The sequence below is a fragment of the Neoarius graeffei genome, chromosome 27 (genome assembly GCF_027579695.1).
Source record: "Neoarius graeffei isolate fNeoGra1 chromosome 27, fNeoGra1.pri, whole genome shotgun sequence".
NCBI lineage: Eukaryota > Metazoa > Chordata > Actinopteri > Siluriformes > Ariidae > Neoarius > Neoarius graeffei.
In genome coordinates, this window is record NC_083595.1 from 47,254,495 (window position 1) to 47,542,852 (window position 288,358).

Consider the following 288,358-nt stretch of genomic DNA (forward strand, 5'->3'; position numbering starts at 1 on the left):
TATTCAGTTCGCCTCTGTGACAGTACTCATCAATGTAGAATCCTTCATCAAAGGTCCCTTTCAAAGACAGTTTCACATAGAACTGCTATAGGAAGCTTCACACCACTGACTGTCCAAAGACCCTTTGGGGAACCATTTTTTTCAAAGTGTAAGTTGTAAGAAAAGTCATGGGATCATAAAGTGCTACAATAGATTGTTTTCCTCTAAGACAAGGTACCAAACAGACCCTGTTTAGGAAGGTAGGAACAATATAACTACCCCACAAAAACTACTGATTAACTCTCAAGAAGCGTTGAAGCTTTTGCTATCAGAAATGACTCCAGAAAGAACCCTTATAGAACGCTAAAACCCATTATCATTCAAATTATCTCATCTCATCTCATTATATCTAGCCGCTTTATCCTTCTACAGGGTCGCAGGCAAGCTGGAGCCTATCCCAGCTGACTACGGGCAAAAGGTGGGGTACACCCTGGACAAGTCGCCAGGTCATCACAGGGCTGACACATAGACACAGACAACCATTCACACTCACATTCACACCTACGGTCAATTTAGAGTCACCAGTTAACCTAACCTGCATGTCTTTGGACTGTGGGGGAAACCGGAGCACCCGGAGGAAACCCACGCGGACACGGGGAGAACATGCAAACTCCACACAGAAAGGCCCTTGCCGGCCCCAGGGCTCGAACCCAGGACCTTCTTGCTGTGAGGCGACAGCGCTAACCACTACACCACCGTGCCACCCCATTCAAATTATTTTTTCCATCATTTTGATTGGCTGAACAAACTGCAAGTAACTGCCTACAAATAACGGTCTGGTCATACGCAGTTTCTCTGCACTTTTATATTTTGAATTCTCTGAGATGTAAATAAAACCGTGATTGCGTCTGATTTCCTTGTTATCGTTTGACTCATCACGTAAACTTTATAATCAGTATTTCAAAAAAAAAATTTGAATGATAAAACAATTATTGAACTCAGTTTTCACAAAATATCACGATTTGTTTGTGTCTTGCAAGCAATTATTTGCCTCACCACAAACAAATCATGATATTTTGTTCAACCTCATCCAATAATTGCTTATTAACTATCCAAAGAACCCTTTTTGGTAAGAGTTTAAAAACAAACAAACAAAAAGTTTCCTATCTCAAAGCTAGTTTTAGGCAAATTATTTTCAAATATTTTTTGCGATATTTCTTGAAATTCTGTTTACATCCTGACGGCAATGAATAAATCAAATGCTCTGACAATAAAAAGAAAAAAATTGCCATCTGTGACAGTTGCAGGGCTGTAAAAATCTGTCCAATCATTTCATTCAGTTTGAATGAAATGAATGGACAGCCTACTTGCCTGTTTATCTACCTGCCTGCACACACTTTGCCCGTACACTCATTGCGTGTGACTGGAGTCTTCCACAAGGATAGGCAGACATTTTGGTAAAGCTAGCGAGCTAATTGCACAAGAATGGCAGAGAAAGGCCAGCTAAAATTTCCAGTTATACCTCCAGCAACTTGCACTGCTAAACAAAGCAAGAAAAGAAAGAATTAATTAGAAAAACTATGACCAAAAAATAGGTTGGGTAAACCATAGCCTAAAGGTTAGAGAAGCAGCTTTGGGACCAAAAGGTTGCCAGTTCAATTCCCTGGACCAGCAGGAATGGCTGAAGTGCCCTTGAGCAAGGCACCAAATCCCCAACTGCTCCCCAGGCTGCCCACTGCTGTGGGTATGTCAGAGTCCTGTTGTACGTCGATCTGGATAAGAGCATCTGCTAAATGCCTGTAATATAATCTAAACCAGGATGAACATCACCATGGCTTTTCAACGATGATGACAACTGAGGGAGTGGAAGGGTCTGAAAAGTGATGCCATGGTTTGGTTGCTGAATTTCTTTTGGACAAGTAATTATCTGGCTTGGTTTTATTTTTATTAGGGGGATTTGTTATATTCCCTGTCCTCCAGCAGTAGTCAGGCAGTGTGCATTCATGTGTTTCAGAGGAATGGCTTTGGAGGGAGGGCTGAAGGGAATGGGTGGGATTTTACAGTTGGATACTTTCAAAATCTAGCTTATTCTTGCTGGTTTCACCAACGTTGCCTACCCTACCTTCAAGAGGGGTTCAAATAAAACTATTTTAGAAACCTAGGGAAGAATCCTTCAGGTCAGAATCCTTATCATCTGAAGAATATCTGAGGGATCCTTTTTTGTACTGTAAGCGTTTGAAAACTTGAAAGTTTCGTGCCAAACCCTACAACAGAGTGTTTCTTTATCAAAGAGAATTCCAAGTAGAATGTTGTAAAGAAATAGGGAACTCTTAAGTATCCAAAGGACCCTTGAAGAACAAGTTTTGCTTAGGATCCTGACCCAGAATTCTGAGTTTCTTTCCATTCTTTATTGCATTGTGTAAAGAATAAACCCCTTGAGGGTGTGCTATTAAAGGAAAATAGTCAACAACAGGGATGTGTGATGTGGCGTAGATGGGAAATGGAGTTCACCCATTGGAGTTGATTATTTTATGAGCTCATCCGGCCAACAGGTGATGAGTTTATCCCATCATGTGTTGTCCATCGTCCATCATCTGTCTGGTGTCATCCACATTTCACAAAAATCACTTCTTCTCTCACAATTCTTCACCGATTTTTATTCTTTTTGGCAGGAAGGTAGGTCTGCCTGAGGTGCATATAGATTCTAACCAAATTTGCATAATTGCAAATAACAATGAAGATATGGAGTAATTAAGCCCTAACAAGCAGTTTCCACACAAATCACTTCTTCTCTCTCAATTCTTCACTGATTTTGATTCTTTCTGGCATGAAGGTAGGGGTACCTAAGGTGCATATAACTTCTACCCAGATTTGCTTAATTACACTTATTAATGAAGTTATGGACCAATTAAGCCTTAATGGGCAGTTCAACAAAAATTGCTTCTTCTCAGTCAATTCTTTGCCATTTTGGATTCTTTCTGGCAAATAGTTTGGTATTCCTAGGGTGTATATCACTTCTATATATAGCTTGTATATACTGTATATACTGTAGCTTACAACATTTATTGCGCAAGGTGGCCCACTTTAAATCGTTCCTTCTGGACTAGATGGGGATGGAGTGAGCTACACCATCATTGACGGTCTTGTTCCTATAACAGTATGTTGTCTGAAGTGTTTTATTCCTATTATACCACAGCAGTTACCAACTAAGCATCCTTCTTAGCTCTTTATAGTTACATTTAATGTTGTGGAAAGTCTATGAGGAAAGTTAGCTTACGTTATCCCAAAGTATGTGGTATAACATAACAATTCCAGTTTGAAGATCCAAGGTCCATTTTTTTGAGCTCGTAGCTTGTTATATGTCTCTGAGGACTACTGTTGGCTTGCTAACTTTAGGACTGCAGTTGTCATGAACAGTTTTGCACTCAAGTTTCCATCCATGAAGAGTTTATAACATCAACAAAACAGACTTCATGTTAAAACTGTTAAAAATGTTATAATCATGTTGTCTGTTGGGGCGGCATGGTGGTGTAGTGGTTAGTGCTGTCGCCTCACAGCAAGAAGGTCTGGGTTCGAGCCCCGTGGCCGGTGAGGGCCTTTCTGTGTGGAGTTTGCATGTTCTCCCCGTGTTCGTATGGGTTTCCTCTGGGTGCTCCGGTTTCCCCCACAGTCCAAAGACATGCAGGTTAGGTTAACTGGTGACTCTAAATTGACCGTAGGTGTGAATGTGAGTGTGAATGGTTGTCTGTGTCTATGTGTCAGCCCTGTGATGACCTGGCGACTTGTCCAGGGTGTACCCCACCTTTCGCCCGTAGTCAGCTGGGATAGGCTCCAGCTTGCCTGCGACCCTGTAGAACAGGATAAAGCGGCTAGAGATAATGAGATGAGATGTTGTCTGTTATCACCCAAATGAGGATGGGTTCCCTTTTGAGTCTGGTTCCTCTCGAAGTTTCTTCTTCATGGTATCTGAGGGAGTTTTTCCTCGCCACCGTCGCCACAGTCTTGTTCACTGGGGATAGATTAAGGATAAAATTAGCTCATGTTTTAAGCCTTTAAAATTCTGTAAAGTTGCTTTGCGACAATGTCTATTGTTAAAAATGCTATAAAAATAAACTTGACTTGACTTGACCATGTCTCTGTAATAATAGCTAAGATCTTTGTCCTCCATTTTGTCTCATAGATCTTTGTCCTCCATATAAACCAGTGTTAGACACATCAACAGACTCATTTTAGCTTGGGATTCATTTGGTGTCTCCAATACCAAATACATCACACCTTCAATCTTATATCTTTCCCTTTCTGTGTCAGAAGATGTAAAATGGTAGCATGTCAGATCAGGGTATGAAATGAACAAACTATGCAGAACAAATCAGAAACAAATAAACACCATGTCACTCACCCAAGTGCTTGCTCATTTAGAAGAACTTTTCTCCTTTTCCAGTTATTCATTCTCTCTTGGCATTTTATAGTGAAGACGATGGGTCAAGGCAGCAGCCTTATTCTGCATAATGAAGTCGAACATCACAGCATGCTGTTCTGCAACTGCAGGATTTAATAACTGATAAGACGCTAACAAGTGGCTTTTCAAAGTGCCTGTGTTTTTATTATTTTATTAACCACACAGTTGGTTCATGGATGGAAGAAAATGGTAAATTGTGCAAATGCTCCTCACATATTTACTCAGTTTCAGAGTAGGATAAAGTAAATACGCAGCCATTTTGGAGAATTTACAACATGTTCCTGATTTCCTTCTCTTTGTCCTTTACTCTCGCAGATCTTTGTGTACAGTGTTCATACGCAGTTTACCATGTTATCTGATGAGATTTCGGTAACTTGGATGGGCAAAAGGATTATAAAACACACACACACACACACACACACACACACACACCAGAATCAGATAAGCATGTTTAGTTCAATGCACACACACACACACGCACACATTTTCCCTTTATAGGCTACACAGCAAGAGACAAGGTTTCAAATTTGTCCACAAAAATTAGTCATGAAAATAATATAGAATTAAACAAATACTTCAGTGCCTTTTAATATAATCTCTATGCACTGGATCTGTACCATATTTAACAATTATTCACCAATAGCCCAGGAGTAATAGGGTTATACTCCGAACAAATTAGTAACAAGCTGAAAATTTCAGAATATGTTCAGAATACCTTTAGGAATAACATACTAAAAGTCCCCGGAAATTCCCCTTGTGCTTTCTGAGAAATTCAAGATGGCGTCCAAAATGGCCGCCAAATGGAGATCTGCCCATATCTCAGGCCCAAAACAAAATATTAATGCAATTAAAAGGTCAGAATATGTGTTTTGTAGGGTAGGAGAGTAAATTCCAATGTGTGTATTAATTACATTGTGTATTAACATTATGTAATAACAATGTACACATTATTATAACAGTATATTTGTGTATAGTGTGGATCCATTGGTTACTCGTTCACTCCGTATCATCCTATTCTGTTCACAAAACAACAAACACAATTACTAGGGGTTGGAGCACTTATTTTCATTAATATATTAATTAAAGTAAATTGGTGGTGTAAAATGAAAAATGGCATGTTAAAAGGTCATGCTGAGTTCAGTCATTTTTAAAAGGTCATGCTGAGTTTAGTCATTTTTTGTCCGAACACACTGGCATTGCTAGTAGTAAAGACTGGCGCTAGAAACTCAAAGATAAATTTTTTTCCACCCTTAAACAAGCTTGAATAAATTCCCTACTTCACTGATGGTACAACAAATCAAATCAAATCAAGTTTATTTGTACAGCGCTTTTAACAATAAACATTGTCGCAAAGCAGCTTTACAGAATTTGAACGACTTAAAACATGAGCTAATTTTATCCCTAATCTATCCCCAATGAGCACGCCTGTGGCGACGGTGGCAAGGAAAAACTCCCTCAGACGACATGAGGAAGAAACCTCGAGAGGAACCAGACTCAAAAGGGAACCCATCCTCATTTGGGCAACAACAGACAGCCTGACTATAATATTAACAGTTTTAACAGGTATAACCCTCAACTGTCCTCATGGGGCCGTCCTTCACAGGAGTGGGGCGATAAAACTCCGACCAGACACAGGGCACCAGGATGGATCAAGCAGGTCCGAGGGGCAGAAGAGGCCAGCATCTCAATCCCAGGATCAACATGTAACTCAGAGGGACAGATGGGTGGGGGGGGGGGAGAGAGAAAGAAAACACGTTGTTAGGTATGCCCTAAAAATGACAAGTATTAAATCTGTGTGGTAGGCTCGCAGAGACGAGAGTCTTTACATCAGGCATAACACACAATGGCATGTTAATATGGTAAAAAATATATCATGACCTGCTCTGGCTGGATGCTTGATTGGGTGATGGGAGCACACTCCTCAGCAATGATGAGATGCAGATGGGACCCTTAGGGCTGGCCAAGACAATTCAGTTACATTTCACTGGGTCTGGGACATGCGACAGAATGTCTGACGGCCGATTCCCTGCAGACTACGATAGCCAGTCGAGGTCCCCACCGTCTCCACCAAAAGATTTCCTGTTGACTCCATGTAACTCAGAGGGACAGATTTGGGGTGGGGGGGAGAGAAAGAAAACACAGGTGGTTAGGTATGCCCAATGTCACCTGAATAAGTAGGAACAGTATACATATTGCACCGAGTACAAGCAGGGACTCCGGCAACTAACTATGACAGCATAACTAAAAGGAGAGAGCCAGAAGGTAACACAGGCATGAGGGAGCCCCGGGACATAAAGCAGCCAGCCACTACACCGTCAACAAACTCGAGTGAGCAAGCGAGTGGGGACTGACAGCATCCATACATCCCAGTTTACCAAAACACTCTATGTCTGAGGACCCTCCAGATCTACTCCTTTACCTCATAAACACCATTAACAAAAGGCTTGACTAAACAGATATGTTTTCAGCCTAGACTTAAATGCTGAGACTGTGTCTGATTCCCGAACATTACTTGGAAGGCTGTTCCATAACTGTGGGGCTTTGTAAGAAAAGGCTCTGCCTCCTGATGTAGCCTTCACTATACGAGGTACCAGCAGATAGCCTGCACCTTTTGATCTAAGTAGGCGTGGCGGGTCATAGAGGAGCAGAAGTTCACTCAGGTACTGTGGTGCGAGACCATTCAGTGCTTTAAAGGTCAATAGTAGTATTTTATAATCAATACGAAATTTGATTGGGAGCCAATGCAGTGTGGATAAGACAGGCGTGATGTGGTCATATTTTCTAGTTCTAGTAAGGACTCTTGCTGCGGCATTTTGAACTAACTGGAGCTTGTTTATGCACTTATTGGAACATCCAGACAGTAAGGCATTACAATAATCCAACCTGGAGGTAACGAAAGCATGGACTAGTTTTTCTGCATCATGCAATGACATTAAATTTCTTATCTTTGCAATATTTCTGAGATGAAAGAAAGCTATCCGGGTGATGTTATCAATGTGAGTTTCGAATGAAAGACTGGGGTCAATAATCACTCCGAGGTCTTTTACTGCTGCACGTGAAGAAACAGAAAGGCCATCCAGAGTTACTGTGTAATCAGAAAACTTACTTCTAGCTGTATGTGGTCCTAGCACAAGTACTTCAGTCTTGTCAGAGTTAAGCAGAAGGAAATTTATAAGCATCCAGTGTCTAATGTCCTTAACACATTCCTCAATTTTATTAAGCTGGTGTCTCTCATCAGGTTTTGCAGAGACATACAACTGTGTGTCATCAGCATAACAGTGGAAACTAATACAATGTTTACGAATAATATCGCCCAGAGGTAACATATATAGAGAAAAAAGCAGTGGACCCAAGACAGAACCTTGTGGAACACCAAATTTTACCTCGGTACGTCTAGAAATATCACCATTTATATCATCATACTGATAACGATCAGTTAGATAAGACCTGAGCCAGGAGAGGGCCATTCCCTTAACTCCCACAACATTTTCTAGTCTATCCAGAAGAATGGAATGATCAATGGTATCAAATGCTGCACTAAGGTCAAGCAACACAAGTAGCGAGACACAGCCCTGATCAGACGCCAACAGTAGGTCGTTTACTACTTTAACCAGTGCTGTCTCTGTGCTATGATGAGGTCTAAATCCTGACTGATACATTTCATGGATGTTATTCCTATGTAAATATGAGCATAACTGCTGTGCCACAGCTTTTTCAAGGATCTTGGAGATAAAGGGGTGGTTTGATATTAGCCGATAATTGGACAGCTGACAGGGATCAAGGTCAGGTTTTTTAATCAGGGGTTTGATAACTGCTAGCTTAAAGGATTTGGGTACATAGCCAATCATAAGAGAAGAATTTATTATTTTTAGAAGCGGTTCAATTACTCCAGGCATTATCTGTTTGAATAGATGTGTCGGTAAGGGATCTAGTACACAAGTTGAGGCTTTTGATGTAGAGATTAATGAAAGTAATTCAGTTTCTTTTAGGGGAGTAAAACATTCTAACTGATGATCTGATACAGTTATATATTTAACTACAAGGTCACTTTCATTGTCTAACCTTAAATTAGTAGTTTGAATTTTTTGTCGGATATTCTCAATTTTGTCATAAAAAAAATTCATGAAGTCGTTGCTACTACATACTGCAGGTGTGCATGTGTTGATAGTGGACTTATTCCTGGTTAATTTTGCTACAGTATTAAATAGGAATCTAGGATTGTTTTTGTTATCTTCTATTAGGGAGGAGAAATATGTTGATCTCGCAGCACTAAGAGCTTTTCTATACTTCAGGAAGCTCTCCTTCCAAGCTAATTTGAACAACACCAATTTTGTTTGACGCCATTTACGTTCCAATTTTCGAGTGGTCTGTTTTAATGTGCGAGTGTCATCATTATACCAGGGTGCTAATTTTTTGTCTCTGACCATTTTCCTTTTTAGAGGAGCTACATTATCTAAAGTATGGCGGAATGTTGACTCTAAGCATTCAGTTGCCTGATCAAGTTCTGCAGGGGCTGACAGTGACCCAATCAAAGTTGACAGCTCTGGGAGATCATTTATAAAGCTCTGTGCAGTAGTTGACGTGAAAGTACGTTTAATACAGTAGCGTGGTGAGGTGCATATATTATTACTCAGACATATTTTGAATGAGATGAGACAATGATCTGAGATAACTTCAGACTGTGGAAGTATGACTATATTGGTCCAAGCATTACAACTGAGGCACTGAGAAGTGTTTAAGTCTACTCATTGTTTATAAGCAAGAGCTTTTATTGAGGCAGACCTTTTTGTCATGAAAGTCGCCGGAATGTTGAAGAAGTGTACTGAAACAGCTTGCCATTGTAGTTTTAGAAGATAGAGTTCTCAAATTTAATTTCCGTTTAATATTTTATCAAAGCTTAAAGATGCACTAAATATTAAGGAAATTGATGTCTAATTTTTGTCTTACATTATGTTCATGTATGTAGGTAGCCTACTAAGCTAATCTGTCAATCATGTCAACCATCAAATTCCATGTAATTTCCACATTAATGACCTTGTAATCTTGGTTAATTTTAATTTTAACAGTGTGACAATGGTGAATTTGCATTGCTTGTATGAGAGAACATATAATTTAACATTTTAATTGCATTTATATTATGTTTTATCCCTGAGATATTGAAAAATCTCCAATCGGTGGCCATTTTGGACGCCATCTTGAATTTCTCAGAGAGCACAAGGTGGATTCCCGGGGACTTTTAGTATGTTATTCCTAAGGGTATTCTGAACATATTCTGAAAAATTCAGCTTGTTACTAATTTGTTCCGGGTTGGACTCAATTTTGAGCTAATGCTCTTGGGCTACAAATGTGAAGTGAATATTGGTGAATAATAAGCGAGCTGAAGTCGAGGTTATTATTCACCGATATTCACTGAGCCTGAGGCGGATAATTGTTTTAGTATAAATACACAGGTGATTATTTTTTAAAAAATGTTAAAAAATTATATGAAAAATCATTCATTTGAATCTTCAAATGTAATTAATGCATGGTACAGACTTGTCACTTATCTACTCCGAGTCACATAAAATACTTTGTTTTGAAATTGATAAAATAAATCACAACTCCATCTTACCTTTGAATAGTTTTAAACCAAACTTTGTGGCATCTTTAGTGCTTTTACAAACAGAATTTTCTTTCATCATTTGTAATTCTTCTTCACTTAGGGTGACAAAGCGATTGGCCACCATTTTGTTGAGTCGCTCGAGGTGTTTATCGAGAAATAGTCTGAATTTCTTGACCAATCAGTGCATGATTTTCTATAATCACCTACGTACTTATTACTAAATATGGTTACTAGGACTATAATTTTGGCACATTTCCTTGTAATGAAGATTCTTATTTAAGGAATACAACAGTTTGGGGTAGGCATGCTGTTACAGGAAAATAATCAGCGCAGTAACTCAGTTTCAATCCCCTGTTTTAGTCCCCCTCTACTACAGGAATTTATCAGCAATTAAAACTTTTTACTTATTGAAGAACATATTGTACATATTTACACTAATTTATATTTTCTGGAACATTCATGAAACTAATTAGTTCCTGTTATCATGTATGTCACACCCACTCAGGGGCGCCGCCAGAAATTTTGGGCCCCATGAAAGATTAGAATTTCGGGCCCCCCAACTTTGCCCACCCTCATCACAATTGCACTATTGTCATTATTTGACTTTTGATAGCCCATGGACCTTGAGTTTGTGACTTCGTTATTACATTTTATGTATTAACCTACCAGGGACTAGATGAAAACTGGTCAGTGACTAATTCTAAAACTTAAATCTAATTTAAAATTTAAAAACTTCAATCCTAAAGCATTTATGGGTTGTATTGCTGCTTACCTCCTTCTCCAAAGGGGGGTTCAGTGGTTTGGTAGGGCGGAGGTCCCCCTGAGGCTGAATCTGTGCATATTTAGGGCACCCCATTAGTTATGAAACTGGTTATTAGCACTAGTTATTAGCACCAGCATAACGTAATATTTCATCTTGTTTATCACACAAGTCAGTTCAGTTATTAAAATGGAAAAAAATGTCACTGTACAAACTGTAAAAGTGTTCTCTTGATAGGCTAATCCAACCACGTTCATACTGTTCATTTACCATTCGCTAATATTTTGAACACGCATGTGAGCGATAGCTACCTTTCTTTGGGAAAAACTGAGTGACCAGTTGCCTGCCTCTCCGGTCCCTCTCAGCTTTCAGCTGCCTTTCTTTACGTTTTTGACAGCCACTCTTCATATTTAGCGATCATAGACTGTACGCACTCCACTACTGGCTGGCTGCTGCACCGCGACACAGCAGCAAGTAGCGTTGCACTGATCAGCACACAGATTTAACGCATCGCGCTTCTACCAGAACTGGACCGTACCATTTTGCAAAAGGGGGAGGGTCAAATGACAATATGTTGAAGAACTCAAGAAATAGACAACCTTGTTCAATTAGCTCATTTTACCAGATGGAATATTGCATTGTTGTTATTTCAAAAGTCTTATTAAAGGGCCCCATGGCAGTGCTGGGCCCCTAGAATTGTTCTAACCTTTCCCCCCCTGGCGGCGCCCATGCACCCACTATAAACAGTTGGCCCCTCACCAGCTTCTCTCTCTCTCTCTCTCTCTCTCTCTCTCTCTCTCTCCTCTTTCATGAAGTTAATAAGACAAAAAAAATGCAGCTTGCTACAACGAAAGCATCCCATTTCCATCCTGGCAGAAAACTGTAATGTTACAGCTTTACTGCTGACTGTTACCAAGTTCTGACACTGGAGACTCCTTCCATAAATGTTAAATAGACTTTTCATCTACTATAGAAACGATAACGTTTTTCTAAATCTTCACTTAAATTTTGATAAAATATGCACGATAATAATCTATTAAAATGCAACCCAGAACTTGGGTTAAAATACATATTCATAGTTCAAAGAAATGTCAATACATTGTACAATAAGGAAATAAATTAAATTAAAAAATTATTTAATTTATTTCCGGCACGGTGGTGTAGTGGTTGGCACTGTCACCTCACAGCAAGAAGGTTCTGGGTTCAAGCCCAGCAGCCAACAGGGGCCTTTCTGTGTGGAGTTTGTATGGTCTCCCTGTGTCAGCGTGGGTTTCCTCTAGGTGCTCTGGTTTCCCCTACAGTTCAAAGACATGCAGTTAGGTTAACATGGGGTGGCCTTGGGCTGAAGTGCCCTTGAGCAAGGTACCTAACCCCTAACTGCTCCCCGGGCACTGTAGTATGGCTGCCCACTGCTCTGGGTGTGTGTGTGTGTGTGTGTGTGTGTGTGTGTGTGTGTGTGTGTGTGTGTTCACTGCTTCAGATGGGTTAAATGAAAAGGATGAATAATCTGTGCTTGAGTGTGCATGTGATAAATAAAGGTTTCTCCTTCTTCTTCTTCTTCTTCTTCTTCTTCTAAATAAATAAATAAATAAATAAATAAATAACACAATATCATATACTGTATGTATAACAAGCCAAATGCCAGAACTGTGATCAATAACCTACTCTCTATTTTGTTTTTAAACAATCTACCATCTGCAAGCATTATGTATATGTAAATTTCATCATGGGCTCATTTGCATATGCAAACACTGGTGGAACAGGTTCTATACGGAGAAATGTTCAGTCGATGATTTTATCATGAACCAGGTGTTTTCCACACTATTCACTGCAATACATATCCAACAGATAGCAAACAAGAGTAGCAAAGGGTTTTTTTAAGGGGGGGGGGTATAATATTTGTAATACTCCATGAATTATTGCTGTACACGGAACTTGAGATATCATAAGCAAAAAAAAAAAGAAAAGAAGATTCAGTTAGATGCAAAAGATTACACATCCCGAGGACAAAATGAGGATGAGGAAAAGAGAAATGCAACTTATAGCAATAAGATGTTTAATATTAGGTTTAAAAGATGCCCCTTCATTATCAGAATGAGTAAAATGTTCGGAGAGAATATGAAAAAAAAAAACCAATCATCTCAAATTCTTGTGTTTATCTCATAAAATGGAAATTCTTCAATCACGTGTATTTTCAGTACTTCTACTACTATTACTAATATTTATTTATTTATACTGCACAAATTCAACTGTACAGTTTTCAAAAGCAACTAACAATTAAAACAACTTACTAAATAGAGCTAATGATAATGTCTCATCTCATCTCATTATCTCTAGCCGCTTTATCCTGTTCTACAGGGTCGCAGGCAAGCTGGAGCCTATCCCAGCTGACTACAGGCAAAAGGTGGGGTACACCCTGGACAAGTCGCCAGGTCATCACAGGGCTGACACATAGACACAGACAACCATTCACACTCACATCTACAGTCAATTTAGAGTCACCAGTTAACCTAACCTGCATGTCTTTGGACTGTGGGGGAAACCGGAGCACCCGGAGGAAACCCACGCGGACACGGGGAGAACATGCAAACTCCGCACAGAAAGGCCCTCGCCGACCACGGGGCTCGAACCTGGACCTTCTTGCTGTGAGGTGACAGCGCTAACCACTACACCACCGTGCCGCCCCATTATACATAACTGTTAATATCAAAATAAAAATTGAAAAAAAATATTTAGAAAAATTAGTTCATTCATCCAAAAGCCTGCTGGAAGAGGACTGTTTTGAGCTCATTCATAAAAACATTAAAATCAGTGGTGCATCTGAGGTCGTATGGCAAAGAGTTCCATAGTTTTGGTGCAGCAGCCATAAAGGCAGGGTTCTAATGTTCTTGTTGGATTGTTGGATCTAAGACAGGAATATCAGGTGAAAATTCATATTCAATCCAAATTGCTTGACACTGCTGTCACTGAATTCAGAATAGAATGCTGAACAACATCCTTTTAACAGAGTTAAAATATGTTAATCCATTCTTTAGATATTACAAATCAAAGATTGAAAAAATGGCTTAATTTTTTAGAAAACTGCCATAATATTCTGTATGAGGATCACATGGTCCAAAATGGGCCTCATTAACCAATGAGATCAAATGTTTTTCTGAATAACTTTTCTATTTTTCAAGATATTTACATGAAAATTGGCAGCACATTGATGCTTATATACTTAATACAAAGTTTGAAAAATTAGTGAAAAACAAATTATGCAAATTAGCACATAATTAGTTTTAATTATGCTAATTAGGTCAAAGTGTTAAATCAGTAAACTCAATAAAAAAGTAATAAAAGATTATTTATATTACCCTTTTTGTGCTCTGTAGGGCTTTGCATTTCTCCAAAGTCAGGCCTACTAGTGTTTTTATGAAAGAATATAAATGATTATTTCGATTAATATTTGCAGCTTTCAAGGCGAACCTCAAAAAAAATGTCTGATCCACATCCAATAAACAACTCCAATTAACTGAATTGAAATTGATACTCGCGTTTCTGACTTCTGTTTTTTTAAAATATCATTCCAATCACTAAGATCTCAATATTTTTCATCAAAACAACTCCAGTTAAAATAGTTATTTATTTACATTAATTGGTTTGATTTGAAAACAAAATAAGTAGGTAAAGCTATGAAAACTCACTTCAAAGTCTCCTGTGAAGCAAAACATCAAAACTAGCAAATGGAAAATTTAGCTGAATCTTTCATCAGAAACGGTGAGAGCGAGAGAACATCCCTATACAAGTTATCTGATTGATATCGACAAGTAATCCAGACAGAAACTGATCAGAAGACAGAGAGAGAGAGAGAGAGAGAGAGAGAGAGAGAGAGACTGGCCACTTTCCCGTGACTTAAAAGAAAAGCACCAGCAGTTTCCCAACATCCCGCAAGCAAAGTTTTTACTTTGTTGTACCGACTTCAATCTGCTGTTACTCCTAAAATACTGAACAGATCTTAACGAGATACATTTCTTTGTAAAGCAGAGATTATAAGCTTTTTAATAATAGTTTTCATGATAGAAAATATTCAAGAGTTAAGCAATGGCAGATTTGGAAACGTTGATGAGCGTCTGTATGCACAATTTTCACAGCACGGCCAGCGAGCATCTGATATGCTTGCTATAAGCTGAGCTAGACTTGAAAGTTAGCAAACTAGAAATATACTCTGGGGCCATATTATGAATGCACTTAAAAGTGATTATAATAATCTTAAAATCTATCCTAAACTTAACTGGAAGCCAATGCAAATCATAAAGAAGTTGTGTTATATGGCAAAACCAGGGTGCATGGTATAAAACCCTAGCAGCTGCATTTTGCATGCATTGTAGCTTTGCTATCAAGTTACTCGGTAGTCCATAGAAGAGTCCATTACCATAGGCCAGTCTGCTGGTGACAAAAACATGTACCATCCATCCATCCATTATCTGTAACCACTTATCCTGTGTAGGGTCGCGGGCAAGCTGGAGCCTATCCCAGCTGACTATGGGTGAGAGGCGGGGTACACCCTGGACAAGTCGCCAAATCGTCACAGTGCTAACACATACAGACAAACAACCATTCACACTCACATTCACACCTACGGTCAATTTAGAGCCACCAATTAGCCTAACCTGCATGTCTTTGGACTGTGGTGTAAACTGGAGCACCCAGAGGAAACTCACGCAGACACAGGGAGAACATACAAACTCCACACAGAAAGGCCTCCGTCGGCCACTGGGCTCGAACCCAGAACCTTCTTGCTGTGAGGTGACAGTGCTAACCACTACACCACCATGCCACCAAGCGTGTACCAGTCTTTCCATAAATTCTCCACTGAGGTGTTTCCTGATCCTTGTGATGTTATGCTGATGGTAAAATGCACTTTTGCGGGTTTTAGTGACGTATGTGCTGAGACTGAAAATACTGTCAAACCAGACTCCCAGGTTCCTGACAGGATCACGAGTGGGCTGGATCTCAAAGTCTTATATTGTATTTGTATTTTTGCGTTTTCTTCTAAGTGAATTGGTTATAACATGTCTTCTTGTCATCACCCTTTTAACAATGTTGAATAGACTGGGTTAGGAAATTGGAGTAGACTAATATATCATCAATGTGTCACATGTTGTCTGAGAAGATTGTAAATGAATACCCAGAACACAGAGGGGCGGGGTGTTGACCAATCCATACAACATTACCAGATATTCACAGTGACAAGAGGCTGGACTGAAGGCTGGTTTCTATTCATCCCCCTTTCTAAGCACTTCAGAAATCGAGCTTGGTTAAGACGGTGGATGTTTTGAGCTCTTCCAGTATCTATAGCTTTATCTATATTGATAGTTTGTGCATTTCTGTAATTTGGTTCAAGCCATTGTAATCTATGAATGGATGCTGATCCCATCCTCTCTTCTGCATGAAGAAGAACCTTCCAGACATGAAAAAGGGAGAGGGTTTAATGTAGTCTTGCTGCAAAACCTCAGAGACGTATTCTTCCATGGTTTTGTGTTGTGTAGAAGATATCAGCGTGATCAGAGTGGTAGGGGCATCTGAGAGTAGATCAATGGTGTGATCAAAGGGTCTATATCTATGGTCTGGATTTATGAAATACATCCTTGAACTCAGATTTCTTGTTTGGTAGTGGTCAGATTTTCCTTTTTTCTACCTATAAATCATGGGGGAGGGTGTGTGTGTGTGGGGGGGTGCAAACTATTGCATAGCACAGAATGCCTTTTCATTTACATTCATGTCATTGGATATGACATTTATATGCAGTTTGTATGAACTTATATGAAAATTGGCTGGTGGCTTAAGGATTAATGATGCAGAATTTACAATTTCATTTGTGAAAAAAATGAAATTAAAAAAAAATCAGGTCATCCTTGTTCAAATTCCTGCAGATTTTTTTTTCCCACATGACCAGGTTGGTCGTTCTTTTTTCATCGAAAATCAACGAAGTGTTGGTTTGTGGATGATTTGAAGCTAATGATGTCCATGTGGACTAAAAAGGAAAGAAGCAAATAGTAAAGTCAAAAGGGAAAAAAAGGAAAATAAGCCAAAAGAAAGAAAAAAATGACAGAGGTGGATATGCAATCATGAAATATAACATTACATTCAGAATAAGGAACACACTGAGCCATATAATGTAATTACTTACCACGTTTCACAGGATGTCAATCACGGTGATATCTCTGCATCAGTTAATGGGATACTGAAATGTCCTCTTCAGCTTGGAGGCAACGAAGGCACTCGCTAATTAGTATGAATGAGGAGCATTAAAATGACTAATGCTGTGGAAGACATGTTTTAATTGAGAATAATATAATGTAGTAGTGCACAAATTCATCAAAGCGGCACACTAATTATTCCGCAGACTGATGCTGCCTTTGAGTGCCGTTGCAGAGCTGCTCATATATGTGTGTTTGTTCCTGGTTGAAGCTCGCTAATTACTAATCAGCCAAACAAGGCATGTGCTTTGTGTATATATATATATAGACACGAGTATTTTACTGGGAAATACACCACTCATATTTTTTATACGAGCTCCATCCGGGACATGGAGAACAAAAACCATGACATAAATCTCTATATGTCAGTCATGAGGAAATCATGTTTGATATGTTTTGACAAATTTGGGGACTTTTTGTTTGTGAATGTGTCGCTATAATAAAAAGAAAATCACACGTTGACTTGAAGATATGAAGGTTATCTTCTCATGTTGAAAAACTCACATTTTTCATACGAAATACATCACGGATCTGAGTGACATATTTAAATAATATTGGCTGGCTTTTTTTCATGGTATATCAGATATATTCCATTCAGCTAGCATGATACTGAATGAGTCGAGTCGAAGACGAATAGCTGAATGGAATATATCTGATAGAACACGAAAAAAAGCCAGCCAATATTATTATTATTATTATTACTATTATAATACGTTCCTTTCAGGTGTTCAACACATCTTTCTCTTTCAAAATTCTCTCAGAATCAACTGTATTTAACAAAGCAAACTGGTGGCAATGTTCGTTTACAAATTGTCACAGTCACTCGCTAGCGCAGAAGTTTTATGTCTCTGATGTGTAACATAATGTTGTCTTGACAACCATCCATGCAATATCGTAAACCATATTCAACGCTCATTCTCCATTTCATAGAGTGACATAATGGATGTAGGATAAGCGATACGCTAACAATATTGCATGCTATCAAACCAAATGAATGAAACCCGCTAGAAGGGAATAGAACACATTTTTATTCCATCGAAAAAATGTCCTGTATGTATTATATTTTCCGATATTTTGCTCTGATGATGTCACTCCCAGTGTTTTCCTGCTGATTAGACGTGCATTGTCAAAATGGCGAACTGCTTCAAAATTGAAATTATTTTGATTAACTTGCATTTTTGTTTTGTGGATGTGTCCATATAATATAAAGAACATTACACGGTGCCATGAAGATACGACGTTTATCTTTTCATGTTGAAAATACATTCATCACTTGAAGATAAACTACGAAGATAAACCATGTAATATCCTCTCTCTCTCTCTCTGTGTATATATATATATATATATATATATATATATATATATATATATATATATATAATATATATTAGTGCTGTCAAGCGATTAAAATATTTAATCGCGATTAATGTCGCGACTGTCATAGTTAACTCGCGATTAATCGCAATTTAATTGCACATTTTTGTCACATGAAAAACCATGTAATTCTCTTATCAGCATAAAAAAGTGAATGGGCTTGCTCACCGTTCGAACTACGGGGGTACTCGGGGGATCCGAGATCCCCTGAAACAGACATGAGATCCCTTGAAAACATGATTTGGGAAATGTTGGGAGGTCTCTAAAATATTGGCAAAATGATGTTTATTGACACAGCAATCGTGTGTAACGGGAAGCATTTGCATATCCGAAGTGAGCGCGCGATCGGAGATCTGCGCTCTGAGACAAGCGCAAGCACCCCCCCAACGGAAAAAAAAGGGACCCCCCGAAAATATCGGCATAGTTCGAACACTGGTTGTACCAATGTTTGTTTTTTTTTATTGCAGAGCATAACACGTCTTGTCACAGCCACTGCAAAGTGGGGCTGGAGCCGCCGATGGGAAAACGATCGGAGCACCGTGGCTCTTCGGGGGAGGGAAGAGGACTCTGGCTGTGCGGGGCGTGGCATCATGTCACAGAGCGTTAATCTCGCGATAAAAAAATTATCACCGTTAAAATTGAGTCAAGTTAACGCGTTAATAACGCGACATTTTTGACAGCACTAATATATATATATATATATATATATATATATATATATATATATATATATATATATATATATATACACAAAAAAAAAACTACTATGCTAGTGTGTTTTCTGCAAACCCCTGGTACAAATATGAATGTTCAATATCTGTCTACCCCCAGCCCCCCCTCCACCAGCACCACCACCAAAAAAAAAAAAAAAAAAAGCAATGAATAATTTATCACCTTTGCTCTGAATAAATATGAGGTGCATTCAGAGAGTAGTGTCGAGTTTTAATGCAATGCTGTTATATGATTCAGCAATGTAACCTTAAGAGCTGGGAGAGAGATGGGAGTGCACACAGAGGTTTAATCTTTATTCTTTAACATCATTACTGAATGGCATCATAAAGACAATGGCTCCCGAGACTGCAACATAAAATGCAAAGCTGGTGAATTTTCCCTGCAGTACTTTTTTCTTTCATTTTTTTTTAAAATTCAGAGCAGAGAGACAGAGAAAATGACACACTTCCTGGCTGTAATGGTTCGATTCTACAGAAACATCATTATTTGCTGAAAAAATAGTTCCATGGAACAGAGTAAATTTACCCTCGTTTGATTGGATGAGTCCTGTCTTGCCTTTTCCTCATTGCTCATTTGGTCACATATACAACCTTTCAGACGTGTAAACACTGAACTACCAGGCACTATCTTTCTCGGAGTCAGAGTCAATAATCATGTCAGCTCTCACAAAATGAAAGGTTTACTCCACATCATTTGAGAGCCGGTCATCGTTCTATCATATTTCAAGGAATCTGCAAGGAATAAAACACTAAAAGATGAGCTTTTCTTGGAAAATAATCAATGACAGCACGGTGTGATGCGACCTGATGTCAAGCGGAGTTATTGTTACCTCCCCAAACAAAGTTGATTATTTTCCTATAATGATATGTATTATTCCTGTTATACCACAATGATATGACAAGACAAACAATTCTATTTATTAATAGTTACATTTAATGTTATGAGATGTTCTTTCATTCATCTTTAGTAAGCACTTGATCCTGGTTAGAACTACAGTCGATCTGGAGCTTATCCCAGAAACGCTGGACGCGATGCAGGATGGTCCATCACAACCTTCATCCAAATAATATGACTTGTTATAAATTAGAAACAGTGAGAGCACTTGTCTTGGATTGTCAGGTAAGTTTGATCAAGACAGCTAGATGCTTCTAGTATACCTTCCCAAAATAACACTAAAACTCCATTTTAATTCTTTTTGGGAGTGTGTTTTTTATATTATTGGAAGCAGGGATGGATTAATGTGGTGTATACGCTGGGGTCAGACAATGAAACATTCAAAACATTCATGTTTTCCTGATTTTCATCACAAAATACAAGAATTTAATCTTTTAAATATTAGAACTAGCCTCGGTGTAGCCAATACATCTGAAGTCAACCTGGGGTGTGGTGGTCGAGGGTGGAAAAGGGGTGGTTTGGGGTGTTTTTCTGAAATCTAGTATTATTTTTTTTATACAGTTGTTCGTGTCACGGTCAAATTGGAAACTTGGTGCTGTATTTACTTTTGAAATGGACAAAAGGACACTGATGCTTGGCCATGTATAACCTATTTGTAGCAGAGTGATCCTACTATCATATGGATTTGGGTTGATATCAGTGTTGTAGTTGAGTCACTAAACCTCGAGTCCAAGTCCAGTCTTGAGTCCCCAGTAGTCAAGTCCAAGTCATTAAAGAAAATTTCGAGTCGAGTGTGAGTCGAGTCCACTATCAAGCCAAGGCGAGTCCAAGAACAAGACTCCAACCACACCATTTGACGGTGGCTGTTGCTGCCTTTATGTGAAAGCGTCTCTGCTACTGTGTCGGACTAACATTGCTGCTCGACTGCCCCATTTTAGGTGGGGTTTACATTAGACCGTATCAGCGGATCTTCAGATTAACGTTTTTAAAACGATTAGTGTGCACACAGCAACGCCAATACACGATTCGCCTGCACATAGCAACGCCAATACACGGATACGCTCGGCTCCGCAGGCATCCTGCGCTCCAAATCACTCCGCCCTGAACAGCGAGTGCCCTCTGGAGGGTGCGCACTCCGGCCCTGCGCAGCTCACAGAGCGCACGAGTATAGCGCATGAGCAGTGATTTGGGACTGAGCCGCTGTGTGTGTGATCTCAGTGCATGTCAGGCATGCGCGTCACTTACCACTTGCAAGTGGAAGGATGGCAAGCCTAAAGACAATCATAACTACACAATGGGCAGTATTTGCATCAGTATTTGCAGTATTTTCATACTTTTATACTCTTTAATGAAAGGTGATACAAGGCGGAAGTCCGCGCCGTTTTTCAGCAGTCGCGTCACATGACCAACGCCAGCGAATCAGGAAGGTGGATGTCACAGTGACGTTGTCCAATGACGACGCCAGCTAGAGCTCAGCACAGCGTATCCGCGTATTCTCAATGTTTACACAGCACCGGATCAGACACGATCTGGATTGAATACGTGGACGCTGGCGGATTCCCGTTTCCCGGCGTTTCCAGGCGGTTTAATGTAAACAGACAGTGCATCCGCGAAGAAAATGAGACAGATACGGTCTAATGTAAACTTGGCCTTAGTTAACAGGCTACAGATAAAAAGCTTGTTCATCACTCAGCAAGCCCCGCCCACTATCACCAGGGCAAATAACATGAGAGAGGGTTAACACTAGCTAGTTCATCGCTCAGCAAGTAAGCCCCGCCCACTATCAACAGAGCAATGAACATAGCGTGTCCCTTCCTTCTCTGGGTGCAGTCTTACCAAATGACGATTGAAGTTCGAGGTTGTCCCCGTCTTCTCCTCGATAGTTCTTCTACATATGGAACACATAGCAGTGCATTTTTTCCCCTGCACGAGAAGTCTGTACTGTATAAGCAAAGCAGACAATCCTAGGGGCGTTCTTTCTAGGCATTTTAGCACCATTAATGTTAGTTTGTTCCTGAACATGACGTATGAACAGGTGAATGTGCATTCTCTTCCACGAAATTAGTATAAAAATTAATGTAGATATAAATATAAATATCTTATGCCAAATTATTATGGCATGTTACAAAAAATAAAGAAAAAAAATCTGAGTCCTCGTCTCCAATTTACGAGTCCGAATGCAGTTAATGCACAAGTCCGAGTCCAAGTCATCAGCACTCAAGTCCAAGTCAAGTCACAAGTCCTTAAAATTAGGGCACGAGTCAGACTCCAAAAAATCTCCAATAGGCCAACTCAGTAGATGGACTGGCGATGCTAAAATTTACCCTAGGTGTGAATAAGTGTGTGAATTTGTGTGCACAGTACAGGATGCACTCCCATATGACAGGGTGTGTTCCTGGGATAAGCTCTGGATCCATCACATTCCTGGCCAGGATAAACCAGAATACTGAAGACGGATAATGAAGGAATGACTGACTGAATGAATAATAGATACCCGATTATGTCATAGCCTCCTTAAAGCCATTGCTGGCTCTGCTTATTGTCTGTTTCACATTTGGTAAAAATCACATTCTGACTAAATGAATGTCAGTGATGATAGTTGGTTCATTATTATTATTATTATTATTATTATTATTATCACATTTTTTCCCATGCTGTTTAATTTTTTTGCACATTTGATTATAAATAGCCTACGACAAAGATTCCTGATTATTGGACAGACTATTAGTGTCATACTTGATAGTTTCTCATTATAAACAAGGCCAAGAAATGAAATTTTAGCCGTTCAACCTCGAGTTAAACTCATCCCCAATTTGTGTTTCGAATTACAAAGATCTTTTTCAACCGACGTGGTTTGTGCATCGGCAGCTGCGCTGTCTAATTTCCCGCCACGATGGAGAGATCACGTAATACAAGGGGTGCATAAATAAAGATTATTAGGTTAATAAATTATTTTGCATTTATTATTCTTTTATTCCTCCTCATAATTACTGTGGGCTGCTATAATTGAATCTGAACTCGTGCCAGCGGATGATAATTTGTTTTCAGGTTACCAAATGGTGACAATGCGGCCCGGCAGAGAGGAAATGACACATTGTGTGTGCGCGGCATAATTCATTCCTGCTCCAACACTGACACCAAACCCTCGGAGAGGAAATTAATTCAGTGCCCCCCTCCCTCTGCTTCCCCACCACCACCACCACCCCATCCTCGCTGTGCAGCCAAACAACATTACATACGGAAATAAATAACAACAGTGAATCAAAGGTGCTAATTCGTGTTGCAGCAACTGGGTATTCATAACCAAACATCTCCAATACAGTAACACCATATGGCTTATTTAGAGCGAGAGAATAATTTATTTATGTGACTGTGTGTATGTGTGTGTGTAAGAGAGTACAGTGTATTATTGTATACAGTGCACACGGCAAGGTGTATTGCTTCACACAGCTACACGTTTTGACAAGAAGATAAGAACTACAATTACTTTTATGGCTCTACGGTGTCATACACAGAGATAGTGTTGAAGTGAAACATGAATTATCACATATTTCACAGCATGCCTTCTTCTTTATGGTAGGAATTCATTTCAGGCCCAGTCCTACAATACTGATAACTATAACTATAATGATAACTATAAATAAATCAGTCCCCTGCAGTTTATGTGGTTGGTGCTCACACCAGACCGATAACAATCCCTATATCCCAGGCCTGGATTTATCCGTATCACTGAGATTGCTTCTGGAGACATTTTTCCAGGCCTGGACCTGAAACATCTGACCAATCAGGTAGTTGTTTACATGTGACGTTGTCTGAGCACGTGCTATTTGTCTGAGCCTGGGCATCTTTGTACATCCTTGTTGCATCATGAAGTCACGGAATACGGATTCACGTGAAAAAAATAATAATACAAAGTAAAGATCTTTTATTCACGGATATGTGATTTTCCATGAAATATCAATAAACATGTAAATGCAGGTAAGATATTTCAATTATGAGCTACAGCAGTCCAAACATTTAATCGTTTTCGACTTCTTAATTTTTTATCCATGATGCATCATCCGTATGAAATCCGTAACCAATCTGTAATATACTGAAACGTCCATGACCGATCCACAAATTATTAGCATTCATGATGCATCCATATTAAATCCATAACCACGTCATATTTTGTCTCATTCTCATCTCATTATCTCTAGCCGCTTTATCCTTCTACAGGGTCGCAGGCAAGCTGGAGCCTATCCCAGCTGACTACAGGCGAAAGGCGGGGTACACCCTGGACAAGTCGCCAGGTCATCACAGGGCTGACACATAGACACAGACAACCATTCACACTCACATTCACACCTACGGTCAATTTAGAGTCACCAGTTAACCTAACCTGCATGTCTTTGGACTGTGGGGGAAACCGGAGCACCCGGAGGAAACCCACGCGGACACGGGGAGAACATGCAAACTCTACACAGAAAGGCCCTCGCCGGCCACGGGGCTCGAACCCGGACCTTCTTGCTGTGAGGCGACAGCGCTAACCACTACACCACCGTGCCGCCGTCATATTTTGTATCCTTTTTTATTATATTTCTGTAGTCTGTGACCTATCTATATTATATCAACCACTGGAGTGTGTACATGGGTTGTTTTGAAGCCCAAGCTGTACAGTATGACCCGGAATAATGTGCTACTACTTGGAAAAAACTTCCCTGACTATTCCTAAGTTGCATGCATTTATTTCCTTGAGTGTCAGGGCCGAGTGATATTATAGTCAGGATTATAGTTGTGGTGTTTCTGCTCCAGATTGGAACTAAATTCAGCCAAAGGGATAATTATAGTTGTAGTTATTGGTATAGTTATAGTTACCGGTGTTGTGGGACCAGGCCCTTAACCCATAGAGCTTTCATATTTTCAGTTCTAGAGAAATATCGAGTACTGCTAATAATCTGCTCATGCAATTCATATAACATATATATAATGCATAACCTGTAGGCTCCCCTACTGCTGCCTCTTTGAACCGTCTTGATTCCTGCCAATTAAGAACCAGAAATCGGGATTTTTTTATGCCTATAAGTACAAAGCCTACATCCGGAATATATGAGGATGAAATTGGTACCACTACAAATCACATAGATGTAATATGGAATGTCGAGCCCAAAGGGGAGGATATATCCTCTGGTTATTAGAACGCTATTAAGGATTTGCTCTCATTTGTGAGATTGAATATGATCCTGCAATATTTAATTAAACCTTGGCAGTCGTACTGGCTGCACAAAAATCCTGGACTAAATCATTCACTCACTCTTGAATTTGGATGAAGTGAGAGAGAAAACAGGACCAAGCCAGGGGTATCGAACCAAACGAGTCTGTATTATATTAGTGTCATGAGACATCTGAGCCGCTTATCCAGCTAGCACTTTTCAGTTAACAGAACATTTTTCTTCTTTTTTTGGGAATATGGTTCAAAGAACGTTTACTCTTCTGTGAGTGTGGATTTTTATTTATTTCTTTACTGGAAATGTTTCTACATTTCTACAGTTGCTGCAACAGTGCTTCAATAATGCTTGAACTGTACTAGGAATATCTAATCATCATCTTTAGTAATCTCTTTATCCTGGTCAGGTATGCAGTGAATCTGGAGCCTGTTCTGGGAATACACCTTGGATGGGATGCCAGTGCGCACACACATTCACCCACGCATTCATACACATCTGTCACGAAGCCAAACTTAGAAAATCAGTTAATGAAATGCATTACGTCCTTCCTGTGCCAGCACCTGGAATTCCCAGGCAGTCTCCCATCCAAGTACTAACCAGGCCCTTAAGGCACATCGGGCAGCGCCAATCTCCATTTCTGTATTGGGCATACCTGACAACCTGTCCCCCCGTCTGTCTCTCTCTGTCAAGTTACAGTACATGCCGATCCTGAGACACCAGTGGTACTGACCTCTTCTGCTCCTCTGACCTGCCTGATCCATCCTGATGCCCTACTTCTGGCTGGAGTCTCATCACATCACTCCTGTAGAGGACGGCCCCATATGGACAGTCGAAAGTCGTACTTGAAAGATGGCTCTGGACACTTACAGTAATACATTTATGGCTGAGGACTACCATTGTTATAAACAGTTTTGCACTCAAGTTTCCATCAATGAACAGTTTATAACTTCAACAAAACAGACTTCATGTTAAAATTATAATGATTTTCCTGGTTACACAGTTATACTTTCTGATTATATAGTACACAGTTACAGAAGCAAATTATTTTATACTCATCCGTCCATCCGTCTGTTATCTGTAACCGCTTATCCTGTGCAGGGTCTCGGGCAAGCTGGAGCCTATCCCAGCTGATTATGGGCGAGAGACAGGGTACACCTGGGACAAGTCACCAGATCATTACAGCGCTGACACATAGAGACAAACAACCATTCACATTCACACCTACGGTCAATTTAGAGTCACCAGTTAACCTAACCTGCATGTCTTTGGACTGTGGGGGAAACAGGAGCACCCGGAGGAAACCCACGTAGACACAGGGAGAACATGCAAACTCCACACAGAAAGGCCCCCGTCAGCGACTGGGCTCAAACCCAGAACCTTCTTGCTGTGAAGCGACAGTGCGAACCACTACACCATCATGCCGTGCCATTTTATATAATCATGCTATCTGTTATTACCCAGATGAGGATGGGTTCCCTTTTGAGTCTGGTTCCTCTCAAGGTTTCTTCCTCATGTCATCTGAGGGAGATTTTCCTTGCCATTATCGTCACAGGCTTGCTCATGAGGGATAAAATTAGCTCATGTTTAAAGCATTTAATTTTCTGTAAAGCTGCTTTGCGACAATGTCTGTTGTCAAAAGTGCTATCCAAGAAACTTGACTTGACTAGCCCTTAGCCTCTCACCTATTACATAGCTAGGGGTACAGTGGGGGGCTTGTCATCTGATAACCGCAAGAGTTTGACTTCCTACTCACATCTGTATTGCGGCATGTTTCGCCACATGGCTGTAGGTACCATTTTTCCTGCTGGTCTTTGGTATGACCCAACCACAAGTAGATCTCATGATCTCCTGGTTGAGAGGTGGACACATGAACCACTAGGCCAATTCGTGGTGAATAAAATGCACTACAGGCAATCATACCGTTTTGATTTACAAGGGAACTTTTACAAGACGATACAAAAGAGCTTTATGTTTCACAGAGTTGCATTTGTACATTATGCAAGGAATTAAACACTCAGGGATGTGTTGTTCGAGAAAAATAATCAATGGTGGAGTGGTGTGATGCATCCCGGGTTACCGGTGCTACTCTGAAATTGAATATTTTCCATTAACATCACATCTTGAAGTGGGTTATTTATCTTATACCACAACAAAATGTCAACAATTTTTTTTATTTAATTAAAAAAAAAAAGCAAAAAAAAAACCCAAAACTTTCTGACGGTGGAGTGACTGGCCACTTTATGTCTCAGGGTGCCCTCGTGTCTGTGTTACCTTCTGGTTCTCCGTTTTGGTTATGCTGTCTTAGTCGGTTTTGCCGGAGTCCCTGCTTGCCCTCAGTGCACAATGTACCCTGTTCTTAACCATTAGGTGACAACTGACATACCTAACAACCTGTTTTCTCTCTCTCTCTGTCAAGTTACATGTCACTCCTGAAACACCAGTGATGCTGGCCTCTCCTGCTTCCTGGACCAGCCTGATCCATCCTCATGCCATACTTCTGGCTGAACTTCTCATCACTTCGCTCCTGTGGAGGATGGTCCTATATGGACAATCTAAAAATACACTTAGAAGATGGTGCTGGACACTTACAGTTCTGCTACGGTGCCTTAGGACTACAATCACCATGGTAACTTTTGGACTGCAGTTGTCATGAACAGTCTTGCACTCAATTTCCATCAATGAACTTCAACAAAATAGACTTCATGCTAAAACTTGAATTTCCTGGTTACACAATTGCACGTTTTGACCATAGCCTATAGGACACACTTATAGCTGCAAATTATTTATAATCGCACTATCTGTTATCACCCAGATGAGGATGGGTTCCCTTTTGAGTCTGGTTCCTCTCAAGGTTTCTTCCTCATGTGGTCTCAGGGAGTTTTTCCTTCCCACCGTCACCTCAAGCTTAATCATTTGGTATAAATAAAATAATTAGAGATAAATTTAGTAGTTCATATGTTAAAAATCTTTATTTTTCTGTAAAGCTGCTTTGCAACAATGTCTATTGTTAAAAGTGCTATACAAATAAACTGACTTGACGCAATTTGACGTTTATCTGTTTATAGTTAGATTTTATGTTGTAGAACATCCACAAAACAAGTTGGTTCATGTTCTCACTTCGATTATAACAGTTAAACAGTCTTAAACTCTCTTTTTTCTCTCTCTTGAAGCTGATAAGAAGTAAAAACACAGTTTGTCACGTAACTGAGAAAAAAGACTTTACCACCCTCAAAAACTTTACCTCAAAGTGCTGACACTGGCAGGCTTGTAGTACCCGAGTCCAGGACTCAGACTCAAGTCTGACTCGTGCTCTAATTTTACGGACTCATGACTTGACTTGGACTTGAGCACTGATTACTCAGGCTTGGACTCGGACTCGTGCATTAACTGCATTCGGATTCGTATATTGGAGACGAGGACTCGGATTTTTTCTTTATTTTTTGTAACATGCCATAATAACTTGGCATAAGATATTTATACCTACATTCATTTTTATACTAATTTCGTGCAAGAGAATGTACACTCACCTGTTCGTACATCATGTTCAGGAACAAACGAATGTTAATGGCGCTAAAATGCCTGGAGAGACGCCCCTAGGATTGTCTGCTTTGCTTATACAGACTTCTCATGCAGTGGGAAAAAATGCACTGTGATGTGTTCCATATGTAGACGAACTATCAAGGAGACGACGGGGACAACCTCGAACTTCAACCATCGTTTGATAAGACTCCACCCAGAGAAGGAAGTGACACGCTATGTTCACTGCTCTGTTGATAGTGGGTGGGGCTTACTTGCTGAGCGATGAACTAGCTTGTGTTAACCTTCTTTCATGTTATTTGCCCTGTTGATAGTGGGCGGGGCTTGCTGAGCGACGAACAAGCGTTTTATCTGTAGCCTGTTAACTAAAATGGGGCAGTCGAGCAGTAGCGTTAGTCCGACACAGTAGCAGAGACGCTTTCACATAAAGGCAGCAACAGCCACCGTCAAATGGTGCGGATGGAGTCTTGTTCTCGGACTCGACTCGGATTAATAGTGGACTTGAAAGTTTCTTTAATGACTTGGACTTGATTCAGACTTGAACACTGGGGACTTGAGACTGGACTTGGACTCGAGGTTTAGTGACTCGACTACAGCACTGGAAGTAATAGAAGTCTTCTTTCATAAAGGTCATATCAAAAACTTTACCAAAGCAAGGGTTATACATTATTAGTTGTTAAATTACAATAGAGGGCGGCACGGTGGTGTAGTGGTTAGCGCTGTCACCTCACAGCAAGAAGGTCCTGGGTTCGAGCCCCGGGGCCGGCGAGGGCCTTTCTGTGCGGAGTTTGCATGTTCTCCCCGTGTCCGCGTGGGTTTCCTCCGGGTGCTCCGGTTTCCCCCACAGTCCAAAGACATGCAGGTTAGGTTAACTGGTGACTCTAAATTGACCGTAGGTGTGAATGTGAGTGTGAATGGTTGTCTGTGTCTATGTGTCAGCCCTGTGATGACCTGGCGACTTGTCCAGGGTGTACCCCGCCTTTCGCCCGTAGTCAGCTGGGATAGGCTCCAGCTTGCCTGCGACCCTGTAGAAGGATAAAGTGGCTAGAGATAATGAGATGAGATGAGATGAAATTACAATAGAATTCATCAATGTGAATCTTGATGATAAGTTAAAAACTATATGTTAATATGAGCAACATTAGCAATGTGCAAAACATGTAAAACCTGGTATTCAGAAAACCTTAATGTTTGTCGGTAAAATGCGACAATCTGCATGCTGTATTTCTACACTTCCTGGTTGTCTTTTTCATATTGGATAAAAGTTGTAAAGATACCCTGTATTGCTGTGATTTGCAGCTGCATTAAGAACATTAACGTTCTGACGAATCAGGGTTACTGTAAGCATTCACCATCGCTGCAGTATAAATGTTAATGAATCACTTCATATATCAGTCAAAAATGAATCAGAGTTTGCATTATTCCTGCTTACACTAAAAATGATCCAGGTTTCACAGTTGGAAACAGGCAGCGTGAGTTATAGGTGTCCGTTGGCTTTCTTCAAACATACAGTAATCCTTTCCAGATGTCATGACTCATCAGTGCTTTACTGTTGTAACGTCTGAGTTTCAGTCCCCTATCACAGAGTCCTGCAGATTTGCATACAGGCTTTAGAACAACTGGGAGTCTCATTGTAAATATTATATTTGCAGCACAGTTTGAGTTGTGAATTGGCAGAGGAGATGTGAATTGATTTCTTTGGCTAGTAAACAGTTCAAGCAAATATGTTCTTCAAGAACAGTACACACTCATCCCACAGCGTCTGATGTCTCATTTAATTTCATCAAGCATTTCTCAATGTCTTGCTTTTGGCATGTTAAACATTTACCGTACTTTAAAACAAATACTCATAATACAAGTTTCTATGTGGGTTTCCTCCGGGTGCTCCGGTTTCCCCCACAGTCCAAAGACATGCAGGTTAGGTTAACTGGTGACACTAATGCTGTGTTCACACTTATACCGGTACGATAGTGGTATAACTGTATCGATACAAAGTATACCGGTACAGTTTAGTGCATCTGTCCACACTAGCGAGAAATGTTTGCGGTTTTCTTTCACGGTAGTTGAAATGCGCGTGCACGAAATGTTTCCGTGGTTACCGAGTAACTTCCTTCCGAGAATATATGGCATCCGTTATTTCGAGATCTCGAGAAAACAAAACAATTATTCCGTGATCTCGAGAAAACAAAACAATTATTTCATGATCTCAGCTGGATCACTGTATCTCCGTCGGTAGAGACGAAGCCGGGCCAGTCTTCTGCGGAGGTGCCGCGGACTAATTTTGAAATTATCTCTTATTAAAAGACTTAATGCAATCTCTCCCTGTGTCAACCCCTGATCAAAATATTGCCTTATTAGGTGATCGATTATTCCAGACATTCTAATGACCAAAGTTGCGTCTATACAGAATGAGAAATAGCCCCAAAGTCAGCATATCACAAGTCTCTTGGCGCACCTGAATGAACCATTTCTCAGCTGTTTACTCATCTCATCTCATTATCTCTAGCCACTTTATCCTTCTACAGGGTCACAGGCAAGCTGGAGCCTATCCCAGTTGACTACGGGCGAAAGGCGGGGTACACCCTGGACAAGTCGCCAGGTCATCACAGGGCTGACACATAGACACAGACAACCATTCACACTCACATTCACACCTACGGTCAATTTAGAGTCACCAGTTAACCTAACCTGCATGTCTTTGGACTGTGGGGGAAACCGGAGCACCCGGAGGAAACCCACGCGGACACGGGGAGAACATGCAAACTCCACACAGAAAGGCCCTCGCCGGCCCCGGGGCTCGAACCCAGGACCTTCTTGCTGTGAGGCGACAGTGCTAACCACTACACCACCGTGCCGCCAGCTGTTTACTCGAGATCATGAAATAACTGTTTTGTTTTCTCGAGATCACGGAATAATTGTTTTGTTTTCTCGAGATCTCGAAATAACGGTTTTGTTTTCTCGAGATCTCGAATTAGTTGTGTTGTTTTCTCGAGATCCTGAATTAATTATGTCGTTATCTCGGGATAACAAGATGAATAAAAAAAAAGGATTATATGAAGGCCCTCTCTCGGCTTCTGTACGGATGAAACAACGTGTGTGTGCTTTTTGTTGTCAGTGTACAGTCTGTATTTCTGGTGGTCGTTTATTCAGTCGAATCGTATAAAATGCGCGAGGCAGTTGAGAAAGAAACAAACGAATCTCCGTTCTTCACTATTTTATTCAGCGAAGACATCGATTGAGGTGTGTGACTTTGCGCATGCGCATTATATTTGTATCGATACAGAACCGCTTCATCTGTCCACACTACAGCGAAGCGCTACAGTACCGATACTGTACCAGTACGAAACCCATACATTTATGGGTTTCGTACCGATACAGTTATACCGCTACAGTACCGGTATAGTTGCTAGTGTGGACAGGTGTTGCGGTACGAAAGTAGTTTCGTATCGGTACAAAATCCCTAGTGTGGACAGGGTATTAATTGACCGTAGGTGTGAATGTGAGTGTGAATGTTTGTCTGTGTCTATGTGTCAGCCCTGTGATGACCTGGCGACTTGTCCAGGGTGTACCCCGCCTTTCGCCCGTAGTCAGCTGGGATAGGCTCCAGCTTGCCTGCGACCCTGTAGAACAGGATAAAGCGGCTAGAGATAATGAGATGAGATGAGACAAGTTTCTATATTATCCTTGAGTGATGCACAATAAATTTAAACTGCTTGTTTAGACACCAAGTATAAAGACAATTATTATAAATGCAAAAGTATTAGCTGATAAATATTAATCTTATTAATAACACAGTGCTGTTGAATTCTTCATTCTGATTGGTCACAAATGTCTATAACAGAAGTAAAAAAAAAAAAAAGTCAAAATCCCTCTCACGCCAGAATCTGGTCTTCCCAGGCAGTCTCCTGCCCCAGCACTAGCCAACTCTTTAAGGCGTATGGGTGCAGCGCTGATGTCTGTTTCGATAGCTCTCAGCCTCTCACCTATTACTGGGTTTCAGTCACGTGACTTTTCTTAGTGGTTTTACCGGAAGTGAAATAGCTGGTGGTCTAAATGGCTGCCGTAGTGCAAAACAACTAGCGATAACTTATCAGAGTACGCTCGTAATCTAGAAGCCACTGCTGGCTTTAGATATATTCAGAAGATTGCTCTGTGCAATGGAATCGACCCCTACAGTCTGGGAAAGAAGGATTTGTTATACGATCTCAAAAACGACCCTTCAGTCGAGTTCCCCGACATCTCGAACTATCTGGTGTTGCAGACGTCCTTCTACACCGCAAAACAGATGAAAGCGTGGAAGAGTATGGAGGCTTACAACTTTTTTGTATGTGGCTGGGTAAAGGACCTCGCTATCAAGTCACTGCCGAATGAATCCTGTATTGTTTTGCCCATCTCAGTGTGTTTTTTTAAAGCTTTTAATTCACGTCTTTACAACGAAGCATTGCAAGTTGAAGTGACAGTTCGCCTGATTCTCACTTGTGTTGGCTCTTATCTCTCAGGTAAACCATTCACAAAGATCATCAGAAACCCCTTTAAAGACCTGGATCTTAGTTAAACAAGACGGAGAAGTGATCACGGCGCATTGTAACCGTACGGCTGGGTAAGAATTTTGTTGCGACCTTCATGCATATAGACTTTGTGAGGAGTAAACAAAGAAACAGCTGGGGACTTCAGCGCTTTGTGGCTTAAAAAAAAGTCCTGTAAAATAACGACACATAGCAAGAAAAGTACTTGGTAAACACTAAGGCCATAGCTGAGAGGGATACAAACCTTTCACCAAGTGATCACTGCAAACTCGAGCATGCTTCAACTCAGCTCCCTTCGAGTTCAGTGAGAGGTTCAAAAGCCACCTTTCTCGACGTCCTTTTGTGAAAGCCTGTGTTTGTTCACCCTTTTTTTATTAGTTCACGGGGAACCCTGAAGAAACTTTTATCAGTTTCACGGTTTGATCGATTCGAACAACCTAAAACATTGCAAGCGTAAGGCATTTTTCATACGAGCAATGCGCCTTCTTCATACAAACGCTTTGTCAACTGAGCTTTGGTAGACCACCAGCTAAAGTTTTGAATAACTAATGAGGCGGATGTGACATCATGTGAAACCCAGCAATACAGCAAGGGTTACAGTGGGGGGCGGGTCCTCTGGTAACCGTGAGAGTTTGACTCCCCACTCGCATCTGTATTGTAGTGTGCATTGCCAGACGGCAGTAGGTACCATTTTTATGATGGTCTTCGGTATGACCCGACCGCAAGTAGAACTCGCGACCTCCCGGTCGAGAGGCGGCCAACTCGCAGTCCTATAACAGAAGCTCGAGCTATAATTCTGGCTTCAAAGTTTATATTTGTATGCTATACCGTATTATGTTACGTAACAAAGAAAAATGTCAAAACACTGATATGGTGAAGTTTTCTGTAAGTTGTTTATTTAACATTCACCGAAGGAATCTACAGTGTCAGTGTTTTCTAACACTTCAAGTTAAAACTGCAGCTGTAGGTTTTCCTCCACGGGAAGACCTTGCAATTTGCCATTTCTCAGTAACACGACAATCTGCTTTTCTTTTGTCTTTTTCACCTCAACAAACAGAAGAAAAGAGACGGGAAAGACTATTTATAGCAGCTATAATGGAAGTGATAACAGGAACTACCTTGTTTCAAGGACAATCCATGATATTACATGTAATTATAAATGAATAAAAAAGTATGAGGTGTATTTCTTCAATAAATAAAAAACAATTAACAAGTGGGAAATTGCTGTGGGTGTGGTTGAAGAGCATCAAGTAAATCACTTTGGGAGGAAATGTCATAGGAAAACAATCAAATTCTACTGTTAGATTTATAGTTATTAGCTCATCCGGCCGACAGGTGATGAGTTTATGCCATCACATGTTGTCCGGCGTCCGTCTGGCGTCGTCCACATTTCACGAAAATCGCTGCTTCTCTCTCAATTCTTCACCAATTTTATTCTTTTTGGCAGGAAGGTAGGTCTGCCTGGGATGCATATAGCTTCTGCCCAAATTTGCATAATTGCAGTTAATAATGAAGATATGGAGTAATTAATCAATCAATCAATCCCTAATGAGCAGTTTCCACACAAATCGCTTCTTCTCCCTCAATTCTTCACTGATTTTGATTCTTTCTGGCATGAAGGTGGGGTACCTAGGGTGCATATAACTTCTACCCAGATTTGCTTAATTACAATTATTAATGAAGTTATGGACTGATTAAGCCTTAATGAGCAATTCAACAAAAATTGCTTCTTCTCGGTCAACTCCTCGCTGTTTTGGATTCTTTCTGGCAAATAGGCCGGTATTCCTAGGGTGGATATTGCTTCTATATATAGCTTGTATATAGTGTATATACGTAGCTTGCAACATTTATTGTGCAAGGTGGCCCACTTTAGATCATTCATTCTGGACTAGACAGGGCCAGAGTGAGCTACGCCGTCATTGATGGTCTTGTTATTTAGTTACTATAAAAAGTCAAAGTCACTCCTGTGCCAGGACCTGGTCTTCCCAGGCAGTCTCCCATCCCAGTACTAACCAGGCCCCTAAGGCACATTGGGTGGCGCTGATCTTTGTTTCTGTAGCCCTCAGCTTTTCGCCTATTACATAGCTAAAGTTACAGTGAGGGGTCAGTCCTCTGGTAACTGCGAGAGTTTGACTCCCTAATCACATCTGTATTGCTGCGTGCCTTGCCAGATGGCAGTAGGTACCATTTTTATGATGGTCTTTGGGATGACCCAACCACGAGTAGAACTTGCAATAGAAAGGCAGACACACTAACCACTAGACCAGCTCGTGGTCAGGTACCATAAACATAATTATCTGATCCATTTAATCAGGTTTCTATTGAAAAAAATCATGCTGATTATGAGCCCTATGATCGATTGGCGACCTGCCCAGGGTATACTCCATCTCTTGCCTGAAGTCCCCTGGGATTGGCTCCAGCTTCCCCGTGATCCTGATGGATAAGATGATGGAAGGATGGATGGATGGATGGATGGATGGATGGATGGATGCTGCCAATGTAATTCTTCCAGGAAGTTGTTCATTTCTTAATCTAAAGCTTAGAAACCTCAAAACAATCCAAATTGACCTGATATTTTTATAAAACCTGCTGTTTACAAGACACTAAGTGTTTTAAATCTGAAACATAGTGTTACTGGTTTGATTGCTAGGCACCAATAACAACATTTGTACAGTTGGATCGTATTCATAAATGTTACAATCATTACACGGTTCATGAAATGTTCTTTTACACTGAAAGGGGGTCTCTAGTTGCAAAAGTGTCAAGAACGTCCTTGTGTAGCAGGTCTGCTAGATTATTTGGATGCTTAAAATGACTGTGACTCGTAGAACTCTATTATAATCTTGTAGAGAAGGTCTACATTAGCCAAGTGAGTTTATGAAATGATAATCACCCCTGTGCAGCTTACATTTCATTTCTCTGCCCCTTGTGGCAACATTAGGGAATGATATCAACCTACTACAACAGAGACAGTGTTTGATTAGCAAGAACTCTCTCTCTCTCTCTCTCTCTCTCTCTCTCTGTATTGTACTGAGTTTATGTAGAATTCATAGCATTCTTTCTCAACATTCCCTGCCCATCCAGCTTGTACTAACATGGCGAGTATGCAAGTATGACAAACTTGCGAGTTGCTAATTAACTATTGTTCACTTGCAGTATAGATGTTTGTTTTAAACGAGTGTGAAATAAGTTATCATCAAGCCTAGAGTATAAGCATTCAGGTAGATATGCTGCATTTACAACAGGGTCTAGACTTCTCTGGAAAGGCAGAAGAGGAAACGGCTGATTCGCATGCAAATAATCCACCTCGGATTTGCGAAGGCAGGTTTATCATTTAAATAGACCATGTCGGTTTAATATAATACAACATCTCATAAACCAAAGTGCAACACTGTACACAGCAGAATCCTTAGGTTTGACTTCACTGTCATCTTACAAGGTTGAATTAAGAGTTGCAGAGTTGAAGTAGCAGCTAATGTGTTAATGGAAGTCCAGGTGGCTATAAATAAACACCACAAGTGGAAATTTAACAGTAAGTATAAATTTAAGGAAATTGTATACTGGGGATTTTTCAGCTGTTGAATTTGCTCCAAGTTTCCTTGTACACCTTCATGTCAACAGCATATGGAGATGAGATGTGATCTGATAATTTGTTGGACAGCAGTTAAATTGTGTCTAATACAAATTTTGATTCAACAATTTAAGTATTTAATGTGATGTATTACCCTGACAGTAGTGGTGTCAACTTAGTGATTTGCCACTAGATTGGGTGACTGGTGGGTTTTCCCCCCTCAAAAATGAGTCTATCAAATCTAGTGACTTTCTGAGTTGATGTTAGTGACTATCTTGGACTTTGTATGGCTCTCCAGCTCACATCACAGCTGCTAGTTATATGAGTTGAGAGAGCAGGTTCACTCGACTCACCACCAGTTTGTAGTGTTTTCCAATTACCAATCACTGATCACCATTGCACCCAATGACCAAGTAATAATCACTAGTGTTTTCAACAACTAATCACTGACCATCATTGTTCCCAGGTACCAATCACTGATCACCATTGTTCACAAGAACCCATCACTGATCACCATTATTCCCAATGACAAATTACTGATCACTACTGTTCCCAATACCCAATTAGTGGTCACCATTGCTCTCAATACCCTAGTACTAATCACCATTGTTCCCAACAACCAATCACTGATCACCATTGTTCACAATTACCAATCACTGATCACCATTATTCCCAATGGCTGATCACTGATCACCATTGTTCCCAATGACCAATTACTGATCACTACTGTTCCCAATACCCAATTAGTGGTCACAATTGTTCTCAATACCCTAGTACTAATCACCATTGTTCCCAACAACCAATCACTGATCACCATTGTTCACAATTACCAATCACTGATCACCATTATTCCCAATGGCTGATCACTGATCACCATTGTTCCCAATGACCAATTACTGATCACTACTTTTTCCCAATACCCAATTAGCGGTCACCATTGTTCGCAATACCCTAGTACTAATCACAATTGTTCCCAACAACTAATCACTGATCACCATTGTTCTCAACACCGAATCACTGATCACCATTGTTCTCAACACAGAATTACTGATCACCTTTGTTCTTAACTACAAATAACTGGAAACCATTACTCCCAGTGACTGATCACTGATCACTATTGTTCCCAATTACCAATTACTGATAACTATTGTTCTCAGTACCCAATTACTGATCACCATTGCCCTCAATACCCTACTACTAATCACCACTGTTTCCAAAAACCAAATCATTGATCACCATTGTTCCCAATGATCAATTACTGATCACCAGTGTTCTCAGTAGCGAATTACTGTTCACCATTGTTCCCAACTACCAATCACTGATCACCATTACATCTTCAGAAGTGCCTTCACAAATTCTTCCTTCTTCAATTTTGATATGCAAATAATTATGACAATTTAACACGTCAGCAAATTAACATATGACATCATCTGGCATCTTCTCGCGACTTTCTGAGCACGCATTAAGTAATTTCCCCGGAAAAGAAAGTTGATTTTCAGACTTTTCTTGCCGCTGCATGTTTCTACTTGCAAATTTTCATCATAAGAGAAGCATGCTTTCAGTCCTCCCTGCTGTTTTACAGCATTTCACCTTGCCACATAACTTAGTGCAGCAAAACGCACGGTACAGTATCGATGCTGAAACATCCACATTAATAAATATATATAAATATTGGCACCCATGAAAACTGCAGTGCTGCATCAACGCCTAATTCCCAGTTTAACCCTTGAATGTAAGGGGCTGGGGAATTATATTAGATTTTCTTGGGTTTAAAGCACAGAAATCATCCGACCTACAGGATTTAAGGTGCCGGCCGGGTTAAAGGAGTTCTATGTTACTACCCAGTAGGCGTGGTTATCAGGGCGCGGGGCGTGGTCGCGGTTGGCCGCACGCTCTTCTTCTTCATTACGCTTAAAAACACACAGCTTGATGTAGGCTGATGTTAACAAGGAGACTATTGGTTATCTCTGATCCCCTGCAACCCGGCGGCATAATTAATCTGTAAACTGCACTTGGGAAGTTTTTTTTTTTCCCTTTCTATGAGACCTGATCATAATAAGGAAGAAAAAAAGACATTGGAGGATCATGGTGACGGAGAGAAGTGTCCTATGGAAAGGGATCATTTTGGTTGTTTGTATGAGATCAGTGTAACTTTGAACTCGGACGAATTAGATGTGAGTGTGATGCTGTGCAAGGACAGGCTGTAAAGGACGCACTGCTTTCACTTTGCCTCCTTTTGTGTCCCGCACTCCTCGGAGCGCGCGCCAGACCCGGACATTTTCCGCACCTCCTTGAGGTGAACCGAATCCCGGGATTACTAAAAAACAAACTTTTTTCCCCCCACTTAAATTGAACCACTCCTTTATTTCTTTATCAGACACTCCACCTTCCCAGCCTTCCTCTTGGATTGTAAATATATATATATAATATATATATATATACATTAAAAAAAGGCAGCGCAAAGACACAAACTGGTCGCAGTGCAGCTGCGCTTTTCCAAAGACAGGAAAAAAAAAAGCATGGATGTACGATTTTATCCGTCCTCAGGGGGGACTGCAATTCCTGGAGATCCACAGAACATGGATTTCTCCCACTGCTCTGGCTACTACAGCTACAACAAGGTGAGATGCTCTTAATTCATCCTTTCTTGCGCGAAGTTGCCTTGGCGCTCTTGCGCACGCACTTCTAACGACTTTGTTTGCTTGTTTGTTTACAAAACCCCATGCGCACTCGCACCATGTCAGACTTTATTCATAAACGCACCTCAGTGATATTTTGCACAGGACCATGTTTTGCAGTAGGTTTGCGCATCATGCACCTTTACAGTTATTAATGCTATAAACATTGTGCGTGGTTTTTTTTTTTTTAACGCAATAAGACGACACAGGTTTCTAGTCTTGCAGTTTACTCTGCTTTGGGCATCTTAAATGAGCATGGAGCAGGTGCGTGCGTGCATGCACGCGTTTAAGAAATAATAATAATAATAATAATAATAATAATAATAATAATAATAATAATAAAAGGACAAATTGTGCAGAAGTTGCATGCACTTTTGACTTTAAGTGTGATATTCTGAGGTGGACAAACACGGGGATGGACAGAGAGAGAAGTTGGAGAGCTGGAAACACATGCAACCTGTAATTAAGAGTGTCACGTTAATGGATTAAGCAGCGCGTTGTTGGAAAAAGCAGTTGTTAGGCGAGCGCTCCAGACAAAAGCCGAGCTCGCGCGCTGCGGGACAATGAATGCACGGATTGTGCGGTGTTTTTTTTTTTTTTCCCGTGCGTCTTTCCCCCCCCTTGCCCCCCCACCCCACCACCTCCTCCTCCTCCTCCTCCTCCTCTCCACAACGCCATGGGCATCATGACACAATGATATGATTGGAATGTTTTCCTTTTGGGCCACTTGTGTGTGATTTGTTGACCTGGGCTCAGGGGTATTGTGTAAATGTTACTATTGGGCCACTAAAGTTTTCACAGCCAGAGCTGAAATTCCCAAAGTGTTGGTCAAATCTTCAGACCTCTTCAAACCTCTTCTCCCCCCACTTCGTTCTAGATACCATCTTGTTGAACAAAGCATGTTTTGTGATGCGATCCAACAGACTATCAGTGTCCAACTTAGTGAAGTCTATCATGCAAAGAAACCTGATCCTTTGCCTTTATTTAAATAACATAATATATATGCATGAGAGTTAGGTCCGGATATACTTCCTCCAAGAGCCATTTGTGGTTACGACAAACAGTTTGAATGCAACTGCTTGTGATAAATAAATCATCCATCAGATCAGTATGTATGCACGCTTCGTAACTGCGTTCATGTGCAGCTCTGACATTGAAGAAGAGCTTTCAAACAGTCCTCATTTCCCCAAAAGTTTATTTTCATAGATAGAAAATCAGAACATGCATCCTTTTCCATCTCAACTTGTCGGAACTTTCTACAGACTCACATTTATCCCTGTTAATGATATTTAGATAATATTAATTAACAACACCAACACCACCGACAACAACATTTTTTTTGGCCGTGATTTCTCAGGACGGTCATGTTTTGTGCCAAATAAGCAAAAAAAAAAAAACTTCCCAAGAGTGTAAAATGTTACATCCTGTAATCAGCAATGGAAGTTTTTATCTGCTCACTTTTGATAGGCAATGAATAAACATGCACATAAACCCATCTGATATGCCATCCTGAAGTGTTTGCTAATAATAGCTGTAATAATTACAGAAGCATTTTATAAGACACCATTATCTGGAAATCCAGTCACTTTAATCTACAACTATATCAGAACCTTAATTAGCCATTGGTTTAATGAAGCTTTAGCTAATGTAGGATGATTGGATTAGGGGAAAAAAAGGACACTGAAAGGGAACTTTCCTAATCTGGGCATCAAAAGTGAAAAGGAAATGTGGTTGTTGTAGTAATTTGGAGGAAATCAGGCTAGCCATCATGGTTTACTAGGAAAAAATAAAACAGGACTCGTTGAGAATTGTTATATTCTTATCAACATTTCAAATCTTAGCCAACATTCATACAGGAAGGAAGAAAAAAAAAACAAGAAACAAAAAAAAGGAAAAGTACCAGTTTTACACTAAAGGTTCTCATTTGTACCTTTTCGTCATTTCACTTAATTCCTTTAGATCTTTCTAAATACAGTATGATATTTACATTTGCATTTCAGTATTTATGGATTTTTACGACAAATGACTCTGAGATACAGCTCTACGGCTACTTTTGCAGTTTGGGTTTGACATTCGGCTGCTGATTGGCCGCTTCTCCGCTCTGTAATGAGTGCGGTTTGGGCCCGAGTGTACCGTTTAGAAGGCTGCACATGTGGTAGCAGTCAAGGCAAATTTACAAGAAAAAAAACCCCGGGCCCACTTCTGAAAGGCTTAAATGAACACATGCCTACATTGTTTCAGAAGATCGCATTGTTGTTGTTGATGTAGTTGTTGTTAGTGGTGGTGGAGGAGGTGGTGATGGTGGAGGAGGTGGTGATGGTGGAGGAGGTGGTGGTGGTGCTTGTTTTTTTTTTTTCTTCTCATCAGTTTGGTGGAGGATTTTGAAGCGGAATTTGCGCTCAGGTCTAAATGTGAGCTGGGGGATGTGACTGAGATGTCAGTACTCTGTTTGATTTTGGTTGGCCTGCATTTTTAAAACAACGTCGGGGGAAAAAAGGGTGAGTCGGAGCTGACACATTGGCCTCGCAGGCATGCGGAGACCATTAGTGGGACTGGTTATGTTTTTGTTGTGGTTTTACAATGATGTCAAGTGCTCACTCCATTAGTGCTCTGTAGATCGAAGTATCTACAGAAAGGTTTGACAGAAGGAACACAAAGATCATTCAGTGGTAGCTCAAGCACCACGTTGAACTCTCTCTCTCTCTCTCTCTCTCTCTCTCTCTCTCACATACACTCACACACTTTCTCTCTAAAGAACTTTACAGTACTTTTGGGACTTTTCCCCCTTTTTAAATCAAATCCAAGCTGATCCCAAGCTGACTGCATGCGTCCTTGTTTTTTTTATTATTATTATTATTTATTTTTTTTTTAATCAAAGTACTTTTTTATTGTCCTAGAGAAAGATCTGGAGCTGTTTAACTGAGATAACAGGAATAACACGAATGCAAATAATGACACAGCATTTCCCTCAATGGAGTTTGGCCACAGTTTGGTGTTTGTCAGCATTTCCAGTCTTCTCTTTCCTTCTCTTGCTCACTCTCACTCTCTGTCTCTTTCTTTGTCCCTCTCTCATTTTCTCTCTCACACATTTCTCCCCCACCTTCGTGTCTGATGAAAAGCTTCATTCAGTTATGCAAGAATGGACGATTCTCTTTGTGCCTCACTCTCGCCATGGCAACCCCACTGGACTTTGTGTCAGGAAGTGTGTGCGCGCGTGTGTGTGGGTTTGTACTAACAGATGGCAAATGTGTACACACACACATGACAAATTGCCTCAGAAACCCAGTGTGGTAGCACTTCTCTATGTTCACCAAACCATATTAAACAAATCATAAATACACCGTAAACAAATGGAGCAGATTGAGTTCAGCCATCCAACTGGGCTTCGGACCATGTTTTTTGTTTTCAGCATTGGATGATGATGATGATGATGATGATGATGATGCAGCTGTAGCTGATTTATTTAGTGCATGAAGATGAAGAAGAGGAGGATTCCTGGAACAAGGGTCCGATTTTGCCGAGAGGTTTTGTGCTCCTGAGCCAAAAACAAAAGAAAAAAAAAGGAAACGAGGTGACAAGCATCAGAGATGGTAAATTACAGAGATGTTTACACCCACTGATCTTCTCTACACGCCCCTAAACGCCCCAACACACACACACACACACACACACACACACACACACACACACACACACACACACACACACACATTGTTACTGCAGCACAAAGGCAAACAAAACACCCATTCAAAAGCCCAAAACACACACACACACACACACACACACACACACACACACACACACACACACACACACACAATTTTCCTGAGGCTACAGAAGCATTCTGTTGTTTTGTACATCAGGCGTGCATGGGTTAAACTCCTCACGATATTGTGTGTGTGTGTGTGTGCGCTGTTAACCTGTATACAGCTGCTGTCATTTCATCATATGCTCTTCCACACTGTTAGCTATTATCACTACTATCTGACTCTGGTTCCTTGATAAGACTTGAATAGCAATTGTTAACTCTAATTCATGTCACTTCGATTAAATTTTAACCTTAAGCACAGAATTAACTTTTACCGAATCATAAAGCTGCGATAAGAAAAATATCAATGACTTTGTTTATTACTTTATGACTTTTTGCCATTCTTGATAAACTAGCTGTATGAAACAATCACATCCTGTTTATGCTGGTTTACTGCTACTGCAGTGTCTACTGCTAAAACTAATAATACAACAAAAAAAACCCAGAAAAAAACTTCTCAAACTATTTTGTATGACAAAATTCAGCTCAAAGCCAACTGTAACAAAAGGAAAAAAAGTCATTTCTTGTTGTTCATAGTGCTGTGCAAAAGTCTTAAGCCCGGTGCAGACGGGCGACTTCTCATCGCAAGCATATTGCAATTTTTGGACGCAAGTTTCCCCTCTCGAGTAGCTGCATGTGCATGTTATCTGCGACCAGTAGGCGATTTGGGGAGGGGGATGCAAGTCACGTGGAAATCACATGACTATTTCGCGGGCTTAGCCTTTGGAGTTGATCGCTTCGTTACTGCAAAGACACGCACACGCGGCGATCTCTCTGCAACAGGTCAGCGACTGGCGATTTTTTTTGTCACAGAATATCAAGCATGTTTGATACCTGCGATCTGTCTCAAGCAACAAAAAAAAATCGCCGTCGCAAATATCCGCACACGAAGCAATTTTTCGCTTGCGTCAAAAAGTTGCACGACCAAGCAACGGAAAATCGCCCGTGTGTGCCGGGCTTTAGGCACATGTGAAGAAATGCTGTTGATGAAAAATGGCTTAAAAATAATGAAATGAAATGTTTCAACATAAAAAAATACTATAAACAGTAATCAGTAAGCTGTAATAAATGAAACAAAGTCAGTATTTGGTGTAAGACGACCATTTACTTAAAAAAAAATAGTAGTCTGCGGTACAGTGAGTGCAGTTTTATGCGGAAATGAGCTGTAGGTTTTACTGAGCATCTTAGGGTAGTATCTCACTGGGCTGCGACAGCTTGCGAACGTCATTCGCGACAGAGTTTCAAAAGTGTCTTGAAACATTCGCAGGGCTTCTCAATTTCCTCGCACGAGTCGCAAAGTGTCGCTCCTTCGTCGCTGAAATTTTGAACATGTTCAAAAAATTTGTGCGACAGAATTTCTCTCAAAATAGCCGCAAATGTGTCGCCGGTGTCGCAAAGCCGTCGAGAACCCTTCTCGAGTCAGTTTCCATGAGGCTTCCTCTACTTCCCTGCCTGCCGAGGGAAAGCTGGGCTGCGACAGCCTGCGACTAGTTGGAGACACAAAATTGCGGTAAAATATGTGAATATCAATTCAGTGTGATTCCAAGTGAAAATTGTCGCTAATTCGCATAGTTTATCGCAATTGTTGTGTCTCCAACTAGTCGCAGACTGTCGTAGCCCAGTGAGATACTGGCTTTACAGAACTAGCGACAGTTCTTCTGGACACTTTGACTGTCACACTCGGTTCTTCATTTATTTTGCACCAAAAAATTTTCAGTAGCCTTCATTATGGTTTCTTTTTTAATCTGAAAAGTGCTCTCTTATGGAATATGCTGCTCAAACTTTTTTTTTCTGTAACATTTAACTTTGTGCTGGAAAATGAGCGAACATTTGGAACTCTAAAATGTTTTTGTACTGACTCGATAATGTAGAAGTCATAAAATAGAAATCTATAACAAAGTTTATATGCAAAAAACAACAAAATTAGGGTGCTGAAGACTTTTGCACTGTACTGTACGTAGAAGATAAAACTATTTGTCCAACATTGTCGCTATAGAAACCTCTCTCACATGCATGCTATTAAACATAAAAAGCATAATACTGCTAGTTTTCCTATTTTCCATTTTATTCTCTGACCTTTGCATCAGCCATCTTATTAAAACAGCAGTTTGAGACACGCAAAAGTGTCACCTAGTGTATAATAGTTGTATTACTCCTCTACCAATAATAATGATATTATTTCAATATACTTTTGACTTTGATTACTGCCACAGATGCAATGGATCTGGCGTATATCTTCTGGTTGCATTTTTCTGGCCCTGAAACTAGCTCCACCCCTAGGTAGAATAGACCTGCTGAGTTTAGTTTCTTTCTTTTCTAAACAAATCGACACTGCATGATTGTGTATTTAAATCCGAGGAATGGGGTTAGAGTCTTTTTAGTGCAACTGAATTGAAGATGGTGTTTTTTATATATATATATATATATATATATATATATATATATATATATATATATATTTATTGAAATTACAGACCGCATCTTTAAAAATGTTAGAATTATTTGTGTGATGGCTTGGCTTGTAGGATGACAGCACGGCATGTTGTAGGATGTCCATTTGTACCGTACAATCAACTGTTTTAAAAGCATTTCTGTCAGTTTTACTTTTGGTTAAAGTGCATTAAAAGTATGGCTTGATTTGGAGAGCAAAAAATAAAGCATATGCTGTATATCTTCAGCTTTAAATATCCAGACACTGTTTTGCATGAACACGCCCAGCTTGCTGTTCTCTTCAGTCTCACTTCATGATTGATGTACTTCGTGATAATCCTGATTTATATCTAAACAAAACGCATTTGGTAAATACAGTGTTTCTGTGATAAACAGTCATAAAAAATGCACTTCTCATTTAAAAACCAACCAAAACAAAACATTTCCATTTGTTATGATGGCTTATCATGTCATATTAGCCAAAAGGCCTTGTGTTTTGTTTTTGCTTTTGTCTGCTCTAAGTTCCTGCACTTCCTTAGCAATAGTGCACCCTGATAACCATTGCCATGCCCACACAAAGTGCACTTCTGTTTGCGGTAAGTGAAAAACGGTCAACGTTGGCAGAAAGATCAAATGCCGAAAGGAAAATAAGCTTGGACATCGGTGATCAGATTTCAAACAGCAGGTTTTGAGATGGAGATTGTGCTCAAGAGGAAACAGATGTGGACGTTTTGTTTTGGGTTTCCTGAAGATGATGTGTGTTTTGCTGGATAAGTGAAACATCCAGACATTATTTTGTATGTGTGTGTGTGGTTTTTTAAAATCATTATTCAGTAACTACAGTGGAACTAATAGGAAAATTAAGCAGTTACAGACAGGCATGTACTGTAGTACCCGAGTCCGACTCATGTCCTAATTTTAAGGACTCGTGACTTGACTTGGACGTGAGCACGATGACTTGGAGTCGGATTCGGATTTTTTCTTTATTTTTAATAACATACCGTAATAATTTGGCATAAGATATTTATATTTATATCGACATTAATTTTTATACTAATTTCGTGAAAGACAATGCACATTCACCTGTTCGTACATCACGTTCAGGAACAAACTAACGTTAATGTTGCTAAAATGTTTTTGAATGTTTTTGAAACCGTGAAATAAATGTTTCTGAAATGCACACAAGTATATTTATTACAATAAAGCACATTAGAGTGTTATGTTTGTGAGATTGTTATGTTTTTTTGACATGGATACTTAACATTAGTGCCACCAGCCTTTTCCTAAATATTCCTGACTAGCGGGTTACCCGGAGTTATAATAATAATAATAATAATAATAATAAGTTAGATTTATATAGCGCCTTTCAAGAAACCCAAGGACGCTTTACAATTATAAACAAAGAAAAAAAAATAACAATAAAATAAATAAATGAATAAATAATAAAAAATAAAAGTAAAAAGTCCATCAAGTAGGGGTCAAGATGTAATTCCAGTGGTGTAGCAGCCACAGTCCCACCAAAAGGCGCATGAAAACGAGTCCCACATCTCCAGCACAGCCGCCGTGACGCCGTCAGCCACATCGCTCGAACACCACGCCATGGATCCACAAAGCGAGCAGAGAAGCTCCGCCACGCAGAGCGCTGGTGTGTCCCAAACCGCCTGCACAGCCGCCGCGACGCCACCGAGCAACATCGCTCGGAATATCACGCCAAGCGTTAAAGCACAGAGCGCTGGACAACCACGATGTAAAATGAGCAACGAGTTCACTGCAGTCCACAGCTGGGAGCACAGGCATCGCCCACGGCGACCCAAGGCCTGGAGGGAACCGACGCCCAAAACTGGGTCCGGAGCTACACCACAACCGGCGGACAAAACACTCAAACAAACATCAAACCACACAAACACACACACAAAAAAAGAAAATTGAAAAAGAAAAGCTCTGGTGAGAAGCGGCAGCCAGAATGCGCACGACGTACTCTCAACCGGAAATAGAAAAAAAAAATTCACCTGTGATGAGGAGTTGCTTGGGTTTTGCAAAATTCTGGGTTGCCCTCAGACTTCCATGTCAAATTTGGTGAAGATCCATCAAGAAATGGTGATGTTAACCCAAGACAAACAAAAATACAAACATCCACCACCCAGGTGCCCACTGGGGACCCCCTGGGGCCCAAATATGGAATTTCTGAGTTCTGTCAAAGTGTGGCCATCTCCTTTACCTACGTGCCAAGTTTAGTGAAGATCTGTCGAGAGTTTGTGTTGATAAATGTAACGTGAAAGGTATTGAGGGAGGGGGTGGGTGGATGTTGTGCCCTCCAGAGACCTCCCTGGGGCCCGTACATGAATTTTGTTTATATCTGCAAAATTCCGGGTCATCCCCGGACCTACTTGCCAAATTTGGTGAAAATCCATCGAGAAATGGTAACGTTAGCTCAAGACAAACAAACAAACTTTGCTGCTTATTATATAAATAGAAGATACTTTTCTTTTTTTTGTGAATTTATTGTAGGCTATGGTATGGGACATATATCTTCACACTACTCAAAGCTATCGGTGTGTTTTTGAGAGTGTGCGTGTGTGACACATTTATGTCGGACTTGACTCGGATCAATAGTGGACTCGACTTGGACTCGACTCAATTTTCTTTAAAAGAGAACTGAAATAATTTTTAAACTTGCTTTATTTCTTAATTAACGTGTTATTCAATTACGTTTTCGGTTTTAGTAACTTTATATCGTGACTCGTATTGGCAACTAACTGCAATTAAATATTATACTTATCGGCTTATTCGGTTTTTAGCCATGTTGAATTTAGTTTGTTTGGTCCACGGCAGGCGTCGCTTATCCGCGCGATCTTCACGAGACTTGTGCGAGACTTAGAAATGTGAAGTGTCAGCCAGGTGTCAGTGCTGCCATTTTGAAAACTGTTTTCCAAACGAAGTATTGCACAAAAACTAGTTTAAATGATGTTTATTGCTTACTTTTTTCAAACTTTCCTGATTGCTATCAAAACAAGCAAAACTTCCGGCTTGATTACATCAGCATTCGAAAGAGGGCGCGCACGTCTTGTGACAACGTTAGCAGATGTCGGTCGCTTTGATTTCCGCTGTACGTTTTACTTCCGTCCTACGATGTCTCGCACAGGTCTCAATGAATCTCGTTTACGGCCATTGCTTTGACATATGGACTGATATGTTGCATAGCATATTTCAAACACTCATAACTTGCTATAGCAGCGACAAAATAGCGATCAAAAATGCATTCCGATATTTAATAAAATGAGATAAATAGAATTTTGCTAATAAAAAAAATTTGCCTTCAGTTCTCCTTTAATGACTTGTTCTTGACTTGGACACTGGGGACTCGAGACTGGACTCGGACTCGAGGTTTAGTGACTCGACTACAACACTGGTTACAAATGTGAGGGACGTACCTCTGGAGGTCTGGAGACGGCGATGGCTCCTGGGAGTTTGACGCATTAAGTATGCTGAAGTTTGGTTATACTTGTAGCACAAGAATTAAAATAAAAGCATGAACTTGTCTTTGGGATCGTAATTGATGGCACTCGCACATGAACTTGATACTGAAACTACACTAACACACTTACACAGAGGAAGTGACCTTCCAATCATATCACATTCTCTTCAGAACGATGAACGGAAATCAAATGAAGTGCGCTCTCTCTCTCTCTCTCTCTCTCTCTCTCTCTCTCTATCGACCCTTGTCCTTGATGAACTTGGGATGTAATGTGATTGTGGTTCCAGGATGAGAGAGTTACACTTGTAGTCATATATCCTATAAATATATCCTATAAATCTCAGATAGCACGATGTATTTTGTGTCTGAAAGATTTTTCTGTCTAATATGTCCTCGATATTTCCAAGGCTACTACGACTGTTAAATATGAAGAATGTGTGGAGTTATTTTGCTGGAAAAAGTAATCAGATGTAAACGCAGAGCTGAGATCATTTTGAGAACCACATCGCCGTAATTAGATTTATAATCAGATCAGCAAACTCATATTATAACCCAAGTTATGCAAGCACAATATTCATATATACCACGATGATTCAGAATTGCTTTCCGTTCTTCATGTTCATATTACGAAAATAATTTTCCTACGTGGACACTTACAACCCTTAGGTTCATTCAACCTACATAAATATTTATAACAGTTTATTTCAAGAAGCATCATAGTCTCTCTCATAATCTACTTGTTTTATAGGACCTACGTACAATAAGCCCTTCATGGCAAATGATGTAAACCTGCAGAAGTGTTTATAAAGGTTGATTTTGGGTGACTTTTTCACCTAACATAGGATGTTTAGTGTCATGTTACAATATTTGACAACAGGTATTAAGACCAGTGTTCATAGAACTACATGTAATCTATATAAGCTCCTTATGACGACGGACATAAACACAGAAAAACATTTATAACTGCTTATAACTGACACATCAGCTGTCATAATGTCTACTTTTGTCAGTTTTGGTAACACTTCAGGTTGGTGTTCATAAGGCTACACAAACCCTACCTAAGCCCTTAATGACAAACAGCAGACCTACACAAGCATTTATAAAGGCTTATTTCAACCAGGATATGTTTGTTAATTTAGATGTGAAGTTCACATAACACAAGGCAATACTTTACCGAAGGGCGGTGTTCATAGAGCTTCATAAAAGCTATATAAGCTCTTCATGCTTGACATACTTACAAAAAAAAAAAAATTATTAATTCAAGAGGCATTTCGGTAACAAAATATACTTTTGTCAATTTTGGTAACACTTAGAGGCAGTGTTTATAAGGCTGCACAAAACCTACATAAGCCCTTTATGGCAATTGACTTAAACCTACACAAGGATTATTGAAAGCTTATTTCACCAAGCATTTTTTTTTTCTAATTCTGGTGTCATGTTTATATAAGACAGGGAGCAGTTCAGTTGAGCTTGATGTCATATTACATAGTTTATCAATACTTTACCTAAGGGTGGTGTTCATAAAGCTTTATAAAACCTATACAAGCTGTTCATGACAACTTGGCAAGCTTACAAATTATTGTTATTTTTTATTAATTCAAGAGGCTTCAGCAGTAATAACATCTACTTTTGTCAATTTTGGTAACACTTAGAGGCAGTGTTTATAAAGCTGCACAAAACCTACATAAGCCCTTTATGGCAATTGACTTAAACCTACACAAGGATTATTGAAAGCTTATTTCACCAAACATTTTTTTTTTCCAATTCTGATGAAATGTTTATATAAGACAGGGAGCAGTTCGGTTTAGCTTGATGTCATTTTACAAAGTTTATCAACTTTACTTAAGGAAAGTGTTCATAGAACTACATAAGCTCTTCATTGCACTTAACATTAAAACAATAAATAAATAAAACCATTTTAGCAACTTCATTCAAAAGGTATGAGCTATAATAAAATCTACTTTTGTCTATATCCATTTTAGTAACCCTCAACTTAGATGCAGTGTTTTTAGGAATACATGACAACTGTTATAAGCTCTTTATAACAACTGACATTAACTTACATTTTATAAAAGCATTTATAAAGGTTTATTTCAGCCAGCAACTTTTATGTTTTGTTGATTTTTCCAACATGTTTATGTCACAAAAGAAGTTAAGCTTGGTGTCACGTTACACTATTCGTCAACACTTTAAGCCTAGGTCACAACCGGACGTACGATTTTTTGGCCATGCGATTTTTGGTGTTTCCCAAATCGCTGCGTTTTATTTGTTCGTGGAGAAAGACGCACGTTGGCCGCAAGTTTGTCTTGCAACCTGAAAAAACGTAAGCGCCTGTAGAGTTTGTTTGACATAACAAAGAACCTCTGCGGCCGGTCTGCAGCCAGTCTACGGCTTGAAAATCAGCACGTCACACGCGCGCCCTCCATGCGTTTCTTGCGTTTTTTGCACGTAGACCGGCCGTAGGAGCACGTACGGCCGGTTGTGACCGAGGCTTTACTTGGGGCTCATAGAGCTACATTAAACCTACATAAACTCTTCATGGAAACTGAAAAACCTACACACACATTTATAGAGGCTTATTTGAACTGGGATCTTATGCCGCTTTTCCACTACAAACGCGGCTGAGTTGGGCTGAGCCGTGCCGTGCTGAGTCGAGCTGAGTGGGGCTGTTGGAGTTGCATTTCGACTACAACCGCGCTGAACCATGCTGGCTGGAAGTGGGTGGACACATTGGGTGGAGTTAGCGAAAGTGGGTGGACGTCACGTGATGTCGTTAAGCAGCGCAAACAGTGACATCAGTGACCTTTTAAGTGGTAGTCTCACGACCTGGATAGTAAACAATAAACATGGAGGACATGGAGTCGTTAGTGTTGCTGGTCTTGGTTCTGTGGCTTGTTGTCACCGACAACGCCAACAGATACTGGCAAGCGCGTATAGATGAGGCGAGGTGCATAAGGCTTCAGAAATTCTCGTAATTCGTAATTATTATTCTTCCGGGTTTACGGTGTTGACAGATCCCAGCGTGCTCGCGGGGCGTGTGGGCATGTGAGGACACTCCTCCTCACCAATCAGTGCACAGGGGAGTGTCTGCTCACGCCCCCAGCCTCACTCGGCTCGGTTTGGCTCGCTTCAGCCCCACTCCAAAACGGTGCGAGTTTTAGGGGCTAAGCAGGGCTGAAGCGAGCTGAGTCGCGCTGTTCTTTGGTAGTCGAAACACGAGCCGTGTCGGGCTGAAGTGAGCTGAAGCGAGCTGAAGTGAGCTGAAAAAGGGTAGTGGAAAAGGGCCATTATTGACCATGTGCATGACAAGTTTAGAAAAGACAGGGAACAAGCCGTTATGTAAAGGCAGTGTTCATAAGGTTACATTAAACCTACATAAACTCTTTATGATGACTGACAAACTTACACAAACATGAAAAGTCGGTTCTTTCCAATGGTTTCAGCTATAGTTACAACTTCTATGCAACATACAGTACATGCACACAAACATACATACATACATACGTTGTACCAATGACCAGTTACATCGCCAAAGCATACAATCACAATCACAATAAAATATTTGACCATTGGAAAATGTTAAGTGATAAGTCCAAGAGAGAGAGAGAGAGAGAGAGAGAGAGAGAGTTGGGGCAGAGCTTAAACCAATCAAAACTCTGTAGATGTAAAAGTGAGAAGTAAAGTATGGACCCATTGTGGGAATAATGAATTCGACACAGAATTGCCTCATTGCTCCTACCTCGTCTACAAGCTACCTATATTCCATCCATGGAACTAATTATCTTTATTGATAGTACTTATGTTAATTTGTACCTGACAGCCACCATTATCCAGATGACTAGCTGTTTTAGTGACTTTACCATCTTTAATTCACTTCCAACTAAAACACTAGCGTATCTTTCCAAACAGGAGCATGATTTCCAATCGTCATGGTCTGCAGCAGGCTTGCAGTACTCGAGTCCAGAACTTATACTCGAGTCTGACTCGTGCTCTAATTTTAAGGACTCATGACTTGACTTGGACTTGAGCACTGATGACTCGGACTCGTGCATTAACTGTATTCGGACTCGTAAATTTGAGACGAGGACTCTGATTTTTTTTTCTTTATTTTTTTGTAACATGCCATAATAATTTGATGTAAGATATTTATATCTGCATAAATTTTTATACTAATTTTGTGCAAGAGAATGCACATTCACCAGTTCATACGTCATGTTCAGGAGCAAACGAACGTTAATGGCGCTAAAATGCCTGGAGAGAAGCCCCTAGGATTGTCCGCTTTGCTTATACAGACTTCTCATACAGTGGGAAAAAATGCACTGTGATGTGTTCCATATGTCGAAGAACTATCGAGGAGACAACGGGGACAAGTTCGAACTTCAATCGTCATTTGCCAAGACTCCACCCAGAGAAGGAAGTGACACACTATGTTCATTGCTCTGTTGATAGCAGGGCTTGCTTGCTGAGCGATGAACTAGCTTGTGTTAACCCTCTCTCATGTTATTTGCCCTGTTGATAATGGGCGGGGCTTGCTGAGCGATGAACAAGGCTTTTTATCCGTAGCTCATTACCTAAAATGGGGTAGTCGAGCAGCAACGTTAGTCCAACACACAGTGCATTTACATGCACATCCAAATCGACCTACTGTCGGTAATCGAGCTAAGGGTCCCAGCAGGGGTGCCAGAGAAATCCAATCCTACATGCACACAAGGAAATCGAGCTATTGTGTGAGGTACATTGTGCACATCGTGTTGGTACACTTCCGGTTGTCATCATGAAGAAGAGCTATTCAAGAGTATAAACAAAGTTATCAGTTCCGTGTTCACAAGAAGAACGACGACGAGGACAGCAACATCGAGAGATGTTGTTCCTCCTGACCTCTTCTGCTGCTCGCTACTACTACTGTTGTCATGCCGACCGAGGCTGTTGTGTTTCCCGCTTGTGGTCTCGTCACTCGTCACTTCCGGAAGGGGCAGTGCTGAAGTAAGTAGCTCGACTACGTAGCTCGATAGGGTTTACATGCACTAAGTAGCTCGGCTACAATCGCATAATCTAGGTCGTGTAGCTCGATTACGAGAAATCCAGTTCCGTTCGATTTCAGCTGAGCTAAGGTGTTTCCATGGCATTTAGAACTTCGATTTCAGTCGAGCTACGGCAGAAATTCGATTTTCTCTATGTGCATGTAAACGCACTGACAGTAGCAGAGACGCTTTCACATAAAAGCAGCAACAGCCACCGTCAAATGGTGCGATTGGAGTCTTGTTCTCGGACTCGACTTGGATCAATAGTGGATTCGGCTCGAGATTTTCTTTAATAACTCGGACTTGAACACTGGGGACTCGAGACTGGACTCGAACTCGAGGTTTAGTGACTCGACTACAACACTGATCTGCAGTAATCACAAGTTGGATAAAATGGAGTCGAGTCTGATCAGGTCCAGTCTTTCTCTGGTCAAGAAACTGCCTGCATCTCAGCTGCTCGATAAAATTCCAGGAGCCAGCTTGCTTATTTTTTCATATCCTGTTAAACTCTACTAATTGTGCACTACTCCAATGGATAACGTGCTAACACTAGGATCAAAAGTACCAATTGATGAGAATGTTAACGTGCGGGTCTCGAGAAGGCGTTTGTAGTTATTAGAGGTCATACGCATAAAATGAAGGACTGAACAAAGAAACCAGAAGCTCTAAATGGTGTTTTAAATATGAAGCAAAACCAGAAAGTGAATCAATAATGCCGTATTGACTCACATCACAGAGCTGAGATCAATCAGCAGACAATACGGACTCCACATGGGATATTCAGATGCACTGAAACATGAAACATGCATAAAATATCAGCACAGAGCTACACGCACATACATACACATACATACACATACAAGCGCTGCTGAGACAGATCCTGATTGTGGATTAAAGCTATTGCCCTTGTAATGTTTGACCTGAGAGAGTTTCAGGACATTGAGGGATGTAATTGAATCTGGAAGAGTGAGGAACATGATATAAAGCCCAATGTGACTCATGTAGCAAAGCCATATTTCAAAAAATTTCCATTGTTTTTTTTTTTTTTTTCCGCTTACTAAATGAACAATGGCCGCAGAGGGAGCAGGTCAGTTGAGCTAAAACATTCGTATCATGTTACACTATTTGCTAACATTACTTTAGGGCTACATTAAACCCATGTCAACTGTTCAAGACCACTGACATAAACCAACATGAACATTTATAAAGGTTTCAATGGGGTTAGAATAGATGGAAGCCAAGTTGAAAGAAAGTCTTCCACAGTATTATCCAGAGTATTGCTTTGGATGTTGGTGTCTGCTACAGTATATAAAGACTTCTTTCAGCAGGTATGAGCTGTGTTCATAGGACTACATACAGTCAAACATACAATAAGGCCTACATCATTGTTTATAAAGGCTTATTTCAACAGCTGTCACAAAGACTACTGTTCTAAGCTTTGGTAATACCATACCAGTGTTCACGGGGCCACATGAAACCTACATAAAGCTTTCAAGACCACTGATGTAAACCAATATGAACATTTATAAAGATTTCAGTGCTGGTCGAACTGATGAAACACAATAGTGCTTTGAATATTTATGTCTGTTTTATAACCAGGTCAACAAGTATGAGCTGAGTCCATAAAGCTACATAGAATCTGTATGAAGTCCTTTATATAAATAAAGGCTTATTTCAACAGCTGATATAAAGACTACTTTTATAAGTTTTGGTAATACCAGTGTTCATAGGGCTACATAAAACATACATAAGCCCTTTATGACAATTGACCTAATTGTACACAAATATCGCCAATGTTTACTTCAAATGACTACAAAGACCATAGTGTTTATGATGCTACATAAGACCCCTATGAGAATTGCTGTAAGGCTACATAAGCATTGATAATGGATTTTTTTTTCAAAGAGGTGTCAATATTACATTACAAGCATTTAGCAGACACTCTTATCCAGAGCGATGTACGACATAACATACCTAGAGCAGTCTGGGGAGCAGTTGGGGGTTAGGTGCCTTGCTCAAGGGCACTTCAGCCCTTCCTACTGGTCCAGGGAATCAAACCAGTGACCTTTTGGTCCCAAAGCCACTTCTCTAACCATTAGTCCATGGCTTCCCCCAACAACTGATCTATGATGCTGTTATGACTTTCTAATTCACTCAGCTCATAAAGTGTCATAACCAACCATCTATCTCACTCAGGTGTTATGTCAACGTGACATTGAAATTGATGACTGACAAACCGATAACTGTAAGGTTGTATAAATTTAAATGTACAGTACTGTTCAATAGTCTTAGGTGCATGTAAAGAAATGCTGTCGACCAAAAATGGCTTCAAAAATAATGAAAGTAAATGTTTCAACATTAAAAAAAGACTATAAGCAGTTAGAAGTAAGCCACATGAAACAAAGTCAGTATATGGTGTAAGACGACCCTTTGCTTTTAAAAAAAAAATAGTAGTCTGAGGTCCAATGAGTGCAATTTTATGCGGAAATGAGCTGTAGGTTTTACTGAGCATCTTATGCCCCTTTTCCACCAAAGCAGTTCCAGGGCTGGTTCGGGGCCAGTGCTTAGTTTGGAACCAGGTTTTCTGTTTCCACTGACAAAGAACTGGCTCTGGGGCCAGAAAAACCGGTTCCAGGCTAGCACCAACTCTCTGCTGGGCCAGAGGAAAGAACCGCTTACGTCAGTGGGGGGGCGGAGTTGTTAAGACCAACAACAATAACAAGACCGCGAAAGATCGCCATTTTTAAGCGACGAGAAGCCACAGCTGTACAAACGCGAAGTCAGCCATTATTATTATTATTGTTGTTGTTGTTGTTGCTGCTGCTTCTTCCGTGTTGTTTTTGCTTCGATATTCGCGCCAAGGTTTATGCAAACGTAGCGACGTAACTGACGTATACAGCGACATAATGACGTATACAACGACGTAACTGACGTATACAGCGACGTAATGGCGTGTCTTCTCTTAGCACTGCGAGCTATGGAAAAGCAAACTGGTTCTCAGCTGGCTCACAAGTTGAACGAGTTGTGAACCAGCACCAGCACTGGCCCCGAACCAGCCCTGGAACTGATTTGGTGGAAAAGGGGTATTACAGAACCAGCCACAGTTCTTCTGGGCACTTTGACTGTCATACTCGCTTCTTCATTTTGCACCAAAACCCAGCAGCCTTCATCATGTTTTCTTTTATAATCTGTAAAGTGCTCTCTTATGGAATATGCTGCTCAGATACAAACTCTTTTTTTTTCCCTTTAATTTTGTGCTGGAAAATGAACGAACGTTTGGACTCTAAAACATTTTCGTACCGACTCGATAATGTAGAAGTCATCAAATAGAAATCTATAACAAAGTTTGTATGGAAAAAAATAGAGTGCTTAAGACTTTTGCACAGTACTGTATGTCACTTGTCATGATCGGCTTATGTAGACGTCATGTCGCACAATGAACACCAGGCTCGAGAAAAGTGTAATCCATTGTTTTATATTTACAGTAGATATCATTAAAGCACTCTGATCCATATTAGGAAAAGGAGAAGAAAGGAACGAGGCAGGATTCGTTAAGCGATGGCGATCAGTGTCACCAAATCGTCCTGTGAGATTTGTCAGGAATGTTTAATTCTCAGAGAAGAGAGACTCAAAGGGAAGAAGCTCACATTGCACCAGTGCAATTTATTCACCAAACCATTTGGCTGAGGTTTTGAATGTCCTTGTTCTTTTGCTTGGGGAAAAAAAAAAAACCTGAATTAGAACCCAACCTATGTCCAAAGTTTTTTTTAATTTTTTTTCTTCCTACCCCCCCCCCCCCCCCACACACACACACACACACACACACACACACACACACCATCCATCTATAAAAAATCTCATTGTTGAAACAAAGGGCTGATCTGGAATGTTGATCTGTCAAGTGATACTCCAGTTGTGACAACAGCCTCTGGTAAAACCAAGTAAGTATTTCCATGTACTTAATTCCAGAAAGTCTGAGGTCTTTCTCACTGCTTGTCTAACACATATTTCAAATAAAAGAGTCTGGGAAACCTTTGCACAGACCGTATTGTGTATCTGATGTGTTTACTCTGTTAAAATTCATTTGAATTACGTTATAATAACAATTGTGTTGGTTTTAAACTTGAAGGTTTACAGTCGCTGCACGCCAGTCGCAACATTCACGAGCTTCTGTAATTCATCAGCTGTAATCAAGAATTTGATATTTTAGGACAGAAAGATGCTGCAATCATGATAATTTTATCCTGAAAGATTTCATGTGTCTGTGTTTTTTTTTTTTCAGTAGTAATTTCTGAGATTATGGGCAGTTCTTCAGCAGAGAGGCCAACATTATGAAATCATTAAGATTGCCTTAACTTGTCAGCTCAGTGATATTGCTAAAGTATGGAATCCAAAGCAAAATGTACTGAAAACCATATGTAAATATCATCACCCCAATTATAGCAGTGTCGCTTCAGAGAAATCTTGGTTTGAATTTTAAGAAATGAAAGTTGTTGTTTTTCTGACGTGATTCTTTGACTTTTCTTTCCTCATAAAAGTTTTTTGTGTTCAGAGTTAAACATAGCTATTATTATTATTATTATTTTTTTTTTTTTAGGGTCAAAAGATACCCTATACAGTGTGGAAATGTTTATTTATCTTGAGTACTGCAGCTAAAAAAGTTACCACGTTTCGCTGTGAATGTAATTCCGTTACTGAAGAACTACCCTTATAATCTGATTAATTTGTATAACCCTTAAGCAATAGAGCAGAAGTAAATAATGCAATGAATGTCTTATAAGAGTATTTTCTGTATTCTTTTGATAATGCATGCAAAATCTTTGTAGAGTTGTTCAATAGAAAGTTTTAAAGCATTAACCCTTTAGGGTTGAGAGCTTTGCCGGTGAAGCTCGGCAGGTTTAGAATGAGTAGGTCATGTATTTAGATAAATATCTTCATGAGTTTTTATCATACAAGCATGATAAACATATTGACAGAAACTTTATAGGTTACACTTTCTTTTGTGCCCACTGTCAGTAATATAATAGTTTTTAAATGACCTAAATTAGATGAAACATAAAAATTGTCACCTTCCTCAGTCACACCGGAGTCGGAGTGCTGAGCTCTCACTTACGCATTCATAAAAGACTATCCACATGGTAACGGCATGATAATCACTTTCACACTTTTGGTTTTGATTGGTTTCTCTCTTGCGGTGGAAATGTCCACCGTAAACAGGATAAAATCTGTCAGCCAAAGTTTAGGCTCCCTGTTTGGAGGTAAAACTTATTGCAAGATGGCATGCGGATTTTACATGCTTCGGATGATTCAGGACAGCGATTCAATTTCAGGACAGCAATTCAATTCATGATTCAGTTAATGATTCAATTCATGATTCAGGACAGCAATTCAATTAATGATTCTGGACAGCGATTCAATTTCAGGACAGCAATTCAATTCATGATTCAGTTAATGATTCAATTAATGATTCAGGACAGCAATTCAATTAATGATTCTGGACAGCGATTCAATTTCAGGACTTCAATTCATGATTCAGGACATCCATTCAATTTCAGGACAGCAATTCAATTTATGAGTCAATTCATAATTCAGGACAGTGATTCAATTTCAGGATAGCGAATCAATTCATAATTCAATTCATGATTCAATTCATGATTCAGGACAGCAATTCAATTTATGATTCAATTCATGATTCGGGACAGCAATTCAATTTATAATTTAATTCATGTTTCAGGACAGCAATTCAATTTCAGGACAGCGATTCAATTTCAGGACAGCAAATTGATTCATAATTCAATTCATGATTCAATTCAATATTCAGGACAGCAGTTCAATTCATGATTCAATTCATGATTCAGGACAGCAATTCAATTCATGATTCAGGACAGTGATTCAATTGCAGGATAGCAAATCAATTCATAATTCAATTCATGATTCAATTCATGATTCAGGACAGCAATTCAATTCATGATTCAGGACAGCAATTCAATTCATGATTCAATTCATGATTCAGGACAGCAATTCAATTCATGATTCAGGACAGCAATTCAATTTATGATTCAATTCATGATTCAGGACAGCAATTCAGTTTCAAGACAGCGATTCAATTCATGATTCAAGTCATGATTCAGGACAGCGATTCAATTTCAGGATAGTGAATCAATTCATGAATCAATTCATGATTCAGGACAGTGAATCAATTCATGATTCAGTTTATGATTCAATTCATGATTCAGGACAGCGACTCAATTCAGTCTTGAGAACTGTGACACTGATGATGAGCGGTGCCTTGTTTTTTTTTTTTTAACATCGACTCGATCCGGCCGAAGATCAACTCGAGTAATTGTAAATATTTCTTATATTTTTTATAAGCAGATTGGTTGATATGTGTGCGCTGTAGTGTGTACACAGGAAAAAATGGCTGCGTAATTTTTCCAGAGTTGAGTATTTTCCTCAAAAATAGTTAATTTTACTCTACTTTGAGTTTAGAGAGTAAAATTTCACATTAGTGCTGTATTAGTGTCATGATTATATAAAAACAAGTTAATCAGAAGCTGTGATTTCTCCCAAAAACCTGTTAGATATTTTTATTGTAGGTTGAAGGAGTGCTCAGTTAATGTCTTGCCTTGTTGTTGTACACCATATAGTTTCATTTCAAAGGCTGTTATGAGACTCCGATCCATGAAAATTTAATGGTTAATTAGGAATGAGCAAAGTAGCAGTAGTAATCTCCATCCGGGCTGGGTTGTTAGTTTAAGTAAATGACTTCTTCCTGTGAGTGTGTAGAAATGAGCTGCAAAAACCTGTCAAAGAAACAAAATGCACAATCAAATTAAACTCTAAATCAGTCTCACGTTTGTGGTTATAATTAAAAAGGATTTCTTATTATTAGGATTTTATTGTGGTGACAACATGTTGCTGAATTATACGATACAAAACAATCTTGCTCTTACCTGCGGAAAAAATATGTATGCGTATTTTAGTCATCTTTTGTTTTGTTCTTTAGTCATTTTTTGACGTGAAAATACATTGAAAAAGTAAAAAAAAAAAAAAAAAAGAATCACACAAACAACTTGCCACTGGTACACTTACATACTGAGGTACAGGGAGTTTGTTATTTGAGAGTGGGGTTAAACAGGGCAGAATAATTTATGAGAAAATGAGGAAGAGGGAAACATGCCAGTGACACAAACAAAGAAGTATGTTTTGTCCTCATAATAGATGTTTTAGGATCAAGGGGGGGGAAAGGGAAAGAGGGGGTATATATTTATATTTAATGAGTTCCACTGTGAGTGAGATTTGATCTGTCTGTTGTCTCTATGCAGTTATGTTGTTTATTCATTAATATTTAACATTACTTGAATTACAAAGTTTCTAAACGTTGTATCGTAAATACTGTACAGTGCAAAATGCTTCTTAGCATACTTGTTTTTTTAAACTTTAATTTTTGGCTGCCGTTGCTGTACATTTCATATAATTGCCAAAAAAAAAAAAAAAGTAATTCAATTTGTAGCTTGGTTTATGCTGAAACAAGAGAAAATTTCAATGTACAGCAAAAGGCAAACATAAATCTAAGCCCTTTAAAGGATTAATGCAGCATTAAAGTAGCACAGCGTAAAGTCTGAAAAAATAAATCGACAATAAAGCTGTCCTTTATTATTTTTTGAACCGTAGCAGGACCAGAATGTTCCATTATTATCATTTTGTTTTCCGCTTAGTCACCTTTTGTCTCCTAATCCATTGTTTATAGCCTCTTAATTCCACCCAGGCATCTGTTTTTCCGTTGTTTTGACATTTGGAAAAGTGGAGAAAAGAAAGAGAAGATGGGAGAGAAGCAAACCTCTGGCCTCATTAATGCAGCGGGAGAATGAGTTGTCTGATAGCGTACGCTAGATGATGAGGTGAAATCATACTGAACTGATTATTCCATTAGTCTTTTGTTTGACTGCTCGTTGCTGTGCTGTGCTGCACCCACAATGCTTTGCGGCTTTTGGTCGCTCGGTGCGGCCCTGACAAAAACAGCAGGTGTTCAAATACGAGCGAGCAAAGAGTTTAGAGAGCGAAAGTAAATAAAAGACTCATTTGAATGTGCAAACAGAGCACACAGAGGGAAGTAACATCTTTTCGTTGTCCCTCGCTGACAAAAGTGAAAAGTGATCGCAGGCTCGAGTGTTGATCCGCTCGAGCTTTCTTTGACGTTCTTTCTCCACAGCCACTCTTCCTTGTTTATCTTTTCTCATCCTGCCATTCTGTGGGATTTTTCCCAACCGAGATGGTGCTCGAACACAGCTGCATGGTATGGAAACCAAATAACCAGCTTTAAAATGTTCATTAGTTAGTGTTCTTCCAACTAAACTCCCCCTCTCCCCCCTTCAAAAAAAAAAAGTCATATACAAACACGAGGTAGCAGGTTAATATCCGAATCGGCTCCAAATACATTTGAATTATCTCCACAAAAAGCTAATACAAATCGGAAAAGCACCATCACCCCTTCTGCAGAGTTTTTAATGACATCCTTTATAGCAGTGCATTAGACTGATAAGAATAAAGAGTCTTTGTTTTCTCCAGGAATGGAATAGGAATGGAATATAATTTATTTTAAATGGTAATTCTTTCACTCTTTCTCGCACTCTCGTCTCATTTTTCACTGGTCAGAATCTTGTCCTTGAAACGATTTGGTTCGTTTCCATGTGTAGATTACAACCCCACATCATCATCATCATCATCATCATCATCTTCATCTTCATCATCACATTCACAGCGCCTGAGTTTAGTGTTTGTCTGTTTTCACATTTTCACATGAGGCATTTTATTCTACAGAAAAATACACTATCTGAAGAGATTTTTGTGCTGCTGTGGAAAAAAAAAAAGGCTCATGCAACACACCCAACTGTAACCATAACACTGTTACCGCTTCTGCGTTCCAACAGTATCGGCGTATAAGCTAGCTTTTCCGTCGTTTTTTTCACCTTTCTCAATATTTATTTAATGTTAAAATATCAAAGATTTGTCATGTTGCAAGTGTTTTTTTTTTTTTTTAATTGGTTCATGATCAAAACCTTGTTTCTATCTTGTCTCTTGAGCTGTGACCTGATTGGTCATCACTTGGTGCCTTCTAAAATCTTAACTTTTTTGAAGTGATGGAAAAAATATCAGTGCTTTTTAAAAACAGCCACATTCCTGCAAACATTTTTTTGTGATTATATATCAAATGTGTGCTACTGGTTGAGGATATAAATTCTCAATGTGAAAGCAGCCTTTAATATAGCCAGAAGTGGCGATGAAGGGCCCGAGCACCTCTGGCATACCAAATCTGTCATGAATTCAAGAAACTGCCTAGGACGAGAACGTCAAAATGTAACACGTATCAAAATGCACAAAACCAAAAATAACTCACTTCCTGTTGAATATGGATAATACAATGTACATTACAATTTTGTTCGTCTTGGGGCACCCCATACACCAACCAAATTTGATACGGATAGGTGAAATTATATACCAGGCAAAAGTCTCAATGACATGTGGGGGCGCTATGGAGTCCCCTGGACACACCCAGGACCAAGCCTGTATCCCTGAGTAGTGGTGGTCAGGACTGATGTGTGTACCAAATTTCATGAGCTTTCGCCCATGGGAATCACCTCAAAAATGGCCAAGTCCTGAAGAAAAAGAATAATAAGTATAACTAGGAAAGCACTCGGTGAGCGCAGACCTCCGCCAAGAATCCTTTAAAAAAAATCCGGGATCCAGAAGGTGATCCGGATCACCGCCAAAATTTAATGGATTGTTACTTGTGCCCAGTCACACCTCTGGAAAAAATTTCAGAGCAATCCGTTCATTACTTTTTCCGTAATGTTGCTAACAGACAAACCAACAAACAAACCAACGCTACCGAAAACATACCTCCTTGGCAGAGGTAATAATAAGAATCCTTAGGAAAACAATAGGGCCTTGCACCTCAGTGCTGCACCCTCTGGTGGACACTGGAGGTGGCGCACCTCCGGTGCTCGGGCCCTAAATAGTGCTGTTTGCTATTCTGGCCTATAATTCTGTTCAGTTTATATCTCCGCTGCCAAACGTCTTGTACATCCCAAATACAACGTGTCACTTTGATGATGTTTTCTGTTACACTTTCAATGCGAGTCTAAACAACACTGTTTGTGTACTCTTACGATCCAAGGATGCTCATTTCCAAAGCCCGCTTGACAGAACTAACACGGGCAATTAATCATTTGACTCTCGAACATGAGATGATAGTGAATCAGACACATGGGCGAAGATAGGGACCTTTCACACACATGTTTGCACCGTCTTCCAGTTCACCAACCATGAAATTGTTTTCATCCCCATCACTGCATGTTTTCAACTGTAATACAAACCTTCGGTTCCTGCAAAGTCGGCAAAGTGCTTATTCCTTTCCCGTCTCTTCTCTTTATTTATAAGGCTAAATGAAGCTTTGAGCTCAGTTGTGCCGTAATACGTTTTGACACATGTTCTCATTTTGATGTTGAATGAAAAAATAAGGAGTGAGTATAAAACCAGAGAATTCGGTGAGTATTAACTCGACTCTAGGGGGAAAAAAATGAGAGAAAGAAAAAAAAATGATTGAAGCAGTGCAAGTCTTTCAGAGGAACATATGGTTCCCCTCAGTGTGGATATTTATTCCATACACGTATTACAAGCAGAGAGTGGCTGCTTTGTAGATGGCTTCCAAAAATTGTACAGTGATTGCTTCATTGCTGATGTGATTTCTATTGGCCTCAGAAGTATCCTTAACAAAAATGCCAGCCTGTTCCTCTGCGCTACAGAGTAAATGAACGTTGCATTTTGGTTCTAATAAAGTTGCATTAGGGAAGCTGAGCAGCTGGTTCCCATCTGGAGCTTATTGGGAAAGTATTGACATGAAGAGCAGGAGTGGAGCAGTAGGCATACATATACAACCCTCCATTAGAAACCCTTCAGATTTAATTTTTCCCCTCAAACTACAAAGATCTGAGGTAACGTACATCAGTCATTCTCATAACTGCATACCTTTGCTATTAGTTTCACTGTAGTTATGAATAATGTCTGTAAAATGAACAACTGAACAATAACAAGTGAGTGTATGGGGTTAAATTAATTAAAATATAGACATAAAAATATTTCAATAGCGTTGACGTGACAGACCAGTTGCTGTAGGAAAGCTTATTGAAATTTGACCAAAAGTAAAGTATAGTTCAACAGAGTCCAAAACTAACATTACTGTTACTAACAGGTTCTGATTTCACACGAGCACATACACTTTTCCCACAAATATTGGAAGCACCCAGTTGTATAAAATGTCTTTGTATGCTATAGGATTACAATTTCCCTTCACTGGAACTCACAAACCCAAACCTCTTCCATCATGACAATGCCCCCGTGCACAAAGCAAGCTCCATGGTTTACTAAGGTTGGATGAGAAGAACTCAAGTGTCCTGCACAGAGCCATGACCTCAACCCCATTGAACACCTTTGAGATGAACTGGAATGCCAACTGCCTCCCAGGCTTCCTGCATACCAGGCATCTTGCTCCAGCCTCTAATGCTCTTGTGGCTGAATGAACACAAATCCCCACAGCGACGCTCCAAAATCTAGTGGAAAGCTTTCCCAGGAGAGCAGAAGCAGCAAAAGTGGGACATCTGGAATGGGATGTTCAACAAGCACATATGGGTGCAATAGTCAGGTGTCCATAAACTTTTGGCCATACACTGTAGTGTTTCTCATATAACAATAAAATGATTACACTATATAAAGGACATTCTGTGTTACTATAAGGAGTGTGTTAGGACAGTCAGAAATAGGGGTAGAGTAGGAGTCCATTTCTGTCCCCCAAGGTACAATCTATGCTAATGTACCCACTAGGGCTCATTATTGGACCTCAAGGTAACTATGTGTACCTTTTTAGGGCCAAATAGGTACATATATGTTCCTAAGCAGTATAGAAAGGATACCAATAAATACCTTAGAAGGTACTGCCCCAGTGACAAGCCATTGTACCCCGAAAGGTACAATAACACACTTTATTTTCTGAAAGCGTACAGTGGAGTGCAAAAGTTGGCACACCCTTACAATAAAGCCATAAAATTGGAAAAAAAACACTGTTTCACAGACACATTTTCATGGAAAATGCTCAAAGAGCGGATATTAAGAAATGACAAGTTATTATTAGGAGAGCGAGTAGTGTATGTTCACATTTATAAAATTAAATGTCTGGCATCATAACAAGTTGACAAAATGGTGCGAGAAGAGGCTGAACAGACATTGAGTAAAACGTACCAATAATTCAGATAGTAGGCTATTGTTTGCTATTTTCCAATACATTATGAAAATAAAACCAGTTTTTGGTGGTGGACCCAAAATTTGGATAGTAGGGAAAAGGATAACCTTGATGGTTTTGGATGGCCTTGAGGCACTAATTTAATAGTTTCCTGTTGAACCAGTTTTTTTTTTTTTTGCTAGTTTTTTTTTCCTTTTCTTCCAAACATTTAAATTTCTCGGTTATTATACGGCACTTTCGGCCCAGAGGAACTTTTTTCATACTTCCTTGAACTGTTGGAGAAAGGTGCCTTTTTTTGTGTGTCTGCACTGCAGGATCTGAGGACGATCATAGATTTTAGAATGCTGTTTTGAGGGACTTTTTAGCTCCTACTGCAGGGTAGGTACTCTTCCAGCATTCTCCCAGGAACCATGAGAGATGTAAGTGTACATTGATTGGTCCAGATGATGGGTCAAACACATGAGCCAATACAGGCTGAATTATGCAGCATCGGCGACCACCAGTTTTAAAAATCCGTGTAAATGTTAGCCAACAGCTCTTAAAGTTAATATCTCATCTCATCTCATTATCTGTAGCCACTTTATCCTGTTCTACAGGGTCGCAAGCAAGATAGAGCCTATCCCAGCTGACTACGGGCGAAAGGCGGGGTACACCCTGGACAAGTCGAACTGTTTGGTCTGAAAGCACCTATACTGGACCTGCTGAAGGTTCCTCAGAGTTGAATACTTTCTCAGTGGATATATTTTGACCAAGGCCCGTATCTGTCAATGATTTCAATGAGCTTATTGTTTAAGTGTCGCTGAAAAAATCAACTTCCTCGTGTTCGTATAGTCCTTTATTCATTTGTTTGTCTTCAGTAAGCACTTTATCCTGGTCAGGGTTGTGGTGGATTGAACTTAAACATGGGGGAGTATTGACCCTGGAAGGGATGCCAGTCCATAGCAGGGAACCTTGCACACACATATTCACACCAATTTAAGGTCACTAATCAATCAATCAACGTGCAGGTTTTTGGACAGGAAAGTCTGGAGGAAACCAGTGGAGAACTTACCATGGAGAAATTCTAAACACATAGTAACGCGAGCTCAGGATTGGACCCTGGAACTGTGAGGCAACTCCACCATGCTGTCTTCAATGTCATATTTATAACCACCTCCACGCCCTCAAAAAAAAAAAAAGAGGACAAATGCATAAAGTCAGCAATCTTACCTGAATAAGCACTATGCAGTTACTTTGAGAAGTTTATGTTACCTTTAAAGATGAAGCTCACTCACTATGACATTTCTTTTGTCCAATGAAGTTTATATTTTATTGCGCTTGGATATACTGGGCTCAAATTGCTTTTTCACAGTAGCAGAGAAATACTATTACAAGGCTCATTGGCAAGGCTATTCACTCTTTGCATGTTTTTGATGAAAATAGTACAGAATGTAGATCGTTGGCTTTTGAAGGCATGTGTTTTTGATGGCGAATGGTGTACTTGTTCCAGATTGATGAAAAGCATCACTAACCTTACTCAACCCTCACGCTCCTCATCCTCCTCACAGTTCTGTTAAATTACTCTGGCAAATTGGACACAAGTATATTTTCTACTGAGACCTAAAAGATAATATCCTTTCTTTCCTTCATTTCCTGGCTCTCTTTTTTATTTTTTGGAAAACAGTAGCATTAAGTGGGTTTTGAATAAAATGTTTCAGGTGAGGGGCGGCACGGTGGTGTAGTGGTTAGCGCTGTCGCCTCACAGCAAGAAGGTCCTGGGTTCGAGCCCCGGGGCCGGCGAGGGCCTTTCTGTGCGGAGTTTGCATGTTCTCCCCGTGTCCGCGTGGGTTTCCTCCGGGTGCTCCGGTTTCCCCCACAGTCCAAAGACATGCAGGTTAGGTTAACTGGTGACTCTAAATTGACCGTAGGTGTGAATGTGAGTGTGAATGGTTGTCTGTGTCTATGTGTCAGCCCTGTGATGACCTGGCGACTTGTCCAGGGTGTACCCCGCCTTTCGCCCGTAGTCAGCTGGGATAGGCTCCAGCTTGCCTGCGACCCTGTAGAAGGATAAAGCGGCTACAGATAATGAGATGAGATGAGTTATCATGAACAAGTTTTCTGAAATCATCAGAAATGGGATTGGAAGATAAATACAATCTGGGAAGATCATTTCAGGATGCTGAGTTAACAAATTATTGCACCAATTCATTTTATGAAGCATATAGAATTAAATACACTACCGTTCAAAAGTTTGGGGTCACTTTGAAATGTCCTTATTTTTGAAAGAAAAGCACTGTTCTTTTCAATGAAGATCACTTTAAACTAATCAGAAATCCACTCTATACATTGCTAATGTGGTAAATGACTATTCTAGCTGCAAATGTCTGGTTTTTGGTGCAATATCTCCATAGGTGTATAGAGGCCCATTTCCAGCAACTCTCACTCCAGTGTTCTAATGGTACAATGTGTTTGCTCATTGCCTCAGAAGGCTAATGGATGATTAGAAAACCCTTGTACAATCATGTTAGCACAGCTGAAAACAGTTGAGCTCTTTAGAGAAGCTATAAAACTGACCTTCCTTTGAGCAGATTGAGTTTCTGGAGCATCACATTTGTGGGGTCGATTAAGGCTACATCCACACGACAACGGCAACGAGATTTTTTTTAAAATATCGCGTCCACATGGGCAACGGATCAGTAAAATATCAGGTTCATATGTCAACGCAACGCTTGCTGAAAACGATGCAATACACATGCCACACCTCTACGTGCGCTGTAAGACGGTCCCATCGGAGACACCAGAACAATAGAAGTAGACCCATGCGCATAACTGCGCATGCGCACAGTGACTATCCTGGTCACTGTCACACGCACACACTTTCTCACTCCCTATCCTATGGATATAGTCCCTTTAAATCACGTGCTCGTTTTTTGAATGGAGACGCGGAAAGAGGAATGAACGGGGGTAGATGGAAGCCGGTACGCCAACATTCTGATATCCTCCAGAATTCTTTAATGGTCCGGAATAAACATCTGAAGAGGTGAGATCACTCATTTTTTTTCCCTATTTTTGCTGGCGGGATTGACTCTGCCCTAAGGGCTATTCTCTCTCTCTCTCTCTCTCTCTCTCTCTCTCACTTTGCACCATTACACAATAAATATTCACAGTGAAAATATTTTGTAAGCGCGTTTCATGAACCAAGTTATAGGATTTGTTGACAACTCGCATCGAGTTCGTTACACTTCTACCCGGCGTGAAGCACATGTGGTTGTGACGTCATCGTAAACAAATCCATTCTACTCATCCAGACGACTTCGCAATGGCTCTGTTGCCAGATTTTTTTCACTCTGGAACCCGTTCTCAAAAGATTTCATTTTGGGGCATCCAAAACGCCGGTGCCGTGTGGACGCCAGGCCGAAACGATAAACAATTTTATCAGATTCACCTGAATCCGTTGCCATGTGGACAGGGCCTAAATGCTCAAAATGGCCAGAAAAATGTCTCGACTATATTTTCTATTCATTTTACAACTTATGGTGGTAAATAAAAGTGTGACTTTTCATGGAAAACACAAAATTGTCTGGGTGACCCCAAACTTTTGAATGGTAGTGTATGATAAATGTACAGTAGATAAATTCATTGTATAAACATGGATAAATATGTTTAATGTGTTGGTACTCGTCACTATAAGTTTATACAGAGATATTTACGTTGTCTGCTCTGTAATTAAAATTTGTTCATCCTATAGTGAATTCCAGTGTATGAATTATGATGGATTTTTATTTATTTTTTCTTTTTTTGAACAGAGGGATCTGACCCACATAATTAAGAATTTAAACCCACTAAAGACTGTAAACGTTTGGTAAAATCACCAAAAAAATTCCCAACTGAATCTGCAAAAGACATAATTGACATCCTGGAGCACTCCTATAATGGGCCATGCCATTTTTGACCACTGATAACTTTCTTCCTGAAAATATCCATTGTGAAAAAAAAACAGAATAAAAAAAAGAAAAAATATATTCTTCATGAAGAGAAAATTGTCAAAAATTCAGTAAATACAACCTTTATATAAAACATCTGACCAAATAATTTATGCTTAGAATGTAAACAAAATGGTAAAATGACAGTAGCAATTTGTGAAAAATGCTATAATAATAATTCTTGAAAAAAAAAACCCCGATACATTCTTACTCTCAAATACTTTCATTCCATATTTTGTTGCTTTTTACCTCGCCCGGGACGGACTCCACCAGGGGGCAAGGTACTGTTTTCAGTGGGGTTTCTTTGTTTGTTTTTTTTTGTTAATGATGTTACGGGAAAACGACTGGACCAATCTTCATGAAACTTTCAGGATAGATGGGCATTGGTCTCAAATAGAACCTCCAACATTTTCGGGGTTATCCGGTCAAGGTCGTCAAAAAGGTCAAAATCGTTTTTTTAGCGATATCTTCCTTCATATTAATTTAGATGTGCTCTGATTGGCTGAGAGCAGTACTGTGTACGAATGAGAATCAGAACCTTGTTTATTGGCCAAGTATGTTCACACACAAGGTCAAAATCAAGGTCAACGTCACCAAAAAGGTCAACATCATTTTTTCGTGATATCTTCCTTCATAGTCATCATAAGTACTACTGGGTGAGGTTTGTTTTGTCTGGCAACACTTGTTTGTATTTTTTTTTTGGGGGGGGGGTTGTTTTCGAGAAGAGTTATTTCATCCTTGGTTGGTTCAGCAACACGCTCCGCCATTTTGTTTTTCTCTACTCACCGTATATGAGCTGATAGCCTAGTAATAGAGCAGGCAATCAAAATAGTAGAGCGCGCAATTGCTCATATCCACTGAATGTGGATAGCGCAATAGCTTTTATTCATAGTTACCCAGTAGACAAGACTACTGCACAACTACTCCTTCCTGGTTGTTTGTGAAAACAAAAGAAGTTTTCATGTAGTATGTAGTTATTCGTTCTGAATCCCTCCACAAAGCTGTCCTATTCCATTCCTGCTAGCACAATACACACAATATATCACTTGCAGTTACACATAGAAAGAAAATAAAGAAGGTCTGCAGATGCAAATAATATTTTTACATGCAAAGTTTTCCAAGGACACCAGAGCACATAGGTGAAATGTTTGCCAGTGACTTCTGTCAAGGGCACAAACATGATATGCTACATGACCTAACAATGGCCAAAAGTTTGTGGACACCTCTCCATCACAGCCATAACATACCCTTGATTTGTTCCACTCTAACCTTGGTAAACCATGTCTTCATGGAGCTCACTTTGTGCACAGGAGCACTCTTATGCGAGAACAGGTTTGGGCTTCTTTGTTCCAGTGAAGGAACTTGTAATTCTACACCATACAAAGGCATTCAACAGTTTGGGGAACAACCATATAGGTTCAGTGTTTGTGAGGGTCAGGTGTCCACATATTTTTGGCCAAGCACACTGGTGCTCATAAATTTATGATTTGTTGACCTCTGGTTTAAATGGAATTGTCTTGGTAGCAATGCCAGAGCTATAACATGCAGCTAGAGTCCCTGTATGATCAACCTTAGATGAGAAGTCTTTGTCTCTTTACAAACGATATATGTAATTACAGTCGTAAATTGATCCTCAGTGTATTAATACAGAGCGTAAAAGAAACTCTGCATGTTCTCTGCTGTGTGTGTGTGTGTGTGTGTGTGTATGTTGATGTATGTATACGGTATATGCCTACACAGTCGACCCACTTGTCCACTTGTCTCGGGGTCACCAGATGCATCTGACCAGCTGTTATGTTGGACACAGTTTTTTAATCCAAAAATGTTCTCAGTTTAACCTAGAACATTGCCTCTTGCTTTCTTGGCTCACGCATGAAATCACTAGAGATTCAAGAGAAAGAAAAAAAAATTGCACAAGCAATCTCGAAGCTCCTAATACACTTGACAGCGCCTTGATTTTGTTTTTGAATTCAGCGCAATAAAATGTGTAATAAACAAGGCTAGTGAAGTTAAAGAAAAGGAAACATTGACTTTTTGACTTCCAATCTTTGTAATTACTCAGCTGATCAGCTGTTTTTCCTCTCTTGCTCTATAAAAAAACCCATCAATTTAAAGGCCCGTTCGTGAGATCTATTCATCAGCATGCTATCAGAAGCTGAAGGCAATTAAGTTGTTATCTGCTTTATCTATGTCCCTTAGCCACTGTAATGGATATGGATGAGATTGACTAGGACAGATTTAGACTGAAGTATGTTTAATAGTGAGAAAGAAATAATAGAGTGATGTGTTTTCTGACGGGTGTACATGGGCTGTGAAAGTAGATTGGAAAAAAATGAAGTGTTTAAAGGAATATATTAACAGTAACATGTTAATACTTGGGCGGCACGGTGGTGTAGTAGTTAGCACTGTCGCCTCACAGCAAGAAGGTCCGGGTTCGAGCCCCATGGCCGGCGAGGGCCTTTCTGTGTGGAGTTTGCATGTTCTCCCCGTGTCCGCGTGGGTTTCCTCTGGGTGCTCCGGTTTCCCCCAAAGACATGCAGGTTAGGTTAACTGGTGACTCTAAATTGACCGTAGGTGTGAATGTGAGTGTGAATGGTTGTCTGTGTCTATGTGTCAGCCCTGTGATGACCTGGCGACTTGTCCACGGTGTATCCCGCCTTTCGCCCGTAGTCAGCTGGGATAGGCTCCAGCTTGCCTGCGACCCTGTAGAACAGGATAAAGCGGCTAGAGATAATGAGATGAGATGAGATGTTAATACTTCTTAAAGCTCAAAGCAAAGGTGGGAAACTATACAGTGTAGCTGACACTTTTAACAGCAGTCAAAATAAATAAAATAAAACTCAATCCCGCAGAAAAGCCAATTCACTAAAGGGCAAAGAAAAAGGGCACTTTTTCTACGCATAAGACCTACTTTTGCCTTGTGCTACGTTTATCTACATGAACTTTGATTTGCGAACTGACAAGTCTCAGTTTTATGAGCCAATAGAAACCGAGTAGGTATGGCTGTGGTATATTTGATTGGAAAAAAAATGAATAAATAAAAGAAAACATGGAGGAGCTTCTGAATCACACCGAACATTTGCCTCGCTGTTCTTAATGTTGGTTCTTCTGTTTCTTCTCTCTGTCTGCAGGAAATTTCTCATTAGTATGTCTCGTTGGCACCTCTGCCAAAAACACTTGAAGTACTTTCAACATAAGCTCTCATAGCGATGGATCATTCTGCTTCTCTCAATTTTGATTTGATCCCAAAGCCAGAACTCTGTGGATCAGTGTATACAATACCTGAGCCAACTTTTATGAAGTTATACAAAAAAAAAAACACCACCAAACTGCAAAACTACCCATATGTTGGTGGTTTTCTGACAAAATTATGTCTGGTGTTCCCATAAGACATGCTTGAGCTACTGTTTAGTTTCAAAAAACAAAATTTAAAATTAAGCAAAAGGTTTTGGATCTACAGGAAGATGGAAAAGTTAAAAGCAGGTCTGTTACTCCAAGACTGCGAGCTGGCCTAGTGGTTAACGTGTCCGCCTCTCGACTGGGAGCTTGTCAGTTCTACTCGTGGTCGGGTCATACAAAGACCATCATAAAAATGGTACCTACTGACATCTGGCGAGGCATGCTGCAATACAGATGCGAGTCAAACTCTCACAGTTACCAGAGGACTAGCCCCCCACTGTAACCCTAGCTATATAATAGGCGAGAGGCCGAGGGCTATGGAAACGGAGATTGGCGCTGCCCAATGCGCCTCAAAAGACTGGTTAGTACTGGGACAGGAGGTTGCCTGGGAAGACCAGGTCCTGGTGCAGGAGGGACTTTGACTGTCACTCCAAGGCAAACATCTGAATATTGGTTGCTTATTTACATCTGCTGGTCAAATGGAAAGGTAAGATTGTTTTTGATAAAGGGAAGTATCTACATTTTTTCATGCAAGTTCCTTTTTACATTAACAATCATAGAAGCCATGTGAAACAATTCATCACTCATAGCAAAAGCACAAGGTGCTGGAAGAAACTTCTGGGCTATGAATGTCAAAGAAGGGAACCAAGCATTGTTTGGTGCCTTGCTATAGAAATTATTGATAATTTACAGGTATATTGTTTATCCATCCATTATCTGTAGCTGCTTATCCTATACAGGGTCGCAGGCAAGCTGGAGCCTATCTCAGCTGACTGTGGGCGAGAGGCGGGGTACACCCTGGACAAGTCGCCAGGTCATCACAGGGCTGACACACAGAGACAAACAACCATTCACACTCACATCTATGGTCAATTTAGAGCCACCAATTAACCTAACCTGCATGTATTTGGGGGAAACCGGAGCACCTGGCGGAAACCCAAGCAGACACTTGGAGAACATGCAAACTCCACACAGAAAGGCCCTCACCAGCCGCTGGACTCGAACCCAGGACTTTCTTGCTGTGAGGCGACAGTGCTAACCACTACACCACTGTGCCACCCAGTATATTGTTTACATTTTTAGAAATTCCAAACAATTGATGCGATTCCCAGTAGTGATACATACAACCCCAATTCCAAAAAAGTTGGGACAAAGTACAAATTGTAAATAAAAACGGAATGCAATAATTTACAAATCTCAAAAACTGATATTGTATTCACAATAGAACATAGACAACATATCAAATGTCAAAAGTGAGACATTTTGAAATTTCATGCCAAATATTGGCTCATTTGAAATTTCATGACAGCAACACATCTCAAAAAAGTTGGGACAGGGGCAATAAGAGGCTGGAAAAGTTAAAGGTACAAAAAAGGAACAGCTGGAGGACCAAATTGCAACTCATTAGGTCAATTGGCAATAGGTCATTAACATGACTGGGTATAAAAAGAGCATCTTGGAGTGGCAGCAGCTCTCAGAAGTAAAGATGGGAAGAGGATCACCAATCCCCCTAATTCTGCGCCGACAAATAGTGGAGCAATATCAGAAAGGAGTTCGACAGTGTAAAATTGCAACGAGTTTGAACATATCATCATCTACAGTGCATAATATCATCAAAAGATTCAGAGAATCTGGAAGAATCTCTGTGCGTAAGGGTCAAGGCCGGAAAACCATACTGGGTGCCCGTGATCTTCGGGCCCTTAGACGGCACTGCATCACATACAGGCATGCTTCTGTATTGGAAATCACAAAATGGGCTCAGGAATATTTCCAGAGAACATTATCTGTGAACACAATTCACCGTGCCATCCGCCGTTGCCAGCTAAAACTCTATAGTTCAAAGAAGAAGCCGTATCTAAACATGATCCAGAAGCGCAGACGTCTTCTCTGGGCCAAGGCTCATTTAAAATGGACTGTGGCAAAGTGGAAAACTGTTCTGTGGTCAGACGAATCAAAATTTGAAGTTCTTTATGGAAATCAGGGACGCCGTGTCATTCGGACTAAAGAGGAGAAGGACGACCCGAGTTGTTATCAGCGCTCAGTTCAGAAGCCTGCATCTCTGATGGTATGGGGTTGCATTAGTGCGTGTGGCATGGGCAGCTTACACATCTGGAAAGACACCATCAATGCTGAAAGGTATATCCAGGTTCTAGAGCAACATATGCTCCCGTCCAGACGACGTCTCTTTCAGGGAAGACCTTGCATTTTCCAACATGACAATGCCAAACCACATACTGCATCAATTACAGCATCACGGCTGCGTAGAAGAAGGGTCCGGGTACTGAACTGGCCAGCCTGCAGTCCAGATCTTTCACCCATAGAAAACATTTGGCGCATCATAAAACGCAAGATACGACAAAAAAGACCTAAGACAGTTGAGCAACTAGAATCCTACATTAGACAAGAATGGGTTAACATTCCTATCCCTAAACTTGAGCAACTTGTCTCCTCAGTCCCCAGACGTTTACAGACTGTTGTAAAGAGAAAAGGGGATGTCTCACAGTGGGAAACATGGCCTTGTCCCAACTTTTTTGAGATGTGTTGTTGTCATGAAATTTAAAATCACCTAATTTTTCTCTTTAAATGATACATTTTCTCAGTTTAAACATTTGATATGTCATCTATGTTCTATTCTGAATAAAATATGGAATTTTGAAACTTCAACATCATTGCATTCCGTTTTTATTTACAATTTGTACTTTGTCCCAACTTTTTTGGAATCGGGGTTGTACATGGAGTGTCATCCTTGTGGGTAGTGATACAATAATGTCAACATCATGACATTATGACATAATTAGCAGGTATCATTGCGGTCCTTGGTTCGATCTTGAGGTTGGATTACTGTCTGTGCAGAGTTCTGCATTTTCTCGGAAATCCCTGTGGGTTTCCTACAGGTTCTCTGGTTTCTTCATGGTGCCCAGTTAGACTGTATTCCTGCCTTGCACCCAGATTTTCTGGGAAGCTTTGGATCCATTGCCACCCTGCCCAGAATAAAGCACTTACTGAAGATATATGGATGAGTGTTGGCCCAGTATGATCAACAGTCAGTAGTAACAGTCCATCTTTATTTGCTGATAGTCTGGCGAAGTGTTTAAATCTGATTAGCAGCTTAAGTGTCTAGTATTAGTATCTAATCTGAGTGATTACATGCAGTCACTGTGTTTAATCACCGGCATTACGGTAAAGAGATCAGTAGTATCTAATCTGAATGATTCTGTAGTGGGACCGAGAGGCAAAACCTAATCTCAGCTGTTCTACAGCGGGCCTGAGTGTGTATGTGCATCTAATGATTGTGAGGCTGAAGGGTTAGCTGACGAGAGCCACGACATTTGGTTGTAATTCACCAGAGCGAGAGCTCGCACTTTAGAGCGATGCCGTTGGACGGCCACGAGGTTGAGAGGTAATTAGAGCTTTGAAAGCCTATCAGTGCTGCGTGATTGCTGGCTTTAAATGGGCGCTATTTGGTATGCTTCAAAAGTTTTCCCCTCCTAGTGAGGGCTCTATAGACGGCAAATTATTTTCATTTTAATTGCTTGTAGGTGGAGACATGAAATAATAGGGCATATTTGTGTTCAATCCACCGCATTTTGTATCACAATGTGGAGGAAAGTGCTGTTAGCAGGAGTTAATTAACAAATACGAGAAATTACTCTATGCACTGGTGGCACGTTCACAACAGGCAAGCCCGCGAGTACTAACAACAAAGTGCTACATAAATCAAAGTGCTTTGCCTTGCCAAAGCAGAACCCTTGGGAGGTACCGTAGTGCTTAATTAGAATCTAGGAGGATCTTGTTTTAAGTGTTGGCTGATCAAGCTCTTGAATAACAATGACGAATTAGGCCCACCAACCGCCAGCTGTGTGTTTTGTAATGTGGAAAAAATTATATCTTATTTCTACACAGTTAATAAAGTTGTATGGGAACGGCGCCATGCTAAAGGCTCTCCTGTTTCGTGTAGATTTGTGGAGGCATATTAAGCTCGGGATTACTGTTACTGGCGGCCGTGCTGCCAAAATTAGTCCAGTGTGTTCATTTCAAAATTACCCAGATGGGGTTACATGGACTATATTGATTTTATGAGGCTATTTATGAAAGCTTTCATTTCACAGTGTAATATATAGAAATGTGTCTACTAGTCTTAATTCATAGATTTAGGGAAATTAGAGTAGCATGGTTTTGGTCACAGTGTATTGCCGGGTTTTAACACAGGCTTAAGAATGGTTTAATGACACACCATCATCCTGGGGGAAAAAAAAAAAAGTATCTGGGTTTTAGATTTGTTCGGCGTTTAAATTTTCCAGTGCAGGATGTATAATTGGCTGATCATTGCCAGTGAAAGTCCATACTCTTTGGAAAAAGGGATTTTCAATGGGTCTTTCAAGAGTTCTTCAGATAGTGAATGGTTCTTATCTTCCGAAAAGGTGGGTACTTGGAACTCTCTATGAAAGGAAATTACTTTGTTGTGGGGTTCTACATAGAACCCTTGTAGAGAGACAACTTAAATAAAAAACCTTGTGGGTTTTGATTTACCCTGAAGACTGTAGAATATTCAGAAATCATATTGATTTGCTCTCCAGATTCTAAAACCTAATTTAAAAAAAAATTCTTCAGTTTGTTGCTCTTGGTCATGGGAAGCCATGGTCTAATGGTTAGAGAAGCAGCTGTGGGACCAAAAGGTTACTGGTTTGATTCCCTGGACCAGCAAGAATGGCTGAAGTGCCCTTGAGCAAGGCACCTAACCTCCAACTGCTCCCCAGGCTGCTCTGGGTATGTGGTACATCGCTCTGGATAAGAGCGTCTGCTAAATGCCTGTAATGTAATGCTTTTAGAGAACCTTTAAAGATTCTATACTGAATGCTATAACAGTGTTTTCTAATCAGAGATTATTGGAGTTGAACCAAAATAACCACTAAGAGGGGAAAACATTCTACACTACCTTTGGGTTTTTCTGGGTTGTCCTTCTGGGAGATATGTTGAACCCTACACCATAGGGTTTCTCTTTTAAAGTGGGTTCCAACTAGAATCCCATCAAGAAGCTAAAACCACTAACCATCCCACAAACGTTTTTCTTTGAGGGCATGAGTTAAACAAGAAACATGTATCTTTCTTCCACCATAGCAAAAACAAAAAGGTTTCATCTTTCTCCTTATATGGGTCCTTGGTTTATCCTTCTAAAGGGTTTCTTTTTCAGAAGGCGACATAGAAAAAAGGGGATCCCTTTCAGAAAAGAAAAGTAGGACCCTGTTTGAAAAGCAAAACCTCATAATCAAAAAGAACTCAGAAAAAAAGTTTCACCAAAAAAGGCTTTATCATGCATCCCAAAAGGTTCATCAGTTTGATGGAAAGTTATGTATAGAAGACTAGAAGAAAGGGTTCCCCTTTCAGAAATGGTTCCAAGTGCAACCTCTGCAGATAATTGCCTCCAAATCATCCAAAGAACCATTGAGGCACCATTTTAAGAAAGAACAGACACTTTCAGAAAAAAAAAATCCATTTCACATTCTGAAGGGTCCTTCGGTTTGTCTTTCTGAGGGAAAGTTCTGTGTAGAAGTTTACAACAAAGTCCTGTCCTTTCAGAAATGTTTGAGTATGAACCCTAAAGATACAGTCGCTAGAGCTCTCCGAACCTTCCAACCACTGAGGAACTTTTATCTTGTACTCTAAAGTTTTTTTCCCCTGAGGGAAAGATGTAGAAGAGGTTTCTCCTGTCAGAAAAGGTCCAAGTACAGTAGAACCCAGGTAGAAAGCTAGAAACACACAAACTATCCAACACCCCCCCCCCCCAAAAAAAACACCTTTCTTTAAAAACTTCAAGAATTAAAAGGTTCTCTCTTGCACTCTAAAGGATTTTTGAGTTTGTTCTTCAGAGGAAAAGTTCTTTCTCTAAAGGGCTTCTCTGTTCAGAATCATTGGTTCTTTGGATGGTTTGGAGGTACCAACTAGACCCTGGGCATTTGAGAAGACTAAACCTTTCAAAGAACCATCAAGGAGCTGTGTTTTCTAACAGTATGTAGAATTTTTGTGGTGGCAGCACATTCTGGACCACTGAATGGAAGGCTGTGAAATGGAATCTTAGTACCACCAAGCTGCTACTGGTCAACTCAGTTTACTGCTCAACTCAATTTTAAGTCGCTTTGGGTAAAAGTGTTCGCCAGTGTTTTAGCATGCAATCATGAAACCATGCTAACAACGGAGGATCACATGATCAAAGCTACAGTGTTGGGAATGACTGACACTTGTGAGAGTTGCGTAGCTTACAGTGGTGCAGATGTGCCACAGACGGGCATATGGACTGCCTGTCTCTCTTGGCACCACAAACAGCCATCTGGCCCTAATTATCCCTTAAACATGCTTTGTTATACATGACAACTCTGATCTGACAGCATCTCCACCAGTGTGTGAAACGCAGTGCCTCTGGCGAGAGAGCGGAATAACAGATTAGAAGGCGTCAGTCACACAAAGTTTGATTTGAATATCACTGGATGAATGTGAGAACAGACTGAAGTAAAGCCTCACTTGATCTTTGGCTCTGCCAATTTTCTGATATTAACCAAGTGTGAGTTTTACGTGAGCTTTTATAAAAGGAATCACGACACCTTTTAAAGGATTCAGAGTCATCGAGAAAGTAAATCCAAAGGCAAATTTCCGGAAGCCCTCTGGATACGCTGAGTCATAAGAAGTGAAATTTATGAATTGGCATTTTGTACAGCGCAGTGGAGTGCAAAAGTTTGCACACCCTTAGGACTAGTAATGACATATCAATTTTTTTCCCCCAATAAAACATTTCACAGTTATTCTACTAAATCGAGTCGTACGTGAGCTGATAGCTGATGAGGTGCGTAGCACCAAGTTGGCTATAAGCCATGTACAACGAGATTGAGTGGAATAACTGTTTTATTCTATCCACATTCACTGGATTTTGAGAAACAGAGCATTTCTATTTATTTATTTATTTATTTGCTTGCAAATTTGATAAATAAAAACTTTGTACAAAACGTCCGACAAAATCATTTCCGCTTCCAATGTAAACAAACCGGCGAAATGACCAGAGCAATTTGTGAAAAATGCAATAATAATAATAATAATTTCTGAAAAATAAAAAAGATACGTTCTTACCAACAAAAATTTGAAGTCCATATTTTGTTGCTTTTTTTTTTTGTATTTTTTTGGGGTTTTCTTCTTCTTTAGGGTTTTGTGGTGGTTGGCAAACCAACTTAAAGGTGCATTACCGCCACTGACTGGGCTGGAGTGTGGAACAGGAGATATTGGGGGGGGGACCCTCCCAAAAACAAAAAACTATATTCTTTTAGCTATTTCTGTTTCTTTTAAAGACTTAATTTTTGAGGTTTTGTTTTCGAGTAGAGTTTTCATTTCATCCTTGGTTGGTTCAGCAACACATGCCGCCATTTTATTTTTCTCTACTCACGGTGTATGAGCTGATATCCTAGTAGTAGAGTAGCCAATCAGAGCACGATTGCTTATATCCAATGAATGTGGATAGAATAACTATAAATATTCATATCAGTCTGCAGTTGACTTTGAGAAAAACTTTGACTCCTTCGTCTGTGTGTGCTGATTTTCCAATGTTTTACTTTTTTTTTGTTACATTGTCGTTTTTCACCTGGACACCATGAGTGATGCAAATGTTTGCACTCAACTGTGCACAGTTCTGCTTTTCAGCAGACAGTGGCACATTTCTTTGCATGTTACCTTGGAAGGTCACTGTGGTCAGAGTGTAGGTGAAGGTTATGTTCATTGTTCAAGGTCAGCGGAAACATTGCTCTCCAGTCTTCAAGTATGATTTTATCTTTTTCATTATCTGTTTCTGTTAAAGTCCTTCCCGTGCCATGTGGCGCATCGAGCAGCGCCGATCTCCGTTTCCGCAGCCCTCGGCCTCTCGCCTATTACATAGCTAGGGTTACAGTGGGAGGCTAGTCCTCTGGTAACCACGAGAGTTTAACTTGCCACTCACATCTGTATTGCAGCGTGCCTTGCCAGATGGTAGTAGGTACCATTTTTTTTATAATGGTCTTTGGTATGACCCGATCTCCCGATCAAGAGGCGGACACGCTACCACTAGGCCACTAGCCGGTATGATTTGTTCATTATCAGCCGTTAATAATAAACTGCGAAAGTTTTATAAGCCAGAACCTGAATTACGAAATGTTAGAAGGATTAAAGTTGAGGATACGGGGTGTTGGTAGCTTTTGTATCCTTCCTTACAGCTTTTTTTGAATAAAATTGAGAATCCAATCACATCTTCATTGTTAGTCTGAATTCATCCGAATGTCTCATGAGATCAGCTTCTCAGAAACACAGCAACTCCGTCAAAGCCCTCCATCAAACCTGATGCCTTTAACCGAAGTGAACAAGGAGATAAAATCTCTCTTACCCCTTTTCCACCAAATCAGTTCCAGGGCTGGTTCGGGGCCAGTGCTTAGTTTGGAACCAGGTTTTCTGTTTCCACTGACAAAGAACTGGCTCTGGGCCAGAAAAACTGGTTCCAGGGTAGCACCAGCTCTTTGCTGGGCTAGAGGAAAGAACTCCTTACGTCAGCAGGGGGGCAGAGTTATTAAGACCAACAACAATAGCAAGACCGCGAGAGGGCGCCATTTTTAAATAAGCGACGAGATATCATGGATGGAGTAAAGTAGCAGTCATCCATTATTGTTGTTGTTGTTGCTGCTTCTTCTTCTTCTTCTCCGTGTTGCTGTTGCTTCGATGTTCGTGCCAAGGTTTATGCAAATGCAGCAACGTAACTGACGTATACAGTGGCGTAATGACATGGCTCCCCTTCGCACCCCGACTATGGAAAAGCAAACTGGTTCTCAGCTGGTTCGCAAGTTGAACGAGTTGTGAACCAGCACCAGCACTGGCCCCGAACCAGCCCTGGAACTGATTTGGTGGAAAAGGGGTATCTGTGTTTGTTCTGGTGATTGAATGGCAGAGAAATATCTCTCCTTTGACCAGCCTGATGGTTTGTCATCCTGCTTTCTTCTGAAGGCCTGCCTTGCTCTTTTATTATCCGTAATTGTCTGAGTGATTTGTTGCAAGGTTGAGGCTTAATGCGGACCCGAGCTCTCTGCACCTACACACCGGAGCGCTGCAGATGTCTTCGTTGTAACAGAGAGCTAGAAAAACAGGTCAAAGGCAACAGACTAATGAAGACAGATGATTGTAGAGATTCATGCTGGTACATGTGTTGGAGATGATGCTCAGCAGTTGGTGTGGTTTCGAGAGTGTCTGTTTATTTTGATGGTGCATACTCGTTTTCCCTTTCGGCTTCGAGGTCAGGACTTAAACACCGTGTAAATCTGAGGTAAACACCTCAGTATAACTTGTAATGTTGGACTACAGAGGAAATCGGTGCCAGTGGATGAACAGTGCCTTAGGAAGCACTGTGTAGTATGTCGTAAAGGCGTACGTAAGTGATATGCTAATGAGATAAAAAAAACAACAACAACAAGAAGTGTAATGTTTTATTTGTTTCTCTATATATTTATAGCGTATCCCCAGATACAGCCACAACCATTCTAAAAAAAAATAGATAAATATTCAAATTAATCATGATTTATTAACAAAATAAACATACTTAAAGAAATACTTTTTATGTAGCTTTCACAAAACTGTGAGTAGAATTGCAGAAAACAACAACTACTTTTATTCATCACACGCTTGTGAAATTCCTCTCTGCATTTAACCCGTCTGAAGCAGTGAACACACACGTGAGCAATGAGCACACACACACATACCCAGAGCAGTGGGCGGCCATGCTAACAGGGCCCGGGTAGCAGTTGGGAGTTAGGTGCCTCGCTCAAGGCCGTCCCATATTAACCTAACCGCATGTCTTTGGACTGTGGGGAAAACCAGAGCACCCGGAGGAAACCCACGCAGACACGGGGAGAACATGCAAACTCCACACAGAAAGGCCCTCGCCGGCCACTGGGCTCGAAACCAGAACCTTCTTGCTGTGAGGCGACCGTGCTAATCACTTACATCACCGTGCTGCCCTAAGGGAACCTGCCAAGCCGTTAAAATGAGCTTATAATGATAATATAAGTATATCAGGCATGCTAACATACATGATTTGGGTGTAGCAGCTATGGATTTGGAACACATTATGGTGCTATGTGTCGATCTGAAAATAATACGTTTTTCAATCAGTTTTTCCCGTGTATTGATCGACTCAACATATTTTCAGTGTTTGGACTGTTTTACTTGTCATTGTTTACACTGATTTGGATAATACCAGGAATTTCCATATCCTTACGTTAGCTGTGCTGTGATTAGCTGAGAGGTGACCTGATCCATGCTCTCGGCCAATCAGTGCTCAGAAATGCGCAGTAGTGATGCGTAGCGGTCTTCCTGGAAGCAAACTGTCTTCATTGGTTGTGTTCCAAAACTGAAATTTTCGTTTTGTCACAAAAATTAGTGTCAGGTGTGAAGCGAAGACAGTCATACAACAGGACGACACTGAAGAAAGTAAAGTCAGCTACGTACAACGAATTATCTGAGTAACTTCAGCATGTTCGGTTTAATTACATGTTGTATGGATGGGCATCTTTCAGTCTGGAATTTATGAAGTTAAGTCCAGTATTAGACTGGTGCACAGTTCAGGAAGTAAATACAGTATTAATTTTGTTGTTATTGAAAGACCTATACATAAATCTTCTGTCTTTTACTCTGGATTTTGTTGTTGGTCATGATGAAACTACTGAAACACTGTATTACAGGACAAGCTCAGTTCTATGAACCCCTTTTATCTGAACATCCTCTTAGTCAGCCAAACTTTTCCCCAGAGAGTTTGGATAATTGAGCTTATACTGTACAATAAACCCATCCATCCATTATCTGTAGCCGTTTATCCTGTGCAGGGTCGCGGACAAGCTGGAGCCTATCCCAGCTGACTATGGGTGAGAGGCGGGGTACACCCTGGACAAGTCGCCAGATCATCGCAGGGCTGACACATAGACACAGACAACCATTCACACTCACATTCACACCTACGCTCAATTTAGAGTCACCAGTTAACCTAACCTGCATGTCTTTGGACTGTCGGGGAAACCGGAGCACCTGGAGGAAACCCACGCGGACACGGGGAGAACATGCAAACTCCGCACAGAAAGGCCTCCGTCAACCACTGGGCTCGAACCCAGAACCTTCTTGCTGTGAGGCGACAGTGCTAACCACTACACCACCTTGCTGCTCACAGTAAACCCTGCATTTATTTTCCTCAAAATGTAGCTCAAAATGGCCTAGATTGCATCTCTGAGCTTCCCTTCTTGAAATTTGGTTTCTGGGAGCTTCGGCGGCCCCTAGACCCCCGGCCTAATAGGACGCCTCACTTCGCTCAGCTTCACCTCACTGCTCTCAGAGGTGCTACTCTTTTTCATTTGTCAATGTTGGCATCTCTGGTATGTTAGAAACAATTACTATTCAAAGATTCGCTGAATCGTGTTGTTTCGATTCACTTCAGAGGCACGTTTTAGGATGATTCGATTAAATACACTATAATATATTGGATTGTATCATTCTTAATGTACAGGGCTTGCTTTTGAATTGAATCTAATCAAAAGCAATAAATCCCGAGTTGTGTCAATTCAATTCAGAAGCAATTCTTGTACAGGAAGAAGGATTCAATTCAATACACCGTCGAGAATTCTGAAACGAATCAAATCAACTCCATTTTGTGATTCGTTCTTCTTCCGTGTACAAAACTGCTTCTGAAATGAATTGAATCAAAACCAATAAATTGTGTCTCGAATCAATTCAGTGTCAGCCCAGAGATTCATAACGGTCCGTTAAATGTAATTTAAGGACGGAACTTGAATAGTGGTGAAAAAGTAGAAAAGAGTAGAAATCAGTCTCATATCGTGATTTGGCTGGATGTTAAAGCCTGGAATGGATCTGATTGACATGAACATTACCAGTGATTGTATATTTAGCTTAATTTTCTCCATCATGGCTCCACCACACAAGAACTTCTGCTTATTGTTTTAATGTCGCCTCTTTAGAAAAATGAGAAAAATGATTTCCACTTAAAAGTGTGTTTTGTTCTTGTAATAACAGCTTTCCGGTTTAAACCAGACTTTTTCAATACCTCCCTGAAGCAAAATCCCTAAAAAAAAACAACGACACAATTCCAGTAATTCTTTCTTCTATCTTTCTTTGCCGTCCTGAGTATGCCTGAGGAATAATTTTACACTGCAACTGAATGAATCCTTAGTGCGCTTTTGTTCCCGAGCTCACTAAAATGTCACCATAATGACGAGAAATGAATGGCAAAGATTAGGTATCATAATTTCACCCCCTCCCCTCCTCTCCCCTGAATGCATGCTACCATAATCTCTCTGTTCTATTTGAAATGGAAAATGTTTAAGATGACAGTTCAGGTATAAATGTAACGGAGGGAAGTAAATGAACATGGTACTCAAAACAGATTACTCTTGTCAGCAAGGAGAAACAAACTGGTGCAAAAAAAAAGTGATGCTGTCAAGCTAGGGCGTTTTTAAAAGAAAAGTGTATTTTCACAGCGAGGATGTCAGTTCAATCTGAATAGGGAGTAATTGATACGTGTTTGATACGTGAGCGCGTTCGAGTTGAATAGCTGCACCTGTCGTTCTGCGTTGAAATCCTTCAAGTTGTTCCTTAACATGAAACTGAAATTTTTAAAGTGGCTTCATGTAACAGGCAATTTTCATTACGTTTCCCAGAAGCAGGAAAAAAAAGTGTATATATACATACAGTAGTGTGCAAAAGTCTTAGGCATGTGTAAAGAAATGCCGGAGACCAAAAATGGCTTCAAAAATAATGAAATGAAATGAAATGAAATGAAATGGTTCAACACTAGAAAAAAATACTAGAAACAGTAATCAGTAAGCCATAATCAACAAAACAAAGTCAGTATTTGGTGTGAGATGACACTTTGCTTTAAAAAAAAAATAGTAGTCTGAGGTCCAATGAGTGCAGTTTTATGCGGAAATGATCTGTAGGTTTTCCTGAGCATCTTACAGAACCAGCCCCGGTTCTTCTGGACACTTTGGCTACGTTCACACTGCAGGCTGAAGTGACTCAAATCCGATCTTTTCGCCCATATGTGACCTGTATCCGATCTTTTATTGACAATATGAACGACACAGATCCGATTTTTTCAAATCCGACCCAGGCCGTTTGGATATGTGGTCCTAATTCCGATTCCTATCCGCTCTTTTCATATGCGACTTCAGTCTGAACCGCCAGGTCGCATTCATCCGACTTGCACGTCATCAACAAGCCACAAACGTCACTATTCTGCGCTGAAGTAGGCGGCGGGTCTCTCAAAAAAAGTTACAACAACATGGCGCATAATCACAGGCGCAGATAGAGGGGGGGACGGGTGGGATTCGTCCCACCCAGATTTAAATTCACTTAGTTCGGTCCCCCCCACTTATAGGGAGGAAAAAACGTCTATGCTGTCTTTCTTTGCATAAGGCAAACCTCACGGAAAAATCAAAAGACTAATTACCATTCGGTTTATTGAGGTGCACGGCAGTGTATACATAGTTGCAACAACTCACATAAAACAAAACAAAGACTGATATTTGGTTGGTTGAGCTGCGCAGACTGCACAGGTTGCGAGCTCGAGCTTGGTTGCTATGGTAACCCACAACAAGTTTGACAGGCATATCGGGGTTGGGGTTGGTTTGCTGGCAGCTTTGTCCCCCCCAGTTTTTTGTCCCCCCCAGTTCAAAAAACGTATCTGCGCCCCTGCGCATGACATCAATGCGAGGGACGCTTCGGGCTGTGAAGGTTCTGAATCTTCTCAATGGAAGGACGCAGAGGTTAGGGAGCTGATTTCCATTTGGGGGGATACAGCTATTCAAGCTAGATTGGATGGGTCATACCGCAACCGGCGGTTTTACTTCCGTAAACACTGGCCATGCTCACTGCGTGTGACGTCGTCGTATCCTGCCATGCGCATGCGGAACACTTTTAGGTCGCTTTTCGTTCATACTGAGGATCACATACAAGTCGCATATATTTGTTAATGTGAACGGCCTCACAAAAAAATCGGATTTCACAAAAAAATCGGAATTGAGCATTAAGCCTTGCAGTGTGAACGTAGCGTTTGACTGTCACACTCGCTTCTTCATTTTGCACCAAAACCCAGCAGCCTTCATTATGTTTTCTTTTTTAATCTGAAAAGTGCTCTCTTATGTATTATTCTATCCACATTCACTGGATATGAGCAATCGTGCGCTCTGATTGGCTACTCTACTACTAGGATATCAGCTCTTATACCATGAGTAGACAAAAACAAAATGGCGGAACGAGTTGCTGAACCAACAGAGGATGAAATAAAAACTCTACTCGAAAAAAGGCCCCCCCCCACAAAAAAAAGAAGCAACAAAATATGGAATAAAATTATTTGATAGTAAGAACGTATCTTTTTTTATTTTTCAAAAAGTATTATCATCGCATTTTTCACAAATTGCAACTGTCGTTTCGCTGGTTTCTAAACGGAAATTATCGGATTTTATCGGATGTTTAGTATGCAGTTTTTATTTATTGAATTTGCAAAATATAAAAATAAAAATTTCTCAAAATCCAGTGAATGTGGATAGAATAAAACAGTTATTCCATTCAATCTTGTCGTACATGGCTTATAGCCAACTCTGTGCTACGCGCCACATCAGCTATCAGCTCATGTACGACTCGATTTCATGGAATAATTGTTAAATATGCTGCTCAGATACAAACATTTGTTTTTCCCCTGTAACATTCCATTTTATGCTGGAAAACGAATGCTTGGAACTATAGAATGTTTTTGTAATGTTGTGACTCGATAATGTAGAAGTCATAACATAGAAATCTATTACAAAGTTTGTCTGAAAAAAAAATAGGGTGCTTAAGACTTTTTCAAAGTACTGCAGATGATTGAAATAGTTCAGATGGTTTGTGTTGTTGGAGGTTTGTCTTGGATCAAAAGGCAAACAAGCACATTCCTATAATTTACGCTAATTAGCTCCAGTCAGACTGGTGATCTCCCTCCGACCTGTTGATCTCTTCATTTTTCGACAAGTTTCTGGCCGTCGTACCATTTTCAGCAGGCTCTCCTGTCAGGATCGCCAACGCTACATGGCCATAAATTGGAATGTGGCACAGGCCTGGGAAGGCAGCCAAGATTTAAATTAGACAATAACCTTTGCCCCCTCCCTCAGCCCCCGTCCCCCTCCCTCTCTTGAGCTTCCTCTGCGCAGCTGTAGGCTGATCCATTTGTTTAATACACTGAAGCCGTGGCAGAATAATGGACTGATATACAATTCAGCTCTTAGCAGTTTGTACTGTGCAGATTTATAGAGACTCGGCACCTGGCTCTGCCCTGTGCCGGCTGTAGGCTTATCGCAAGGGCAGTAAATGAGAACAGCCAGGAACACTGGGATAACGGTCTTATTGTGTTCTGTTTTTAACATGAAAAGGAACAAAAAATGGTTTGGTCAACATGAATAAAAAGTATTTTTGTACCTTTAAATGAGAACACTTTTTCATCATCCCTGTCTGACAATACAGAAGTTTTATATAAAGAGCGATGGAGATATACAGCATCTCACTTGCGTAACAACATAACGTCCTATAAGCTACCCTGTAGCTACTGAAAACTTCTCAGTTTTATGAGTTGTTACAGGAAATAGCTTGCAAATAAACAAATTGAGCTAAAAGTCGGTCTTTATGTCTGTCCTTTATAAAAAAAATTTTTTTAAAAAGCTGCATGTTGAATTTGTTCTTAATGGGACTATTTTTTGTCAAGGAGGCCGCCATAACTCCATCGTGCGTGATGTCATTTTCCGCAAGCACAGCGGAGGTGTACAAGTGCATGCTGTACTAGACTATAGTATAATATTATGGTCTAGCGTGACTTCTCGGTCAATTTGTTTGCATTTCTTCACAAAAATGATGGCAATGCAGGATTAGAAAAGAAATAAAAATAAAGTAGTGGCTAGTTTATTGCCTCATCTCATCTCATTATCTTTAGCCGCTTTATCCTGTCCTACAGGGTCGCAGGCAAGCTGGAGCCTATCCCCGCTGACTACGGGCGAAAGGCGGGGTACACCCTGGACAAGTCGCCAGGTCATCACAGGGCTGACACATAGACAACCATTCACACTCACACCTACGGTCAATTTAGAGTCACCAGTTAACCTAACCTGCATGTCTTTGGACTGTGGGGGAAACCGGAGCACCCGGAGGAAACCCACGCGGACAACATGCAAACTCCGCACAGAAAGGTCCTTGCCGGCCACGGGGCTCGAACCCAGACCTTCTTGCTGTGAGGCAACAGTGCTAACCACTACACCGCTGTGCCACCCTAGTTTATTGCCTGTTTATTTAAAAAATAATAATAATTTATCTCCTTATCTTCCATCCGTTTGACACGTGACACGGTGTGCTGTCGTGTTTTGTGGTGAAACAAAGTCAGAATCGCGTCTGGCTTCATTTGTCGTTTCTGCCTCGTGTCTCGCTTCTTCCCAGTGAGTTTTTCATCCAAGTCCTCCACAAATCCACAATCTTCTGTAAAATACTCGCTGCACAATTTGCGGCTTTTTCCTGGAGTAAAGTTTTCTTGCTTTATTTGATGAAGCCACTCGGACAAACGTCTTGGATCCAGGATGGAATGAAGAAGACGTGCGGAAGCCTACGTCTTCTACGCCACCCTCATTTTCATCTCCTAATACATCCATGTATCTGGCTAATCCAGTACGGCCACGCCCGGGGAAATGGCCCAACGGACTGGCGTTACAACTTTAACATGTTTTTTAAGCTAAAGTACGCTTAATTTTTTTCATCTAGAACATCTTGTATTAATGTATAATGATGAGATTTCACAACCCCGTGATTTCAAAATTTCCTGGTTAATCGCTTTAAATCATAACATTTTAAAGGTTAAAGGTTTTGCCCTATACAACAGCAATTTGTACAAGAATGACAATTTTAATCCAATTATAGCAACATGAAACAAGTCGTCCATGAAACAAAGTTATCTATGTTATAGCAGCTGTAAACAGTTGTACCATCACCAGCGTTTTTTTCTATCTCTTGACTATAAAAGCAAGCCAAGCTATCAAGAAGAGCAAAGGCATTTGTCCTGAATTTATCGACACAATGCTGACACTGGAGACTCCTTCCATAAATAAACAGGTCCTTTGGGAAACTTTGTCATGTCAGCGGCAGTGCGTGTGTTTCATAAATCTTCGTGTTTCGGCTGCTCCTGTTAGGGGTCGCCACAGCGGATCGGTTCCGTATATTTAATTTGGCATAGGTTTTACACTAGATACCCTTCCTGACACAACCCTCCCCAATCTATCTGGGCTTGGGACCGGTGCTAAGTATGCACTGTCTTGTGCAACCCCAGTGGCTGGGTATTTTTACCCAAACTGCATGTCTTTGAACTCTGGGAGGAAACTGGAGCACCTGGAGGAAACCTATGAAGACATGAGCAAAACGTGCAAACTCCACATAGAAAGGCCCCCGTTGGCTGTGAGGTTCGAACCCAGAACCTTCTTGTTATGAGGCAACACCTTTTTTTTAAAGAAAAGTTTATTATTAGCCTTCATGTTAGACTCTATGGAGTGTCCATTATACAAATCCATATGGGTACAACCCTGTTACCAAAAAAGTTGGGACCCTGTGTAAACTGTAAATAAATGTGATGTGATGTGTGAATGCATGCACGTGTGTGTGTGTGTGTGTGTGTGTGTGTGTGTGTGTGTGTGTGTGTGTGTGTGTGTGTGCACCATTATGTGAAGCAGCTCCAGTGGTCCTGTAGGCATGAGCCCCATTGTGGCAGAGGTCCAATAGCTCTAAACTCCTCCAGATCAAAGCTGAGATTCATTGGAGTGTGAGTGCTGTGTTCGAGGAACTACAGGAGAGCCGACCTGTGTGTGTGTGTGTGTGTGTGTGTGCAGTGGGAGATGGAGAGCACAAGGAGCTAATGGGCATTCTCATTAATTCGAGGTGTTTAGACATGACAAAATGGCCTCGCTGCTAGAAACAGGTCTATTACACCAGCGCAACAGATGCTGAGGCAGCGGGTGGGAGCTCATGTCATCATACCCATTTCGGCTTGCCACTTCCACCAGTATCTTCTCTCGCATTGGTTCCATCAGCTGAATTCACTGTAAGAAGTAATGAATTTCCTTCATGGACTACCACCTTGTTGTGGTGGAGGGCCTTGTGTGTCTTGGTGATCCTGGGAGGCATGGTGGTGGGAACTGTTGCTCCTGGTAGGGCCACCCAAGCCATACAGGTCAAAGGGAAGAGGCCAGACTAAGAGTAGTCCAATTTTACCCCAGTTACCCCATAGTCTAGAGAGACCGGGTTGGTGTCCAGCGGGGGATAACCATGTCTCATGGGGAGGAAGGCCTCTTTAGTCCTAATTGACAAGCTTCCTAGAGATGGTGTCTTGAAAAAAAAATACTTTGGTTTCCCCACTGTTTTGGTGGTGTGGCACTGGGAGTGGTTCAACTGCCACCGTGGAGGGGACTCCACAGGGACCACTTAGCCTTATGAAAAGATGAAATGGACACAACCAAGAGCTCTAGGGTTCAGGCCCCTAAAGCCTAGGTCACAACCGGACGTACGATTTTTTGGCCGTGCGATTTTTGGCGGTTTCCAAGTCACTGCGGTTTTTTTGTTCATGGAGAAAGACGCACGTTGGCCGTAAGTTTGTCTTGCAACCTGAAAAAAACGTAAGCGCCCGTAGAGTTTGTTTGGCATGACAAAGAACCTCTGCGGCCGGTCTGCAGCCAGTCTACGGCTCGAAAATCAGCACGTCACACGCGCGCCCTCCATGAGTTTCTTGCGTTTTTTGCACGTAGACCGGCCGTAGGAGCACGTACGGCTGGTTGTGACCGAGGCATTACTTATCCAACTTATCCATATGTGAGGTGCACTGAATCAGGGGTTCACTTCATTCTGCTAGGTCTTTGTGTTTGATGGGATTTTCTGATCAAAAATATTTACCTCATTTCATTGATTTTATTTGACTTTATAGTGGTGCTTGAAAGCTTGTGAACCCTTTAGAATTTTCTATATTTCTGCATAAATATGACCTAAAACATTATCAGATTTTCACACAAGTCCTAAAAGTAGATAAAGAAAACCCAGTTAAACAAATGAGACAAAAAATATTATACTTGGTCATTTATTTATTGAGGAAAATGATCCAATATTACATATCTGTGAGTGGCAAAAGTATGTAAACCTTTGCTTTCAGTATCTGGTGTGATCCCCTCGTGCAGCAATAACTGCAACTAAACGTTTGCGGTAACTGTTGATCAGTCCTGCACACCGGCTTGGAGGAATTTTAGCCCGTTCCTCCGTACAGAACAGCTTCAACTCTGGGATGTTGGTGGGTTTCCTCACATGAACTGCTCGCTTCAGGTCCTTCCACAACATTTCGATTGGATTAAGGTCAGGACTTTGACTTGGCCATTCCAAAACATTAACTTTATCCTTTATTATTTAGAGAATAAAAAGTGAGTGATGGAACGAAAGGTTTGTAGTCGCAGCTATAAGTAGCTCTAAAAAGCAGCAGATTTGATGTTTTTTGAATGGCTTTCATACTGAAAATTTAATATTCTCAGCTTTTTGTGTAGCACTACTGGTTTTGCTGGCAGTTAAGTTGATACTTCTTGGATCACGTATTGTACCCACGCATCCACATGCTGTTTTATGCAGTTATATAATCAGCCGATCCCTTGATGCATAAAATCATGCAGATACACATCAAGAGCTTCAGTTAATGTTCACAATGTCATCAGAATGGGAAAAATTCTGATCTCAAAGTGTGACTTTCTTTCACTGTGGCATGGGTGTTGGTTTGAGCCAGATGGACTGGTTTGAGTATTTCAGAAACTGCTGATCTCCTGGGGTTTTCACACACAACAGTCTCTAGAGTTTACACAGAATGGTGCTGAAAAAAAAACAAACCATTGAGTTCTGTGGGTGGAAACAAACACCTTGTTGATAAGAGAGGTCAGAGGAAAATGGACAAATTGGTTCGAGCGTTTTTGCCAGGGAGGAAATAGCAACTCATATAATCACTCTTTACAACCGTGGTGAGCAGAAAAGCATCTCAGCATGCAACAGGAGAAGAACACATTGGGTTCCACTCCTGCAGCCAAGAACAGGGATCTTAGAATCAAGAACAAGTTCCTATTAAAGTGGCCCGTGAGTGTAAATGTCTCATACAGTATCATGATATGATGTTTTTGTCATAACACCCAACCCTCGATGGAAATAAATACTGCTAATTATAGTGTGATATTGTTATAATCCTGATCTTATTGTCTTTCAAAAACTGACGGTATTAAATCCTCTTTTCTCATTGTTAGTCCTTTTTTCACTATTCCGTACAGCTTAGACTGAGCAACTCAAGCAGTGCATAGGATCGGGGTGATTTTTATCACCCAGAAGTGCTTTATATCACACGCCCATGCCAGGAAAGAGACATAAGACAATCTCTGGTTTCATCCTGCACTCATTTCCAGTTACCTAAACTCACTTAGGCAAATGTTTCGCACCTGATGACTGAATTACTGAACAAAGAGCTTACTATAGCATTTGTTATAATAAGACTTACAGTAGGTCAGGGAGATAACATCATACAAAGTAAACCACTGTGTTGCTGGAGAGTTCAGGTTTGTTTGAGGACACTGCAAAAAAATTATATAAAGTAAATAAAACGCTGAATGAGATTGAATTTGTCATATTTCTCATTAAAAACCAATTATGACTATATCTGCACTGTCAGAAATAGGGGTACTGTAGGACTCCATTTCTGTCCCCCAAGGTACAATCTATACTAATGTACCCCTTAGGGGTCAGTATTGAACCTCAAGGTAACTATGTGTACCTTTTTGGGCCCAAAAAGTACAGATATGTTCCCAATTAGTATATAAAGGGTACGAATAAGTACTTTAGAGGGAACTGTTCCAGTGACACACTGTTGTACCCCTAAAGATACAATAATGTACTTTATTTTCTGAGAGTATACTCAATTCAGGCTTGAACTGATCTTGTTCTAATGGCAAGTGATTATACTTCATTTTTAGAAATAAATGCTTAAAATAAGCAAAAGTCCATAAGTCCATCAAACTGAAATTTCAGCATTGAAAAGAATAAAAATGCTTAGAAATAGGCATATTGATATATTTATTAATTTGATAAAGTCATAGACAATTATTCAAGAAACTTTTACTTGCTAAATGCACGATCGGAAAAGCTTTTTCACACTTTTTAATTTTCTTTATTTCTATAACCTACTTTATTAGGCATGTAACGATTCACCCAATTCACGATACGATTCAATTCAATTCAGTTCAATTCAATTCAATTCACAATACTGAATTCACGATTAAATTTTCCCTTGAAATTTTTGAAAAAAAAGAACAGAATTTTATTAACAAAAAAAAAGCATAATTTATTTTCTATTCTTTATCAACAAATATTTTCCTTAATTTGGAAAAAAAAAACTTGTTTCATTTTCTGAATAAACAACAATAATTGTTTACCCACATTTGTAAAGGTTGGAGTAAAATATATTTAACAGTTATTCCATGAAATCGAGTCGTATATGAGCTGATAGCCAACAAGGCGCGTAGCACCGAGTTGGCTATAATCCATGTGCAATGAGATTGAGAATAACTGTTTTATTCTATCCACATTCACTGGATTTTGAGATAAAGAGCATTTTTATTTTTATCTTTTGCAAATTTGAAAATTAAAAACTTTATATAAAATGTCTAGCAAAATAATTTCCGCTTCAAATGTAAACAAACCGGCGAAATGACAGTAGCAATTTGTGAAAAATGTTATAATAATAATTCTTGAAAAATTTAAAAAGATACGTTCTTACAATCAAATACTTTTATTCCATATTTTGTTGCTTTTTTGTATTTTTGGGGGTTTTGTTTTCGAGTAGAATTTTTATTTCGTCCTCGGCTGGTTCAGCAACACACTCCGCCATTTTGTTTTTGTCTACTCACGGTATATGAGCTGATAGCCTAGTAGTAGAGTAGCCAAACAGAGTGCGTGATTGTTCATATCCAGTGAATGTGGATAGAATAAAATATAATAGCCTGTTTACTAAAATATTCCTTTTATTAAAAATGAGCAAGTTCATAACAAACACTTCTTTCCTTAATAAACATATATGACCATTTGTACTCCCTCCATTTGCTTCTCTTTTCTTTATCTTTCAGCAGTTTGCAAAAACAGAGCTCTGAATTCCTGTTAAATCTGTTTGTACAGTCACATGACAACTCTTTCCCGTTTTAGATCTGGGTTTTTTTTTTGTGTTTTTTGCAGCATTAGAGCTGTGTTACTTTCCTCTACAGTGAAGTCACTTGAATTCTACAGTCCCTCTGCTGTCTAAACAATGCAATTACACCTCAGAAAAACGAAGAGATTATGCAGGCTGATGATAATCGCGATTCGTTTTTTATTTCATCAATTCGAATCATCGTGATTTATCAGTGGACGATATATCGTTACATGCCTATACCCAGTTGTTTATTTTGCATAATCATGTATGCTTTTAGAGCATGACCTTTTATTTTCAATCATCATAAATTAGAATTTTCATACTATTTTCGATTTCAAAGACAAAGTTACATTCAAATCTATATTTTATGTTTTCTAAGATGGGAAACTGTTAAGGACATGCAATTCGAAATGGAAGGAAAGTATGACGTGTTGTTTCTCATTTAGAAAAATTAAAGACAGTAAACTGTTATTGCTAGCTCACTGCTGCGATATACGAATAATAAAACGCTTCTGGGTGTGCTGTGATTGGAAAATAATCAACTTCAGGGTGGAAACAGGAATTTTTCTTTGCGCATCACTACATGGTTGGTTGATTAATTTCTTATACGAGCACATCCTGAAGTGTTTTTTTCTTCTTCTTCTTCTTCTGTATTCACAAGCTTATGTAAAAGTCTGATTATGAGTTCAAGAGAGAATGACTTTACTTTTTTTTGAAGAATGAACTCTTTTTACTGTCAAACTCATAACATTTACTGCAGTACTCTTTAAATCTCTTCAAAGTGCATACAGAATATATTGTGTATAAAGAATCAAAGACATCAGAACTACTTTAACTGGACTGTCAAGGGTTAAAGTGATCTCTGGGAAATTAAAGCAGCTGAGAGAGAGAGAGAGAGAGAGAGAGAGAGAGAGAGAGAGAGAGAGTTGAAATGGCTTTGAATGAAACTGTCAGGTTTATGATAACATCAGCACTTTGCTTTCTGCTTATCACATGTTTTTACTTAGTGTCTCTCTCTTTCCTTTTCTCTCCGCTTCTGTCGCTCTTCAGGCCATTTCCACTGTTTAGTTTTAGTCATGGGTTTGTTTGGTTTGTAAAGAGAAAGAAGGTGACTAAGAGAGAGAGAGAGAGAGAGAGCAGTCTCTTATAAGTAGTCTCTCTCTCGCTGAGTTTAGGGTCAGCATGTAATGATTTGAACTCTAAACTTGAGTTTTAGAGATCGATTCCTCCCGTGGATCAAAACAGCCCAGCTTTCACTCTCCTTCTGAGCTTACAAATGTACCACTGTGATGAGGTGTGTATGTGAGTGTGTGCATATGTGTGTGTTTTCGTGTGTATGTGTGTGTTGCGACTGCTTGTGAATAGCCCCTGTGATCTGTTATGGCCAGCAGCACATGCTCAGGGCTGCATTGGTTTGTAAATGAGAGTACATTTAGTGCAGAAAGAGAGAGCTTCCAAATCAAAGACAACCCCCACCGAGTCTCTCTCTCTCTCTTTTTTTTTTACCCACAATGCCACTGCGCCTACCTCCACCCTGAGCAGGGAGAGGCCTCCAGTTGGCCAGCTGCCAGATGTGAAAAGAAGATAATAAAACAAACGGTTAAGTGAGAGAGTGAGTGTGTGAGAGAGAGAAAGTGAATGATTGAGCGAAGAAGTGAGTTACTGAACGAGTGATTGAGTGAGTGTGTGAAAACCTGACCAAGTGAGGTGTATTAAACAAAGATAATCAACTAAACCAAAACAACGTTAAAGGTGCAGTGTGCGAATTTTAGAACTCTTTCTATACTTCGAACACTTACTTATATTTCAAAGATATCTTAAAGGGGAACTGAAGGCAATTTTTTTTATTATCAAAATTCTATTTATCTCATTTTATTAAATATCGGAACGCATTTTTGAACGCTATTTTGTCGCTGCTATAGCAAGTTATGAGTGTTTGAAATACGCTATGTAATATATCAGTTCATATGTCAAAGCAATGGCCGTAAACGAGATTCGTTGAGACCTGTGCGAGACATCGTAGGACGGAAGTAAAACGTACAGCGGAAATCAAAGTGACCGACATCTGCCAACGTTGTCAAAAGACGCGTGCGCCTTCTTTCGAATGCTGATGTAATCAAGCCGGAAGTTGTGTTTGTTTTGATAGCAATCAGGAAAGTTTGAAAAAAGTAGGCAGTAATCATCATTTAAACTCGTTTTTGTGCAATACTTCGTTTGGAAAACAGTTTTCAAAATGGCGGCACTGACACCTGGCTGACACTTTATTTTTCGAAGTCTTGCACAAGTCTTGTGAAGATCACGTGGATAAGTGACGCCTGCTGTGGACCAAACGAACTAAATTCAACACGGCTAAAAACCTAATAGGCCGATAAGTATAATATTTAATTGCAATTAGTTTCCAATACGGGTCACGATATAAGGTTACTAAAACTGAAAATGTAATTGAATAACACGTTAATTAAGAAATAAAGCAAGTTTAAAAATGATTTGAGTTCTCCTTTAAAAATTGTCATTTGCACAAATCCCATACAGTCATTCTGTTTCATTTCTTCATTTATGGCTTTTTAAATTATTTTCCATTTTTCCGACTTGGAAATGAGCTCCGCCTCCATATGATTCACAGCTTCCCTTATTTCCCCGAAACAGTGACTGGGAATGGGAAAGAGTAAGAAATATACATTTGAACGTTTGAACGACTTTCCAACTTCCAAAAATCAAGAAACAGCAGCTTTAAGCAGACTTTTGAGCTTTAAGATACAACATTTTATCATTTCATAATCATGTTTAAAATAAATATAGCTGGTCATTTTTAAGACAGAACTATTTGAGAGCTGTTTACGAATCATACTGTTCGGTCAGCATCCATTTTTTCCCCATAGTACAGCATTCTAACGTCCCAGTTGTCAGAAATAGCCATCTAGTTATCATATACGATATGCACATTCAGCAGAGGAGCTAGCGGCAGCTGTGTCAAAGATAAAAGATTCATAGTGTTTATATCGCAACTGCAACGGAGGGCTCCTTTAATTTGACCTTTTCAGCTTGCAGTCATGCACAAAATAGACCAGAGACATATTCTACATTTATCTATAAGGACAAGATAACGGGATTGTATAAGAAAATATCAGAAATAGTTATGCTAGATCAAGACATCACAAAAAAAAAAGAAAGTTATTTCCAAGTAAATAAACAGGTGAAAAATATCAAAAACTGTTATCAGATTGTCCAGTTATCATACCCCAAATATTCCGCCCCTTTCACCAGTAGAGTAGGATGCAATATTGTTTGTGCCTGAGGGGTTGCAAATAATTTGACGTGTGATAATAGATGCTAGGCATTTTATTTCCCCATAGACATGCATACACACATAAGAATATTCCAGCATTAAGGTTATGAAATGCTGTTCAGAAAAGGAATAAAGCAGGATATGGAAGTGTTATCAAACCAAAAGTAGGACAATAACAGATTGTATAATGTAATGGCTGTTAATACGGGGTTATTATTGCTTTTTGGGATTGTCACTATGTATTACATTGGATATTATTGTATTATCTGCAGTAATATTAGCAATATGGTTTATTCATTCAGCTGTGTGTGTGTGTGAAATCGTTATATGTGCAATGCTCAGTCCAATGCCTGAAGCAAGCTTATAATATGTTTTCTTTTTGCAGTCTCAAATGTTTTTTTTTTTCAGGCATTTAATGTCTATTCCGTAGCCTGAGCTACACCATGTAGTTATTTCTCAGTCTTTATTCTTCTGTCCATCTCTGAGGACTGATTGGTTCAGCTGTTATTCAGTTTAGGGGCGTGTTTCATTCTTGTCACTGTGCACTAGCGATGTACTCTACATGCCCTCCTTGTTCAATTAATTACAGAGGCCTCATTGTCTCATCTGACCCACTTCCCTCCTTTCTTTTCCATCATTATTTTTCTCTCGTCAGGGCTAATGTGTCTTGGCGTCCATCTTTCTGTCCCCCTGATGGGGACAAGCCAGCCTTTACACACGAAACAAACTCATCCCTTTTTCTTTTTACTTTTATTTTTCCCCTCCCCCATGATTACTTTTTTTTACTCCTGCTTTTTTTTAGTCCATTTTTGTCCGATATAGTATTGACACTGCAATAAATTGCAGCACAGAATGCGATGTTTTGTGATATTGTGGATATTTCAAACCCACATTTTATAACACTAACCAACACTGTTGTTAAATCCTCTTCAAATTTTTCAAAGGTCTTATCTGAAAAATATTCAAATAATATCGAACCTCTCCATAATCAAAAAAGGAAGACATTAAAAGTTGCCTTATGGAGCAAAATGTAGGAAAACATATACTGTTTCAGAAAAAAATTGTGACCCATGACATGGTAACTTACAAAAATTGCACATGATTTAACCCTTTCAGTGCAGATGTCAACAAAAGTTGACTTCTAGGTGTACAGTGGTTCTAGTGAAAGTGATCATCGACAGATATTGCAGATGTAGTAAATGTTGATACCATTCACTAGAGAGCACATGCATTAATGAACTAACCTAGTTTTAGTGCACTGTGTGGCAGGCAGCAGCTGTTGACAGCGTGGGAAATATAAAATATTATTAGCATAGCGTCGTTGAGTAGTAATAGGAAAAAAGGAAAGTATTCCATTGTGGATGTTTTGTGTATTATTGCTGATGTTGAATCTGATCTGTCAGACACTGACTTTGAAATTGATAATGTAACAACTGTTAATAGGTTAATAACACCAACTTACAATTACAGAGTAAAGCACAGTCTCATAGTAAGGTAAATTCTCAGAGTAACTTAGAGTTTCATAGTGACTTACATTCTAACAGTAACTTACAGTCTTGTAGTAACTTACAATAACTTAGAATCTCACAGTAAATTACATTTTAAAAGTAACTTAGTCTCACAGTAACTTACAGTTTCGTGCTAACTTATAGTCTTGTAGTAACTTACAGTCTCACAGTAACTTAGATACATACTAACATAGTCTTGTAGTAACTTAGTTACATACTAACTTATAGTCTTGTAGTAACTTAGTTACATACTAATTTATAGTCTTGTAGCAACTTAGTTACATACTAATTTATAGTCTTTCAGTAACTTAGTTACATACTAATTTATAGTCTTTCAGTAACTTAGTTACATACTAATTTATAGTCTTGTAGTAACTTAGAGTCTCACAGTAACTTAGTTATATACTAATTTAGTCTTGTAGTAACTTACAGTCTTACAGTAACTTAGTTACATACTAATTTATAGTCTTGTAGCAACAGTCTCACAGTAACTTACAGTCCCATAGTAAAGTAACTTAGAATCTCACAGTAAATTACATTTTAAAAGTAACTTAGTCTCACAGTAACTTACAGTTTCGTGCTAACTTATAGTCTTGTAGTAACTTACAGTCTCACAGTAACTTAGATACATACTAACATAGACTTGTAGCAACTTAGTTACATACTAATTTATAGTCTTTTAGTAACAGTTACATACTAATTTATAGTCTTGTAGTAACTTAGAGTCTCACAGTAACTTAGTTATATACTAATTTAGTCTTGGAGTAACTTACAGTCTTACAGTAACTTAGTTACATACTAACTTAGTCTTGTAGTAACTTAGTTACATACTAATTTATAGTCTTGTAGTAACTTAGAGTCTCACAGTAACTTAGTTATATACTAATTTAGTCTTGGAGTAACTTACAGTCTTACAGTAACTTAGTTACATACTAACTTAGTCTTGTAGTAACTTAGTTACATACTAATTTATAGTCTTGTAGTAACTTAGTCTCACAGTAACTTAGTTATATACTAATTTAGTCTTGTAGTAACTTACAGTCTTACAGTAACTTAGTTACATACTAACTTATAGTCTTGTAGTAGCTTAGTTACATACTAATATATAGTCTTGTAGTAACAGTCTCACAGTAACTTACAGTCCCATAGTAACTTACAGTAACTCAGAATCTCACAGTAAATTACATTTTAAAAGTAACTTAGTCTCACAGTAACTTACAGTTTCATACTAACTTATAGTCTTGTAGTAACTTACAGTCTCACAGTAACTTAGATACATACTAACATAGTCTTGTAGTAACTTAGTTACATACTAATTTATAGTCTTGTAGCAACTTAGTTACATACTAATTTATAGTCTTTTAGTAACAGTTACATACTAATTTATAGTCTTGTAGTAACTTAGAGTCTCACAGTAACTTAGTTATATACTAATTTAGTCTTGGAGTAACTTACAGTCTTACAGTAACTTAGTTACATACTAAGTCTTGTAGTAACTTAGTTACATACTAATTTATAGTCTTGTAGTAACTTAGTCTCACAGTAACTTAGTTATATACTAATTTAGTCTTGTAGTAACTTACAGTCTTACAGTAACTTAGTTACATACTAACTTATAGTCTTGTAGTAGCTTAGTTACATACTAATATATAGTCTTGTAGTAACAGTCTCACAGTAACTTACAGTCCCATAGTAACTTACAGTAACTCAGAATCTCACAGTAAATTACATTTTAAAAGTAACTTAGTCTCACAGTAACTTACAGTTTCATACTAACTTATAGTCTTGTAGTAACTTACAGTCTCACAATAACTTAGTTACATACTAACTTATAGTCTTGTAGTAACTTAGTCTCACAGTAACTTACAGTTTCATACTAACTTATAGTCTTGTAGTAGCTTAGTTACATACTAATTTATAGTCTTGTAGTAACTTACAGTCTCACAATAACTTAGTTACATACTAACTTATAGTCTTGTAGTAACTTAGTCTCACAGTAACTTACAGTCTCGTACTAACTTATAGTCTTGTAGTAACTTACAGTCTCAGTCACTTACATTCTCACAGTCACTTGCAGTTTCGTACTAACTTTATAGTCTTGTAATAACTTACATTCTCACAGTAACTTAGTTTCGTACTAACTTATAGTCTTGTAGTAGCTTACAGTCTCACAGTAACTTAATTACATACTTATTTATAGTCTTGTAGTAACTTACAGTCTCACAGTAACTTAATTACATACTAATTTATAGCCTCGTAGTAACTTACAGTCTCACAGTAACTTATATCTTTGTACACTCTAAAAAATGACACCATGTCTGAACTTAAACAATTGAGGTAACAATTTGCATCGGTCTTTTTAAGTATTCCCAACAAAGCAATTATTCAGTTCCGCTGACTCTTTTTTTAAAGTATGCTAAACTTAATTTCAGTTGACTTCTAAAAGCTTAGGTAGGTTGCACGAACTTAATTTTCCAAGTGCCAACTCAATTTGTTAAGTTTTTTTCAAATTTGTTAAGTAATTTAAATAACAGGCTTGCTCATTGGGGATAGATTAGGGATAAAATTAGCTCATGTTTTAAGTTGTTCAAATTCTGTAAAGCTGCTTTGCGACAATGTTTATTGTTAAAAGCGCTATACAAATAAACTTGATTTTGATTTTTTTTAATTTGTTAACAAATTGAGTTGGCACTTGGAAAATTAAGTTCGTGCAACCTACCTAAGCTTTTAGAAGTCAACTGAAATTAAGTTTAGCATACTTTAAAAAAAGAGTCAGCGGAACTGAATAATTGCTTTGTTGGGAATACTTAAAAAGACCGATGCAAATTGTTACCTCAATTGTTTAAGTTCAGACATGGTGTCATTTTTTAGAGTGTAGTAACTTACATTCTCACAGTAACTTAGTTTCATACAAACTTATAGTCTTGTAGTAACTTACAGTCTCAGTCACTTACATTCTCACAGTCACTTGCAGTTTCGTACTAACTTTATAGTCTTGTAATAACTTACATTCTCACAGTAACTTAGTTTCGTACTAACTTATAATCTTGTAGTAGCTTACAGTCTCACAGTAACTTAATTACATACTTATTTATAGCCTCGTAGTAACTTAGTCTCACAGTAACTTAGTTACATACTAATTTATAGTCTTGTAGTAACTTACAGTCTCACAGTAACTTACATCTTTGTAGTAACTTACATTCTCACAGTAACTTAGTTTCGTACTAACTTATAGTCTTGTAGTAATGCATTCTGACAGTAACTTACAGTATTATACTAACTTATAGCCTCACAGTAACTTAGTCTTGTACAAACTTATAGTCTTGTAGTAACTTACAGTCTCACAATAACTTACATTTTTGCAGTAACTTACATTCTTACAGTAGCTTACAGTTACGTACTAATTTACAGTCTCACAGTAACTTGCAGTCTCGTACTAACTTATAGTCTCACACTAATTTACATTCTCACAGTAACTTACTTTCTTGAATAAATTTAAATTTAATTATAGTCCCACAGCAACTTCGAGTATTACAACAATTTATATTCACACAGTAACTTACAGTCTCAAAATAACTTACAGTCTCACAGTATCTTACAGTCACATGATATCTGAGAGTGTCACAGAAACTTACAGTAAGTTACAGTCACACAGTAGCTTATCCTTTAATAAAATTCTGATTTATGCTGGGATGTTCGTCTTTCACAATGGTCACCATGTCAGATTAGGCAATCATGGTGCCATATATTGGTGCTGTGTCTTGGGCAGTATGACCCTCATCAATCATTGTTTACGTCCTTGTGTGTTGTTGGGGAGGAGGGTCAAGAAATGGTCAATCATGGCTACAGAAGGAATATCAAGGAACACATAATAGAAGTTGTCAAACTAGGCCAGAAAATTCTGACAGGCTGGACTTTTTTCTTGTGGGTGTTGTGGGGCATCCCAGACTCCACATCACCGTTCTTCGATTATGCCACACGACAAGGCCCGTCCGTTGTGCCTGATGTTCATAATTGGGCCTGATGCTGAACATTTGTCAGCCACAACAAAATCATGTCAAAATCAGGCTGAGTTTGTGTTGTCGGATCCCAGCATTAGAGTCTTGTTATAATCCGAAAGTGTGCAATGAACAAGTCCTTAAGTACAGCGATTACCTTAATGGTTAAATACCAATATTTAATTCAAATGTCAGTCGTATATCAACTTCAATATTATACTTTACACCAGGAGCTGATTGTGTGACTATATTAAGTGCAGGTTTAAGAAGTGAAATGAAAGTGTTTGTTTCTGCGTTAATATTCATGAGATTTGCGATCTGCATGTGTGAATCTGTGCGTGTGTGTGAGTGTGTGTGTAGCACAATGACAGTTTGCACACGAACACACTTGTACACGTGTGCCTGCATATACAACCGTTTGCATTCACACACACACACACACACACACACACACACACACACACACACACACACACACACTACTTGCTGTGTTAGTGTTGCAGCTGCGCTTTCATTAATGGTGAAATGAACCATGCATTCCCCCCAACCCCCCATCTTCCCACAATGCACTGCAGTCTCTGTCGTTCTCACCCTTTACATTTTCTTCATTATCCCTTTCCATGTGCGAGGAGAAGTTCAGAGCCCGTCTATCAGACAGTGCTCTAGACCTTCAAACACACTTGGATGTACTGACACACACACACACACACACACACACACACACACACACACACACACACACCCCTACAGATTTTAGAGTATTGCAACACTTCACTGATAACACAATCGTGAGAGAGAGAGAGAGAGAGAGAGAGAGAGAGAGAGATGAAATAAGTGATTCAGTGAGAGCCTGATGAAAAGGGTCATTCATTCTCTCTTCTGTTTCGGACAGATGTTGAGCTGATTGTTGAGGTTCTTGTGTGTGTTTTTGTGATCCGGTAACGTGTCAGGTGATCAGCTGAAGCCACCTGCTCTACCAGATGCTCAGAGGAGAGAGAGTGTGTGTGTGTGTGTGTGTGTGTGTGTGTGTGTGTGTGTGTACAGATTGCTGTAGCATTTTTACATTAAAATTTAAGCTCATTCTCTCACACATTTTCTCTCTCTCTCTCTCTCTCTCTCTCTCTCTCTCTCTCTCTCTCTCTCTCTCACACACACACACATTCTCTCTCCAGGGCATAGACTAATTAATGGATACCATTCACAGTTGATTAGCTACAGTTCCTTCGGTAATTACATTCGCATACTAACCACCACTCAGAAGAAAAGAAGCTATAACAAGGTAGCAGGAGGGGAAAAAAAGAACGAAAGCTCTTCTCTTTCGCTTCTGATCTTAATTTTCTTTCTGCTATTGTTTGTCCAGTATAAAAAGATAAGACTGCTGGAGGAGGAGGAGGAGGAGGAGGATTGTGGGAATTGTATCTTGTACTGTGTGTAGATTCTTCTCCCGGAGTATGTGTGTGTTTATAACTGTGTGTTTGCTGTTCAAGCCTCTCCAGCTGCCACCCCATAATTCTTCATGATGCTGTTGCATTGTTCTTACCTGTCAGCGTGACGGCCGCTACACCGAAATAAAAAACGATATCTTAACAAGTGGAGATGAATGTAGGCCATAAATCTAATCTTTTCACAGGAGATTAGCACACCTGGCACATGTAGGCAATTTCTGTATGATTTATCTCCAGTAATTTTATCACGTAATTGCTGCACCCACTGATAATTTTGCATCCAGTGATTTTTATTTATTTCTTAAATGGCTTTTTGAACACTGTGGGTGAAAAGAATGAAGACGTGATCTTAATCAGCGATATTAGGAACACACCAGTGTGATGTTTTTCCTTACTCAGTCATGGATACTTGCTTTTTATTCTATCCACATTCACTAGATATAGGCTACGTTTACATTAGACCGTATCTGTCTCGTTTTCTTCGCGGATGCACTGTCCGTTTACATTAAACCGCCTGGAAACGCCGGGAAACGGGAATCCGCCAGCGTCCACGTATTCAATCCAGATCGTGTCTGGTCCGGTGCTGTGTAAACATTCAGAATACGCGGATACGCTGTGCTGAGCTCTAGCTGGCGTCTCATTGGACAACGTCACTGTGACATCCACCTTCCTGATTCGCTGGCGTTGGTCATGTGACGCGACTGCTGAAAAACGGCGCGGACTTCCGCCTTGTATCACCTTTCATTAAAGAGTATAAAAGTATGAAAATACTGCAAATACTGATGCAAATACTGCCCATTGTGTAGTTATGATTGTCTTTAGGCTTGCCATCCTTCCACTTGCAAGTGGTAAGTGATATGCGCTGGGATCACACACACAGCGGCTCAGTCCCGAATCACAGCTTGTTCACTTCACTCGCGTGCTCTGTGAGCTGCGCAAGGCCGGAGTGCACACCCTCCAGAGGGCACTCGCTGTTCAGGGCGGAGTGATTTGGAGCGCAGGATGCCTGCGGAGCCGAGCGTATCCGTGTATTGGTATTGCTGTGTGCACGCAAATCGTGTATTGGTGTTGCTGTGTGCACACTAATCGTTTTAAAAACGTTAATCTGATGATCCGCTGATACAGTCTAATGTAAACATGGGCTTAAGCAATCGTGCGCACTGATTGGCTACTCTACTACTAGGATATCAGCTCATATACCATTAGTAGAGAAAAATAAAATGGTGGAATGTGTTGCTAAACTAACCGAGGACGAAATAAACACTACACGAAAACAAAACCCCAAAAAATACTTATAATTATGGTATGAAATTATTTGATGGTAAAACCATATCTTTTTTTATTTTTCAAGAATTATAATATTTTTCACAAATTGCTCCTGTCATTTCACCAGTTTGTTTACATTCTAAGCGGAAATTATTCTGTTGGATGTTTTGTATAACATTTTTATTGATCAAATTTGCAAAAAATAAAAATGCTCCGTTTCTCAAAATCCAGTGAATGTGGATAGAATAAAACAGTTATTCCACTCAATCTCGTTGTACATGGTTTATAACCAACTTGGTGCTACGCAACTCGCCGGCTATCAGCTCATGTACGACTCAATTTCGTGGAATAACTGTTAAATATCACGATTTCTATGTTCATAAACACCATGTGCTTTTGTTTTTCTAGTCCTGTCCTGTCTCCGCCTCTGTTCTGTCATTGGTTTTGATATCACACTATCTTCACCTGTTTTTATTTTTTATTTTTATCAGCACTTGTTTATTTTTTATTGCTCTCTTCTCTATTTGGTGTGACGTCTTAAAGTACATTTGTTCTGCTGTAAAGGCAGTCCTTCAGCATTTCTGCATTTGATTATGGATTATCTTTGTTTTGACTTTGGATTAACCTTGTTTTCATTTTGACTCCCAAGATGGACGCTGTTTACGATTTTGCATTTGCCCTAATAAAACACAAGCTGAAAATCCGTACCTGGCATCATGCTTCCCACTTCTGTATGTTACGAAAAGCTACAAGCATTAGCCGACAACAAGCATTAACCCTGCCCCTTTATTTCAAACTTAACTAACTCCTATCTTAACATTTCAAGGCTAAAAAATTTCATGTAATCTCAGGGAACTTTTCATTACCACTGTCACCTTTGGCTTCTTCATTAGGGGTTTAACTCGGGATCCAGATCCCTGTAAAACTGCTTTGTGATAGAGAAACAATCATAATCTGAGTATTTCTTTCATATTGTAAAGTCAAATCAAGTCAAATTTATTTACATAGCACATGAAAATTTTGAAAGTTGAAAACAACTTTTGTTGAAAGTGCTGTACAGAGGTAAAAAAAAAAGTCAAAAGATTAGGCATGTAACGATAATGACGAAAAATTGAATCATGAACCCAATAGCATGAATCGAATTGAATCGTGAATTGGGTGAATAGTTATATGCTGACTAAAGATTACAGACATCTTAAAAGCTAGTAAAATAAATCACATTGAACTACTTCTACTACTACTAATACTACTACTTCTAGTACTTCTAATATGACTACTACTACTACTACTACTCCTACTACTACTTCTAATATTCCTACTACTAGTAGTAGTACTAATACTACTATTACAACTACTACTACTACTAGAACTAATACTAGTACTACTTCTACTACTACTTCTAATATTCCTACTACTACTACTACTAGTAGTAGTAGTAGTAGTAGTAGTAGTACTTCTAATATTCCTACTATTACTACTACTGCTAGAACTAATACTAGTTCTACTTCTAATATTCTTACTACTACTTCTACTACTACTTCTAATATTCCTACTACTACTACTTCTAATATTCCTACTACTACTTCTACTAGAACTACTAGTACTACTTCTAATATTCCCACTACTACTTCTAATATTCCTACTACTACTACTAGAACTAATACTAGTACTACTTTTAATATTCCTACTTCTACTACTACTACTTCTAATATTCCTACTACTACTACTACTACTTCTAATATTCCCACTACTACTTCTAATATTCCTACTACTACTAGAACTAATACTAGTACTACTTTTAATATTCCTACTTCTACTACTTCTAATATTCCTACTACTACTTCTAATATTCCTATTACTACTACTACTAGAACTAATACTAGTACTACTTTTAATATTCCTACTTCTACTACTACTACTCGAACTAATACTAGTACTACTTCTAATATTCCTACTACTACTACTACTACTACTAGAACTAATATTAGTACTACTTCTAATATTCCTACTATTACTACTACTACTACTACTACTACTAGAACTAATACTAGTACTACTTCTACTCCTACTACTTCTACTACTACTCCTACTACTTCTAGTACTACGACTACTAATTCTACTACTACTCTAACTACTACTACTACTTCTACTACTCCTTCTCCTACCACTACTACTGCTAGTACTACCGTACTTCTACTACTACTATTACTACTAATAATAATTGGATAATTGGCTTTCCGAGTGATGTCATTCTGCACTATAGTGATTGAGACCATTCCAGTTGGTGAAAAGTGAACCAAACCCAGAACCTCATGGTTCTGGTTTAAACTGTATGAAGTGGAAGAGCTGTCATGGTGATCGCCGACTGTTTGTGGTTTGATTCAGTGCCTGTGTGTTTCTCTGCTTTGTGATGCAAAACCAAATTGTGCATTTTTGAATACACACCAGTACTGAAGAGTGGATTAAATCAACTCTTCTCTCTTTGTGTTCGAGAGACTGCACATTGTTTTACTGTCAGTAACAGAATTTATAGATTAATTGCTTTTTACGGGTTACTGGAGACATCGATATGGATTTTATGCTAAAACTGTCATTGTCTTGATGTGTAAATAAAGAGTAACATCTCTGTCTACTTTTTGTGTTTCTGTTGCAGTTTGGAAACAATAACTACATGAACATGGCTGATGCAAACGGGTCTCTGCTCGCTGGTGGGGATGTAAGTAACTCCTTACTGCTGCAACAATATCGAACAATGTCGAATACAAGTTAGCGCTGTTAGCTCCAAAAGTCAAAACAATATGATATTTTTTTGGAGCTTGTCTTAACAGCTAAAGCTTATTTTCATTGATCATTGCCATAGCTGCTCACTGCACTCACTGTAACTAGATTTCTTCTGTACTATTCTGGCAGGCCCGATGCTTAAACACTCAAATCCCTGCCGCAGTGTTTCATGCTTGAATATCCAGCATATAAACATAAATGAAGTCATTTCTGTTTTGGACAATAGCTGTCTGATTTTTAAGTCTCTGTAATGACTCTCACGTACTGACATGTCATCACGGCCAGGGGGAGGAGACCTCTCCATCAAAATAACACCTTTGCATATTTATAAATGTGTGGAAGAAGAATTTTCATATGATACGTAGCAGTGACTATTGTCGAGTTGAAGGTGTGAAGAATTAATATTTTCACTTGGGATTTAAAAAAAAAGGAAAGGAGGGAAAGTGAAACCAAATTAAACCCAAATGAGACACACTGTTGCTTTCCATTTTTATACCACAGCGCTGTTAAATTCTCAATTCTGACTGGTTAGAAAGTGCTGATTAATTTTCTCTAAAAGCAGCTCTGACTGTAGTTCCAGCTGCAAAGCAAATTACACTTTTATATTAATGCTCTTGCTCTAATGTATTAAATAACATCGTAACTGGAGGAAGAACAGGAACTAAGTAGTTTCTTGGATGTTGCACAACATTAAATATATAAGAGACATAAAACTTTTCAGGAAGTGCGATGATCAACTTTGGGGTTGTAAAAGTAAACTATGTTATTAGGTTGCATAATTATTTTACTGACTTTGCATCACAGTTTTATGGTCTATAATATTAAACAGAAATCTCACCAAACACTGTTGACCTACAAGATCTATGAACGTAGAGACTCATCTCATCTCATTATCTCTAGCTGCTTTATCCTGTTCTACAGGGTCGCAGGCAAGCTGAAGCCTATCCCAGCTGACTACGGGCGAAAGGCGGGGTACACCCTGGACAAGTCGCCAGGTCATCACAGGGCTGACACATAGACACAGACAACCATTCACACTCACACCTACGGTCAATTTAGGGTCACCAGTTAACCTAACCTGCATGTCTTTGGACTGTGGGGGAAACCGGAGCACCCGGAGGAAACCCACGCGGACACGGGGAGAACGTGCAAACTCCACACAGAAAGGCCCTCGCCGGCCACGGGGCTCGAACCTGGACCTTCTTGCTGTGAGGCGACAGCGCTAACCACTACACCGCCGTGCCGCCCATGTAGAGACTCATAAGCTAAAATAAATTTTTAACTTGAGTATTTATTGTTAAATATTCATTTTTTACATTTCTATTTAGCCACACACAATGTGGCTTGAATTTCAAAAAATACATTCCTATAAACTATATACGCTCATGACATATATATAGTACTGCATATTCCTGAGTACCATGTGAGATTCAGACACATGGAACTTTATGAAATTAACGAGACTGTCAATGACGGTGTAGCTCACTCCAGCCCCGTCTAGTCCAGAAGGAACGATCTAAAGTGGGCCACCTTGTGCGATAAATGTTGCAAGCTATATATAGAAGCGATATCCACCCTAGGAATACTGAACTATTTGCCAGAAAGAATCTAAAATGGCGAGGAATTGACTGAGAAGAAGCGATTTTTGTTGAGCTGCTCATTAAGGCTTAATTAGTCCATAACTTCATCAATAATTGTAATGAAGCAAATCTGGGTAGAAGTTCTATGCACCCTAGGTACCCCTACCTTCATGCCAAAAAGAATCAAAATCGGTGAAGAATTGAAGGAGAAGAAGCGATTTGTATGGAAACTACTCATTAGGGATTGATTAATTACTCCATATCTTCATTATTAATTGCAATTATTCAAATTTGGCTAGAAACTATATGCACCCCAGGCAGACCTAACTTCCTGCCAAAAAGAATAAAAATTGGTGAAGAATTGAGAAAGAAGAAGCGATTTTCGTAAAATGTGGACGATGCCAGATGGAAGATGGACAACACACGATGGCATAAACTCATCACCTGCTGCCCGGATGAGCTAATAACTCCATGCAGCATAATATCAGTTTGAAGATAATTTATATACAGTACTGTGAAAAAGTCTTAGGTGCCCTATTTTTTTTCCATGCAAACTTTGTTATAGATTTCTAGTTTATGACTTCGACATTATCGAGCCAGTACAAAAACATTTTAGAGTCCAAACGTTCGTTTTTTTGCAGCACAAAATAAAATGTTGCAGAAAAGAAAGTTTGTATCTGAGCAGCGTATTCCATAAGAGAGCACTTTTCAGATTAAAAAAGAAAACATAGTGAAGGCTGCTGGGTTTTGGTGCAAAATGAAGAAGCAAGTGTGACAGTCAAAGTGTCCAGAAGAACTGTGGCTGGTTCTGGAAGATGCTCAGTAAAACCTACAGATCATTTCCGCATAAAACTGCCCTCACTGGATCTCAGACTACTATTTTTTTTTTTTAAAGCAAAGGGTCGTCTCACACCAAATACTGACTTTGTTTCATTTATTATGGCTTACTGATGATTGTTTATAGTATTTTTTAAATGTTGAACCATTTAATTTCATTATTTTTTAAGACATTTTTGGTCGACAGCATTTCTTTACATGTGACTAAGACTTTTGCACAGCACTGTAGATCAGAAAAACAAATTTGGTATGTTTTTATCTTTGTCAAAGTATGTGTCCTCTCATGAACTAGGGTAAGTCAGTTTAGCCATCTTTCACCTCTAGTTATGCTCATATTCTGGAGCAAAGCCAGCCATTTTGGTCCCAAATATAGCGACTGCAAAAAGAAAAAGAAAAAAAAAAGAAAAAAAAGACTGAAACTCCAGGATTGAGAGATGGCGCTCCAAAATTATAAAAGCAACCAATTTTCACAAAATTTGCTTTGTTACAATCATTTGAAATTTCTACATCACAGGTAATGTCACTTACTGCGGTTTATAGTATTTTTTTCATGTTGAAACATTTCATTTCATTATTATTTTAGCCATTTTTGGTCGACAGCATTTCTTTACATGTTGCCTAAGACTTTTGCACAGGACTTTAGATTAGTTGGAATAAACTAGAATAAAAATTCCAGAAATCATGTGATATTAAATATTGAAATGTGAATTTCTTTGCTTTTGGATATGCAAATATTATGAAAATGCAAGTGATATTTGTTAAAAAATTGAGGCGACACAAATCAAAATGTGAGATTTTGATACATACAGAATATACAATCTCGTCTCGTCTCGTCTCGTCTTCTTCCGCTTTATCCGGGACCGGGTCGCGGAGGCAGCAGTCTAAGTATGGAAGCCCAAACTTCCCTTTCCCCAGACACCTCAGCCAGCTCCTCAGGAAGAACACCGAGGTGTTCCCAGGCCAGCCAAGAGACATAGTCCCTCCAGCATGTCCTGGGTCTTCCCTGGGGCCTCCTCCCGGGGGGACATGCCTGGAACACCTCCCCAGGGAGGCATCCAGGAGGCATCCGAAAAAGATACCCGAGCCACCTCAGCTGATTCCTCTTGATGTGGAGGAGCAGCGGCTCTACTCCGAGCTCCTCCCGAGTGACTGTGCTTCTCACCCTATCTCTAAGGGAGCGCCCAGCCACCCTGCGAAGGAAACTCATTTCGGCCGCTTGTATCCGCGATCTTGTTCTTTCGGTCATTACCCAAAGCTCATGACCATAGGTGAGAGTTGGAACGTAGATCGACTGGTAAATTGAGAGCTTTGCCTTTTGGCTCAGCTCCTTCTTCACCACAATGGACCGGTATAGCGACCGCATCACTGCGGAGGCTGCACCAATCCGCCTGTCGATCTCACGCTCCATCCTTCCCTCACTCGTGAACAAGATCCCGAGATACTTAAACTCCTCCACTTGAGGCAGGACTTCTCCACCAACCTGAAGAGGGCAAGCCACCCTTTTCCAGTCGAGAACCATGGCCTTGGACTTGGAGGTGCTGATTCTCATCCCAGCCGCTTCACACTCGACTGCAAACCACCCCAGTGCATGCTGGAGGTCCTGGTTTGAAGAAGCCAACAGGACAACATCATCCGCAAAAAGCAGAGATGAAATCCTGTGGTTCCCAAACAGGATTCCTTCCGGCCCCTGGCTGCGCCTAGAAATTCTGTCCATAAAAATTATGAACAGAACCGGTGACAAAGGGCAGCCCTGCCGGAGTCCAACATGCAGTGGGAACAGGTATGACTTACTGCCGGCAATGCGAACCAGACTCTTGCTCCGTTCGTACGGGGACCGGATAGCCCTTAGCAAAGGGCCCCGAACCCCATACTCCCGAAGCACCCCCCACAGAATACCACGGGGGACACAGTCGAATGCCTTCTCCAGATCCACAAAGCACATGTGGACTGGTTGGGCAAACTCCCATGAACCCTCGAGCACCCTATGAAGGGTATAGAGCTGGTCCAGTGTTCCGCGACCAGGACGAAAACCGCATTGTTCCTCCTGGATCCGAGGTTCGACTATCGGTCGAATTCTCCTCTCCAGTACCCTGGAGTAAACCTTCCCTGGGAGGCTGAGAAGTGTGATTCCCCTATAATTGGAGCACACTCTCCGGTTCCCTTTCTTAAAAAGAGGGACCACCACCCTAGTCTGCCACTCCAGAGGCACTGTCCCCGACCGCCACACGATGTTGCAGAGGCATGTCAACCAAGACAGCCCCACAACATCCAGAGACTTGAGATACTCAGGGCGGATCTCATCCACCCCCGGTGCCTTGCCACCGAGGAGCTTGCAAACCACCTCAGTGACTTCGGCTTGGGTAATGGACGAGTCCACCTCTGAGTCCTCAGCCTCCGCCTCCTCAATGGAAGACATGACGGTGGGATTGAGGAGATCCTCAAAGTATTCCTTCCACCACCCGACAATGTCCCCAGTCGAGGTCAACAGCTCCCCACCCGCACTGTAAACAGTGTTTGCAGAGTACTGCTTCCCCCTCCTGAGGTGCCGGACGGTTTGCCAGAATTTCTTCGAGGCCGACCGATAGTCCTTCTCCATGGCCTCCCCGAACTCCTCCCAGTTCCGAGTTTTTGCCTCCGCAACTGCCCGAGCTGCAGCACGCCTGGCCTGCCGATACCCGTCAGCTGCCTCAGGAGTCCTGGAGGTCAACATGGCCCGATAGGACTCCTTCTTCAGCTTGGCGGCATCCCTTACTTCCGGTGTCCACCACTGGGTTCGGGGATTGCCGCCACGACAGGCACCGGAGACTTTGCGGCCACAGCTCTGAACAGCCACATCCACAATGGAGGTAGAGAACATGGTCCACTCAGACTCAATGTCCCCCATCTCCCCCGGAAGCTGGGAAAAGCTCTCCCGGAGGTGGGAGTTAAAGACCTCCCCAACAGAGTGCTCGGCCAGACGTTCCCAGCAGACCCTCACCATACGTTTAGGCCTGCCAGGTCTGTCCAGCTTCCTCCTCCACCAGCAGATCCAACTCACCACCAGGTGGTGATCAGTTGACAGCTCAGCCCCTCTCTTCACCCGAGTGTCCAAGATATAGGGCCGGAGATCAGATGAAACGACAACAAAGTCGATCATTGACCTCCGACCTAAGGTGTCCTGGTGCCACGTGCACTTATGGACACCCCTATGCTCGAACATGGTGTTTGTTATGGACAAACCGTGACTAGCACAGAAGTCCAATAACAAAACACCACTCGGGTTCAGATCAGGGAGGCCGTTCCTCCCAACCACGCCCCTCCAGGTGTCACTGTCATCACTAGACCCCGAAGCCGCCGCCAGGCGCCGCTAAAACCGCCATTTAGAATTTGAGCCGCCGCCAGCCAATAATTTTGTAAGCCAATTTGAGCCGCTATCTAATAAAATTTGGCTGAGCCACTAAGAATTGTGTACATCAAATAATGGGTTTATCCACATCATGAGCTACAAGAAAAGTGACACAAACATGATCAACTGTACACACTAGTAGTAACACAATAGAGACGTATAGGCATACACTGTAGAGATTTAGAACTGATATCACAGCACAGAGAGCCACCACAAGCTTGCCGTTGTGACTACCTGTCTGGCTTCCCGCCCCTCACACCGTTACCACGATACACTGGGGAACCCGGGAACCCACCCAGAGCATCAATCGACTCCGATATCGACGAGATGGCTGCATTCTTTGCCGCTGCTGAGGGAAAGTGTAAAGGTATTTTTTTTGTTTGTTTGTTTGTTTCACATACTTCGAGATTGATAAAAAAAAAAGTATTCCACCACTCTACTTTCATCATAGTAAGATAGCTGCCAGTCCTTCACTGGTCATTGCTAGTGAGAGTAGATAGCTAGATGCCTTCCTCGAACAATCCAGATTAGCTTATTATTAGCATTGAACTACAATCTTGCTAGATTTATATTTACAATGAAGTAAGAGACCAGGGGACCTGTGGTAATTTGCTATTTATTCCCCCCATTTGTTTGATCCGTTCGCCTGGATATATGCCACACAGTGACGTCCAGTATCAGCCATTTGTAGCCATAAACATTTTGGTGGCTGCAGCAGCCATTAAGGTTTTGGCTGAGTCAGCTAGCCAGCCAATAATTTCATCAGCCAGCCATTATCCTGAAAACAAACGGCTTCGGGGTCTAGTCATCACCCACGTGAGCATTGAAGTCCCCCAGTAGCACAATGGAGTCCCCAGTCTGAGCACCCCTCAGTACCTCTCCCAGGGACTCCAAGAAGGCCGGATACTCTACACTGCTATTCGGCCTGTAGGCACAAACAACAGCAAGAGCCCTCTCCCCAATCCGAAGGCGCAGAGAGGCGACCCTCTCGTTCACTGGGGTAAACTCCAACACATGGCGGCTGAGCTGGGGAGCTATAAGCAAGCCCACACCATCCCGCCGCCGCTCACCATGAGAAGTGGAGAGTCCAGTCCCTCTCGAGGAGCTGGGTTCCAGAGCCCAAGCTGTGCGTGAAGGTGAGCCCGACTATCTCTAGCCGGTACCTCTCAACCTCCCGCACAAGCTCAGGCTCTTTCCCCCCCAGCGAAGTGACATTCCATGTCCCAACAGCTAGCCGCTGTGTCCGGGGATCAGGTCGTCGAGGCCCCTGCCTTCGACTGCCACCCAATCCACACTGCACCAGCCCCCTACTGCTACCTCTGTGGGTGGTGAACCCACAGGAGGTCGGGCCCACGTCACCTCTTCGGGCTGAGCCCGGCCGGGCCCCATGGGCAAAGGTCCGGCCACCAAGCGCTCGCATGCGAGCCCCAACCCAGGGCTTGGCTCCAGGGTGGGGCCCTGGCTGCACCATACCGGGCGACGTCTCGGTCCTTAGTTGTTGCTCCATTAGGGGTTTTCGTGAACTGCTCTTGGTCTGGCCTGTCACCTAGGACCTGTCTGCCTTGGGAAACCCTGACAGGGGCATAATGCCCCCGACAACATAGCTCCTAGGATCATTCAAGCACACAAACCCCTCCACCACAATAAGGTGGCAGTTCTAGGAGGGGAGAATATACAGGACTTCCTGACCAACAGTCTCTCCAATGCCGAGCTCACGTACAAAGTCAAGAGAAGAATATACAATATATAAGAAAAATATATCTATTTTCTGACTTCTCTCCTCACACATCTATCTGTCTCCCTGTCTGGAAATTTTCACATACACTAAGAGTGCAGGTCCAATGCGTAAAGAATGAAATATAATTGTTTATTTCACAGCCTTACCTATCTGTCCCTTGACATTCTCTCTCTCTCTCTCTCTCTCTCTCTCTCCATCATTCCAGTCTGACTGAAATACATATAAATTCTCCACTGCAATGGCTCTAACCTGCTTCAGCAACACTGTGTGATTGCATTGTAAGATGAGATACTGCACTGGTTTTTATAGCTTTGAGCCCGAGCAACTGTTTCTCATGTATTACATGAGATCTGTTCCCAATAACACACTGCTCTGCACACACATACATACACACACACACACACACGGTACAGTCCTTCTCCAGACTATTAGCTTTCCTGTGCACTTTTCTCCTTGTGTACATTTTGAGGACACGCCTCAGTAATCAGATAACACAAGACTTACACACACACACACACACACACACACACACACACACACACAATATATATATATATATATGAGAGAGAGAGAGAGAGAGAGAGAGAGAGAGAGAGAGAAAGGTGTGTGTGTGTGTGTGTGTGCTTCAGTGCTCATAGTGTCATATCCAAAGAAATTAAACACAGAAACCTGGACCTGACTTGAACAACTTTCATGCTTTTTTTATGAAAAGGAACAACTGTGTGTGTGTGTGTGTGCGCGTGTGCGCGCACGTGCGTGCATGTGTATCTTATTTCTTGAAACCTGACCTGAAGAGACATTAGCAAGAGACATTAAGAAGACTTTGCTGTTCTATGCAGTGTAATTTGACAATGTGATGGGTTCTTGCTGTACCCAAATGCTTTCTTAATCTACTTAAAATGTCAGTAGAAAGACAGAGCGAGAGCTTAGTCATTCCAGAATAAACAAACTAGATACCTCGGTCTTTACAGGAAACAGAAAAAAAAGCATATTTCAATAGTAGTATGAATGCACATTATGCTTGTTTGTAGACCTCTTATGACAGAGACGAGCAAACGTGAAATTGAGTGTTTATGACAACATATGGAGTATTATTCTATCCACATTCACTGGATATGAGCAATCACGTGCTCTGATTGGCTACTCTACTACTATTATTAGCTCGTATACCGTGAGTAGAGAAAAACAAAATGGTGGAACGCATCGAGTCCAATATACAGTGGTGCTTGAAAGTTTGTGAACCCTTTAGAATTTTCTATATTTCTGCATAAATATGACCAAAAACATCATCAGATTTTCACACAAGTCCTAAAAGTAGATAAACAGAACCCAGTTAAACAAATCAGACAAAAAATATTATACTTGGTCATTTATTTATTGAGGAAAATGAGACAATATTACATATCTGTGAGTGGCAAAAGTATGTGATCCTTTGCTTTCAGTATCTGGTGTGACCCCCTTGTGCCGCAATAACTGCAACTAAACATTTCCAGTAACTGTTGATCAGTCCTGCACACCGGCTTGGAGGAATTTTAGCCCGTTCCTCCGTACAGAACAGCTTCAACTCTGGGATGTTGGTGGGTTTCCTCACATGAACTGCTCGCTTCAGGTCCCTCCACAACATTTCGATTGGATTAAGGTCAGGACTTTGACTTGGCCATTCCAAAACATTACCTTTATTCTTCTTTAACCATTCTTTGGTAGAATAACTTGTGTCCTTAGGAATATTTTAAGTTCGTTTCTTAGACAAGGATATTTTTTAAGCTTGTTACCTCGTTAACAGTTTCGGCGAGAATCTCCCGTCTTCTTCAGAAACAGTCACCAGATGTCGAGTGGTGACGTGCCTTATCAGCTGATGTTGCGAGGTAACAAGCTTAAAAAATATCCTTGTCTAAGAAACGAACTTAAAATATTTGTAATAGTTAGACATAATGAACATCCACTACGTATTGTGTGCTTAGGGTCATTGTCTTGCTGCATGACCCACCTTCTCTTGAAATTCAGTTCATGGACAGATGTCCTGACATTTTCCTTTAGAATTCGCTGGTATAATTCAGAATTCATTGTTCCATCAATGATGGCAAGCTGTCCTGGCCCAGATGCAGCAAAACAGGCCCAAACCATGATACTACCACCACCATGTTTCACAGATGGGATAAGGTTCTTATGCTGGACTGCAGTGTTTTCCTTTCTCCAAACATAACACTTCTCATTTAAACCAAAAAGTTCTATTTTGGTCTCATCCGTCCACAAAACATTTTTCCAATAGCCTTCTGGCTTGTCCACATGATCTTTAGCAAACTGCAGATGAGCAGCAATGTTCTTTTTGGAGAGCAGTGGCTTTCTCCTTGCAACCCTGCCATGCACACCATTGTTGTTCAGTGTTCTCCTGATGGTGGACTCATGAACATTAACATTAGCCAATGTGAGAGAGGCCTTCAGTTGCTTAGAAGTTACCTTGGGGTCCTTTGCGACCTCGCTGACTATTACACGCCTTGCTCTTGGAGTGATCTTTGTTGGTCGGCCACTCCTGGGGAGGGTAACAATGGTCTTGAATTTCCTCCATTTGTACACAACCTGTCTGACTGTGGATTGGTGGAGTCCAAACTCTTTAGAGATGGGTTTGTAGCCTTTTCCAGCCTGATGAACATCAACAACGCTTTTTCTGAGGTCCTCAGAAATCTCCTTCGTTCATGCCGTGATACACTTCCACAAACACGTATTGTGAAGATCAGACTTTGATAGATCCCTGTTCTTTAAATAAAACAGGGTGCCCACTCACACCTGATTGTCATCCCATTGATTGAAAACACCTGACTCTCATTTCACCTTCAAATTAACTGCTAATCCTAGAGGTTCACATACTTTTGCCACTCACAGATATGTAATATTGTATCATTTTCCTCAATAAATAAATGACCAAGTATAATATTTTTGTCTCATTTGTTTAACTGGGTTCTCTTTATCTACTTTTAGGACTTGTGTGAAAATCTGATGATGTTTTAGGTCATATTTATGCAGAAATATAGAAAATTCTAAAGGGTTCGCAAACTTTCAAGCACCACTGTATCTGAAAAAGAAGAAGAAAATGGTGGAGTGTGTTGCTGAACCAACCGAGGATGAAATAAAAACTTTACTTGAAAACAAAACCCCCAAAAATCCAAAAAAAAACCCAACAAAATATGGAATAAAAGTATTGGATAGTAAGAACATATCTTTTTTATTTTTCAAGAATAATAATTATTATTATCGCATTTTTCACAAATTGCTCTTGTCATTTCACCGGTTTGTTTACATTCTAAGCGGAAATGGTTTTGTCGGCTGTTTTGTATGAAGTTTTTATTTATAGACTTTGCAAAAAATAAAAATAAAAATGCTCTGTTTCTCAAAATCCAGTGAATGTGGATAGAATAAAACAGTTATTCCACTCAATCTCATCGTACATGGATTATAGACAACTTGGTGCTACGCGCCTCGTCGGCTATCAGCTCATGTACGACTCGATTTCATGGAATAACTGTTAATTATTCTGGTTTTGCCAGCTTCATAACTGATCACAAGTAGAGATGTGCTAGATGTGTTAGGGTTTTGCTGGGATTCGAACCTGGTTCGTTGGTGTGATAATCCAGCAAACCCCCACTAGGCCACCAGGGGGATGACTCAAATGCAGAGGCGTGAGGCGGAAGTAGAAAAAGAATCAAAAGGTTTATTTAAACTATATACACTATATACAGGGCAAAACAAAAGACAAAAAAAAACCAAAGAGTAAAATCCAAAAGAAAAGCAAAGTGCAAAAATACAAAAGCTAAGAAGATCAAAAAACACAGTACAAAGGAAACTGGAGATAAACATAACAGCACAAAGACTCCGTGACAAGAGGACTGAACTCAGGGGGTATAAATAGACAAACTAATTAAGGACACAGGTGAAGATAATTAGGCAATTAACACAAACACAAAACACAGGAACAGTGGCGGCCTCTAGAGGCCAAAATAAACACGACATGAAAAGGAAATAACAGCGGCCTCTAGAGGCCAAAACAGTCCTAGTCCTAACAGGACCCCCCCCTCTAGGAGCGTCTCCTGACGTTCCCAGGGCGATCCGGATGGGCCGAATGGAAGTCCCGACATAGTTCTTTATCAAGGACATCCCGAGCAGGAACCCAGCAGCGCTCCTCAGGACCATAGCCCTCCCAGTCCACCAGATATTGCAACCCGCCGCGGACCCGGCGGGAGTCAAGCAGGCGATGCACAGTGAACACAGTCTGCCCCTGGAAGATGCGGGGGGGTGGGGGGTTCCTAGGGGCAGGGGCATACGTAGACGTCAGTACAGGCCGCAACAGGGAAACATGGAAAGTGGGGTTGATCCTCAGAGTCCGGGGCAACTGGAGCCGGTAGGAGACAGGGTTCACCCTGCGCACCACCTTGAAGGGGCCAATGTAGCGAGGAGCAAGCTTGCGGTTCTCCACCCGCAGCGGAAGGTCCTTAGTGGACAGCCAAACTCGCTGCCCAGGGCGGAAAGTGTGTGCAGGTCTTCTATGGCGGTTGGCCTGAGTCTGGTTGGTTCTGGAGGTCTGTATGAGGGTCTTCCTGACCTTGCTCCAGGTCTTGCGACACCGTCTCACATATTGGTTGACCGAGGGCACCCCCGCGTCCTCCTCCTGGTCCGGGAACAGAGGTGGCTGGAACCCGAATTGGCACTGGAATGGCGACAGCTTGGTGGCCGATGACTGCAGGGTGTTGTGGGCGTACTCCGCCCATGGCAGCCAGGTGCTCCACGATGTCGGGTTATCCATAGCCAGGCCTCGCAGGGTGGTTTCCAGGTCCTGGTTGAGCCTCTCCGTCTGACCATTGGACTGTGGGTGAAACCCAGAGGAGAGGCTGGCAGTGGCTCCGATGACCTTGCAGAACCCGTGCCACACTCGGGAGGAGAACTGGGGCCCTCGGTCTGAGACGATGTCCTGTGGAAGACCAAAGACTCGGAAGACATGATTAAACAAAAGTTTTGCAGTTTCAAGAGCAGAGGGGAGTTTGCACAGTGGTATGAAGCGGCAGGCCTTGGAGAATCTGTCAACTAAGACCAAAATGACCGTGTTACCTTGTGACTCAGGGAGACCCGTGATAAAGTCGACTGCCACGTGGGACCAGGGACGCCGGGGAATGGTCAGAGGATGCAGGAGACCCTGGGGACGCTGTCGTGGGTTCTTGGTTCTGGTGCAAACCTCACAGGACAGGACAAATGACCTTACTTCCTTCTCCATGTTAGGCCACCAGAAGCGTCTTTTCAGGAAGTCCAGGGTCCTCCGAGCTCCCGGGTGGGCGGTGAGAGGGGAAGAGTGACCCCACTGGAGAACCTTGGCCCGGGCTTGATGTGGGACGTACAAGAGGCCTGGTGGCCCCGTCCCAGGACCGGGGTCCTGGCGTTGGGCTCGTCGGACAGCCTCCTCAATACCCCAGCGGACAGGGGCCACAATCCGGGACACAGGGATAATAGGCCCGACTTCATTCTCCCTGTTAGTGGCAGAGAACAGTCTGGACAGTGCGTCAGGTTTGGTGTTCTTGGAGCCGGGGCAGTATGAGAGGGTGAAGTCAAACCGACTGAAAAACAGGGCCCACCTAGCCTGTCGAGGGTTCAGTCTCTTGGCTTGCTGGAGGTACTCCAGGTTCTTGTGGTCAGTCCAAACCAGGAATGGATGTTGTGCTCCCTCCAGCCAGTGCCTCCACTCCTCAAGGGCCAGTTTGACCGCTAGCAGTTCTCGATCCCCCACATCGTACCGGGACTCAGCAGGACTCAGGCGGTGGGAGAAGTAAGCGCAGGGGTGCAGCTTTCCTTCCGAACGTTGAGAGAGCACCGCGCCGACACCACTGTCCGAGGCGTCCACTTCCACGATGAATGGTTGGGAGGTGTCCGGGAGAACCAGAATGGGTGCCGTGCAGAAGCGGTCCTTGAGGTCTTTGAACGCCTTTTCTGCCTGAGGAGACCAGCCATAAGATCCACCTGTCCCTTTGGTGAGGTCTGACATGGGTGCTGCCACAGAACTGAAGTTCCTGATGAACTTGCGGTAGAAGTTAGCGAATCCTAAGAACCGCTGAACCTCCTTAACGGACTTGGGAGTAGGCCAGTCCCGGACGGCCAGGGTCTTGGCAGGGTCCATTTGGAGTTGGCCTGTCCGTACAATAAATCCCAGAAAGGAGACCTCGGGAACATGAAATTCGCATTTCTGGGCCTTGGCGAACAGATTGTTCTGTAGCAGCCTCTGGAGAACCTGGCGGACATGGTGGCGGTGCTCCTGCACGGTCTTGGAAAAGATAAGGATGTCGTCGAGGTAGACAAAAACGTATAGGTTAATCATGTCCCTTAAGACGTCGTTGATTAGGGCCTGAAAAACAGCTGGTGCGTTGGTGAGTCCGAAGGGCATCACCTGGTATTCGTAGTGCCCAGACGGGGTGTTAAAGGCAGTCTTCCACTCGTCTCCCTGTCGGATACGGATGAGGTGGTATGCGTTCCGTAGGTCCAACTTGGTGAAGACGGTGGCGCCTTGGAGCAGGTCGAAAGCTGTGGACATCAGCGGAAGGGGATATCGGTTGCGCACAGTGATCTTATTCAGGCCCCTGTAATCAATACATGGTCGGAGCCCCCCATCCTTCTTGCCGACAAAGAAGAAGCCGGCTCCAGCAGGTGAAGTGGAGGGTCGAATAAACCCAGAGACCAGGGCATCTTTGAGGTATTCCTCCATGGCCTTGCGTTCTGGCTGAGAGAGTGAAAACAGTCTGCCACGAGGAGGGGTAGTCCCAGGGAGCAAGTCGATGGCACAGTCGTAGGCCCGGTGCGGAGGAAGAACGGCGGCCCTGCTCTTGCTGAATACCTCCTTGAGATCCCAGTACTCTGTGGGAACTTGAGATAACTCGGTGAGATCAGGGGGCTCGGCAGGAGACACAGGAGAGCTAGAGAGCAGACAAGAGGCATGGCATGCAGGGCCCCATTCCACAACCTGGCTTGTTACCCAGTCTATGCGAGGGTTGTGGCGAGTAAGCCAAGGAAGGCCTAGAATAACTGGGAACTCAGGTGAAGGAATCAGGTGCAGGGATATTTCTTCCTTGTGACCTTGAGACTGGAGGAAGACTGGAGAAGTAACTTGGGTGACTCTTCCATCACCTAACGCTTGGCCATCGAGGGCAGACACAGACAGTGGGACTTCAAGAGGTGCAGTAGGAATATTGATGCTTTGGGCGAAGTGAATATCCATAAAGTTCCCAGCCGCCCCTGAGTCTAACAAAGCTTGACAAGAGTGGACAGATTCACCCCAGGAGATGGAGACCGGGATGTAGATTCCTTGGCCAGGGAGTCCGGGAGAGAGGGTAGGCCCCGTCACAACCCTCCCTCGGCTGGACGGGGCGGTCCTTTTCCCAAGAGTTCGGGACATGATGCTCGGAAGTGACCAGGCTTGCCACAGTAGATGCAGCACTTGTCCCTCCTTCTGCGCTCCCTCTCAGATGCGGAGAGGCGAGTACGACCCACTTGCATGGGTTCTGGACAGTCACTGAAGGAGGTAGACGGTCTCCAGGTAGAGGTAGGGAGGCTGGGGGGGCTCAAGGCTTGGTGGCGTTCTCTCATCCTGTTGTCCAGACGAATAGCATGTGAGATGAGGGTTTCGAGGTCACTTGGGCATCCAATAGAGGCCAGACCGTCCTTGATGGGGTCAGACAGACCATGGTGGAAGGCTGACACCAGGGCAGTCTCGTTCCATCCACTTACTGCTGCGAGTGTTCGGAACGAGATGGCGTAATCTGCGACGCTTCCTCCTTGCCGGATGGACATGAGCTTTCGGGCTGCGTCGGTACTGATGTCTGCCTGATCGAAGACCCGAAGCATCTCTTCAGAAAACAGCTGGAAATCAAAGCACTCAGGTCCCTGTCTTTGCCAGATAGCAGTAGCCCAGGCTCGCGCCTTACCAGCTAATAAGGTGATCACAAAGGCAATCTTGCGGCGATCCGTAGTGTAGGTGGTAGGCTGAAGCTCAAAGGTGAGTTGACACTGGGTAAGGAACTCTCGGCACTCACTGTGCTTGCCGTCATACCTCTGTGGTGCAGGAAGGCTGGGTTCGCGAGGTGAAGAAGGCAGCATTGCAGGAGGCACTGGAGCAGGAGTGGGAGCTGGATCAGGAGCAGGAACTGGATCAGGAGCAGGAGATGCAGGCAGAGATGTCAGCTGTGCCAGGGTTTTCCCAATTTGCTGAAGCAGTTCCTCGTGGCGAGCGAGGGCCTCACGTTGGCTGGTGAGCGTACGTCCATGAGCGTCCATGGTCGCTCCGAAGCGTGTCAAAGCTGCCATAATTCCCTGAAGGTTGGCCGGGTAGACAGTTGAAGCAGCCTCTGCTGAGTCGGTCATGACGGAGTCTTTCTGTTAGGGTTTTGCTGGGATTCGAACCTGGTTCGTTGGTGTGATAATCCAGCAAACCCCCACTAGGCCACCAGGGGGATGACTCAAATGCAGAGGCGTGAGGCGGAAGTAGAAAAAGAATCAAAAGGTTTATTTAAACTATATACACTATATACAGGGCAAAACAAAAGACAAAAAAAAACCAAAGAGTAAAATCCAAAAGAAAAGCAAAGTGCAAAAATACAAAAGCTAAGAAGATCAAAAAACACAGTACAAAGGAAACTGGAGATAAACATAACAGCACAAAGACTCCGTGACAAGAGGACTGAACTCAGGGGGTATAAATAGACAAACTAATTAAGGACACAGGTGAAGATAATTAGGCAATTAACACAAACACAAAACACAGGAACAGTGGCGGCCTCTAGAGGCCAAAATAAACACGACATGAAAAGGAAATAACAGCGGCCTCTAGAGGCCAAAACAGTCCTAGTCCTAACAAGATGAGTGATTTCTGTACCTGCCAGAGATATTTTCTATTCTTCAGATTATTATTCGGAAAGAACAGACAATGCGTTCTAAGAGTATACAAAAACAGATAGGTACATGATTTTCTTTCTTTTTTTCAGGTTGAGACTAAAACTGTTCATTGAGGATGGGATCCCATGGGCCTAGCTTTAGATTTTTTTGCTCATGCAGGAATAGAAAAAATGGTCATGAATGTATCAAGCTATGATTTGTAGCTTGCAGGACTTGCAGTGCTACGTGATGCATTTACAACACTCATTTATTCATCCTTAGTAACTGCCTGGTCAGGGTTGCAGTGGTTTACATTGTACTACTACAGTATTTGTTTATGCTTTCAGAAAACATAAACAACTCAATTCATTGTGTAATATCATGGAGAGGTACAAACCAAAAGACCCACTGAGCAAAGTTTAGACCAGTTATGAACAGGAAGGATGTAGCTGAGGAACTGTCAGAGGTAGAATTCATACACCATCCTGACAGTGCTGGGATTTCTACCTCTGAGAATTCCCAGTGTTTCCAGAGCTCCATCCATCCATTATCCGTAGCCGCTTATCCTGTCCTCCAGGGTCGCGGGCAAGCTGGATCCTATCCCAGCTGACTACGGGCGAAAGGCGGAGTACACCCTAGACAAGTCGCCAGGCCATCACAGGGCTGACATGTAGACACAGACAACCATTCACACTCACATTCACACCTACGGTCAATTTAGAGCCACCAGTTAACCTAACCTGCATGTCTTTGGACTGTGGGGGAAACCGAAGCACCCAGAGGAAACCCATGCAGAAACGGGGAGAACATGCAAACTCCACACAGAAAGGCCCTTGCCGGCCACGGGGCTCGAACCCAGAACCTTCTTGCTGTGAGGCGACAGCGCTACACCACTGTGCCGCCCTGTTTCCATCGCGGTCATATTTAAATTACTTACAAATATATTCCAAATTACAAAACAAACAACCAAACAAATGCTTCAGGCCACACCCTTTATGGGTTTAAATCCAAACAGAGCTCCAGATAGTTGGAGCACTTAACAGATACAGATACTGTCACAAAGTTACTCCCTTAGTGTACACTGGAATCATGAGCACATTGAGTTAAAGTGTATGACAATAACTACATATTGAATACCAAGAACAAATAAAGGTTGCTCTGAGAGAAGTTCTTATTTCCTCCATTTTGAAAGGAAAATAGTCACATTTCTTTCCATCTGTTAGAGTCACCCATCACGTCCAATCAAATTAGCCTCCTGAAGCTGCTCATAAATATGTTGTGATGGATTTTATGGAGGCCAGTTTTGCAAGACTATGAGCCACAGTGTTGTCATTTGAGGAGCAGAGCTTTTTCTGCTCTCCTGACACTGGAAGCTCCATGCTATCGATCCAGCACACTGCTGTATGCAGTAATTGCAGTGCAGTGCTTTTCTAACAAGTGCTGGTTATTGCTCTGCCGAATTAGATTACTGAGTTTATGGAGACGTTCTGGATATTACTTCATGATCTCTACATTTGTGAGTGCAGAACACTGTGTGGACGGAATGTGTGTAGATTGTGGATGTAAAGATGATGGATGGATAGGTGAATAGAAAGAAAATGGATGGATGGATGGATGGATGGATGGATGGATGGATGGATAGAGAATATGTAGAAAAATGGCTGTATGCATGGGTGAGCTATTAGATAGATTAATACAAATCTGAGTAGATGGATGGATGGATGGATGGATGGATGGATGGATGGATGGATAATTGGATGTTTAATATAGACGATGGACTAATGAAAGGATGAACAAAAATGTAGATGATGAATGGATGGATACTGAAAAAATGAGTGAGCAGGTGGAGGGAGAGAAAGGATATATAGATATAGGAATGGATAGATATGCAATAATACTGTATGTAGAAAAAAATGGATGTATGCATGAGTAAACCAATAGTTGGATTAATAAAAATCTGAGTAGATGGATGGATGGATAATTGGATGATTAATAGAGGAGATAGACTAATGAAAGAATGAGCAACAATGTAGACAATGGATGGATGGATGAATGGATGGATGGATGGATACTGAAAATATGAGTGAGCAGGTAGATGGAGAGAAAGGATGTATAGATGTATGAATGGATGGATAGATAGAGAATACATAGAAAAATGGATGTATGCATGGGTGAGCCAAGAGTTGGATTTATACAAATCTGAGTAGATCGATGGACGGATGGATGGATGGATGGATGATTAATATAAAGATGGACTAATGAAAGGATGAACAAAAATGTAGATGATGGATGGATGGATGGATGGATGGATGGATGGATGGATAACTGGAGGATTAATGTAAAGATGGACTAATGAAAGGATGAGCAAAAATGTAGATGATGGATGGATGGATGGATGGATGGATGGATGGATGGATACTGAAAAAATGAGTGAGCAGGTAGATGGAGAGAAAGGATGTGTATAGGTATGAATGGATGGATAGATAGAGAATACATAGAAAAATGGATGTATGCATGAGTGAGCCAATAGTTGGATTAATACAAATCTGAATGGATGGATGGATGGATGGATGGATGGATGGATAACTGGATGATTAATATAGAAGATGGACTAATGAAAGGATGAACAAAAATGTAGATGATGGATGGATGGATGGATGGATGGATGGATGGATGGATGAGCAGATGAGTAGATACGGTAGGTGGCTGGATGGAGGATCAGTTTATGAATACATGGACAAACAAGTCACAGATGAATAAATGATGAATAGATGATGGGTGGAAGGATGGATTCATAGGCAGATTGAAAGGTGATGGATGGGTAGGTGAATGGATGGATATGTGGATGAATGGGTGAATAAATAGATAGATATTGGATTAATGGATAGAAAGATGTATAATTGATAATAGAAATTTGAGTGGATAGAAGGATGAACAGATTGATGGAGGATAGATGGACCATTAGGTACATGGATAGATGGCGATAAGTGAATGGAAGAATTATGAAAAATCTTGATGGATAGATGATAGACAGATGGATGAATATATGAATAGATAGATAGATAGATAGATAGATAGATAGATAGATAGATAGATAGATAGATAGATAGAAATTTGAATGGATAGAAGGATGGATAGATAGATCATTAGGTAGGTAAGTAGGTAGATGGTGATAAATGGATGAATGAATAGATGGATTAATACAAATCTGGATGGATAGATGAATAAAAAGATGGATGGAAGGATAATTGGAAGAACGTATGTTACTATACTTCTTGTTTTTGGTTTAAAAGACTGTTAACAGAGCTAGCTGGAGTGACTCATTACACACACACACACACACACACACACACACACACACTCAGTCTGGCACCTCTTACCAGCACACCAGTGCTGACAGATGACATCCCCCAACATCAGACATGCCCCCACTGCATGTGTCTCGATTTTCGTTTTTACACACACACACACACACACACACACACACACACACACACACACACACACACACACAGACCTTCGCTGTCTTCTGGAGCAGATGTTAATTTGGATGATCATTAGCAATGGGAGATAAAGAAGAACTGAAGTCATTGTAGACAGGGATCTCTCTCTCTCTCTCTCTCTCTCTCTCTCTCTCTCTCTCTCTCTTCCTTTGCAAGTCTGTACTCTGTTACTTGTTAGTCCTAAAGGTCATAAGAATGTTTAGATGTTGTGTGTGTTGTGTTTCAGACAGATTTAGGTCAAAGGCCGTTGCTCTTTCTCTCTGTCTCTCTATGTGTGTCTCTCTCGTTCTCTCTATTTCTCATTGTTATTGTAAAAACATGCTGTCACTGCAAGTCTTATTCATAGTGAAAGGTCATGGGGCAAGGCAAAAGAATACCTCCATCTCTCCCCCCTCCATTTCTCTTCCTTTTTTGCCCCATTGTTTCAATCTGACATTCTTTCATTTAGCGCTCTTTCTTTTTTCTTTCTCCATCTCTCAGAATACACTGGGAATGAAACTTTAATTAATATTAAAAAACAATGTATTGTTTATGTATCATTTAAGTCGGTCAATGATAGATTATATAAACATACTATATCCATCCATCCATCCATCCATCCATCCATCCATCCATCCATTATCTGTGGCCACTTAGGTGGGGTTTACATTAGACCGTATCAGCAGATCATCAGATTAACGTTTTTAAAACGATTAGTGTGCACACAGCAACGCCAATACACGATTCGCGTGCACATAGCAACGCCAATACACGGATACGCTCGGCTCCGCAGGCATCCTGCGCTCCAAATCACTCCGCCCTGAACAGCGAGTGCCCTCTGGAGGGTGCGCACTCTGGCCCTGCGCAGCTCACAGAGCGCGCGAGTGAAGCACATGAGCAGTGATTCGGGACTGAGCCGCTGTGTGTGTGATCCCAGCGCATATCACTTACCACTTGCAAGTGGAAGGATGGCAAGCCTAAAGACAATCATAACTACACAATGGGCAGTATTTGCATCAGTATTTGCAGTATTTTCATACTTTTATACTCTTTAATGAAAGGTGATACAAGGCAGAAATCTGCGCCGTTTTTCAGCAGTCGCGTCACATGACCAACGCCAGCGAATCAGGAAGGTGGATGTCACAGTGACGTTGTCCAATGACGACGCCAGCTAGAGCTCAGCACAGCGTATCCGCGTATTCTCAATGTTTACACAGCACCGGACCAGACACGATTTGGATTGAATACGTGGACCCTGGCGGATTCCCGTTTCCCGGCGTTTCCCGGCGTTTTAATGTAAACGGACAGTGCATCCGCGAAGAAAACGAGACAGATACAGTCTAATGTAAACTTGGCCTTATCCTGTTCTACAGGGTCGCAGGCAAGCTGGAGCCTATCCCAGCTGACCATGGGAGAGAGGCGGGGTACACCCTGGACAAGTCGCCAGGCCGTTGCAGGGCCGACAATACTATATCCAGTATAAATAAAATAAAATATACAGTTTAAACTGGAAACGTCCATCAGAATTTTGTAAAAAAAAAATTAAAAAAAAGGACCGATGTGAAATTGTTGATTATTTTAAGGAAACTTATAAACCATCAGGAAGAAACTATGTATGTTTCATGTAGCCCTGTGAACACTGCTCCTATATATCTTTTAATATATGTAATAATTTTCAAAAGTGAGGAAATTCAAGAGAAAAACTAGGTTAAAAAAAATAGCATATAATGCTTCATAAGTCCTAAGGATATTTTCTATGTATAATAAACTCAACAGAAAAGTAATTTCAGAAAACATCTTCAAAGTTTTTTTTTCTCCGCATGCAGGATAACTTTGATTAAGGGAAGGGGTTTTTTTACGAGTGAGGAAATAAGAGCAAAATCTAAAAAGAACAAAAAAAACAAAACACACAATTTTCCAAGAGTCCTAAGACTATTATTCAGCTTGAATAATTAAGAGTTATTCCGTGAAATCGAGTCGTACATGAGCTTATAGCCAATGAGGCGCGTAGCACTGAGTCGTCTATAATCCATGTACGACGAGATTGAGTGGAATAACTGTTTTATTCTATCCACATTCACTGGATTTTGAGAAACAGAGCATTTTTATTTGTATTTTTTGCAAATTTGATAAATAAAAACTTTGTACAAAATGTCTGACAAAATCATTTCCACTTAGAATGTAAACAAACCGGCGAAATGACAGGGGCAGTTTGTGAAAAATGCGATAATAATTCTTGAAAAAAATACTCAAATACTTTTACTCCATATTTTGTTGCTTTTTTTGTTGTATTTTTAGGGTTTTGTTTTCAAGTAGACTTTTTATTTTGTCTTTGGTTGGTTCAGTAAAACGCTCCTCCATTTTGTTTTTCTCTACTCACAGTATATGAGCTGATACCCTAGTAGTAGAGTAGCCAATCAGAGCACGCAATTGCTCATATCCAGTGAATGTGGACGGAATAAAAGTCTTTAAACTTTCAAAACAAAGCTTACTTTTCCTAAAACAAGGCAACACACCAGATTCCCAGTTCAGTCCCATCCTGGTGGCTTATCTCTAAATTTCCTCATAACTTCTGTTCCATAATATTGCATTTAAAGTGCTCTAGAAATAAAGTAAAAATACACGTTTAAGGCACATAAGTTATTTGAAACAATAATTGTGATAAGAGTCATACTTGGATCACACGTAAGGATGTTCCTGAGTAAGGATTTATTTACAAGTTAAAGCAGAGAGAACAAAGTGTGGAAACCTAAAGGAGGATAATTCAAAATCAATGCAAATTTAAACTATCAGAATCCAATGGTAGTAATGAAGTAAACAAGGTTATAGTGAGCTAAAGTATACAGTACATATAAAGATAAAGTAAGAGAGGAGTGAACCACTAAAAAAAAAATAGACGAAAATTATGAAAAAGATCCTAACCAGAAATACCTGGAAGTAACTAAACTTCAAAATCGCAAAAAAAAAAAAAACATTTACTTTAATATATTTCACCTTTATTTCTAAGAATTTATAAAGGATATGAGCTGGCTAGGTTTGTGTTACAAAGTCCAAATTATTGATATTAATTTTGTTTTGATGACACAGAAATGGCCAAGAATTATGGTTCATTAGACAATAGGGTTATTAACTGTTGAAAAGGTTCATCTTAGTAGGCATATCAGGTGAAAATTCAAATTCATTCCAAATTGAAACTGGTCTCATTGAATTCAGAATTGAATGCAGAACAACATACTTTTTACAGAATTAAAATATGTTTATCCGTTCTTGAGATATTACAAATCAAAGATTGAAGAAACGGCTTAATTTTTAGAAAACAGCCATAATATCCTGTATGAGGGTCACATGGTCCAAAATGGGCCTCATTAACCAATGAGATAAAATGTTTTTTCTTCATAACTTTTCCATTTTTCAAGATATTTACATGGAAATTGGCAGCCCATACGGTAGATGGTTGGGTACTGAATACAAAGTTTGAAAAATTCATAAAAACAAATTTTGCAAATTACTATTTAATTAGTATTAATTATGCTAATTCTGTAAAAAAAACATGTTAAATGGTACACTCAGTGAAAAAAATAATAAAAGATTATTTCTAATACTCTTATTGTGCTCTGTAGGGCTTTGTATTTCTCAAACGTAAGGCCTACTAGTGTTTATCTCATCTCATCTCATTATCTCTAGCCGCTTTATCCTGTTCTATAAATTATTATTTCAATTAATGTTCACAGCTTTCAAGGAAAGCTCGAAAAAAACTGTCTGATGCACATCCAATAAACAATTCACATTAACTGAACTGAAATTGACACTCGCGTTTCTGACTTGCGGTTTTTAAAAATATTACTCTGACCACTAAGATCTCAATATTTTTCATCAAAACAACTCCAGTTGTTCTGAAATAGTTACTGATTTACATGAATCAGTTTGATTTGAAAAAATAAGTGGGTAAAGCTCTGAAAACTGACTTCAAAGTCTCCCATGAAGCATATTATCAAAACTAGCAGACGGAAAATTTGGCCGAATCCTTCATCAGAAACAGTGAGAGCGAGAGAACATCCCTCTAAAAGTTATCTGATTGATATTCATGAGTAATCCAGTTGGAAACCGATCAGAAGAGAGAGAGAGAGAGAGAGAGAGAGAGAGAGAGCCTGAGCGCTTTCCCATGACTCAAAAAGAAAAGCACCGTCAGTTTCCCGACGTCACGCGAGCAGAGTTTTTACTCTGTTGTACCAACTTCAACCTGCTGTTACTCCTAAAGTACTGAACAGATCTTAATGAGATTTTAAAAAAAAATTCATTGGAAAGCAGAGATTATAAGCATTTTAATGATAGTATTCACAATATAAAATATTCAAGAGTTAAGCAATGACAGATTTGGAAACTTAGATGAGCGTCTGCATCGAGAATTTTCACAGCACGGCCAGTGAGCGCCTGATATGCCTGCTATTAGAATGTTTTCCGACAGAAATTCACTCTGATCACTCTGTTGGGTTCTACATGGGGTCTTGATGCAGATTGCAAAACACTTTTATAAGGCCTTTTAGATAAAGACATCTGCAAATGTTCTATGTTGAACTTTTAAGAGTTCTCTGAGGGAACTCTTTTTTAAGAGTTCAACTGAAGAACCCTTAAGTGTACAGCGGTGCTTGAAAGTTTGTGAACCCTTTAGAATTTTCTATATTTCTGCATAAATATGACCAAAAACATCATCAGATTTTCACACAAGTCCTAAAAGTAGATAAAGAGAACCCAGTTAAACAAATGAGACAAAAATATTATACTTGGTCATTTATTTATTGAGGAAAATGATCCAATATTACATATCTGTGAGTGGCAAAAGTATGTGAACCTTTGCTTTCAGTATCTGGTGTGACCCCCTTGTGCAGCAATAACTGCAACTAAACGTTTGCGGTAACTGTTGATCAGTCCTACACACCGGCTTGGAGGAATTTTAGCCCATTCCTCCATACAGAACAGCTTCAACTCTGGGATGTTGGTGGGTTTCCTCACATGAACTGCTCGCTTCAGGTCCTTCCACAACATTTCGACTGGATTAAGGTCAGGACTTTGAGTTGGCCATTCCAAAACATTAACTTTATTCTTCTTTAACCATTCTTTGGCAGAACAACTTGTGTGCTTAGGGTCGTTGTCTTGCTGCATGACCCACCTTCTCTTGAGATTCAGTTCATGGACAGATGTCCTGACATTTTCCTTTAGAATTTGCTGGTATAATTCAGAATTCATTGCTCCATCGATGATGGCAAGCCGTCCTGGCCCAGATGCAGCAAAACAGGCCCAAACCATGATACTACCACCACCATGTTTCACAGATGGGATCAGGTTCTTATGCTGGAAAGCAGCGTTTTCCTTTCTCCAAGCATAACACTTCTCATTTAAACCAAAAAGTTCTATTTTGATCTCATCCATCCACAAAACATTTTTCCAATAGCCTTCCAGCTTGTCCACGTGATCTTTAGCGAACTGCAGACGAGCAGCAATGTTCTTGATGGAGAGCAGTGGCTTTCTCCTTGCAACCCTGCCATGCACGCCATTGTTGTTGTTCAGTGTTCTCCTGATGGTGGACTCATTAATATTAGCCAATGTGAGAGAGGCCTTCAGTTGCTTAGAAGTGACCCTGGGGTCCTTTGTGACCACACGACTATTACACGCCTTGCTCTTGGAGTGATCTTTGTTGGTTGACCACTCCTGGAGAGGGTAACAATGGTCTTCAATTTCCTCCATTTGTACACAATCTGTCTGACTGTGGATTGGTGGAGTCCAAACTCTTTAGAGATGGTTTTGTAACCTTTTCCAGTCTGATGAGCATCAACAACGCTTTTTCTGAGGTCCTCAGAAATCTCCTTTGTTCATGCCATGATACACTTCCACAAACATGTGTTGTGAAGATCATACTTTGATAGATCCCTGTTCTTTAAATAAAACAGGATGCCCACTCACACCTGATTGTCATCCCATTGATTGAAAACACCTGACTCTAATTTCACCTTCAAATTAACTGCTAATCCTAGAGGTTCACATACTTTTGCCACTCACAGATATGTAATACTGGATCATTTTCCTCAATAAATAAATGACCAAGTACAACCCCGATTCCAAAAAAGTTGGGACAAAGTACAAATTGTAAATAAAAACGGAATGCAATAATTTACAAATCTCAAAAACTGATATTGTATCCACAATAGAACATAGACAACATATCAAATGTCGAAAGTGAGACATTTTGAAATTTCATGCCAAATATTGGCTCATTTGAAATTTCATGACAGCAACACATCTCAAAAAAGTTGCGACGGGGCAATAAGAGGCTGGAAAAGTTAAAGGTACAAAAAAGGAACAGCTGGAGGACCAAATTGCAACTCATTAGGTCAATTGGCAATAGGTCATTAACATGACTGGGTATAAAAAGAGCATCTTTGAGTGGCAGCGGCTCTCAGAAGTAAAGATGGGAAGAGGATCACCAATCCCCCTAATTCTGCGCCGACAAATAGTGGAGCAATATCAGAAAGGAGTTTGACAGTGTAAAATTGCAAAGAGTTTGAAGATATCATCATCTACAATGCATAATATCATCAAAAGATTCAGAGAATCTGGAAGAATCTCTGTGCGTAAGGGTCAAGGCCGGAAAACCATACTGGGTGCCCGTGATCTTCGGGCCCTTAGACGGCACTGCATCACATACAGGCATGCTTCTGTATTGGAAATCACAAAATGGGCTCAGGAATATTTCCAGAGAACATTATCTGTGAACACAATTCACCGTGCCATCCGCCGTTGCCAGCTAAAACTCTATAGTTCAAAGAAGAAGCCGTATCTAAACATGATCCAGAAGCACAGACGTCTTCTCTCGGCCAAGGCTCATTTAAAATGGACTGTGGCAAAGTGGAAAACTGTTCTGTGGTCAGACGAATCAAAATTTGAAGTTCTTTATGGAAATCAGCGACGCCGTGTCATTTGGACTAAAGAGGAGAAGGACGACCCTAGTTGTTATCGGCGCTCAGTTCAGAAGCCTGCATCTCTGATGGTATGGGGTTGCATTAGTGCGTGTGGCATGGGCAGCTTACACATCTGGAAAGACACCATCAATGCTGAAAGGTATATCCAGGTTCTAGAGCAACATATGCTCCCATCCAGACGACGTCTCTTTCAGGGAAGACCTTGCATTTTCCAACATGACAATGCCAAACCACATATTGCATCAATTACAGCATCATGGCTGCATAGAAGAAGGGTCCGGGTACTGAACTGGCCAGCCTGCAGTCCAGATCTTTCACCCATAGAAAACATTTGGCGCTTTATAAAACGGAAGATACGACAAAAAAGACCTAAGACAGTTGAGGAACTAGAATCCTACATTAGACAAGAATGGGTTAACATTCCTATCCCTAAACTTGAGCAACTTGTCTCCTCAGTCCCCAGACGTTTACAGACTGTTGTAAAGAGAAAAGGGGATGTCTCACAGTGGTAAACATGGCCTTGTCCCAACTTTTTTGAGATGTGTTGTTGTCATGAAATTTAAAATCACTTAATTTTTCTCTTTAAGTGATACATTTTCTCAGTTTAAACATTTGATATGTCATCTATGTTCTATTCTGAATAAAATATGGAATTTTGAAACTTCCACATCATTGCATTCTGTTTTTATTTACAATTTGTTCTTTGTCCCAACTTTTTTGGAATCGGGGTTGTATAATATTTTTGTCTCATTTGTTTAACTGGGTTCTCTTGATCTACTTTTAGGACTTGTGTGAAAATCTGATGATGTTTTAGGTCATATTTATGCAGAAATATAGAAAATTCTAAAGGGTTCACAAACTTTCAAACACCACTGTAGGCTAAGAAAAAAGGTCTAACAAGAATGAGGCAATGCTAGAATGCAGAAATAGCTCCAGTACACAAACTCTGTGTAAGTAGTCCATGATCGCAGGTGTCCAAGATTCATATGTTAGTCATCAAGGAGGTGGGGTTTTGGTGTTTTTTAGTGGGTGGTGCTAAGGGCAGAGCCATTACACTAACAGCCAATACTTTTGGAAATATTTCACAATGCTACACATTTTCAACCATGATATGAATGTATGGTTCACCAGAGTTAGGAATGTGGGTTCACATAAACCTTTTGTAGTACAATCATTTTGACTTCAAGTCCTGTGATTTCCAACATGCCCATTCTCATTTGCATTTAGAAATTTCCTTATTCAAATCAGGACTCCGTTAAATTTTTGCCGTCTCAGGGACTCCTTACAGAGAGCTTCAAACGTACTGTAAATTTTCGACGTGTCTTGTGCCTTGTGGATGTTGCAATATCATGTTTTTCATAGTTAATGACCAAATGGACAATGAGTTATACAGGTACATATACATTATATGGCCAAAAGTTTGCAGACATCTGAACATCAAACCCAAATGTGGTTCTTCACCAAACTGTTACCACAAAGTTGGAAGCACATTATTGTATTGTATATGTTGTAGAAATGTACAAATGCAGTTCCAATCGCCAGTGTTGTAGTTGAGTCACTAAACCTCGAGCCCAAGTCCAGTCTCGAGTCCCCAGTGTTCAAGTCTGAGTCAAGTCCAAGTCATTAAAGAAAATTTCACGTAGGATCTGAGTCGAGTCCGAGAACAAGACTCCACCCGCACCATTTGACGGTGGCTGTTGCTGCCTTTATGTCAAACCGTCTCTGCTACTGTGTTGGACTTACGTTACTGCTCAACTGCCCTGTTTTAATTAATAGGCTACAGATAAAAAGCTTGTTCATCACTCAGCAAGCCCCGCCCACTATCAATAAGGCAAATAACATGAGAGAGGGTTAACACTAGCTAGTTTGTCAGTCAGCAAGCAAGCCCTGCTATCAACAGAGCAATGAATATAGCGTGCCACTTCCTTCTCTGGGTGTGGTCTTGCCAAATGACGACTGAAGTTCGATGTTGTCCCCGTCATCTCCTCGATAGTTCTACTACATATGGAACACACAGCAGTGCATTTTTTTCCCACTGCAGAAGAAATCTGTATAATCAAAGCGGACAATCCTAAGGCCGTCTCTCCAGGCATTTTAGCGCCATTAACTTTAGTTTGTTCCTGAACATGACGTATGAACAGGTGAATGTGCATTCTCTTGCATGAAATTAGTATTAAAATTAACATAGATGTCAATATCTTATGCCAAATTATTATGGCATGTTACAAAAAAATAAAGAAAAGAATCAGAGTCCTCGTCTCCAATTTATGAGTCCGAATTCAGTTAATGCATGAGTCCGAGTCCAAGTCCGAGTCATCAGTGCTCAAGTCCAAGTCAAGTCACAAGTCCTTAAAATTAGGGCACGAGTCGGACTCGAGTCCAAGTCCTGGACTTGAGTACTCCAAGCCTGCCCATCACTGGAACAAAAAGGCCCAAACATTTCCAGCATGACAGTGCGCCTGTGTACAAAGCGAGCTCCATGAAGACATGGCTTGCCAAGGCTGGAGTGTAAGCACTTTATTATCCTGCACTGCACCCCAGAGCTCCTCAGCCAACTCTTGTGGCTAAAATGGGCAAAGACTAAATGTGGAATGGGATGTTCAACAAGCACAAGTGAGTGTTATGCTCAGTTTCTAAAGGAAGAAACCTTTAGCCCTGTGTGTAGTGACCTGAGAAATGGTAAAATCTTTGCAATTTTGTACATGCAGTTCTGAAAGTTAAAGCCGTTTCTCTTTCTCTATTGAATGCATTTCAATGACAAGTAAAGCTATATTGTTTTAAAATCAGATTTTCCTCCAAAAGTGAAAAATCACATTTCAAGATTTCATTCAGACTGCGGCGCAGGAGCATCGCAGACATTTTGATAGTTGGTATCTGATCACAAACTGAACTGCGGTGGGTTTCCCAAAAGCTTCTTAACGCTAAGAGCACCTTATCTAGGAGAGAGAGCATTCATTGTGCTGCTCGCTCTACCATTTAACGATGATCTTTGTGCTGCGATGCTTTTGGGAAACTCAGGCCTGATTAGTCTGTTTTATGATGGAAAGTAACTATACAACAACTTGATCAAAGCAGGACATTCGCTGTGTGAGGAAATCACACTTATCTAGTGAGGTTTTAGTTAAACTGCCTGCTTCCACATTATGGTCTTTCTAAGAAGATAGTGAAGGTACCTCCATCCATCCATCCATCCATCCATCCATCCATCCATCCATCCATCCATCCAATCCTAGATGACTTTGGGTGAGAGGTGGGGTATACTCTGGGCAGGTCACATTTTCACATTATTTTGATGAAATACATTTCTGCTTTCTTAAAGCTGATACATCAAAATATGGTGTCATTTTGGCCAAAGCGCAATCCAAAATTCAGCCACAGCGACATCAGACAGGATTTCTCAGACCACATCACCATCGTTCACGAAGCATTTAACTAATTAATTGTCATTTGATAGGAAAATACCACTTTAAGATAAACACAAACCAAAATTCAGTCTCATATTAGAAATCCAGAGACTGGGGATAGATCATCTATAATACTGATACTGTAGCTATAGATAAAAAGACAGGGTGCTGGAAAGTAGAAAAGAGAAATCCCCAGAGAGAGAGGGAGAGAGAGAGAGGAAAAACAGCAGGGGTGACAGACAGATGGGGAGAAAGAATAAAAAAAAAATCTACTGGAAGGCTGCTGGGATGGAGACAATTCTAAGAACTTGAAGAATTCCATCTCCAAGAAGTCAAACTAAGTAAATTAAGCGTGACGGTGGAGTTTAATTCTGAGGCTGCAGGATTTGGCAGCTTGATGAGCAGATTTACGACTGTGAGTGTTCGGAACAAAGCTGAATATTTCTGAAGCAAGGAAAAGCATCTGTGAAAATATGGAAAAGCCTGTTTTTATTTCTGAGCATCATTCCAGCATTAAATGAACTAACCTTGATTATGGCTGCATGTTTTATTGATGGCAGAATGATATCCATGGAATTATGTCTCCTTTCTTTACTGTACTCTCCTCCAATGGAGTTCTTAAATGGAACGTTAATAGCTTTTGCATGATGTAAATTGCTCGGCTTAGCGTGCCTCCAGTCCAAACAATCCAGAAGACGTGTTTTGGGTCAGATGTCACAGTAGTTGGTTGGCATGCTGGCTGTAATAAGCTTTATGGACTCAGAGGCCTTAGATAATCTTTATAATTTACGCAGCATGAAAGTTAAAATACATGGAGCATACTGCTACAAGAGTTTGAGGTACAAGAAATATAAACTATATAGAGACTGTGACTGAAGTCACAGTATTTTGCGCTAGCTGACCTTTGTCAATTGAAGATCAAGGAAAAGTTGCGCCCTGCTGACCTGAATAAAATAAAATGATTTAAATAAAAAAGACTGGAAAATTCATGAAAATTGACAAAGTTATAAGTGATTGAAAAAAAGCCCATTTTTCATGGATCATTTCAGATCAGTGATCCAGATCAGCACCAAAAGTCACAGCAATGTAATTCAGCCCAGACGTAATCTTCATGTAAAATTTGGTGATGATTGGTTGAAAACTAAGGGAAAAATAGCATCCTAAAAAACATTAGGATAATAATAATAATAATAATAATAATAATAATAATAATAATAATAAAGTAGAAAGATCCTGAGTGAAAGGAACAATTTGCGCTAACACTGCTAGCGCAAATTAATTAAATAATATAATATCATATACTGTACCTTGAACTGTTTTTTACCTCTTGCACTGTCTTTTTCTCCTCCTCTTATCTAGACATTTCACACTCCAAGTCTGGGAGATGAAGAGTTTGAGATCCCTCCCATCACTCCTCCTCCAGAGACTGAGTCTGGCCTGGGCCTACATGATGGGGGCTCATCCTTCCCTGGACTTCCTGAACATCCCAACCCTCAGCGAGCTCATTTCACCCCACAGTTCCCACCTCAGAGCCTAGATCTGCCCTCCATAACCATCTCCAGGAACCTAATGGAGCAGGATGGAGTGGGCATCAATAATGGCCTCCCAGTGGTGAGTGTTTGATTAGTGATGTTTTGACCCATAGCTTCAAGCTGGATTCTGTTTGAATTCACAATGTTGTTCTTTGAAGTGCAGAGCACTGAGATAGCTCAGGTATCATCTGTAAATTTTATAACACTGACCAGCTCCACTGTTACTTACAGGAACAAAATATCGTTAACGTATTGGATCAAACATCCTATAAATGTGTATTAATAATGTGTAATATAACGAATATCCTTTTTTATTCTATCCACATACACTGGATATGAGCAATCGCATGCTCTGATTGGCTACTCTACGACTAGGATATCAGCTCATATACCATGAGTAGAGAAAAACAAAATGGCGGAGCGTGTTGCTGAACCAACAGAGGACGAAATAAAAACTCTCCTCTGAAACAAAACACCAAAACATCCAAAAAATGAAAGAACATATCTTTTTTTTTCAAGAATTATTATTATTATTATTATTATTATTATTATTTTTCTCATTTTTCACAAATTGCTACTGTCATTTCACCAGTTTGTTTACATTCTGAGCAGAAGTAATTCTGTCGGATGTTTTGTATAAAGTTTCTATTCATCAAATTTGCAAAAAAAATGCTTTGTTTCTCAAAACCCAGTGAATGTGGATAGAATAAAACAGTTATTCCACTCAATCTCGTCGTACATGGCTTATAGACAACTCGACTTGGCGCTATGCAACTCGTCGGCTATCAGCTCATGTACGACTCGATTTCATGGAATAACTGTTAAATATAATGCCATATTGCACTAAACTATCATTTCATTTAGAACATTATAAACACTATCGACATTAATGTTGTGGTAACACACATCTGTATAACAATATATGCATAATAGTGCATTATGACGCACCATTACGGGCGTTTTAAATAAATGGGACGTTTAAATATCACACATTAGTAAAATACAGTTAAAATAGTTAAATTAATTAAATTTAATCAATATATTATGACATTTATTTAAAGCTATATTTAACTATAAATAGTAAAATATTTCAAGTAATATATTTACATACTATGTGTCGGCCCTGTGATGACCTGGCGACTTGTCCAGGGTGTACCCTGCCTTTCGCCCGTAGTCAGCTGGGATAGGCTCCAGCTTGCCTGCGACCCTGTAGAACAGGATAAAGCGGCTAGAGATAATGAGATGAGATGAGATGAGATGAGATATTTACATACTAGAAGGGCACTTGGTCGAGTGCCTCCCTCCGCCAAGCTAAATATTATCAACATCAAAATCAAATGACTTGAACCTAGGATAATACTAAAGCTGTACACCAAATTTCATCCAAATTCGTTCACTGCTTTTTGAGTTACGTTGGGAAAAGATAAAAAATTCCTGGCTCAACATCCATATCCGGATTTGCATCAAAATCTAATCAGTTCTTCCTTGGCCCATGATTTGAAAAACCTTTCCTGAAAATTTCACCAAACTCTGTTCACTACTTTTTGAGTTACGTTGGGAACAAACAAAGAAACAAACGGAGGCGAAAACATAACCTCCTCCAACAAAGATGGTGGCGGTAACAAACCTTCGATTGTAGCTGAAAAGGTCACCAAACCTAAAACATGTAATGGTGTGTAATAATGTGTTTATGAGCATTCCTATAATCTTATGCCAAGAATTATAAGGTATATAAGGCTTTAAATGTTTAAAAAATGTTATGAATACAGGGTTCATGGGATTTTTTTTTTCTTTAAATGTATTTGTGAGTGTCATCATGTGCATACACTGAGCATATTCAGTATTTATTTTGTCCACATTCACTGGATATGAGCAATCGTGCACTCTGATTGGCTACTCTACTACTAGGATATCAGCTCATATACCATGAGTAGAGAAAAACAAAATGACGGGGCGTGTTGCTGAACTAATTAAGGATGAATAAAAACTCTACTCAAAAACAAACCCCCAAAAAACAGAAATAGCTAAAAGAATATAGTTCCCTCCTTACCAAAAAAAGCTCCTGTTCTACACTCCAGCCCAGTCGGTGGCAGTAATGCACCTTTAAGTTGGTTTACCAACCGCCAAAAATAAAGAAGAAGAAGAAGAAGGGGGGGGGAAGCAACAAAATATGGAATAAAAGTATTTGATGGTAAGAACGTATCTTTTTTATTTTTCAAGAATTCATCTCATCTCATCTCATTATCTCTAGCCGCTTTATCCTTCTACAGGGTCGCAGGCAAGCTGGAGCCTATCCCAGCTGACTACGGGCGAAAGGCGGGGTACACCCTGGACAAGTCGCCAGGTCATCACAGGGCTGACACATAGACACAGACAACCATTCACACTCACATTCACACCTACGCTCAATTTAGAGTCACCAGTTAACCTAACCTGCATGTCTTTGGACTGTGGGGGAAACCGGAGCACCCGGAGGAAACCCACGCGGACACGGGGAGAACATGCAAACTCCGCACAGAAAGGCCCTCGCCGGCCCCGGGGCTCGAACCCAGGACCTTCTTGCTGTGAGGCAACAGCGCTAACCACTACACCACCGTGCCGCCCTTTTATTTATCAAATTTGCAAAAAAATAAAAATGCTCTGTTTCTCAAAATCCAGTGAATGTGGATAGAATAAAACAATTATTCCACTCAATCTCATCATACATGGCTTATAGCCAACTCAGTGCTACCGGTACGCGCCTTGTCAGCTGTCAGCTCATGTATGACTCAATTTCATGGAATAACTGTTAAATATGTACTACTATATTCATGGTTGCACTTGGTATGCAAATATGTTGATCAGCCACAATAAAAGTACATTTACCACCAAAAAAAAGCACAGTTATACAACAAATTATGAGTCATAAACCCATAGAAGCAAATCTGTGATGTTTCAGTGGCTGGAGAATCGTTAACCAACAATGTCTCGATAACGTATGGAGCTATAACAGTGCGATTCATAAAGGTCAAAACTATATAGGAATATATTGCTTTCACCTTTCAGTGTTATGAAAAGTGACATTGGACAGGCATGTGGTGCAGGCGTTCTGTCTTTTCATAACCATAATGTTTTATGATTGAGCTGTGATGATGGTTAATGCGAGAGAGAGAGAGAGAGAGGGAGGAGTGGTTCCTAAATGCCAGCGCAATATAAATGCATTGAGGAGAGCGAAAGGGAAATGTCACAGTGAGACTATTTATATTAAATACTGCTGTTACAGAAATGAAATCTCTGTCACCGAAATATGAATATATAAGGGAGCATGAAAGGTCAGAAGCCTTGAGATTCCTGGCACTTTTTTTTTTTTTTTTTTAATTTTTCAGTCTTTTTAAACATTTTTGCAAGTTAATTTCAGTTCATTTTTCGAACCTTGGATTTTTTTTTTCCAAATCTATTTCATTGCATTTCTAAATAGACAATCACTAAAGCTTGGTGACTTTGAAAATAAATAAATAAATAAATAAGGTTTTTACTGTTTCCCTGCTTCAGGCATGTAAAAAGCTTTTTTTGGACGAAAAAAATAATTTCACGGTCAGTTAGGCGAGTCTACATCTGGTACAAAAACAGATCCTTGACACAATTACAGGTTTATTCACACAGAACTAGGAAGGGATTAAATCTAATTCTCAAACATTTATTCCTCCTCATCAGGCTGCATTTCTGATCGTGCTTTGACCGTCTCTGTCTGTCTCTCTCTCTCTCTCTCTCTCTCTCTCTCTCCTGTCATGTCAGCCATTTTTCTCCTGAAACATTCACAACTAATGCAATTTGATCCTCGTTCTTCCCACTAGGTTGCTCAGACAAAAGCCTGCGAACTCACATTGATTTGAAACATGCCTGACTTGTACACGGGGTTTTATTGGATTAGAAAGGTGATACACACTCAAGATGTGTTCCTTATGGTTTTCACTACCTATGCTGCACGTTATTCTTTTAATCTAATCGGCTTTTCAATGACAGCTTGCCAAAGTAACCAAAATTACATCACTGCACCATCAATCGTCTTGACACTATGACACATTACAGCTCCTGATAGAGCTTAATGTATTTTAAGTAAGGAATAAAACATGACTGGGTATGCTGTCAGAGGAAAATAATCAACTTTGGGATTGGGATGGCCCATTTTCCAATAACAGCACATCTGAAAGTGTTTTATTCCTCTTACAGGACAGCAATCTGCAACGAGGACATTTTTATTTGGACTTTTTATCCATTTAACAGTTATTCCACAAATTCGAGTCGGCTCATCGGCTATGATCCATGTACGACGAGATTGAGTGGAATAGCTGTTTTATTCGATCCACATTCACTGGATTTTGAGAAACAGAGCATTTTTATTTTTTGCAAATTCGATAAATAAAAACTTTATACAAAACGTCCGACAAAATAATTTCCGCTTAGAATGTGAACAAACCGGCAAAATCACAGTTGCAATTTGTGAAAAAATGCTATTATAATAATTCTTGAAAAATAAAAAAAAATGATAGTTCTTTTCATCAAATACTTTCATTCCATATTTTGTTGCTTCTTTGTTTTTTTTTTTTTGTATTTTTCGTGTTTTGTTTTTGAGTAGAGTTTTAATTTCGTCCTCAGTACGCGCCGCCATTTTGTTTTTCTCTACTCATGGTATATGAGCCGATATCCTAGTAGTAGAGTAGCCAATCAGAGCACACGATTGCTCCTATTCATATGGCTAGAATAATTAACAGTTATACCGTAGAGCGTCTGTGAAATAAGTTAGTTCTTGTTATCAATTTCATTATAGCAGCTATAAACGCCAGGTCCTTTTTTTTTTATTCCTCTTGAAGATATTGGAGTTAAAATGGAGCTTTCACCTGACCGAGAAACCACTCAATGCAAAGCATTTTGTCCGGAAGAGTGTTAGAAAACGCTGACACTAGAGACTCCTTCCATACGATAAATATACAACTCAGTCCAGTAAACTTCACCCAAACATCGCCTTTTGACCAATCAGAATCAAGCGTTCAACATTGTAATATAAATCCATTTAAAATAAAAAAACCACAGCCATAGAATATAATTGAGTCCATGCTCCAGGTCCAGCTCCATTTGCCTTGTGTTTACTTATTTATCTCCTATTAATACATTCTCTAACTAGACACTTAATTATGTTAACTCAGCTAATTCTTCACTCTCAGACCAATTCAGCAAGATGTGCTTCTCTTCTTCTTCTTCTTCTTCTTCTTCAGGCAGCTGGCAGGGGCCCTGAACATGAAGTCATTATTTATTTAATCGACTTCCCCTAACAAGCTCCCCACATCTCCCTTCGGTCTCGTTTCAATCTCGCTCTCATCTCTCAGCATGAGGGCAATCTGATTTTCAGAGTCGCTCCTCCATAAAAAACCCTGACGCTGTACAAGAGCCATTTCACTGACATCTTTTCTTTGCTAAAAAATCTTATTGAAATGAAGACTCAGTTATCACCACTGATAGTATTTACTTACGGACAAAAATATTACTTCACATTAATTTTTATACAATTTACAATATCTCATCTCATTATCTCTAGCCGCTTTATCCTGTTCTACAGGGTCGCAGGCGAGCTGGAGCCTACGGGCGAAAGGCGGGGTACACCCTGGACAAGTCGCCAGGTCATCACAGGGCTGACACATAGACACAGACAAACATTCACACTCACATTCACACCTACGCTCAATTTAGAGCCACCAGTTAACCTAACCTGCATGTCTTTGGACTGTGGGGGAAACCGGAGCACCCGGAGGAAACCCACGCGGACACGGGGAGAACATGCAAACTCCACACAGAAAGGCCCTCACCGGCCACGGGGCTCGAACCCGGACCTTCTTGCTGTGAGGCGACAGCGCTAACCACTACACCACCGTGCCGCCCCAATTTACAATATAACATATACAAATGCATAGATCGGGCGGCACGGTGGTGTAGTGGTTAGCGCTGTCGCCTCACAGCAAGAAGGTCCGGGTTCGAGCCCCGGGGCCTGCGAGGGCCTTTCTGTGCGGAGTTTGCATGTTCTCCCCGTGTCCGCGTGGGTTTCCTCCGGGTGCTCCGGTTTCCCCCACAGTCCAAAGACATGCAGGTTAGGTTAACTGGTGACTCTAAATTGACCGTAGGTGTGAATGTGAGTGTGAATGGTTGTCTGTGTCTATGTGTCAGCCCTGTGATGACCTGGCGACTTGTCCAGGGTGTACCCCGCCTTTCGCCCGTAGTCAGCTGGGATAGGCTCCAGCTTGCCTGCGACCCTGTAGAAGGATAAAGCGGCTAGAGATAATGAGATGAGATGAGAAATGCATAGATATTTACGCACTGCCTAAAAGTGGAGCTCCTGATGAGTGTATGAGCAGAATATTTACCGTACAAGGGCACAAAATCCACCTGAATAGACGAATAATATTTTATTCTATCCACATTCACTGGATATGAGCAATCGCATGCTCTGATTGGCTACTCTACTACTAGGCTATCAGCTCATATACCTACCGTGAGTAGAGAAAAACAAAATGGCGGAGCGTGTTGTTGAACCAACCGAGGATGAAATAAAAACTCTACTCGAAAACAAAACCCCCAAAAGTACAAAAAAGCAATAAAATATGGAATGAAAGTATTTCATGGTGGGGCGGCACGGTGGTGTAGTGGTTAGCACTGTCGCCTCACAGCAAGAAGGTCCAGGTTCGAGCCCCGGGGCCGGCGAGGGCCTTTCTGTGCGGAGTTTGCATGTTCTCCCCGTGTCCGCGTGGGTTTCCTCCGGGTGCTCCGGTTTCCCCCACAGTCCAAAGACATGCAGGTTAGGTTAACTGGTGACTCTAAATTGAGCGTAGGTGTGAATGTGAGTGTGAATGGTTGTCTGTGTCTATGTGTCAGCCCTGTGATGACCTGGCGACTTGTCCAGGGTGTACCCCGCCTTTCACCAGTAGTCAGCTTGGATAGGCTCCAGTTTGACTGCGACCCTGTAGAACAGGATAAAGCGGCCACAGATGATGAGATGAGATGAGTGTTTCATGGTAAGCAGTATGTTTTTTTTTCCAAGAATTATTATTATAGCATTTTTCACAAAGCGCTACTGTCATTTCGCCGGTTTGTTTACATTCTAAGCGGAAATGGTTTTGTCGGACATTTTGTATAAAGTTTTTATTGATTGAATTTGGAAAAAAATTAAATAAAAATGCTCTGTTTTCTCAAAATCCAGTGAATGTGGATAGAATAAAACAGTTATTCCACTCAATCTCATCATACATGGATTATAGACAACTCGGTGCTACGCGCCTCGTCGGCTATCAGCTCATGTATGACTTGATTTCATGGAATAACTGTTAAATAGCGTATGAACGATCAAAGTGTGTAGTATCATATTTCAGGTCAATAAATCACTGCATTGTCTTTGACAGTGAGACCAATAATGATACGCATTGCAGTTACGATACATATTTATTCCTTTCTTTGACGCCGCATGCCATGCGCCAGAAACAACACCACGACATTTATTATGGTGTGACTCTTCTGGGTGCCTGGTGGACAGCAGGGAACCAGCGCTTTCACTTTACATTACTACCATCCAATATTATTGGACATAAGAACTCATCGATATCGATCCACGGGAGTTTTAGATTTTCTAACACTAAGGAAAGATGCTCATAATTGCTATTGACCTATACAGTGATTATGTTTAGACGAATGTGCAGAGTAAGAAATCGTTCAGTTAAGATGCAAAGATGTGTTTTTTCATCAATATTTTCTGTAAAATGTGTTAGTAAATAATCCCATATTTAAAAAAAAAGCAAATTAAAAATAAGTGCTGGATAAAAACCCATCTATTTGTTGGAAATAAAGATACACATTTCATTGTCTGGTGGTCAAGTGTTTATAAGAAACGTTGCCTTGCACTTATGATCGGGACGTTGTTCATACGTACGGACGTCATATAGTCGCAAAATCCATCAAAAATCAGGTTGATGCATTACCGTATTCTCTTAACTATGCAGCTCTGCTCTGTGTAATTCGCTCTGCTCGGCTACCCTGATTCAGGTAACAGCTGCCATAAAAATCAGTGGTGTTGCATTTAAAAAAATGAAAAAACAAAGTGCAAGACGATACACAAATTAACACTGCAAAAAATATCTTGTTAAGAGAAAATATCTTTGATATAGGTGAATTTATTTAATATTTCTTATTAGAAGATTATTTTGGACTCAAATATAAGATTATTATTACCCCCCCAACAATGTTTTTTTTTCATATAGGAATCACCCTGTCCGTCCATCTGTCTGTCCATGTGTCTTGTAAGCACAACTCCTCCTAAACGGTTTAATGGATTTTGATGAAACTTTACAGTTGCAGTAGACCACCTGAAGATGTGTATGAAGGAAAATAATCCTGGTCTGATGTTTCAAAGCGGAGATATATATATATATATATATATATATATATATATATGTTATTTACCAGCTGGGAGGTCCGTATGGTGAAATACCATGACCGAGGTCTTGAAAGTACTGAGCGAGGCTGTCTGGGTCGAGGTCAGTATTCAAGGCTGAGGTCACGGTATTTCACCATACGGACCGACCTTAAGCTGGTAAATAATATATTTATTTTTTTCTTTACCAAATTCTAACAGAAAACGAGAGCGCCCGAAAGGGAAAACCGAGCCAAGCCGCCATTTTGAATCCTCATTCACAGCTGTAATGCAAATGGCTTCCTCCTCAGTATACAAGTGCACTTCAATGGCAGGAAAAAACTACATTTTGCCGCCTATGTAGTCCCCTATTTATACAAAATTGAGTCATTCAGGATTCAGCCATGTTTTTGCTCGGTGTTAGCAACAGTTAGAGGTTTTTAGCTTTCTCCTGAAATGTTTTCTTTTATTTCTTCTTCCTCAGGGTAGTAAAACTCGCTTTTGCCGTGAACACTGTCGTTATCGCTATCCATGCTGTAAAATTAATGCTATTCTCCTGAGAAATGCTGGCAAAAATGTATGATTTTTGATAATCTTATAAATAAATCTTATAAAAAAAATGTTGACAAAAAATGCTACTATGTTTGTTGTTGTTGTGAACGAGCGAGTTGCCAGAGGTCTGTAACCGGGGTCTGTAACTGGGGTCTGTACCGTAGGATACGGACCCACTCACCAGCCAATCAGAGTGCAGGATTTGATGAAAACCGCACCGCGAAAAAAATAATTCAACTTATTCCCTTACATATGGCAATATATGATGACAGGCTTGTAAGCAGGGGGTATTCTATCGTGAATTTACTCACAGTTCTAGTTTAGCTTACTTTTCGATGCTTTTACTCATTTCAAGCTTGAGATTTTCTCATTCTATTGGCAGATAATTTTGCTAATTTTAAGCATTTCTAGAAAGAAGCAAAATCATCTGCCAATAGAATGAGAAAATTTAAAGCTTGAAATGAGTAAAAGCATCGAAAAGTAAGCTAAATAAATTTACATTTGAGTTCTAATAATCTTTGAATAAGAAATATGAGATAAATTCACCCATATTAAATATATTTTCTCTTAATAATTTTTTGCGTTGAATTTAAAGGAGTCAACCCCCCAAGAATTCTAGTATGAGCCCAGAAGGTCCTGGGTTTGAATCTTGCAGCTGATTTGAACCTTTCTGTATGGAGTTTGCATGTTATCCTCATGCCTGATTGGGTTTTCTCCTGGTGTTCCGGTTTCCTCACAAAATCCAAAAACGTGGATTCGGTCAACTGGCGACTCTAAATTGCCCCTCGGAGTGAATGTGAGTGTGGATGGCCATCTCTCTCTCTCTCTGTTCACCCAGAGACAGATTGTCGACCTGCCCAGGCTGTACCCCACCTCTCACCCAAAGTTAGCGCGGATTGCCTCCAGCTCACCCTGGACAGATAAACAGGAAAGATAATGGATGGATGGATGGATGGATGGATGGATGGATGGAAAACCCTTCAGGATGTGCTGTTATAAGAAAATAATCAAAGACGGGGTGGTGTAATGCGGCCCAACACAAAGCAGAGTTATTGTTACCACACCAAAGTCAGTTATTTTCCTGTAACCTAAGGCTGAAGGGTTTTATTCATCTTATCCAGTAACAATTTGTGTCATACGTTTTGTATGTTTAAGTTACATTTAATGTTGTGGAATGTCCAAAAAAAAAAAGATTAGTTCCTCTTATCAGATATTTATAGTAGCTATAAACACCAGCAGCTCTTTTTTTCTCTCTCTCATGTGGTTAATGGACGTTTTACAGAGAAATAGATTTTGCTCTGCCGGAAAGCTTCAGGTTACAGCTTTAGTTCTGATTGGTACAAAGCGCCAGTACTGAAGACTCCTTGCAAAAATGCAAACAAAACACCTTGTCACTGAAATCGTCACTATATCAACAAGTGCATGTTTTAAAAAAAAAAAAATCAGTTTACGCGGTGTGTCCACCATACAAGCCCCTGGGTTAAAGCTCGGTCCCACAAAACTGATAACTATAACGATAGCTATAAATAAATCAGTCCCCTGCAGTTTATGTGGCTGGTGCTCACACCAGACCGATAACGATCCCTATATCCCAGGCCTGGGTTTATCCATATTACTGAGATTGCTTCTGGAGCCATTTTTCCAGGCCTGGACCTGATCCGATAAAACATCTGACCAATCAACAGATTGTTTACATGTGACATTGTCTGAGCACGTGCTATTTGCTTGAGCCCGGGCATCTTTGTTGCGTCCTTGTTGCGTCATGAAGTCACGGAATACGGATTCACAGAAAATAAAAAATATATATAAATAATACAAAGCGCGGATCTTTTATTCACGGATATGTGACTTTCCAGGTGGCACGGTGGTGTACTGGTTAGCGCTGTCGCCTCACAGCAAGAAGGTCCGGGTTCGAGCCCCGTGGCCGGCGAGGGCCTTTCTGTGCGGAGTTTGCATGTTCTCCCCGTGTCCACGTGGGTTTCCTCCGGATGCTCCGGTTTCCCCACAGTCCAAAGACATGCAGGTTAGGTTAACTGGTGACTCTAATGCCGCTTTTCCACTACAAACGCGGCTGAGTTGGGCTGAGCCGTGCCGAGCTGAGTGGGGCTGCATTTTGACTACAACCGCGCTGAACCGTGCTGGCTGGAAGTGGGTGGACACATTGGGTGGAGTTAGCGAAAGTGGGTGGACGTCACGTGATGTCGTTAGGCGGCGCAAACAGTGACATCAGTGATCTTTTAAGCGGTAGCCTCATGACCCGGATATTAAACAATAAACATGGAAGACATGGAGTCGTTAGTGTTGCTGGTCTTGGTGCTGTGGCTTGTTGTCACTGACAACGCCAACAGATACTGGCAAGAGCGTATAGATGAGGCGAGGCGCATAAGGCTTCAGAAATTCTCGTAATTCGTAATTCTTCTTCTTCCGGGTTTACAGATCCCAGCGTGCTCGCGGGGCGTGTGTGGGCGTGTGAGGACACTCCTCCTCACCAATCAGTGCACAGGGGAGTGTCTCCTCATGCCCCTAGCCCCACTCAGCTTGGTTTGGCTCGCTTCAGCCCCACTCCAAAACCATGCGAGTTTTGGGTGCTAAGCAGGACTGAAGCGAGCTGAGTCGTGCTGCTCTGAGATAGTCGAAACGCGAGCCGTGTCGGGCTGAAGTGAGCTGAAGCGAGCTGAAGTGAGCTGAAAAAGGGTAGTGGAAAAGGGCCATAAATTGAGCGTAGGTGTGAATGTGAGTGTGAATGGTTGTCTGTGTCTATGTGTCAGCCCTGTGATGACCTGGCGACTTGTCCAGGGTGTACCCCGCCTTTCACCCGTAGTCAGCTGGGATAGGCTCCAGCTTGCCTGCGACCCTGTAGAACAGTATAAAGCGGCTACAGGTAATGAGATGAGATGTAAATGCAGGTACGATATTTTAATTATGAACTTAACATTTGATTGTTTTAGACTTCTTAATTTTTTATCTGTGATGCATCATCCGTATGAAATCCGTAACCAATCTGTAATATAGTGAAATGTCTGTGACCAATCCGTAAATTATTAGCATCCGTAATGCATCTGTATTAAAATGCATAATTTTGTATCCTTTTTATTATATTCCTGTAATCTGTGACCTGTCCATATTTTATCAACCACCGGAGTGTGTGCATGGGTTGTTTTGAAGTCCAAGCTGTACAGTATGACCCGGAATAATGTGCTACTACTTGGAAAAAACTTCCATGAATATTCCTAAGTTGCATGCGTTTATTTCCTTGAGCATCAGGACCGAGCGATATTACAGTGGGGATTATAGTTGTGGTGTTTCTGCTCCAGACTGGAACTAAACTCAGGCAGACGGACCGTCAGAGTTGGAGTTATAGGTAGAGTTAGAGTTATTGGTGTTGTGGGACCGGGCCCTAAGTTACTATAGAAATGATAACATATTAGAACAGGTTCAACCAATCAGAATCGAGAAACAGAGATGCGATAGAAAGTGACTATTATTCGATTCTCTCAGAAGTTTTTCAGGGTTTAATAGGTTATTTGTGTCTCACCAGCAGATGCACTCGCGATTCTTCACAATGCGACAATACACTGTCAAGCAGCATGGTGAATAAAATGGAAAATATGAATAGTGGCACAGAAAGGAAGTGTGTACAGGTGCACAGTATTCATCTCTCTCTATCCCTGGTTCATATCTCTCTCTCTCTCTCTCTCTCTCTCGCTCTTATCTGCCTTCCAACCTGAGTAGTTCTGACATTGGTTGTACATCAATTTCTTAAAGTGGATTTTTTTTTTTTTGCCCACCTTCACCTTCCTCCCTCTCCCCACCCTTGACTCCCTCACACACACACACACACACACACACTTTCTATGCGAGCGCCATTGTGACGTATCAGCTCACTCATAAATGAAAGATATCGACGCAGGCATGTAATACATAAGGAAGTCTCAGACTGACCTTCTGCGTGATTGATTCTGTAGTTTGGTTTTCTCAGATGGTACTCGAAATGAAATCATGCTGAACAAGTTTTAAATACCTGCCGTGCAGAGATGTAAGCAGGGAAGTGGTTGAAAATGTTTTTAATGATTCATTAAAACCAATATTATTATCAGGTATTAATCGAATGCTATGATTGACTTGTACTAAAAAAGAATGCTCTGATACCAAGATCTCATACCATGTGACACTTTAACTTTGTGTTTATTGTTGCGCTGATGAACACACCACTGCGAGTTGGCCAAGTGGTTTGCGTGTCCACCTCTTGACTGGGAGATCGCAAGTTCTACTCGTGATTGGGTCATGAAAAATGGTACCTACTGCCATCTGGCAAGGCACACTGTAATACAGATGTGAGTGGGGAGTCAAACTCTTTTGGTTACCAGAGGATTAGTGGGCTATCAAAATGGAGATCGGCGCCACACCCATACACCTTAAAGAGTTGGTTAGTACTGGGACAGGAGACTGCCTGGGAAGACCAGATCCTGGCATGAGAGGGACTTTGACTTGACTTGAATGAGCACACTACACGAAATGACATCGATCTGGACACAAGCTATGCCATGCAAATATCTAAAGCGTCTTCCTACAATACAAGTAACCTGTTAAAATGGAAATTCTTATCCATAAAACTCAGAAGGAGGAGTTCATTATGAACAGTGTAACCTCAGACAACATTGGCAAGGTGAGAAGAAACATCTACAGAGAACACTGGAACACTAGGTGAGTGAAAATGACAGCTCTGAGTCAGTAGGTTGTTCTTGGTGATCAGCTGCTGACAGTGACGGATTCACTGTCAGTGTACTTTACTTCCAGTGGTACGGTCTTCAGAAGTGGAACAAAAGCCGATCTTCTCTATTGCAAACCTGCTGTAACTAATGTAGCCAAGGGGTGGCATGGTGGTGCAGTGGTTAACACTGTTGCCTCATGGGAAGAAGGTTCTGGGTTTGAGCCAAGCGGATGACTGGGACCTTTCTGTGTGAAGTTTGCCTGTTCTCCTTGTGCCTGTGTGGGTTTCCTCTGGGTTCTCTGGTTTCCTCCCATCATCCAAAGATGTGCATATAGTTCAGTTGGCAACTCTAAATTGCCTATAGATGTGTATGTCTATCCATTGCATTAATAGCATTTAGCAGACGCTGTTATCCAGAGCGACGTACAACATACCCAGAGCAGTTGGGGGTTAGGTGTCTTGCTCAAGGGCACTTCAGCCATTCCTGCTGGTCCAGGGAATCAAACCAGCAACCTTTTGGTCCCAAAACTGCTTCTCTAACCATTAGCTCATTGTGCCCGTGGCTACCTGCTACCAGATGAGGGTTTGGGTGTGCTATAATCACCCAAGAAAATTCATGGAAGCTTGATGATTGTGTCCTGGATCACCAACTCTCAACTGCGGGGATGGTGACAGAATGTAGCCAATGAATACAATAATATGAGGACGTTTATGGGGACATGGGGTTAGAAAAGCAGCTTTGGGACCAAAAGGTTGCCAGTTCGATTTCCTGGACCAGCAGGAATGGCTGAAGTGCCCTTGAGCAAGGGACCTAACCCCCAGCTTCTCCCCAGGCTGCCTTGGGTTTGTTGTACGTCGCTCTGGAAAAAGAGCATCTGATAAATGCCTGTATGAAACAAAAAACAGAGCAAGTAAAAATCTTCCATGATTGTCCCTGACTGCTTGTTAAGAAGTAGGTTGCTATTTTCAGTATCAGCCGTACCAAAAAAAACATGCATGTGTACTGAAAAAAGGTATTGATTGATCCCGAGTTATGTTTGTTGTGAAAGGAATGGAAGGATGCACCATGCATGCAAAATAAGACAGAGGCAGAGAGAGGAAATCTTTCAAAAAGATTTCCAGTTTTATTGTATTTGATTTAAGGACAGACCACCACACTTAGGAAGAAGAAGAAGAAAACGGTTGGCAAAATAAAGCCAAATTGTGTTGGTTTAAAATGGCAGCAGGGCAGTGAATATGTGCAAAGAGCTGATAAACTATCTTTAATAGAGCTGACCTTTTCACGCTGGCCAAAGTTACTGACAGAATCATCCTTATAATTACCATATAGATGATTTCACCCAAACGCCACCCCCCTTCCTCCTCCTCCTCCTCCTCCTCCTCCGCCAATGGAACATTTCCAAGAGCACTGTGAGGCTGATTGAATGGAAATTGAACTTGTTAACATTCTTTTTAGTGTGGAACAGCTCATACCAAGATGCTTTTAATAAATCCACCACTAACTCGCGACCCCCATCTCTCTCTCTCTCTCTCTCTCTCTCTCTCACCCGATTCAGCTCACGGTATCTTTTCAGACCAGTCTGTCACATGCTTCTTTAAATTTCAACCCTCTTCCATTTTGGAAAGAGAGACAGAAAGGGTGTTTTTCTTTCTTTCTTTCTTTCTTTCTTTCTTTCTTTCTTTCTTTCTTTCTTTTGTGAGTGTTTGTGCAATCATGAGTGTGGAAGACTGGTCCGTGGGTATTTTTGGGGGGGGGGCGGGGGGATAACCGCTCTCCCTGGTGGTGGTTAAGGCTTTGATGAAAGTGTATTGGATAGTGTTTGAAGTAGAAACAAACAGTCATCGATCAGAGGTGACTCGGTGTTTGACATGAATGCTGTTGAGTATTGTGTGATGTCAGATTCCTTTAGGCGCTGCGCTTTCAGAGCTTTTTGTGTCAACCGAGCCTGAGCTGGATACCATGTTATGAAAAAAATATTATCTACACCATTATGTGGCCAGTTTTACAGTCACAGGGACAAAAGGGTCTCACAGGGGATAAAAATTCAAAATTTAATTTTTGTCAGGGGAAACAAACAAAAAAAAGATTAACACACTAGTCTATACACACCGGCCACTTTATTAGGTACACCCATCCATCTACCTGCTGTTCTGTTTGATGCAGTTCTCCAATCAGCCGATCCCTTGACAGCAGCACGATGCATCAAATCGTACAGATACAAATCAAGAGCTTCGGTTCATGTTCACAATGTTCAAACATCAGAACGGGAAAATGTCATCTCAAAGTGTGACTTTCTTTTAGTGTGGCATGGGTGTTGGTCTGAGCCGGATGGCCTGGTTTGATATTTCCGAAAGTGCTGATCTCCTGGGGTTTTCACATACAAACAACAGTCTCTAGAGTTTACACAGAATGGTGCGAAAAACAAAAAACATCGAGTTGAGTTGAGTGAGTGACAGTTCTGTGGGTGGAAACAAACGCCTTGTTGATAAGAGAGGTCAGAGGAAAATGGACAGTTACAGAAATAACTAGACAGCTAATCAGAGCTTGGCATGTGAGAGAATATGCTGTATGGATCAACACAAGGTCAGTAAAGACATGTATCTGATAATATATTTAACAGTTATTCCATGAAATCAAGTCATACGTGAGCTGATAGCTGACGAGGCGCGTAGCACCGAGTTGAGTTGTCTATAATCCATGTACGATGAGACTGAGTGGAATAGCTGTTTTATTCTATCCACATTCACTGGATTTTGAGAAACAGAGCATTTTTATTTTTATTTTTTGCAAATTCAATCAATTAAAACTTGATACAAAACGTCAGACAAAATCATTTCCGCTTAGAATGTAAACAAACCGGCGAAATGACAGGAGCAATCTGTGAAAAATGCAATAATAATAATAATAATAATAATAATAATTCTTGAAAATTTAAAAAAAGATACATTCTTACCATCAAATACTTTCATTCCATATTTTGTTGCTTTTTTTTTTATTTTTTGGGGATTTATTTTTGAGTAGAGTTTTTATTTTGTCCTCAGTTGGTTCAGCAACACGCTCCGCCATTTTGGTTTTCTGCACTCACCGTATATGAGCTGATATCCTAGTAGTAGAGTAGCCAATCAGAGTGAGCGATTGCTCATATCCAGTGAATGTGGATAGAATAATGAATTTTATACTTCATTTAATGAGACATTCATTTAGAGTTCATGCTAACACCCCATCTTTTTGATTTATCAGTATATGTGCTGGGGCGGCACGGTGGTGTAGTGGTTAGCGCTGTCGCCTCACAGCAAGAAGGTCCTGGGTTCGAGCCCCGTGGCCGGCGAGGACCTTTCTGTGTGGAGTTTGCATGTTCTCCCCGTGTCCACGTGGGTTTCCTCCGGGTGCTCCGGTTTCCCCCACAGTCCAAAGACATGCAGGTTAGGTTAACTGGTGACTCTAAATTGACCGTAGGTGTGAATGTGAGTGTGAATGGTTGTCTGTGTCTATGTGTCAGCCCTGTGATGACCTGGCGACTTGTCCAGGGTGTACCCCGCCTTTCGCCCATAGTCAGCTGGGATAGGCTCCAGCTCGCCTGCGACCCTGTAGAACAGGATAAAGCGGCTAGAGATAATGAGATGAGTATATGTGCTTTTAATGCATTATGGGAGTATGGGGATATACACAGGACTTCAGAGAGAGAGAAATTAGAAATGAGTTCCATGTATAGCTTCCTTGGGAACATACTTTGAATCTTTAGCTATATTCTATATGCAAGTACTGTAGCTGAAGCCTTGAAAGGCCGTGATGGAGATCTCTCTCTCTCTCTCTCTCTCTCACACACACACACACACACACACAGCAGGGTGCGTAGGACACATCTGGGCTCTTTGCTCTTTCGATAAGAAGTTATTTGCAGATTTATGAAGACTATCAAAAGCATCTCTGAAGATACAAGCTGTAGCCACAGACAAAGTTGCAATCAAAATGCAAATGGAAGAAGTGCAGCAGGGACATGAATAAACAGATTGGTTATTGACTCGCGTCCCACGAGTCAGACTATTGTGACACTAAACATCTACATTTCTACCAATACTTTACAAATTGGTCAATTCAGGCTGCATTACAGAAGGTAATACAGCTGTTTTATCAAGATTTTTCTTTTGTCTACTGTCTTACTTTTATTTTATTTTATTTTTTATTTTATTTATTTATTTTCTGGTAACATTAGCGATGGTTCTCTGATATTCAGCTCAAATCCCAGGAGCTTCTTTCGGGTTCTGCAACAAGAGCCGGAACCTTCAGCTGCTGGATTGTATTGTTCCTCAACGGAATGAATAGTGTACACAGTAAATTCTTTAATATATTTTAGCATTTGTGTTTTATTTTTGTCTCAGAATTGTGGCTTAATTTGAACATAACACGTCACCAAATTGTTAATGTCAGTATGTAAGGGAGACCTGGGAGGCTTGGGACGGAGAGACTTGGGACAGTTTGTCTTCCCATAAATTCATTTCAACCAATCAGGTTTGAAATGACATCAGAAGTTCGATGTTGCCCCTTAGAGCAACCGACTTCCAGTGGAGCTATGAAGCTGGACACTGCAGTAAGGTTTGTGCAGTTAAATATTTTATCAACCCAGACTTAAAACTATTTTCTGCTTCGCCTCCACCTCCATTCTGTGGTGTAATGTACACTGGATAATTGGGATTAGTTAGGAATTAAAGTCTGTAGCTTCGAGTTACCAGATATAGTATTATTTATTAAACTTCAATTCTGGAGAAAAAAAAAGGAATTTTTTTTCAAAATGTCCAGATGGGAAGAGTTGGGACAGTTCATCACGTTCCAGGTTTGTTCTTGTGGTTTACAAATATAAAATTGTTTAAAAGTTGTTGTTAAAAATGTAGGCGTGTCCCTGCATGAGGATTAAACTTATTTCATTCCTTCTTGAGAATGGAACTGTTTTGTCGAGTCGGGTTTTGGGTAAACTGACATTTTTCTATCGCTGTACCAGCACTGTGTGTTCAGACAGTTCATATGGTACAAGTTTTGGTAATAAATAAAAATTAAACATGTAGGAGGGGCGGCACAGTGGTGTAGTGGTTAGCGCTGTCGCCTCACAGCAAGAAGGTCCGGGTTCGAGCCCCGTGGCCGGCGAGGGCCTTTCTGTGCGGAGTTTGCATGTTCTCCCCGTGTCCGCGTGGGTTTCCTCCGGGTGCTCCGGTTTCCCCCACAGTCCAAAGACATGCAGGTTAGGTTAACTGGTGACTCTAAATTGACCGTAGGTGTGAATGTGAGTGTGAATGGTTGTCTGTGTCTATGTGTCAGCCCTGTGATGACCTGGCGACTTGTCCAGGGTGTACCCCGCCTTTCACCCGTAGTCAGCTGGGATAGGCTCCAGCTCGCTTGCGACCCTGTAGAACAGGATAAAGCGGCTAGAGATAATGAGATGAGATAAACATGTAGGATTAAGCTAGTTTTTTTTTTGGTCCATGTCTCCCCACCATGTCCCAAGTCTCCCAACATAATGTCCCATGTCTTCCTAAAAAAAAGACAGAAAAAGTGAATCCTGAAGGCCAGTATGTGCGACAAGCTGAGAAACTAATGTTGTGGTAAGAGGGGATAGTAAATACTCTCTAATGTAGTATGAATGTGACACTACCTGCAAAGAATTTCACACAATCTATAAAAGATGAAAACTTGTCCCAAGTCTCCCTGATCTCCCTGACATTACAATATTTGCACTTTATGATAGATAATAATCGATCAACACACAGTTCCTGAAGGCTACACTGTCAGAAATAGGGCTATAGTAGGAGTCCATTTCTGTCCCCCAATGTACAATCTACACTAATGTACTCCTTAGGGCTCATTATTGGACCTCACGGTAACTGTTGCCCCTTTTCCACCAAAGCAGTTCCAGGGCTGGTTCGGGGCCAGTGCTTAGTTTGGAACCGGGTTTTCTGTTTCCACTGACAAAGAACTGGCTCTGGGGCCAGAAAAACTGGTTCCAGGCTAGCACCAACTCTTTGCTGGGCCAGAGGAAAGACCCACTTACGTCAGCGGGGGGGCGGAGTTGTTAAGACCAACAACAATCGCAAGACCGTGAAAGGTCGCCATTTTTAAGCGACGAGAAGCAGCAACTGTACAAACGCGAAGTCATCCATTATTGTTGTTGTTGCTGCTGCTTCTTCTCCATGTTGTTGTTGCTTCGATGTTCGTGCCAAGGTTTATGCAAACGCAGTGACGTAACTGACGTACACAGCGACGTAATGACGTGGCTCCCCTTAGCACCACAAGCTATGGAAAAGCAAACTGGTTCTCAGCTGGCTCGCAAGTTGAACGAGTTGTGAACCAGCACCAGCCCTGGAACTGATTTGGTGGAAAAGGGGTATATGTGTACCTTTTTAGGGCCAAAAAAGTACATATGTGTTCCCAAACAGTGTATAAAGGGGACAAGTAAGTACCTTAGAGGGTACTGCTCCAGTGACAAGCCGTTATACCGCTAAAGGTACAATAATGTACTTTATTTTCTGAGTGTCCAAGTATGGCATTTAAATATACTAGAAATGCAAAACGTAAATGACAATTCAGAAAATGAGACACTAAAGTTCCAGATCTGTTGTGTTTTGATATACTTTTCTACCCTAAAGCCTAGGTCACAACCGGACGTACGATTTTTTTGGCCGTGCGATTTTTGGCGTTTCCCAAATTGCTGCGTTTTTTTTTTTTTTGTTCGTGGAGAAAGACGCACGTTGGCCGTAAGTTTGTCTTGCAACCTGAAAAAAACGTAAGCGCCCGTAGAGTTTGTTTGACATGACAAAGAACCTCTGCGGCCAGTCTACAGCTCGAAAATCAGCACGTCACACGCGCGCCCTCCGTGCGTTTCATGCACCCTCCGTGCGTTTCTTGCGTTTTTTGCACGTAGACCGGCCGTAGGAGCACATACGGCCGGTTGTGACCAAGGCTTAACACAACCTCGGTGGTTCAGAACATATTTAATGCCATGCCTTTTCATAACACCAATACGATGCCATCATATCGTGACGCTAATAATTAATAAATAAATAAATAAACCTCTAACATTTGGAAAGAGTCTTATTAAACTCTGGAGGGTTTTTTTTGGGCAGGAACAGTGACATTGTTTACATAAATCCTGGGATGATTACGAGAACAAGTCTCTTGGTGTTTCATGATTTGATTTAACCATCAGCTACAAATCACAGGTTTATATTAAACAGCCTTGTTGCAATATGTTAGCGTTTCTATAGTATCAACTAATTCACTGGGATTTCTACGGCTGATACAAACATCATCCAAGACTCATAATAAATGGATTAAAACCATGCTGTTCAACAAAGGAAAAAAAATCTTAAAATATTATTATTATTATTATTATTATTATTATTACTGATACGGTGGAGTTTGGTGTAAAAGATATTTATTTCGCCTTTATGGAAGAAGTCTCCAGTGTCAGAGATTTGTAACAGCCAGAGCGAAAGTTGTAAACTTTTCCAACATGGCGAAGTCTTCAGGATGAACAGCTTTGCTTTTTTTGCAGTTTAACGGTAGCACAACGAGCTGCAGGTTTTATTTACTTCAAGAGGAAAGAAAAAGAGAGGCTGGTGAAGGAACGACTGCTATTTATTGCTGCGATATTGGAAGCAATTATTTTGCGAACATTAAACGTAACTATAAATGGATAAAAAGTACGATTTTTTTTTTTTTTAAGAAATAATTTGCTCAAGGTTTCAGCAAATTGCTATGGTATAAGAGGAATAAAACACTTCATGGTTTGTTACTGGAAAATAATGAACGTCAGGGTACTAACAGTACTGCTTCATTATGCCACGCCCTCATTGATTCAACAAGATTCACTGTAAAATGTGACGAAGCTGAAAATCACTTTGGGGGCTTGCTGTTATTGCAAAATTGCAATAACAGCAAGCCCCCAAAGTGATTTTCAGCTTCGTCACATTTTACAGTGAATCTTGTTGAATTTTTCAATAAAACGAATGACAGATTGTAACATTTAAGAGCGCAGTCCTTTAAAGCAAAATGTTGAAATCATGGGGTTATGAAATGTCATCGTTATATTATACATTAATACAAAATGTTCTCGACAAAAACATTAAGCGGACTTTAGCTTAAAAAAACATGTTAAAGTTGTAACATCAGTCCGTTGGGCCAGTTCCCCGGGCGTGGCCATACTGGATTAGCGAGATACATGGATGTATTAGATGACGAAAATGAGGGTGGCACTGCGTGACATAGGATTCCGCACGACAGCATACCATGTCACGCATCAAACGGATGGAAAATAAGCAGGTAAATATATATATATATATATATTTTTAAAATAAACTTCATTTTGATTCCTTTTCCGATCCTGCATTGCCATAATTTTTGTGGAGAAATGCAAACAAATTGACCGAGAAGTCACGCTAGACAATAATATTATACTGTAGTCGTGTTGTCGCAACAGAAGGACTCTCAGGTGCGCTCTGGATAGCGCACGCTCCGAACTGACTCACGCACTCGCCGCAAATGACACACACCTGCACAGGAGTAATGCGCAATCAGCACGCTTATATAAGGACTCAGAATGCAGACTTACTTTGCGAAGTATTGTGTTGTTGTGGCACATTACTGAGCTGTGTTTCCTGACTGATTTCCTGGTTTCAGTTTCCTGTTCCTTGTTTTTGACCCTGCTTCTGTCTACGATGTTTTCTTTATAATAAAGATCTTCTGCACTTACAGCCGTCTCCGACCGTCCCTGACAGAATACTTTGCCCCGCTGACACTAGTACAGCATGCACTTGTACACCTCCACTGTGCTCACGGAAAATGACATCACATACGATGGAGTTATGACGGCCGCCCTGACAAAAAATAGTCCCGTCTATTTTCATCACTTTAGTGGTTGTATCGTTAAAGACAGACATAAAGACCAACTTTTAGCTCAATTTGTTTATTTGTGAGATATTTCCTTTAAGAGAGAATCTCCGTGCATTGAAAATCTATGATTTTTTTTTCTATCCTTAATTAAAACTAGCTTAAAATATATCTTTTGATCCTGTAAACAATTTTAATTTCTTCCCATATGGCGGTTTTTCTACTGTACACACACACTGCAAGTGGAATTGTTCCATTCGTGTTTGGTGGCTGTTAGGTGTGTGTCACCACTGGGACGGTGTTGATGAGTTGTTACACAGATGGTCAGAGCTAATGAAATCACAGTCTTTCCCCCCTTTCGTTCTCTCCCTCTCTCTTTTTCTCCTCACACACACATAAAAATCTAATCTGTAGATGAGTTTCTAGAGGCCGAATTAATGAATTAAAACGCTTACCGACTCTGTCATTCCCCATTAGCGAATTTCATTAAAAAAGCCAATTCTCTTTTATTATTTAACACGATTTTTAACATCGATTCTAATAAACACTAGCAGATGTTGCATTCGCCTTGTCATGTGTTCATAGGGAGTTGATTTGGCACGAGAAAGTGCAGGGGGAATAAAAGATGGACAATCCAATCTGTGTGTGTGAAAATGTGTTCTGTAGGAGTTGCTTTCACAGATCCGTGCAATAAGGCCAAGTGCAAGACTTTGTGATGTGTTGACACAGAGGGGAGATTGAGTTGGCGTCTCTGGGAAGGCAAAGCAAATGGGGAGAGAGAGAGAGAGAATGCATGTGAAGGACAGGAAAAATAAAGACAGAGTGATAATATGAAAGAATATCACCTTGTTCTCCTCAGAGACTGTTTGGTTTGGTTTTGCGCCAGTATTTATTTATTTATTTAAAAATCGTTTTTGCCCTTTAATCATGTTGCAGTGTGAGACTGGCAGCTGCTGTAATTTCCCTCTCAGTTCAATCAATGCGAAACACATTCTATCCCCAACACTCACCTCTTGCATGTACACACACACACACACACACACACACACACACACACACACACACACACACAGAGTTTCTCTCTCTGTCTGTCTGTCTCTCTCCCTCTCTGTCTGAGTCTACCTCATCTCTCTCTCCCATCTCTCTTTCTCTCTCTCTCACTCTCTCCCCATCTCTCTCTGTCTGACTCTCTCTCTCCCTCATCTCTCTCTCCCTCATCTCTCTCTCCCCATCTCTCTGTTTGTCTCTCTCCCTCATCTCTCTCTCCCCGTCTCTCCATCTGTCTCTCTCTCTCCCATCTCTCTCTTTCTCTCTCTCTCTCTCATCTCTCTCTCCACATCTCTCTCTGTCTGACTCTCTCCCTCATCTCTCTCTCCCCATCTCTCTGTTTGTCTCTCTCCCTCATCTCTCTCTCCCATCTCTCTCTTTCTCTCTCTCTCCCTCATCTCTCTCTACCCATCTCTCTGTTTGTCTCTCTCCCTCATCTCTCTCTCCCCGTCTCTCCATCTGTCTCTCTCTCTCTCCCATCTCTCTCTTTCTCTCTCTCCCTCATCTCTCTCTCCACATCTCTCTCTGTCTGACTCTCTCCCTCCCCATCTCTCTGTTTGTCTCTCTCCCTCATCTCTCTCTCCCATCTCTCTCTCTCTCTCTCTCTCTCTCTCTCTATCTGTCTCTCTCTCCCCATCTCTCATCTGTCTCTCTCTCTGTCTCTCCCCATCTCTCTCTCCCCATCTGTGTCTGTCTCTCTCTCTCCCCCATCTCTCTCTCCCCATCTGTCTGTCTGACTCTCTCTCTCCCCATCTATCTCTCTCTCCCCATCTCTCTCTCTATCTGTCTGACTCTCTCTCTCCTTCATCTCTCTCTCCCTCATCTCTCTCCCCATCTCTGTCTGTCTGTCTGTCTCTCTCTCTCTCTCTCTCTCCCTCATCTCTCTCCCCATCTCTCCCTCTCTCTGACTCTCTCTCTCTCTCCTTCATCTCTCTCTCTCTCCCTCATCTCTCTCTCCCATCTCTCTCTCTGTCTGTCTCTCTCTCCCTCATCTCTCTCCCCATCTCTCTGTCTGTCTGTCTGTCTCTCTCTCCCTCACCTCTCTCCCCATCTCTCTCTGTCCCCATCTTCTCTCTCTCTACCTATCTCTGTCCCCATCTCTCTCTCTCTCTCTCTCTCTCTCTCTCTCCCCCTTCCCCATGTCTCCCCCCAAAAAATTTTTACAGTTATATATACACATAAATAATAAAATACAACAAACCACATAACCACAGATGTCGTAGTGTGATACGCCTGAAGTCGGTTCTTTTCCTATAACAGTATATCATGAGATATTATTTTCCTCTTTTACTGCACTAGTTTTACCAACGATTACAGTTTACAAGGCAAATAATCAAAGATGTCATAGTGCCCAAAGTTGATTATCACCCAATCAAAGCATGTTCTGAAGTGTTTTATTTCTCTTATAACACACCAATTTATCAACAATTACAATTTACAAGGTACATAATCAAAGATATTGTTCATGTTATACAGTCACAGTTCATTATTTTCCTTTAGTATAAATACAGAGGTGATTATAGAAAATGGCGTGTGCTGATTGGTCAAGAAACTCTGACTATTTCACAGTTATTCCACAAAATCAAGTCATACATGAGCTGATAGCCGACGAGGCGCGTAGCACCGAGTTGTCTATAAGCCATGTACGATGAGATTGATTGGAATAACTGTCTTATTCTATCCACATTCACTGGATTTTGAGAAAAAGAGCATTTTTGTTTTCATTTTTTGCAAATTCGATAAATAAAGACTTTATACAAAACGTCCGACAAAACTATTTCCGCTTAGAATGCAAACAAACCGGTGAAATGACAGGAGCAATTTGTGAAAAATTCGATAATAATTCTTGGGAAAAAAAAAGATACTGTATGTTCTTACCGTCAAATACTTTTATTCCATATTTTGTTGCTTTTTTGTATTTTTTCTGAGGTTTTGTTTTCGAGTAGAGTTTTTATTTCATCCTCAGCTGGTTCAGCAACATGCTCCGCCATTTTGTTTTTCTCTACTCATGGTACAGTATATGAGCTGATATCCTAGTAGTAGAGTAGCCAATCAGAGCACACGATTGCTCATATCCAGTGAATGTGAATAGAATAAGGGTTAAATGACAGGACATTTCGAAGTGTTTTATTCATCTTATACCATACCTGTTTACCAAAGATTCCAATTTACGATGTAAGCAATCAAACATATGTGCGATGTGATACCCAGTCGTTGATTATCTCTCTATAAGAGTACGTCCTGAAGTGTTTTATTCCTCCACCACAATTTACCAACAAAGCAAACAATCAACGATGTGGTGATGTGTTAAACCTAAAATTGATTATTTTACATTGGATTCACATTACTGTCTGAAGTCTTTTATTCCTTTTATACCACACCAGTACTTGCATTTTTAATTAATCGTATTAAATGATATGTTTTATCCATTTATGGTTACATTTACTGTACATTGTGGAAGCCCACAAAACAAGTTAGTTCCTGTTTTAACATCAATAAAGGCTCTTTTTTATGTGTAATGATGGCTCGGTGTTTTATATGAAGAAAGAGACGAAGAGGTCACCCATAAGCTCTCATATCTAATCTGAGCTCGGTGATATATAGACATATTATCCAGAAATATTTTCCCGCCTCTTTGGCAGTCAAAGTGTGATGTATGAAACCTGCCAGCTGATAGATTTTCATCACCAAAACACACATTGCAGAATCATTCTGCAGCTCCATCAGCAGCGCAGTACGAGCTGTAACCTTTAGGACACTGGACTGCGATGAAGCGTATGGGATTTTGATTTGGCTGCCGAAATGCAGAGTGACTTACTGGAATAGTTATTCTACATAATTTGATTTTGTGGCTTTGCAATTTTGATGGGTTCCCAGAAGAGTGCTTACAGTCCTTAAGGAGCAGAAATATCCCAGCGGTCCTTTCTGGCACCAAGTACGACTGATAAAAGACATGAATCGGGATTTTATGTGTCTAGCTGCATCTACTTAGCAAGCAATTTAATATTATTTATATATAGTGCATTATTACCCATACTTATGTCTCTTATAAAATAAATCACAGGATTTTGTTACTCCGTGTCTCTCTGTGGCATTTTTGAAGTCTACTTTATAGCCGCAGTCTGGATGACTTGAGGATTGGGGATTTGGGATTTTCAAACTTGTAGGCTGATTTTCATGCATTCGTTTAACACTAAAATACTTCTCGGGATTTAATATCAATACTTCTTTAAAAAGAACAGAGGTGGGCTTCCCAAAGTCTCTTAATGCTAAGCGCGTCTTAACTAAGAGACTGGGCTGCTCGCTCTACCATTTAACGATGAGCTTTGTGCTGCGATGCTTTTGGAAAACTCGGCACAGATTAGGAAACCGATTAGTAATCTTTTTTTTTTTTTTTTTTTTTGTGCAGGGTATTTCACAGTCTCAGCTGCGTCAGTACCCACCAAACCCCACCATGGTCATGCGCTCCATCATCAACATGAACAACCCTAATGCGATGATGTCACGCAACCAGCTGACCACCATCAACCAATCACAGTTGAGCGCCCAGCTCGGCCTCAACATGACCGGAGCGAACATCACCCACACGTCCCCGTCTCCACCGGCCAGCAAGTCGGCTACGCCGTCTCCATCCAGCTCCATTAACGAAGACGATCAGGACGATGGGAGTAAGGTGAGTGACCTTTGACCTTTGTGATATGATAGTTAGATTTCTTTGATTAAGTCCTGGAATATTCTCGCTAATCTTTCAAAGGGTGTCTACATGTCCTTAAAAAAAAAAGTCTTAATTTTTCTGAAACTCTGAAAATATTTATTTCATATTTTTAAACCAGTAAGCAGAAAAAAAAATATATTAAAATAGAATGGACGGTATGTGATTGCAGACTTACAGGATTTTTATCCTGTTTCCCGTGGAGTTTTTGCTCACAACACTGATCGATGTTCTGCACACGTGCAGTCAACTCCAAAATTATTGGCACCCCTTGAAGAAAATAAGCAAATGTATTATATCGCATGAAAATTTATTCAATCTTTACAACTGTAAATAACATGATTTAACTTTTTGTTCTGGCAAATTTCGTTCTCAGAAAGAACTATACATAATATATGTAATTAAAAAATACTCTGGAAGCATTTGTGTAAAAAGTATTGGTGTCCCTACAAAAATGCACTATTTCTCGCTGTTGTAAAAATATACCTTGTCCTTTATCCCTTTGGCTTTCTATGTTTCTTCTTTTCTTTTCTTTTCAGAATTGAGCGTATATGTGTTATTCACTTTTATTTCTGAACCTGTTGAACTCATGCAAACAGATTTTATAAAACCAATCTCTCATTCCACTCTTCCTTACAGATTGGTGAAAAGCGTCCAGCCCCAGATGCCGGAAAAAAGCCCAAGACACCTAAGAAAAAGAAGAAGAAAGACCCAAATGAGCCTCAGAAGCCCGTCTCGGCATATGCGCTGTTCTTTCGAGACACCCAGGCAGCCATTAAGGGTCAGAACCCCAACGCTACATTTGGGGAAGTCTCCAAGATTGTGGCATCCATGTGGGATGGTCTGGGGGAGGAACAGAAACAGGTACAGAGTGCTGTAAACATTACGTTGTATATTGAGATGTTTGAATGTTTAAAATCTAGTTGATCTACTTTTATTATTTTATCCATTATTTTTAGATTTTATTATGTTTTCTAAAGTTCGGAGATAATCGTAGAAGACTTTGGGCACTTCTCTGTGAAGAATCTTCCATATTCTTAGATTTGTACATGTTTTCTAAAGGCTTAAAGCCTGGACACTGAGGTGACTGAAAGAGAGTGTGATTTTGTGTTGATATTGTTGGCATGTTTGATGTCGTTATACTGACAAAAAAAATCATACAGCCAAGTCTTATCCTCCTGGAAAAGGGAACCCGGTCTTGGGCTTTACTATTCAAAGACTTGATGATGCCATCAAAAATTCATCTCATCTCATTATCTGTAGCCGCTTTATCCTGTTCTACAGGGTCGCAGGCAAGCTGGAGCCTATCCCAGCTGACTACGGGCGAAAGGCGGGGTACACCCTGGACAAGTCGCCAGGTCATCACAGGGCTGACACATAGACACAGACAACCATTCACACTCACATTCACACCTACGCTCAATTTAGAGTCACCAGTTAACCTAACCTGCATGTCTTTGGACTGTGGGGGAAACCGGAGCACCCGGAGGAAACCCACGCGGACACGGGGAGAACATGCAAACTCCACACAGAAAGGCCCTCGCCGGCCACGGGGCTCGAACCCGGACCTTCTTGCTGTGAGGCGACAGCGCTAACCACTACACCGCCGTGCCGCCCGCCATCAAAAATGGTCAATTTTAATTCACAAAATACCATTTTGTACAACAGTCTTCTTATTTTCCAAAAATAATTCCCTTCTTCATATTCCACTGATTAAATGATATATGATAATATATATTACATAAACAAAAGTGTTTTACTGGGAAATACACCACTCATATTTTTCATACGAGCCCCATCCAGGACATGGAGAACCCAAACCGTGACATAAATCTCTATATATCACTTGTGATGAAATCAATGAATTGTTTTGATAAATTTGGGGACATTTTGTTTGTGACTGTGTCGATATAATACAAAGAAAATCACACATTGATTTGAAGATATGAAGTTTATCTTCTCGTATTGAAAAACTCATTTTTCATATGAAATACATCATGGATCTGAGGGACATATTTAAATAATATTGGCTGGGTTCTTTTTCATGGTCTATCAGATATATTCCATTCAGCTAGCATGATATTGAACGAGTTGAAGACGAGTAGCTGAATGGAATATATCTGATATACCACAAAAAACCCCGGCCGATATTATTATTATCATTATCATTATTATTATTATACATACACATTCCTTTTGGGTGTTCAACGCATCTTTCTCTTTCAAAATTCTCTCAAAATCTTCCATATTTAATGAAGCAAACCTGGCGGCCATGTTTAGTTACAAATTGTCCCAGTCGCTCACTAGCGGGGAAGTTTTACATCTTTGATGTGTGACGTCATGTTGTCTTGACAATCATGCAGTATCATAAACCATATTCAACACTCATTCTCCATTGGGTAGAGTGACGTAATACACATAGGATAAGCGATAAGCTAACAATATTGCATGCTATCAAACCAAATGAATGAAACCTGCTAGAAGGGAATAGAACACATTTTTATTCCATCCAAAAAGTGTGCTGTATGTATAATAATTCCCAATGTTTCACTCCGATGACATCACTCCTGGTGTTTTCCCACAATGTCAAAATAACAAACCGGTTCAAAATTAAAATTATTTTGATTAACTTGCATTTTTTTAATTTTATGGATGTGTCCATATAATATAAAGAGCATTACACAGTGGCACGAAGATATGAAGTTTATCTTATGTTGAAAATACATTCACCACTTGAAGATAAACTTCATATCTTCACGCAAGCGCGTAATATATATATATATATATATATATATATATATATATATATATATATATATAATTTTTTTCATCATTATTATTTGCCTATTTTGGTGAATTTTTTTTCTTTCATTTCTCTCTGTTGTTTTCTTCACACTGTAAAGTTATGTGAGCTGCATTTTAAAGGTATGAAAGGTGCTTTATAAATAAAATTACTGAGAAAATGCTGCATTTGTTTCTTATCTGTTCCTCACACCGTCCTTGCCATTTATTTATTTATTTATTTATTTATTTATTATTGTTTGCATCATTGCAGGTTTACAAAAGCAAAACCGAGGCGGCCAAGAAAGAGTATCTGAAAGCTCTTGCTGCTTATCGTGCCAGTCTGGTGTCAAAGGTAAGATCTGCTTCTCTCTCTCTCTCTCTGTCTCTCATTCTCTCTCTCTCTCTCTCTCTCAGTAGAGGTGTAATGATAGCAGGTCGTCTAACCAGCTAATGAGCACACCTCATTAATTCCCAGGATCTGTTTGCCAGGCTGTGGCATTAGCATTTCTGTTAATGCCTGCTAAATTATTTGCTGATATTTGCATATTTGATCGGCGCTTATACAGTATTGAGTCATTACTGAGACATAGTCGCTGCGTCCCGTGTTTTTTTTTTCAGAGAAACATTGCAAATCCAACGAGATCAAAATGAAGGTGTTAAAGTAGGTAACGATGAATGGGGTGCTAATTGATTTAAGGAACAGATGCTGTTAATTTTTTTGCAACCAGAAAAAAAAGTTGATTTTGTGCTATTCTTGAGTTGGAACTGTTTATTCAAATGAAAATTGTTTTTGTCTTTTTTCTTTTTTTTTTTTTCTCCCAGGCTGCTGCAGAGTCTGCTGAGGCTCAAACTATACGTTCAGTGCAGCAAACCCTGGCCTCCACCAGCCTCTCCCCCGGCCTGGCTTTGCCCTCTCCACTCTCCTCCCCTCTCTCCCAGCACCCCTCCATGCCGTCAGCCTCACAGGCCCTGCAGCAAGCCCTTCCTCGAGCCATTGCCCCCAAACCGCTTCAGATGCGCGTCGGGAACAGCCACGTCGTCACCTCCGTCACGGTGGCACACCAAAACATGACACCTGGCATGCCTTCGCAAATGCTGGGCCAGATGTCCTCATCGCAGATGAGCCCGCCCATGCATGCGGCGGCCATGCAGCAGCAGCAGCAGCATTTGCAGCACCACCAGATGCAGCAGCAGCAGATGCACCACCAGCAGATTCAGCAGCAGATGCAGCACCAGCATTTCCAGCATCACCTGCAGCAGCAGCTTCAGCAGCATCACATGCAGCAGCAGCAACAGCAGCAGCAGCAAATGCAACAGCATCAGCATCAGCCTCAGCACATGCAAATGCAACATATGCAGATGCAGCAGATGCATCAGATGCATCAGCAGCAGTCGCATTCGCCCGTCCAGCACTCGCCTGGAACGCCGCATTCGGCATCGCTCGGAAGTCCGCAACCACCACCTCCGCAGCCTCAGATCCAAGTCCTCTCACAAGTCAGCATCTACTAAATAAAAAAAAAAAAGAAATAGAAAAAGAAAAAAAAATATCCTGCATTCTCAGCTTGGAGAGAGAAGACATAAAAAAAGCATTTCAAAGGTGCTTTTTTTCGAAGTTGCACTTAAGAAGTGTGTAAGAATAACATAAGAATGTTACAAAGAACTGTCCTTTGTTCTAGATGGATATGCGGACACGTGTATAAAAAAGAAGAAAGAAAAGGAGCCGAAGGCTATCGCCCCAATTTTGTCTATAAAATAGGCAGAGCTATGAAGGGACAGAGTGCCTGGATGGGTTTTTTGTTTTTTTTTTGGTGTGTGTGTGTTTGCGTGTGAGATTTTTCTTTTCTTTTTTATTTTCAATTGAACGTTTTTGGGCACATCGATGGCAGAGACAGTTGGTTCAAGTGAATTTTTTATAGCAAAGCTTTATTTACAAGGCCAATCTTGGTGGTAACACTACAAAAGCTCTAAACGGAAAGATCCTGATCGCTTTTGACATGACATCATGATGACAGATACAAAACAGAAGTATTGTTGAAGCGTAAAGACAGGAACCTGAACATGCAGGCGCGGTTTATAACACGCTGCGGAGGAGATCAAATGCTCTCTGGACAGTATATCAATAAACATCAATAAAACTTTTTCTTCCTTTTCACCTACTTACGTTTCTGTAAAAGAACCTTGAGGGAGGAACCACAGAAATCTCCACTTTCCACATCTCCGGAGAGAGCAAAAGCGAAACAACGAGAACTTACTTTTATTACTGGTGAGAATGTAAACATGCTGCCGGTGAGCAGTTTTCTGTTGACAAGACTCGAAACTGAAAACTCCCAATCCTACTGCACATGAGCTGAGGAAACTTTCCCTCAAAAAAAAAAATAAAATTAATTAAAAAAAAAAAAAAAAACACCTCGGGCTCCAATGTGTGTATAAATAGCACTCCAAAAAAAATTCTATGTATTTGTCTTTACCTCAAAAATTTAAATTAAGTTTCTGTTAAGTTTGTATTCATTTTGTGTAATAAAAGTGCATATTTTAAGGATATTTTAAGGAGAAATTGCAAAAAAAAGAAAGAAATTCAAGGACTCACGCCAGTGTTTTAATGATTAATGTATTTTTACACTGTTCCTTGATGGCAATTTAAGCGAAGGATGGAATTAAGAGTCCGAGCAGAAGCGAAAAAAAAAAAGTTGGAAAAAATTTGAAAGTATTTTCTGCCATCTGTAAAAAAAAAAAAAAAAAAATACGGTGATGAAGACGTAAAAAGGAAGCTGTACATTTTTCCATATCACCTGTTCGAATTCCAATACGGATGGCTTTAAGTTCTGTTGCTAAACTGACCTGTGGATTGCAAACGTCACATCGTGCATCTCATTTCTTCTACTTTTTTATAAGTTCGAATGGCAGCGGTTCATTTGCTGTTTCTTTGCTTACGAATCCAATCATCTGCTTTTAAAACTCTGTCTGTAGAATAAACACATTTCCATGGACTTGCCTGGCTTTCGCAGCGTTATTAGGACTATTCATTTTACCACGAATTTTTGTTTTAAAGAAAAAGAAATCATTCACATTCCATTATTAATATGACACTAGCCATCCTTTTTGTATGATGCATTTCACTTCTTCGTGTTTCGTTGTTTGCAATTCAAATAACAATCACAAATATTTATTTGAAAGAAAGTCAATTCATTTTGAAGATTATATTAGCCATACTTTTGTATGATATATTTCCTCAATGTCTCCTTGTTAGTTATTAAAGACTAAAAAAAATAAAAATAAAAAAACAAAGACATCCCTACTTCAAGTGTTCAGCTCATTTTAACTTCTGGGGCATTTGTGGGGGATTTTCTTTCTTTCTTTCTTTCTTTCTTTCTTTCTTTCTTTCTTTCTTTCTTTCTTTAATGCATACTATTCAACTCCAGGTTAGGCTACAAAAGTAATAAATTCACAGAAATAGAAACAGAAAAAAACAGAGTAATCAAAAACTTAGAGAAAGCAAGTGCTTCCCAAAAAGGTATCGAAACAGTTATGAAGTCTTGAGTGTGATGAAGCACTGACACTGGAGACTCCTTCCATGAATGCCACAACATAAACATCTGAGTGAAAAATGTTAACATAACAATTATACAACATTTTCAGTTTGCTTATGTGAAAGAAATGCTGACAATCTTATCTTCTGTCAGAGCTGCTGTTATAGAAAATTAACATTTCAACACATTCTGACCAATCAGAATCAAGAATTCAGTTAGATTAATACTATATATAGAGGATATTACATGGTGGGTGTGAAAGTTTATCATTGAGTGGTGAATATGTATTTTTCAACACGAGAAGATAAACTTTATATCTTCGTGCCACTGTGTAATGTTCTTGATATTATATGGACACATCCACAAAACAACAACAACAAAAAAAAAAACACAAGTTAATCAAAAGAATTTTAACCCTCTGGGGTCTGAGGGTATTTTCTGGCACTGTAATGATTTTGGCATGCTTTGATTTTGTTGTCAATTTAAACTAATCTAAGCAGTATTTTCACAGTCATATGACTTTTTTGTATTCAGCACAAGTTCAGCTACAATAATATCTCTGTAGTGTGTATGCCATGATTGTACTTAAAAAAACATAAATGAAGATGTTGTAAAAAGCAGTTTTAGAACTGTGTTGGAATGTGTGGAAAAAAACATGACCTTACCCATTGTGACGAACCGTTTTGGTCACTTGAGGTGATTCTGTTCAGTCTTAGGAATGTATCAAGCACAGAAAACTTAAATCTGCTCCACTGATTTGGACAATTAACTGACCATCAAAAAAAAATTACACTACCGTTCAAAAATTTGGGGTCACCCAGACAATTTTGTGTTTTCCATGAAAAGTCACACTTTTATTTACCACCATAAGTTGTAAAATAAATAGAAAATATAGTCGAGACATTTTTCTGGCCATTTTGAGCATTTAATCGACCCCACAAAATGTGATGCTCCAGAAACTCAATCTGCTCAAAGGAAGGTCAATTTTATAGCTTCTCTAAAGAGCTAAACTGTTTTCAGCTGTGCTAACATGATTGTACAAGGGTTTTCTAATCATCCATTAGCCTTCTGAGGCAATGAGCAAACACATTGTACCATTAGAACACTGGAGTGAGAGTTGCTGGAAATGGGCCTCTATACACCTATGGAGATATTGCACCAAAAAACAGACATTTAGTAGAATTTAGCTAGAATAGTCATTTACCACATTAGTAATGTATAGAGTGTATTTCTGATTAGTTTAAAGTGATCTTCATTGAAAAGAACAGTGCTTTTCCTTATTTTTGAAAGAAATTTCAAAGTGACCCCAAACTTTTGAACGGTAGTGTATGTCCTATCATTTTGGGATAAAGGGTTGGCAGTGGGAGGGGTATTCAATGAGAAGGGTAAAAATTTCCATTCCATTCAATGAGAAGAGTGAAAACCCCTTCCACTGCCAACTCTTAATCCCATCAGGTCAAGTGACCAAAACGGTTCATCACAATGGGTAAGGTCATGTTTTTTCACACATTCCAACACAGTTCCAAAACTGCTTTTTTACAACATCTTCATTTATCTAAAAGTTTTACTCTATTCATTGTCTTGAAATTAACTCTTGTGCTAGTTTACTCAATTCAGAGCCACAACCTACTCTGTTACACAATTACTCTGTAATTTTTTCTTCCACTCCAACTCCAAATTTTACTCTCTAGACTCAGAATAGAGCAAAATTAACTATTTTTGAGGAAAATACTTTTAACTCTGGAAAAATTGCTCAGTCATTTTTCCTATGTATGCACTACAGCACACGCATATCAACTGATCTGCTCATAATAAATAGAAGAAATATTTACACTTGAGTTGATCTTCGACTGGATCGTGTCGAAGGAAAAAAATGACACCGCTCATCATCAGTGTCGCAGTTCTCAAGATTGAACTGAATGGCTGTCCTGAATCATGAACTGAATCGCTGTCCTTAATTGTGAATTGAATTGCTGTCCTGAAATGGAATCGCTGTCCTGAATCATCCAAAGTGCATAAAATCCGCGTGCCATCTCACAACAAGTTTTACCTCCAAACAGGGAGCCTAAACTATGGCTGACAGATTTTATCCTGTTTACGGTGGGTGTTCCCACCGCGAAAGAGAAACCGATCAAAACCGAAAGACTGAAAGCAATTATCATGCCATTACCATGTGAATAGTCTTTTATAAATGCATAAGTGAGAGCTCAGCGCTCCGACTCCAGTGTGACTGAGTAAGGTGACAAGTTTTATGCTTCATCTAATTTAGGTCATTTAAAAACTATAATATTATTGGCAGTGGGCACAAAGGGAAGCGTAACCTATAAAGTTTCTGTCAATATGTTTATCATGCTTGTATGATAAAAACTTACGAAGATATTTATCTAAATACATGACCTACTCATTCTAAACCTGTCGAGCTTCGCCAGTGAAGCTCTCGACCTCAAAGGGTTAATTTTGAACCAGTTTGCCATTTTGTCAACGCGTGTCTAGTCACTGGGAAAACACTGGGAGTGACATCATTGGAGTGAAATATCGGGAATTATTATATCCACATTCACTGCATATGAGCAATTGCATGCTCTGATTGGCTATTCTACTACAAGGATATCAGCTTATATACCGTGAGTAGAGAAAAACAAAATGGCGGAGCATGTTGCTGAACCAACCAAGGATGAAATAAAAACTCTACTTGAAAACAAAACCCCCCAAAATACAAAAAAGCAACAAAATATGGAATAAAAGTATTGGATAGTAAGAACGTATTTTTAAAAACAATTTTCAAGAATTATTCTTATCGCATTTTTCACAAATTGCTATGGTCATTTTGCTGGTTTGTTTACATTCTAATTGGAAATTATTTGTCGGACGTTTTGTATAAAATTTTTATCTATCAAATTTGCAAAAAAAAAAAGGTCTATTTCTCAAAATCCAGTGCATGTGGATAGAATAAAACAGTTATTCCACTCAATCTCGTCATACATGACTTATCGCCAACTCAGTGCTATGCGCCTCATCGGCTATCAGCTCATGTACGACTCAATTTCATAGAATAACTGTTAAATATGTCACTCAGATCCATGATGTATTCATCTCATCTCATTATCTGTAGCCGCTTTATCCTGTTCTACAGGGTCGCAGGCAAGCTGGAGCCTATCCCAGCTGACTACGGGCGAAAGGCGGGGTACACCCTGGACAAGTCGCCAGGTCATCACAGGGCTGACACATAGACACAGACAACCATTCACACTCACATTCACACCTACGGTCAATTTAGAGTCACCAGTTAACCTAACCTGCATGAGCACCCGGAGGAAACCCACACGGACAACATGCAAACTCCGCACAGAAAGGCCCTCGCCGGCCACGGGGCTCGAACCCGGACCTTCTTGCTGTGAGGCGACAGCGCTAACCACTACACCACCGTGCCGCCCCCACGATGTATTTCGGATGAAAAATGCGAGTTTTTCAACACAAAAAAATTAACTTCATACCTTCAAGCCAGCGTGTGATTTTCTTTTTATTATGTAGACACATTCACAAACAAAAAGTCCCCAAATTTATCAAAACAATTCATTGATTTCCTCACGTCTGAGGATATTGGAAAATCTGTTACTCAATGTCCTGGATGTAGTTCGTATAAAAAATACGAGTAGTGTAGTTCCCAGTAGAACACATGAAGAGGCAGTGATTGTGGATTAGCCATAAGGACACACTGTATCAGTAAACACAGCACATCAACATATAACTCCATTTTCAATCACATTGTCTATTTAAAGGGAGCACTCAAGCTAATAGATTACTAGTAATGGAGCTACCAAGCTAAGTTGCAGCTAGCATTCCTACCGTAAATTTTGTAGGATGTCGAAATCACTAGGTTTTGGTCTACATGTATGTTGGAAGCAGGAAGCTATTTGGGATTCATCCGAGTCTACAGGCTCATAAACACCGTTAGCATAAAAATTATTTGGTATCGTTAAGGCTTTGTTCAATTTATTTGGTTTCAATGTTTGATACGTCATCGTGTCTCATATCTCTTTCTGAAATATGTGTATTTCCTGATTGAAGTGCACCGAATCCTGGTCTTCTTATAGCTGAAAAAAACACCCAGGGAATGTTGCCAAGATGGCCACCGAGTGGACAGACTTTCTTAGAAAGGTCTTTGGATATACCTTCTTTATTCCTCTGCTTCAGCCCCCCACACACTAGATACATTTCTAAGATGGGCTCCTGGGGACTCCACCCTGTCTGCCCTCTTCCCTTCCTGCTTGTAAACTGGGGGAAGGGCTGTAGGGCAAGCTCTGATTATCATAAACACACAATAAAAATGAGAGGCCACCCCAGGGGCATACCTAAACTGAGGGATGGGAGGTGGGGGAGGTGAGGGAGGTGGGAGAGGTGGGGGGGAGGTTGAAGGGGCTGCCGACCCATTTGGGACCCAGACCCTCCAGGTTTCCACTAGATCAAAATGAGAGCGAGAGAGAGAGAGAGAGAGAGAGAGAGAAATTCAGTTACTGGATATGTAGCTTGAAAAATGTAACATTTAGTCTTACTAGTAAAATTCGATTCCGTGAAATATAACTCTTTCCTATGGATTTAGACATTAGCGGTTACCTTAAACTTCTGATCCCACCATCATGGGGATATTAAAACATTATCAGTGATTTAAATGCGCAGTAAGTTGTAAGGGAATTATTTATCATAGTGCTTGTTTATGGTCATGGTTCATGCACATACTGATATTCCCTCAACGTTCATGAGTTTAAAATAAAACTTGATATAAATGCCTGAAACGTTGGTTTAATCTGCTAGTGGGTAAGTCATGCTGGTTAATCCACAAACGGCAAACTCAAGGCCCACAGGCCAAATACATCCCTCTGTCTTTTCTGTTTCAATCGATCAACATAACCTGTTGTTTACAAAAAATATCAATGAAATGTAGCACTACTAGTACGACTGCTTAACATTTTCACACTGATCAGTAATATCTCTGATTCACACAAGGTCTGTAGCACAGCGAAGCAACCGCGACGGTAAAAAAACACCAACTTACTGTAGCAGCAAGTGAAAAGATCTCCAATATATTTTTATTTCTAGTAAATTCCAATAACCAAATATAAGATTATTAACTTTTTTGAGACATTCAAGTGTTTTCCTCCCTCTATTGCCAGATTTCATTCTTTCTAGAAATAAATGTTTAAAATTAACAAAATAATCTCCCAATATCTCCTATACTGAAGAAGAAAAAAAAAAAGCTCATTGATTTTGTTTAAAGGTAGGCTGCCTTTGAGATTTTTCAAGTGTAGGTCATAAAAAGAATTTCCCCCGACGCCCAATTAGTTTTGTTTAGTGGACTGAAAGCTACCGAATTCGAATCACAGACTTCTAATTTTATTTGTTTTTTTAAAAATAGAACAATTAATGAATTTATGGCCACATGGCCCAAAATTCTCCGCTATTTTTTCCTGCTTCACCAAGATACCACAAGATACTATGTCATGCATCACGTGGCAGGCTTTCCCCGTTCGCGCAAGGCATTTTGGGATACAAATTTGAAACAGGAGAGAAAAATGGAGGACGTGAATGTGCAAATGAAACATGAAAAAACAACTACAGTAACGGAAAGCAAGAAGAAAAGACGCTGTATTGCGAAGAAAAGGAAACGCAGGAACAAACTAATAAATATCAGCGATCAGCGGAGACGGTGGGATGATCAAAGGTAAACTTATGCCGCTTTTCCACTACAAACGCGGCTGAGTCGGGCTGAGCCGTGCCGTGCTGAGTCGAGCTGAGTGGGGCTGTTGGAGTTGCATTTCGACTACAACCGCGCTGAACCGTGCTGGCTGGAAGTGGGTGGACACATTGGGTGGAGTTAGCGAAAGTGGGTGGACGTCACGTGATGTCGTTAAGCAGCGCAAACAGTGACATCAGTGAGCTTTTAAGCGGTAGTCTCACAACCCGGATAGTAAACAATAAACATGGAGGACATGGAGTCGTTAGTGTTGCTGGTCTTGGTGCTGTGGCTAGTTGTCACCGACAACGCCAACAGATACTGGCAAGAGCGTATAGATGAGGCGAGGCGCATAAGGCTTCATAATTCTCGTAATTCGTAATTCTTCTCCTTCCGGGTTTACGGTGTTTACAGATCCCAGCGTGCTCGCGGGGCGTGTGTGGGCATGTGAGGACACTCCTCCTCACCAATCAGTGCACAGGGGAGTGTCTGCTTACGCCCCCAGCCTCACTCGGCACGGCTTGGCTCGCTTCAGCCCCACTCCAAAACCGTGCGAGTTTTAGGGGCTAAGCAGGGCTGAAGCGAGCTGAGTCATGCTGTTTTTTGGTAGTCGAAACGCGAGCCGTGTCGGGCTGAAGTGAGCTGAAGCGAGCTGAAGCGAGCTGAAGTGAGCTGAAAAAGGGTAGTGGAAAAGGGCCATTACACATGCGCACATGGACTTCCTCCATTTGCTTGACTGCACGAACCGGGCGATCTCATGCACATTATTTGCTACGGAATCCTCTCAAATTAGGTATGTTCCCAGTCACAGAACTGCCTGATATTTTGTGAGATATTACAGAAATAAACATACATCATGATGACAACATTTCAGAAAAAAACTAAATTTTGTCGATTTTATTAAATCGAAAGGCAGTCTTCCTTTAATTAAAATGCAGACATCACTTCCAAGTGATTGAACCGTTATGAACATGAACATAATTTGTTTTCGTCCATCCAACATGATTTCATCATGTATTTTTAAAGCCCTGAGTAAAATCACACTCTGCCCTCTCACCTAAACTCAGGAAAAAAAAAAAAAAAGGCTCACTGGCACTTTGTAACAGCCACATTACCAGTGCGCTACTCTCCCTCACGTTTCAATCACGTTAATTTAACACTACAGTTATAGTTCCCATCAAGTGCCGAGATCCTTATGAGATTTCATAATGTAATTGGTTTACGCTAATACTACACAAATTGCTCATGCTCACTTTCCATAATTCAATCTCATAATTAAAAGCTTGTTTTGATTAAATTTAGTAGAAACAATGAAATCATGTTTTGAGAAGAAACTTGATGGGAAATATTTTTATGTAATCTCTATGTCATTTACTGTATTCTCAAATCTGACCCACCATATATTTAACAGTTATTCCACAAAATCGAGTCGTACTATAGCCAATGAGGTGCGTAGCACTGAGTATGATAAGCCATGTACGATGAGATTGAGTGGAATAACTTTTATTCTATCTACATTCACTGGATTTTGAGAAACAGAGCATTTTTATTTTTATTTTTTGCAAATTCGATAAATTAAAACTTTATATAAAATGTCTGACAAAATCATTTCCGCTTAGAGTGTAAACAAACTGGTGAAGGGACAGGAGCAATTTGTGTAAAATGCCATAATAATAATAATTCTTGAAAAGTTAAAAAAAAGTTCTTACCATTAAATACTTTTATTCCATCTTTTGCTTTTTTTGTATTTTTTGGGTTTTTGTTTTCGAGTAGAGTTTTTATTCCGTCCTCGGTTGGTTCAGCAACGCACTCTGCCATTTTGTTTTTCTCTACTCATGGTATATGATCTGATAGCCTAGTAGAGAGTAGCCAATCAGTGCACGCAATTGCTCATATCCAGTGAATGTGGATAGAATAATCCCTTTTTCACTGTAGAACAAGACTATTTCAAGATTGAAACTAGAAGGGAAATTGCTAGAGTGCATAACTTCACCAAGCCATATATTATCAACATCAAAATCAAATCACTTGAATCTAGAATAATACTGAAGCTGTCCACCAAATTTCATCCAAATCCGTTCACTACTTTTTGAGTTGCATTGGGGGGAAAAAAAATGGATCCACGTACATATCCGGATTCACATCAAAATCTAATCAATTGTTCATTCGCCCATGACCCACCTTTCTTCAAAATTTCACCAAAATCTGTTCACTACTTTTTGAGTTATGTTGGGAACAAACAAACAAACAAACAAGAAAATATAACCTCCTCCAATACAGCTGGCAGATGTAATTTGGAAACATGTCTAGGATTAGGTTTAGTAATCTTACCAGATAAACTACTCAAGACTATATTCAAGATAGTTGAATTTTCACTTCCTAAGATGTAAACGTACACTGCACATGGGCTCATGTCGAACCTGGCTGAAACTCCAGTTAAGATGGACACTTTTCTGCTGTGTTTTCTGTCTTCAAAGTGTCAGGTGTTGACCTTTAGTGTGATTCAACAATTGACTTCAAATACCGAAATGCATCGGCAAGTTTAGAGACCTACAATTATCCTGAAAGAAAGAAAAGGTGATTGAGTGCAACAAGAGAAATGAGAGACTAAGGACTTGTATATTCATACCAGAGAATTCGTTTTCAGTCTTTTGTTATATTTTCCATATTTGAAAAGCAAATATGTGAAAAAGTGAATCACTCTAACAATTGTTTTTGTTCGAGTTGTTGTTTTTATCTGAGCCTACCTACCTTCAGAACATTCACACTCCTGGTGTTAAAGTGAGTTTGACTCCCTTTAGTTCATGTTGTTATTCATTTTATGCACAATTTTGCATTGCATTACAACATACCCAGAGCAGCCTGGGGAGCAGTAGGGGGTTAGGTGCCTTGCTAACGGGCACTTCAGGCAGTCCTGCTGGTCCAAGGAATCAAACCAGCAACCTTTTGATCCCAAAGCTGCTTGTCTAACCATTAGGCGATGGCTTTCCAATTTCTTAGTATCAAAGTATTTCAAGTATTAAAAATAAGGTGTGTGTTTTTTCCATTACTGGCCACTAAAATTCAGGAGATTTACCCATCTCTAAATATCACCATGTACATGCAGAATCATCTTCATTTTGACTCCACGCTCAGGCACATATACCCAGTTATTTGCAATTCAAAAAATTCCGATGGAAAACCCAAAGATGAGCATAATTTCTGACACACACAAAAAAAATCTTGTTTCACTCACAAATGTCATGTTCAGGACAGAATGATGGTGATGATTTCTCTATGATAAAGTTTCCCTCATTATCATTATTATATGAATCAGAAATGCAATATATATATATATATATATATATATATATATATATATATATATATATATATATATAAATTACAGTGGCATGCAAAAGTTTGGGCACCCTTGCTGAAAATGTCTGTTACTGTGAATAGTTAAGTGAGCAGAAGATGAACTGATCACCAAAAGGCATAAAGGTAAAGATGAGACATTTCTTTTCAGTGTTTTATGCAAGATTTGTGTATTATTTTTGTTTTGTACAATTGGAGAGTGAAAAAAGAAAAGGAACACCATGCGGAAGTTTGGGCACTCTAATACATTTGAGTTCTCAGGTAACTTTTACCAAGGTTCCAGACCTTAATTAGCTTATTGAGCTGTGGCTTGTTCAAATTCTTCGTTAGGAAAGATCAGATGATGCAGATTTCAAAGCTGTATAAATTCTCTGACTCCTCAAACTTGTCCCTAAAATCAACAGCCATGGGCTCCTCTAAGCAACTCCCTCGCATTCTGAATAATAAAATAATTGATGCTCACAAAGCAGGAGAAGGCTAAAAGAACCCAGCAAAGTGTTTTCAGGTAGCCGTTTCCTCAGATTGTAATGTTATTAAGCAATGGCAGTTAACAGAAACAGTGGAGATCAAGGTGAGGTCTGGAAGATGAAGAACATTTTCTGAAAGAACTGCTCCTTGGATTGCTAGAAAGGCAAATAAAAACCTGTTTGCCTGCAAAAGACCTTCAGAAAGATTTAGCAGACCCCGGAGTGGTGGTGCACTGTTCTACTATGCAGCGACACCTGAACAAATATGACCTTCATGGGAGAGTCATCAGAAGAAAACCTTTCCTGCATCCTAGCCACAAAATTCAGCGTCTGAAGTTTGCAAATGAACATCTAAATAAGCCTGATGCATTTTGGAAACAAGTCCTGTGGACTGATGAAATCAAAATAGAACTTTTTGGCCACAGTGTGCAAAGGTACGTTTGGAGAAAAAAGGGTGCCAAGTTCCAGGAAAAGAACACCTCTCCGACTCTGAAGCATGGGTGTGGATTGATCATGCTTTAGGGTTGTGTTGCAGCCAGTGGCACAGGGCACATTTCATTGGTCGAGGGAAGCATGGATTCAAATAAATACCAGCAAATTCTGGAAGCAAACATCACACCAACTGTAAAAAAGTTGAAGTTAAAAAGAGGACGGGTCCTACAATAAGACGATGATCCAAAACACACCTCAAAATCTACAATGGAATACCTCAAGAGGCCCAAGCTGAAGGTTTTGCCCGGGCCCTCACAGTCCCCTGACCTAAACATCATTGAAAATCTGTGGATAGATCTCAAAAGAGCAGTGCATACAAGACAGCCCAAGAAGCTTGTAGAACTGGAAGCCTTTTGCAAGGATGAATGTGCGAAAATCCCCCAAGTCAGAACTGAAAGATTATTAGCTGGCTACAAAAAGTGTTTACAAGCTGAGATACTTGCCAAAGGGGGTGTTACTAGGTACTAACCATGCAGGGTGCCCAAACTTTTGCTTCAGGTCGTTTTCCTTTTTTTTATTATTATTATTTTACACCTGTAAATGATGGAAATAAAAATGTAATCTTGTGGAAAATATTAAAAAAAAAGTGTCGTCTTTACCTTTATGCCTTTTGGTGATCAGTTCATCTTCTGCTCACTTAACTATTCACAGTAACAGACATTTTCAGCAAGGGTGCCCAAACTTTTGCATTCCACTGTGTATATATATATATATATATATATATATATATATATATATATATATATATATATATACACACACACACATACACACACACACATACACACACACACATACACACACTGCAATGAATATACAACATTTAAGAACAAAAAGAAGGAAGTGTATAACATTAACACCATTCAATATTTTAAACAGATATAAATACAAGCCATGATTTATCCAGATAATGTTGTGGTTTCCTTAACTAACTATCAGGAGATTTGTAGCACTCAAAGATACATTTTAAGAGAATAAATACCTGACATCTTTGAAAGTTCTTTATAGCATCTTTATTTATTAGCAGAGTCTCTCATTTGTCTACAACCCCAATTCCAAAAAAGCTGGGATGCTGTGTAAACTGGAAATAAAAAAAGAAGGCAAAAAGTTGCAAATCAGGGAAATGCTATATTTGATTGAAAATAGCACAAAGACAATATATCAAACGTTGAAACTAAGAAATGTTATTGTTTTTTAAAAATATATATATGCTCATTTTGAATTTGATGTCAGCAACACGTTTCAAAAAAGTTGGGACAGGGGCGTGTTTACCACTGTGTTGCATCACTTCTACTTTTAGCAACACTCTGTAAATGTTTGGGAACTGAGGAGACCAATTGCTGTAGTTTTGAAAGAGAAATGTTGTCCCATTCTTGCCTGATATACAATTTCAGTTGCTCAACAGTTCGGGGTCTCCTTTGTTGTATTTTGCACTTCATAATGCGCCAAATGTTTTAAATGGGAGACAGGTCTGGACTGCAGGCAGGCCAGTTTAGCACCTGGACTCTTTTACTACGGAGCCATGCAGTTTTAATATGTGCAGAAAGCAATTTGGTATTGTCTTGCTGAAAGAAGGAAGGCCTTCCCTGAAAAAGATTTAGTCTGGATGGCAGCATATTGCTCTGAAACGTGTATATATCATTCAGCATTAATGATGCCTTCCCAGATGTACAAAGCTACCCATGTCATGTGCACTAATGCCCCCTCATACCATCACAGATGCTGGCTTTTGAACTGTGCACTGATAACAAGCCGGATGGTCTCTCTCCTCTTTAGTCTGGAGGACGTGGTGTCCATGATTTCTAAGTATTTCTACTTTTGATTCGTCAGACCTCGGGACAGTTTTCCACTTCGCCTCAGTCCATTCGTAAAAGAGCTCAGGCCCAGAGGAGGCAGCGGTGTTTCTGGATATTGTTTATATTTGGTTTTAACTTGCATTTGTGGATGCAGTAATGAACTCTTTTCACAGACAATGGTTTTCTGAAGTGTTCCTGAGCCCATACAGTGATTTCCACTACAGACACGTGTCTGCTTTTAATGCAGTGTCTCCTGAGGGCCTGAAGATCACAGGCATCCAATGTCAGTTTTCAGCCTTGTCTCTTGCATACAGAGATTTCTCCAGATTCTCTGAATCTTTTAATTATATTAATCAACCATAGATGATGTGATCCCCAAATTAGTAGCAATTTTGCATTGAGGAATGTTATTTTTAAATTGTTGCACTGTTTGCCCATGCAGTCTTTCACACAGCGGTGAACCCCTCCTTCTCTTTATTTCTGAGAGACTCCGCCTCTCTGAGAGGGTCTTTTTATACCCAATCATGTTACTGACCTATTGCCAATTAACCAAATTAGCTTTTTTTTTAGAATTACATAACTTTTTCAGTCTTTTGTTGCCCCTGTCCCAACTTTTCTGAAACGTGTTGCTGACATCAAATTCAAAATGAGCATATATTTTTTTCAAAAAACAATAAAATTTCTCAGTTTCAACATTTGATATGTTGTCCTTGTACTATTTTCAATGAAATATATGGTTTCCATGATTTAGAAATCTTCACATTCTATATTTATTTATGTTTTACACAGTGTCCCAGCCTTTTTTAGAATTGGGGTTGTATTTGTAGGACATCTATAAGGGCTAATGTTATAAAATAATATTGCAAAAGTAGCAACAAGTCACACAATTTACATTAAAAAGGTTCAGTCTGTAGTTTCTTGACTCTCACACCAAGGTGTTAAAATGACAAGAGTGGAAGCTGATGTTGTAAGCCATTCTCCTCACGGTTTGAAGTGTTGTGCATTCTGAAATGCTTTTCTGCTCACCATGGTTGCAAAGAGTAGTTATTTCAGTTACTATAGCTTTCCTGTTTGCAAAAGATTTCTGAAATACTCAAACTAGCCCATCTGTGATCACTGTGATTACTTTTTCTTGTATTGTGATGCTTGATGGAAACTTTACTGAAGCTCTTGTCCTGTATATCTGTGTGATTTGATTCACTGCACGGATCAGTGTTGTAGTCGAGTCACTAAACCTTGAGTCCGAGTCCAGTGTCGAGTCACCAGTGTTCAAGTCCGAGTCAAGTCCAAGTCATTAAAGAAAATTTAGAGTCGAGTCTGAGTTGAGTCCACTATTGATTTGAGTTGAGTCTGAGAACAAGACTCCAACCATACCATTTGATGGTGGCTGTTGCTGCCTTTATGTGAAACCGTTTACTCACACATGCATGCTGTCCGGAGCGCGCCCGAGAGTCTATCTGATGCACACGCCAAGGAGCATAAGTGTGACGAAGTTGCACGAAAGTCATACAAAAATTGATGTAGATATAATGACAAATTACTATGGCATGTTACAAAAAATGAAGAAAAAATCTGAGTCTTCGTCTCCAATTTATGAGTCCGAATGCAGTTAATGCATGAGTCCGAGTCATCAGTGCTCAAGTCCAAGTCAAGTCCATCCATCCATAGTCACTTATCCTGTTCTACAGGGTCGCAGGCAAGCTGGAAACTATCTCATCTGACTATGGGCGAGAGGCTGGGTACACCCTGGACAAGTTGCCAGGTTATCGCAGGGCTGACACAGAGACAAACAACCATTCACACCTACGGTCAAGTTAGAGCCGCCAATTAACCTAAATTAGCCCTAATGTCTTTGGACTGTGGGGGAAACCGGAGCACCCGGAGGAAACCCACGCAGACACAGGGAGAACATGCAAACTCCACACAGAAAGGCCCTCGCCGGCCGCTGGGCTCGAACCCAGAACCTACTTGCTGTGAGGCAACAGTACTAACTACTACACCACCATGCTGCCGTCCAAGTCAAGTCATGAGTCCTTAAAATTAGGGCACGGGTCAGACTCGAGTCCGAGTCATGGACTCGAGTACTACAAGCCTGGCACGGATGCCACATGATTGTCACTGATTGAATAACTGCACAAACGAGCAGATGTATGGGTGTTCCTAATAAGTACATTCACTTTATTTGAAAGGTGTATCTCAGATGATTCCAGGAAGCAAATCAAAAAAGCTTTCGAGATTTTTATTTTTTTATGCATGGATTAAACATTTGCATAATAGTGATGGGTTAAACTAATAACAAATGCAATTACTGTCTTTGGGTATGGTTTCGGTAGTAGTGAGGGGCAACTCGAACACTCGGACCACCCAGATGGAATTCTTGCTAAGCCTTGCTAAGTGTGAGTAATTAACTGTAAACACTGAGGAGACTGTCCTCCTTCAGACTGGAGCAGAATGGAGATGTTTTTCCTCCCATTTAAATCTTTCCAGCTTAATAAAACCCTCAAACTGTATTTTGCACTGAATTAGCTAGTTTAGAGAGCAAGGTGTGATTGGTTATGGAGTTGAGAAGAAGAAGAAGAAGATGATGATGATGATGATGATGAAGCCTGGTTTCTTTCACCGTGATTAATTGCACCATAGCTGTCCTGTCACAGTGTGTTTGGCCGGGAGAAAACGGCAAATAAGTGCTGGCAAACGGGCTTAAAGAGCCTGTGAAGAAAATGAAAATTACAATCAGCGGGTGTCGCGCGTGACCTGAATTCTAAACTTTGAAAACAGAAGAAGGGCGCGCGCTTCTTAACGTAAGAGCGGTGTCCATAGCAACCAGGCGTGTTCTTTAAAAAGCGTGCGTAATGAGGGTCAGGGGGAGCTGCTATGCAGTAGTGCAGCATCAATAATACAACATAAAAAACATGTTTATTCTATATTAGCCTAGTGAGGACCACAGTGTGGACTAATAGCTCACAGCAAGAGCCTTGACTAAAAATAGGTTACATCAGTTCTTTGGAGCATGCACAGTTTATAGGCTGAACTTGGATAAATATTGATTTATCACAAAGCTGGCTCTTGGGAAGATGCTTACAAATATGCAAACTCAGAGCAAATCATCTCAAATCATCATTACAGTAATGTTCTGTGGTTCTTCCTTTTACGATGCTCTAAATTATTAACCATGTTAGAGTGTGGGACAAACTCTAAAGTGCTGGGTAATTGTTTTAACTGAGTATCAAGATAGATCTCATCTCATCTCATTATCTCTAGCCGCTTTATCCTTCTACAGGGTCGCAGGCGAGCTGGAGCCTATCCCAGCTGACTACGGGCGAAAGGCGGGGTACACCCTGGACAAGTCGCCAGGTCATCACAGGGCTGACACATAGACACAGACAACCATTCACACTCACATTCACACCTATGCTCAATTTAGAGTCACCAGTTAACCTAACCTGCATGTCTTTGGACTGTGGGGGAAACCGGAGCACCCCGAGGAAACCCACGCGGACACGGGGAGAACATGCAAACTCCACACAGAAAGGTCCTCGCCGGCCCCGGGGCTCGAACCCAGGACCTTCTTGCTGTGAGGTGACAGCGCTAACCACTACACCACCGTGCCGCCCACCAAGATAAATATTGTTGGAAAACTTAGTTCTGTGTTTTAAGGAGAAAATGAGGCAGTGAGTGAAATCAACTGCAATTATTTTACAGTATTTGGAAAGGGGTGTATAGAACTATACACTGATTATTACTTCAATTTGACGCATTATAAAATAAAGTGGATAAATAAACTGGAAAAGGACCAGCAAGTTATTTCACATAAAAAAGGACATATTGGTTCAGAAAAGGTTCATTTCATTATAATAGACTCATCCATATGCAATACACACACACACACACACACACACACACACACACACATATATATGATATTACACGGTTGTGCAAAGATATGAAGTTTATCTTCGAGTGGTGAATGTATAGATCATGATTGAGTGAAGTGAATGAGTGAAAATTCATATCTTCACACCACTGTGTAATGCTTTTTTTTAAAGATTTTTTTGGGGCTTTTTTTCACCTTTTTTTTTAATTATTGGATAGGACAGTGTAGAGACAGGAAACGAGTGGGAGAGAGAGACGTGGAGGGATCGGGAAACGACCCCAGGCCAGAATCGAACCCGGGTCCCCGGCATGGTGCCTCATCCACCTGAGCCATGACACCCCCGTGATGTTCTTTATATTATATGGACACATCCACAAAAAACAAACAAACGAACAAAAAAACCCAAAAACAAACCTCAAGTTAATCAAAATAATTTTAATTTTGAACCGGTTCACCATTTTGACATGTGTCTAGACAGCAGGAAAACACTGGGAGTGATGTCATCAAAGTGAAATATTGGGAAAATGCAAGTTTTTCAACACAAGATGCTAAACTTCATATCTTCAAGCCGACGTGTGATTTTCTTTTTACTATATCGACACATTCACAAACAAAAAGTCCCCAAATTTATCATAACAATTCATCAATTTCATCACGACTGACAGAGATTTATGTCATGGTTTTGGTTCTCCATGTCCCGGATGGCGCTCAGATGAAAAATATGAGTGGCGTATTTCCCAGTAACACACTTGTGTCTGCGTAATATAATATAATAAATTATTATCCATACAGGACACTTTTTCAATGGAATAAAAACATGTTCTATTCCCTTCTAGCGGGTTTCATTCATTTGGTTTGATAGCATGCAATATTGTTAGCATATCGCTTATCCTACGTGTATTACATCACTCTACCCAATGGAGAATGAGTGTTGAATATGGTTTACGATATTGCATGGATGGTTGTCAAGACAACATGACGTCACACGTCAGAGATGTAAAACTTCCGTGCTAGTGAGCGACTGTGACAATTTGTAAACAAACATGGCTGCCAGGCTTGCTTTGTTAAATACGGAAGATTTTGGGAGAATTTTGAAAGAGAAAGATGCGTCGAACACCCAAAAGGAATGTATAATAATAATAATAATAATAATAATAATAATAATGATGATATTGGCTGGCTTTTTTTCAGGGTATATCAGATATATTCCATTTAGCTACTCGTCTTCGACTTGTTTAATATCATGCTTGCTGAATGGAATATATCTGATAGACCATGAAACAAAGCCAGGCAATATTATTTAAAATATAATATAATAATATAGCATATAACAAAATGCATACTATTTAAACAGTTCTGAAAGTCTACCATCATTCAGTCCAAACAGTACGACTTTTATTTAAATATTTATTTAATTTAATTTCATAAACTTATGATTTAAATCAGAAATTTAAGTGTAAGATTTTGGACCTGATTTTACTGCCACAGACAAAAAAAAAGTACCTCATTAAATAATTATTTGGTTGTGAGTTGGGATCAGTGGCCTTAGTGCTAGGACACCTCTGGCAGTATTAAAAACTCTTCATTAAAATCTCAGCGAGTGATTACTCATGCTACAAAGCGCGACTTAGGATGACGCAAAACTGACGTTAGTGGTGAGGCACAAATGTAAACAAAGTATGCTAATGGACAGATGCTGCATTTGAATTAACTCAAGTCAAAGTGGGACAAACCTTGGGCGCCTCCTCAAAACAGCAAGCTAATACATATGTCTGAATGCTGATTAATATCAGGAAAAAAGTAAAGAAGTGCTATTTTGTTTCCTGTTGATGCTCTGAGCAGCCATGTTGATATGAAGTCATGTGCTGAACACAAGGAGACCTTTACAGCATTCTGAGGAGTAATTCCAGGTTCTGGGTTTTTTCTTTATTATTATTATTATTATTCATCTCATTATCTGTAGCCGCTTTATCCTGTTCTACAGGGTCGCAGGCAAGCTGGAGCCTATCCCAGCTGACTACGGGCGAAAGGCGGGGTACACCCTGGACAAGTCGCCAGGTCATCACAGGGCTGACACATAGACACAGACAACCATTCACACTCACATTCACACCTACGGTCAATTTAGAGTCACCAGTTAACCTAACCTGCATGTCTTTGGACTGTGGGGGAAACCGGAGCACCCGGAGGAAACCTACGCGGACACGGGGAGAACATGCAAACTCCACACAGAAAGGCCCTCGCCGGCCACGGGGCTCGAACCTGGACCTTCTTGCTGTGAGGCGACAGCGCTAACCACTACACCACCGTGCCGCCCCCACGATGTATTTCGGATGAAAAATGCGAGTTTTTCAACACAAAAAAATTAATTTCATACCTTCAAGCCAGCGTGTGATTTTCTTTTTATTATGTAGACACATTCACAAACAAAAAGTCCCCAAATTTATCAAAACAATTGAGGATATTGGAAAATCTGTTACTCAATGTCCTGGATGTAGTTTGTATAAAAACCACCACTACACCACCACACCACCACCATGCCGCCCATTATTATTATTATTATTATTATTATTATTAAATCCTAGTTAGAGGTTACGAGTTATAGTTGAATACAGCAAGAGAAATATCCATCTTACTTCAAAGTGAGACTGAAGAATGTTTTGGATGATGCGACACCATGAGCATTTTGTGCATGAGCACCAATCATGCTGATTAATAATGTAAGCAGAACAAAGTCATTTTCTTTAATAACACTTCTATCTTTAGAGAATCTTCATCATATAATCTGACATGGAGAATACTCAAGATTTTATTCAAAACTCAAACAATGGGTCCGTTCAAATCAGAGGAAAATGCTATCTCAGTAGGATGCCGAACATGACCACGAGGTATCAAGGACCATTCAAAACTGACTGAATTCTCATTTCCTGTTTTATGAGATGCCTTCAAACTGCCCTCAGAAGGTTCTTTTTTGAAGGCATCATTGATGAATCCTCAATGTTGCCAAATACCTTTAAATCTGTACAGCAACTCCGTCAAGCAATGGATAAGATTTAAAAAAACATCATGAAATTAATCGAAAAGTGAATTTGTCTAGAAATGTATGTTTTGGGGCGTTTTCAGTTAGGTTTTTGAAAAGTTACCAAGAAATAAACATTGTATTATCTTAGAACCCAGTAACTGTAACCCAATAAATTTGTTTGATATGATTTGTGAGGCGGGGCGGCACGGTGGTGTAGTGGTTAGCGCTGTCGCCTCACAGCAAGAAGGTCCTGGGTTCGAGCCCCAGGGCCGGCGAGGGCCTTTCTGTGCGGAGTTTGCATGTTCTCCCCGTGTCCGCGTGGGTTTCCTCCGGGTGCTCCGGTTTCCCCCACAGTCCAAAGACATGCAGGTTAGGTTAACTGGCGACTCTAAATTGACCGTAGGTGTGAATGTGAGTGTGAATGGTTGTCTGTGTCTATGTGTCAGCCCTGTGATGATCTGGCGACTTGTCCAGGGTGTACCCCGCCTTTCGCCCATAGTCAGCTGGGATAGGCTCCAGCTTGCCTGCGACCCTGTAGAACAGGATAAAGCGGCTACAGATAATGAGATGAGATGAGAGATTTGTGAGGCATCTGTTACCCAACTAGCTAACATTAGACAGTTATTCCATGAAATCAAATCATACAGTCGGCTATAAGCCATATACGATGAGATTGAGTGAAGTAACTGTTTTATTCTATCCACATTCACTGGATTTTGAGAAGCAGAGCATTTTTATTTTTTGCAAATTCGATAAATAAAAACTTTATACAAAACCTCCTACAAAATCATTTCTGCTTAGAATTTAAACAAACCGGCGAAATGACAGGAGCAATTTGTGAAAAATGCAATAATAATAATAATAATTCTTGAAAAACAATTTTAAAAAATACGTTCTTACCATCAAATACCTTCATTCCATATTTTGTTGCTTCTTTTGTTGTTTTGTATTTTTGGGGGTTTTGTTTTCAAGTAGAGTTTTTATTTCATCCTCGGTTGGTTCAGCAGCACGCTCCACCATTTTGTTTTTCTCTACTCACGGTGTTTCACGTGACGTCACATCCGCCTCATTAGTTATTCAAAACTTTAGCTGGTGGTCTACCAAAGCTCAGCTGACAAAGCGTTTGTATGGAGAAGGTGCATTGCTCGCATGAAAAATGCCTTACGCTTGTGTTGTTTTAGGTTGTTCGAATCGATCAAACCGTGAAACTGATAAAAGTTTCTTCAGGGTTCCCCATGAACTAATAAAAAGGGTGAACGAACACAGGATTTCACAAAAGGACGTCGAGAAAGGTGGCTTTTGAACCTTTCACTGAAATCAAAGGGAGCCGAGTCGAAGCGTGCTCGAGTTTGCAGTGATCACTTGGTGAAAGGTTTGTTTTTCCCTCTCAACTATGTCCTTAGTGTTTTCCAAGTACTTTACTTGCTATGTGTCGTTATTTTACAGTAATTTTTTTAGTCACAAAGCGCTAAAGTCCCCAGCTGTTTCTTTGTTTACTCCTCACAAAGTCCATATGCATGAAGGTCATGAAAAAATTCTTCCCCAGCCGTACAGTTACAATGCGCCGTGATCACTTCTCCGTCTTGTTTAACTAAGATCCAGGTCTTTAAAGGGGTTTCTGATGATCTTTGTGAATGATTTAGCTGAGAGATAAGAGCCAACACAAGTGAGAATCAGGCGAACTGTTGTTTGTTTACACTTCAACTTGCAGCGCTTCGTTGTAAAGACGCGAATGAAAAGCTTAAAAAAACATCCTTCCACGGGCAAAAACAATACAGGATTCATTCGGCAGCGACTTGATAGCGAGGTCCTTTACCCAGCCACGTACAAAAAAGTTGTAAGCCTCCATACTCTTCCACGCTTTCATCTGTTTTGCGGTGTAGAAGGACGTCTGCAACACCAGATAGTTCGAGATGTCGGGGAACTCGACTGAAGGGTCGTTTTTGAGATCGTATAACAAATCCTTCTTTCCCAGACTGTAGGGGTCGATTCCATTGCACATAGCAATCTTATGAATATGTCTAAAGTCAGCAGTGGCTTCTAGATTACAAGCGTACTCTGATAAGTTATCGCTAGTTGTTTTGCACTACGGCAGCCATTTTGGTTTGCTCGACCACCAGCAATTTTACCGGAAGTGAAATCGCTAAGAAAAGTCACGTGACTTAAACCCAAGAATATGAGCTGTTAGTCTAGTAGTAGAGTAGCCAATCAGAGCACACAATTGCTCATATCCAGTGAATGTGGATAGAATAATGTTAGTTATACTGTATGCCATGCTGATGTCACACGTTAACATAAATGCGATGCTAAAAAGTCATTCAAAATAAATGTTCTTAGAAAGTGACTTGAGTTGAAAGTCTTGCCTTATGAGACACCGGTCTATTACGGCAGCGAGGCAACAAAGCAGCATCCAGTGTTATGAAAGTTCACACTTAACAAGAACTATTTCAAAGTTCAGTTCACACAGATTAAAATGAACTAGTTTACGATCATAGTTTACAACTACAATTTTGAATTTTGGACTCTGTTCACAATCCCAAAAATGAACTATCCATCCATCCATGATCTGTAGCCGCTTATCCTGTTCTACAGGGTCGCAGGCAAGCTGGAGCCTATCCCAGCAAGCTATGGGTGAGAGACGGGGTACACCCTGGACAAGTCGCCAGGTCATCGCAGGACTGACACAGAGACAAACAACCATTCACACCTATGGTCAATTTAGAGCCACCAATTAACCTAACCTGCATGTCTTTGGGGGAAGCCAGAGCAAACCCACGCAGAGCATGCAAACTCCACACAGAAAGGTCCTTGCTGGCCACTGGGCTCGAACCCAGGACTTTCTTGCTGTGAGGCGACAGTGCTAACCACTACACCACCGTGCCGCCTAGTTCATGTTTATTTCTTCCAAATTTTTAATGAGTTGCTCTGAATCTAAAGTGAAAATATTTCATCAGCAAATAAAATATCAAATTTCAGTGGGCTGGTCTTTATTGATATAAACATACCAGTACTGTTACCAAGAGAGCATTGGAGTGCATTGCTGTAAGACAACACTGGGGGAATGCGTAAGAAATTCGAGATGGTAATGTAATAATTTTCCAAGGCGCAATCCTGAGACATCATACACTGTTAGAAACAGGGGTACAATAGGAGTCCATTTCTATACCCCAAGGTACAGTCTATAGTAATATACCCCTTAGGGCTCATTATTGGACTTCAAGGTAACTATATGTACCTTCTTAGGGCCAAAAAGGTACATATATGTTCCTCAGTGGTATATAAAGGGTAGAAATTAATGCCTTAGAGGGTATTGCCTCAGTGACAAGCTGCAGTACCCCTACAGGTACAATAATGTACTTTATTTCATGAGAGTGTAACATACTGTATTTTATATCACAATATTAAAGTTCAATATTTGCCTTTTATTCCTACTTGTGGTGAGTGAGCATCATTCACTCTTACCAGAGTGAACTACATTCACATTCACATTCATGAGCTGCAAACTGATTTGTTCAGTTCACCATAGTGTTGTAGTACTTGAGACCGGTCTTTGTCTCAATACTACTTTTTGAAGGTCTCGGTCTCTTCTCAGAATCGACCACATTTTTAGTCGGTCTTGGCTCAGTCTCAGACATAGAGGACTTGGGATTTTATTTCAAGACCAGTCAAGACCACAACTGCAGGGAGGATTTCATTAAACTGCCTGTGCATTGCCTGATTCATTTGTTAACATCGTTACTCTAATTGGATGTAAAATTTCATGTTTCAGATGCGACCAATAACGTGACTCATCCCTAATTTGAAATTTTTCTTCCTGTTAATGGCCATCACCCCTCCCCCACCAATTCACACACACTGGTCTGGTTCTGGTCCTGGTCTTGACTCGGTCTCACCTTGCCTTGATCTTGGCCTTGACTTGATCTCAACCCCTCAATGTCTTGGTCTTGTCTTGGTCTCGATACACTTTGGACTTGGTCATGACTTGATCTAGGTGTACAACACTAGTTCACCATTCACCAAAATATGAGCGTGTTCAATGAACGGCGCTCATTTAGCACGGCCATGCACAACAGCATGCCTCTGTTTCTGTAAAACCCACTTGGAACAAAAAGGATTACTGATTTTTTTTTTCTGGATTTATACTAAACACTTATGTATCTGCTTAATAGCTAGAACAGTTTGGTGTGCTTTAGTTAAAATGTCTTACAATCTCTTTATCCAAGATAATTCCCTATAATTTAGAGTTTAGGGGATGGGCTTTGTAGCTTATATTAAGAAAATGGATTTCTTAAAATAGACAAAAGCTTCTTAAAGAACCAGAACATCATACTATGAGCATGTTGCTTTTGAACCGTATAACCCTTCATCATATGGCTATCTATAGAAACTAGTTCATGCTGCTGTGAATCTACATGAGCTGACCTTATAATTTTTTTGGCTCAGCCCACTTACTTCAGTCTCTCTCTCTCTCTCTTTCTCTGGTTGAGAAAATATTTCTTTGTGTATGTATGTGCATATCTGTATATATTTAAACCATTACTCAGACAGGACAGATGTGATGCGAATTTTGCTTTCAGACACTTTTAATGATGGATTGGTATCTCGTATTGTCTCAATGACAGCACCGATACCCTAATGCGAGTAAGCTCTGATGACCCACTACCCTTTCACCCTCATGACCTGCGACATGAAAACAGAATGCTGACGGACAGCATTCTGTTAAAAAAAAAACCTAAAACAAAAACAAAACATAAATGTTCCATAAAAAAAACTAATGTACGATTTGATAAGAAGCTGCTGTTCTGCAGCCAGCCATGTCGTTTTCACCAAACATCAAACACATTTTTTGAGCCTCATAATCTCCAGATGAAATTGAACCCAAAGGCAATGTTGAAGCTTTGTTTAAAAACCTGTGGAACCTCAACCCATTGGCAGCCATTGTTTAAAAAAAAGTGTTGACCCTGCAAATGTGTTGGACTGAGATTTATTAAGCAACTGTTGATCTCTTGGCGGAACAGTGAACTTTAGTGTGGTGGATTTCTCAGGCTTTGTAAGTCATCTGCTTGACCCTGACCCAGCCTGTGACCCCTGCACAAAGAACTTGACTTTCAAGACCAAGGGTGGAGAAGAACACTTGGCACCATGCTTTTGGTAAAATCCAGTAGACGCCAAGTCTACTGCCCAGTTCTGAACCCTGTTTCCCAACAGCGTTATGAACTATGTTGGAGTGCAAAAGTTTACCTCACCCATAGTACTTGGGTTGAAGTATGGGGTTGAACGTACCTCTGTTTTACAATAAATCTCCCAAGAAAACGACAGAAAAGTAACTTGAAAAGAACCAGAAGAAAGAAGTTATGCCATGACTATCTCCAGACCTAATCTGAAGGCTGTGTATGACATCTGTAGAGTTATAACAGAGCTGCTAGAAAGCAAGAGGGATGAATATTCCAACTTAAACACTCCAAGAAGCCGCTCAAAGGACAAAAAAGAGAATGGGATGAGTTCTACAGGAACAATACTTTTTTTTAACAGAATACTTACATTGCATTTAAAACAAACAAGTTTTGAATGTTCAGGGTTTAATGTGAGTGTGAATGGTTGTTTGTCTCTGTGTCAGCCCTGCGATAACCTGGCGACTTGTCCAGGGTGTACCCCGCCTCTCACCCATAGCTGGGATAGGATCCAACTTGCCTGCGACCCTGCACAGGATAAGCGGCTACAGATAATGGATGGATGTTTAGGGTTTGAACTTTGCTGGGGTCTTTCTGTATGGAGTTTGCATGTTCTCCTCATGCCTGTGTGGATTTTCTCAGAGTGCGCTGGTTTCCTCCAACAATCCAAAGACATGCAGGTCAACTAGCTACATTAAATTACCTGTAGGTGTGAACGTGAGTGTGAATGGTTGTTCATTTCTGTGTAGCCCTGCAACAGAATGACAACCTGTCCAGGGTGTAGCCCACCTCTTGCTTGAAATCAGCTGGGATTGGCTTCAGCTTTCCCCGTGACTCTGATGGATAAGTGCTATAGATAAGGGATGGATGGCAGTGTTGTAGTCGAGTCACAAAACCTCGAGTCCGAGTCCAAGCTCGAGTCCCCGGTGTTCAAGTCCAAGTCATTAAAGAAAATTTCGAGTCAAGTCCACTACTGATCCGAGTTGAGTCTGACACAAGCCGCACCCACTATCAAAAGGGCAATGAACATAAGAGAGGGTCAACACTAGCTAGTTCATCGCTCACCAAGCAAGCCCTGCTATCAACAGAGCAATGAACATAGTGTGTCACTTCCTTCTCTGGATGGAGTCTTGCCAAATGACGATTGAAGTTCGAGGTTGTCCCCGTTGTCTCCTCGATAGTTCTTCTACGTATGGAATACATAGCAGTGCATTTTTTCCCACTGCACGAGAAGTCTGTATAAGCAAAGCGGACAATCCTAGGAGCGTTCTCTCCAGGCATTTTAGCGCCATTATTGTGAGTTTGTTCCTGAACATGACGTATGAACAGGTCAATGTGCATTCTCTTGTACAAAATTAGTATAAAAATAATGTAGATATCTTATGCCAAACTATTATGGCATGCTACAAAAATAAAGAAAAAATCAGAGTCCTCGTCTCCAATTTACGAGTCCGAATGCAGTTAATGCACGAGTCCGAGTCCAAGTCCAAGTCATCAGTGCTCAAGTCCAAGTCAAGTCACGAGTCCTTAAAATTAGGGCATGAGTTGGACTCGAGTACTACAAGCCTGATGGATGGATGAAAGTTTAATCATTAATTTAAGACAAAAAATGGTGCCATATATAACCAGGAAGAGTGATTGTGTGTGTACAGTAGCATCCACACTGCAGTTGCTGAGCTGCATTACTCAACAATGTAGTGCACAAGATGTTAAGGAGTGTTAGTCAGCATTTTTTTCCCCATTTTCAGCTGTTTGAGCTTTGAATTTTTTGAGTTTCAAGGATATCACTAAATGTAAATCCACTGTGCTGTGAAAGTGCTTGCAAATTTATCAACATAGGAATGTGAGTATAAGGACAATCTTATATGAAAACTTAAAATATGAGCACATCACACCTGTCATGAAACAATGCCACTGGTTGCCTATACTGTACATCAGCAGATCCATTACAAAGTCCTGGTCATAATATTCAAGTCTCTGAATGGCCTTTCTCCACCATACCTTGAAGAACGTATAACGAAGAGGCCCCGAAAGAGAACTAGAGCAGACAGCAACAATGATTTGCTGGTTCGTCATATCACCAGAAGTTCATTTGGTGGAAGAATGCTAGCCTACGCAGGTCTCAAGTTATGCCTTATAAACATTAACAATTTCAAGAAACAATTGAAAACCTTCTTATTTAAATCATCTTATGCTTCATAGATTCTGACTTGTTTATTGAAAATTAATGATTTATTTATTTATTTTTATTCTGTAGTGATTTTAGACTTGAAGTATAATTATAGTTTGTTTGCATTTTTTGAATTGTAAAGCACTATAGAGTGTCCATATATCAAGTCAAAGTCCTTTCCATGTTAGGACCTGGTCTTTCCAGGTAGTCTTCCAACCCAGTACTAACTACACCCTTAAGGTGCATTGGGCGGTGCCGATCTCGGTTTCAGTAGCCCTCGGCCTCTCACCTATACAGCTAGGGTTACAGTGGGGGGCTAGTCCTCTGGTAACTGTCCTCTGGTAACCATGAGAGTTTGGCTCCCCACTCACATCTGTATTGCAGCGTGCCTTGCCAGACGGCAGTAGGTATGATTTTTATGATAGTCTTTGGTATGACCCGACCGCAAGTAGAACTCGCAATCTCCCAATCAGGAGGCGGACACACTAATTAAGATCTGCATTTCTTTAAGCCTAAGTTTCACCCTGCAACGATTCATAATCATGCTTTCTGGTGTCGCCCAGAAGAAGCCAGGTTTCCTTTTGAGTCTGGTTCCTCTCAAGGAGTTTCTTTTCTCTTCCTCTTCACCATTGCCTTTGGCTTGTTCATTCGGGACCTGAATGTACATACAGATTTCTGTAAAGCTGCTTGTTAAAATCTCATCTCATCTCATTATCTCTAGCCGCTTTATCCTTTTACAGGGTCGCAGGCAAGCTGGAGCCTATCCCAGCTGACTACGGGCAAAAGGCGGGGTACACCCTGGACAAGTCGCCAGGTCATCACAGAGCTGACACATAGACACAGACAACCATTCACACTCACATTCACACCTACGGTCAATTTAGAGTCACCAGTTAACCTAACCTGCATGTCTTTGGACTGTGGGGGAAACCAGAGCACCCGGAGGAAACCCATGCGGACACGGGGAGAACATGCAAACTCCACACAGAAAGGCCCTCGCCGGCCACGGGGCTCGAACCCGGACCTTCTTGCTGTGAGGCGACAGCGCTAATCACTACACCACCGTGCCGCCAGCTTGTTAAAATAATACAAATTTAAATTTCAAGTACGCCAAGACTTTAGGTTAGTCCAACCTTTTATTTATGGGAAGCTGTTATGAAGTTGCATCAATATTTACATGGAGAAAGTTACGTGTATTCAGAGTTGAGTTATGCACATAGGACGGGTTAAGACAATTTTCTGGGTGCACCACTGAGATGATGCAAATTACCTGCATGTAGTTCATGTAGTTATGTGCACTAGTAACTCTTTCTGCATGATTTTGTTTTGAGTAGAAGCATCCGGGATGAGAAAGCATTAAAATGAACATCTAATATGAGTGTAGTATATTTAGGGCCTGAGCACCGGAAGTGCGTGGCCTCCAATGTCCACCAGAAGGTGCTGCACCAAGGTCAAAGTCAAGTCAAAGTCCTTCCCATGCCTTACAGTACCTGGTATTCCTAGGCAGTCTCCCACTCAAGTACTAACCAGGCCCAACCTGTATGTGGCGCATCGGGCGGCACCGATCTCTGTTTCCATAACCCTCGGCCTCTCACCTATTACATAGCTAGGGTTACAGTGGGGGGCTAGTCCTCTGGTAACCATGAGAGTTTAACTCCCCATGCACATCTGTATTGCAGCGTGCCTTGCCAGATGGCGGTAGGTACCATTTTTTATGATGGTCTTTGGTATGACCTGACCGTGAATAGAACTCCCGATCTCCCGATCGAGAGGCGGACACGCTACCACTAGGCCACTAGTCGGTCGCTGCACCAAGGTGCAAAGCCCTATTGTTTTCCTAAGGATTCTTCTACTTCTTTTTTCTTCAAGACTTGGCCATTTTTGAGGTGGTTCCCATGGGTGAAAACTCATGACATTTGGTACACACATCAGTCCTGGCCAATGCTACTCAGCGATAGAGGCTTGGCTCCAGGTGTGTCCGGGGACTCCATAGCGCCCCCACATGACATTGAGACTTTTGCTCGGTATATACTTTCACCGATCTGTGTCAAATTTGGTAGATGCATGGGGTGCCCCAAGATGAACAAAATTGTAATGTACATTCTGTTAGCCATACTCAACAGGAAGTGAGATATTTTTGGTTTTATGCGTTTTGAAACATGTTACATTTTGACATTCTCCTCCGAGGTAGTTTGTTGGATTCATGCCAGATTTGTAATCATTACAATCACTGTAAATTTGGTTTAACTTAACAACGTGGCTTGTAAAATTGCACTTGATCCAGCACATTTAAATAGTGAACTGATAGTTACTTGTGCATACAACTTAATGAAGCCATAAGATATGAATGAGAGGTCATGAAATCGTAACGTGTGTACTCACTACACACACAAAACCCTCAGATAACTGTCTTCCTGTGCTCACTTTGTTTTCTGTGAAGAAGGATTCATTTATAATAGCCAATACAGTCATGCTGATTTTCATAGTAAATATGTCTCACAATAACTGAAAGATATTAAAATGACCTGAAGTTGAATTGGAATGAAAGCTAAATTCACACTTTCAATGATGAGGGTCAAAATCTTTTACCTTAGGATAGCACACTGAAAACATCGATTTCATAAAAAAAAATCAATTTATCTTTTTCATGTTCTTGTGCTTAATCTCACTGCCAGCAAGCATATTATTTAGTTCCTCCTTCTAATCCTGTACAAAAAAACCTGCAGTGCTTTTAACATTAAGTTAATAATTTTAGATTTAAATCAGCAACGCAGAACAAAATTCTCTCCCTGTGAAAGATCAAATGGCTTTCTGTCTTTCTTCTCTCGAACAGTAGAACAGTGAACCGGGATAAATTGAAGTTTAAATGCCAAGAAAATGGTTTTCTCCTCTGCAGAATGCATATGAGCTTTTATTAATGTCAAGTGAGATTATTCAATAAAGCTAAATTTTATGCTCCCTGTGCGATGATGACTACAGACCCCAGTCTAAAAAAAACCCAAAAACCCTCCAACTTGCTCCATTTTGCTTCATAACTATCAGATTTATATTAAATTCTAACTAAAAACACTTACTGTCTGACTGTCTTCATCTGTGTATAACATATACGATACAAAAGTATTGGCACCCTTTAAAAAACATCTTTTGCCTTACAAGATTATACAGTGTGTTTCAAAAAATTTTTTAATTATTTGATATGTAAATATCTCAGAAACTGTGTAGTCAAGGCAAATGAAACTGAACAAGCTGAATGTTGAGCAACATAAGATCTATTCCTCAAAATTTGCATGAGAAATTCAAAGGTATGTGGATTCCATGAATGATTTCACAAATTTTCAATATTTGTGAACCCGCTTGCTTGACCGTCTCTTCCGATGCTGGTGGTCGTCCAGATCCCTTTGCCCTGCTGCACAGACAGCCTTCCTCTTTGAACTTTTTGTGCCATGTCCAAATCTGCATTGCAGTTGGTGCATTTTTAGAGAATTCTCTCATAAATGCACGCTGCACAGTCTTGTTTGATTGTGTTCGAGCGTACTCGAACACACAAAACGCCTTTTCTTTTCCAGTGAATGGCATTTTTATACCTAAAAAGATAAAAACAAAAAAACATTAAACATAAAATTTTGACCTGTTTCCACACATGCTGTTAAAATTTGAGGTCAATTGAATGAGAATTGGCAAAATTATTAGATTATCAAATTTTTTAAACACCCTGTATTAATCCATAGTGCCTTAATGTGTATTAGAAATAAAGGACCGTATTATGTAATAGATCACATTTCTGATGAATAAAGAAACATAATATTCATTAAGGCAGTGTGAGATTTTCCAAGAAGTCTGAAACAACCTACTGATCTTCGGCCCTGTCCACACGGCAACGGATTCAGGTGAATCTGATAAAATTGTTTATCGTTTCGGCCTGGCGTCCACACGACACTGGCGTTTTGGGTGCCCCACAAGGATATTTTTTGAGAACGGGTTCCAGAGTGGAAAAATCTGGCAACGGTGCAGTTGCGAAGTCGTCTGGATGAGTAGAACGGATTTGTTTATGATGACGTCACAACCACATGACTAGAACAAGCAGCACTCTCGCTGTTTTGTATGAACCACTGCATTGCATTCACTTTTGTGTACAGCTTTTCTTTTAAATAAACAAGTAACTGAACCATTTCTTGAATTTCTTTTTTTTATTGGATAAGACTGCTTTTCAAAATGTTCACACACAATATAAAAAGTTATCTAAATTATATAAAAATGCTTTTCAAAATGTTCACACACAATAAGAAAATTAAGTTATATAAAACTATGCACACTAATAAAACTAATTTGTACACACAGAAGGCACGATTTCCTCGCGTAGTCGCAGCCATCTTCTTCTTGTTGTGTGTTTGTTCCTTACAGTGCTTCACACCGGGTAGAAGAAGGGGTTTATGCGCATGCGTCTACTTCTTCTATTGTTCTGGTGTCTCCAATGGGACCGTCTAACAGCGCCCCTAGAGGTGTGGCATGTGTATTGCATCATTTTCAGCAAGCGTTGCGTTGCCATATGTACTTGATATTTTACTGATCCGTTGGCCATGTGGACGTGATTTTTTTTAAATAAAATCTCATTGCCATTGTCGTGTGGATGTAGCCTTCTTCTTCTTGTATGTTAGCCGTAGTTGATTGTTTACTGCAGATTTGTTAGCGAGCTCAAGCGAGTTACCCAGAGTGGACATTAAGGACATAGAGCAGCTCTGACTCAACCATTCACACCTATGGGCAATTTAGAGTAGCCAGTTAATGGAACCACATGTCTTTGAGGGAAACTGGAACACCTGGAGGAAACCCACACAGACACAGGGAGAACATGCAAAGTCCACACAGAAAGGCACCCATCAGCTACTGGGATCAAACCCAGAACCTTCTTGCAATGAGGCATCAACACTAACCACTGCACCGCCATGCCACCCATAACCTACTGATATACAGTCCTGTCCAAAAGTCTTAGACACATGTAAAGAAATGCTGTCGACCAAAAATGGCTTCAAAAATAACTGGAATGAAATGTTTCAACATAAAAAAAATACTATAAACAGTAATCAGTAAGCCATAATAAATGAAACAAAGTCAATATTTGGTGTGAAACGACCCTTTGCTTAAAAAAAGTAGTCTCAGGTACAATGAGTGCAGTTTTATGCGGAAATGAGCTGTAGGTTTTACTGAGCATCTTCCAGAACCAGCCCCAGTTCTTCTGGACACTTTGACTGTCATACTTGCTTCTTCATTTTGCACCAAAACCCAGCAGCCTTCATTATGTTTTCTTTTTTAATCTGAAAAGTGCTGTCTTATGGAATATGCTGCTTGAACATTTTTTCCCCTGTAGCATTTAATTTTGTGCTGGAAAACGAACACTTGAAACTCTGAAGTTTTTGTACTGACTCGATAATGTCGAAGTCATAAAATAGAAATCTATAACAAAGTTTGTATGAAAAAAACAAACAAACAATAGGGTGCCTCAGATTGATGTACAGTACTGTATTTCTTGGAAAAACTGCACCAAAGTGTCAACAAGCCAATTTATTTCACTTTAACAGCAAATGCCAAGTTTGATTTCATTTTAATTGGTTGTTTTGCTGTTTACTGCTCAATATTGTTGTTATTTTGTTAATCAGAACAGTTTCATTTCATTGTTTTGAATGGATGTGTCTAAGATCTTTGCATTGCACTGTACATCAGTGTTGTAGTCAAGCCACTAAAGCTCGAGTCCAAGTCCAGTCTTGAGTCCCCAGTGTTCAAGTCTGAGTCAAGTCCAAGTCATTAAAGAAAATTTCAAGTCGAGTCCAAGAACAAGACTCTAACCGCACCATTTGACGGTGGCTGTTGCTGCCTTTATGTGAAAGCATCTTTGCTACTGTGTTGGACTAACGTTCCTGCTCGACTGCCCCATTTTAGTTAACAGGCTACAGATAAAAACTTGTTCATTGCTTACAGTAGCAAGCCCCGCCCACTATCAACAGGGCAATGAACATAAGAGAGGGTTAACACTAGCTAGTTCATTGCTCAGCAAGCAAGCCCTGCTATCAACAGAGCAATGAACATTGCATGTCACTTCCTTCTCTGGGTGGAGTCTTGCCAAATGACGATTGAAGTTCGAGGTTGTCCCTGTCGTCTCCTCGATAGTTCTTCTACATATGGAACACACAGCAGTGCATTTTTTCCCACTGCAGAAGTCTGTATAAGCAAAGCAGACAATCCTAGGGGCGTTCTCTCCAGGCATTTTAGCGCCATTAACGTTAGTTTGTTCCTGAACAGGTGAATGTGCATTCTCTTGCACAATATGAGTATAAAAATTAATCTCATCTCATCTCATTATCTCTAGCCGCTTCATCCTTCTACAGGGTCGCAGGCAAGCTGGAGCCTATCCCAGCTGACTACGGGCGAAAGGCGGGGTACACCCTGGACAAGTCGCCAGGTCATCACAGGGCTGACACATAGACACAGACAACCATTCACACTCACATTCACACCTACGGTCAATTTAGAGTCACCAGTTAACCTAACCTGCATGTCTTTGGACTGTGGGGGAAACCGGAGCACCCGGAGGAAACCCACGTGGACACGGGGAGAACATGCAAACTCCATAAAAATTAATGTAAATATAAATATCTTATGCCAAATTATTATGGCATGTTACAAAAAAATAAAGAAAAAATCTGAGTCTCATCTCATCTCATCTTCTTCTGCTTATTCGGGGCCGGGTCGCGGAGGCAGCAGTCTGAGCATGGAAGCCCAAACTTCCCTTTCCCCAGACACCTCGGCCAGCTCCTCGGGAAGAACACCGAGGTGTTCCCAGGCCAGCCGAGAGACATAGTCCCTCCAGCATGTCCTGGGTCTTCCCCGGGGCCTCCTTCTGGGGGGACATGCCTGGAACACTTCCCCAGGGAGGCGCCCAGGAGGCATCCGAAAGAGAAGCCCGAGCCACCTCAACTGGTTCCTCTCAATGTGGAGGAGCAGCAGCTCTACTCCGAGCTCCTCCCGAGTGACTGTGCTTCTCACCCTATCTCTAAGGGAGCGCCCAGCCACCCTGCGAAGGAAACTAATTTCGGCCACTTGTATCCACGATCTTGTTCTTTCGGTCATTACCCAAAGCTCATGACCATAGGTGAGAGTTGGAATGTAGATCGACTGGTAAATCGAGAGCTTCGCCTTTTGGCTCAGCTCCTTCTTCACCACGACGGACCGGTAAAGCGACCGCATCACTGTGGAGGCCACACTGATCCGCCTGTCGATCTCACGCTCTATCCTTCCCTCACTCGTGAACAAGATCCTGAGATACTTAAACTTCTCCACTTGAGGCAGGACTTCTCCACCAACCTGGAGACGGCAAGCCACCCTTTTCCGGTCGAGAACCATGGCCTCTGACTTGGAGGTGCTGATCCTCATCCCAGCCGCTTCACACACGACTGCAAACTGCCCCAGTGCATGCTGAAGGTCCTGGTTTGAAGAAGCCAACAGGACAACATCATCTGCGAAAAGCAGAGATGAAATCCTGTGCTTCCCAAACAGGATTCCTTCCGGCCCCTGGCTGCACCTAGAAATTCTGTCCATAAAAATTATGAATAGAACTAGTGACAAAGTGCAGCCCTGCCAGAGTCCAACATGCACTGGGAACAGGTATGACTTACTGCCGGCAATGCGAACCAGACTCCTGCTCCGTTCATACAGGGACCGGACAGCCCTTAGCAAAGACCCCCGAACCCCATACTCCTGAAGCACCCCCCACAGAATACCATGAGGGACATGGTCAAATGCCTTCTCCAAATCCACAAAGCACATGTGGACTGGTTGGGCAAACTCCTATGTACTCTCGAGCACCCTATGAAGGGTATAGAGCTGGTCCAGTGTTCCGCGACCAGGACAAAAACCACATTGTTCTTCCTGGATCCGAGGTTCGACTATTGGCTGAATTCTCCTCTCCAGTACCCGGGGCAAACCTTCCCTGGGAGGCTGAGAAGGGTGATTCCCCTATAATTGGAGCACACTCTCCGGTCCCCTTTCTTAAAAAGAGGGACCACCACCCCAGTCTGCTACTCCAGAGGCACTGTCCCCGACCACCACGCGATGTTGCAGAGGCGTGTCAGCCAAGACAGCCCCACAACATCCAGAGACTTGAGATACTCGGGGCGGATCTCATCCATCCCCGGTGCCTTGCCACCGAGGAGCTTGCTAACCACCTCAGTGACTTTGGCTTGGGTAATGGATGAGTCCACCTCTGAGTCATCAGCCTCCACTTCCTCAATGGAAGACGTGACAGTGGGATTGAGGAGATCCTCGAAGTATTCCTTCCACTGCCCGACAATGTCCCCAGTCGAGGTCAACAGATCCCCACCCGCACTGTAAACAGTGTTGGCAGAGTACTGCTTCCCCCTCCTGAGGCGCTGGACAGTTTGCCAGAATTTCTTCGAGGGCCGACTGATAGTCCTCCTCCATGGCCTCACCGAACTCCTCCCAGTTCTGAGTTTTTGCCTACGCAACTGCCCAAGCTGCGGCACGCCTGGCCTGCCAATACCCATCAGCTGCCTCAGGAGTCCCGGAGGCCGACATGGCCCGATAGGACTCCTTCTTCAGCTTGACGGCATCCCTTACTTCCGGTGTCCACCACCGGGTTCTGGGGTTGCCGCCATGACAGGCACCGGAGACCTTTTTTCCCCTCCTAGAACTGCCACCTTATTGTGGTGGAGGGGTTTGTGTGCTTGAATGATCCTTGGAGCTATGTTGTCGGGGGCATTACGCCCCTGTTAGGGTCTCCCAAGGCAGACAGGTCCTAGGTGACAGGCCAGACTAAGAGCAGTTCACCAAAACCCCTTATGGATAACAATCTATCAAGGACCGTGACGTCGCCCGGTATGGCGCAGCCGGGGCCCCACCCTGGAGCCAGGCCCGGAGTTGGGGCTCGTATGTGAGTGCTTGGTGGCCGGGCCTTTGCCCACGGGGCCCGGCCGGGCTCAGCCCGAAGCGGTGATGTGGGCCTGACTTCCTGTGGGTTCACCACCCACAGAGGTAGCCGTAGGGGGCTGGTGCAATGTGGATTGGGCAGCAGTCGAAGGCAGGGGCCTCGACTACCTGATCCCCGAACACAGCGGCTAGCTGTTGGGACATGGAATGTCACTTCACTGGGGGGGAAAGAGCCTGAGCTTGAGAGGTACTGGATAGAAATAGTCAGGCTTACCTCCACGCACAGCTTGGGCTCCAGAACCCAGCTCATCGAGAGGGGCTGGACTCTCCACTTCTCTGGAGTTGCCCATGGTGAACGGCGGCGAGCTGGTCTGGGCTTGCTTATAGCTCTCCAGCTCAGCTGCCATGTGTTGGAGTTTACCCCAGTGAACGAGAGGGTCGCCTCTCTGCGCCTTAGGATCGAGGAGAGGGCTCTTGCTGTTGTTTGTGCCTATGGGCCGAATAGCAGTATAGAGTATCTGGCCTTCTTGGAGTCTCTGGGAGAGGTACTGAGAGGTGCTCAGACTGGGGACTCCATTGTTCTACTGGGGGACTTCAATGCTCACGTGGGCGACGACAATGACACCTGGAGGGGAGTGATTGGGAGGAACGGCCTCCCCGATCTGAACCCGAGTGGTGTTTTGTTATTGGACTTCTGTGCTAGTCACGGTTTGTCCATAACGAACACCATGTTCAAGCATAGGGGTGTCCATAAGTGCACATGGCACCAGGACACCTTAGGTCGGAGGTCGATGATCGACTTTGTTGTTGTTTCATCGGATCTCTGGCCCTATGTCTCGGACACTTGGGTGAAGAGAGGGGCTGAGCTGTCAACTGATCACCACCTGGTGGTGAGTTGGATCTGCTGGTGGAGGAGGAAGCCGGACAGACCTGGCAGGCCCAAACGTATGGTGAGGGTCTGCTGGGAACGTCTGACCGAGCACTCTGTCGGGGAGGTCTTTAACTCCCACCTCCGGGAGAGCTTCTCCCAGCTTCTGAGGGAGGCGGGGGACATTGAGTCTGAGTGGACCATGTTCTCTGCCTCCATTGTTGACGCGGCTGTTCGGAGCTGTGGCCGCAAGGTGTCCAGTGCCTGTCAGTCTGAGTCTCCGAAAAATCTGAGTCATCGTCTCCAATTTATGAGTCCGAATGCAGTTAATGCACGAGTCTGAGTCCAAGTCATCAGTGCTCGAGTCCAAGTCAAGTCATGAGTCCTTAAAATTAGAGCGTGAGTTGGACTCGAGTACTACAAACCTGCTGTACATAAACACTTACTTTGTCTAAAAGTTTGTCCTGTATTATATTTAATTTGACTTTCTAGAGCTAGATTCGTACTGTAGGTTTGGGTTCCTTATTTTTGTCACATCCATCTAAAAATGTTCAGTTGTAAAACTCCACTAGGTTCACCAACACAAACACAGAAACTACACACACACACACACACACACACACACACACACACACACACATATTCTGACTTCTGTCATCAGTCTTGCTTTTCCAGATTTTAATCTTGGAAAGGTCACTGGTCAAACAAATTCAGACTAAAGATGAGACTGAAAATAAGACTTCTTCTTCTTCTTCTTCTTCTTCTTCTTCTTCTTCTTCTTCAACCTTGGAGGCATGGGTGCAGATCCCAGGGGGGACGGGGGGACATGACCCCCCCCAATTTCTGAAAAACATGAATTGTCCCCCCCAATAAAAATCCCCTAAATTATTAAAAATTGTACAAACAAATGTATTTTCAGACAAATGATTCCCTGTGCAGTACTTTTTGAATGATGTGGCGAGCCTCTATGAAGTTGTGATTTATGGTTGCATGGTATGAGTTGCATACGGGCAAAAAAAAAAATCACTTTTGTGTCCCCCCCAATCCTGACATTGGATCTGCACCCCTGCTTGGAGGCATCCTAAAATTACACCACTGCTGCTTTGCATCCTTATTTGCAAAATATATTTTATATTTTATTGTAAATACACGATTTTAAAGTCTCCATATCTCCACTCTATACCTGTGTAAGTTGTTACCGGTCTATACCAAGTTCACCCCCCCATAACTGTGGTTTTGCTCAGGATTCGATGTACAAATTGTTCCACATGCTCCTGGTGATTGAAGAGCACTTACTTGGTTGTGACAAAGCAACACACCCAGGTGTCACAGAGAGAAAAAGAGAAACAAAGAGGAGAGAGGGATGGATAAAGGAGTGAGTCAGGAATGAGAGATATACAGAAAATAGGAAAAGCCACGTATCTTGTCATAGTGTTTGGGTTTTATTCGTCTTTTTTCCCTTCTTCTCATTTTCTTAAGATGAAAACTACAGCACAATGCCTTGTAAAAATAAAAATAAAAACCAAATCCTGCACTGTATCACCAAAGAAGAGCATTTCTGAAGGTTAGGCACTAGGTTGAAAAAATCTGATTTGGGATGAAGCCATAATTTTACGTTGAATTCAGATCGAGTTGGATATCTTAACATTTATCTTAACATTTAATCTGATTATTTTGGTCCAGAACTGAGGTTCTGTTCTCTGACCTTATTTGTAGAGCACTTTGAAATTGAAATGGAAAAATTGATAAGAGAGAGAGAGAGAGAGATATTGACAGTGTAAGGTTTTCTAAAAACCCAAGCGTGTTTCTTCCCCCATTATCAGGCTTCAATTTGCCCATCAGTGTTTTATAAGGCTTGCACTCTTCTGACTGAACTGACTCTGAAATGACTTTTGATTGCAACTTACTTTAGCCTGTTAATGTAAGCTATTACCGAGCTCACATGTTACTATAGCAACAAAGGTGATGGAGTGTACAGGGAGAGCGGAGTGATAGATTGCCTGTGCATGCTGTGTCATATCTAATTAACTCAAACACACTGGACTGCACATTATTCCTGCACTGCACTGCGAATCAATAAACATGCTCAGAAAGCAAATAAAAATCCCTGTCTTTCTTTCTTTCTTTCTTTCTTTCTTTCTTTCTTTCTTTCTTTCTTTCTTCTTCCCATATCGACCCTGGATTAATTATGTATACATACAGTATACATATAGCCTATGGAATATCCTAAATTATTACAAATACAGGACACTTTTTTGATGGAATAAAAACACGTGTTCTTTTCCCTTCTAGCTAGTTTCATTAATTTGCTTTGATAGCATGCAATATCATTCGCATATCACTTATCCTACATGTATTATGTCACTCTACCCAATGGAGAATGAGCGTTAAATATGGTTTACGATATTGCATGGTTGTCAAGACAACATGACATCACACGTCGGAAACGTAAAACTTCTGCACTAGTGACAATTTGTAAGCAAACATGGCCGCCAGGTTTGCTTCATTAAATATGAAAGATTTTGAGACAATTTTGAAAGAGACAGACGCATTGAACACCCAAAAGGAATGTGTATGTATAATAATAATAATAATAATAATAATAATAATAATAATACTGGCTGGCTTTTTTCATGGTATATCAGATATATTCCATTCAGCTCCTCATCTTCGACTTGTTCAGTATCATGCTAGCTGAATGCAATATATCTGATATACCACTCAACTCCAGAAAGTATTATTTAAAAACATATAAACATGCATTATTGCAGAAATCAATCTGATTGGTCAGGAGACACCCTGTCAGCAGTTCCAGCTTCAAGAAATATTGTTTCTATCATATACAGTGATGAAACGTGCGATAGTTATTGATGTAGTGAAGCTTTCTGTGAGGATTTAACATTTATGGAAGGAGTCTCCAGTGTAACACTCAGAGTTGGAGCTATAACTAAGTTTCCAATGTGTCTGTATGATGGAGGGGTTTGTGCTCTGGAGCTTTTCTGTAACGTGACAAGGTGCATTATTGCAACATGCAGGATGCACTGGTGCTGCTGTTAAATAAATGAGGAAGAAGAGGAATTATTTTATTGATTATTTTCCAATAGCAGCATCTTTTCCCCCTTACATACTCTATAAGTGGAACGTTTTTATGAGGAACTGACATCAGTCACCAGACAAGTCCCGAAACACAACATTCTCATCATTGGTGGAGATTTCAATGCCCATCTTGGATATCATGACAGCTTTAAATTCGCATACCATTCAGTGACCAACCAAAATGGCCAAATGCTTAAAGACTACCTCCATGAAAACAACCTTGTTTGCCTAAACACCATCTTCCAGAAAAGATTAGGTCAGCAATGGACATACAGAGCTCCAAATGGAAACAAAGCCCAGCTGGACTATGTCATCATGAACCGGAAGTGGAGAAACAGCGCTAAAAATGGCAGAGCTTTCAATTCCTTTGTGAGTGTCGTATCCGATCACCGCATTGCCTCGGCCAGAATTCACCTGAGCCTGAGAGTCAACCAGAAGAAATTAAACAGTGTTGCTCCATATGACTGGTCAACTCTAAATACGAACCCAGAGATCCATAAGACATTTGTTATTCAGCTGAACAACAGATTTGCTGCTCTTCAAGACTCCGCACCGACTTCTTCTGTAAATACCACCTGCAAAAACTTCGAAACGGCATGCAGAGAAACAGCCGAGAATACCATTCTGCTGAAACCCAAGGCAAAGAAACGAAAACCATGGGAAACTGAAGAGATATGCCAAAAATGCAAGGACCTACATATAGCTGCACAACTCAAAAACTCGGTACCATCTCCTGAAAATGTTAACAAATTCGAAGATGCTCGGATGGTGCTTAAAACTTCCTATGTAGCCAAGCAAATGGAATACCTTCAAAGCAAGATCAACCACATCAGAATTACTGCCAGCAATAAAAAGTCTGCTGAAGCCTGGAAAACCGTCAATGAAATCAGCGGCAGAAAAAACAGTAACCGTGGCACATTAAATGCCTCCAGTCAGGAGGAGCGACTGCACCTATGGCAACAATATTTTGAAGACCTGCTCGGTAAGCCACCCCAGACATCTGACGAAGTAATAACAGCACTATTCACTGACGAGCTCAATATAAAGAAAGGCCCCTTTACAGTGGAAGAACTCAAGGAAGCAGTGCATTGCATTCAAAATGGCAAAGCTTGTGGACTTGACAAAATACCTGCAGAAGTGTGGAAGATAGAAGATTTTCATCAGATCTTATTAGACATGTGCAACAGCATCTATAACCAAGACCCTATTGAAAGATGGACCGAAGGCTGCTTACTTCCTTTCCCCAAAAAAGGCAATCTAGGGATCATGAAGAACTATCGAGGCATCACACTAACAGCAATCACAGCGAAAATCTACAATCTGATGCTGCTAAACAGAGTACGCCCCGAGGTCAACCCATTGCTGAGGAAAAATCAGAACGGTTTCCGAACAAACAGGTCTACCTCAGGACAGATACTGACCATCCGAAGAATCTTAGAGGGCGTGAACACAAAAAACCTCCCAGCTACCCTTCTATTTGTTGACTTCTCCAAGGCATTTGATTCCATACATCGTGGAAAAATGGAGGAGATCCTAATTGCCTATGGAATATCGCAAGAAACAGTGAATGCCATCATGATGCTATATAAAAACACCCAGTCCATGGTACGCTCGCCTGATGGAGACACTGATTTCTTTGACATCACCACTGGAGTTCTCCAAGGAGACACTCTGGCCCCATTCCTATTTATCATCTGCCTGGATTATGTACTAAGAAAAGTCGTTGACGAAAATTTGGAGCTTGGTTTTACTCTTACTGAACGTAGGAGCAGGCGACATGCAGCTCAGAAGATCACAGATGCCGACTACGCCGATGACATTGCAATACTCGCTGACCACCTGAAGGATGCAACAACTCTCCTTCATAGCATTGAAAACAGAGTTCATGTGCCTAAATCAAGATGCATCTACTGGTATGAAAAGCCTGAGTGGTGAGAAGATCAAGCAGGTGGACGATTTCAAGTACTTGGGTAGCTACATTGCTTCAACGGAACAGGATGTTAATATCAGACTTGGGAAAGCTTGGGGAGCACTAAATGGCATGGAGAAAATCTGGAAATCAGACCTCCCAGATGAGCTCAAGAGAAACTTCTTTAGAGCGACCGTAGAATCTGTTCTTATGTATGGTTCTATCACATGGACCCTAACATCGAAATTGGAGAAGAAGATTGACGGGGCATATACCTGCATGCTTCGCGCCGCTCTCAACAGATCCTGGAGCGACCACCCAACCAACAAAGAACTTTACGGAAACATCCCTCCCATCAGCGACTCTATCCGACAACAGAGGCTGCTCTTCGCTGGTCACTGCTGGCGCAGCAAAGAAGAACTGGCCGGGGACACCATTCTATGGTCTCCATCACATGGAAGAAGATCTAAAGACCGCCCTAAAAGGACCTACATCGACCAACTGTGTGATGACACAGGATGTAGGTCCGAGGAACTACCAGCTCTGATGAGCGATAGGGCCGTTTGGAGGCAAAGGGTCATGCATAGCCGAGCTAGCTCAACCCGGTAAGGTAAGTATACTCTATAATCCCTTCTCTTCTTCTTTTTTTCTTCATTCTCTCTTCTATATAAAATGTATATAGATATATATTCCTCCATTCCTCTTTTCTCTCTCTTTACCTGTTCTCTTTCTCTCATTTCTAATCAGCTCTTGTTCTCCCACTCACATCTTTCTTTTCTACTTTTCTCTGTCAGACATTCTCTCTCTCTCTCTCTCTCTCTCTCTCTCTCTCTCTCTCTCTCTCATTTGTCTTCTTTCACATTCCCATCCATTCATCTCTCCCCTCTCCCTCTCCCATCTTTCTCCCATCTCTCTCTCTCTCATATTTTTCTCCATTTCTTCCCTTTCCCTCTCTCTATTTCTATCTCTCTTCCCCTGCTCCTTCTCTCATCTTACATTCCCATCTCTCTCTCCCCTCCATTTCTTCGCTTTCCCCCTCTCTATTTCTATATCCCTCTTCCCCTGCTCCTTCTCTTGTCTCACCCCCCCTCACCTGTCCCTCTCCTCTTCCTCTGTCTTTACCTCCTTTCTTCACCTTTCAGCCTGTCTCGCCACTTGACCCCTTCAGTCTTTCCTCTGTCCCTCTTCCTATTCCACCTACCTCTTTCTCCCTCTCTTTGTCTCTCATCTCTCCATCCCCCCTTCCCCCCTTCCTCCTCCTCCTGCTCTCCATGTCTGACAGTCGGGAGACTGAGGCGGATCATAGCCATGTCACGGCGATGCCTCTAGAAGAGGCAGGTGCTCTATAGACACCATTCACGAGTGGGGGTCTATTCATTCACGCTCAGCAAAGCACCATCTGCTCCTGTTTAGCCCAGAGCACCCACAGCTGACCACAACGAGGGAAAAAAATACACGCAGCACCCCAACAGCTGTTACCAAACAAAAAGCAAACAAAGAGGGCACTGAGAGGTTACACATGCATTTGGAACAAGGAATAAAACCAGTCCAGTAGATTAGAGCAAGATATAATACACTGTACACACACACACACACACACACACACACACACACACACACACACACACACACACACACACACACACAGAGTTCATATATAAAAGTGTAAACCATGTAGTGTGTTAAAATGAGCTCAGTGTGTGTGAGAGAATGAGCAACAATTATCTGATTTGGCTTTTCCAGCCTCAGGCACACAAGAAAAAGCAAACAGGAGTGTTTAAAAGCAGCTGTACTGGTACAGTGTGATGATCCGACAGGAAACATCGGCTGGATTTTATTAATTGTTGAATCAATGACACTTGTTAATGGATGTCAATACAGATACATGGAATCTCTACTGAAAACTGAATTCAAATTGCTCTAAAGTGCTCTCCACCCCCCCCCCCCCCCCCCCTTTTTTTGGAGATTATAATACTTATTCAGATTTTTATCAGACACACAAGAGTTAAATGTACAACTTTAGGACTATTTTGCAGCAAAAGTATTAGAAATTCTATTAAAATTGTTATCCATGAGCAACACTTAAATCTCTCCCTCTTTTTGTTTAAATGCCTTCAGTTCAAACACATTTGTTGTTTTCCCATTCCCCCCCCTGCAGTCTGATCTGAAAGCTGCGTGCCTTCTCTTTCCACTACAGCTAACTTCCATCTTGAAAAGCAGACAGTAAATTAACACAAATTCCAAGATTTCTGTCCAAATAAATCATAAACTAAGCGATATGTAAAATATGATGTTTCCTGGTGCACACACTTTTATGTGACACAAAACAAGTCCTGCTAAATTTATTAGATTTGTGTCAAACAACCAAAACATCGTGTGTAGGTCACAAAAAACTCGTCTGTACACGATGTTTGCTTCCTCTCCTGCATTTTGAGGTCAACTATTGTGTTTTCTGTCCATCATAAATATTCATCAGTGTGCTGAAGTTCTGCTGATATGCAGGAGAGAGAGAGAGAGAGAGAGAGAGAGAGAGAGAGAGAGAGAGTTTCTTTTTTATTCTTAACATTCACAAACTGAAAATTTTTGAATGTATATGGATTTGTGGTGATTTATTTTTGATATCTATCTATCTATCTATCTATCTATCTATCTATCTATCTATCTATCTATCTGTCTGTCTGTCTGTCTGTCTGTCTGTCTGTCTGTCTGTCTGTCTGTCTAAGATGGGCAGAGAAACAGAAATAGAGAAAGGGAGAGAGAAAGAGAATAAGAGAAGGGAAGGTGAGAGAGGGAGGGAGAGAAAGAGGGAGGGTTTCTTTCTCTTTCTTAATGTTCATAAACTTAAGACTTTTGAATGTACATAGACTTGTGGTGATCTATCTATCTATCTATCTATCTATCTATCTATCTATCTATCTATCTATCTATCTATCTATCTATCTATCTATCTATCTATCTAACTGCCTGTCTAGCTATCTGTCTGTCTAAGATGGGCAGAGAAACAGAAATGGAGAAAGGAAGAAAAAGAATAAGAGGAGGGAAGGAGAGAGAGGGAGGGAGAGAAAGGATTTCTTTCTCTTTCTTAATGTTCATAAACTTAAGACTTTTGAATGTACATAGACTTGTGATCGATCTATCTATCTATCTATCTATCTATCTATCTATCTATCTATCTATCTATCTATCTATCTATCTATCTATCTATCTATCTACCTGCCTGTCTAGCTATGTGTCTCTCTGTCTGTCTGCTCAATCAATCAATCAATCAATCAATCAATCAATCAATCAATCAATCAATCAATCAATCAATCAATGTCTGTCTAGCCATTTGCCTGCCTGCCTGCCTGCCTATCTATCTATCTATCTATCTATCTATCTATCTATCTATCTATCTATCTATCTATCTATCTATCTATCTATCTATCTATCTGCCTGTCTAGCTATGTGTCTCTCTGTCTGTCTGCCCAATCAATCAATCAATCAATCAATCAATCAATCAATCAATGTCTGTCTAGCCATTTGCCTGCCTGCCTGCCTGCCTGCCTATCTATCTATCTATCTATCTATCTATCTATCTATCTATCTATCTATCTATCTATCTATCTGTCTGTCTGTCTGTCTGTCTGTCTGCCTCAGATGGGCAGAGAGACAGAGAAACAGATAAAGAGGGAGAGAGAAAGAAGGAGGGAAGGAGAGAGAGAGGGAAAGAGGGAGAGAGAAATAAAGACAGAGAAAGAAATTGAGAGAAGACAGAATGAATGAGAGGCAGACAGAGAGAAAGAGACAGGCTTGAGACAGAGACAGACAAAGAGAGAAGGAAAAAAGGCAGAGACAGAGATATTTCGAGACAGAGAAAGAGATCAAGAGAGAGCAAGAGTGAGAGCCTGAGAGAGAGCTAGAGAGACTTTCTTTTATTCTCAATGTTCATACAAGCATGAATGCTTTCATAAAATATTCATTACAAGAGCAACCAGCTATTTATTTATCTATCTCTGTTATTATTGTTGTTTTTCCCCCCCAAAGTCCAAGCTCTATTCAAGCTCTCAATACAAATGTTAATATTTATCATGCCAGTAAAGCAACCTTTTAATTTTAATTCGAATTTGAATTCGAGAGAGAGAGAGAGAGAGAGAGAGAGAGAGAGTTGTCCAGGTAATATTCTGCAGTAATTTAAGCGTATTTAAGCCTGACGTGTCCTTGCTGAATGTTCCAGCGCGCTCACTCACTGATCTCAAACTGTATTAAAGTGATTTTAGGAACCAGTACATTCTTCTCAAAGGCTGCTATTTACTGGCTCAAATTGTCTCTTTGCTTTGATGTTAGAAAATATTGCTTCAGCCCAACATTTTTTCAAGAGTTTGCTTCAAAACTCTTCAAATGTTACACTCACTGGCCACTTTATTAGGAACACCTACACATCCACATGCTGTTTGATGCAGTTCTCTAATCAGCCGATCCTTTGACAGCAGCACAATGTATAATACATGCTCATACAAAGTGTGACTTTCACTGTGGCATGGGTGTTGGTTTGAGCCAGATGGAATGGACTGGTTTGAGTATTTCAGAAGCTGCTGATCTCCTGGGGTTTTCACACACAACAGTCTCTAGAGTTTACACAGAATGGTGCGAAAAACAAAAAACATCAAGTTGAGTGAGCGACGGTTCTGTGGGTGGAAACAAACACCTTGTTGATAAGGGAGGTCAGAGGAAAATGGACAGATTGGTTCAAGCTTTTTTGCCAGGAAGGATATAGTAACTCATATTAGACCCCGAAGCCGTTTGTTTTCAGGATAATGGCTGGCTGATGAAATTATTGGCTGGCTAGCCGACTCAGCCAAAACCTTAATGGCTGCTGCAGCCACCAAAATGTTTATGGCTACAAATGGCTGATACTGGACGTCACTGTGTGGCATATATCCGGGCGAACGGATCAAACAAATGGGGGGAATAAATAGCAAATTACCACAGGTCCCCTGGTCTCTTACTTCATTGTAAATATAAATCTAGCAAGATTGTAGTTCAATGCTAATAATAAGCTAATCTGGATTGTTCGAGGAAGGCATCTAGCTATCTACTCTCACTAGCAATGACCAGTGAAGGACTGGCAGCTATCTTACTATGATGAAAGTAGAGTGGTGGAGTACTTTTTTTTTATCAATCTCGAAGTATGTGAAACAAACAAACAAACAAACAAAAAAAAATACCTTTACACTTTCCCTCAGCAGCGGCAAAGAATGCAGCCATCTCGTCGATATCGGAGTCGATTGATGCTCTGGGTGGGTTCCCGGGTTCCCCAGTGTATCGTGGTAACGGTGTGAGGGGCGGGAAGCCAGACAGGTAGTCACAACGGCAAGCTTGTGGTGGCTCTCTGTGCTGTGATATCGGTTCTAAATCTCTACAGTGTATGCCTATACGTCTCTATTGTGTTACTACTAGTGTGTACAGTTGATCATGTTTGTGTCACTTTTCTTGTAGCTCATGATGTGGATAAACCCATTATTTGATGTACACAATTCTTAGTGGCTTAGCCAAATTTTATTAGATAGCGGCTCAAATTGGCTTACAAAATTATTGGCTGGCGGCGGCTCAAATTCTAAATGGCGGTTTTAGCGGCGCCTGGCAGCGGCTTCGGGGTCTAACTCATATAATCACTCTTTACAACCATCTTGAGCAGAAAAGCATCTCAGCATGGAACAGCAGAAGAGCACATTGGGTTTCGCTCCTGCAGCCAAGAACAGGAATCTTAGAATCAACAACAAGTTCCTATTAAAGTGGCCAGTGAGTGAATATGTCATATCTGGTTAAAGTTTGAGCTTTTCTTGCAGATTCATTCAGATCAAATTCAGCAAAATGGCACTTGTTGTAATTCCTTGTATATGAATGCCACAAGATCTTGTTTTCATTCTCGGTTCCTTGAACTCTGCACTATAAGAAATGTCACATCACAGTACACTGTTAAAATTCTGACCAGATGATCAGTGATCTAGTTCAAGGGAAACTTCCAAAAGAAAAGTGAACACTTCCTATGAATCCTGGATTCATAAAGCTTTATAAGTGCATATAACATGCTATATTATTATGCATACAGGACACTTTTTCGATGGAATAAAAACAAGTGTTCTATTCCCTTCTAGCAGGTTTTATTCATTTGGTGTGCTAGCATCCAATATTGTTAGCATTTCGCTTATCCTACGTGTATTACGTCACTCTACCTAATAGAGAATAAGCGTTGAATATGGTTTACGAAATTGTATGGCTGATTGTCAAGACAACATGATGTCATATGTCGGAGATGTAAAACTTCTGCGCTAGCGAGTGACTGTGACAATTTGTAAACAAACATGGCCGCCAGGCATGCTTTGTTAAATACGGAAGATTTGGAGAGAATTCTGAAAGAGAAAGATGCACTGAACACCTGAAAGGAATGTGCATGTATAATAATAATATTGGCTGGCTTTTTTTCATGGTCTATCAGATATATTCCATTCAGCTACTCGTCTTCGACTTATTCAGTATCATGCTAGCTGAATGGAATATATCTGATATACCACTCAACGCCAGCCAATATTATTTAAATCTATAGAATACAAGATCATTTATAATGCCTAACAAACCATGCATAACTGTTTATAATATAAATCAACAATATACAGTGTGACGCTACAATGTCAGGTTACATAATACATTATCAGATCTGTTTCTAACACATGAATGTTCAGTTGCAATATTAAACAGACTCTGGTATAGTGTCTGTACCGTGACCTTTATTGTTATAATGCATTATAACAAACATACTTGATTTCACAAAATGTACTTAAGTGTACATGAAAGTAGAACACCTTTATAGAGCATTATGTCACGTTATTACAGTCTTAAATGTCAACAAATTGAGAAAATGCTCTTGGCATTGTAATGACGTCTCTAGGCACCAGATATAATATTCAATTATCTCATCTCATCTCATTATCTCTAGCCGCTTTATCCTTCTACAGGGTCGCAGGCAAGCTGGAGCCTATCCCAGCTGACTACGGGCGAAAGGCGGGGTACACCCTGGACAAGTCGCCAGGTCATCACAGGGCTGACACATAGACACAGACAACCATTCACACTCACATTCACACCTACGGTCAATTTAGAGTCACCAGTTAACCTAACCTGCATGTCTTTGGGGGAAACCGGAGCACCCGGAGGAAACCCACGCGGACACGGGGAGAACATGCAAACTCCGCACAGAAAGGCCCTCGCCGGCCCCGGGGCTCGAACCCAGGACCTTCTTGCTGTGAGGCGACAGCGCTAACCACTACACCACCGTGCCGCCCCCATATTCAATTATCACAAGTGTTATTTAACGATTATTCCACGAAATTGAGTTGTATGTGAGCTGATAGCCGACGAGGCATGTAGCACTGAGTCGGCTATAAGCCATCTACAACGAGATTGAGTAGAATAACTGTTTTATTCTATCCGCATTCACTGGATTTTGAGAAACAGAGCATTTTTATTTTTTGCAAATTCGATAAATAAAAACTTTATACAAAATGTCCAACAAAATAATTTCCGCTTAGAATGTAAACAAACCGGCGAAATGACCATAGCAATTTGTGAAAAATGCTAGAATAATAATTCTTGAAAAATAAAAATATATGTTCTAAGATATGTTCAAATTCTTTTATTCCATATTTTGTTGCTTTTCTGTATTTTTTTTGGGTTTTGTTTTTGAGTAGAGGTTTTATTTCGTCCTTGGTTGGTTCAGCAACACGCGCTGCCATTTTATTTTTCTCTACTCATGGTATATAACATACCTGTCAACCCTCCCGTTTTTCCCAGGAAATCCCTTATTTTGACTTATTTCCCGCTGTCTTCCCGTTTTTTTATTTTCCCGAAAATATCCCGTCTTTTCACATTATATAAACGTCCCGTATTTTCACAATATAAAAAAGTCGGTAGGTCCAGAATTCATGACGAGCCTCTGACAGGAGTTTACAGCAGGAAGTCGGGCCATGAATTCACGTCCCCGCCCTCTCAGGCATCAGTAATTACATAACTACGTCCGGAGGCGAGGCTGAACAAGTGATTAGGTCCAGTGTTGCCAGATTGGGCGGTTTCCCGCCCAAGTTGGGCGGTTTCAAGTGCATTTTGGCGGGTTTTGAACATATTTTGGGCTGGAAAACGTCAGCAGTATCTGGCAACCCTGATTAGGTCTGAGGTGAAGATGGCGATGCTAATAGCTAAGAAAAACATTAGCCTCTCTTTCTTTGATGATTTCAACAAGTGCGTGGCTGGAATGTTCCCAGACTCTTCCATCGCAAAGAAATTTTCCATAGGGAAAATGAAAGCCTCCCAAATAATCAAAGATAAGCTACACATGTTTACATTAAGTATGTCCTGGCTAAGACCTCATAAATAGCCTAGTGTAAACTAATTGGTGTATTAACTGTTTTATCCACTCATTGTCTATTTTATTTTCTATCTGAAACTTACCCATTTTAAATCACTCTTGGTTTAATATCTTATATTACTCTTTATCTCTTTATTACTCTATCTATCTATCTATCTATCTATCTATCTATCTATCTATCTATCTATCTATCTATCTAGCTAGCTAGCTAGCTAGCTAGTGTTCCGAGGCCATGACTATGGTAAAACCATAATAAAATGCACTAGAGTACAGGAAATCACAAATACTAGATAGAAAATTGCCCCCATTCAACTACACACCCACTTTTGGTGAAGGGTATGACTTTCCGAAATTTTCCCTTATTTTGAGTTAAAAATCTGAGAAATATCCCTTTTTTTCAAACCTCAAAGTTGACAGGTATGGTATATAAGCTGATAGCCTAGTAGTAGAGTAGCCAATCAGAGCGCATGATTGCTCATATCCAGAGAATGTGGCTAGAATAAATACTTTTATAAACACTTAAGTACAATTTGAGAAAATAATGGTGTGTGTTGTAATGCATTATAGCTTATTGGAGAGAGAGAATACCAGAGCTTGTGTTACTCAAATTTTCTGATGAATATACATGATATTATAATGTATTATGTAACCAGATATCATAAAGCTTTATACAGTTCTCTCCATAATTTTTGGCACCCCTTGTCAAGATTAGTAAAAAAGGGTGAGAAAAATAAATTCATCTTTTCGTGAAGTCGCTTGATCTTACATTAAAAAAAAGAGAAAAAATCCAACCTTTGATTGAAATAAATTTATTCACAGGAAAAGAAATCCCTCATCAAGAAATAATTATTTTCAACAAAAACCCATGTGCCACTATAATTGGACATTTTAGCAAACACAGTGTAACTGAAGCATGTTTCCCATTTAAATTGTACAGTATTTTTGAGTTAATTGGAGTGTGTAGGAACTTTCAAGCTGTAATCCATGACTTCCTGATTAACTGTGGGACAAATATAAGGTGACACAGAGACCAAATTCCCTCAACATCAACATGGGAAAGATAAGAGACACACAAACCAAATGATGGAGAAGGGTGTTGATGTTATTAAGTCAGGGAATGGTTATAAAAAATAACTACTCAAAGAATGGCGATAATGAAAGGAACCTGATCCCAAGTGTAAAATATGGTGGAGGTTTTGTGGTGTTGTGGGGCTGTTTTTCCTCCAAAGGCCCTGGAAACCTTGTTAGGGTCCATGGCATCATGGACTCCATGAAATACCAGGACATTTTAAATCAAAATCTGGCTGCCTCTGCCAGGAAACTAAAACTGGGTCATCATTGGATCTTCCAGCAGGACACTGATGCAATGTTCAAATCAATACAAAAATGGTTCACTGAACACAGAATCAAGCTTCTGCCCTGGCCATCTCAGTCCCCTGACCTGAACCCCAGTGAAAACCTGTGGGGTGAGCTGAAGAGGAGGGAGAACAAGAAGAGAGGACTGAGGACCCTGGATGATCTGGAGAGGTTGTGTAAAGAGGAATGGGCTCAGATGCCCTGCTCTGTATCTTCAACCTTATAAAATGTTATCGGAGAGACTCAGTGCTGTTTTACCGGCAAAGGGACAGTGTATTAAATAAATATTAAATGCATGGAGTGCCAATATTTTTTTTCCGAAAATAATGATTTCTTGATGAGGGATTTGTTTTTTTGGTGGCACGGTGGTGTAGTGGTTAGCACTGTTGCCTCGCAGCAAGAAGGTTCTGGGTTTGAGCCCAGCAGCCGGCGAGGGCCTTTCTGTGTGGAGTTTGCATGTTCTTCCGCGTCTGTGTGGGTTTCCTCCGGGTGCTCCGGTTTCCCCCACAGTCCAAAGACATGCAGGTTAGGCTAATTGGTGGCTCTAACTTCACTGTAGGTGTGAATGGTTTGTCTCTACGTGTCAGCCCTGCGATGATCTGGCAACTTGTCCAGGGTGTATGCTGCCTCTCGCCCATAGTCAGCTGGGATAGGCTCCAGCTTGCCTGCGACCCTGCACAGGATAAGTGGTTACAGATGATGGATGGATTTGTTTTTCTCTGGATTGGTTGGATTTTTCTGATTTGTTCTGTGTGAGATGAAGCGACTTCACCAATAGGTGGATGATATGTATGTATTTATATATTTAACAACATAAATGCATTTAAAATATATTTCTAAGGCATCAGTACAGGATTCATAAGAAGTAATTTTTTGACAACTTTGACATATTTCTCTGACATATCATGCACTGGTTGTTCATGTACATATTACACACTTGAACATTTTTAAACTTGTGACAAATTCACTATAATATCAACCCCAGCACTGCAATTGCAAGCTCATTTTCAGTCAGGTATTCCTGTTGACTGAACTAAAATTCAATTTGTCCATCACTGTCAACACACATCGAACAGAATTACAGTCCTGCAGGATTGCAATTATAACTTGGAGGTCATTTACCTGAAATTTCCCAACTGGGAACAGATTTCTTTTCAATTAAGATGCCACATAAAGGCCTGCTGACATGGAGATGAGATATTTGTGATTGGATAAGAAAAGATAGCTGGATTATTGATTCAGTGAGGCGTCTGGGTCTAAAGGATAAAAATAAAGATGATGACTAAGATTATTAAATGGAATTATGTTCAAAATTAGTCAAGGGTTTAAAGAAAAGCTCTGCATAGATAGATCATTGATGGATGGCAATGTGTCCTTGAGTTTTTTTTTTTTTTTAAATGTAGTCACAGTGGTGGAAATCACATCCTACCATTATAAAAGCTACTGTATTATATTTATTAATGAGGTCTTTTAATTATTAACCTGTTTGACCTGAATTGAATCAAAACCTAAATAGCTTAAAAAACTTAAATTGAATAACAAATTTAATTAAAAAAATCAATAAATAAATGAGTTGAGAATTTAAAAAGGTAAAGGACTTGAATAAAGTGAAATATTATTGTACACATTCAAATAATGTGCTTCATATTTGAATATTAAAATAAAACTGTGGTCTTCTTCTTCTTCTTCTTCTTCTTCTTCTTCTTCTTCTTCTTCTAATACAACACTTGTTTGTTTGTTTGTTTGTTTGTTTGTTTGTTTCATTGTTAAAGGCATCCCTGACTGCAAAAATCCATGTCTCGATGCTACATTATAATTTAATATATAGGAAGGAATCATGGCACTTTATTTTCTTTCTCTGTCTATGAAGGATGCAAAAGTTTCTTCAATTTTACTTTTCTTTACTAAAACTACACATGTATATACACCAATCAGACATAACATTAAACCCACTTGGGTGGCATGGTGGTGTCATAGCACCATTGCCTCACAGCAAGAAGGGTCTGGGTTCGAGCCCAGTGGCCGACGGGGGCCTTTCTGTGTGGAGTTTGCATGTTGTCCCTGTGTTTGCGTGGGTTTTCTCTGGGTGCTCTGGTTTCCCCCACAGTTCAAAGACATGCGGTCAGGTTAACATGGGGCATGGTCTGAAGGTTGGGCTGAAGTGCCCTTGAACAAGGCACCTAATCCCCAACTGCTCCCCGGGTGCTGTAGCATAGCTGTCCACTGCTCTGGGTATGTGTGTGTGCTCATTGCTCACTTGTGTGTATGCATGCATGTGTTCACTGCTTCATACGGGTTAAATGCACACTCAAGCACAGTGAAATTCATCCTCTGCATGTGACAAATAAGGGATTCTTCTTCTTATATTCTGTCGATTCCCCTTGTGCCACCAAAACAGCTCTGACCAACTGAGGTCTGGACTCCACAAGACCTCTGAAGGTGTGCTCTGGTATCTGGCACCAAGACCTCAGCAGAAGATCCTTTAAGTCCTGTAAGTTGTGAGGTTGGGCCTTCATGGATCAGACTTGTTTGTCCAGCACATCCCAGAGATCCTTGATCAGATTGAGATCTGGGGAATTTGGAGGCCAAGTCAACACCTCAAACTATTTGTCATGTTCCTCAAACCATTTATCCATCCATCCATCCATTATCCATAACCACTTATCCTGTGCAGGGTCGCAGGCAAGCTGGAGCCTATCCCAGCTGACTATGGGTGAGAGGCAGGGTACACTCTGGACAAGTTGCCAGGTCATCACAGGGCTGACACATAGAGAAAAACAACCATTCACACTCACATTCACACCTACGGTCAATTTTAGAGCCACCAATTAGCCTAACCTGCATGTCTTTGGACTGTGGGGGAAACCAGAGCACCCGGAGGAAACTCATGCAGACACGAGAAGAACATGCAGAATACAGAATCCATACAGAAAGGCCCCTGTCAGCCACTGGGCTCAAACCCAGAACCTTCTTGCTGTGAGGCAACAGTGCTTTAATTCTTTAATCAAAATACTCCTAAAACAGTAAATCCTATACTAGAAGAGCTAAAAGAAATATATATATATATATATATATATATATATATATATATATATATATATATATATATATATACACAATGTAAACACTCATTTCAATGAATTCAACCATCTGCAAGCCCAAAGGGTGAGGACAAAGGGGCCATGGATAGCAAGGGACCCTTAATAAGGGACCCGTGCATCCATGATCCCCCCGGACCCACCCCCAGTAGTCCACGGGCAACTAACCCCACCGAAACGCATTCAGTAAATAGTAAACATATAAATACATGGATAAAAATACAAAAAAATATAATTACATATGCAAATAAATAATAAATTTGTGAATGAAATACATGCATGCAAAACAACCTAGGAATAAATAGTGCTAACCACTACACCACCATGCCACCATTCCTCAAACCATTCCTGAACAATTTTTGCAGTGTATCAGGGCGCATTATCCTGACACCCCTGCCATTAGGAAGCAATGTTCTCATGAAGGGGTGTAATTGGTCTGCAACAATGTTTAGGTAGGTGGGATGTGTCAAAGTAACATCCACATGAGCACCAGAACCCAAGGTTTCCCAGCAGAACATTACCCAGAGCATCACACTGCCTCCACTGGCTTGCCTTTTTCCCATAGTGCATTCTGGTGCCATTTCTTCCCCAGGTAAGTGATGCACACACACCTGATTGTCCACATGATGTAAAAGAAAACATGACTCATCAGACCAGGCCACCTTCTTCCATTGCTCCATGGTCCAGTTCTGATCCTCACGTTTCCATTGTAGGTGCTTTTGGTGGTGGACAGGGGTAAGTATGGGCACTCTGATTGGTCTGTGGCTACACAGCCTCATATGCAACAAGCTGTCATTTGCTGTGTGGTTTGACACTTCTATCATAGTCAGCATGAACTTTTTCAGCAAGTCGTGCTACAGTAGCTCTTCTCTGTGATTGGATCAGATGTACTAACTTTTGCTTCCCATGCACATCAGTGAGCCTTGAGTTCCCCTGACCTTGTTGTTGGTTTACTGGTTGTCCTTCCTTGGTCCACTTTTGGTAGGTACTAACCATTGCATATCAGGAACACCCCACAAGACCTGCCATTTTGGAGATGCTCTGATCCAGTCGTCAAGCCATCACAATTTGGCCCTTGTCAGTGTCTCTCAGATCCTTATGCTTGCCCATTTTTCCTGCTTCCAACAAATCAACTTTGAAAACTGACTGTTCTCTTGCTCCCTTATAGGACAGAGATTCACATATTCACACATACACATGGATTTAAGGAAAAGCATGCTATTTAAATGTTAAATGAAAATGAAATATTCGTACACATTCGGACAGTGAGTGTGCAATGCATTGCAAAAAAGATACCAAACTTGCCATTGTGAAAGGTTTTTAACAAGCGTTTGATTTCTTTTGAGGACAAAACACCCGTTTGACAGCCATTGTTTGCTAATGACAGCAACTGTTTGCTCAACTTAATGCCAAATCTATACAACAGAGAGGTTTGTACGTAGTCTTGAGATGTCAAACTTTTATTTGAATCATTTCATTTTGAATTATTAAATATATTTCTATTAAACATTCCATGTTTACATGTCGTCTTTTTCACTCATCCATCTTTGGTTCAATAGGAAAAATATATATATACAGTGGTGCTTGAAAGTTTGTGAACCCATTATAATTTTCTATATTTCTGCATAAATATAACTTAAAACATGATCAGATTTTCACACAAGTCCTAAAAGTAGATAAAGAGAACCCAGTTAAACAAATGAGACAAAAATATTATACTTGGTCATTTATTTATTGAGAAAAATGATCCAATATTACATATCTGTGAGTGGCAAAATTAGGTGAACCTCTAGGATTAGCAGTTAATTTGAAGGTGAAATTAGAGTCAGGTGTTTTCAATTAATGGGACGACAATCAGGTGTGAGTGGGCACCCAGTTTTATTTAAAGAACAGGGATCTATCAAAGTCTGATCTTCACAACACATGTTTGTGGAAGTGTATCATGGCATGAACAAAGGTTACAAAACCATCTCTAAAGAGTCTGGATCTACCAATCCACAGTCAGACAGATTGTGTACAAATGGAGGAAATTCAAGACCATTGTTACCCTCCCCAGGAGTGGTTGACCAACAAAGATCATTCCAAGAGCAAGGTGTGTAATAGTTGGTGAGGTCACAAAGGACCCCAGGGTAACTTCTAAGCAACTGAAGGCCTCTCTCACATTGGCTAATGTTAATGTTCATGAGTCCACCATCAGGAGAACACTGAACAACAATGGTGTGCATGGCAGGGTTGCAAGGAGAAAGCCACTGCTCTCCAAAAAGAACATTGCTGCTCATCTGCAGTTTGCTAAAGATCACATGGACAAGCCAGAAGGCTATTGGAAAAAAATGTTTTGTGGACGGATGAGACCAAAATAGAACTTTTTGGTTTAAATGAGAAGCATTATATTTGGAGAAAGGAAAACACTGCAAACATGGTGGCAGTAGTATCATGGTTTGGCCCTGTTTTGCTGCATCTGGGCCAGGATGACTTGCCATCATTGATGGAACAATGAATTCTGAATTATTCCAGCAAATTCTAAAGGAAAATGTCAGAACATCTGTCCATGAACTGAATCTCAAGAGAAGGTGGGTCATGCAGCAAGACAACGACCCTAAGCACACAAGTCATTCTACCAAAGAATGGTTAAAGAAGAATAAAGTTGATGTTTTGGAATGGCCAAGTCAAAGTCCTGACCTTAATCCAGTCGAAATGTTGTGGAAGGACCTGAAGCGAGCAGTTCATGTGAGGAAATCCACCAACATCCCAGAGTTGAAGCTGTTCTGTATGGAGGAACGGGCTAAAATTCCTCCAAGCCGGTGTACAGGACTGATCAACAGTTACCGGAAACATTTAGTTGCAGTTATTGCTGCACAAGGGGGTCACACCAGATACTGAAAGCAAAGGTTCACATACTTTTGCCACTCACAGATATGTAATATTGGATCAGTTTCCTCAATAAATAAATGACCAAGTATAATATTTTTGTCTCATTTGTTTAACTGGGTTCTCTTTATCTACTTTTAGGACTTGTGTGAAAATCTGATGTTTTAGGTCATATTTATGCAGAAATATAGAAAATTCTAAAGGGTTCACAAACTTTCAACCACCTCTCTCTCTCTCTCTCTCTCTCTCTCTCTCTCTCTATATATATATATATATATATATATATATATATATATATATAAAATTGAAAGAACCAATTTGAATAATAAAGTTATGTAAGCTTATTAACAGGGTGAGGCAGCACATGATGAAATCATTCACATGCAGGCACCATTTTTCTAATTACATCCTGGCTTTCGACTCAGCTTGCGAAGACTATTTATCTTATAATTCCTCTTGCACTAATTCTCAGTTCATGATGTTCAGCAGGTTCATCAATCAATGCCAGTTTGACAGCCCCTACCCCGCCCTTCATCCCCACAGAAAGCTGTCCATATGCATGAATACCTCATAGCCGTGCCCTAAATTTCTCACAATCACTCCATCTTATGAGTCTAAATGAGCCGAATGTGTCATGCTTGATAAATGAGATCAGAGCGCAAGCCCTCGCTGGATGTTTGCTTATTAAACAAATGTCTATATTTGGAATAATAAATGTCTGTGTGTGCAGAGAAATGTAATTGTTATATGAATTAGTGTTTACTGTTTATTACCAAGGGGGATATACAGTATGTGAGAAGAAGATTTGTTATTTCTAGCATTATGACATGCCCCTTTATGCGATTTGTTTCCTTGGATACAGTTTAGGAGAAAAGAAATTGTATATACAATGCAATAAGACTCGTGAAAGCTGAGTGAGGATACTACAGCTCATTTTCCTACAAAAGCATGGCCTGAAGCATTTCATTCCTCCTATACTGCAGCAATTTGCCAATGATTACAAGCTTTTCATTCATTAATTCATGACTCATCATCATTTATCATTTTTATCCATTTATAGTTACATTTAAAAGTAGACAGCCTTTCGATTTCATGAAATCGGTGAAATTTAGTTCCCTCTGAAATTTGGTCATTGTGATATATGTTTATTTCTGTAATATCTTAAAAAGACCCCAGCCCATTCTGTGTCTGGGAAGTTATTTAATTTGAGGGGATTCCTGAGCAAATAATGTGCATGAAATCGCTCGCTTCGTGCAGTCAAGCAGACAGAGGAAGTCCATGTGTGTGTGCAGGTTTACCTTTGAGCGTGCACTGACAGTTACATCATTCTGTCACTAAACGAACAGCTGATCACACCGAGGTGCTCGCTGAGCGCCGATATTTATTAGTTTGGTCCTGCGTTTCCTTTCCTTTGTATATAACATAACATCTTTTCTTTTTGCTTTCCATTACTGTAGTCGGTCTTTCATGTTTCATTCGCACACTCACGTCCTCCATTTTTCTCTCCTGTTTCAAATTTGTATCCCACAATGCCTTGCGCGAACGGGGAAAGCCCACCATGTCATGCATGATGTAGTATCTTGAACTGGGTCATGGTGAAGCAGGAAAAAATAGCAGAGAATTTGGGGCCACTTGGCCCTAAATTCATTAATTGTTCTATTAAAAAAAAAAAAAAAACTAATAAAATTGGAAGTCTGTGACTTGAATTCAGTAGCTTTTGGTCCACTCAACAAAAATAATTAAGTGTCGGGGAAAATTCTTTTTATGACCTACACTTGAAAAATCTGAAAGGCAGTACAGCTTTAATGTGGTGGAACATCCATGAAAACAAGTTCTTGTTAACTTACTTTACAGCATATATATATACACACATACACACACACACACACACACTCACACACATACATATATATATACATACATTTTATATATATATATATATATATATATATATATATATATATATATATATACACACACACACACACACACACACGCTATTCCACAAAATTGAGTCGTACATGAGCTGATAGCCGATGAGGCGTGTAGCACTGAGTTGGCAATAATCCATGTACAACTCGATTTCATGGAATAACTGTTCTATTCTATCCACATTCACTGGATTTTGAGAAACTGAGCATTTTCATTTTTAGTTTTTTGCAAATTCGATAAATAAAAACTTTTTTATACAAAATGTCTGACAAAATGGAAACAAACCAGTGAAATGACAGGAGCAATTTGTGAAAAATGCTATAATAATAATTCTTGAAAAATAAAAAAAAGATACATTCTTACCGTCAAACACTTTTATTCCATATTTTGTTGCTTTTTTTGTATTTTTGGGTGTTCTGTTTTTGAGTAGAGTTTTTATTTCGTCTTCGGTTGGTTCAGCAACACGCGCCGACATTTTGTTTTTCTCTCCTCATGGTATATGAGCTGATAGCCTAGTAGTAGAGTTACCAGTCAGAGTGCACTATAGAGATCTTGCAGTCATGTGACCGGAAAGTACACAACCGCCATCTTGTCGGTCAAAAACACCGCTGAATACTGCTGCACTCGTGTACAGAATGGATCAATTTCAACCGACGGACTACACGGCTCATTTTTCTAATGAACAGATAACTAGATATATGTCTAAAATAAACGATCTACAGATTAGTGACCCTTATGGCTTACCGGACGGAGTTTTCACGACCAGATTTTGAACTGCCAGCGGAATACCCAGACGTGTATAATTACCTCATCAACTTTCCCTCGCTGTTCAGTGGTGAAGCACTGCGTGCTTATAAATCTCTGGACAGTTATCTTTACAGAAATTCAGGATTTGTCAGCGACTCAGATGTGGCATCTTGTAAACAAGAATCCTCATTGGATGGGTAAGTCACTTAAGTATTACTAGTACTGATACTAGATGCACTGACCAGCCGATTATAGAATAGAATAAGGTAATTCCAAATCGTCCGTCTTGTTTACATGGATCTGGCGTTGGAGAGGTAGAGGCTTAGCAGTGGAGGGTTGAGTGGCTGTTTTCTGAGCTTAGTCAACAGGCCGGCTCTGCAGCCTCGCTTTTGCTTCCGCTCCCGGCGCCGCCTCCTTCGCTTTGCTTCCGATAACAATCCACGGAGACCCCGCTGGTCTCGCTATCTCATCCGGAATGTTTTTTTTTTCTCGTCCGGAATGTTGTGCATGCGATGGAAATCGCTACAAACCGTCATTTTCTGCTGGAAACCAATGTCCAGTAAGTCCATACAGTTGTAGTGGATATTGAAGTCCGGTACAGACGAACAACATGCAAAAATACACACAAAAAACATAAAAACCGTGCACAGGTAGGGAGAGCTTGTAGCCGCAGCCGTTGTAGTTGAATTGTATATAGTAGGGTTTTCCAGAGGAAAAGGTAGAAGTAAAAGCAGAAGTAGAACCAGAAGTAGAAGTAGAAGGTGGAATATGGCGTTTGACCGACAAGATGGCGTCTGTCACAATCTGGATCGGCTGTGACATCACATGCAAGTGCTCCATAGCTTATATCCACTGAATGTGGATAGAATAGATATATCCCAAGCCACACCCACTTTGAGTTTCCAGATATTTGGAGCACTAAACAAGTATAGGTACAGATCTAGATCCATTACACCTTTAATATTCACTCACTGGCCACTTTAATAGGAACTTGTTGTTGATTCTAAGATCCCTGTTCTTGGCTGCAGGAGTGGAACCCAATGTGTTCTTCTGCTGTTGCATGCTGAGATGCTTTTCTGCTCACCACAGTTGTAAAGAGTGATTATCCAAGTTACAATATCCTTCCTGGCCAAATAGCTTGAACCAATCTCCAGTTTCCCTCTGATCTCTCTTATCAACAAGATGTTTGTTTCCACCCACAGAACTGTCGCTCACTCAACTCAGTGTTTTTTATTTTTCGCACCATTCTGTGTAAACTCCACAGACAGTTGTGTGTGAAAACCCCAGGAGATCAGCAGTTTCTGAAATACTCAAACCCCATACTCATCTGGCTCAAACCAACACCCATGCCACAGTGAAAGAAAGTCACACTTTGAGATCACAGTTTTTCCCGTTCTGATGTTTGAACATTGTGAACATTAACTGAAGCTCTTGATTTGTATCTGCATGATTTGATGCATCGTGCTGCTGTCAAAGGTTTGGCTAATTATAGAACTACATGAAACAGCAGGTGGATGGATGGATGGATGGATGGATGGATGGATGGATGGGTGTTCCCAATAAAGTGACCAGTGAGTGTATATTACTGATTGCTTTCCTGTGACGGGTTTACTGTTTTTATCTCTGGCTGTTTCAAAGCGATGACACCGTAGACTCTTTCCATGAGGATACAAATATAAAAGTGCTCTTCTTTGTGACAGTGCTTCCTGTTAAAAGTGCAAGCCAAATAAAATGGAACTGAATTAGCATTGTGTGAGTGTCTGTGAAACATTAATTAAATATTACTGCACACTGTATAAGAGATTCACAAGTCGTGTTAAATAAGTGATTGAAGTGGCTGTATACTGATAACAGTATAAATCTCCCAGACTATTCAGTGTGTGTGTGTGTGTGTGTGTGTGTGTGTATGGGCTGATCTGTTGAGGATGAAGTGAATCTGTGTGTCTAATGTGAACAGTCGACGTGACCTTTTCTTTGGTAAAGACCGAGGCTATCTCGTGATCAGGAGCATATCAAAACAGAAACTCCAGCTTTTGGAAAGGTCAGGACACATGTTGCAGAGGTGTTTGGTATTAACTTTATGACAGAAAGGCCTATCTTTATGAAGATGAGAAACCAAAAGCATAAAGTTAAAGTGTCTATAAGTCTGAAGCACTGTGTTGTTATGTTATGGAACTATTTTCATTATTTCATTACAACTACTGCAGCACCACAAATGCACCATTGGTTAAAATATTTCTATATACATTCTTTACTTAAGTAGAAGTATAAATCTTGTGTAAAAAAAATACTCTGGTAAATGTAGAAGTACTGATTCAACTTCTTTACTCAAGTAAAATTAGAAAAGTACAGGCTCATCTCATCTCATTATCTCTAGCCGCTTTATCCTGTTCTACAGGGTCGCAGGCAAGCTGGAGCCTATCCCAGCTGACTACGGGCGAAAGGCGGGGTACACCCTGGACAAGTCGCCAGGTCAAAAGTACAGGCTCTGAAATGTATTCAAAGTATAAATGGAAAAAGTAGCCCATTGAAGGACATTTCCATTGGCTGTTTCTGCAAAGCTACTAAACCTCACGTGATATATTTCAATAATATTGACTGGCTTTTTTTTTTCGTAGTATATCAGATATATTCCATTCAGCTAGCATGATATTGAACGAGTCGAAGATGAGTAGCTGAATGGAATATATCTGATATATAATGAAACAAAGCCAGCCAATATTATTATTATTATTATTATTATTATTATTATTATTATTATTACTATACATTCCTTTCGGGTGTTATAGTAGCAGCTTACTAACTGGATGTTCTATATTTGTATATATTTGTACTAAAGGTTTCATTTTTTCCTACTTTTGTACTGTCAAAACTTCACACTGCTTTCTATTGATGTTTTGGATTGTTGTTTTGTCGCCAGATGCACCCACATTTCATTTTCTTTGTTGTGCCACGAACATGCATACTTTTGCACTGAACTATACAAAAAGAGCAGTGAAATTGCAGGTAATAAATAACCTGTCAATGCAGCAAATTTAACATACATTTCTTCATACAATTGTACAGAATCCACAAGTGTCTTCATGTAGTCTGACGTGAAGAACACAACAAACTAGATGCCCATAGTGAGAGCAGATAAAGCAGAAAAAGGTACTATATATATATATATATAAACATATTTTTAATTTTTCAAGCCTCACTCTTCTCGCATTTGTAATCCCCACATTACCGAGAAGGTCAGAGGATAGTTTCTGGGTCAGTGGCCTCATTTCAGGGGATGACATGGGGCTTTTGTAACAAGGGCCAGGTCACACACAATAGATAGCAGAGACTCGACAACAGCTGCACTGTTCTCAGCAACACAAATGAGGTGGCCGAGCCCTGATGAACTTTCCTCATTGTTCTCTCCCTCTGACCCGTCTTGCTCTTCGATTCTGATTCGGCAAATTCAAATCATAAGGCTTCATTGGAAGTGACGTCCGGTTGGAAATTGTTTTGGGTGGGGCACTTGTCATATCTTGTAATTCATTTGATACGGAGCAGCGACCAAGCAGAAACAGAACAAGGAAGAGTGAATCAGTGTGTGTGTGTGTGTGTGTGTGTGTGTGGGTGGGTGTATTGATTATGCAATGTTGACTGAGCACTGTTTTCTGGGTGACATGACTTAGTTAAATATTATCAGCTCTGGAATAGGTGTATGGCAGTTACTCATTGGAAGACACGTTGCTATCTAAGGGAAAACATGATCAGAGCATTCAGCAAAATGGTTGTAGAAGGTTGTATGGTAATATTGCAAAAATAATTTCCTGAAAACGTGATGTAATAGCAGCTTGCTTGACTAATGTTCTCGGAAGTGTCAACATTGTTTACAGGAAAATCCTTGCAGATATGTATGCAGATCCTGGATTTTTTTTTTTTTTTTGCCTTTTCCCAATGTAACTCAAAAACTAGTGAACGGATTTTGATGGAATTTGGAGGAAAGGTGAACCATGGGACAAGGAACAATTGTTTCCATTTTGATGCAAATTCAGATATGTATGCAGATCCAGAATCCAGATATGTATGCAGATCCAGGATTTGTTTTTCTGTTCCCAATGTAATTCAAAAAGTACAGAAACAGAGTTTTATCACAAGAATCCATAGTGATAAATTTCTGTGCGATAAAAAATTCGGTGTGATTGCGAGATAATAATAATCAGCTCATTTATTTATTTATTTATTTATTTATTTATTACCTCCGCCAACTGTGTTTGTCTCCGTTTGTTTGTTTGCTTGTTTACTTGCCTGTTCCCAATGTAACTCAAAAAGTACTGAACAGATTTGGATGAAATTTGGAGGGAAGGTGAGCCATGGGCCAAGAAACAATTCATTAGATTGTGATGCAAATCCAGATATGTATGCGGATCCAGAATCCAGATATGAATGCAGATCCAGGATTTTTTTTTTTTTTTGCCTTTTCCCAATGTAACTCAAAATCTAGTGAATGGATTTTGATGAAATTTGGAGGAAAGGTGAATCATGGGCCAAGGAACAATTGATTAGATTGTGGTGCAACTCCATATACTGTATGTATGTGGATCCAGGATCCAAATATATATGCGGATCCAGGATTTTTAAAAATCTTTTCCCAACATAACTCAAAAATACTAAATGGATTTTGAAGAAATTTGGAGGAAAGGTGAACCATGGGCCAAGAAACAACTGTTTCCATTTTGATGCAAATCCAGATATGTATGCAGATCCAGGATTTGTTTTTCTATTCCCAATGTAACTCAAAAACTAGTGAATGGATTTGGATGAAATTTAGTGTACAGCTTTAGTATTATCCTAGGTTCAAGTGATTTGATTTTGATGTTGATAACGTATGGCTTGGTGGAGATATGCATGCACTCTACCAAGTGTCCTTCTTGTTTGTTTTGTGAGGCATTAATAATGGCCCTTTTCCACTACCCTTTTTCAGCTCACTTCAGCTCGCTTCAGCTCACTTCAGCCCGACACGGCTCGCATTTCGACTATCTCAGAGCAGCACGACTCAGCTCGCTTCAGCCCTGCTTAGCACCCAAAACTCGCACCGTTTTGGAGTTGGGCTGAAGCGAGCCAAACCGAGCCGAGTGGGGCTAGGGGTGTGAGGAGACACTCCCCTGTGCACTGATTGGTGAGGAGGAGTGTCCTCACATGCCCACACACGCCCCGCGAGCACGCTGGGATCTGTAAACACTGTAAACCCGGAAGAAGAATAATTATGAATTACGAGAATTTCTGAAGCCTTATGCGCCTCGCCTCATCTATACGCTCTTGCCAGTATCTGTTCGCGTTGTCGGTGACAACAAGCCACAGCACCAAGACCAGCAACACTAACGACTCCATGTCCTCCATGTTTATTGTTTACTATCCGGGTTGTGAGACTACCGCTTAAAAGCTCACTGATGTCACTGTTTGCGCCGCCTAACGACATCACGTGACGTCCACCCACTTTCGCTAACTCCACCCAATGTGTCCACCCACTTCCAGCCAGCACGGTTCAGCGCAGTTGTAGTCGAAATGCAACTCCAACAGCCCCGCTCAGCTCGACTCAGCCCAACTCAGCACGGCACGGCTCAGCCCAACTCAGCCGCGTTTGTAGTGGAAAAGCGGCATAAGTAAATTATGATATGCAATGATTGTAAGCAGGGGCATCACTAGGCCTTTTTTACTGGGGCATGTGCCCCAGTAAAACTCAGCTGTGCCCCAGTAAGAAAATGTTGAAAGATTTTCGTAACAAACTAGTTTCTTTGGCAGATCATTTATCTACTGTAAGTTGTAGGACAGAGTGTGTTTCAAACTTATATCGCCTCTTCTTTCTAACTAATTTTCTGATTGGTCTGGGAGATTCTCACTGTAAACATAGCGTGCGTGCGGCGTGCCATGAGTCCATTTAGCCTACTGGAGAGATGAGTCTACAATTTGGATGAGTCAGAGAACGGGCTCTGGATGAGTTAAGGTAGCGCGAAGTTTTTGCAACAAAACTAAGCAAACCATATTCTAACAAACCCATTAAACTACATCGAATTAAACGATATTAAATTACTTTTCCAGATGGATATCAGACAATTCTTCTCACGAAGCAGAGACAGGGGCAGGGAAACAGTGACAGATGAGGAGGAGGGTGAGAGAGGTAAGATTAAGTTTGTAGGCTATGTGCTAGTCAGTCATAACTAACCAGCTAAGTTCGTGAGAGTTGAGGTGACACGTTTAGCATCAGCATGCATTAAAAGCCCAAATGCCAACAATAAATTTTTTTTGGGGACTGGGATGTGTTTTCCGTCTCGTTGACCTATTCCTCGCATAACTTCATCCACGAGAGCATGAGAATTATCCACTTTGCATAGGTTGGGGACAGGAACGTTAAGGTGCATTGTTAAGGGCAGGGGGGCATTTTGTGTGTGTGTCAGGGGGGACAGTGCCCCAGTAAAGCTTAATTCCTAGTGACGCCCCTGATTGTAAGTAATTTTATGCTAGAAATACCAATGCCATAGACACAATGCTTTACAATATTGGCCCTTAATTAATCAAAGTCAAAGTTTTTCCCATGCCAGGACCTGGTCTTCCCAGGCAATCTCCCGACTCAGGCTACATCCACACGACAACGGCAACGAGATTTTTTTTTTTTAGCGGGTAAAAAAAATATCACGTCCACATGGGCAACGGATCAGTAAAATATCAGGTACATATGGCAACGCAACGCTTGCTGAAAACGATGCAATACACATGCCACACCTCTACGTGCGCTGTAAGACGGTCCCATCGGAGACACCAGAACAATAGAAGAAGTAGGACACATGCGCATAAACCCCTTCTTCTACCCGGTGTGAATGAGTGAGTGCTGCTTGTTCTAGTCATGTGGTTGTGACGTCATCGTAAACAAATCCGTTCTACTCATCCAGACGACTTCGCAACGGCGCCGTTGCCAGATTTTTCCACTCTGGAAACTGTTCTCAAAAAATATCGTTTTGGGGCACCCAAAACGCTGGTGCCATGTGGAAGCCAGGCCGAAACGATAAAAAATTTTATCGGATTCACCTGAATCCGTTGCCGTGTGGACAGGACCTCAGTTCTAACCAGGCTGTTAAGGCGCAATGGGTGCCACCAATCTCCACTTCTATAGCACTTGACCTCTCACCTATACAGCTAGGGTTACAGTGGGGGGCTAGTCCTCTGGTAACTGCGAGAGTTTGACTCCCCACTTGCATCTGTATTGCAGTGTATCTTGCCAGAAGGCAGTAGGTACCATTTTTATGATGGTCTTTGGTATGACCCGACTGTGAGTAGAACCCGCGATCTCCCAATTGAGACATGGGCACACTAACCACTAGGCCAGCTCGCGGTTCCTTCATTACGTAATACTTAACTATTTATTAACTTACTGCTAAGTAATCAAGTGTTTCCAAAGCAGTTTGTAAATAATTACTAATCACCAGAATAAAATATATGTCAACTAAAATGTAATGATTTAGTAACTAACAGGCTATTTTGCTCACAAAATTATAATGACTTCTCAAATTTTGAACTACGGTGTGATCTGCAGGTCTCACGCTCTTACATTGTCCTTACAGATGCATTAAATATTAATGCATTAATATTATTGGTATTATTATTTGTGCCTCCACCTGTAAAGTGATAAATCAATGCCCTGACCCTGACAATTACCACAATTGTTTAAGATTTGTGATTAAATTATTATTCTTTCATGAGCATTGCTGTTTAATAATTTGGGAGTAGTTGATGGAGAGCTGGTACGGAAATACCGGACTACTTTTTATTTTTTTTAATTAGTTGAATAAGTAAGGACTTAAACATTAATTAAGGAGCCATGAAACAATTTATCAGTAATTAATGCTTCTGTAATGACAAAGTATGGATAGTTTATGACACTAATACATCTAGAAGATACAATGATTAAAAATTGGATGTCATTATGATTTTGTAAGTATAGTAATTTAATATTAGTTATTAAATCATTACACTTCAGTCAATATAGGAGGTTTTTTTTTAATTTAGTGAAGAACTACAGAAATAACACTTGATTCCTTACTGCTAAGTTCAGAAGTACTAACGCATTAATTAAGGATCTGTATTGTAAAGTGTTCCCATTATTTACACATGTACTGTATACAGTCACCGGCCACTTTAATAGGAACTTGTTCTTGAGTCTAAGATCCCTGTTCTTGGCTGGCAGGAGTGGAACCCAGTGTGTTCTTCTGTTTTCTGTTGCATGCTGAGATGCTTTTCTGCTCACCATGGTTGTAAAGAGTTGCTATGAATTATTATATCCTTCCTGGCAAAAAAGCTCAAACTAATCTGCCCATTTTCCTCTGACCTCTCTTATCAACAAGGCGTTTGTTTCCACTCACAGAACTACCGCTCGCTCACTCAACTCGATGTTTTTTTTGTTTTTCGCACCATTCTGTGTAAACTCTAGAGACTGCTGTGTGTGAAAACAAACCCCAGGAGATCAGCCATTTCTGAAATACTCAAACCAGTTCATTCCATCTGGTTCAAACCAACACCCATGCCACAGTGAAAGAAAGTCACACTTTGAGATCACAATTTTTCCCGTTCTGATGTTGGAACATTGTGAACATTAACTGAAGCTCTTGATTTGTACCTGCATGATTTGATACATCATGGATCAGCTGATTAAAGAACGGCATCAAACAGCAGGTGGCTGTATGGGTGTTCCGAATAAAGTGGCCGGTGAGTGGAAAGTGACATGGGTTCGAACATGTCAAATCTGGATACTGACGAGTTTCATTTGAAAAACTTTCAAGGTATTTAGGTCATTTTGAATTGCTTAAATCCATTATAAAATATAAAATAAAGTGGTTCATTGTTTCTGGATTGTGTTTTGCCAGCATCCAGACTCTGGAGGATAATTTCTGAAAGAATTATTTCACCACAAATGAAGTCTAAAGGAAGGAAAATATTTGTGCTTCCATCATGTTTAATGAAGCGCCCTGGCATTTCCAAAATGCTCCAAAAATATCTAACGTACGAGGTTTCTGGAACTGAATGGCCCATATCAAGCCGAAGAAGTTCCCAAAGAATTTTTGTGAATATTTAAAAGAGAAACAAGACAAAAGTGGGCCATTTTTCAGCCAAGTGGCCCGTGATGTATTGTCGTGTTCCCAATATGATAAGAAGAAGAGATTTATTTTTCAGCACATAGTCACTGGCTGAGTATTTTGTTGAACTTCATACAATGTTGAAAAATAGGACCCAAGTTGGCATGGCAACAAATCTCCCAGGAAAGGAAAAGGTCATAGTGGCTATAAATTCATTGCTTCAGTTTGAATGAGTTGGTTTCCTATTATCATCTCTATTCTGCTATATATTTTTTTCCATGCTCTCTCTCACACTCACTCATGCGGTTGTTGTACTCGCTCTCCTTCCTCATATAAATGTGGTGATACACGGCTCCGGTTCAGACCAAGCTCATGATTTTGATTTTCTGTTTGCAAAGTAATAAACATTGACAGGAGAATGGGCCCTGGGCTCGGGCCTCTAATGAGAAAATGAAATTAGTTTTTCAGCTGACTGCTCAGAAACATTTTATACATTATAATCAAGCATTTATTTGAGTGTGGCTGCCTCCTAATATGTATTTGTGCCTGTGTACATGTGTTTTGAAAGTCTATTCTCTTGTGCATTTGAACGTGTTTCTCTTTATTTTTCACAGCGTGACTCCTGCTGGTCCACTTGGCCTCTTTGTTGGGCTCTTTCCCCAAAGTGGTCGATTTCCTGGATTTAAGTATTAAGTATTCTTCACGGTTCTGGTTAGTTTTAAAATTAAACTTTTATTTGCTTGGCTCCATTTTGTGAACAAATATGAACATTGTTATTTTATTTATTTATTATTTATTTAAGCATGACTACTCTGCTGAATGTTTTTCAGATTAAAACATCGTTGTGTGGTTCACTTCTGGAATGAACATGAAAAATATTTTAATCATCTTTAATTAGAAAATTATGGTGCTGTATTAGTGACAATATACAGTGGTGCTTGAAAGTTTGTAAACCCTTTAGAATTTTCTATATTTCTGCATAAATACGACCTAAAACATCATCAGATTTTCACACAAGTCCTAAAAGTAAATAAAGAGAACCCAGTTAAACAAATCAGACAAAAATATTATACTTGGTCATTTATTTATTGAGGAAAATGATCCAATATTACATATCTGTGAGTGGCAAAAGCATGTGAACCTCTAGGATTAGCAGTTAATTTGAAGGTGAAATTAGAGTCAGGTGTTTTCAATCAATGGGATGACAATCAGGTGTGAGTGGGCACCCTGTTTTATTTAAAGAACAGGGATCTATCAAAGTCTGATCTTCACAACACATGTTTGTGGAAGTGTATCATGGCACGAACAAAGGAGATTTCTGAGGACCTCAGAAAAATTATTGATGCTCATCAGGCTGGAAAAGGTTACAAAACCATCTCTAAAGAGTTTGGACTCCACCAATCCACAGTCAGACAGATTGTGTACAAATGGAGGAAATTCAAGACCATTGTTACCCTCCCCAGGAGTGGTCGACCAACAAAGATCACTCCAAGAGCAAGGCGTGTAATAGTCAGTGAGGTCACAAAGGACCCCAGGGTAACTTCTAAGCAACTGAAGGCCTTTCTCACATTGGCTAATGTTAATGTTCATGAGTCCACCATCAGGAGAACACTGAACAACAATGGTGTGCATGGCAGGGTTGCAAGGAGAAAGCCACTGCTCTCCAAAAAGAACATTGCTGCTCGTCTGCAGTTTGCTAAAGGTCATGTGGACAAGTCAGAAGGCTATTGGAAAAATGTTTTGTGGACAGATGAGACCAAAATGGAAATTTTGGTTTAAATGAGAAGCGTTATGTTTGAAGGAAGGAAAACACTGTATTCCAGCATAAGAACCTTATCCTATCTGTGAAACATGGTGGTGGTAGTATCATGATTTGGGCCTGTTTTGCTGCACCTGTGCCAGGATGGCTTGCCATCATTGATGGAACAATAAATTCTGAATGATACCAGCGAATTCTAAAGGAAAATGTCAGGACATCTGTCCATGAACTGAATCTCAAGAGAAGGTGGATCATGCAGCAAGACAACGACCCTAAGCACACAAGTTGTTCTACCAAAGAATGGTTAAAGAAGAATAAAGTTAATGTTTTGGAATGGCCAAGTCAAAGTCTTGACCTTAATCTAATCGAAATGTTGTGGAAGGACCTGAAGCGAGCAGTTCATGTGAGGAAACCCACCAACATCCCAGAGTTGAAGCTGTTCTGTACAGAGGAATGGGCTAAAATTCCTCCAAGCCGGTGTGCAGGACTGATCAACAGTTACCGGAAACGTTTAGTTGCAGTTATTGCTGCACAAGGGGGTCACACCAGATACTGAAAGCAAAGGTTCACATACTTTTGCCACTCACAGATATGTAATATTGGATCATTTTCCTCAATAAATAAATGACCAAGTATAATATTTTTGTCTCATTTGTTTAACTGGGTTCTCTTTATCTACTTTTAGGACTTGTGTGAAAATCTGATGTTTTAGGTCATATTTATGCAGAAATATAGAAAATTATAAAGGGTTCACAAACTTTCAAGCACCACTGTAGATTACAAAATGGAGCTGAAGGAGGGGCAATATTCCAAGAAAAAAAACTCAGAATTTCTCAATGTCATAAATTTATGAGAAAAAAAATCTTGGATACTATTTGGGATAATCAAGTGATACATGTGCACGCACTAACTAACTAACTAACTAACTAACTAACTAACTAACTAACTAACTAACTAACTAACTAACTAACTAACTACAAATAAATAAAACTAATACTAATAATCCTCAGAAATTCCAAGATTAAAAGAATTTTTAGCATAACAGAGATTTGGGCAAATCAGAAGAATCCATGATGGACAACATAACAGGAAACTGCTCTTACACAATAATTACACATTTATAAATAGGTTAAACAAAGACATGGACAAACAAAGCTGTGTGGTTAATACATTAATCTCCTGTTGCATCCAGGAAGTGTAACAATCACATTTTTCCTGGCTGCAGTGCATTCTGGGAAATGTAGTTGAATATCTCTTTGCGCTTTATTCTTTTATATTGCATGATTGAGGAGGCATTTCCTATAACCCTCAGCTCAGCCATGGTGTCTGGGGTGTGATGATGTTGTTCCAGTCTTGCAAAGTGAAATGATGTGTTTCCTTGATAAACAAACAGCAACAACAACAAAACCATAAAACAATTTTTCTGACTTTTGTTTCTCACAAATTTATGCTCAAATATTCTCCCCTCAACCCTATTTATTTACTTTACTTACAATGGCTCTAATACACTATCATAATAAATAATATGATTTAAGATAAACGACGCGGCACGGTGGTGTAGTGGTTAGCGCTGTCGCCTCACAGCAAGAAGGTCCTGGGTTCGAGCCCCATGGCCGGTGAGGGCCTTTCTGTGTGGAGTTTGCATGTTCTCCCCGTGTCCGCGTGGGTTTCCTCCGGGTGCTCCGGTTTCCCCCACAGTCCAAAGACATGCAGGTTAGGTTAACTGGTGACTCTAAATTGACCGTAGGTATGAATGTGAGTGTGAATGGTTGTCTGTGTCCATGTGTCAGCCCTGTGATGACCTGGCGACTTGTCCAGGGTGTACCCCACCTTTCGCCCGTAGTCAGCTGGGATAGGCTCCAGCTTGCCTGCGACCCTGTAGAAGGATAAAGCGGCTAGAGATAATGAGATGAGATGAGAAGATAAACGACCAAATAATAAATCAGACTTATAAAGTTACAGCAGGGTACTGCTACACGGACTCAACTCCATAAAACTCCACTTGTCTATCAGAGAAAATATGATTTACATTCACAGGTTATTAAGGCGTTAGATGTGATTCTGTATGCAAGCATTCTGTTGGGGCTGACTTTAGGACACCATGAGGATTTTTGGGATTTCCATAAACGTGCTCCCAAAACAGTTCTCTATTCCCATGGTTCTCAAAGTGGGATCTGGGGCCCACTAGAGCAGTTGGTTAGAATGGGTTTATTCCCAGAAGTAGCCCTATATGTAGACTTATAAATGTCAACTTGAATCTAATGGCGATTTTAATAAAAAAATGTGTTCTGGGATTGAAAAGTTCAGGAACAAAAAGTAAAAAAAAAAGCAGAATCTTATTGAGCCTAATATTTGTTCATAAAGTACATCTGTACTGACTGGGTGCAGTTTTATTAAACAGTTCAAGAAGTCCATGACTGCAAAAACGTTTGAGAAGGTCTGCTCTTTTTGAAAAAAAAAAAAAAAAAATATATATATATATATATATATATATATATATATATATATATATATATATATATATATATATATATATATATAATTTACCAGCTGGGAGGTCTGTAGCGTGAAATACCATGACCGAGGTCTTGAAAGTACTGAGCGAGGCCCTCTGGGCCGAGGTCAGTATTCAAGGCCGAGGTCACGGTATTTCACCATACGGACTGACCTTAAGCTGGTAAATAATATATTTTTTTTCTTTACCAAATTCTAACAGAAAATGAGAGCACCTGAAAGGGAAAACCGAGCCGCCATTTTGAATCCTCATTCACAGCTGTAATGCAAATGGCTTCCTCCTCGGTATACAAGTGCACTTCCATGGCAGGAAAAAAACTACATGTTGCCATCTATGTAGTCCCCTATTTATACAAAATTGAGTCATTCAGGATTCAGCCATGTTTTTGCTCGGCGTTAGCAACAGTTACAGGTTTTTTAAATAATACTGTATATTTATTTTTTTCTTTACCAAATTCTAACAGAAAACGAGAGCGCCCGAAAGGGAAAACTGAGCCGAGCCACCATTTTGAATCCTCATTCACAGCTGTAATGCAAATGGCTTCCTCCTCGGTATACAAGTGCACTTCCATGGCAGGAAAACAACTACATTTTGCCACCTATGTAGTCCCCTATTTATACAAAATTGAGTCATTCAGGATTCAGCCATGTTTTTGCTCGGCGTTAGCAACAGTTACAGGTTTTTAGCTTTCTCCTGAAATGTTTTCTTTTATTTCTTCTTCCTCAGGGTAGTAAAACTCGCTTTCGCTGTGAACACTGTCATTATCGCTATCCATGCTGTAAAATTAATGCTATTCTCCTGAGAAATGCTGGCAAAAATTTACAAGATTTTTGATAATCTTATAAATAAATCTTATAAAAAAAAGATAACTGTTGACAAAAAAATTCTACTAAGTTTGTTGTTGTTGTGAACAAGTGAGTTGCCAGAGGTCTGTAACCGGGGTCCGTATCTGGGGTCCGTATTGTAGGATATGGACCTGTTCACCAGCCAATCAGAGCACAGGATTTGATGGAAACTGCACCATGAAAAAAATAAATATATGTTATTTACTAGCTGGGAGGTCCATATCATGAAATACCGTGACTGAGTTCTTGAAAGTACTGAGTGAGGCCCTCTGGGCTGAGGTCAGTATTCAAGGCCGAGGTCACGGTATTTCACCATACGGACCGACCTTAAGCTGGTAAATAATATATTTATTTTTTTCTTTACCAAATTCTAACAGAAAACGAGAGCGCCCGAAAGGGAAAATTGAGGTGAGCCGCCATTTTGAATCCTCATTCACGGCGGTAATGCAAATGGCTTCCTCCTCGGTATACAAGTGTACTTCCATGGCAGGAAAACAACTACATTTTGCCGCCTATGTAGTCCCCTATTTATACAAAATTGAGACATTCAGGATTCAGCCATGTTTTTGCTCGGCGTTAGCAAGTTAGGTTTTTAGCTTTCTCCTGAAATGTTTTCTTTTATTTCTTCTTCTTCAGGGTAGTAAAACTCGCTTTCACTGTGAAGACTGTCGTTATCACTATGCATGCTGTAAAATTAATGCTATTTTGAATCCTCATTCACGGCTGTAATGCAAATGGCTTCCTCCTCGGTATACAAGTGAACTTCCATGGCAGGAAAACAACTACATTTTGCCACCTATGTAGTCCCCTATTTAAGCAAAATTGAGTCATTCAGGATTCAGCCATGTTTTTGCTCGGCGTTAGCAACAGTTACAGGTTTTTAGCTTTCTCCTGAAATGTTTTCTTTTATTTCTTCTTCCTCAGGGTAGTAAAACTCGCTTTTGCTGTGAACACTGTCGTTATCGCTATCCATGCTGTAAAATTAATGCTATTCTCCTGAGAAATGCTGGCAAAAATGTATAAGATTTTTGATAATCTTATAAATAAATCTTATAAAAAAAGATAAATGTTGACAAAAAATGCTACTATGTTTGTTGTTGTTGTGAACGAGCGAGTCACCAGAGGTCCGCAACCGGGGTCTGTAACTGGGGTCCGTACCACAGGATACAGACCCGCTCGCCAGCCAATCAGAGCGCAGGATTTGGACCGCGAAAAAAATAAATAATGTTCTCCCCCCCCCCATTTTACTGATTTAAAATAAAAGAGATGAAGTAACTTATACCAAAATACTTTTCATTTATTCGGCCTCACCTATGTTCCTTCACTGTCAAAGTGTGTGAGATGAAAGTTAAATACCGGTAACTGCACATTTTTTGGAATGATATGTAAGTCTATCTTTCATAAACCTCAGGTAGAGATCAATAAGGTCATTGCAAAACTTTAGGCAAAAACTTTAGTTATTTTTAATCTATTTTTCAAATCATGATACAAAGATCTACCACCTCTTTGTGAAACCATCTGAAAGTGCAGACTGAGATTTGCAGGTCACTACTGGAGAAAAAACGATGAAGTAGTTCACACACTGGTGCTGTGGGAGCCGAGTCATGGAAGGAGAAGTCGTGGCAGACCAAGAAAAAAACTACAATAATCAGCTCCAAGAATATACAAATATGTACAGGAGAAACTTGATGAAAGTGATGGAAGACAGGAATTCATGGAGGCAGCTAGACAGTGATCGGTTCCAAGCGAGCTCACTTAGGTAGGGTAGGGGGAGGTAATCTATTTTACTGTTTCCTTGTGACTGTTTCTTTGTGTGCATGTGGGATTCTTCAGGGTTCTCTGGTTTCCTTCCCTGTTCTAGAAACATGCTGGTAGGTGGATTGGCTCTTGTACATCATTCCTATGTGTGAACACGTGTGTAAAGACATTGCAAAATAAATGGCCATTTTCTTTTTCCTGCCACTAAGACCCATGGGGTGTGTAAACTTTTTCACAGAGTTGTATATCAATTATAATTCTATCCACATTCACTGGATATGAGCAATTGTGCAATCTGATTGGCTACTCTGTTACTAGGATATCATATACTGTGAGTAGGGAAAAACAAAATGGCGGCGCGTGTTGCTGAACCAAATGAGGATGAAATAAAACTCTACTCCAAAACAAAACCTCAAAAAAATAAAAAAAAATCAACAAAATATGGAATAAAAGTATTTGATGGTATGAACATATCTTTTTTTAGTTTTTCAATAATTATTATAGCATTTTTCACAAATTATTACTGCCATTTCACCAGTTTGTTTACATTCTAAGTCGAAATTATTTTGTATAACGTTTTTATTTATCGAATTTTCAAAAAAAAATTGCTCTGTTTCTCAAAATCCAGTGAATGTGGATAGAATAAAACAGCTATTCCACTCATTGTACATGGCTTATAGCCGACTCGGTGCTCTCATCAGCTATCGGCTCATGTACGACTCGATTTCGTGGAATAACTGTTAATTATTCTATCCACATTCACTGGATATGAGCAATTGTGCACTCTGATTGGCTACTCTACTACTAGGATATTATATCCTGTGAGTAGAGAAAAACAAAATGGCGGAGCGTGGTGCTGAACCAACCGGGGACGAACTAAAAACTCTACTCGAAAACAAAACCCCAAAAAAGCAACAAAATATGGAATAAAAGTATTTGATGGTATGAACATATATATTTTTAACTTTTCAATAATTATTGTCGCATTTTTCACAAATTGCTCCTGTCATTTCACCGGTTTGTTTGCATCCTAAGTCGAAATGATTTTGTCGGACGTTTTGTATAACGTTTTTATTTATTGAATTTGCAAAAAATTTAAATAAAAATGCTCTGTTTCTCAAAATCCAGTGAATGTGGATAGAATAAAACAGTTATTCCACTCAATCTCATCGTACATTGATTATAACCGACTTGGTGCTACGCACCTCGCCGGCTAGCAGCTCATGTACAGCCTGATTTTGTGGGATAACTGTTAATTATATTATCTATCTAAATACATTGTCATCAGTGTAAAAACATGTCCACCATGTCTATATATTTACATCCATTCCATATTGTGGCAGCGGGGGCGTGGTCAAGCATCGGTCTGTGACAGGAGGGTGGAGCCGGGGAAGGTGAGTGGCAGATTCGCTACACCTGACGGTAATTAACCTGTGTTTTGTGTGTGTTTTCCCAGTAAAACCGCGCCCTATTTTAAGAGGCTGAGAGAGAGCAGAGAGAGCGCGACTCGGGAGTGGAGGCTGAGAGTGTGTCTGTGTGCTGCGAACTCTCTTAAACTGAAAAGTTTATTAATAAAAATACATTGTTACTACCTCCAAACGTTGTCCTGCCGTCCTCTGTGCTCCACCCACGCATTGTCCGCGCTACAGTGGTGCCGAAACCCGGGAAAAGGTGGAGCACCAGTGCTACAGCTCCATGGAATCCTCCCCGTTCGCGGACTTGGTCCACGCCCTCGCCACGGCTCAGCAGAGCCAGCACCAGGCACTCGTCACGCTCCGAAAGGAGCAGGAGCGCCGCTTCGAAGCCCTGGTGCTGGCTCAACAGGAAGATCGAGAGGCGTTCCGGCGGCTCCTCGCGTCGGCGGGGTCCACCAGCGCCCCGGCCGCGGGCCCGTCTCCCCTCACTGTGACCAAGATGGGCCCGCAGGACGACCCCGAGGCGTTCATCACCTTGTTCGAGCAGGTCGCCGAAGCCTCGGGGTGGCCGATGGAGCAGCGCGCGGCGCGCCTCCTCCCCCTCCTGACTGGAGAGGCGCAGCTGGCCGCATTACAGCTCCCCGCCGACCGCCGGCTGGCCTACGCTGACCTTCGCCGGGCCGTCCTCCAGCGCGTAGGGCGCACGCCGGAGCAGCAGCGCCAGCGCTTCCGCGCGCTGCGGATGGAGGAGGCCGGCAGCCCGTTCGCGTTTGGCCAGCAGCTCCGGGACGCCTGCTGGCGGTGGCTGAGGGCCGAAGATCGCGACGCCGAGGGAATCATCGACCAGGTGGCGCTGGAACAGTTCGTTGCCCGCTTACCAGCCGGAACCGCAGAGTGGGTCCAGTGCCACCGCCCGGCGTCGCTGGATCAGGCCGTAGGACTGGCGGAGGATCATCTGGCGGCTGTACCGGCGGCAGGACAACGGAGGACATCGTCTTCTGTCTCCTCTTCTCTCTCTCTGTCTTCCCCCCCTCTCTCTCTGTCTTCCCCCCCTCCTCCCGTGTCCCGTCCTCGCCCCGTTCCCCCACCACGGAGGCGGGGGCCGGCCCCACCCCAGCCGGCCCGCCGCACCCGTGGTGCCCTCCCGTTTCTCCCTTCTGTGTCTGTCTCTCCCCCCCCTCAGGTGAGTGAGCCCCAGAACACAGTTGCAGAGGGGAGGCCCGGGCCGGTTTGCTGGCGCTGCGGGGAACCGGGCCACCTGCAGCAACAATGTGCAGCGATGGAGGTGGGGGCGGTGGTGCGGATCCCCAACGCGCCAGAGGCTGCCCTCGATCGGGCCGGAGCGTATCGCATACCGGTAAGTGTACAAGGGGCTACATATCAGGCGTTGGTGGATTCGGGCTGCAATCAGACCTCGATCCGCCAAAGCCTGGTGCAAGACGAGGCATTGGGGGGAGCACAAGGGGTGAAGGTGCTGTGTGTGCACGGGGATATTCACAGCTACCCGTTGGTGTCAGTCCACATATATTTTAGAGGGGAAAAATCTATAGTGAAGGCGGCGGTTAATCCTCGCCTTACCCACTCTTTGATCTTGGGGACCGATTGGCCGGGATTTCGGGGTTTAATGGCACGCCTAGTAAAGAGTGGGTCCTGCCGGTTGACGGGGGAGGGTCCCGGTGTCGCTTTGGCTGGAGCGGCGGTCGCAGAGCCGTCTACGTCATCTCCGCGACAGGGGGAGGAGCCGCCGGCCCCTCCTCTTTCTATTGGGGAATCCCTCGTGGATTTCCCACTGGAACAATCGCGAGACGAGACTCTGCGACACGCGTTTGACCAAGTGAGAGTAATCGATGGTCAAACGCTCCAGCCGAACGCCACCCCGTCCTTCCCCTATTTTTCCATTTTGAAGGATAGATTATATCGAGTGACGCAGGACACTCAGACGAAAGAGCGAGTCACCCAGTTATTAATTCCAAAGAGCCGCCGGGAATTGGTATTCCAGGCGGCCCACTTTAATCCCATGGCTGGACACCTCGGGCAGGATAAGACACTCGCCCGGATAATGGCCCGATTCTATTGGCCGGGGATTCGCGGCGACGTCCGTAAGTGGTGTACGGCGTGCCGCGAATGCCAGTTAGTAAATCCAGCGGCCATTCCAAAAGCGCCCTTGCGCCCCCTACCATTAATCGAGACCCCGTTCGAAAGAATTGGGATGGATCTCGTTGGGCCATTAGATCGGTCAACACGAGGGTACCGCTTTATATTAGTCCTGGTGGACTATGCAACGCGATACCCGGAAGCGGTGCCTCTTCGCAATATCTCAGCACGCAGTATTGCAGAGGCCCTCTTCCACGTCATCTCCCGGGTTGGAATCCCGAAAGAGATTCTGACTGACCAAGGCACCTCGTTTATGTCACGAACACTGAGCGAACTGTATGGGCTACTAGGGATTAAGCCGATCCGCACCAGCGTTTATCACCCACAGACGGACGGTTTAGTTGAACGGTTCAATCGCACCCTCAAGAATATTATTAAAAAATTCGTAAGTGAGGACGCACGTAACTGGGATAAGTGGCTCGAACCCTTGTTGTTTGCAGTGCGAGAGGTCCCCCAAGCCTCCACGGGGTTTTCCCCGTTTGAATTATTATACGGGCGTAAGCCGCGCGGCATCTTAGATGTACTGCGGGAAAATTGGGAGGAGGGACCTTCACAGAGCAAAAGCGAAATTCAGTACGTTATGGAGCTGCGCGCAAAACTCCACACGCTCACCCACCTAACTCGGGAGAATTTGCGGCAGGCCCAGGAACGGCAAGTCCGCCTGTACAACAAGGGCACGCGCCTTAGAGAGTTCACTCCGGGAGAGAAGGTACTCGTCCTGTTGCCCACGTCGAGCTCCAAATTAATCGCCAAGTGGCAAGGACCCTTTGAGGTCACACGGCGAGTCGGGGACGTCGACTACGAGGTTAGGCGAACGGACAGGGAGGGGGCGCTACAGATCTACCACCTCAATCTGCTGAAACTCTGGAATGAGGAGGTCCCCGTGGCGTTGGTGTCGGTAGTTCCGGAGAAGGCGGAGCTGGGGCCGGAGGTCCCCAAAGGGTCATTGGCATCACGTACCTCTCCGGTCCCCTGTGGAGACCACCTCTCCCCGACCCAACTCGCGGAGGTCGCCCAGTTGCAGGCCGAGTTTTCGGATGTGTTCTCGCCCCTGCCCGGTCGCACGAACCTCATAGAACACCACATAGAGACGCCCCCGGGGGTGGTAGTGCGTAGCCGCCCTTATAGACTACCCGAACACAAAAAAAAGGTGGTTCGGGAAGAACTTCAGGCCATGCTCGAAATGGGCATCGTCGAGGAGTCCCACAGTGACTGGAGCAGCCCAGTGGTCTTGGTTCCCAAGGCCGACGGGTCGGTCCGGTTCTGTGTGGACTATAGAAAAGTCAACGCGGTGTCTAAATTCGACGCATACCCAATGCCTCGTATTGATGAGCTGCTCGATCGACTAGGCACGGCTCGCTTTTACTCGACACTGGATTTGACGAAGGGATATTGGCAGATCCCCTTGACTCCATTATCCCGAGAGAAAACGGCCTTTTCCACACCGTTCGGCTTACACCAGTTCGTCACACTTCCGTTTGGGCTGTTTGGGGCGCCCGCTACGTTTCAGCGGCTGATGGACCGAGTCCTCCGGCCGCACGCCACCTATGCGGCCGCGTACCTAGACGACATCATCATTTATAGCAATGACTGGCAGCGGCACCTGCAACACCTGAGGGCCGTCCTTAGGTCGCTGAGGCGGGCGGGGCTCACTGCCAACCCGAAGAAGTGTGCGATTGGGCGGGTGGAAGTACGGTATCTGGGCTTCCACTTGGGCAACGGGCAGGTGCGTCCCCAAATTAATAAGACTGCAGCGATTGCGGCCTGCCCGAGGCCCAAGACCAAAAAGGGGGTGAGACAGTTCCTGGGGCTGGCTGGCTACTATCGTAGGTTTGTACCTAATTATTCGGACGTCACCAGCCCGCTGACTGACCTCACTAAAAAGGGGGCGCCAGATCCGGTCCAGTGGACGGAGCAGTGCCAGCGGGCCTTCTCTGAGGTAAAGGCTGCACTGTGTGGGGGGCCACTCTTACACTCCCCTGACTTCTCTCTCCCTTTTTTGTTGCAGACGGATGCGTCGGACAGAGGGCTGGGGGCCGTTTTGTCCCAGCAGGTGGAGGGGGAGGACCGCCCAGTCCTATACATCAGCCGCAAGCTGTCAGTGCGTGAGGGGCGCTACAGCACCATTGAGAAGGAGTGCCTGGCGATCAAGTGGGCGGTCCTCGCCCTCCGTTACTACCTGCTGGGGCGCTCTTTCACCCTCTGTTCGGACCACGCGCCCCTCCAGTGGCTCCACCGCATGAAGGATGCCAACGCGCGGATCACCCGTTGGTATCTGGCACTCCAACCCTTCAACTTCAAGGTGGTCCACAGGCCGGGGGCGCAGATGGTCGTGGCGGACTTCCTCTCCCGTCAAGGGGGGGGGGAGTCGGCTGCGGGCCGGACGGGCGCCCGGCCTGAGTCGGGCGGTGGGGGTATGTGGCAGCGGGGGCGTGGTCAAGCATCGGTCTGTGACAGGAGGGTGGAGCCGGGGAAGGTGAGTGGCAGATTCGCTACACCTGACGGTAATTAACCTGTGTTTTGTGTGTGTTTTCCCAGTAAAACCGCGCCCTATTTTAAGAGGCTGAGAGAGAGCAGAGAGAGCGCGACTCGGGAGTGGAGGCTGAGAGTGTGTCTGTGTGCTGCGAACTCTCTTAAACTGAAAAGTTTATTAATAAAAATACATTGTTACTACCTCCAAACGTTGTCCTGCCGTCCTCTGTGCTCCACCCACGCATTGTCCGCGCTACACATATATTTACTGGATGTGGCCCAGCTTCCAGTACATCTAACATTTTTAATCCATCGCCACACCATCACCATGAAGAGAAAATGAAAGAGGTAAAGAGGTATTGCTGGGTTTAAAGTGTCTCAGGCTTTAATAACAAAATGATGACATCTGTACATTCACTATAGCGGCTACACTGGACCACTGTACAGTACATGGCCATCAGTTCTACTTTCTAATTTATTCTGCAGTCTCAAAAGATGTGTTGACATTCTGTGTTCATAAGCATTCACAATTTATTATAAAAGTGAATGTCTTCAATTGGTTATGAAAAGTATTTTGAGAGAATGATCCAAGCGTCCATTATATAACATGTGCATTTAAAAAAAAAAAGAGTAGCAGAACTTCATCTGGCATTATGATCTGTGGTATGTTCAGATAACTCCAAGGGAAGTACATGTGTAGTCAATTATTCCACTTAGCAGCATGCTTTTAAAAGCCTTTTTGGTTACAGTTGTGTCCATGTGGATTTGTGTCCACTTGATTTCTTGGTCTCGCATCAGCTTATTGGAACGCTGCCCTTCAATAATGTACGTTTCTGTTTAAAATGTGTATCTGTAGGGAGAGTTGAGCTGGCAAATGTCTGCTATGTCTCTTTCGCTTGAAAACAGTTAACCACAGCAAAGTCAAGGACAATGTGCTCCTGCAGTTACTTAAAGGTCTCCAGCCTTAAGACGCTCAATAAAGTACGAACAATCTGATGTGGCAATTTGAATCAAATTGAAACCTGACATACAACCCTGATTCCAAAAGAGTTGGGACAAAGTACAAATTTTAAATAAAAACAGAATGCAATAATTTACAAATCTCAAAAACTGATATTGTATTCACAATAGAACATAGACAACATATCAAATGTCGAAAGTGAGACATTTTGAAATTTCACGACAGCAACACATCTCAAAAAAGCTGGGACAGGGGCAATAAGAGGCTGGAAAAGTTAAAGGTACAAAAAAGGAACAGCTGGAGGAACAAATTGCAACTCATTAGGTCAATTGGCAATAAGTCATTAACATGACTGGGTATAAAAAGAGCATCTTGGAGTGGTAGCGGCTCTCAGAAGTAAAGATGGGAAGAGGATCACCAATCCCCCTAATTCTGCGCCGACAAATAGTGGAGCAATATCAGAAAGGAGTTCGACAGTGTAAAATTGCAAAGAGTTTGAACATATCATCATCTACAGTGCATAATATCATCAAAAGATTCAGAGAATCTGAATCTAAGGGTCAAGGCCGGAAAACCATACTGGGTGCCCGTGATCTTCGGGCCCTTAGACGGCACTGCATCACATACAGGCATGCTTCTGTATTGGAAATCACAAAATGGGCTCAGGAATATTTCCAGAGAACATTATCTGTGAACACAATTCACCGTGCCATCCGCCGTTGCCAGCTAAAACTCTATAGTTCAAAGAAGAAGCCGTATCTAAACATGATCCAGAAGCGCAGACGTCTTCTCTGGGCCAAGGCTCAGACTGTGGCAAAGTGGAAAACTGTTCTGTGGTCAGACGAATCATAATTTGAAGTTCTTTATGGAAATCAGGGACGCCGTGTCATTCAGACTAAAGAGGAGAAGGATGACCCAAGTTGTTATCAGCGCTCAGTTCAGAAGCCTGCATCTCTGATGGTATGGGGTTGCATTAGTGCGTGTGGCATGGGCAGCTTACACATCTGGAAAGACACCATCAATGCTGAAAGGTATATCCAGGTTCTAGAGCAACATATGCTCCCATCCAGACGACGTCTCTTTCAGGGAAGATCTTGCATTTTCCAACATGACAATGCCAAACCACATACTGCATCAATTACAGCATCATGGCTGTGTAGAAGAAGGGTCCGGGTACTGAACTGGCCAGCCTGCAGTCCAGATCTTTCACCCATCGAAAACATTTGGCGCATCATAAAACGGAAGATATGACAAAAAAGACCTAAGACAGTTGAGCAACTAGAATCCTACATTAGACAAGAATGGGTTAACATTCCTATCCCTAAACTTGAGCAACTTGTCTCCTCAGTCCCCAGACGTTTACAGACTGTTGTAAAGAGAAAAGGGGATGTCTCACAGTGGGAAACATGGCCTTGTCCCAACTTTTTTGAGATGTGTTGTTGTCATGAAATTCAAAATCACCTAATTTTTCTCTTTAAATGATACATTTTCTCAGTTTAATCATTTGATATGTCATCTGTGTTCTATTATGAATAAAATATGGAATTTTGAAACTTCCACATCATTGCATTCCGTTTTTATTTACAATTTGTACTTTGTCCCAACTTTTTTGGAATCAGGGTTGTATCTATATGTAACTGTGCATGAACTATGAATGACTCATGATCATTATTAGCTCATCTGGCCAACCGGTGATGAGTTTATGCCATCATGTGTTGTCCATTGTCTGTCTGGCGTTGTCCACGTTTCACGAAAATTGTTTCTTCTCTCTCAATTCTTCACTGATTTTGATTCTTTCTGGCATGAAGGTAGGGGTACCTAGGGTGCATATAACTTCTACCCAGATTTGCTTCATTACAATTGTTAATGAAGTTATGGACTGATTAAAGCTTAATGAGCAGTTCAACAAAAATAGCTTCTTCTCAGTCAATTCCTCACCATTTTGGATTCTTTCTGGCAAATAGGTCGGTATTCCTAGGGTGGATATTGCTTCTATATATAGCTTGTATATAGTGTATATAGCCTGCAACATTTATTGCGCAAGGTGGCCCACTTTAGATCATTCCTTCTGGACTAGACAGGGCTGGAGTGAGCTATGCTGTCATTGACGGTCTCATTTTTCATCCAAGGTTTATTAAAAAAAAAAACTTTTCATCAGCATGTTGCTGATAGTTAGTCTGTCCAGATCTCTCACCTTCTCATCCATACACTCTGCTCAAACAGATCAGTTTTTTTTCAAAGCTTCAGCTTCATGCTAATTCTGCCATTAATGCTATCACAGTAATCATAATCATCATAGATTGCTAACTAGCCAATCAGAGTCTCAATCGTAACTCAGCACAATTGTATCAAATACTGTAGCTGCACTGCATTCTGCAATTTCAAGTCTCTACTACTTCTATGTTGGACTTTTTCATTAAAATGATGTTGAATGTTACTGGAAAATGTTTGCATTGTAGCTATGCTAGCTATAGTACGCCCCCTCTGTCATCGCAAATGCTAACTTCTCAGGGATATATGTAAATATAAATATACCAACCAACAAAACATCACCCGAATCACTGAAAACACATCACATATATGATATATTTTATGTTTCAATATAACAATATTTAATGCGGTTTCTTTTAAAAGTAATGAGATACAGTCCTGTGCAAAAGTCATAGGCTTTTATATATATATATTAGTGCTGTCAAGCGATTAAAATATTTAATTGTGATTAATGTCGCGACTGTCATAGTTAACTCGCAATTAATCGCAATTTAATCGCACATTTTTGTCACATGAAAAACCATGCAATTCTCTTATCAGCATAAAAAAGTGAATGGGCTTGCTCACCGTTCGAACTACGGGGGTACTCGGGGGATCCGAGATCCCCTGAAACAGACATGAGATCCCTTGAAAACATGATTTGGGAAATGTTGGGGGGTCTCTAAAATATTGGCAAAATGATGTTTATTGACATAGCAATCGTGTGTAACGGGAAGCATTTGCATATCCGAAGTGAGCGCGCGATGGAGATCTGCACTCTGAGACAAGCGCAAGCACCCCCCCAAGGGAAAAAACGGGATGCCCCGAAAATATCGGCATAGTTCGAACACTGGTTGTACCAATGTTTTTTTTTTTTTATTGCAGAGCATAACACGTCTTGTCACAGCCACTACAAAGTGGGGCTGGAGCCGCCGATGGGAAAACGAAACCTAAGCTGAGCACAGTGGCTCTTCGGGGGAGGGCAGAGGACTCTGGCTGTGCAGGGCGTGGCATTACAGTCTAGCTGCTATCGTTTTTCTAAGCAAAGTCTCTGTTCCAAGTTCCTGGCAGTTTCAAAAGCTTATGAAAAACCTACATCATGTCACAGAGCGTTAATCTCGCGATAAAAAAATTATAGCCGTTAAAATTGAGTCAAGTTAACGCGTTAATAACACGACATTTTTGACAGCACTAATATATATATATATATATATATATATATATATATATATATATATATATATATAAATGTTACAGGAAAAAAAAAGGTTGTATCTGAGCAGCATATTCCATAAGAGAGCACTTTTCAGATGAAAAAAGAAAACATAATGAAGGCTGCTGGGTTTTGGTGCAAAATGAAGAAGCGAGTGTGACAGTCAAAGTGTCCAGAAGAACTGGGGCTGGTTCTGGAAGATGCTCAGGAAAACCTACAGCTCATTTCCGCATAAAACTGCACTCACTGTACCGGAGATGACTATTTTTTTTTAAAGCAAAGGATCGTCTCACACCAAATATTGACTTTTTGCATGTATCACTGCTTATTGATCTTTATGGTATTTTTTTATTTAAAAGCATTTAATTTCATTATTTTTGAAGGCATCTTTGCTTTACAGCATTTCATTATATGTGCCTAAGAGTTTCTTTGTTTGTTTATTTTTGTTTATTATTTAATAATTTAATTAAATAATGTAATTATTTGATTGTTTCTTATTGAATTTCTTATTGAATTTTTATTTATTTGTTTATTTATTTATTATTAATTTGTTCAAGCCTTCAATGGTGCCACTTTTGTACAGTTTTATCTTCAATTATCACAATTTTTGTTTTTAGCACTATTAATGCATGTTCACATGTACAAAGCATATATAGATATGTTTTTTTTTAATTGTCACACTTTTATCTGTATATTGTCTAGTCGGCTTGTTCTTGGGCTCTTTTTTTTTAAGTCTATTTCATGTTGTACAGTTTTTTTTTCTTTTCACATGTCTGATAACTTCACCCCTGCGATGACCTGGCGACTTGTCCAGGGTGTACCCCGCCTCTCGCTCACAGTCAGCTGGGATAGGCTCCAGCTTGCCCGCGACCCTGTAGAACAGGATAAGCGGCTACAGATAATGGATGGATGGATGTCTGATAACTTGCTGTTGCAACAAAGCAATTTCCCAGCTTGAGATTAATAAAGCAACCCCTATCTATCTATCTATCTATCTATCTATCTATCTATCTATCTATCTATCTATCTATCTATCTATCTATCTATCTATCTGCCTGTCTAATCTAGCTACCGTAGCTAGCTATCTATGGCTTTTGCACAGTACTTTATACTGTACCTGTAGTAAATCTGTGTGTTGCTGTGTTCCCAGTTGCTACCAAAACTTACTCCAGGGCCAATTTAGTTTAAAAAGAAAAAATCTAATTTTCTATGTACATGTGAATGACCCAAGGGAAGCGAAAGTCACCCTTGGGAAAAAAACATATGACCAATTAACTGAGTTCACTGATTGAGAGTGAGCCTGCTGCTCTCCACATGAACCCATAATTATACTCTTGCTGTGTGAATTCATAAAAGTACTTGAATTCTCCCATCAGCCTTCCCATTAACATCTCTTTAGGTCAGTCATCAGAGCAGCACCATGTACAAAAATATTACCTGTGAAATATGCTGTAACCTGAAACACACTAATCTCTATTATCGGTGAGCTATCTAGTAGCACTAACAAACTCGAATTTAACACTGACAAACCTTGCATCCCTCTTGAGTCTATATACTCTCATCCATATGCTCATTCCAGCTGCTGGAGGGAAAGACTATTCCCAGAGTTCAACTGCAGCATACCTGTAAATCAGGAAGTGATAACCAGGGTGTAGAAGTGTGGAGAAAGGAGCAGGTATGATGCTCACGAAGGGAATTTTGTACAGATTTCCCAAATGGGTCCATGACTCATAATAAACTAAAGCCACAAGTGGCATGTGATGCGTTGTTGTTGTTGTTGTCGTCCATCATCTACAATGATGACAATTCCAGCATGTCAATAATTTAACATCTGTGGGAACATTTGTGACTGATCAGCCCGATCTTAGGCTCCAGTCACACTACAGCTTATGATGGATTTGCGAATACTTGGTGCTGAAAAATTGGTAGCATGGCCACCAATTGTGTGAATCTTGCATGGTGAATGTTCTCTGAGATTCACGAGTTGTTTTCCGGTGTGTCTCCACCTCATGAGTGGCCAAAAATGTTAAGAAAACTTGCAATGCATGCATTAACATTTGGTGGCAATGTTTTCGTCAGCAAACTAAGCGGCGAATACTTGTAGATGGGTTTGGGAATACGTCCCAAAGCTTGGGTAAGCATCACCACCAAACACCTCATTTTCATCAATAACCCATCACAAAGCATCACGAGTTGTAGTGTGCCTTAGCATGTCACACTTGACCACAGACATCACATACAAAGGCGCTATGGTGGGTTTCCCAAAAGCCTCTTGAAGCTAAGAGCATCTCAGCTAGCTGAGAGTTCATTGTGCTGCTTGCTCTACCATTTAACGACGTGCTGCGATGCTTTTGGGAAACTCAGGCCTGTCTGGTTGTGGCTGCTGAAATTTGCGCTGGAGTTGCTGATTATGGTGACCAAGTCTCTTTGCACGTGATGCTTCTCTGCATTCAACTTCAAATGCTGCGACACCTGTGCATACTGGGTTGCGCCTCAGCATGGTAGCTGTTTTTTTCCCCACATTTGGTGGTTAATCTTGCAAAGCTTTAAAGCATGCTTGAGGTTGTCTTTGTAGTGCTTTCTCTGGCTGCCTCGAGTATGTTTGCTGTTGGCAAGCTCAGAATAGAAGATGCTTTGGTAGCTGATAAGTGACATTGTGAAACAATGTCAGGTGACCTGACCAACATAGTCGAGCCTTTATGATCTTGGACTTGATACTGTTGGAGTGTATGTGAGCTATGACATCTACATCAGGTGTGTAATCTTGCCAACAGATGCCTAAGAGTGAGCACAACTTGTGCTGATGAAAGCATTCGAAATCCTTAACGTGGTCGCGGTAGGTAAGGTAGGAGCTGAGGACAATTCCATTGTAAACCTTGAGCTTGACAGATTGCCTGAGGCCTCTCTTGTCAAAGACATTGTGTTAAAGTCACCCAAGTGCTGCACTTGCCTTGTTGATTCTTCTGGTGACCTCATTTCCAATTGTGGCATCATTGGACTGGATGCTTCCTAGGTAAGGGAAGTGCTGGACCTTTCTCCATGGATGGCTACACTGATGGAGGTTGCTCTGGAGGGTTTTGATGCATAACATCTGTATTCTGTGGGTGGCATGGTGGTGTAGTGGTTAGCACTGCCGCCTCACAGCAAGAAAGTTCTGGATTCAAGCCCAGTGGCCAATGGGAGCCTTCCTCTGTGGAGTTTGCATGTTCTCCCCGTGTCTGCGTGGGTTTCCTCTGGGTGCTCAAGTTTACCCCACAGTCCAAAGACATGTGGTTAGGTTAACATGGGGTGGCCAAGGTCTGAGGTTGGGCTGAAGTGCCCTTGAGCAAGGTACCTAACCCTCAATTGCTCCCCAGGCACTGTAGCATAGCTGCCCATTGCTCTGGGTATGTGTGTGCTCATTGTTCATTTGTGTGTGCATGTGTGTGTTCACTGCTTCAGATGGGTTAAATGCAGAGGTTCAAGTTCACTGAGTACTTAAGTCTGTATTTGAGTGTACATGTGACAAATAAAGGCTTTTTGGATTGGCTATTCTTCAACTTACTGTGAGGCCAAAGAGAGAGAGATTGCAGATGTAAATTGCTCAGTAAAAGGTTGCAGATCCTCTTCGTTGTGGGCCATAAGCTCCATGTTGTCTGTAAAGAATAGTTCACGTATTAGCTCTTTGATGACTTTGGTGGTGGCTTGGAGATGGTAAAGATTGAAGAACTTGCTATCAAAGCGGTACTTGATGTAGATTTCTTTGGTGTTGTCATCATCTTGAGAGGTATCCATGAAAATAGTGGTGACGTACAAGCCAAACAGAAACAGGGACTGAACACTGGTTGAGATGGGCATGTGGATGGAGCTATCACCATCAGAGATAATTCTTCCCATCATACCATCATGCAACTGCCTGATAAGATTGATAACTTTGTCTGGGCCACCATGTGGTGCATAGTAATGGAACAACAACAGCAACAACTGATGACATATTATACAGCTATGGAAAATGGTGACCACCATTAAAAGTGGCCTGTTTCTGTTATTTTTCCCCCATAGCTACATATAGCATGGTTTCCATAGATTAACCCAACTATTTTCCTGGTTTACTGCATCCCATAATGAAATGCTGTCATTTTCTTTTTCAAGATAAAAGGCAGAAGATATGCAGTGAAGAGGCAACACTGATATCCAGGTCTGAGTTCATCCAGTTCATCTGAAGTGTTCAGTCAAATTCTGTGTGTTGTTCTAATGGTATAAATGGAAGCTTCTAGAAATTATTTCAGAAAATTATTCTGGAATTTTCCTCTATCTCTTGTGAAGTTAATAAGACAAAAACAAACAAACAAACAAACAAACAAACAAAACATAGCTTACCATGTTACCAAGTGCAATGTCCTCCATTCTACAGAATCTCCATGGATGGAAATTGTAAAATTTAATTCTTAAATCTTCTCTCTGTTCCAAAGTGTTGACACTGGAGACTCTGTCCATAAATGCTAATTAAACGTTTCCCCACAGAAAACTTCACCATATCAAAAATTATACATTTTTTAAAAACACATTTATGTTGGGCATCCACCATAGAAATCTATGTAATTTGTCATTATAGAAATAATAACATATTATAAAAAGTATATTAATGTAAACCTGATTTGTCAGCCAGAGCTGGAAAATGAATCAACACTTTATAGTCAATTCAATTCAAGGATCCAACAGAAGAAGAAGCCTTTATTTGTCACATGCACACTCAAGCACAGTGAAGTCCATCCTCTGCATTTGACGCATTTGAAGCAGTGAATACACACGTGTGAGCAATGAGCACATGCACAGACCCAGAGCAGTGAGCAGCTATGCCACAGCGCCCAGGGAACAGTTGGGGGTTAGGTGCCTTGCTCAAAGGCACTTCAGCCCAAGGCTGCCCCATGTTAACCTAACCACAGGTCTTGGGACTGTGGGGGGAAACCAGAGCACCTGGAGGAAACCCATGCAGACACCGGGAGAACATGCAAATTCCATGCAGGAAAGGCCCCATCAGCCACTGGGCTCGAACCCAGAACCTTCTTGCTGTGAGGCAACAGTGCTAACCACTACACCACCATGCCACCCAGTGTATTCAACAGTGCTGTATGAGTACAAAGCTCTTTAATTTCTAACTGTGTGCAACATCTTAGTACTTATTACAGAATTATTAAATACATTTATGTTGCACCTCAGCTCCAAAATTGAGTTTTGATTGGTTTGGGGCTGTCCTAAAGCCAGTCTTGGGTGCCATTTTGCATCATTTTTGGCTTTAATCATTAACTGTTAACACATTTGGGTTCACATTAGCTTAAAATACAGAACACAATTCCAAAAACAGCAAGTGAATTGAACACCATTATGTAGTTAACTCATGCATACAATACTGCCTGTTATATTGGAGTTTAATGCAATGGCACTGTCTGTATCTGTTTAGTGCTCCAGTGTCCTTACCTTTATCTGCACTTGGATTTGAACCTAGAGTTTTTTTTGTTTTCCACTTTGGCTTTGGAAACACTGTAGAGAAACCCAGATGTCAGAATTCCAGCACTGTGAGCATGGCATGTGGATTTTGACTGACAATTCTTCAACCTCAGCTACAATGTCTGGAAAAAGTATTCATCCCCCTTGGTGTTTGTTCTGTTTTGTCGCATTACAAGCTGGAATTAAAATGGATTTTGGGGGGGTTAGCACCATCTATTTGATTCACACAACATGCTGATGAGTTTAAAGGTGCAGTTTTTTTTTTTTTTTAATTGTGACACAAACAACGAGACCATCAATGACGGCGTAGCTCACTCCAGCCCCGTCTAGTCCAGAAGGAACAATCTAAAGTGGGCCACTTTGCGCAATAAATGTTGCAAGCTATATACACTATATACAAGCTATATATAGAAGCTATAGCCACCCTAGGAATACCGACCTATTTGCCAGGAAGAATCCAAAATGGCGAGGAGAAGTGATTTTTGTTGAACTGCTCATGAAGGCTTAATTAGTCCATAACTTCGTTAATAATTGCAATGAAGCAAATCTGGGTAGAAGTTATATGCACCCTAGGTACCCCTACCTTCATGCCAGAAAGAATCAAAATCAGTGAAGAATTGAGAGAGAAGAAGCGATTTGTGTGGAAACTGCTCACTAGGGCTTAATTACTCCATATCTTCATTATTAATTGCAATTATGCAAATTTAGCTAGACGCTATATGCACCCCAGGCAGATCCACCTTCTTGCCAAAAAGAATAAAAATCGGTGAAGAATTGATTTTTGTGAAACTTGAACAACGCTGGATGGACAACACATGATGGCATAAACTCATCCCAGGACCTTCTTGCTGTGAGGCAACAGTGCTAACCACTACACCACCGTGCCGCCGGATGAGCCAATAATTAAGATTAAAAAAAAAAAAAATCTGGAGTGTGCATAGGTATTCACCCCCCAAAGTCAATACTTTGTAGAGCCACCTTTTGCTGCAATTACAGCTTCTAGTCTCTTGGGGTATGTTTCTATTAGCTTAGCACATCTAGCCACTGGGATTTTTGCCCATTCCTCAAGGCAAAACTGCTCCAACTCCTTCAAATTAGATGGGTTGCATTGGTGTACAGCAATCTTCAAGTTATGCTACAGATTCTCAATTGGATTGAGGTCTGGGATTTGACCAAGGGGGATGAATACTTTGCAAGACACTGTACATCACTCTAGTTTGTACATGGTGTCAACTAGAATTTTTTTATTTGTTTGTTTGTCCTACTACAACCCCAAATCAGGTTGGGACAGTACGATAAATGCAATTCAGGCACTCCACAGTGTAATATCTTAACATGGTCTTTATCCAGCAAGCTTCCAATTTGTCCACTCACTTGAACACTCTCACTTCCAAGACATATTTTTTTTTGTTGCTTCCAACCGGAGGGGAACCATCAGGGCCTTCTAGAGCTTCAGAGAAGTCCAAACATAGCATTTAAAATATTATATTTAATTTCTTTCATTCTTTCATAATTTCATTATAATTATTCTCTTCTAATTCTAATTTGGCCTCATTTTATATCAAATGTGCTTCAGAAATGAAAGGGTTACTGTCCTGAAAACATTAAAATCGAGTTATCCATTGAGATTGTTTTGTTTGTTGTCTGTAGGCTGAGAAGAGTTTGAGCTGTTTACTCATTGGTTAGGACTTCATTGCCGGGACAGAAGGCCATGGCAGTATATTTTTATGTAGGAAGTGACCGATGAATTAACCAATCAGATTTTTATTTATATTGGGAGGGACCAAAAATTGATCACTCTATGCCTTCATGAAGGCCAACGCAAGCTTAACTGCGAGTCGGCGCTGTCAGCGCTGCAGTGAAGTCACCTTCCAGCCGGTGTAGTGTTCATCAGTAGTGTTAGCGAATGCTAATAAAGTGGTCAAGCCAGTGCTATCAAGAGCAAGTAACGCAGTGTAGCGTGAATCGCGTGTGGGTGGAGCACAGAGGACGGCAGGACAAAGATCAGGTTGGTTTTACGGCTTTATTGCCACACTTTTCAGGGTTGCAACACAGTTTCAATAGCGTGAGAGAGACACACACACACACACACAGCGTCTCGTCCGGCTCTCCCTCTGCTCTCGCTCTCCCTCCTTAAATAGGGCGGTTTACTGGGGAGAACAAACAAAACACAGGTTAATGACACTCAGGTGAAGCGATTCTGCCACTTACCTTCCCCAACTCCGCCCTCCTGTCACAGACCGGTGCTTGACCACGCCCCCGCTGCCACATACCCCCACCGCCCGACTCAGGCCGGGCGCCCGTCCGGCCCGCAGCCGACTCCCCCCCCCCTTGACGGGAGAGGAAGTCCGCCACGACCATCTGCGCCCCCGGCCTGTGGACCACCTTGAAGTTGAAAGGTTGGAGCGCCAGATACCAACGGGTGATTCGCGCGTTGGCATCCTTCATGCGGTGGAGCCACTGGAGGGGCGCGTGGTCCGAACAGAGGGTGAAAGAGCGCCCCAGCAGGTAGTAACGGAGGGCGAGGACCGCCCACTTGATGGCCAGGCACTCCTTCTCGATAGTGCTGTAGCGCCCCTCACGCACTGACAGCTTCCGGCTGATGTACAACACTGGGCGGTCCTCTCCCCCCACCTGCTGGGACAAAACGGCCCCCAGCCCTCTGTCCGACGCATCCGTCTGCAACACAAAGGGGAGAGAGAAGTCAGGGGAGTGCAAAAGTGGCCCCCCACACAGTGCAGCCTTTACCTCAGAGAAAGCCCGCTGGCACTGCTCCGTCCACTGGACCGGATCTGGCGCCCCCTTTTTAGTGAGGTCAGTCAGCGGGCTGGTGACGTCCGAATAATTAGGTATGAACCTACGATAATAGCCAGCCAGCCCCAGGAACTGTCTCACCCCCTTTTTGGTCTTGGGTCTCGGGCAGGCCGCAATCGCTGCTGTCTTATTAATTTGGGGACGCACCTGCCCGTTACCCAAGTGGAAGCCCAGATACCGTACTTCCACCCGCCCAATCGCACACTTCTTCGGGTTGGCAGTGAGCCCCGCCCGCCTCAGCGACCTAAGGACGGCCCTCAGGTGTTGCAGGTGCCGCTGCCAGTCATTACTATAAATGATTATGTCGTCTAAGTAAGCGGCCGCATAGGTGGCGTGGGGCCGGAGGATCCGGTCCATCAGCCGCTGAAACGTAGCGGGCGCCCCAAACAGCCCAAACGGAAGTGTGACGAACTGGTGTAAGCCGAACGGTGTGGAAAAGGCCGTTTTCTCCCGGGATAATGGAGTCAAGGGGATCTGCCAATATCCCTTCGTCAAATCCAGTGTCGAGTAAAAGCGAGCCGTGCCTAGTCGATCAAGCAGCTCATCAATACGAGGCATTGGGTACGCGTCGAATTTAGACACCGCATTGACTTTTCTATAGTCCACACAGAACCGGACCGAGCCGTCGGCCTTAGGAACCAAGACCACCGGGCTGCTCCAGTCACTGTGGGACTCCTCGACGATGCCCATTTCGAGCATGGCCTGAAGTTCTTCCCGAACCACCTTTTTTTTGTGTTCGGGTAATCTATAGGGTCGGCTACGCACTACCACCCCCGGGGGCGTCTCTATGTGGTGTTCTATGAGGTTGGTGCGTCCGGGCCGGGGCGAGAACACATCCGAAAACTCGGCCTGCAACTGGGCGACCTCCGTGAGTTGGGTCGGGGAGAGGTGGTCTCCACAGGGGACCGGAGAGGTGCGAGATGCCAATGACCCTTTTTGGATCTCCGGCCCCAGCTCCGCCTTCTCTGGAACTACCGACACCAACGCCACGGGGACCTCCTCATTCCAGAGCTTCAGCAGATTGAGGTGGTAGATCTGTAGCGCCCCCTCCCTGTCCGTTCGCCTAACCTCATAGTCGACATCCCCGACTCGCCATGTGACCTCGAAGGGCCCTTGCCACTTGGCGATTAATTTGGAGCTCGACGTGGGCAACAGGACGAGTACCTTATCTCCCGGAGTGAACTCTCTAAGGCGCGTGCCCTTGTTGTACAGGCGGGTTTGCCGTTCCTGGGCCTGCCGCAAATTCTCCTGAGTTAAGTGGGTGAGCGTGTGGAGTTTTGCGCGCAGATCCATAACGTATTGAATTTCATTTTTGCTCTGCGAAGGTCCCTCCTCCCAATTTTCCCGCAGTACATCTAAGATGCCGCGCGGCTTACGCCCATACAGTAATTCAAATGGGGAGAACCCCATGGAGGCTTGGGGGACCTCTCGCACTGCAAACAACAAGGGTTCGAGCCACTTATCCCAGTTACGTGCGTCCTCACTTACGAATTTTTTGATAATATTCTTGAGGGTGCGGTTGAACCGTTCGACTAAACCGTCCGTTTGTGGGTGATACACGCTGGTGCGGATCGGCTTAATACCCAATAGCCCATACAGTTCGGCCAGTGTTCGTGACATAAACGAGGTGCCTTGATCAGTCAGAATCTCTTTCGGGATTCCGACCCGGGAGATGACGTGGAAGAGGGCCTCTGCAATACTACGTGCGGAGATATTGCGAAGAGGCACCGCTTCCGGGTATCGCGTTGCATAGTCCACCAGAACCAATATAAAGCGGTACCCTCGTGTTGACCGATCTAATGGCCCGACGAGATCCATCCCAATTCGTTCAAACGGGGTCTCGATTAATGGTAGGGGGCGCAAGGGCGCTTTTGGAATGGCCGCTGGGTTTACTAACTGGCATTCGCGGCACGCCGTACACCACTTACGGACGTCGCCGCGAATCCCCGGCCAATAGAATCGGGCCATTATCCGGGCGAGTGTTTTATCCTGCCCGAGGTGTCCCGCCATGGGATTAAAGTGAGCCGCCTGGAATACCAATTCCCGACGGCTCTTTGGAATTAACAACTGGGTGACACGCTCCTTCGTCTGAGTGTCCTGCGTCACTCGGTATAACCTATCTTTTAAGATGGAGAAATAGGGGAAGGTCGGGGTGGCATTCGGCTGGAGCGTTTGACCATCGATTACTCTCACTTGGTCAAACGCGTGTCGCAGAGTTTCGTCTCGCGATTGTTCCAGTGGGAAATCCGCGAGGGATTCCCCAATAGAAAGAGGAGGAGCCGGGGGCCCCTCACTCTGTCGCGGAGATGACGTAGACGGCCCTGCGACCGCAGCTCCAGCCAAAACGACACCGGGACCCCCCCCGGCTAACCGGCAGGACCCACTCTTTACTAGGTGTGCCATCAACCCCCGGAATCCCGGCCAATCAGTCCCCAAGATTAAAGAGTGGGTAAGGCGAGGATTAACCGCCGCCTTCACTATAGATTTGTCCCCTCTGAAATGTATGTGGACCGACACCAACGGGTAGCAGTGAACATCCCCGTGCACACACAACACCTTCACCCCTTGTGCTCCCCCCAATGCCTCGTCTTGCACCAGGCTTTGGCGGATCGAGGTCTGGTTGCAACCCGAATCCACCAACGCCTGATAGGTCGCCCCTTGTACACTTACCGGTATGCGATATGCTCCGGCCTGATCGAGGGCAGCCTCTGGCGCGTCGGGGATCCGCACCACCGCCCCCACCTCCATCGCGGCACACTGTTGCTGCAGGTGGCCCGGTTCCCCGCAGCGCCAGCAAACCGGCCCGGGCCTCCCCTCTGCAGCTGTGGACTGAGGGTCACTCACCTGAGGGGGGGGAGAGACAGACATAGAAGGGAGAAACGGGAGGGCACCACGGGTGCGGCGGGCCGGCTGGGGTGGGGCCGGCCCCCGCCTCCGTGGTGGGGGAATGGGGCGAGGACGGGACACGGGAGGAGGGGGAAGAGAGAGAGAGAGAGAAGAGGAGAGAGAAGAAGACATCCGTTGTCCTGCCGCCGGGACAGCCGCCAGATGATCCTCCGCCAGTCCTACGGCCTGATCCAGCGACGCCGGGCGGTGGCACTGGACCCACTCCACGGTTCCGGCAGGTAGGCGGGCGATGAACTGCTCCAGCGCCACCTGGTCGATGATCCCCTCGGCGTCGCGATCTTCGGCCCTCAGCCACCGCCATCAGGCATCCCGGAGCTGCTGGCCGAACGCAAACGGGCTGCCGACTTCCTCCATTCGCAGCGCGCGGAAGCGCTGGCGCTGCTGCTCCGGCGTGCGCCCCACGCGCTGGAGGACAGCCCGGCGAAGGTCGGCGTAGGCCAGCCGGTGGTCGGCGGGGAGCTGTAGTGCAGCTAACTGCGCCTCTCCCATCAGGAGGGGGAGGAGGCGCGCCGCGCGCTGTTCCATCGGCCACCCCGAGGCTTCGGCGACCTGTTCGAATAATGCGATGAACGCCTCGGGGTCGTCCTGCGGGCCCATCTTAGTCAAGGTGATGGGAGATGGGCCCGCGGCCGGGGCGCTGGGGGACCCCGCCGACGCGAGAAGGCGCCGGAACGCCTCACGGTCTTCTTGTTGAGCCAGTACCAGGGCTTCGAAGCGGCGCTCCTGCTCCTTCCGGAGTGTGACGAGCGCCTGGTGCTGGCTCTGCTGGGCCGTGGCGAGGGCGTGGACCAAGTCCGCGAACGGGGAGGATTCCATGGGGCTGCAGGACAGGTGCTCCACGATCCCGGATTTCGGCACCACTGTAGCGTGAATCGCGTGTGGGTGGAGCACAGAGGACGGCAGGACAAAGATCAGGTTGGTTTTACGGCTTTATTGCCACACTTTTCAGGGTTGCAACACAGTTTCAATAGCGTGAGAGAGACACACACACACACACACACACAGCGTCTCGTCCGGCTCTCCCTCTGCTCTCGCTCTCCCTCCTTAAATAGGGCGGTTTACTGGGGAGAACACACAAAACACAGGTTAATGACACTCAGGTGAAGCGATTCTGCCACTTACCTTCCCCAACTCCGCCCTCCTGTCACAGACCGGTGCTTGACCACGCCCCCGCTGCCACACGCAGGCTAACGACCGAGAAACTAAGATTTCTGTCTCCAGACTCTTCTTCCACGCTGCACGCTTGCTATAGTATTTTTCACTCAGACTTAAGTATTCATTTCCCTGTGTAATTTACTGAGTTACTTTTAAAATCAACATCGATAGTGACACACAACGGAGTGACCTGGCAGCCTGACGCTAATCCCTTACAAAATCCTTTGCCCTGTTGCTTTTTTGGTGTCTGGCTAAGTTTTGGCTGAGCTCAAGTCCCAGCTCTAATCTTTGACTTGCAAGTGACATCAAAGCAAAATAGAAACCCGGATGTCGGCCATGTTGGTGGAGATACAAATGCGGGGTCAAGCGACATTCCATACAAAACATAGTCATGTGTGCGCAACTCTCTTTGTTTTTCCACTGCTTTAAGTGTTCTTTTAGCTCTGCCATATCTTTGTGCTGTATATGGTTGTGGTCACAACAGTACTCGTGACAGTAGCACGTTCCAATTTTTTAGAGTTCCATCCGTGATTCGGAAAGAGGGTGAGGAAACTCTGAGGCTTAGTACGGAGAGGAGACGAGCACGGCTGAACAACATCGGCAGGGCTGATCTTACAGAGGCTAAAACCAAAACAGCTCATATTTGCAGTGATCATTTTATCTCAGGTGAGATTCAAAAGCTTTCTCGATAATATCATGGAAGAATTTTATTTAATGTTGGTAGAATTTTGCTATAAAATGGGCGTTCTCTTGTCATGGTTCACTCGGTCGTTGTTATAATTTTAACACGTGTATTACCATTTCGCTTCTAGGAGCGCCAGCGAAATTCTACAATAGAAACAATCCAGACTGGGCACCCACTCAGAAAATGGTCCAAGGTCAGACTTGATTCTTCGGCAGTCAAACCAGATAGAACGCGATATCTGGGTACTCGATGGCCAGTAGAAGCATCTTATCTTCAGAAAAGTCTGACTTTTTTAAATAATATGGGTCAAAATCACACATATCTATCTTCTCTTTGGATCAAATATTCGCTCGACTGTTCAAATCGTGGTAATACTGAGAAAATTCAGCATTGTTTATAGACACGCTTTCAGCGGCTGCCATCCTAGTTGCTTTGTATATCCACCATCATGGCGGACGCTCATGACGTAGCACATTTTGATCACGTGGTTGCGAGTCATCTATAGTAACGGTTCCCTCCTGCTTCCAACAGTTTCAACACATCACCTGCTGTATCTCAATCAGACGCCTTGCAAACCTTCCTGAATAACGGATTCATATAGACAGAGTTGATCTCTACTACTTATTCCATACTACTCTGAGGAATAGTATGTAGTGTCCACTCCTATTTGTGCAATATAATGTCCACATGTACACCATTTTAAAACACTGCTCATGTGCTCATGCACTGATTCCATCAGTGGCAGATGGGCTTCAAAATAGATGAGGATCATTTAAAGAAATGAACAAAATGGACGAACTGTAACAACTAAATTGGGCATTGAAAAAAAACAACAACAACAACCACCACCCTCTGGCAATTTTTTTATGATGTAGAATAACTGTTGACAATTTAATTTAGTTCAAAATGAAGATTAATTGGTTAATCTGTTCAGCGTTTTGTGTTGTGGTCCATGCTATTGGTTCCATTTTGTATAAACTGAAGCTTATATTCCTCTTTACAATCTTATTGTCATGCCATTATTTTTTCCATGAATCCATACTCATCTACTTCTCATGTTTCATATATTTAATACACTGATAAAGCACTGAACATGATACCGAAACCTAATTTGCCATCCGTTTTCCATCTTATCTTTGTTTCTACTTCACACCGAACACGCAATGCAGCATATAGCAGAAAAAAAAGAAAAGGAAAAAGAAAATAAGCCAAATGTCTGTTTTTTTTCTCTTTCTCACTACCAGGTGCACACACTTTATATGCAATTTTACAATCATTGCATTCTGTTATTTATTTATCTCCTCTAAATTGAAATTTCCATCTGGTTCTGGCTATAAAGCTGTCTTTGTTTGCAGCGAGATCATTACTCATGATTTTACTTTCTCCGTCCCTCTTGGGGTTTGTCAGGAGTGTTTTATCCAGAAGAGAGAAATGAACACAGTCGCCCTGCTTTCACTGCATTAGTGTTTTTTCGCCCCGCTGTTGCTATGCAACAATGTGAAATGTTGGCACAACATGATTTAGATCGGGTTCAACAATAAAGTCTTTTGCAGTGAATGCACTGATGTTACCACTGTGCTTTTAATGCTGGCAGCTGAATTAACATTGACATTATCATTTTATTTTCTCCTTCAATCAAAAAAAATCCACATTATAATTCTGCATTCATGCTTTCACATGAACTCGATACAATTTGTCACATTATACAAATTGAAATAATGATTAATTCTGGTACACGTGTTTGATGTTTATGATTTTCATCTTGTAAAAATATAGCAATTGTAAGCCGAGTATATAGTATTATAAGTCTAGTATCTATTGTGGTTAAACAGTTCATAGAGATGATGTACTATAGATAACATTTTACTTAGTATCCATAGGGCTACTTAACCCCTACCTAACTCCGACATAGAGTAGAGTGGGGGAAAAAGCCCCCCTTAAGGAAAATTCAGTTTTTCTCCAAGTTGAAATGAACCATGTGTTTAGTTTTAATCATAGTTTTTGACAACAGTGACATGAACAATAATGCCACCTAAAGTTTGCCTAAAGTTAATACTTAATTTTTTTTTAACAAAAACAAACATTGTGCCAAGGGGGCCTTTTACACCCCCAGTGGGGTAAAAGGCCCCCTGAGGTGGGGCAATAGGCCCCCTCACTCAAAAAAAGCTGTTTGGATAGCAAAAGTGCTTACTTAAGCCTATAATGTGAAAGAAACAAGAAAATATTCCTGAATTAATGAACAGATGCATTATTTTATTATATTTTGCATTTTAATTTCAATATAATTTTGTGTGGATTGAACATGAATTAACAAAGAACAAGTGCATCAATAAATAATGCTAATTGAATCAATGAATTCATTACATTAACATTACAGTGAAATGTAACGCTATCTAAATAAATACCCCGCAGCTGAAAACCCCCAACTGAAACAACACACATGCCATCACACACACACACACACACACACACACACACACACACACACACACACACACACACACACACAGGTTTCTATTCTAATCTGAGGTAATATTTTTAATATTAAGTTCAAATTACTTGCTTTACTCAACCAGGTAAGCGAGATGTTATTAAAAACTAGGTATCTGCTATTCAGAAATGTATGAAATACAGTAATTATGATAAAAGGAAACGATGCCCTCTGGGGGCCATTTACCCCGCCATTAAGGGGGCGTTTTACCCCACAGACTACACTTTTACAAAAAAGGGTCTTACTTTCAAAATGTGATTCAACTTCTCGTCTCGTCTCGTCTCGTCTTCTTCCGCTTTATCCGGGACCGGGTCGCGGAGGCAGCAGTCTAAGCATGGAAGCCCAAACTTCCCTTTCCCCAGACACCTCGGCCAGCTCCTCGGGAAGAACACCGAGGCGTTCCCAGGCCAGCCGAGAGACATAGTCCCTCCAGCGTGTCCTGGGTCTTCCCCGGGGCCTCCTCCCGGGGGGACATGCCTGGAACACCTCCCCAGGGAGGCGTCCAGGAGGCATCCGAAAAAGATGCCCGAGCCACCTCAGCTGATTCCTCTCGATGTGGAGCAGCAGCGGCTCTACTCCGAGCTCCTCCCGAGTGACTGTGCTTCTCACCCTATCTCTAAGGGAGCGCCCAGCCACCCTGCGAAGGAAACTCATTTCGGCCGCTTGTATCCGCGATCTTGTCCTTTCGGTCATTACCCAAAGCTCATGACCATAGGTGAGAGTCGGAACGTAGATCGACCGGTAAATTGAGAGCTTCGCCTTTTGGCTCAGCTCCTTCTTCACCACAACGGACCGGTAAAGCGACCGCATCACTGCGGAGGCTGCACCGATCCGCCTGTCGATCTCACGCTCCATCCTTCCCTCACTCGTGAACAAGATCCCGAGATACTTAAACTCCTCCACTTGAGGCAGAACTTCTCCACCAACCTGGAGAGGGCAAGCCACCCTTTTCCGGTCGAGAACCATGGCCTCGGACTTGGAGGTGCTGATTCTCATCCCAGCCGCTTCGCACTCGACTGCAAACCGCCCCAGTGCATGCTGAAGGTCCTGGTTTGAAGAAGCCAACAGGACAACATCATCCGCAAAAAGCAGAGATGAAATCCTGTGGTTCCCAAACAGGATTCCTTCTGGCCCCTGGCTGCGCCTAGAAATTCTGTCCATAAAAATTATGAACAGAACCGGTGACAAAGGGCAGCCCTGCCGGAGTCCAACATGCACTGGGAACAGGTCTGACTTACTGCCGGCAATGCGAACCAGACTCCTGCTCTGTTCGTACAGGGACCGGACAGCCCTTAGCAAAGAGCCCCGAACCCCATACTCCCGAAGCACCCCCCACAGAATACTATGGGGGACACGGTCGAATGCCTTCTCCAGATCCACAAAGCACATGTGGACTGGTTGGGCAAACTCCCATGAACCCTCGAGCACCCTATGAAGGGTATAGAGCTGGTCCAGTGTTCCGCGACCAGGACGAAAACCGCATTGTTCCTCCTGGATCCGAGGTTCGACTATTGGTCGAATTCTCCTCTCCAGTACCCTGGAGTAAACCTTCCCTGGGAGGCTGAGAAGTGTGATTCCCCTATAATTGGGGCACACTCTCCGGTCCCCTTTCTTAAAAAGAGGGACCACCACCCCAGTCTGCCACTCCAGAGGCACTGTCCCTGACCGCCACGCGATGTTGCAGAGGCGTGTCAACCAAGACAGCCCCACAACATCCAGAGACTTGAGATACTCAGGGCGGATCTCATCCACCCCCGGTGCCTTGCCACCGAGGAGCTTGCAAACCACCTCAGTGACTTCGGCTTGGGTAATGGACGAGTCCACCTCTGAGTCATCAGCCTCAGTCTCCTCAGTGGAAGACATGACGGTGGGATTGAGGAGATCCTCAAAGTATTCCTTCCACCGCCCGACAATGTCCCCAGTCGAGGTCAACAGCTCCCCACCCGCACTGTAAACAGTGTTGGCAGAGTACTGCTTCCCCCTCCTGAGGCGCCGGACGGTTTGCCAGAATTTCTTCGAGGCCGACCGATAGTCCTTCTCCATGGCCTCCCCGAACTCCTCCCAGTTCCGAGTTTTTGCCTCCGCAACTGCCCGAGCTGCAGCACGCCTGGCCTGCCGATACCCGTCAGCTGCCTCGGGAGTCCTGGAGGTTAACATGGCCCGATAGGACTCCTTCTTCAGCTTGACGGCATCCCTTACTTCTGGTGTCCACCACCGGGTTCGGGGATTGCCGCCACGACAGGCACCGGAGACCTTGCGGCCACAGCTCCGAACAGCTGCGTCCACAATGGAGGTAGAGAACATGGTCCACTCAGACTCAATGTCCCCCGCCTCCCTCGGAAGCTGGGAAAAGCTCTCCCGGAGGTGGGAGTTAAAGACCTCCCCGACAGAGTGCTCGGCCAGACGTTCCCAGCAGACCCTCACCATACGTTTGGGCCTGCCAGGTCTGTCCAGCTTCCTCCTCCGCCAGCGGATCCAACTCACCACCAGGTGGTGATCAGTTGACAGCTCAGCCCCTCTCTTCACCCGAGTGTCCAAGACATAGGGCCGGAGATCAGATGAAACGACTACAAAGTCTATCATTGACCTCCGACCTAAGGTGTCCTGGTGCCACGTGCACTTATGGACACCCCTATGCTCGAACATGGTGTTCGTTATGGACAAACCGTGACTAGCACAGAAGTCCAATAACAAAACACCACTCGGGTTCAGATCGGGGAGGCCGTTCCTCCCAACCACGCCCCTCCAGGTGTCACTGTCATCTCCCACATGAGCATTGAAGTCCCCCAGTAACACAATGGAGTCCCCAGTCTGAGCACTCCTCAGTACCTCTCCCAGGGACTCCAAGAAGGCCGGATACTCTATACTGCTATTTGTGATTCAACTTTTTATACCTAATGTATTTTTTTAACGTACTGACTTGTCTACTCATACCACATACACAGCTGTGATATCTGACGAAATAGCAGCTATCTAAATACAGTTTTACTGATATCTGAAAATTATATCACTTACCATGAAATTTGATTTCTCTCTGCTGCGTTGCTGACATGCGATCCACAGTGGATATTTGTATATCCCCGTTGTCAAGCCAGTCCATAGCAACAATAAAAATGTAAATTTGCGCCATCTGGTGGTTATTTTGGGTAAAACAGGCCGGGGGCATATTACCCCATGGGGGCTTTTTCCCCCACTCAACTCTAAGCAGTTCGTGACTACAAAGAATGTCAAGATCACAGAATTCTAGTATGTCTGAGTCACAAAATGGTAATACGTGATGTGACATAGCACACCAAACAAGGGCTAAGTCATGTAAGGCTTATGCATGTGTTATTGACCCTTCTTATGTATGTCTTATATAGACTTCTATAATAGGTGGTTTGTTGTCTCATGTTTATATATAAGATGTTGTAATTAAGGGCTTAAATAGGATTAATGTACTCACAATCAGTAGTCAGTTTTATTGGAAAATTCTTAATAAAAAGAAAATCACACATTGGCTTGAAGATATGAAGTTTATCTTCTTGTGTTGAAAAACTCGCATTTTTCATACGCAATACATCGCGGATCTGAGTGACATATTTAAATAATATTGGCTGGCGTTGAGTGGTATATCAGATATATTCCATTCAGCTAGCATGATACTGAATGAACGAGTCGAAGACAAGTAGCTGAATGGAATATATCTGATATACCATGAAAAAAAAGTCAGCCAATATTATTATTATTATTATTATTATTATTATTATTATTATTATACATTCCTTTCAGGTGTTCAACGCGTCAAAATTCTCTCAAAATCTTCCGGATTTAACAAAGCAAACCTGGTGGCCATGTTTGTTTACAAATTGTCCCAGTTGCTCCACAGCAAAATCCGCAGTGTTGAATGAACACCCATAGTGTTGATTTAACACCCTACTGTGTCCAATTGGACACAAATTCAAGTCAAGTTTATTTTTATAGTGCTTTTAACAATAGAAGCTGACAGACTTAGATTTTGCAGACGATCTTGCAATATTAGCAGTGGGTGACAACTCTACAAGATACAACCCCAATTCCAAAAAAGTTGGGACAAAGAACAAATTGTAAATAAAAACGTAATGCAATGATGTGGATGTTTCAAAATTCCATATTTTATTCAGAATAGAACATAGATGACATATCAAATGTTTAAACTGAAAAAATGTATCATTTAAAGAGAAAAATTAGGTGATTTTAAATTTCATGACAACAACACATCTTAAAAAAGTTGGGACAAGGCCATGTTTACCACTGTGAGACATCCCCTTTTCTCTTTACAACAGTCTGTAAACGTCTGGGGACTGAGGAGACAAGTTGCTCAAGGTTAGGGATAGGAATGTTAACCCATTCTTGTCTAATGTAGGATTCTAGTTGCTCAACTGTCTTAGGTCTTTTTTGTCGTATCTTCCGTTTTATGATGCGCCAAATGTTTTCTATGGGTGAAAGATCTGGACTGCAGGCTGGCCAGTTCAGTACCCAGACCCTTCTTCTACGCAGCCATGATGCTGTAATTGATGCAGTATGTGGTTTGGCATTGTCATGTTGGAAAATGCAAGGTCTTCCCTGAAAGAGACGTCGTCTGGATGGGAGCATATGTTGCTCTAGAACCTGGATATACCTTTCAGCATTGATGGTGTCTTTCCAGATGTGTAAGCTGCCCATGCCACACACACTAATGCAACCTCATACCATCAGAGATGCAGGCTTCTGAACTGAGCGCTGATAACAACTTGGGTCGTCCTTCTCCTCTTTAGTCCGAATGACACGGCGTCGCTGATTTCCATAAAGAACTTCAAATTATGATTCGTCTGACCACAGAACAGTTTTCCACTTTGCCACAGTCCATTTTAAATGAGCCTTGGCCCAGAGAAGACGTCTGCGCTTCTGGATCATGTTTAGATACGGCTTCTTCTTTGAACTATAGAGTTTTAGCTGGCAACGGCGGATGGCACGGTGAATTGTGTTCACAGATAATGTTCTCTGGAAATATTCCTGAGCCCATTTTGTGATTTCCAATACAGAAGCATGCCTGTATGTGATGCAGTGCCGTCTAAGGGCCCAAAGATCACGGGCACCCAGTATGGTTTTCCGGCCTTGACCCTTACGCACAGAGATTCTTCCAGATTCTCTGAATCTTTTGATGATATTATGCACTGTAGATGATGATATGTTCAAACTCTTTGCAATTTTACACTGTCGAACTCCTTTCTGATATTGCTCCACTATTTGTCGGTGCAGAATTAGGGGGATTGGTGATCCTCTTCCCATCTTTACTTCTGAGAGCCGCTGTCACTCCAAGATACTCTTTTTATACCCAGTCATGTTAATGACCTATTGCCAATTGACCTAATGAGTTGCAATTTGGTCCTCCAGCTGTTCCTTTTTTGTACCTTTAACTTTTCCAGCCTCTTATTGCCCCTGTCCCAGCTTTTTTGAGATGTGTTGCTGTCGTGAAATTTCAAAATGTCTCACTTTCGACATTTGATATGTTGTCTATGTTCTATTGTGAATACAATATCAGTTTTTGAGATTTGTAAATTATTGCATTCCGTTTTTATTTACAATTTGTACTTTGTCCCAACTTTTTTGGAATCGGGGTTGTATAACAACAAGTTTGGAACAAAATGCTGCCAAGGTGGGTCTATGTATAGGTAGTGAGAAGAAAAAGACACTGCATGTGGGTAACCAAGTTAGTCCACAGCCAATCACTGTCAACCAACAACCTGTTGAAGATGTCAGCCACTTCATATATTTGGAAAGCACTATGGCTAGTGATGGGAACATAGACCAAGACATCAGCGTCAGACTGGGAAAAGCAGCAACAGTTTTCGGGAAGCTTAATTCGAAGACCACCTCACTGAGTATTAAATTACAACTATACAGTGGTGCTTGAAAGTTTGTGAACCCTTTAGAATTTTCTATATGTCTGCATAAATATGACCTAAAACATCATCAGATTTTCACACAAGTCCTAAAAGTAGATAAAGAGAACCCAGTTAAACAAATGAAACAAAAATATTATACTTGGTCATTTATTTATTAAGGAAAATGATCCAATATTACATATCTGTGAGTGGCAAAAGTATGTGAACCTTTACTTTCAGTATCTGGTGTGACCCCCTTGTGCAGCAATAACTGCAACTAAACATTCCTGGTAACTGTTGATCAGTCCTGCACACTGGCTTGGAGGAATTTTAGCCCATTCCTCCGTACAGAACAGCTTCAACTTTGGGATGTTGGTGGGTTTCCTCACATGAACTGCTCGCTTCAGGTCCTTCCACAACATTTCGATTGGATTAAGGTCAGGATTTTGACTTTGCCATTCCAAAACATTAACTTTATTCTTCTTTAACCATTCTTTGGTAGAACGACTTGTGTGCTTAGGGTTGTTGCCTTGCTGCATGACCCACCTTCTCTTGAGATTTAGTTCATGGACAGATGTCTTGACATTTTCCTTTAGAATTAACTGGTATAATTCAGAATTCATTGTTCTATCGATGATGGCAAGCCATCCTGGCCCAATTACAGCAAAACAGGCCCAAACCATAATACTACCACCACCATGTTTCACAGATGGGATGAGGCTCTTATGCTGGACTGCAGTGTTTTCCTTTCTCCAAATATAATACTTCTCATTTAAACCAAACAGTTCTATGTTGGTCTCATCCATCCACAAAACATTTTTCCAATAGCCTTCTGGCTTGTCCACATGATCTTTAGCAAATGGCAGATGAGCAGCAATGTTCTTTTTGGAGAGCAGTGGCTTTCTCCTTGCAACCCTGCCATGCACACCATTGTTGTTCAGTGTTCTCCTGATGATGGACTCATGAACATTAACATTAGCCAATGTGAGAGAGGCGTTCAGTTGCTTAGAAGTTACCCTGGGGTCCTTTGTGACCTCGCCGACTATTACACGCCTTGCTCTTGGAGTGATCTTTGTTGGTCGACCACTCCTGGGGAGGGTAACAATGGTCTTGAATTTCCTCCATTTGTACACAATCTGTTTGACTGTGGATTGGTGGAATCCAAACTCTTTAGAGATGGTTTTGTAACCTTTTCCAGCCTGATGAGCATCAACAACGCTTTTTCTGAGGTCCTCAGAAATCTCCTTTGTTCTTGCCATGATACACTTCCACAAACATGTGTTGTGAAGATCAGACTTTGATAGATCCCTGTTCTTTAAATAAAACAGGGTGCCCACTCACACCTGATTGTCATCCCATTGATTGAAAACACCTGACTCTCATTTCACCTTCAAATTAACTGCTAATCCTTGAGGTTCACATACTTTTGCAACTCACAGATATGTAATATTGGATCATTTTCCTCAATAAATAAATGACCAAGTATAATATTTTTGTCTCATTTGTTTAGCTGGGTACTCTTTATCGACTTTTCGGACTTGTGTGAAAATCTGATGATGTTTTAGCTCATATTTATGCAGAAATATAGAAAATTCTAATGGGTTCACAACCGTTCAAGCACCACTGTACACATCCGTAGTGATCTCAACAGCAAGTTAAGCATGCGAAACCTGGAAAAGCACGAACAAAATAGCACACAAACTTGACGTATTCCATCAAAGATGCCTGAGGAAAATACTGAAGATCACATACAGAAACAGAAACAGAAATTAAGAAATACTAGCAAGAACTGGACAACAACTGCTAAGTATAACAGTAGAACAATGCAGAATGAGGTTCGCCGGACACATACTTTGACTGGACAACAACAGGTTGGCGAAGCAAGCAATACATTGGTCATCAACAGATGGAAGATGTAGGAGGGGCAGACCTAAGACAACATGGAAGTCAACATTTAGAGAGAACTTGGCAGTGAGGGGACTCACATGGGAAGAGGGAAACAATGCCACCCAAGACAGAAGACGATGGAGAGGACTTGCCGCCCTTTGTCCCCCAGGGATCGGAGGAACTAATATTAATAATAATAATTTTACAATAGACATTGTCGTAAAGCAGCTTTACATAATTTTAGTGACTTTAAAGGAACAGTCAACCGTATTTCCATAATGAAATATGCTCTTATCTGAATTGAGACAAGCTGCTCCGTACCTCTCCAAGCTTTGCGTGACCTCCCAGTCAGTCAGACGCAGTCAGACGCGCTGTCACTCCTGTTAGCAATGTAGCTAGGCTCAGCATGGCCAATGGTATTTTTTGGGGCTGTAGTTAGATGCGACCAAACTCTTCCGCGTTTGTCCTGTTTACATAGGTTTATATGACCAGTGACATGAAACAAGTTCAGTTACACAAATTGAAACGTAGCGATTTTCTATGCTATGGAAAGTCTGCACTATAATGACAGGCATACTAACACCTTCTGCGCGCTTCGGCAGCGCATTGATATGGAGCTCAGATATCAATGCGCTGCCGAAGCATGCAGAAGGTGTTAGTACGCCTGTCATTATAGTGCGGACTTTCCATAGCATAGAAAATCGCTACGTTTCAATTTGTGTAACTGAACTTGTTTCATATCACTGGTCATATAAACCTATGTAAACAGGAAAAACTCGGAAGAGTTTGGTTGCATCTAACTACAGCCCCAAAAAATACCATTGGCCATGCTGAGCCTAGCTACATTGCTAACAGGAGTGACAGCGCGTCTGACTGCGTCTGACTGACTGGGAGGTCGCGCAAAGCTCGGATAGGTACGGAGCAGCTCGTCTCAATTCAGATAAGAGCATATTTCATTATGGAAATATGGTGGACTGTTCCTTTAAGCATGAGCTAATTTTATCCCTAATCTATCCCTAGTCTATCTCCAGTGAACAAGCCTGTGGTGACGATGGCAAGGAAAAACTCCCTCAGACAACATGAGGAAGAAACCTCGAGAGGAATCAGACTCAAAAGGGAACCCATCCTCATTTGGGTGATAACAGATAGCATGATTATAACATTTTAACAGTTTAAACATGAAGTCTGTTTTGTTGAAGTTATAAACTGTTCATTGATGGAAACTTGAGTGCAAAACTGTTCATGACAACTGCAGTCTTAAAGTTAGCAAGCTGACCATAGTCCTCAGCCATAAAAGCATTACTGTAAGTGTCCAGGGTGTCTTCCAAGTGTGACTTTCGACTGTCCACATGGGGCCGTCCTCCACAGGAGCAATGTGATGCAAATGAACTCTGAAAGTGTTAATTCAACACTGGGGAATTTGCTGTGTTGCTGGTGTGGAAGTTTTACATCTCCAATGTGTCTCTTTTCCAGTTTTTCAATGTCCATTGGTTTGTTTTTCTCTTGTAAATATGCGTGAAGAATATCTAATGAAGTTTTGGTCGCCTTTCGGGCATTCAATGCATCTTTCTCTTTCCCGGTGAACAAAGAAATGCTTCTGTGCATGTGCAGCAGGAAATTTTCTCATTGGATATTCGCATCAGCTCTGACGTGTGATGTCATGTTGTCCTGACAACCATGCATGATTGTAAACCATATTCAACGCTCATTCTCCATAGGGTAGAGTGATGTAATACACGTAGGATAAGCGATATGCTAACAATACTGGATGCTATCGAATCAAATGAATGAAACCCGCTAGAAGGGAATAGAACACGTTTTTATTCCATTGAAAAAAAAAATCAAAATCAGAATCAGAATTACTTTATTAATCCCCCGAGGGAAATTCAAATTTGCTACCAAGCTCCTGAATCAGAGAAGAAGTAAACATGTCTAAAAATAGAAGATAAAATCATCTGAAAAAAGAATAAATAAAATAAAATAATTTTAAATAAGTTCAGTAACTTAAATAAAAGCAAAATGAAGTGATTCTATATATAATGATTCCTATATATCAGGGCTTTACATTAACTTTTTTGCTCACCGGCCAGTGTGGCTAGTGGTTTTCCCGAGTCACTAGCCATTCAGCCTTTTCACTAGCCACAATTTTCATCTCATCTCATCTCATCTCATCATCTCTAGCCACTTTATCCTTCTACAGGGTCGCAGGCAAGCTGGAGCCTATCCCAGCTGACTACGGGCGAAAGGCAGGGTACACCCTGGACAAGTCGCCAGGTCATCACAGGGCTGACACATAGACACAGACAACCATTCACACCTACGGTCAATTTAGAGTCACCAGTTAACCTAACCTGCATGTCTTTGGACTGTGGGGGAAACCAGAGCACCCGGAGGAAACCCACGCGGACACGGGGAGAACATGCAAACTCCACACAGAAAGGCCCTCGCCGGCCCCGGGGCTCGAACCCAGGACCTTCTTGCTGTGAGGCGACAGCGCTAACCACTACACCACCGTGCCACCCCAGCCACAATTTTGTTGCCAGGAAATCGCAGTTTTTTTCTTCACCATGATACGTTAAAGTTCGGAAGATCTAGATTTAATTATGAATGGCAGCGTATAATGTATCTCTACAGTAGCACTCAATACTCAGTGCTGTTAAGGTAGCTCCCTGTATGAAAACATGCAACCAATTCAGACAAAAATATAAACAGAGTATTCTGTTTATTGAACTCAAATTCAAGCCCCTTACAATATGAAATATCGTACAATATAAAAAATAGCATTCAGTACAACTGAACTGATTCTAATATTAAAAGTCCAATTCAAAACATTTATCATTGAAAAACATTTGATGTTTTGATATGAAAGTATTATGTGTATTATCAAGCATTATTATGTATATTATGTATTATCTATTAATAGTTTGTGTGTGAACATGTGTAGAGAGAGACATTAAATGCCCTCATTACATTCATCATCAGATGAGTCTGAATGGTCCATGAAAAATGGTCTTTGTGACCTGAGGCTTCCAGCAGGCCATAAGTTGATAGCTGGGGCGAGATCAGCTTCTTTCCAATTGCGTGAACCAGGGCAGGAATTACACGAGGGCCACGAGGGCCATGGCCCTCATGCCCTCTCAATTTGGCCTTGTGCCCTTGGAAAAAAATATCTGCCATAAGGCCACAGTGGCCTTGATGCCCTGCGGTTTTGCGGTTTCGTAGTCTGCCCCGTGACTGCCAATAGGCTTTAACATCACCTGCGTCTATTGAGAAAAAAATACGTCTTTTGATGACATTCTGGATTCTTA

At 41.3% G+C, this 288,358-nt stretch overlaps 1 protein-coding gene across 1 annotated transcript; it reads left to right on the top strand.

The window, feature by feature from the left end:
• Positions 1-38,828: 38,828 nt before the first annotated feature.
• On the top strand, positions 38,829-175,584 carry tox3 (TOX high mobility group box family member 3). The gene is made up of 7 exons (XM_060911862.1): positions 38,829-39,504; positions 110,411-110,473; positions 142,196-142,447; positions 169,394-169,657; positions 170,336-170,560; positions 172,752-172,832; positions 173,303-175,584. Exons 1-7 carry the CDS (start codon positions 39,403-39,405, stop codon positions 173,987-173,989), a joined length of 1,674 nt encoding a protein of 557 aa, XP_060767845.1. The 5' UTR covers positions 38,829-39,402; the 3' UTR covers positions 173,990-175,584.
• Positions 175,585-288,358: the final 112,774 nt, after the last annotated feature.

Excerpts from the sequence above, each read along its gene's own strand:
- tox3 (XM_060911862.1), top strand. The coding sequence starts at position 39,403 with ATGGATGTACGATTTTATCCGTCCTCAGGGGGGACTGCAATTCCTGGA. Across the intron at positions 39,505-110,410 it reads GCTACTACAGCTACAACAAG|TTTGGAAACAATAACTACAT; the intron begins GTGAGATGCTCT and ends TTTCTGTTGCAG. Across the intron at positions 110,474-142,195 it reads CTCTGCTCGCTGGTGGGGAT|ACATTTCACACTCCAAGTCT; the intron begins GTAAGTAACTCC and ends CCTCTTATCTAG.